Consider the following 243,793-nt stretch of genomic DNA (forward strand, 5'->3'; position numbering starts at 1 on the left):
AAATTGATTCAAGATGGATAAAGGACTTAAACTTAAGGCATGAAACAATAAAAATCCTCCAAGAAAGCATAGGAAAAACACTGGAAGATATTGGCCTGGGGGAAGACTTCATGAAGAAGACTGCCATGGCAATTGCAACAACAACAAAAATAAACAAATGGGACTTCATTAAACTCAAAAGCTTCTGTACAGCTAAGGACACAATAACCAAAGCAAAGAGACAACCCACACAATGGGAAAGGATATTTGCATATTTTCAATCAGACAAAAGCTTGATAACCAGGATCTATAGAGAACTCAAATTAATCCACATGAAAAAAGCCAACAATCCCTTATATCAATGGGCAAGAGACATGAATAGAACTTTCTCTAAAGACGACAGACGAATGGCTAACAAACACATGAAAAAATGTTCATCATCTCTATATATTAGAGAAATGCAAATCAAAACAACCCTGAGATATCATCTAACCCCAGTGAGAATGGCCCACATCACAAAATCTCAAAACTGCAGATGCTGGCGTGGATGTAGAGAGAAGGGAACACTTTTACACTGCTGGTGGGACTGCAAACTAGTACAACCTTTCTGGAAGGAAGTATGGAGAAACCTCAAAGCACTCAACCTAGACCTCCCATTCGATCCTGCAATCCCATTACTGGGCATCTACCCAGAAGGAAAAAAATCCTTTTATCATAAGGACACTTGTACTAGACTGTTTATTGCAGCTCAATTTACCGTTGCCAAAATGTGGAAACAGCCTAAATGCCCACCAACCCAGGAATGGATTAACAAGCTGTGGTATATGTATACCATGGAATACTATTCAGCCATTAAAAAAAATGGAGACTTTACATCTTTCATATTAACCTGGATGGACGTGGAAGATATTATTCTTAGTAAAGCATCACAAAAATGGAGAAGCATGAATCCTATGTACTCAATCTTGATATGAGGATAATTAATGACAATTAAGGTTATGGGGGGGAAGCAGAAAGAGGGATGGAGGGAGGAGGGTGGGGCCTTAGTGTGTGTCACACTTTATGGGGGCAAGACATGATTGCAAGAGGGACTTTACCTAACAATTGCAATCAGTGTAACTGGCTTATTGTACCCTCAATGAATCCCCAACAATAAAAAAAAAAAACAAACAAACAAAAAAAAAAAATAAAAATACACTCTCACTTTTTATCAACATAAAAATCCAACTCCCTCCCACTCTCAGAGATAGCACACACTCCAGTTGAAAATTTCTGAAATACTGAAAATAGGGTCAGTTCTCTGCATATCCAACCCATGAGCCCAAGAAGATTTGGCCTAACATTACAATCTGTAATTTATAATGGGAATGCACTGGGATTTGGAGTTTTTGATTTTAAATAAACAAATCTTTTATTTTGGTCACTTGCAAAAAAAAAAAAAGAAAGAAAAAAAGAAAATTTCCTAAATATCACCAAAGATTCTGACACACTCCTTTCAGAGGGATATCAGACCTCAGGTCGCCTCAACTCTAACCAAGCTTCTCCAAGACACATTGTAATGAACCTGTCCAAAGGCAAGACAAAAGAAAAGATTCTTCAAGCTGCCAGGAGTAAGCACCAGTTGATCTACAGGGGCAAATCCATCAGGGTGACTGCAGAATTCTCTAATGAAACTTTCCAAGCAAGAAGACAATGGTCATTTATCTTTAATCTACTTAAACAGAACAATTTCCAGGCCAGAATTCTATATCCTGCTAAGCTAAGCTTTAAAATTGATGGAGAAATCAAATCATTTACTGATATACAAACATTGAGAAAATTTGCCACAACAAGACCAGTTCTACGGGGAAAATACTTCAACCTGTTCTATACACTGACTATCACAATGGATCAACAGCAAAGTAAGAACTCAGCAATTAAAGGACAGAACCTAACTTCCACATTGAAGCAAAAGCTAAAACTAAGCAATGGACTCTCACAAAATAAGATGAATAGAATACTACCACACTTATTGATTATCTCAATAAATGTTAATGGCTTAAACTCCCCACTGAAGAGGCATAGAATAGCTGACAAGATTAAAAAACATAAGCCATCCATTTGCTGTCTGCAGGAAACACACCTGGCTTCAAAAGATAAATTAAAACTCTGAGTTAAGGGTTGGAAGACAATTTTTCAGGCAAATGGAATTCAGAAGACAAGAGGAGTTGCAATCTTATTTTCAGATACATGTGGATTTAAAGCAACTAAAGTCAAAAAAGACAAAGATGGTCACTTTATATTGGTCAAGGGAAAACTACAACAAGAAGACATTTCAATTCTAAATATTTATGCACCCAATTTAAATGCTCCCAGATTCTTGAAACAGACCTTACTCAGTCTGAGCAATATGATATCTGATAATACCATAATCACAGGGGACTGTAACACTCCTCTTACAGAGATGGACAGATCCTCTAAACAGAAATTAAACAAAGATATAAGAGATTTCAATGAGACCCTAGAACAACTGTGCTTGATAGACGCATATAGAACACTCCACCCCAAAGATAAAGAATATACATTCTTCTCATCACCCCATGGAACATTCTCCAAAATTGATCATATCCTGGGACACAAAACAAATATCAACAGAATCAAAAGAACTGAAATTTTACCTTGTATCTTCTCAGACCATAAGGTACTAAAGGTGGAACTCAACTCTAACAAAAATGCTCGACCCCACCCAAAGGCATGGAAATTAAACAATCTTCTGTTGAATAACAGTTGGGTGCAGGAAGAAATAAAACAGGAAATCATTAACTTCCTTGAGCATAACAACAATGAAGACACAAGCTACCAAAACCTGTGGGATACTGCAAAAGCAGTTTTGAGAGGAAAATTCATCGCTTTAGATGCCTACATTCAAAAACCAGAAAGAGAGCGCATCAACAGTCTCACAAGAGATCTTATGGAATTGGGAAAAGAAGAACAATCTAAGCCTAAACTCAGTAGAAGAAAAGAAATATCCAAAAATTAAATCAGAGATCAAAGAAATTGAAGACAAAGAATCATTCAGAAAATTAATGAAACAAGGAGTTGGTTTTTTTGAAAAAATAAATAAAACAGATAAACCATTGGCCAGACTAACTAGAAATGAAAAGTAAAATCTCTAGTCACCTCAATCAGAAATGATAAAGGGGAAACAACAACTGATCCCACAGAGATACAAGAGATCATCTCTAAATACTACCAGTAACTCTATGCCTAGAAATTTGACAACATGAAGAAAATGGATCAATATTTGGAATCACACCCTCTCCCTAGACTTAGCCAGGAAGAAATAGAGCTCCTCAACAGACCAATTTCAAGCACTGACATTAAAGAAAAAATAAAAAACTTCCAACAACAAAAAAAAAATGCCCTGGTCCAGGTGGCTTCACACCAGAATTCTATCAAACCATCAAAGAAGAGCTTATTCCCATACTAAAAAAAAATTCCAAAAAATTGAGGTGGAAGAAATTTTTCCCAACACATTCTATGAAGCAAACATCACCCTGATACGAAAACCAGAAAAAGACACAACCAAAAACGAGAATTTCAAACCAATTTCACTCATGAATATAGATGCAAAAATTCTCAACAATCCTAGCCAATAGATTATAGCTTATCAGCAAAAAAGTCATACATCATGATCAAGTAAGTTTCATCACAGGGATGCAAGGCTGGTTTAATATACGCAAGTCCATAAACATTATTCATATTAACAGAAGCAAAAATAAAGACCATATGATCCTCTCAATAGATGCAGAAAAAGCATTCAATAAGATCCAGAATCCTTTTCTAATTAGAACACTGAAGAGTACAGGCATAGGTGGTGCATTTCTGAAACTGATTGAGGTTATCTATGACAAGCCCACAGCTAATTACTGAATGGAGTAAAACTGAAAGCCTTTCCTCTTAGAACCGGAACCAGATAAGGTTGTCCTCTGTCACCATTACTATTCAACATAGTGCTGGAAGTTCTAGCCAATACATTTAGGCAAGATAAGGAAATAAAGGGAATCCAAATGGGAGCAGAGGAGGTCAAACTCTCCCTCTTTGCTGATGACATGATGTTATACTTAGGGAACCCCAAAGACTCATCAACAAGATTCCTGGAAGTCATCAAAAAATATAGTCATGTCTCAGGATATAAAATCAATGTCCACAAGTCAGTTGCCTTTGTATATGCCAATAATAGTCAAGATGAGAAGCTAATTAAGAACACAACTCCCCTCACCATAGCTTCAAAGAAAATGAAATACCTAGGAATATACCTAACAAAGGAGGTGAAGGACCGCTATAAAAAAAATTATGAAATCCTAAGAAAGAAATAGCAGAGGATATTAACAAATGGAAGAACATACCATGCTCACGGCTGGGAATAATCAACATTGTTAAAATGTCTATACTTTCCAAAGCAATCTACCTATTCAATGCCATTCCTACTAAAATACCAACATTGTATGTCCAAGATTTGGAAAAAATGATTCTGTGTTTTGCATGGAACCAGAAAAAAACCTGTATAACTAAGGCAGTTCTTAGTAATAAAAATAAAGCTGGGGGCATCACCATACCAGTTTTTAGGCTGTACTACAAAGCCATAGTGGTCAAGACAGCATGATACTGGCACAAAAATAGAGACATAGGCATTTAAAACTGAATAGAAAATCAGGAAATGAAACTAACATCTTACAACCACCTAATCTTCGATAAACCAAACAAGAGCGTACCCTGGGGAAAAGACTCCCTATTCAATAAATGGTGCTGGGAGAACTGGATATTGCACATGTAAAAGACTAAAACTGGACCCACACCTTTCTCTACTCACAAAAATTGATTCAAGATGGATAAAGAACTTAAATTTAAGGCATGAAACAATAAAAATTCTCAAAGAAAGCATAGGAAAAACACTGGAAGATACTGGCCTGGGGAAAGATTTCATGAGGAAGACTGCCATGGCAATTGCAACAACAACAAAAATAAACAAATGGGACTTCATTAAACTGAAAAGCTTCTGTACAGCCAAGGAGCCAAGGAACCAAGGCAAAGAGACAACCTACACAATGGGAAAGGATATTTGCATGTTTTGAATCAGACAAAAGCTTGATAACTAAGATCTATAGAGAACTCAAATTACTCCACATGAAAAAAGCCAACAATCCCATATATCAATGGGCAAGATACATGAATAGAACCTTCTCTAAAGAAGACAGGCAAATAGCTAACAACATATAAAAAAAATTCTCATCATCCCTATTTATTAGAGAAATGTGAGTCAAAACCACCCTGAGATATCATCTAACCCCAGCGAGAATGGCCCACATCACAGAATCTCAAAACTGCAGATGCTGGCGTGGATGTGGAGAGAAGGGAACATTTTTACACTGCTGGTGGGACTGCAACTAATACAACCTTTTCAGAAGGATATATGGAGAACCCTCAAAGAGCTCACGATAGACCTCCCATTTGATCCTGCGATCCCATTACTGGGCATCTACCAGAAGGAAAAAAGTGCTTTTATCATAAGAACACTTGCACTAGACTATTTATTTCAGCTCAATTTACAATCACCAAAATGTGGAAACAGCCTAAATGCCCACCAAACCATCAATGGATTAACAAGCTGTGGTATATGTACACCATGGAAGACTATTCAGCCATTTAAAAAAATGGAGATTTTACAGCCTTAGTATTAACCTGGATGGAAGTGGAAGACATTATTCTTAGTAAAGCATCACAAGAATGGAGAAGCATGAATCCTATGTACTCAATTTTGATATGAGGACATAATGACAATTAAGGACATGGTGGGGGTGGGGAAGGGGAGAGCAGAGAGAGAAAGAAGGAGGGAGTGGTAGCAAAGGAAGAGCAGAAAGAGGGAAGGGGGAGGGGGATTGAGTTTTGGTGTGTGCCACACCTTTTGGGGGCAAGATATGATTGTAAGAAGGACTTTACCTAACAAATGCAATCAGTGTAACCTGTTTTTTTGTGCCCTCAATGATTCCCCAACAATTAAGAAAAAAAAAAAAAAAAGAAAGAAAAACCAACCTTTTGTTTCATTAATTTTTTGAATGAATGTTCTTTTGTTTTCAATTTCATTAATCTCTGATTTAATATTGGTTATTTCTTTTCTTCTCCTGCATTTAGGATTAGATTGTTCTTCTCTTTTCAATTCCACAAGATGGTTTGTAAGTTTGCTGATGTGCTCTCTTTCTTTTTTGAAATGTACGCATCTAGTGCAATAAATTTTCCTCTTTTGCTGTTATCTCACAGGTGTTGGTAACTTGTGTCTTTATTGTTGTTATGTTTCAGGAATTTAACAATTTCCTCCTTTATCTTTTCCTGAACCCAACTATCATTCAGCATAAGGTTGTTTAATTTCCACGCCTTTGTGTGAGGTTAAACGTTTTTGTTGAAATTGAGTTTCACCTTTATTGCCTTGTGGTCTGAGAAGAAACAAGACATAATTTCTATTCCTTTAATTTTGCTGAGATTTGATTTGTAACCTAGAATGTGATCTACTTTGGAGTATGTGCCATGGGCTGACAATAAAAATGTATACTCTCTTGCTTTGGGATGGTATGTTCTAAGTATGTCTATTAATTTCATTTGTTCTAGGGTCATGTTTAAGCCCTTTGCATCTTTGTTTAGTTTCTGTTTAGAAGATCTGTCCAGTTCCATCAAAGCGGTGTTAAAGTCCCCAGCTATTAAGGTCTTATGCAATATCATATTGCTCAGACCCCTCAAGATCTGTTTCATAAATCAGGAGGCATTTAAAAGCATTTAAGATAGGTGCATAAGTATTTAAAATTAACATATCTTCTTTTTTTTTTTTTTTTGCAGTTTTTGGCTGGGGCTGGGTTTAAACCCACCACCTCCAGCATATGGGGTCAGCGCCCTACTCCTTTGAGCCACAGGCACCGCTCTTTGCATATCTTCTTATTCTATTTTTCCTTTAACCAATATGAAGTGACTTTAATTGCCACTGTTAACAGTATTAAGAGGTGAGACTTTTAGGAGATGATTAGGCCGAGAGCTCCACCCTCACAGAAGGTATTAAAATCATTATAAAGGCCAAGTATAGCCCTTCCTTGGCCTCACTTTTCTTTCTTCTGCCTGCATAGAATGATGTAACACGAAGTCTCTCACCTGCTGCCAGCCCCTCTATCTTGGCTTTTGAAGCCCCAGAACCATGAAAAAACAATGTTTTCTGTTCATTATAGATTACTAACTGTGTATTTTTTTATAGCAGCACAAAAGAGACTAATACATAAGGCAACTGGCATATAAGTCATGAGTTATGCTTTCAGTGGCCCAGCATATGGAGGAGGGAATAGATCTCAGTTAATACTTAAGGCAGTCCTGTGAGGAAAACTCTATTATAACCATTTTCTGTTTTAAAGACAAAGAAATTGAAGTATCAAAAGTTTGAGTAACTTGCTTAAGGATACAGCTAGTTGGAGCCAGAGATAAAATTCAAACCCAGCCAATCTGGCTCTGGAATCTCTATTCCTTATTTCTAACTTCTACACAGTTCTGCCTTTTACAGTTCTTTATTGGGAAAGGTCTGTTGAAATGAGAGTAAAGGCTGTGATTGAAATAATTCAGTAGGTGAAAAAGTGGAAGACAGCAACAGTGATGCTAGGCAGAAGTTAACATTAGGACTTAGGCAGCATATGCTGTTACATTTGATGTGTTCATACAAAGATAGACATCAAGCATTAGGCCAAGAGCCAAGAAAGACTGAAGAATCTGGGGGATGAGGAAACCAGCCTCTGTCTGGTGTCTAGTGCTCGTAGAGTGATGCTACAGAGCAGGATATAGAGATGCAGAAAGTCCTGCAACTACAGGACGTGAGAGATCAGGTATCCCCTTTATTTATCACTGTAAACCCTAAGTCTGATTGGTGAGGAAACTGACTTGGTACACATAAGGCAGCCTCAGACTTTAAAGAAAGAAAAATCAGAGCAAGGATTGGCACTATCTATTCCAGGGCACCATCTGTAGAATGGCAGGATTTATCAAAACCTTCTCCATTATCAGCGGGGGATTGTATACTTTTTCCCATTGATGAATACTTGGCAATGGTTACAGACTTAAGATATTAGTCTAGATTCCCCATGCTGATTTTACTTAACAGAAGCCTGACTCATAGAGCCAGATGAGACAAAAAATATTTTGCTGGTCTGAGGCTTCTTTTATTAGACCTCTGGATGGCTGCACCATTTTGTACACCCTCTACTTCCTCCTCCTTAAACTGGACAGTAGCTTGATGATGTGGATTTGTAATTAAATTCACTTTTACATGGTCTGACCTCAGTTTATTTCCTTCAGTGTGTTATTGGATACATGACAAAACAATCTGAGGATCAGGCTGTATCTGGTTTCTGTCGTATTGTCAAGTAGATTTTTCAAGTAAGATTGTCAAGTAAGATTTTTCCTTGACTGCCTACAAAGGGCCTAGAAAAACAGCAGTCTGTCAAACTGAGCATTTATCTAGTTTATATTCATATTATGCTATTCTTCTCTTTTCTTGTCTCCCCTCTTCTCCCCTCTCCTCCTCTCCCTTTGCTTTCCCTCTTCTCCCTTCCACTCCTCATCTCTCCTCTCCTCTCCTATCCTCTTTTTTCCTATCCTCTTTTCTCCTCTCTTTGCCTCTCCTCTCCTCTCCTCTCCCCTCCTCTCCTCTCCTCTCCTCTGTTTCTTTTCTCTTCTCTGCTTTCCTCAAGTGTCCCTAGATGGTACTAGGCATGACCACCAGCCTATTTATGCCACTTCCTCCTCTTCTCTGTAGGACACAAACAAGCTGTGGGCAGTCAGCACCAAAACTGGGGACAGCTCCTTTCCCTGGGGCTTCCCAGCTGGATTCCCAGTCATGGTTTTATTGCAGAGCTGATAAGAGCTTCTACAATCCTATCCTCACTGTAGCTTTTCATACCAGAGTATGGCTGAAACATTAAGTTTATCTGCTATAGCATTTTCTGAGCTCTCAAGGTCTAGTGGTAGATACATGAGGACAGTAGAGACTCACAGGAAGCATATTTGACCATATTTGACTATCTTAAGTCAGCATTGACAAATCAAAGACTCTTCATTGGCATCTGTTTAAGTCTCAGAAGAACACTTGGGCACACTTGGAATCACAGAGGTATGAGAATTGAGTAATAACCTCTGTGTCAGCATTTTGGACTCTGTTCTGGCCTGAGCTGAGCTTGCCAGAATGGGCTCCTGAAACATCTTCCAGCTTCCAGGATCTCAACAAGTTCAGTTGATGCTATTACAAATGTTCAAGAAGATGGAAAGAATGTTTCAGCTTTGTTCAGACAGACCTTACTGGCTCAAACTGGCAATTCTAGCATTATTTTAGCATGTCATGACATAGCCCTTGTTCTCTAGGATATTTTAGACATTCTCCAAGAACCCATTCAAGGTTCATAGGTCCTCATAGGCATCCCCAAGGGACTGAGCTAGAATGTGGCTCAAAGGGAGACGAGTGAACCTGGGAAAACAGTTAGTCTCCTCGGGTATATCTAAAAGGTACTCTGGTTTGGGAGCACTTGTCTTCGCATATCTAACACAGAGCCTTAAGCTATCAGAGAGCAGTCACTAGATTCTCCCACCTTGCAGAGAAATTTACTATCTATCTTAGTGGAATTTCAAGTATATAATTTTTCATGTGTTATCAGAGTATTAAAACATGTGAGGGTTCTTTTCCAATTTCTCATGTTAGGGTTTAGCATCTCTTTACATGTAATTTTAGGGGGAAATAAGCAAGAGCACAGCTGACATGGGCTTCCTAGGCTAACGATACTCTTCATAATGAACAGCTTTCTCAACTCTTACTCAATACATTTAGCTGAGAGGATGCCAGAAAGTTCTAAGTAGGCAGATTGACATCACCTTAACTTTAGTTTCTCAGAAAATAAGAAGTTTAGTTCATAAACTCAAGAGAGTTAGGTGAGTTTGTGTTTGTAGGCTTGACTAAGGGCTCCTATTTTGCGGGCATGGCTAGAAAAGTGGGCCTTGTTTGGCCATCTGCAGGTTGAAACAGGAAATACAAATCAAACTCTGGAACTCCAGAGAACCACTTGAATTGAATTCTCCTGCTGCTGGTGGGTCAAGGAAGTTTGCAAGAACCTAGATTGCTTGAGAAGAGACCTTTGTCTTAGTTGTTCACTGTCAGATCACTGGATTCTAGAATATTCCTGGTACATAATAAATGCTTATGAATATTCATTGACTGATTGGTGTGGCCATTCAGAACACAATTCAAAGGGCCCATAATCTTCTAGGGCCTCTGCCTAAAGATTTTAATTCAGTATATCTCCTAGAGTGGGCCTTATCAAGGACCTTATGGGGTAAATTTAAAGGGTTTTATAGTTTAAGAATTACAAAGTACTGAACTAAACCCTCCAGAAATGTGACTGAGGTAGTTCCTTGTCCTAGAATTAGGGGCACAATTGCACTGGTCTCCATAGGAAATGAATTCAGGGCACTGGCTTAGTTTTCCTTTAGGCATCTCTAGAATAGCTTCTTCCCCTGAGAACACCCAGAAGCCTTTCTCATTTCAACAAAAAGAAAAAATTTTAGAGAACCTATGTTGAAGGCAGAACTTCAAGAAGATAGGAAATGTTAGTTTTTTTCATCATGTCAGTCTTAAAGTAGTCATGTGGCAGTGAGAGTGATGATGTCTTATTTCATCCTGAATCTCAGAGAAAAATAGAATTTTCAGGTATCTGTAATAATAAAATTATATTCACTTCATAACTATACATTCTCTTACTAATAAAATCTTGGTCTGGGCTTCAGTATAACAAGCCAAATTAGCTGAGACATAGATGTTACACAAGTATTCAAGAGGTGCCCTGGTGAACACATGTGCCAGAGGACAAATGCAACCCTACCACTTCACTCACCCACCTCTGCATGATGAGAGAGAAACATGTTCTAGAAAATGTCAGAATCAGCCTTGCTACAGAGATCTCAGGATATAGAGAAAGACCTCTCTTTCCAGGCACTTTTACTAAAGCATTGGATGTGCCACTGGACAAGATGTGGCATATGCACATGTAAGTTTCTTTTGTGAGAAGTCATTAACTTATCACAGTGTCCAATCTCTGTACATTTCAGTGATTGTGATCTTCTTATATTTTTACTCAAGTAGCCACTAAATTATTCCAGAAAGAACACCTAAGAAAATTAATTTCTCCTGAAGGAACAGAGCTAAGCATTTTAACATTTTCCAGGTATCCAATGATAATTCCTATACATGTCAAAATTATTTGAGTAAATGATACTTTTGAATGCCTCTATAACTCAGCTGAGTTCCAATAAGCATCATTAGGAGGAAAAAGGACTAGTGGAGTTATTGAGTTTTGGCATTTGACTAATTACAATGAAAGCCTGGGGCAGAGCAGCTAAACTTCCTGGTATGTGTTGTGTAGAGATTAAATGATACTCCACCAACTTTACCTCTTTTTGATGTTCCTATGAGTCCATGAAAGAATATGTACATGGATCTAGAGTGCAAGAATAAAGCCAGAGCTCAAATTTAAATTCTTATGTCATTCACAAGACAAAGCTTTTAAAATCTGACAAGACCAAAAATTTTCCTGAAAATCACATGTAGATTTAGAAGGCCTGTCAATCAGCTATTCCCATAATAATGCTGCATAACAAACATCTACAAAGCATCAGTGGAATATGACAATAAGCACTTATTTAGCTCATACAATGCAGATCTACTGGGACTAGCTTATCTGAACTAGACTTGGCTGAATGGTTCCCCTCCATATGTCTCCCAGCTGTCTCCTTTTATTAGCCAACTAGCCTGAAAATGTTTCTCATGGATAACAGAAGCAAAAGAAAGTAAGTGGATACACACAAAGTCTCCAGGCCTTCGGTTTAGAACTGGCACCCTGGATGTGAGTCTAATTCTCTTAGCCAAAACTAGCCTTGCAACCAATCCCAAATTCAAGGGGTGGGGAGATAAATTGTAGCCATTTAATGGGAGAAACTGAATGGTCATATGGCAAAGAATATAGGGAAGTGAACTGTGATTTACCACAGTGGTCAAAAAGTAGACCAAATGATATACAGACAACCTGTGCACAGTTGTGAAGACAACCAGCAGATCTGACATCCTAGGCCAAGTCTGCTTCTGCAAAGTGTGTTCCCTCCTTATGATACCCGGCCTTCATTACAATTAACTCCACAGCAAGAAGTATGGAAATTGAATCAAACCTCCTCTGGTCAATGCGTACCTTCCAAAAGAGTTCTACAAGAAAAAAACTAATGCTTGTCCTTCCCCTTAGATATTATTCTTTCAGTTCACTTAGCATAACACTAATATTTGTGAATAAATACAACTATTCAGAATTTGTTAAATTTTTTATTATTTGTACACAGAGTGGTATTCACTAGTTATTATACAACAATTATGTGGAGAAGGAATACCGACATCTCTGTCTTTGCCAAGCTTTAACAATCTGGCCATCTGGGTGTGGATAGCATGAACTTTGAAATTTCTCTTTAGAGATTTCCAAATGCATTAAATTCTCAATAGGCTTAGCACATAATTGTAGAAATGATTGTGCTGTGATGACCAAGTGAGAAAGCCAGGCCTAGCAGTTGGCTACTTAGGAATTACTATAATTTTTTTTTTTTTAATTCAAATGGGTCTTGGAAACTTAACCATGTATGTCCTTGCATTTTGAACAGGGTATGACTCCATTCAAATCACGTTTTCCTAGTTGATAGTACAAATATTTTTTAGAATCGGATTAAAACAGCACTTGCCATTTCTTTGATTAGGAGATTATACTTTCAAAATTGTCATGTGTCTTCACAAGCTTTCTTGTTTTTCTTTTTCAAATATCTTGCCAGAATATTTTATCTCAGAATATTTAATCGAGTTCAAAGCAGCAGCTGTTCTTGGTTAATATCTTCAGGTTAAATCAGTACACACACTGCAAACTAAAACTTATGCTGGGTGTTTATTTTTAAAGTTAGCAAGTAGGTACACACCATTCAGACTTGCATTCTGCACCCCTCTCCCTGGGATTCTCCAAATTAGGATGTTTCAAGAAGACTAAAGTAGTCTTTACACTTGGAAAAGTGAGCATATTTTTCAAAATATAAACACCATTAGGAAAAAGTGAGATGCATATTTTGTTAGCTATCTGGATTAGCAATGACTGTTATTAGAAAACGCATCTTTTATACAACCATAGTCTCACAAATGCATATAAATACATATTCACTAGATAATCCCCTTTATTTTTCTAAATAAGGTATGGCATATAGCTTCCAGAGAAAGACGTAACACTGTGAAAGACCCTTCTTCTAACATGACAGCTAAACAAATGTAAGCCATCTCTGTTTAGGAAAATCAAATTAAGACATGTTATAATAATATTTTTTAACATAAAGAGATAGACTAGAGGTAGGAATTCTGATTCCCCAACCAGAACTCACAGTTATAGGGGGCAGAGACAAGATGGCTGACTGAAGCCAGCTTTCCACAGAGACTCCCATCCAGAAGGAGAGTTAAAGGACAGAAATTTAGCAAGTAACCTGGTGGATTAGAGTTGCACCAAGAGAGAAGGTTGAAGAACGCACACCAACCCCGCTGAGGCAAGCTGCAACCCCAAGAATACAAACAAAAGGTACAAAGTGCATCACCAAGCTGACGGGAGGCCCCTCCCCCATGAGAATGGCTCAGAATGCCCCACAAACAAACGAACAGAGTTCAAAGTTCCTCCCACTACACTCCATGGGAGAGACCCTCTAAAACCTGGACCTACCTCCCTTACTAGGGTGCCATGGCATTCTCCTGCCAGGCATAAAACTGTATAAAACTATATGTATTCTCTACCTGCAATTCTGAGCTCCCAGCACTCCCCACCACTCTCACTCTGAGGTCTGGAGGCCTGTCCCCCAGGAGTCCAGATTCTTGGGTGATTTCTCGAGGGGTGTGGACAGGGCCTAGACTGCAGCTGGGCAGTGTTGATTCTGCGGCAAGGGAGTGAGGATAAGACAGTCAGCTGAAAGGGGACCACAAAGGAATGGTGGTGCCCTGAGGCACAGAGCAGCAGCCTTTTTGGCAACAACAGGGCTCACTCCTGGATATTCCGAAGCCACACCCCCTGTCTCCCTGGGCAACCAGAGGAGGCCGGGCATCTTCTCAGGTGGCAACCACCATGGAACAGATCTGGGACAGAAACGCAGGCCCCATGAGTAAAGGGTTTGCGTGAGGCGGTACCAGCCTGGGTGGAGCATGGGGACTAGAAAACACATGCGCAGAGCTGGAAAATTCCCAGGGTGGGGCTGACCCAGAGGACCGCTTTACTGAGCCAAAGACATACCCAGCCCTCAGGGGAACGTCAGCCTATAAACAAAGGAAGGCAGGAGGCTAGAACTCACAGCTAACTGAATACAAACATGCAGGAGCAAAGACAGGGCCTGAGGCACAGGCTCTGGGAACTCAAAACAGCTTCTCTTCTGCAGGGGAATTTAGCAGGGACAGAAACAAATTCTGGCAAAGTTGTTCTGTTCTGTTCTGTCAGTAACATCAATCAGGGGCAGGGCTGGAACTGAGTGAACACCCCCCAGCCTCCATCAAGTGCCCGAGGTTGTCAGGCCTCACCTCCCCCTGCTGGATAGAAGCACAGCGCAGCAGCCTAGCTGAGCAGATATAGATTTCCTTGTGATTCAGGTAGGTGCAAACCCCTGGAGTATCTGTTCACTAGACGCAACTGGTCACAGCCCTGCGGGGCTATCAGTGACTGGGTGTGACAGAGGTGCAAGGTGGAGAAGGAGGCATCAACCTTTCCAGACTAATCTATTTGCTGGATGGGTCCATCTGACTTCACAGAGCACCAGGCAAGTCATATCTGAGTTGTCCCCAGACCCCTGCGATCCAGTTGCCAGAGACCTTTGAAACTCTCCCACCTGAGACAGGTGCTGACTGAGACAATTGATTTGGACCTTTTGAACTGAGCCAATTGCCCGAGGACTATTCAAGTGGTGCCCTGGGTGTGTGATTTTAGGAAGGTTTGATTTTCCATTTCCAATTGTTGCCTGTGGTGGGTGGGGTGACTTAGTTGCTGGTATTTCTCCACAGCTGAGACTTCAACCCAGAGTAACTGTTTCACTAGGGTGGAACAGAGACCAGCTGAAAACAAGACAGAACCACTTAGCCCAAAAACACCAAACAGGTCCCCAGTTTCTCAGGCCATAGCACTGTACAGGTCCTCAACAAAGCTCCAGGAGAAAAAGCAAACGGTTTAAAATAATCATGGGGCAAAATCAGCGGAAAAACTCTGGTAATGAATAACCAGAATAGATCAACCCCCCCAAGGAAAGATATGGCAGATGTAACTAAAGATCCCATTCACAAATAGCTGGCCGAGATGTCAGAAATCTAATTCAGAATTTTAATTCCAAACAAGATTAATAAAATGGAGGAAAATTTGGAATTAGAAATTCAAGGAGCAATTCAAAAGTCAGATGTAGAAACTGGCAGAGAAATTCAAAAGTTGTCTCAAGAATTTAATGAATTTAAAGACAAAACCACCAGAGATTTTGATGCACTGAAGCAAGAATTTGCAGTCCTCAAAGATCTGAAAAATACAGTAGAATCCCTCAGTAAAAGAGTGGAGCAAGCAGAAGAAAGGATTTCTGCCATTGAAGACGAAGCCTTCGAACACTCCCAAACTCTCAAAGAGGAAGAGAAATGGAGAGCAAAAATGGATCATTCTCTCAGAGAGCTCTGGGATAATTCAAAGAAGGATAATATCTGCCTCATTGGAATCCCTGAAAGTGATAAAGTGGCCTGGACGGCACAGAGGCCCTTCTACATGAAATTATGAAAGAGAATTTTCCAGACAACCAAGAGATTCTAAAATTCAGATAGCAGACAGTTTCAGAACTTCAGCATGACTCAATCCTAATAAGACATCCCCCAGGCATATCATAATTAACTTCACCAAAGTTAATATGAAGGAGAAAATTCTCAAAGCAGCCAGACGTAAGAAATCCATTACTTACAAAGGGAAGAATATTAGAATGACTGTAGATCTCTCTGCTGAAACTTTTCAAACCAGAAGTGGGTGGTCATCGACTTTTAATCTCCTAAAGCAAAATAACTTTCAACCCCAGATCCCGTATCCAGCTAAACTGAGTTTCATTTATGATGGAGAAATTAAATACTTTAATGACATTCATATGTTGAAGAAATTTGCCATAACCAAACCAGCTCTTCAGGATATTCTCAGACCTATCCTCCATAATGACCAGCCCAATCCTCTACCACAAAAGTAAACTCACTCAGAAACTTTCAATCAAACTCCAACTTTCACAGTGGCGAAAGGATTAAAAATGTCCACTGGACATCCAAAAAACTCGATAAAAAAAATTTTACCAGACTTATCAATATTCTCCATTAATGTGAAAGGCTCAAACTGTTCTCTAAAGAGGCACAGGTTAGCTGACAGGATACAAAAACTCAGGCCAGATATTTGCTGCATACAAGAGTCACATCTTACCTTAAAAGATAATATAGACTCAGAGAAAAAGGATGGTCATCCTTATTTCAGGCAAATGGTAATAAGAAAAAAGCAGGTGTTGCAATTCTATTTGCAGACACAAATAGGTTTTAAACCAACAAAAGTAAGGAAGGATAAGAATGGTCACTTCCTATTTGTTAAGGGTAATACTCAATATGATGAGATTTCAATTATTAATATTTATGCACCCAACCAGAATGCACCTCATTTTATAAGAGAAACTCTAACAGACATGAGCAACTTGATTTACTCCAGCTCCATAATAGTCAGAAATTTCAACACTCCTTTGGCAGTGCTGGATAGATCCTCCAATAAGAAGCTGAGCAAAGAAATTTTAGATTTAAACCTAACCATCCAACATTTGGATTTAAAAGACATCTACAGAACATTTTGTCCCAACAAAACTAAATACACATACTTCTCATCAGCCCACAGAACATACTCCAAAATCGATCACATCTAGGTCACAAGTCTAACCTCAGTAAATTTAAAGGAATAGACATTATTCCTTGCATCTTCTCAGACCACCATGGAATAAAAGTTGAACTCAGTAACAACAGGAATCTGCATACTCATACAAAAACATGGAAGTTAAATAATCTTATGCTGAATGATAGCTGGGTCAGAGATGAGATTAAGCAGGAAATTGCCAAATTTTTGGGAAAAAATGACAATGAAGACATGAATTATCAGAACCTCTGGGATACCGCAAAGGCAGTCCTAAGAGGGAAATTTATAGCACTGCAAGCCTTCCTCAAGAGAACGGAAAGAGAGGAAGTTAACAACATAATGGGACATCTCAAGCAACTGGAAAAGGAAGAACATTCCAACACCAAATCCAGTAGAAGAAAAGAAATACCAAAATTACAGCAGAATTAAATGGAATTGAAAACAAAAGAATTATACAACAGATCAATAAATCAAAAAGTTGGTTTCTTAGAAAGGTCAATAAAATAGATAAACCTTTGGCTAACCTAACCAGGAAAAAAAGAGTAAAATCTCTAATCTCATCAATCAGAAACAACAAAGACAAAATAACAACAGACTCCTCAGAAATTCAAAAAATCCTTAATGAATATTACAAGAAACTTTATTCTCAAAAATATGAAAATCTGAAGGAAATTGACCAATACTTGGAAGCACATCACCTTCCAAGACTTAGTCAGAATCAAGTGGAAATGTTGAACAGGCCAATATCAAGTTATGAAATAGCATCAACCACACAAAATCTTTCTAAAAAGAAAAGCCCAGGACCAGATGGCTTCACATCAGAATTCTACCAAACCTTTAAAGAGGATCTAATACCTATATTACTCAGCCTAGTCCAAAATGTAGAAAAAGAAGGAAGACTACCCAACATGTTCTATGAAGCAAACATCACCCTGATCCCCAAACCAGGAAAGGACACAAGAAGAAGAGAAAATTATAGACCAATATCACTAATGAATATAGATGCAAAAATATTCAACAAGATCCTAACAAACAGAATCCATCAAGCAAATTATACATCATGACCAAGTCAGTTTTATGCCAGGGTCTCAAGGCTGGTTCAATATATGTAAATCTATAAGTATAATTCAGCACATAAACAAATTAAAAAACAAAGACCATATGATTCTCTCAATTGATGCAGAAAAAGCTTTTGATAATATCCAGCATCCCTTCATGATCAGAACACTTAAGAAAATTGGTATAGAAGGGACATTTCTTAAACTGATAGAGGCCATCCACAGCAAACCCATAGCCAATATTGTATTGAATGGAGTTAAATTGAAATCATTTCCACTCAGATCAGGAACCAGACAAAGCTGCCCATTGTCTCCGCTGCTCTTTAACATTGTAATGGAAGTTTTAGCCACCACAATTAGGGAAGAAAAGGCGATGAAGGGTATCCACATAGGGTCAGAAGAGATCAAACTTTCACTCTTCACAGATGATGTGACTGTATATCTGGAAAACACCAGGGATTCTACTACAAAACTCTTAGAAGTGATCAAGGAATACAGCAGTGTCTCAGGTTACAAAATCAACATTCATATATCGGTAGCCTTTATATATACCAACAATAGTCAAGCTGAAAAAACAGTTAAGGACTCTATTCCATTCACAGTAGTGCCAAAGAAGATGAAATATTTGGGAGTTTATCTAACAAAGGACATGAAAGATCTCTATAAAGAGAACTATGAAACTCTAAGAAAAGAAATAGCTGAAAATGTTAACAAATGAAAAATATACCATGCTCATGGCTGGGAAGAATCAACATTGTTAAAATGTCCATACTACCCAAAGCAATATACAATTTTAATGCAATCCCTATTAAAGCTCCACTTTCATACTTTAAAGATATTGAAAAAATAATCTGTGTTTTATATGGAATCAGAAAAAAACTCAAATAGCCAAGACATTACTCAGAAATAAAAACAAAGCAGGGGGAATCACACTACCAGACCTCAGACTATACTGTAAATCGATAGTGATCAAAACAGCATGGTACTGGCATAAAAGCAGAAAAGTAGATGTCTGGAACAGGGTAGAGAACCAAGAGATGAATCCAGCTACTTACCGTTATTTGATCTTTGACAAGCCAATTAAAAACATTCAGTGGGGAAAAGATTCCCTATTTAACAAATGGTGCTGGGTGAACTGGCTGGCAACCTGCAGAAGACTGAAACTGGACCCACACCTTTCACCATTAACTAAGATAGACTCTCGCTGGATTAAAGATTTAAACTTAAGATACAAAACTATAAAAATACTGGAAGAGAGTGCAGGGAAAACCCTTGAAGAAATCGGTCTGTGTGAGTATTTTATGAGGAGGACACCCGGGCAATTGAAGCAGCTTCAAAAATTCACTACTGGAACCTGATCAAACTAAAAAGCTTCTGCACAGCCAAGAACACAGTAAGTAAAGCAAGCAAACAGGACTCAGAATGGGAGAAGATATTTGCAGGTTATGTCTCCGACAAAGGTTTAATAACCAGAATCCACCGAGAACTCAAACGTACAAGCAAGAAAAGAACAAGTGATCCCATCGCAGGCTGGGCAAGGGACTTGAAGAGAAACTTCTCTGAAGAAGACAGGCACACAGCCTACACACATATGAAAAAATGCTCATCATCTTTAATCATCAGAGAAATGCAAATCAAAACTACTTTGAGATATCATCTAACTCCAGTAAGATTAGCCCATATCACAAAACCCCAAGACCAGAGATGTTGGCGTGGATGTGGAGAAAAGGAACACTTCTACACTGTTGGTGGGAATGCAAATTAATACATTCCTTTTGGAAAGATGTTTGGAGAACACTTAGAGATCTAAAAATAGATCTGCCATTCAATCCTATAATTCCTCTACTAGGTATATACCCAGAAGACCAAAAATCACATTATAACAAAGATATGTGTACCAGAATGTTTATTGCAGCCCAATTTATAATTGCTAAGTCATGGAAAAAGCCCAAGTGCCCATCGATCCACGAATGGATTAATAAATTGTGGTATATATACACCATGGAATATTATGCAGCCTTAAAGAAAGATGGAGACTTTACCTCTTTCATGTTTACATGGATGGAGCTGGAACATGTTCTTCTTAGTAAAGTATCTCAAGAATGGAAGAAAAAGTACCCAATGTACTCAGCTCTACTATGAAACTAATTTATGGCTTTCACATGAAAGCTATAACCCAGTTATAACCTAAGAATAGGGGGAAGAGGGACAGGGAGCGGAGGGAGGGGGGAGGATGGGCAGAGGGAGAGTGATCGGTGGGATTACACCTGTTGTGCATCTTACAAGGGTACATGTGAAACTTAGTAAATGTAGAATATAAATGTCTTAACACATTATTGTGTTAAGTTTCACATGTACCCTTGTATGAAAATGCCAGGAAGGCTATGTTAACCACTGTGATGAAAATGTATCAATGGTCTATAAAACCAGTGTATGGTGCCCCATGATCGTATTAGTGTACACAGCTATGATTTAATAATAAAAAAAGAACTCACAGTTATAGCATAAACTCATCACCTCCATGTAGCCACTGCCTAGACCAATGACTTTCAAACTGTTTTGAACATGCTGTACAGTTAAAATATGTATTTAACCTAACAACTGAGGATGCACATATTCATTTCTTCAAACATACACATGTAAGTGAAATAACAGTTTCAAAAAATATATCTATGTAAGATGCATTCTGATATTTTGCCTCTTTTATATTTTATTACGTTTTCAAATACTGTGCTGAAAATTATTGCATAGGCTAACAGGTTGTGACACCTATGATTGCATAGAATAACAGGTGTGACATTCAAATTTTGGAGAAGTTGAAACTTAACAGACATTAAAGTGCAGGTTCCTGGAAACCAGACTCTAATGCAAAGCTTAGTGCTTTGGGCAGGGAAGTTATCTCAGGAAATTCAATGTGAAAGGAAAAGTCAGAGAAAAAGTGTAGAACACATATAAGATGGTGCATTACTGAGCTGGTCATAGCTTCACAAAAAAAACAGCTTTTTTTTGGTCACAATGAAGGGACATCTCCAGAGTGACCACATGGTGCTATTACAATCTCAGAAAAGTCCTTTGTAGAGGTTGGCAGGGGAGGGCAAGCTATTGACTGCTAGCTCCTTCACATCTGCAGTCTCTTTTTTGGCCAAAATTCACCCCATTTCAACTCTTTTGTCCCCAATTTCTGGATTATATCACTGAGTTTCTGTGGGCAGAACCTCCTCCAGTGAGGTCAGACTTGTGCTAAGGCTACTGGGGCCCTTGTACATGGCCCTTGTACAAGATGCCAATGCCCTGATTTCACATGCAATGGAGCCTGTGATGGCCTGAGATGAGGGGATGGTCATGAATCTAGTACTTAGGACCACAGAAATGACACAAGGTGTCACCATTCTCCAGCCAGGAAGTGGGACGAGTAGCCAGTGCCCAATAGCCATGTAGGGCTGAGCACATCTGGGAGGCCCCCAAGTCATACTTCGGTGTACTTCATTATCCATGAGAAAAACATCTCCAGGCTAGTTGGCTAATCACAGGAGACAGTTGGGAAACATCTGATGGGGAACCATCCAGTCCAGTTCAGATTAGCTAACTCCAGTAGATCTGCATTGTATGAGCTAAATAAGTGCTTATTATTGTATTCCACTGACCCTCAGAAAAACACAGATTTGGGGGTCGAACAGGTCTTGAGTCACATCCATACAGCCCCACTACCAAGCTATGTGATATCTGTGCAAGCTGCTTTGTTTCTTTGGTGGATGACACTAATATCTTTGTAGAAGCTATTGTAAAAACTAGCAATAATATAGGATTTCTTTCAGAGATGTCTCTGATATCTTTTATTAGACTCATTCTTAGTTTATTATAGTTCATATTTTTTATTTTATCTTATATAATATTTTTCCTACTTTTTCCTTTTTGAGAATTAATGCAATTAAATGAGCATATTTTTATTCCTAACATTGAAAAGAAAGTTTCCAATGATTCACCATTAAGTGTGATTTCTGAAATAGGCTTTTGTTAACTGTTCTGTATCAAGTTAACAAATTCTTTTTTATTTCTAGTATGCTAAGAGTTTTTATCATGAATAGACATTGAGTTTTATAAAACAAATTTCACCATCTATTGACACAGTATTATTTTTTCCTTTGATCTATTACTAAGGAAAATAACAGTTGATATTTCTGATGTTTCCTAAAAACTTTGAATTCCTAGGATAAATGCAACATTGGTACAGTACATTACTATTTTTATGTATTGATGAATTAGCTTTGATAATATTTTGTTTAGGATTATTTTATCCATGTTCTGGAAGGAGATTCTCTTACAATTTTCTGTGTTGTCCACATCAAGTTATTGGCATTAAGGTTACATGAGTCTCATGAAATGAATTCTCTTTTACTCTAAAATGTTCTCTCATTTGCTCTATCTTGGATAGTTTCCATAAAGTTGGAATTATTTGTTCTTTGAATGTTTGGTTGGACTGCATGGTAAAAATTGTCGAGGCCTAGAGTTTTCTCTGTGGGAAGATCTTAAATACCTGTTTGATTTCTTTAATAACTATGACTTTTCATGTGTTTCATTTCTTCTTTAATAAGTTCTAGCACATAACATTTTTTGAAGAATTGCTCTATTTCACACACATTGTCAAAGTTACTGGAACGAAATTATTCATACTACCTTTTTATTATCTCCTTAATATCCCCCTTTTCATTCCTCATATTGTTCATTTGGGATGGCTTGTTTTTTCTTGAGCAAAGATTTGTCAATTTTGTTAGTCTTTCCAAACAACCAAACTTTGTTTTTGTTTACCCTTTCTAATCTATGCTTATTTTCTATTACATTAATTTCTTCCCATATCTTTATTATTTCCTTTCTTCCAGATTCCTTGGGTATATTTCAGTGTTCTTTTCCTATCCTTTTAAGATGAGTGTATTGCTTATCAACTTTCTATCTTTGTTTTAATAAAATTATTAAAAGCTAGAATTTCCCTCTAATTGCAGCTTTATATGCATCTCATTAATTTTAAATAGAAGTATTTTTACTACTATGCCATTATTAATATTTTCTCATTTCATTAAGATTCCTTTCTTTAACTCCTGGCTTGCTTAGAAATATATTTCTTAATTTCTCAACATGTGGAGTTTCATTGGTTATCTCTTATAGTTGATTGATTTCTACCTTAATTACATTATGTTGAAAGAATGCCAGGGACTTTGAAAATTATCAAGACTTGTTAGATGGTCAATTTTTCAAATATCTCTTGTGTGCGTGTGTAGAATTTGTATTCTACATTGTGGGAGTACATTATTATATGTCTATGAGGTCATAAATCACATTGTTTAAATCTTTATTTTCCATACTAATTTCTTATCCTCTCCATTAACTGACTTGTGAGACGTATATAAAAACCCTCCTTTATAGAGAAATGGGAAGTGGGAAGGGAGAGGAAGGGGGAGGTTTGATGGAGGGTAAAAGGCAGGGCCACACCTATGGAGCCTATTGCAAGGGTACAAGTCAAATCTGTCAAGTGTAGAACATAAATGTCTTTTTTTTTTTTTTTTTTACAGCGCACAGCAACCTCCAACTCCTGGGCTTAGTTGATTTCTCTTGCCTCAGCCTCCGGAGTAGCTGGGACTACAGGTGCCTGCCACAATGCCCAGCTATTTTCTTTGTTGTTGTTGCAGTTTGGCGAGGGCCAGGTTCAAACCCACCACCCTAGGTATATGGAGCCGGCACCCTACCCACTGAGCCACAGATACTGCCCAGAATATAAATGTCTTAACACAATAATAAAGTAAATGAGGTGAAAGCTATGTTGATTGGTTTGATGTAAGCACATCAGATTGTATTAAAAAAAATCAACACATTGTACCCCACATACGCATAAATGTATTCATGATCTAATAATAATGATAATAAACCCTCCTTTATAATTTATTTTTAATTTCTTAAAATGTTTGTTTCATTAATTTTGAGATATATTATAAGGTTCTATTTACTCAGTCTTTTCCCGACTGCTTTTTCCTCTGTATTCTTGCCTTTTTAAAATTTGTTATTTTTTCCTAATCTTTTTGTCCTCTAGTAGTTTCAAAGTTATGCACACTATTTTTATTCTTTTAGTGCTCTTCCTAGAAATTATAACATGTATACCATAAAAATATCTTTACTTCCCTTTCTTTCTTTCTTTTTTGAGACAGAGTTTCACTATCTCACTCTTGGTAGAGTGCCGTAGCATCACAGCTCACAGCAACCTCAAACTCTTGGGCTTAAGTGATTCTCTTGCCTCAGCCTCCCAAGTAGCTGGGACTACAGGTGCCTGTCACACCACCTGGCTATTTTTTGGTTGCAGGTGTCATTGTTTAGCAGGCCCAGCCAGGCTCGAACCTGCTAAGCTCTGTGTATTGTGTCTGGTGCCCTACTTATTGAGCTACAAGCGCCAAACCTTTACTTCCCTTTCAAATGATACAATTTTTAACTTTGTTCACTCCCTTCCCAAATTAAATCTTATGGTTTTCAAATAGAATCTCTGTAAGTTGACCACCTAAAGGACTGTAGATATATAGAGGTGGTAAACATAGGGACCTAAGCCTATGGTACTGATGAGTACATGTGGTTCATACCCAGTCTATGAGAATTAGGTCAACTTAAGGAGGTGGTCAGTGTAGGGAAGTGGTCAACTATTGGAAGTTCTACTATATTTTAGTTTTCCTTTTTATTTCAGCATTTGAGTTCCAAACTAGTATCCCCACATTTATTTAAATTTATCATTGTCTTTGCTCATCATTTCTTATTGTATCTCAGATTTCCGATCAAGGATCATTTTCATCCTTTCTGAGGCATCATCTTTAGAAATATATTCTTTACAAAGTACTTTATTGATAATCTTTGGGTGAAAATTAACGATTGATTCTCAATTTCAGCTTAGGCTTGCCTGAAAGTGTTGTCATTTTTCCCTTGATTTTATAAGACATTTTTACTGGGTTAAGAATTTCTGATCAGCAATTAATTCCTTTTTATTACGATTATTATTAAATCATAGCTGTGTTAATGCAATCATGGGGCACCATACACTGGTTTTACATACCATTTGACATATTTTCATCATTTTCTCTTAGCATATTGAAAATAACATTTCGTTGGCTCTGGCTTCCATTACTACTACAAGGTATCAGCTGTTAATCATGATTTTGTAGGTGGTCAATTTATTTTTTCTGAGTGCTCTATAGATATTTTCTTTGTCTTTGGTGTTTTGTTGTTTCGGGATGTATTTTTTGGAAGGATTTTTAAACTATCTGCTCTGAACTCATCGGGACATATGTATCTGAGGTCTTATGTGTTTCAATAGTTCTGGAAAATTCTCAGCCACTGTCTCTTTGGCTATTACCTTTTCCCATTCTCTTTATCTCTTTATGAAACTCACCTTATACTTACGTTAGATATCACACTCAATCCTTGTGTACTCTAATCTCTTTCATATTTCCCATCTATTTGTCTCTCTCAATGGATGGTATGGCATTTATGGTACACCTTTATACTGAGGGCAGAGTGCTTTTGTCCCAGTGTTCCCTGGGATTTATTTACTGTCAGATAACTCTCAGAGGAAATTGAATCCAAATGTTACTAGGTTCAGGAAATTTCCTCTAGATGAAAGTAAAATTTAGAGGTAGTTTAGCTTTCTGGATTTGTTTTACCCACCTTGATTTTAGCCTCAGAAGGAGGATTTGTCTGAGTATCTGGCCTACCATACATCAGAAATAGAGGGTTGTCACTGCGGCCGCCTGGAATTGTGGGGATTGTGTCTTCCCCTGGCTGCGGAAGCCGAAGCCTTTCAGACTCCAACCTGTCCCCTAGTGGGTCCTGAATAAAGAAGACCCAGCAGTTAGGATGATGATGATGATTTCTCAGCTTCCAAATAGGAACTAGAGATAGCCCTCAGCTTCCTCCTGCTTTACTTTTTGCTGATTTTGCCAGCAGTTGCCAAGAAGTATGTGTGGGGGGGGGGAGAGACAAGATGGTGGACTGAAGCCAGCTTTCAACAGAGGCTCCCATCCAGAAGGAGAGTTAAGGAACAGGAATTTAGTAAGTATCCTGGTGGATTTGAGCCGCACCAAGAGAGAAGGTTGAAGAACGCACATCAACACCGCTGAGGCAAGCTATGATCACAAGGATGCAAACAAAAGCAAAACGGCTCACTTCTGGATATTCTGAAGCCACACCCACTGTCTCCCTGGGCAACCAGAGGAGGCCACCAGTGAGCAAAGGGTTTGCCTGATGCTGCTCACACACCCGGGAAGCTTCCAGGGCAGGGCCGACACAGAGAGGTAATTGGACACAAACCTCCAGCAGCAAAGATATTTGAACTCAGAACAGCCCGTCTTCTGTAGGCGATTTTAGCAGAAACTGAGACAGAACCCCACAAAGTTGTCTGTTCTGTTCTGTTCTGTTAACAACATCAATCAGGGACGGGGCTAAGCCGGAGTGAACACCTCCCTCCCACCACCTGCATCAAGCCCTCAAAGATGTCAGGCCCCATCTCCTCCTGCTAGATAGCGGCAGACTGCAGGGGCCTGGAAGACTTCCTTGCAATTCAGGCAGGTGTAAACCCCTGGAGTATCTGTTCACTACAGGCAACTGGGTTAGCCATCTGCAGAAATACCAGTGACTGGGTCCGATGGAGGGGCAAAGTGGGGAAGGAGACATCAACCTTCCCAGACTGATCTATTTGCTAGGTGGCTCCTCCTGACTCCACGCTGCACTGGAGTAAGCCATATCAGAGGAGTCACCAGACCCCTGTGATCCAGTTCCCAGAGACCTCTTGAACTCTCCCACCTGAGACAGGTGCCAATTGAGACAATCGATTTGGACCTTTTGAACTGAACTAATAGACTGAGGACTTTTCAAGCGGTGCCCTGGGTATGCGGGTTGTAGGAAGGTTTGATTTTCCTTTTCCAACTGGTGCCAGAGGTGGGTGGGCAGGGTGACTTAATTGCTGGTTTTTCCACACAGCTGAGACTTCAAGTCAGAGTAAACGTTACAATAGGATCGAACAGAAACCAGCTGAAAACAAGACAGAACCACTTAGCCACACCACACAAGACAGGGCCCCAGTTTCTCAGGCCACAACACTGTACGGGCCCTCGATAAAGCCCCAGGGGAAAAATCAAAGTGAGTAAAATAACCATGGGGCGGAACCAGTGGAAAAACTCTGGTAACATAAATAACCAGAATAGATCAACCCCTCCCAAGAAAAGATATGGCAGATGTGATTGAAGGTCCCATTCATAAACAACTGGCTGAGATGTCAGAAATCGAATTCAGAATTTGGATTGCAGACAAGATTAATGAAATGGAATTAGGAATTCGAGGAGAAATTCAAAAGTTGTCTCAAGAATTTAACGAATTTAAAGACAAAACCACCAAAGACTTAGACACACTGAAGCAAGAATTTACAGCCCTCAAAGATATGAAAAATACAGTAGAATCCCTCAGCAACAGAATGGAGCAAGCAGAAGAAAGGATTTCTGACATTGAAGATAAAGTCTTCGAACGCTACCAATCTCTCAAAGAGGAAGAGAAATGGAGAGCAAAAACAGACCACTCACTCAGAGAACTCTCAGATAATTCAAACAAAAGCAATATACGAATAATTGGGATTTCTGAGAATGATGAAGTGGCCTCGAGGGCACAGAGGCCCTTCTGCATGAAAATTATGAAAGAAAATTTTCCAGACATGCCTAGAGAATCTGAAATTCAGATAGCAGACAGCTTCAGAATCCCAGCATGATTCAACCCCAATAATTCATCCCCCAGACATATCATAATTAGCTTCACTAAAGTTAACATGAAAGAGAAGATTCTCAAAGCAGCCCAGACAAAGAAAACTATTACGTACAAAGGAAAGAATATTAGAATAACTGCAGATCTCTCTGCTGAAACCTTTCAAGCCAGAAAAGGGTGGTCATCAACTTTTAATCTCCTAAAGCAAAATAACTTTCAACCCTGGATCTTGTATCCAGCTAAACTGAGTTTCATATATGATGGAGAAATTAAATACTTCAATGACATTCATATGTTGAAAAAAATTGCCATAAGTAAACCAGCTCTTCAGGATATTCTCAGACCTATCCTCCACAATGACCAACCCAATCCTATACCACAAAAGTAAACTCACTCAGAAACTTTGGATCAAACTCCAACTTCCACACTGGCGAAAGGATTAAAAATGTCCACTGGACCTTTGAAAAACTCGATACCCAAAATTCCACCAGACTTATCAATACTCTCCATTAATGTGAATGGCTTAAACTGTCCTCTAAAGAGGCATAGGTTAGCTGACTGGATACAAAAACTCAAGCCAGATATTTGTTGCATACAAGAGTCACATCTTAACTTAAAAGACAAATACAGACTCAGGATGAAAGAATGGTCATCCATATTTCAGGCAAATGGTAATCAGAAAAAAGCAGGTGTTGCAATTTTATTTGCAGATACAGTAGGCTTTAAACCATCAAAAGTAAGGAAGGACAAGAATGATCACTTCATATTTGTTAAGGGTAATACTCAATATGATGAGATCTCAATTATTAATATCTATACACCCAACCAGAATGCACCTCAATTTATAAGAGAAACTTTAACAGACATGAGTAACTTGATTTCCTCCAGCTCCATAATCATCGGAGATTTCAACACTCCTTTGGCAGTATTGGATCGATCCTCCAGCAAGAAGCTGAGCAAAGAAATCTTACATTTAAACCTAACCATCCAATATTTAGATTTAGCAGACATCTACAGAACATTTCATCCCTACAAAACTGAATACACATACTTCTCATCAGCCCATGGAACTTACTCCAAAATTGACCACATTTTAGGTCACAAGTCTAACCTCAGTATATTTAAAGGAATAGAAATTATTCCTTGCATCTTCTTGGACCATCATGGAATAAAACTTGAATTGAGTAACAACAGGAATCTGCATACTCATACAAAAACATGGAAGTTAAATAACCTTATGCTGAATGATAGCTGGGTCAGAGATGAGATTAAGAAAGAAATCGCCAATTTTTTGGAACAAAACGACAATGAAGACACAAACTATCAGGACCTCTGGGACACTGCAAAGGCAGTTCTAAGAGGGAAATTTATAGCACTGGAAGCCTTCCTCAAGAGAACGGAAAGAGAGGAAGTTAACAACTTAATGGGACATCTCAAGCAACTGGAAAAGGAAGAACATTCCAACCCCAAACCCAGTAGAAGAAAAGAAATAACCAAAATTAGAGCAGAATTAAATGAAATTGAAAACAAAAGAATAATACAACAGATCAATAAATCAAAAAGCTGGTTTTATGAAAAGGTCAACAAAATAGATAAACCTCTGGCCAACCTAATCAAAAAAAAAAGAGTAAAATCTCTAATATCATCAATCAGAAACAACAAAGATGAAATAACAACAGACTCCTCAGAAATCCAAAAAATCCTTAATGAATATTACAAGAAACTTTATTCTCAGAAATATGAAAATCTGAAGGAAATTGACCGATACTTGGAAGCATGCCACCTTCCAAGACTTAACCAGAATCAAGTGGAAATGTTGAACAGACCCATATCAAGTTCAGAAATAGCATCAACTATACAAAACCTCCCTAAAAAGAAAAGCCCAGGACCAGATGGTTTTACGTCAGAATTCTACCAAACCTTTAAAGAGGAATTAGTACCTATATTACTCAACCTGTTCCAAAAGGTAGAAAAAGACGGAAGACTACCCAACACGTTCTATGAAGCAAACATCACCCTGATCCCCAAACCAGGAAAAGACCCAACAAGAAAAGAAAATTTTAGACCGATATCACTAATGAGTATAGATGCAAAAATATTCAACAAGATCCTAACAAACAGAATCCAGCAACACATCAAACAAATTATACATCATGACCAAGTCGGTTTTATCCCAGGATCTCAAGGCTGGTTCAATATACGTAAATCTATAAATGTAATCTAGCACATAAACAAATTAAAAAACAAAGACCATATGATTCTCTCAATTGATGCAGAAAATGCTTTTGATAATATCCAGCATCCCTTCATGATCAGAACACTCAAGAAAATTGGTCTACAAGGGACTTTCCTTAAACTGATAGAGGCCATCTACAGCAAACCCACAGCCAATATCATATTGAATGGAGTTAAATTGGAATCATTTCCACTCAGATCAGGAACCAGACAAGGCTGCCCATTGTCTCCATTGCTTTTCAACATTGTAATGGAAGTTTTAGCCACTGCAATTAGGGAAGAAAAGGCGATCAAGGGTATCCATATAGGGTCAGAAGAGATCAAACTTTCGCTCTTCGCAGGTGATATGATTCTGTATCTGGAAAACACTAGGGACTCTACTACAAAACTCCTAGAAGTGATCAAGGAATACAGCAGCGTCTCAGGTTACAAAATCAACATCCATAAATCGGTAGCCTTTATATACACCAACAACAGTCAAGTTGAAAAAGCAGTCAAGGACTCTATCCCATTCACAGTAGTGCCAAAGAAGATGAAATATTTGGGAATTTACCTAACAAAAGACGTGAAAGATCTCTATAAAGAGAACTATGAAACTCTAAGAAAAAAAATAGCTGAAAATATTAACAAATGGAAAAACATACCATGCACATGGCTGGGAAGAATCAACATTATCAAAATGTCCATACTACCCAAAGCAATATATAATTTCAACGCACTCCCTATTAAAGCTCCACTGTCATATTTTAAAGATCTTGAAAAAACAATACTTCATTTTATATGGAATCAGAAAAAAACTCGAATAGCCAAGACATTACTCAGAAATAAAAACAAAATAGGAGGAATCACACTACCAGACCTCAGACTTTACTACAAATCGATAGTGATCAAAACAGCATGGTTTTGGCACAAAAACAGAGAAGTAGATATCTGGAACAGAATAGAGAACCAAGAGATGAATCCAGCCACTTACCGCTATTTGATCTTTGACAAGCCAATTAAAAACATTCAGTGGGGAAAAGATTCACTATTGAACAAATGGTGCTGGGTGAACTGGCTGGCAACGTGCAGAAGACTGAAATTGGACCCACACCTTTCACCATTAACTAAGATAGACTCTCATTGGATTAAAGATGTAAACTTAAGACATGAAACTATAAAAATACTAGAGGAGAGTGCAGGGAAAATCCTTGAAGAAACTGGTCTGGGCGAGTATTTTATGAGGAGAACCCCCCGGGCAATTGAAGCAGCTTCAAAAATACACTACCGGGACTTGATTAAACTAAAAAGCTTCTGCACAACCAAGAACACAGTAAGTAAAGCAAACAAACAGCCCTCAGAATGGGAGAAGATATTTGTAGGGTATATCTCTGACAAAGGTTTAATAACCAGAATCCACAGAGAACTCAAACACATCAGCAAGAAAAAAACAAGGGATCCCATCGCAGGCTGGGCAAGGGATTTGAAGAGAAACTTCTCTGAAGAAGACAGGCGCACGGCTCTCAGACATTTGAAAAAATGCTCATCATCTTTAATCATTAGAGAAATGCAAATCAAAACTACTTTGAGATACCATCTAACTCCAGTGAGACTAGCCTATATCACAAAATCTCAAGACCAGAGATGTTGGCGTGGATGTGGAGAAAGGGGAACACTTCTGCACTGCTGGTGGGAAAGCAAATTAATACATTCCTTTTAGAAAGAGATATGGAGAACACTCAGAGATCTAAAAATAGATCTGCCATTCAATCCTGTAATTCCTCTGCTGGGCATATACCCAGAAGACCAAAAATCACAACATAAGAAAGATATTTGTACCAGAATGTTTACTGCAGCCCAATTCATAATTGCTAAGTCATGGAAAAAGCCCAAGTGCCCATCGATCCACGAATGGATTAATAAATTGTGGTATATGTACACCATGGAATATTATGCAGCCTTTAAGAAAGATGGAGACTTTACCTCTTTCATGTTTACATGGATGGAGCTGGAACATATTCTTCTTAGTAAAGTATCTCAAGAATGGAAGAAAAAGTACCCAATGTACTCAGCCCTACTATGAAACTAATTTGGGGCTCTCACATGAAAGCTATAACCCAGTTACAACCTAACAATAGGGGGAAGTGGGAAAGGGAGGGGAGGGAGGGGGTTGGTGGGTGGAGGGAGGGGGATCTGTGGGATCATACCTGTGGTGCATCTTACAGGGGTATTTGCGAAACTTGGTAAATGTAGAATGTAAATGTTTTGGCACAGTAACTGAGATAATGCCAGGAAGGCTATGTTAACCATTGTGATGAAAATGTGTCAAATGGTCTATGAAGCAAATGTATGATGCCCCAAGATCATATCAATGTATACAGTTATGATTTAATAAAATAATAAAAAATAAAAAAAACATCAGAAATAGAAGGTGATGTTATTTATATGAATTAGCAAGCACAGACTATGGATTTAATAAAGTCACTGTTATTATTATAATTTATTCTTCCAGCCTAACAAACTTGTCCTTCATGAAAATGTCAGAAATGGGACAGGGAGAAGATGAAAAGCCTTTTAATCAGTAAGAAAATAATTCATTTGTTTTTCTATTAATAACATGCCATAGCTAAGTTCTGAATTCTAGTAATTTGAACCAGAAAAGTGAACCATGGTCATACAAGTGTTCCAAGGCTCTCTAATAATAAGACAGGAAAAGAGAAACAGTTCCTTTTATTTTAGAATTAAAAACAATAACTTTGATCATGCAAAACACAATGAAGAGTTGAAAAAACAAAAACAAAACATACACACACATACAGGTCAAATTGTATAGCAAACTTTACCAGAAAAAGAAAATTCAAGATCTATTTTTCCACATAAATCATAAATATCAATTAGTTAATATAAAATAAAATGAATTCACGCTGCTTGTCTGTATCTGATCAACTGATCAAAACTCCAGAGGTAAAACACTGCTATTTCAGAACTCACAAACCAGACAGCATCACTGTAAGGATACTGCCTGTGAAAGTTGTCATAATCCTAAATCGTAAAAGTAAATATGAACATACCTAAAGCCAATATCTCTTTACTATTACCTCTGGCCAAATTTGAACTGACAGAACTAATTAAAGGAAAGTGACATTGGCTACATTCATCTCCTTGGTAAAATATCAAACACATGACTGCTTTTGGACTGTCAAGATACTGGCAACACTTAACACTTTTCAAGGGAAGATGTCAAATAGAGACACAATTGTTACCTAATACTGTTGCTCCTTTTCAGATGTGAAGATGTAATTCCAAAGACAGAAGCAAAGGACTTCAAGAATATCACATCTGTAGAACAGAGGTTATCATGATGGAATAATCATTTCATTTGCTTGTTTGATCTTGCCTGGATATTTTATGTGGATCAAAGTCACTGAAATCCTGAACTCTCACAGCTCTGAGAGGCACAGTAGTCATTAGCCATCCTATGGAAGGATATCAAAATTTAAGAGTGCTTGGATATTTCCTATCAAGTACAGGAGTCATAGGAAAGTGAACCCGGAGTCTGAAGGTGCACCTCTGTTCCCAACTAAGAGCTAGGCAGTGAAAAAAGGGGAAGTAAGCCAGTCAGGAGGCAGGTTGGAGTTAGTAGAAATACAGAGGACCAGTTGTTTGCAAGTCCCCATAACAGGTACTGGGAGGTGAACTAATAACCAGCACTGGCAGAGATCAAAAATGGCATACAGAGCAATAAGAAGCACCAGGACACCCTACACAATCTGGAGCAGTTATAGGGGGACAAACAATGGTCAGTAGTTTGGACACTGATGCTAATCATCAAGGGAAAAACATTAATTAAGTGTAACCACATTAAATTTTTGAGAAGTAGATGAAAGATAATTGCTGATCTTGCTGATTCCTGAATCTTCTCTAGGCATTAGGCCTTAAATGTGCTGATGGTTTCAACATTTAAACCATAAGCCATAAAGAGTCACAATTAATCTTGGAAACAAACCAGAATAGGAATTCTTGGGGAGACCAAGCAAGTCTATATGTCATTTCCTTTTTTATTTTTTTATTTTACTTAATATTTTTTTTTTTTTTTTTTGCAGTTTTTGGCCGGGGCTGGGTTTGAACCTGCCACCTCTGGCATATGGGGCCAGCACCCTATTCCTTTAAGCCACAGGCCCTGCCCTTTTACTTTACCTTTTTAGAATATAAAAGTACAAAATTTATTTTATCTTCTTTGAAGGAAAGTAGGAGTTAAAGAGTGAAAGTGGAAAATCGAGAGAGAAAAGAGAACAGGGAGAGGACAGAGTGGCATCCCAAAGAAAGAAAGGGAAAATACCACCCCTGAGGTCATGTGGTTAGCTGAATTTAAGGATGATAAGGAGAAAGAAAATAGTGATGTAGTGAAATTAATCGGATACTGTGAAACTGCTGCCTCTGTGCCTTCTGTCTTTAGAGGGTGATAAGCAACTGCCTAGTCATTGGACACAGTCTTATCACAGGTATTTTTGATCCTGTTGGTGATTCTGACCTCAAGATATAGCTGAGGCCTTAAACTTGCACTCTGTTTAAATTCACCAGCTCATTGCCTTTTAGATCTATAACTTAAAGGGGGAGCAAATAGCCTAAGCACTTAATGATCCTTTTCCTTCCTCACATTTAATAAAAACTGAAGGCCAGACCAGACACCAAGATGCATTCTCTAAAGCAGCAGTTCTCAACCTGTGGGTTGCGACCCCCAGGACCTGTATTAAAGGGTTGCAGCATTAAGAAGGTTGAGAACCACTGCTCTAAAGCATAGCTTCCAACCCACACTAAAGTCTTTGTCTCTGCTCTCTTGAGCCAACAGTGTTGTGAAGCCATTTGGTTTAGTGAAAAAAATAAGAGTTGATTATCTGTTGTGTGTCAGCAACATGCCAAAAGACAGAGACATAAATTACACTTTTTTTTTTTTTGAGACAGAGTCTCACTTTGTCACCCTCAGTAGAGTGCTGTGGTGTCACAGCTTCCAGCAACCTCAAACTCATCGGCTCAAGTGATTCTCTTGCCAAGTAGCTGGCAGGCACCCACCACAATGCCCGGCTTTTTATTTATTTTTTTTCTTAGAGACAAAGTCTCACTCTGGCTCAGGCTGGTCTTGAACGCATGAGCTCAGTGAATCCACCTATGCTGGCCTCCCAAAATACTAGGATTTTGAGCCACCGTGCCTGGCCGGTACCAAACAGTCTTTACAAAAAGACTGTAAAACCTCTGAGGGTGGCCTCATGTAATTTCTTTAAGTATTTATTTAGTGTTGTGTCTATGTGGTTCCAGACATTGGACATGAAGCAAGGGCTCCATAAACTTTAGTGAATGAAAAAGTACCAGTTATTTGTATTGGTTGTCTATTGATGCCATAACAAATAAACACAAACCTTTCAGCCTAATACAATATTCACTTATTATCTCATAGTTCCATGGCTCAGAAGTCTGGGCACAGCAAACCTTAGTTGGAACCCCTACTCGGAGTTCACACGGCAGAAATCTAGACGTTGACTGGTACTGGATCTTCCCTGGAGGCTCTGGATTCTGCTTCCAAGTACAATTCAGTTCCCTGTGGATGCAGGATTAACACCTCCATTTCCTTGACACATGGTTCCTCCATCTGCAAGCCACAGCAGTACCTTAAGTCTCTAGGGGACTTCCCTTTCTGTTAACACCCAGAAAAAGATCTCCGATTTTCAAGACTTGTGTTATTAAATTATGCCTGTGTGGATAATCCAGGATAATCTATTTATTTTAAAGTCAGCTAATTAATAAACTTAGTAACACCTGCAAAGTCCCTTGTGCCATGTAACACAGCATTTTATGAGGAATAACATCAGGAGGCCAAATTTCTGCCTGCCACAGCCCATTTCATTGCAAGTAATATAAGAGTAACCTGAGTAGTTTAATCCAAAAGGGGATTTATTGGCTCAGTGGGAGATAAAGGCGTGGTGTGCCTTCCTCATGGATGCAGTCATGCCCGAAGATATCACAGAACCTCAGTCTCTGTCTCTTTCTTCAATCTCTCAGCTCTGCTCCCCTCTCTGGGTGGTTTCATTCCCTCTTACTGTAGACCAATTTCCTTTAATTCCAATATTGGATATTCTCAGATTAGTGACACCCCCACACACACAAATAAATTCTCTGTTCCAAAGTCCAATTAGACCCACTCTATCTGGACTTTGAATTCAAGTAGAATGCTCTAATAAAGAGAAAGTGGTGGTGCTCAGTCATTCTCATACTATAACTCACTCTTGATTCTGGTACCCATGATGTCCCCCAGAAGATTCTGGGTCTTGTCCTTTCTGAACCTCATTGTCTTGCCTTTCTTTAGAAGGTGCTATGACACCCCACCCACATTTCCTTTACCAGCCAGTGTACACATTACCCCTGCTGGTGTACTGCACCTAGAAGCTTATAATTGCAACTTTCTCCAGAGCATTGCCCCTAGTAACTGAGGATACCTCCCTCAGAGGTATCTGGGAAGTTTCACCAACCCAAGGTGGCCAGTGATTGACAGGAAGGCACTAAGAACCTGCCCTTTTACCTTAAGACACACACCTCCAGGCCAAGGGCAGACTTTAACTATGACCGCATCCTTGCTTAGCTTCTTCCACTTACCTGTATACCGCTTCCTTCACTTCCCTACAAGTTTTCCTAAAGAGCAAACCCTTAATAAGCTATGGGCGCCTCAGTCCCTGTCTCAGTCTCTGCTTTTAGAGAACATACCCAAAACACTTTTTGTTAACTCCACTAATTGTTAATGTCTCATCCAAATTTCCATTTTTGCTCAACTCACCCAGAGACTCACTTTGTTGCTTACAACGAAAGAACTTCAATTACCACTGAGAGAACCCAGAAAAAGGAAGGAATCTGAAGAATGTTCCATGGTTACAACCTCAGCAGGACCACATGGAATGGAGAAGATTGTGTTGAGAAAGGTTGGGAAAAAATGACAATGACAGTCTCCATCATGAGTAGTTATTTTTGAGAGTCTTAAATTTTTGACTAGTTTGTAGTATCTAAGAGAGTCAGGATGTACCAGTCACCTTATATCTTCCTCAGTGCATAGCACAGGCCTTTCACAGAGTAGTAATAAAGAAGTGTGGCTCAAGTACACAGAAGTAAATTGCCCAAAGTGATTACTGTCTATCAAAAGACAACCCAGAAACAGACAAATTGACAAAAGCATTATTAAAGTATTTTTATTACATGGGTCATGTTAATTACAACTAATATTCACACAGTAAGTTACAAAGTTTACAAAGCATGTCTACAGCACTATTTCATTTATTCAATACAGTAGTAATAAAAGATGAGTTTTAACAATAGCACCATTTTATAGAGGAGCCTCAGAGAGGTAGAATTTTATCCCAAATAGCATAGCTAGTAAGTGTTGAACAAGAATGGCTGATCCATAACCTCAATTTCTCTTATTAAATATGATCTCCCTGACAAAGGAATTACTCCCCACCCTCCCTACTCCCAACTTGTCCTTGTTTTCACCCAAGGACCTTGTGCTCAGTCTTCTTGGCACCTGAGTTTAAAGAAAGCAGCTAGACTGTGATGATGAGCAAGTGTGCTCTGTGGCCTGCCAGTTTTTTCAAAAAGGAGGTTGACAGCAGTGTGAAGTAAAGCTGGAGAGGGGCCCTAAGTAGCCTGTGAAAGACATGGGGGGGGCGGGTACATGAAGAAGTAAGGAAGACCTGCCCTGGTCAGAGCTCTCCGAGTTAACCTTCATTGCCACTCTTCTCTAATTCCTGGAATCTATTGTTTTAGTTGCTGGGCACTTTACATATCTTCCTCAAGAAGAAAGCAAATCCAGTGCGATTTCTCTTCAATAATGTAGCTTCACTGACATCCTTTAATCATAATTACTTAGGGTGATGTGTGGCAACTTCTGAACCTGCAGCCAAAACTTTTAACCTTTAGGAAAATACCTCCCACCCAAAGACAGCCTCCTCCTTGCTTGTTCTTCATGCCAAAAAACAGAGGGAGAGTGAGAACAGGTCATCTGTATCAAATCTATAGGTATCACATGGGCCCCATGTCTGGTCTCTGAGGTCCAAGAAAACACAGAATCCCATCTGAGTAGCTCTTGAAAAATCCTCTACAAATCTGTTTGAAATTGTCTGCTGGCCCGGGCTTTCACATTCACACTGATGGTGTCTGATTTTCCATTCTTTCTTTTAACGACATTTTCTACCTGGGGACATCAGTTGCAAGCTGTTTTACTTCAGGGATGTTAGACTACATACCAGCTGGAAAAGCAGAAAAACTTCCCTGAGCATCGGGCTTCCCTGCCTGCCAACTGCCTTCAGAGAGCTCAATAGGAGTCACTATAATCTTTCCTGTCACTGTCCTCAATTTTAGACAAAAGATTCTTCCAAGTAGAGCCCAACACAGACCGATGACAGAATGATCTGCCCCAATACATCTGTCCTCTGCCCAAGAATTTTAAAGTACCTTTCCAAGAACCAAAAAATGAACTGGCCCTCCATAAACAATGCTTTTTTTTGAGCAGTATTGTTATAGCCAAAATGATCTCAGTCACACATTTGCCTACATTCTGCTTTAAGGGTCAGAGAGGTTAAGGATCACATCCCAAATCACCTAGGGCTTTAGCAGTCAAGGTTGGAGTTTCTTGTTCACTCTTTTCCTTAAGTCTTAGCATGGTTATGTTCAAATACTATTCTCTTTGAAGGAAATTTTAAGTTTCTATTAAATCAAACAAATTTTCTTGGTGTTGGATTCCAAATACAGGATCATTTCACTACCACTTTTGTCTTTCATGTTCCCTACTTAAAAAGTCATTATTTTTAACATCTGATGGGCATTAACTTAATAGACACAGGGAGAAGAGTTGAAGAGAAGGGGTCCAGAGAAGAAAGTGAGAGTATTCTCAATTAGAATAATAATTCAGAGGTAAGATTCATAAACACGTGGGTTTAGAGCAAGTATGAAGACCAGTGCAGCAATCTAGAGACAGTGACAGTTATTTTTACAAGGCTGAAAGAGATAAGAGAAGTAATTACCAGAATCCAGAATGAGAGAGAGTTGGCTGGAGTCTGCTGTCTTGGGAGAAGCAGGGACTTTGGATAGAGGAACATAGCCAGTATCACAGCAAAAAGGCCAAAGGAATCACATCTCTCCCTGACCTCACTGTCTTCCTCTCCCACAAATTCCTGTAAGGTCTTCCCTTCTGCCAAACTCAAAAGAAAGCCTGAGAACTTGGAGAGGCCACTTGTCATGGTCCATATAGGTCAGCCTTTCAGGATCGATAATTTCAGTGTGTTCTTGAAATCCTTAGAAATGATAATAACAAGAACCACTTGTGGCATTTGTGCAAGTACAAGACACTAATACTTTATTCCTTTAATCCTTCTGCCCCTTTCCATGATGTATTTTCTCTCTATCTTAACACAAGTGAAAAATGAGGCTCAGAGAGTGAACAACTTGCTCAATTTGGTCACAGTACTAGTAGGTGCCACATCCTGGTTTAAAACTCCATTCTGTCTGCCACCAAAGCCAACAGTTTCCTAGTATGTCCCACGGCATATAAAGTGCCCATCATTGTTCCTGGCACATGATGAAGTTCAGTAAATGGTTGCTAGGCAGCTGATACCATTAAAGATGATAAGAAAAGAGCTGCCTCTTACTATGTAATCACTGTATGTTATGTGCTGTACTAAGCCCTCTGTATTTCAGGTAATCTTCACAGCCACCAGTAGATGTTTCCAAAAGGAAACTTCCCTTATTGCTGAAGAGATGCACAGACTTTAACTCAGGGCTGTGTTGTAGCTATGAGAATATGCTCTTGGATCTCCCTGTGCAGGGAGTGTCCCTGACCAGCAGCTCCTAGAACATCCTTCTCAAATCTTACCACTGCCTTTGCTCCTCAGTCACACTTTCCACCAGGTACTTCTAGGCAGTGACTAAATGCAGCAGGGGTGCTAAGTCAGGTTTTTTTCCCGGGAGATGTAGGATTCCTTTGATCGGCATCTGTGGCCAGGGGACTCCCCATTGGCATGGCTAAACTTTTAGTGGACTTGCATTCAGTCTAAGATGTTTCCACCCAAGCTTGTTTCCTTTCTTCTAGCCTCCATCTGCTGTCAGATCTGCATTTAAGTCTGACACCTCTCCCAGACTTTCCCAGATCCCTCCCCATGTTTGCTCATAGGCATTTTCCTTGAAATGTCCCCTTAATAAATTCTTGCGAATTTAATCTTGCCATGGTGTCTGCTTCTTGGCACACCCGCTTCTTGCCAGAGCCAAATAATATGGTAGTCTCTCATTGAAATTGTAAACCTAAATATAATAGTACTATTGAAAATTATTGAGTATCTATTATTTACCAAGTTGCTATCAAAGGTAAAAGGAAATCAATGAAGCACCTATCCTCAAGTCACTTACAATCTAGCAACATATTTTGTATGTACAAAGATACGTACTCAGCTTGTTAACTTATGTGCCAGAAGGAGCTACCACCCTGGGAGGTCAGACTCTATCCTTTTAGGTTTGATGCTTTTATCAGTGGGAATTCCATGCATATTCCCTGGCAATGTGTTTCTTTGAAAATTTGGTTCTAAATTCAATATCGAACTGTGGTTTTTTGAATCCTAAGTGGAAATGGCTTGTCAGGGAGGAAAAAATGAACCTACTGTCTTTGTCCAACTGTTTAAAGTATGTATTTTCCAAGCATCCAATTCTTTCCACTGTTTTTTCTCAACAAAGACCTCGCTTCTTCCCACAAAATATGTTTGCACTCAGGAAGTCCTCTCCTCTGAGGCAGATGGAGATGAAGGTAGCAATAAAAGCATTAGTCTAAAGCACCCTTTTAATTTATGTAACAGACAACAGTAGTACATGCCTCCTAGCCCACACCCACCCCCCAAAAAAGAAAAGGTTCCTATAATTTTCTTATGTATGCATTTGACCATCCTTTCCTCATCATGAATTTTGGGATGTATATGAGATACACAAAGAGACAGAGAGAGATAAAGAGATAATTCTAGTGGCTTTTTTTGTCAGGTCTCAAACTTGCACAAATTAAAGAATGAAGAAAAGAAAAACGATTTCAATTTTCTACCATTTTTTACTTAAAGGCAGTTATAGACTTTTATAAGAAACCATAAAATCCTAAAAGTAAGAACCACTTTTTCAAAATGTATGGAGTCTATAGCAACTAGTTAATCACTCAGGAGAGAAGATGAAGATTATGAAGATAGATCATTTTCATAACTTCCAGTTATGCTAAGTTGGTTTACAGAGTGAATCAAGCAATTTCTCACCTTTGGCATGTTATTGGGGAAAAAAACCTTGTCACACTATTACCTGAAGGGAACCAGGAGCCTCCACAGCTTTAAGACGGCTTCCCACTGACAGTGTGCCCCTGCTGGTAGTGAAAACAACCTATAAAATTTAAGCAAGAGGTTAATGGAGAAAGTCTCTGCTTTTCTAGGAGTCTGTAAATTATGTGGCCAGATGTCTTTAGCTATTACACTTACGACACCTAGTTGATTCAGAGAATCCCGGCATGAATTCTGACAAGAACTTAATAAAGCATGGATTCTAAGTCATGACTCCTTTGCTGTGACCACAAGTGGTAACTCACCAAGCCTGACTTAGATCAGGGGACTCTGTCCACTGCCTGGCAGAAATTCCCACTGGAAATCATTCAAGACATCAATTCCACTGAGGTGCAGAATACTCTCTATCTTACATTTCAAATACCTCAAATAATTATTCTTATTTGAAAATAATTCTTGACAGAAAATAGAATGAAAATAAAAAGGTGTCCACAAATCTATAAAATGAATATAACAGGCATCTCTGGCCAATTTTATAAACTTTATTAGGACTCAGGAAGATTGATTGTATCCTTTTTACAAAGCTATGTGTCCCTTCTCTGTAGACTTTAAAATTTCATAGTCTTAGGATGTAATGTAGCCCAAATGTGTTTTAAATGTGGTTTTCTTGACTTCCTTTCAATGTAGCTCCTTGAAGGTACAAATCAGCATGATCCCTCCCTGCTCCTAAACCAGCCAACCCAGCACAATGCGTACTGGTTTGCACTTAGTAGAAGACAGATAAATAGATAATGAAAGTTAAATGTCCTAGAAAAATAAATCAATTACTTTTACCTCCAGGTATAGTTTAACTCTCTAGACAACTGATTGATAATCAGTTTATTAAGAAAAGAGCCAAGCACTGTGGCTCATGCCTATAATCATAGCACTCTGGGAGGCTGAAGCAGGTGGATCACTTGAGCTCAGGAGTTCAAGACTAGCCTGAGCCAGAGTGAGACCCTATCTATACCAAAAATAGAAAAACTAGCCGGGCATTGTGGTGGGCACCTATAGTCACAGCTACTCTAGAGGCGAGGCAAGAGAATTGCTTGAGACCAAGAGTTTCAGGTTGCTGTGAGCTCTGACACCATGGCACTCTACTAAGGGTGACAAAGTGAGACTCCATCTCAAAAAATATATAGATATATTAAGAGAAATATTTCAAAAATTCATGAAGATACTTTCTATTAAAAATATAGACAGATGTGTAAACTGAACCGTATTTATCTTTAGGTTGGTGAGCCCAAAAGTATCTATGTGACCACAAAATTGTTAACTGGTGACTTGTGCTCTGAAGCTATTTAAAGTTATCTTTTTTCCTTTTTTTTTTTTGTAGAGATGGAGTTTCACTTTATGGCCCTCAGTAGAGTGCCCTGGCGTCACACAGCTCACAGCAACCTCCAACTCCTGGGCTTAGGCGATTCTCTTGCCTCAGCCTTTTACTCTCTCTTTTATAGCTCACTTTCTTCATTAAGTCTTCCTGAAAATTTCCCTTTCAGACTGGGTAAAGGCTGTGAATTTGCTGGTTTCTGTGAGACAGATGACTAGAGGAAAACAGTAATTGATAGGAGGGGTAGAAATGAGATTTCTCTGAGGAAGAGTTAGGCTTCCAGAGGCATTCCCCAACATTACGTGAAGTGGAATTTCAAGGTGGTTAAGTCAGAGTTTTCACGGGCACAATTTGAGATTATAGTAGGAAGGCGAAGTCATTCAAAAGCTGAAGTCATCTGGCAAGTGGTTCTTACTCCACCAGCAGCCTTTGTCAGTCTACCTGTTTTGTTTCACACCCAAAATATTTGGAGAGGAATGATAAGAGGAGAGTCAGGGTGGAAAGAGAGAAGTTGTTTGAAGAATTCTTCCCATGCCAACTGCTTTTCTCTTCCTTATACATTCCCTTGATTAAGCAACAAACCATAACCCTTACTAAAGATAAATACAACCAGGGCTATTTGCACCTAAGAATCGTACTCAACAACTTAAAGCTCTTTTATGTTTCCCTTGGCACATTTAGTGTTATTAATGGCCTGGAACATTGAAAGAATTTTCAATCCCTCAGACAAACATACAAGTGGCCACATCAATAATCAGCATTAAAGAGAATTTTTAGTATCTGGGTGTTTCAGTAATTAAGATGACCTAGAACACTTTAGTTGGTTATTAAGCACAGACTATCAAAGAAATGGTTTCCACAATTTGTAGATTCACTCCCTCACTCTTCTTACTTGTGGCCTGCAGAGGCTGAGCACTGGACATTGAGCCCCAAGAACTATATTTTAATATCAGCTACCATTAAGTTTCTTAGTCTCTCCAGACTGGAATTTTTCCATCTATAAAATTAGAATATTTTTATTTATTTTACTCAGACAAAAGGGTTTTTGTTGTGAGGCTAAAAAGAGGAAATAGATATGGAAAAGCTTTATAAATCATAAAGCACTGTGTAAGAGATATTGAATGGATTAGCTCTCTGTGGGGGTCTTTAATGATTCTTGTCTGAGCTCCACTAACCATATAACAGTCAGGTGGTCCTGACTGAAGTCATCCAGTCCTCAGCCAGAGCTCCCACTGCCTGAATCCAGCATTGCTGGAGTGTGAATGAATAGAAACCAAATCACATCTGTAACCACCTTGTCCCTGACAGATATCCTAGTAATTAACATTCAGAGCTATTTTCAAAGATAAAAATCGGGAGACAAATCATAATTACACTGGTTTAGGTTCTTAAACTACAGGGAATTATCTGTTTCATGTATTCTATTAAATTATTTTTGGAAAGCCCATATTAAATGTTATAACAAAGGTTTATTTATTTCATAAGAATGTACATAAATATTAATGTCTTTGCATACATTCTAGAAAATTGTTGTGAATAATATTCCTTTGTTCACTGGATTTCAGTAAAGATGTTTCATTTTTCCTACTAAATTATTTCAAATTACATTCCATGCCAGTGCTGTACATTATATATCCTGTCATTCAATAGCTAGACTGCAATGGCATTATCCAAATTCTCATTTTTACATAAATGGTTTTAAAACACGTTCTCTATATTATACCCCAATCTTATCCTGGCCCAGAAAAAATATACATGATTCAACATAACGCAAATAATATTATGATGAAAAAAAGTTACTAAGGAGTCAAAATGGTACTATAAAGATAACTATAAAATCCATATGCTCACACTGAAAATGTTCCAAATAAGCACCAGAAACTGACAGTTTAATGTGGTACTGGGAAGGTCAGGTTGAGAAGCAGGAAGGCTTGTGAAACAGAAGCATAAGCATATGCAAAAGAAATAGCTGCAAGAGTCTCATGACTCCTGCAAAGGATTCCATATCACAAAAGGCCCCAATTTCTAGCCCTAAACTACTTAATATACTTCTGTTCATATCAAAGACAAAATCTTATTATTACAAACATTGGAAAAGTGGAGTAATATAGGTATTGTGTTTTCACTAATCCAAACCAATGGAAATTTTAGTCACAAAATACTTTCCTTAGAATTAATAAATATGAACACTTAGATTTTAAATCCGCACACATACCAAGATGTTACATCTGCCATTTAATTCATCAAGTTTGATGAGAATTCTCTATGTGCATGATACGTGAATATGTTTTCTGTATGGTTTGCCACTGACTTTTTAAGAATAATATTTCAGGCATGAATGTTGATTTATATATTCTCAGAGTGCTGGGTGAACTTTTTTTCTTCTTTCTTTTTTTTTTTTTTTTTGAGACAGAGTCTTGCTTTGTCTCGGTAGAGTGCCATGGCGTCACAGCTCACAGCAACTTCAAACTCTTGGGCTCAAGCAATTCTTTTGCCTTAGTCTCCCAAGTAGCTGGGACTGCAGGTGCCCACCACAATGCCTGAGTATTTTTAGAGACTGGGGCTCACTCTTGCTCAAACTTCTGAGCTCAAGTAGTCTACCGGCCTCAGCCTCGCAGAGTGCTAGGATTGCAGGTGTGAGTCACCATGTCCTGACTATGGGTGAATTTCTTTTTTTTTATTTGGCCGGGGCTGGATTTGAACCCACCACCTCCAGCATATGGGACCGGCGCCCTACTCCTTGAGCCACAGGCGCCGCCCTATGGGCGAATTTCTTAAATAATTTTGCTTAATTAAGTGTAGCTTCAAATGTGCATCTTTTTAAAGGAATCTTGAAGGATTTGCCAAGGCCTTATAATTATTTAAATGTCTAACCTAATACAACATTATGCATACATTGTACCACATTTCCATATTCCAGGTGGAGAAATTGAGGCAGAAAGTGGGAAAAATTGATTCAAAATACCCAATGATTAAATCCGGCAATAGAATCCATGTTTCTAAATTCCTTTTCCTATAACAGTTTTCTGGAGTTGCTTTAGAAGAAACTTGCTTTAGGCATTCTGACAAACAACTAACTTCTTTTTAAAATAAGAAATTGAAGAAAATGCCAGGAAGGCTATGTTAACTAGTGTGATGAAAATGTGTCAAACGGTCTATGAACCAAGTGTATGGTGCCCCATGATCATACTAATATACACAGCTATGATTTAATAAAAATAAATAAATAAAATAATAATAAAATAAAATAAAATAAGAAATTGACTCCTAGAACTCCCTTTAATTGTCACAAGTGAAATCAAAAGCTAGTAGAACCAAACAACCGTGGCTCAGCCTGCCTAATGATTCTGACAGTAAAACTCTTAAATGCAAACACTCAACTATTCAGCAGAAAAAATGAAGCTTGACCATGTCTCTCAATCCAACATAAATCAAAATAAGCAATAATAGAGTCAGGAGATGCTTCCCACCTGGCTTAGACAAAGCAAATAAGTAAGCTACAGTTTAAAATAATTAAAGAGAAGCTGTATTTTTGAGATTGGGCAAGAAATCCCAGGAACCATGTCCTTCCCTCTTCCAGTTTTCCCTCCAGGACTGTAGCCACCTGACGCAATCCGAAACTAGTGGATAGAGATCAGTGGAAATTGGCAGCCAACCCTCAACCTCCCTTTAAGTGAGAATAAGAGTTGATAAAGTATGTAATGAGATATTTTCTGTTACTGAGAAAAAGCACACAAAAAACACAAAAAGGACCTCAGATTTTTAAAAAGGCAGAAGGGGGCGGCGCCTGTGGCTCAATGGAGTAAGACGCTGGCCCCATATGCCAGAGGTGGCGGGTTCACCAGCCCTGGCCAAAAACTGCCAAAAAAAAAAAAAAAAAAAAAAAGCAGAAGGTAGGATAACCAATTATTCTTCTATCCCACAATGAGAAGTTAGAATAAAAACAAGAAAATATTGAATTTTCGGGATTCTTTAGTTTGTGGATATTTCCAAAGACCCCTATATTTTCTTTCAAAAGTTACCTATTAATTCTTACAGCAACATTGGTAGCAATACACACTTAAGAACTGTTGTTTTTTTTATTCCAAACTTGGGAGATTGTTTCTGTCTCAAAAAATTATCCTACGAAGTGAGAATTAGGAAAAGACATAAATAACAGTGTCAACGTGATCAGTTTTAAGTCGTTAAAAATAATAGCAATAGAAATAAAAATCCTAACCAGCTAACCCAGAGACATTGACACTATTCCCTTCCCTGTCACAATATTTGTTACCACATAGATATATTTTCCCTGTAATGTATTTCATGAAAAGTTCTTCCTTTGCTGAGAAGAATTTTGAAAAAAAAATTAAAAAAAAAATAATTTTAGAGACAGTATCTCACTCTATCACCCAGGCTGTAGTGTACAATGTTGTGACCATAGCTCACTGAATCATCACACCCCTGGGCTCAATGGTCATCCACTTCAGTCTCCCGAGCAGCTGGGACTATAGATGTGCACCACTATGCCTGCCTAATTGTTTTATTTTTTGTGGAGACAGGGTTTTATTATGTTGCCCAGGCCGGTCCCAAACTTCTGCCCTTAAGTAATCCTCCTGTCTCAGCCTCTCGAAGTGCTGGGATTATAAGCATGAGCCACTGTGCCCAGCCTGAGACTGTTTTGAATAGCAAGATGTCTTTTGAATCATTTAAGAATTCATAGCAAATTATAAAAAGCAAGTTTTATGAGATCCAGGACTTAAATCTAAGTTGACAGCCATTCAAAAAAATTATCTGTTCATGTATACTACATATACTAGTATTTGGTCTGTTACCAGAACATAATTTTTTGAAAACATATTGTTCATAAAGATCACAGATTCATCAACTTGCTAAGCTACAGGTCCTGTGGACCCATCACCTCTAATAATCCCTTCCTTAGCATTTGAGACTGGGTCAATGAGCCCAATCCTAACCTTCAACATGACAATTTCAATAGAAAATAAATCTATTAGCAAGTTGCTAATGACTTTTAAAAAACATAGTGCAGAATCTTGCTTTTCTATTAAAGTCATGTTCTCATCTTTCCTCATAACCCTGAAAGAGAAAAGAAATTAGATTTGACATCCTATAACTTGCTCCTTATAGATCAGAAACCATGGGTATGCAGTAAGTTCTTTATAATTATGATTTTCATACTTTTTTCTATTTTCTTATATCTTAAGATATGTTTTCCAAAGTTGTATGTGGGAAATGTGTGTGTGTATAGATATATATTTTTTCTCTCTTTTTAAAGAACTATCACAAGAACAGATGAAATGTGTAGATGCCTTTGTGGCATTCAAAGAGAACAAGAATTAGTATTTCTGGCTCATGTGAAGAATTTTTACTGTTGAAATCATTGTGACATTTCAAGGAAAAAAGCCCTAAAATTTCTGAGTGGTTATAGTGAATTTATCATAAGTAATTCCAATCAGTTGGGTTTTTTTCTTCTTGCAAAGAGAGTGTACAGAATTCATAAATATGAGCCAATATGCTCGAACATGCCAACTCATGGATCTTTCTTCACCCAGAGAAGAGATTCCATTTGATAACTATTCCTTTATGCCTGATAGATTCAATTGTGAAAGCCTATATTTCAGTTAAGTTGAAGGGCAAATAGAAGATAGCATGAATTCCCCAAAATATTTAGAAACAAAATGGAAACTTATCTGTCAAGGAACTGTAGAAACCTGAAACTCAGGACCATCTTATTCAGCATTCTCATTTCAAAGATGAGAAACATCAGGCCTAGAAGGGTGAGGTGACTTGTCCAATCCACAGATGGTGAAGTACAGTTCATAACTAGAACTCTGAAAGCCAGTCTCCTGGACTTCTTTAGTGGTTCTTCTGACTAAGTCAATGAACAGGCACAGGTGAAATAGTTTATTGTGCTCTTTCCTGAAATCAGAATACAGCCTCCAAGTTTACTCAAAATTCCTTTTTCACCTGTGATTCTTGGTTGGTACTCAACTACCACAGTGACTTGGTATGCACAGGTTTATAAAATAAACCTAAACTCCAACCTCTCTAGACTATTACTATTTAAAACATACATTTTGTGCCCCTAAACTTTATATCCCTGTTTTTAAAACTTTGACATGAAATTTCTATCTATAATTTAAAGAATTTATTAAATGTCATCGCTTCTATGATGAGTTCCTGCAGGCATCAGACAAAAAGGAAGCCTTCCAAGGCCAACAATATCTAATTTCTACCTCTTATTTAGCATTTATTTGTTGCATGCTTCCTTCCATTGATGTTAGTCATATATACATTTTACTTGTCTCCCATGTCTGAAACACCTAGAGTCTAAATCAGAACAATGCCTCTCCCTCAACTATACTTCTGAAATGAAACATTCGTCCTTAATAAAAGCCCATCAGCCCTTTCAGTTTGTAGTCTGATTCATATTAAATGAATTATTTATGGGTCTGCATCCTGCAACAAATTAGAAAGCTTGAATTATCTCAGATTTTGTTTGTTTGTTTTTCAAAACTCCTATTGCATTCATTTATATTTGTATCCCCAAATATAATTTTTGGGAAAATTACACACCAGAAGAGCTTAACATCATGTCTGGCATATAGTCTGTGCTCATAAAATATGTAGCTATACTACATCATGGAACTCTCTCCAAGGTGTTTTAATAAACATTAATCCACTTATTAAAAATCTGTGTACTATTCCATGGCATGAATTAACTCACTTTATTTAATCACATATCTTTAAGGGCATTTACTTTGTTTCCAGTTCTCGGCCACAGAAACAAAGCAGCAATAAAAAGTTTTATATACTCAGTTATGATATAAGATAATGTATCCATCTCTAAAAGTTACCATGCTGTGCAAAATTGTGCAATTAAAGCCACAGAGCTGGAGGAGGGGCAAGATGGCCGACTGGAGCCAGCTTTCAACAGAAGCTCCAGCCCAGAGGGAAGGATAATGACCAGAAAGTACCCAATAATGCTGAAGACTGGAAGCCAAGCTGAGAAAGAAGAGTGATAACTGCACATCACCTCTGCTGAGGCAAGCTGTGACTCCAAGAAAGCAAATCTCAGGTACAAAACTCATCCCAAAGGAAAAGTGTCCATCCCCTCCCCCAGGAGAGTTGTTTTTTATTTTTATTTTTATTTTATTTTATTTATTTATTTATTTATTTTGCAGTTTTTTTTGCTGGGGCCAGGTTTGAACCTCCCTCTGGTATACCGGGCCAGGTGCTGCCCTGCTTTTTTTTTGTTTGTTTGTTTGTTTTCTCACTGTAAGTTTTCTACAGGCAAGCAGTAAACTGAGGACCTCTTGTCTCACCCCACGGGAGAGAGTTGCAGGAAGTGGGGACTACTTCGCCAAAGGGACCATGCTGTGACCCTAAGCACTCTCTTGCCAGGCATGAAAGTTGAACTAACAGTTTCCCTGCCATTTTGAATTTCCAGTCCACCCTTCCCCCCCCTCACCTGATGATCCAGAAGCCTAACCCCTGCAGAGACCAGAATGTCTGTGGTTCATTGCTAGGTCCCGGCACTGCAAGGCCGTAGTAGAAAAGCTGCACTGTAACAGTGAGCCCAGCAATAGTGCAGACAATGAGGTGGGTAGGGAGGGGGAGGCTGTTGGGCTTGGCTCTGCAAAAGTGCAAACCAACTGCAGGAGGAGGTTTGCAAGCTGAGAGACCCACCCTGCCAAACCGAGCACCCCACGTCCTGCCCAGCCGAAGCTGCCCACCATGTGCCCCACCCTGCTGCTGGAGCTGCACACCCTATTCTCCCAGAGCCGCTGCTTACAGCCACCTCCTTGGCTGTGGGAGCCACCTGGGAGCTGTGCAGGGACATCTCCCATGAAGATTCAGCAACAGTAGAGTGATCCTGCTGGGGTCTAATCTTGGAGAGACACTTCCCCAACTCTGAGGACTGCCAGAGGAAGCCAGTCCTCGCCCTCTAGGGACACCAGTGCTTCAGAGTGGCTGCGGCAAAGGCAAGGTGGCTGAGGGAGAAAATCAATTGCTGACTTGTTATCCTCAGGTTCGAACTCAGCTCAGGTGGAACACTCCCCAGTTCCCATTGAGTACCCGAGGCATGCAGGACTCAGTTCCCCCAGTAGGCTGGTGACAGAAGGTGGTGGCCAGGCCAAGGGGACACTGACTTTCCTTTGACTCTGGCAGGTGCAAATCTCTGGCACATCTGCTTATTGGAGGGAGCAGGACCACAGCCCCATGGGGTTACCAGTGACTGGGCATGAAGAGGTGCAAGGTAGGGAAAGAGATACCAGTCCTCCAGTCCAACTCTGAATCTGGGCGGGCCTTTCTGACTCTCCTAGACACATTATAATTAACTTCACCAAAGTTAATGTGAAGGAGAAAATTCTGCAAGCAGCCAGACATAAAAAAAAAAAACATAACCTACAAGGGGAAGAATATTAAAATGACTGCAGATCTCTCTGCTGAAACTTTTCAAGCTAGAAGAAGATGGTCATCGACCTTTAACCTCCTAAAACAAAATAACTTTCAACCCAGGATCCTGTATCCAGCTGAGTTTCATTTATGATGGAGAAATTAAATACTTTAATGACATTAACATTTTGAAGACATTTGCCATAACCAAACCAGCTCTACAGGTTATTCTCAGACCCATCCACCACAAGGCCAAGCACAATGCTCTAACATCAAAGTAAACTCACTCAGAAACTTTTGATCAAACTCCAACTTCCACAGTGGTGAAAGGATTAAAAATGTCCACTGGACTTTTGAAAAACTTGATACCCAAAATACTACTAGGCTTATCAATACTCTCAATTAATGTGAATGACTTAAATTGTCCTCTAAAGAGGCACATGTTGGCTGACTGGATACAAAAACTCAGGCCAGATATCGGCTGCAAGAATCTCATGTTACCTTAAAAAATAAATATAGAGTGAAGGGATGGTCATCTATAATTCAGGCAAATGGAAATCAGAAAAAAGCAGATGTTGCAATTTTACTCTCAGATACAATAGGCTTTAAGCCAAAAAACGTGAGGAAAGATAAGGATGGTCACTTCATATTTGTTAAGGGCAACACTCAACATGCTGAGATTTCAATTGCTAACAAACATTTATGTACCCAACCAGAATGTGCCTCGCTTTATAACAGAGACTCTAAGATAGACTCATGGAATAAAAGTTGAACTCAGTAACAACAGGAATCTGCATACTCATACAAAATCATGGAAACTAAATAACCTCATGCTGAATGATAGCTGGGTCATAGATGAGATTAAGAAGGAAATTACTATTATTTTGGAACAAAACAATAATGAGAACATGAATTACCAGAACCTCTAGGATACCTCAAAGGCAGTCCTAAGGGAGAAATTTATAGCATTACAAGCCTTCCTCAAAAGAACGGAAAAAGAAGAAGTCGACAACTTAATGGGACATCTCAAGCAACTGGAAAAGGAAGAACATTCCAACCCCAAACCCAGCAGAAGAAAATAAATAACTAAAATTAGAGCAGAATTAAATGAAATTGAAAACAAAAGGATTATACAACAGATCAATCAATCAAAAACTTGGGTTTTTGAAAACGTCAATAAAATAGATAAACCTTTGGCTAACCTAACCAAAAATAAAAGAGTAAAATCCCTAATTTCATCAATCAGAAATGATAAAGGCCAAATAACAACAGATTCCTCATAAATTAAAAAAATCCTTAATGAATATTATAAAAAGTCTATTCTCAAAAGTATGAAAATCTGAAGGAAACAGACCAATATTTGGAAACACGCCACCTTCCTTGACTGAGCCAGAAAGAAGTAGAAATTTTGAACAAGCCTATATCAAGTTCTGAAATAGCATTGATTCTAAGAAATCTCCCCAGAAAGAAAAGCCCGGGACCAGATGGCTTCACATCAAAATTCTACCAAACCTTTAAAGAGGAACAAGTATCTATATTACTTAACCTTTTCCAAAACACAGAAGAAGAAGGAACACTTCTCAATACATTCTATGAAGCAAATATCACCCTGATCCCCAAACCAGGAAAAGACGCAACAAGAAAAGAAAACTATAGACCAATATCTCTAATGAACATTGATGCAAAAATATGCAATAAGATCCTAGCAAACAGGGCGGCGCCTGTGGCTCAGTCCGTAAGGCGCCGGCCCCATATGCCGAGGGTGGCAGGTTCAAGCCCGGCCCCAGCTGAACTGCAACCAAAAAATAGCCGGGTGTTGTGGCGGCGCCTGTAGTCCCAGCTGCTCAGGAGGCTGAGGCAAGAGAATCGCTTAGGCCCAGGAGTTGGAGGTTGCTGTGAGCTGTGTGATGCTATGGCACTCTACCGAGGGCCATAAAGTGAGACTCTGTCTCTACAAAAAAAAAAAAAAGATCCTAGCAAACAGAATCCATCAGCACATCAAACAAATTATACACCATGACCAGGTGGGTTTCATCCCAGAGTCCCAAGGATGGTTTAATATATGTAAATCTATAAATATAATTCATCACATAAACAAGTTAAAGAACAAAGACCATATGATTCTCTCAATTGATGTGGAAAAACCTTTTGATAATATCCAGCATCCTTTCTTGATCAGAATGCTTAAGAAAATAGGTACAGAAGGAACATTTCTTAAACTGATAGAGGCCATCTACAGCAAACCCACAGCCAATATCATATTGAATGGAGTATAATTGAAATTCTTTCCACTCAGATCAACAACCAGGCAAGATTGCCCATTGTCACCACTGCTTTTTAAAATTGTAATGGAAGTCTTAGCCATCGCAATGAGGCAAGAGAAGGCAATCAAAGGTATCCACATAGGATCAGAGAAGATCAAACTGTCACTCTTCACAGATAATAGGATTGTATATCTGGAAAACCCCAGAGACTCAACTACAGAACTCCTAGATGTGATCGAGGAATACAGCAGCATCTCAGGATACAAAATCAATACTCACAAATCTGTAGCTTTTGTATATACCAACAATAGTCAAGGTGAAAAAATAATCAAGGACTCTATTCCCTTTACAGTGGTGCCAAAGAAGATGAAATATCCGGGAGTGTATCTAACAAAAAACCATGAAAGATCCCTACAAAGAGAACTATGAAACTCTGAGAAAATAAATACCTGAAGATGTTAACAAATGAAAAAATATACCATGCTCATGGCTGGGAAGAATCAACATTGTTAAAATGTCTATACTACCCAAAGCAATCTAAAGATTTAATGCAATCCCTATTAAAACACCTCTGTCATACTTTAAAGATCTGGAAAAATTAGTACTTTGTTTTATATGGAAACAGAAAAAATCTTGAATAGCCAAGACACTACTCAGAAATAAAAACAAATCAGGATGAAGGGAGGGTAATTGGTGGGACCACACCTATTGTGCATCTACAAGGGTACATGTTAAATCTACTAATGGTAGAATATAAATATTTTAACCAATAACTAAAAAAATGTGGTGAAGTCTATGTTAACCAGTTTGATGAAAGTATTTCAAATTGTACATGAAACACATTGTACCCCATAATTGCATTAATGTACACAGCTATGATTTAATTAAAAATATATATATATATCTGTTACTGGTAGCGAAGCTGGGCACACTGATTTGTTTTTCTTCCTACTGCATTGCAATTTATTCATATAGTAATTTCTGAAAGTTTTTCTAAAGCACCAAAGCAACACTGTTTTCTAAAAATAAAATGTTGTTAATCATGTGGCTGAAGAAAAAAAAAATCAGGAGGAATCATGGTACCAGACTTCAGATTATACTATTAATCTATAGTGATCAAAACAGCAGTGCTGGCACAAAAAATAGAGAGGTAGATGTATGGAACAGAATTGAAAACCAAGGGATTAACCCAGACACTTATCGTCATTTGATCTTTGATAAGCCTATCAAAAATATAAATTGGGGGAAAGATTCCCTATTTAAAAAATGGTGCTGGGTGAATTGGCTGGCGACTTATAGAAGACTGAAACTGGACCCACACCTTTCTCCTCTAACAAAAATTGACTCTCACTGGTTAAAGGACTTAAACTTAAGACATAAAACTATAAAAATTCTTGGAGAGAGTGCAGGGGAAACACTTGAAAAAATTGGCCTGGGAGAATATTTTATGAAGAGGACCCCCTGGGCAATTGAAGCAACATTAAAAATACATTACTGGAATCTGATCAAACTAAAAAACTTCTGCGCTGCCAAAAACACAGTAAGTTAAGCAATTAGACTTCCCTCAGAATGTGAGAGGATCTTTGCAGGTTATATTTCCGGCAAAGGTCTAATAACCAGAATCCACAAAGAACTCAAACTTATTAATAAGAAAAGAACAAGTGATCCCATTTCATCATGGGCAAGAGACATGAACAGAAGCTTCTCTGAAGAAGACAGGTGTACAGCCTACAGATATATGTAAAAATGCTCATCATCTTTAATCATCAGAGAAATGCAAACCAAAACCACTTTGAGAAATCATCTAACTCCAGTAAGAGTAGCCCACATCACAAAATCCCAAAACTACAGATGTTGGATGCAGTTTCTGCCATCCCCTGGTATTTCTCACAAACCAAAACCACTTTGAGATATCATCTAACTCCAGTAAAAGTAGCCCACATCACAAAATCCCCAAACTACAGATGATGGCATGGATGTGGAGAAAAGGGAACACTTCTGCACTGCTGGTGGGAATGCAAGCTAGTACGTTCCTTTTGGAAAGAAGTTTGGAGAACACTCAGGGATCTAAATGTAGATCTTAATTGATCTACTAGGTGTATATCCAAAAGACCAAAAATCACTTGGCAACAAAGATATTTGTACCAGATTATTCATTGCAGCTCAACTCATAATTGCCAAGTCATGGAAGATGCCCAGGTGCCCATTGACCCATGAATGGATTAATAAATTATGGTATATGTATACCATGGAATACTATGCTGCATTTAAAAAGATGGACACTAAAGCAGAAAATAAAAAAATAAATAAATAAAAAATAAAAAGATGGACACTTTACCTCTTTTATGTTTACATGGATGGAAGTGGAAAATATTCTTCTTAGTAAAGTATCTCGGGAATGGAGAAAAAATATCCAATGTACTCAGTACTATTATGAAACCAATTTATAATCCCTCACACTTTCATATGAGAGATGAATCACAACTATAGCCCAGGATGAAGGAGCAAAGGGGAGAGGGATGGGAAGGGAGTGTGGTGGTTCGATAGAGGGAGGGTCAATGGTGGGACCACACCTATGGAGCATATTGCAAGGATACAAGTCAAATCTATCAAGTATAGAACACAAATGTCTTAACACAGTGATTAAGTAAATGAAATTAAGTTAACTACTAGGATGTAAGCACTCCAATTTATACAAATAATCAACACATTGAATCCCACAAAGGCATAAATGTATTCATGATCTGTATATATATGACTTAATAAAAAAATAAATAAAACCACAGAGCTCTGGGGGAAAAAGGGGGGGTTGGGGCCATGACATTCAAAAATCTCTAAAACAAAAAATACAAAAAATAGAAAACTTTTAAAAAAAAAAACCCACAGTCTTGCATAAGATGAACATGTAAAACTGCACAATATGTAATGTGTATGTTAAATACATAAATATTATAATAACTATGGCCCTCAGTCTTGAAGAAGACCTGAAATTTGTGTGAAGAGTTGGGCATCTTCTTTGTTATTGTGAAGGGGTAAAATGAGGGCTTATCTGAAATGACATGGAACATTGTAGCACCAACTGTGGACACATGTGGTCATGTCACACATAGGGAACTTAAGTAACTGGAGACATTTGAGGTGTCTGTGTTCTGTGTTTTGCCAGGCAGCCTGGTTCAGGTGGATACAGTTTCTGCCATCCCCTAGTATTTCTTACAGAGGAAAGCATGTAGAAGCAAAAGCAAAATTTGTGTTATGCTCAAAGTATTTCCTAATATTTCAATTTCACTGGAAGAAATGCACATTTCAAAATCAAGCATTATAGCAGTATTGAATGTATATGTATCTTTATATGTCAATGCCTTTATTCCTAAGGGTTAACTTTCCAGGATAGAGACTGATGGATTGAAAAATGTGTGCCTTGGGCAGCGCCCGTAACTCAGTGGGTAGGGCGCCCACCACATTCACTGAGGCTGGTGGATTCGAACCTGGCCTAGGCCTGCTAAAAACAATGACAACTGCAATCAAAAAATAGCCGGGCATTGTGGCAAGCACCTGTAGTCCCAGCCATTCAGCAGGCTGAGGCAAAAGAATCGCTTAAGCCCAAGAGTTTGAGATTGCTGTGAGCTGTGATGCCACAGCACTCTACCGAGGGTGACATAGTGAGACCCTGTCTCAAAAAGAAAAAGGAAAATGTGTGCCTTTTTTTGAGGTATTGCCAGAGTGCATCCCAAACAGCTTTAACAATTTTAAGGTATTTACTATTTACATAACTTCAGGAAAGGCAATTTACTTCTACACACTGCACGTCATTTTTTACCAAGTTCGTATATATATATGTATATATATTTTAAGCATAAGTATACAATATATTTATATATGTTTTAGACATATATATGTGTGTATATGTATATGTGTGTTTGTGTATATAAATATGTATAGGTCACTGTGAAAGTTTTCAGACAATGTTATGGTCTATTATTTCACTTCCAAGAAACACAGTCAACAGCATCCTTTGTGATTCACCCATGCAACTTTCAACTTGCTCAGCTTATTGGTATTGCTAGGAGGATTTCATTTGTTTCCCTCTGCATGAATTTTGTTTATTGATTTGTGTGTATCTCAAAACTTTCATAATGACCCACATCTATAATTTCTTCAGAATAGTTTCCAAGAGGGAGAATTTATGGATCACATAAGATTATGTTTATAGCTACTGATACAATTTCCTGAATACCCTTTCAAAAATGTTGCACAAACTTACATCCTTACAAATCCACCCTTAACCAGGTTTTAATATTACTTTTTATAAACCACTGCTAATTTGATGTTTGAAATTTTATAGGCAAGCACTTCCCTGGCTAAGTTATGTTATAATTAGTTATTTGTCTGGTGCTCAGGAGTGGAGCTAAGAAAAGTTCCTGAAGGGGGTGTGAGTTATCTTTCAAAGCCTATGTCTCATCTTCAAACAGCATTTAAAGTGTGGAGTGGGCTACTTCTGTGGGCCCAGAGAATTCAAGGAAATCCAAGGTTTTTGAGGACATTTACCCAGATGCTCCCATTTCAATTCTCAGGGCCCTCCAGCGTTCTACATAGGACCCTGATCTTAGTACAGTGGATTTATTTGCCAAGGTTGAAAAGTCAGGCTTCTCTGCAGTTACAATTAAGTCCTGGAATTGATTCTAGACTTTATCTTCCTTCTACTTACAGAAGATAAAATTCATTTTGTAAGCTGCCAAGAAAGCCCTCTGGCTTTCATACTTCACCTTAAAGTGCTGATTAATCATGCTTAGGCTTCCCTTGTCTTTTGCTAGTGCACTGCCAGCACCTAGTGAAAGCAGTGTGATTCCCTCAGCCTGGTAATCACCACTTCCCCAGACCCTAACAAATGCAGGCTGTCCTGCCAGTGCATCCCTCTCTTACCGGTGTCCTCTTCCAGTTCCCACTTGTGAAAGCTGTAACACCAGCCCTGTGGGGGCAGCCAGGGGTCCTCAGCTCCCCCACCTACCACCAGGGGTGGCTTCTCAGTGCCCTGCAGCCAGCAAGTGATCCAGGTTCAAATTTCCATTTCAGTGATGAAAATGTTCTCACATTGGTTGTGGTGATGGTTGCACAACTCTACGTATATACTAAAAACTAGTGAACCATAAACATTAAGTGGGAGAATTGTATGGTATGCGAAGTATATTTCAATAAAGCCATTTAAAAAAAAAAAAAAGAAAGAAACTAAAAACTGCACTAATGCGAAACATCCATTTCATAATTTTAATTTTTAGCCAGGAAGACACATTTTCCCATTTCCTATTTGAATCAACCCTTACTTCTTAAAAAGAGTAAAGAAAAAAACATAATCTAGGGACATGAAAATATTTAATATTACTTGTGCTACAAGAGTCTTATGCCTACAATATTTAAAATTCTTAAACAAAAATAAAACTCAACTATAACCATTGGAAAAAAAAAAATTTCCATTTCAGTGTCTGCTTCCTCGGCCTACTCTAACTGGCATTTAAGTTGGGCTCCCTGGGAACAGGTTCTAAATTGGAGCAGCACCCATAAATGAGTAAAGAACGAGGGCAGTGTGCAGTTGGAAGGGGACCTTCGCCAATTCCTTTCAAAGGCCCTGGAGCTGGAATGGCCCATCAGAGATTTTCAGAATTAAGACAAGGAGACTATGCGTTCGTACACCCACAAGGACCAAGTATTTGATGTGAACTGGCTCCAGGGAGAGAGTATGACCTTGAGCAAAGCAGCTCGGTTTATTCTAGAGCAATGTCCAGAGAAATTGTCATCAGCCAATACACCTTACAGTGAGTGCCTCAGACCTGAGGAGCAATCTGGATAACACACCACAGCCTCCTCTATACACTTCAACAACAACAGAAATGCTTTGAATATTTCTTAGCTAAATAGCTGGAAATGATATTCATATGTAAAAAGCAGTACAATGATCAGGTAGAGAACAATTTATGTTTTTTAAATGGGAAAATCAATATGCTTGAGCAAAAATGTAGTTTGAATATTAAAGTTAAGAAAGATGACAGCATCATGAACAGACAGGAGCATACATTTTATTGCAGTGTAAGTGGAGAAATTAATATCACATAGCCACTAGTAAATAAAAATAGGGAGGGACCGAACAAACTCTTTGGCTGAGGAACAAGCTTTCTGTTACCACAAGATGTCAAGATGTATTCTGTCGGCTACTCAGCCTCTCCACCCCTGGATTTGTCTCAACTTTTCAGTTGGTGTGCTGTTTATAAAATTTGTCCATATGAATTTTTACCTGCCTAATGCCTACACTACCCCTCACTGTGCTTAGCCTTAGAGACGAGAAACAGTAGTAAAGGTGAGAGGTCATGGTTTTCAAGTGGACATCACTTTGTTCAATTCTGCCAACTACTGCTTAATCAGCTCTCTTTTATAACTAGAAAAAGGCTAGGAAAGAAAAGAGGTTGAAATTATTTGAGTCCTCCTCTCTTCACTCTGAGGGTTATTAATCAACGTAGATTATTATAGGAAGCATGATTTTCAAAATTTTGTTATCCAGGTAATTCTGACCAGTTATCTGGATTAGTCTTCAATTTGGTTGTAAACTATTCTAGTCAGAGACCCTTGAGACCCCTGGTGAGCCATGCCAAAGAAAATTTTTAACCTCATTAATAGAAGGAATGGCACCTTTTCAAATAAAGACAGCCAACTGAGGTATTTTCTGAATTTTATTATAGTTACAGATAAATTATCACACTATAAAAGTCTAAAGGTTATTATAAAATAAATACTCTACTAACCAACCCAGAGCCAACCATCAGTTCTAACAAGAATTAGCAATATGGTCTAGCATGATCTTTCAATAAGCCCAAGTTCAAGTCCTGCCTCTGCTACCTGATAACTTTGTTTTCGCAAGAAAATTATTTACCTTTCCTATGTTTCAGTTGGAAACAAAATACTTATATTAATGCTACATACTTCACAGAGTTGTAGCAAATATGAGCAAATAGCATAATACCTGGCACTGCGAAAGTTCTATACTAAGTATTATTATTATAGTATAATACTAATAATCATTTGTATTAATATCTTTCCCTGTATAACCAATCTTTTTGCAGCATTCTTGGGTTGTAAGAACACATCCTAATAAAAGCAAAAGTTATTTTTTTAGTGTTTCAAATTGTGGCCCTCCAGAGGACCAGAAACCCAACTGTGCTTGTTTAACATGGTTTGTTCTGCACCAGATGCGTGTGGGCTTTTAATAAATGCTATTTGATGATGATGATGAGTTCCTGGAGACAGAGCCATGTTTAGCAGAGTCACTGCATTATGCTTGGCCTAGCTTTCCGCTACTCAACTCCAGGAATGCTCTTCTGAGCAGTACTGAAACTTCTGAAATTTCCATTTGAGGCGAGGTTCCACTGCCAGCAAGCCTCACAAAGGGAGTCATTAACTCTCACCCTTTTTCTTGTGGCTCCTTCCAAACTGACCCTTAGAAGGGCTTTCCCAGCAGGCTGCCTCACAGTTCTCGGCAGCATTCCACAGCCGTGCTATCTGCCGTCCTTGCTGAGAGTGCAGCAGGAGAACAGTTGCTGAGCTCTATGGGCTGACTACCAAAGTCCAAACTATAGGGAGCAAGTTATTACCGCTCCACCAAGAGGAAAAACGGAAGCACGGACTCAAAGTCTATAGTCCCTAATTGATACAAAATGAGCTTACAACTTCAGAAACTCAAATAGGGTTTAAATTCTTTAGAAATTTTTACATTGAAAGCAATGATATATTGAAGAATCATGCCTGGAAACTAAGATCAAAAGCAAAGACTTGTCCTCCTCAAAACTTAAGTTAAAGCAGATGGTATAAAGGACTTTCCGTCCACTGGGGATCAGGCTTTTCAAATGAGCCCAAGCTCTTTTTTACAGATATTCATTCTTCAATCCAAGATGGGTCTTTTGGCTGAATTTTGACTTGGTACGCTCTCCCCACCACCATGAAACAATGACAATTGTCTCTGAGTTGAAGTCTCTTTTGTTTCAAATGTGCTCTTTTGAGCAGATAAAATATTTCTTCTTGAGTAGAATGTTAACTTTCTTACCAACCAAACTTCCTCTCTCCTATCTAACAGCTGTTATTGGAAAGGGTCTAGAGACCTCTGGTACAATCTTTCCAAGGAGGATGCTTTAAATAATCAATGGAAAAAGTACTACAGGCATAAATGAACACTGCTTCCTTTTAGACAACCTGGGTTCTCCAAACACAGAGATGGCTGTGCTGCTCTGCCAGGTCCAGATAGAGTCCTTTGTTTAATTGTGATGACCTGGATTTTTAGCAATGTTGTGATCTTTGCAGACAATGTTGTGATCCATGCAGGCTTAGTCCTGGTTTCCAAGGTTCATGGAGACTATTGCCTGAAATAACAGAGAAGAGTAGATAGAGATTGAAGAAAGCAGAAGGACATCAAATCATATTTGGGGCAGAGAGAACACAGAGAAAGGCATGAGATAATTGTGCCTCTACTTGGAAAACAACAAGAAGACTACAAATTTAGTATTGTTTAATATTGCAAAAGACATGGAAATGAAAGATATGGCCTTGTATTACCTAAGTTTATGTGTCTACTATTTATTACACTCTAAGCTACTCTTTGCTCTTTGATTTATTTAACCAGATTTTATAGTCAATTGATCAATCATTTCATCAAGTCTCTAAATTCATCCACAGAGATTTGCAACGATATTCCAAAGGTTTTTTTTTTTTTTTGCATTGTGGACAAGTCTGTTGTTACTGGCAATGTGTGTAGGAACTAGTCCTGGTGACCTCTCTTTGAACCCACCAAAAAGTCAAAATTTGCAATTTCTTCTTCAGTGTAAAACTGAGCTTTGACCTTGAGGACTTTGTTGTGGTGCTTTTCCCTAGGAAATCAAAGAGACTGGTCATTTCCAAGTCCCAGCTCTGTTGTGAAAATCCTTCAGGGGCCTTTGAATAAGAAACTTGCAACTTAATGATTCAAGTACAAGTTTTCATTGGTACATAGAGGCTATAATCTCAATCTTAAATCTCTTAAGAGGTGACAAGAAGACCAAAGAAAGAGGGAAAAAGGAAACTATTGAGGAAGAAAGGAAAGATAATATAAATAGTAGAACAGAGGGCAGTGCCGGTGGCTCAAAGGAATAGGGCGCTGGCCCCATATGCCAGAGGTGGTGGGTTCAAACCCAGCCCTGGCCAAAAACTGCAAAAAAAAAAAAAAAAAGTAGTAGAAAGGAGTCTGAGATGCACACCCTATCAGTCTTTCCCTCTTTTTTTGGAAGTCCTCGTTTATTTGTCAGATCCCTTCCATTGTTCTTGCTGGCTCTTCTCATGTACAGAGAAAACACTTGCTCTGCCAGTTGCAGTGGAATCTTTTATACCTCAGCTGAGAACATTCTATAGATTGAACCTTATTCAATGTACTTGGGTGTCCTTCCTTTTGCCTTTCTCTCCTTGTGTATCAGTTTATGCCATCCCTAGGAAGTTAGGAGTTCTGTTCAGATGTTGACATAACTTTTATCACCAGCAGTTCTACTTGTCAAAAGCAATTATGGATGCTATTGAATGTCCAAAGCCCCACAGATCTTCTTTAAAACACACTTCAGTGAGACACTCTATTTGTAGGTTCATTCACCCACATCCTTCCCTGTTTGTTTGTCCAATCCATGAGACCACTTCTCTCCCTTAGAGCAACATAGCATTGCCAGGGCCAAGATCAGTCAGTTAGTATTTTTTGAATGAGTTCCTATTACATGCCAAAATGTGTGTGAGAAACAAAACATAAATCATGAACAGAGCCAAAAGAGATTATACAGCTTTAGTCTAAAATTTTCATGTCTCAGACAATGAAATTGAGATCCATAAAGAAAAAACAATTTTTTCAAGTCATCCTAAAATACCATGGTGGGACTAGAACGAGAAAACAGTTCTTATCACAACTCTTGAACTTTCACATGTCCATAAGTCTTCCAATTTAGCTGTAATGACAACTTCAATTACATAATATCATAAGCCCAAAACATTTCCATATACACTTACACATATACTTTCTTGATCCCATCTAGTTAGAAAATTCTATCCTGTTTGAAAAACCTTAATTGATCTCTGGGAGGCCGAGGAGGATGGATTGCTTGAGTTCACAAGTTCAAGACCAGCCTGAGCAAGAATGAGACCCAGTCTCTAGCAAAAATGAAAAACTGAGCTTGAGTTCACAAGTTCAAGACCAGCCTGGGCAAGAATGAGACCCAGTCTCTAGCAAAAATGAAAAACTGAGCCAAGAGGATCACTTGAGCCAAAGAGTTTGAGGTTGCTATGACCTATGATGCCACAGCACTCTACCAAGGGCAACAAAGTGAGACTTTGCCTCAAAAAAAAAAAAACAAAAACGCTTATTGATGCCTCATCTTCCTAAGTTTTCCACAAAAACAAACTCTAAAGAGAAAGCTCATGGGATCTTTCTAATCTTTTCATTGCAGAAATTCTCTCTGGTCATGGAAAATCTTCTTTATCAACAGTCCTGCAAGAGTTATAAAGTAACACACAAGTCAGCAGTGGCCTTGGTGAATACAGCACTGCATATGCCAGGAAGCCTATGAGAAGACTCCTATGTAAGAATTAAAATGTGATAACTATTTTTCTAACCACTAATAATCCTGGTATATTAGTCTTAATTGGGTGGCGCCTGTGGCTAAGTTAGTAGGGTGCCGGCCCCATATACTGAGGGTGGCGGGTTCAAACCCAGCCCTGGCTGAACTGCAACCAAAAAATAGCCAGGCATTGTGGTGGGCGCCTGTAGTCCCAGCTGCTTGGGAGGCTGAGGCAGGAGAATCACGAAAGCCCAAGAGCTAGAGGTTGCTGTGAGTCCTGTGACATCATGGCACTCTACCAAGGGTGGTTAAGTGAGACTCTGTCTCTACAAAAAAAAAAAAAAAAAAAAAAAGAAAGAAAAGCATGTAACTTTGCCCAAATCTTTTATCTAAGGTAATCTTTTAACTCTACCAAAGATGCCTCTCAAATGTGGTCCAAGTCCTTCCAAAGTGCATATGTGTGTGCACATGCACGTTGCATGTACACAACTTTCACTTAGTGAGAATGTGTGGAATAGCTACACTGAGCAGAACAGAGGAGCTTTGAAAATAAATGAGAAGCATGGTGGCTACATTGGGGGCATCTTGCTGAGCCCACAAACCTGTTTTCTTTTGGGTGTTCCATCATTTGACTTGGAGTAGATTGCAGGTGTTGGGAAGGAGACACATGAAGTTCAATGCCTACCTAAAGTTTCTTCTTTCAATACTTACTCTGTGCTGAGGTTCATTTGTATGTGCTTCTCATATGTGGTCCCACTTTTTAGATCTTTTGAGTCAGATCTTTAACCTTGGCTTAGAATACTAATACTGCCTGGACCCTTGAGTACTTCAAGGTTTCTCAGATTCTTAGCCTTAGCCCCCGAACCTGAAGCCCTCACTTCTTATTAGCTTGATCTCAAGACACCTGATTGCTCTCTTTCTGCCCTCCCTGAACTTGACTTATGTTGCCCTTGACACAGTAATTGCTAGCACCTTTCTGACTTTCTGGTCAAACATTCTATTCCTGGTGTTTGAGAAAGATTCATCTTGACAAACAGAAGACATGTGGGTGGAGTCCAAAGAATATCAGGAAGTGGATAAAACCCTCTGAGACACCACATGATTAAAAATCATTCATTAACATTTAGAACAACTCTTAAATTAGCAGAACATAGTTAGGTCTGCCTTTCAAATAATTCAGATTTTGTTAACAGATTCAACTTTTTGTCAGAAAAAAATAAAAGGCATTAAGAAAATATTACATAAGGGATTTGATCTAAAAATGTTTTCCATATGCATATTCTGGAGACAGTACACATTCAGAATGATATCTTGCATTCTTTATATTTAATTCCAGAATCTCACACTAATGATCCTAGATCAGTGGTTCTCAACCTTCCTAATGCCGCGACCCTTTAATACAGGGGTCACCATAACATGAGGAACTGTATTAAAGGGTCGCAGCATTAGGAAGGTTGAAAACCACTGCCCTAGACGAAGGATAGTTTTCATTGATTAAAGATTAAAATGGCCCAGTAGCCTCATGGAGACTAAAGTAGGAGTAGACATTGATACATGTTAGAATAATTTTTAATACTAACAGATTAACCTCTTAACTTTACAGCAAAAACTGATTGAGTGTGTAATACTAATTTCTAACATTCCAGTTAACTGAAATGTTAAAATACTGAATACAATAGAAATGCATTATAACCTGATTTGTTAAATGACTTTTGTATGTCTAAAAAATGAGCATCAGTTTCCTAAAATATGTCTGTCTGATGAAATCACTATATTTGTGTCAGATTTGGCAACTATATTTAATCAAGTCATTGAAAGTCTTTAAGCTTCAGCTCTCTTACATAAAAAATAAGAGCTGCAAGTGTTCAACAGAGTGACTTTCAAAGTCCCTTCCAACCATGAAAAGTTACTTGATTATGTGAATTCTATGACACTATTTGCAAATCACCCAAATATTAATCTTGTCCTCAGGCAACAAAAGAAAAAAAACATAAACACTGAGTAAAGTCTTATACGATCACTCTAGTATGCTAAAAACCTGTGATTCTCATCGACTCTAGAAGCAGTTCAGCAGATGTGGAAGGAAGAACATAAACTATGTGTGTCTGCAAAGTGAAACTAAACAACTGTGAACCAGAGAGCTGCACCAAGAGTGACTTCACTTGAGCTGTGAGTTGGTACCTGGTGCTCAAACCAGCTGTGCCACAATCCCTTATCCAATTTATTTGCAACAAGAATGTGCATGGATATCCATGAGAGAATATTTATTTGCCTGCCAGAGATTAAAAATTGACCTGCAAATAACAAATACAATATTAGTACTTGTATACAGTATGAATACGGTATTCTGACTTTACTCCAAGAAGGTTTTTGGCTAGTCACCATCAGGTAACTTGACTTACATCATATGGATGTTAATCTCTCTCTCTCTCACACACACACACACACAAACCTGATGCAAGCCAAGAAACAGATCATTGCAATTAAATGTCTTTTAAAAAAAAATAAAAACAATAATGATTTGAACAAACTTGGTGAAACTTTAGTGAGGTATGTAATTATTACTCTAGTGAATTTTTTTTACTCCATTAATAAAAGTGTTAGCATTTTGTGTTCTAACAAAGATTAGTAAATCTGATCAAAGGAGAAAGATACTTCATACATGTCACTCTATAAATGAAATATTTTTTGAAAACACTAAACTTCAAGCACGTTTCTTGGAATTTATAAAAATCTTGTTTAATACTTTCTATTTTAATTGACTTTTTATATAAATAGTTTTTAATGGAATTCATATTTAGTAGAAAATACAGAATAAACCTATAGTGCTATATACAAACAATTTAAGCTTCCTTACATGATTGACTATAGGCATGTAACTATCCTCTCTGCAAAAATGTACTACAATGTCAGTAGAGGAATAAAATAGTGTAGATCCTAAAAAATAATAATAATGAGAAAGAAAATAGAGTATGAGAGACTTCAGCAACTTTTTGGAAAACTGCTGGAGCAGTGGTAACTAATTTATCTTGTTGAGGAATACAATCTCAAGTGCCTCAAAATATCTTAGGTCAGGTTCCTTAGAAGTAAAGCCCAAAATGTAGCTTTCTGAATAAATGATGTATTGACAGAGTGCCCTCAGGAGAACTCTGTAGGAAAATGTGGGGTGTAGGCTAGAGCAAAAGAAAATGCTAGGCAAAGATATGATTTCAGTTTTCTCCAATCCCAGAAAGAACCAGAAGATAAATTGCAACAAAAGTTATCCAGAAGGAGGCTGGTCTGTTATACCTCTATATAAATTACAGGGGTTTGTATCAATTACAAAACCCCATGGGTTTGCCCCCCCTACCCCAGATAAAGGAAGAAAAGCATCTCTGGGCCAGGAGTCTCCCCTCAGCCAAAGACAAACGTTCAAAGAAGTGTGCAGGTGTGAGCCATTAGTGCAGCCGCACCTCCAACAGCTGCAGACTGGGTGAACGACCAAGTAAAAGAGATCTGAGCAGAACACCAATAGCATCTTCATGATTTAGGATCTCTACCATTTTATTCCTCTACTACATCACAGCACATTTTTGAGGAGAGGATAGTTATGTGCCTATGGTCAATCTTATAAGAAGCTTAAACTGTTTGTATATGGCAATACAGGTTTATTCTGTATTTTTTTATTAAATATGACATTTCCACTAAAGATACTAATATTTCCATTAAAAACTATTTATATATGGGCAGCGTCTGGGGCTCAGTGGGTAGGGCACCAGCCCCATATGCCCAGGGTGGTGGGTTCAAACCCGGCCCCGGCCAAACTGCAACAAAAAAATAGGCGGGCGTTGTGGCAGGCACCTGTAATCCTAGCTACTCGGGAGGCTGAGGCAAGTGAATCCCCTAAGCCCAGGAGTTGGAGGTTGCTGTGAGCTGTGTGACGCCACAGCACTCTACCGAGGGTGATAAAGTGAGACTGTGTCTCTACCAAACAAACAAACAAAAACTATTTATATGAAAAGTCAATGAAAATTAAAAAAGCATTAAACAAGATATTCATAAATTCCAAGAACAGTGCTTGCAGTGTAGTATTTTCAAAAATATTTCATTTATAGAGTTACATGTATGAAGTGTCTTCTCCTTTGATCAGATTTACTAATTTCTGTCCCAAAGTCTACTACTTACTTCCTATATGAAATTTATTCATCTGGTCACTGCTTCTTCAGGACCCTTATTGGTCATAATTCCAGCAAAATTTTTAAGAAAAGGGTTAAGAAGTCAGGCAATGGTGGCTCATACCTGTAATCCTAGCATTCTCAGAGGCCAAGATGAGTGGATGAGCTTGAGCTCAGGAGTTCAAGACCAGCCTAAGCAAGAGACCCCCATCTCTAAAAATAGCCGGTGTTGTGGCAGACATCTGTAGTCCCAGCTACTTGGGAGGCTGAGGCAAGAGGATTGCTTGAGCCCAAGAGTTTGAGGTTACTGTGAGCTATGATGCCATGGCACTCTACCCAGGGTGACAAAGTGAGACTCTGTCTCAAAAAAAAAAAAAAAAAGGAGAGTTAGGGGATGAGCCACTGCCCCAATGCTGAAGTAGGTTCTAAGACCTTAACATACCACATCCCCTTCTTTCTATCCTTTCTAGATTTCTCTGCTCTACTGCAACACTTCTGATGATCTAGGTGACTCATCTAATGGGATGACCCAACCCTTTATCCTTGAGTAGTCAAAGGTCCTGATTAGCAAAGCTTCATTGCTCCACTTGCCAATTTATAATTCGAATTGAACATGGGAATGCCACAAGATGTTTCGGTTGATCATCTGAATGCCAAACATATTCCTTCCTGCCTTTATTTACACTTTAACACCTCATTGATGAATACGGTTACAGTTACCCCTTCCAATATTACCATTTCTTTCTTGGCATGGTGATATGCTACAATAGAGACCCCAGAATGCTAGGTGGCAGTTAGTTGAACTCTTATTGTGTTGCCAGGTGAAAGAATTTCCCCTCCAGGGACAAAGATCTCTAGACCCACAGAGCCCAGAGCTGTGTAGTGACAGTGATTTGGATTATCTTTACTTACATTCCTTAGTTCCCAGGTCCATATCATCTACCTACTGAGAAAAATACAACATATAATAGTTACTGGTTTAGGGTAAATACAGCATCCTGAAGAACAGGAACCAGCAAGTATCAATGGGTCCCTCAATTGCACCATCAGGTCATTATTATGCTCTATCAGACAAGCATAAGAAGCATCCAAAGAAGGCCGGAGGTATAAGATAATAGTGAGAAATATCCCCTGAAGCCAGAGCATATGCGCACCAACCAAGTAAAGGGAATTTGGCAGGGCACCAACAGCATCTGCTACACGAAAGATCAATAAGAATTGAAAATTGAACTGATTCATATTTCAGAATCCTCTAAAAGCTGAGGACTCTAAGGAACAGAGGTAATATAGGAGGGGAAATCATCAAAAAGTTTGAATTTTGAAAAAGGTATGAAAGAAATAGCATTAAAGTAGCAAGGGTGCCTTGAAAAGGAGACAATCCAAAAATAATAAAGAATTACTAAAAAGTATAAATGTGATATATAATGTAAAAAATTCTGTGGAGGAATTAGAAGATTAATCAAGAAGATTTCTCAAAGAAAGACTTAAAATATTTAAAAAATTGAAAAGCAGGAGAGATAAGATAATTAGTTTAGGATATTTCAATACTTAACAAGAGTTCCAGAAACACAGAACAGAAGAAATTGGGAGAAGAAAATCATTAGTGAAATTACTCATTATTCACTAATTCACTATCAGGACATGCATGGCTCTACAGATTGAGAGGATTCACTAAATGCTTACACAATGAAAAGATCTATCAAGCACACATCATCAAAAAAACCCACAAGCACCCCAGATACAGACTGCAAAAGTTTCCAGAAAGGGAAAAGTAGCATACAAAAGAATTAGAATTATATTAGAATTCTTAAGGACAGTATCAGATGCCAAAAGACAGTGGGAAATGCCTGCAAAGTTCCAAGGAAAGATTGTTTTCAACTTAGAATTCCATATCTAGCTAAACTATTAATCAAGGATGAGGGAAAAGTAAATTTTGCCTTCTTTTCATTTTTTATTCAGAAACTGCTAAAGTATGTGCTTCAACTAAAGAAGAAAAGATAAGATCCAGCACATGAGACATTTAACATAGAAATACAACTATGAAAGCTCTCTACATAAAAAACTATAAAAATACTTATGAAAGAAATTATAGACAATAAAAACAAATAGAAAAACATCGCTTTCTCATGGATTGAAAAAAATAGTATCATTAAAATGACATAATGTCCAAAGCAACCTACAGATTCAACACAATCCCCATCAAAATACCAAAATCATTTTTCATAGAATTAAAAAAAAATTAAAATTCACATGGAACCATAAAAGAGCCCAAATAGCCAAAGTAACCCTAAGCAAAAAGAAAAAAGCTAAAGGCATTACATTAGCTGACTTCAACTTACACTACAAAGCTATACTAACCAAAATAGTATGGCATTGGTATAAAAACAGACACATAGAACAATAGAACAGAATAGAGACCCCTAAAATAAAACCACATATCTACAGCCAACTCTTCCTTGAAAAAGTTGACAAGTACATATACTGGGGAAAGGGCACTCATTTCAATAAATGGGGCTCAGAAAATTGGATTGCCATATACAGAAAAACAGAGATGGTTGGACCCCTATCCTTCCCCATATACAAAAAGCAACATAAGATGGATTAAAGAGTTAACCGTAAGACCTTAAATTATAAAAATACAAGAATAAAACCTAGGGAAAACTCTCCTGGACATTGGTTTAGACAAAGTATTCATAACTAAATCCTCAAAAGCCCACGCAACAAAAACAAAAATAAACAAATGGGATTTAAACTAAAAACCTTCTGCACAGGGAAAGAAATAAGCAATGGAGTGAAAAGACAACTTGCAGAATGGGAAAAATTTTTTCAAGCTATACATCCAACAGGGGGCTAAATATCCAGAATTTACAATGAACTCAAACAACTGAAAAACAACAGAAAACAGTAATTCCATTAAAAAGTGGGTGGGATATGAATAGACATTTTTCAAAAGAAGAGATACAAATGCCCAGAAAGCATGTGAAAAAATGCTCAACATCACTAATAATTAGAAAAGTGCAAATTAAAACCACAAAGAGATATCATCTTACACCAGACAGAATGGCTATTATTTAAAAAGACAAAAAAAATAGATATTGCTGAAGATGCAAAGAAAAGGGAATTCATGCATTTTTGGTAGAAATATAAATCAATAATTTGCATGGAAGACAGTATGGAAATTTCTCAAAGAACTAAAAATAGAACTATCATTTAATCCACTAATCCCATCATGGTATACCTACTCAAAGGACAAGAAATCATTATACCAGAAAGATATCTGCATTCATGTGTTTACTACGGCACAATTCATAATAGAAAAGATAAGGAATCAACCTAAGTTTTATTGTATAAAGAAAGTGTGGTATGTATACACAATGAAATACTATTCAGCCATTTAAAAAGAATGAAATCATGTCTTTTGTAGCAACTTGGATGAAACTGAAGGCCAATATCTCAAGTAAAACACACACAAAAAGAGGAAATTTGTAAAATAAATATAGGAAATTAGTATCCCATATTATTCAGATATAGTCATTAATTCCTTTAGTCAAAAACTACTGTATGACTTGTATGTTTTAAGAATTGTGTTAGATGGTGAGAGCAGAAATATTACTACAATATGACCTACCTTCCCAAGGACTTCACAAATTTGTGAAATAACAGACACACTACCATTTGTTACAATAAACTATGTTTGTTTCCAAGATGTTAATGTTCCTTACATTTTCTTCATATCAAAATATTAAATAAATATAATAAATGATGTTAGCAATTCTTGTTCATCAAATTCCTCTTTCACAAGCATCTGTTTCTCTGTTATTCTTATTTTGTTAACCATATACTCTTTTGGGTGACTTTCAACAGAATTGTATTAATACTTCAAAATCATTATTCATAAGTAATCATTAATAATGCAGTTAATTCTCAATTCTGATAGTGGATTTTTCAGAAAACTGGCTTTAGTCATTACACACTGTAGCTACCTGCATTTGGAAGCATGTCATTTCTTGTTAGCCTCTCCTTTAAGGATGTTCAGTAGGAAAAAGGAGGCAAAACTCAAATCCATCTACTATTCTGCTGAGAATTATAAAATCTTGAAATTGGAAGTAATCTCCAAGGTTATCTATTCCAATTCCCACTCAGAGCTGGAATCTCTTCTATCCTATCTCCAGCAGATATTTACCCAAGCCAGATTCTGCCTGAACACTTTGAAAAATAACAGATCCAATGCCCAGTTACTCCACTAGTAAATTTTATAGTCTTTTCTATGTTCACAGTTCAAATAGAAGCTCTAAAGGGTGGTTGGAAACAATATTTAAAATTTGGTTAGGGAATAGTAATATGTATTATGTATTTCGGTTATAAAATACACACACACACATCATATTTTTCAGCCAAAAAAAAAGAACTCTTTCAAAAGGTTATACTCTAAATACTTCACCCTCAATATTCTCTATGAGTCAGGCAGGAAGGATGGGAGGGAGAAAGGAAGGAAAATGTTAAACTGAAGAATGAATCCGTTTGTGCACTGACCACCCCCTCACTCCACTACCAGGTGAAGATACAGCAAGAAGGCAGCCACCTGCAACCCAGAAAGGGTCCCTCAGCAGAACTAGATCATACTGGCATCCTGATCCTGAACTTTTAACCTCCAGACTATGAGAAAATACATTTCTGTTGTCTGAGCCACCTAGTCTAGGGTATCCTTTTACAGTGGCTCTGGCTAATATAAGCAGTCTCAGTCTCAGAAAGACTTTTTTTTTTTTTTTTGCTGTTTTTGGCCAGGTCTGGGTTTGAACCACCACCTCCAGCATATGGGGCCAATGCTGTACTCCTTTGAGCCACAGGCACCACCCCCTCAGAAAGACTTTGTAAAGTACATCAAGGAAGTTATCAGAGCTCAAAACACTTCCTTGTCAACTCAATTGAGTGCTCGCAAGTTAAAAGATGTTACAGATCCATTTTTGTTCAGACCACTTCATTAATGGTACCATTTTTTTAAAGAGAGTAAAGAAAATGTGGAAGAGGAAGAAAACTGGCTATAAGAGTAACCGGATGCCTAAATTCTGGACTTGGATATACAAAGATCACTTGATATAACTGTAACCTAGTTCCTCTTCCACAAAAATGAAGGAGTGGAATTTTAAATGATCCCAAATCTCCCCCTCCATGTACAGAATTCTCCATATCTTTAACCCTAAAATGACCTTGTAATCTTAAAAGAAAAACAATGGATGTATAATCAATATGGTTGAATGTGTAAAGAATTTTGGAACTTTGGATCTACCTCCTAACTAAGGGCATTATAGAGTTTATAACTCCACAAGGGAGTTGACTTCAGTTCCATCCAGGTTGTTGCAACAGCAGGTTTTCATTCTCTTCTATGGCTATATAATATTCCTTTGTGTATATCTACCACAATTTCTTCTTCCATTCATGTGTTGATGGACACTTTGGTTGATCTAAAATCTTAGCTATTGTAAATAGTGCTGCCATAAACAAAGGAGTACAGATACCTTTTCTCTTCCTTCAGATATGTACTAATTTCTCCTCCTTCAGATATGTACCCCAGCCCCCCAGTGGTGGGATTGCTGGGTCGTACTTCTATTTTCAGTTTTTTCAGGAACCTCCATACACTTTTCCATAGTGGTTATACTTACATTCCTATCAACAGTATACCAGGGTTCTTTCTCCACATCCTTCCCAGCATTCATTATTGCCTCTTTTTGGTAAAAGCTATTTTAACTGGGTGAGATACAGTCTTGATTGACATTTCTCTGATAACTAATAATGCTGAACATTTTTTCATATACCTTTTGATCATTTGTATTTCTTATTTTGAGAAATTCAAATCCTTTGCCCATTTTTAATTGAATTATTTGATTTTTTCTTATTAAGTTGTTGAATCTCTTTATATAGTCCTTATATGTTGTAATTAATCCCTTGTCAGGCAAATAGTTTGAAAATATTTTCCCTCATTCTGTAGGTTGTCTCTTTACTATGTCTATTGTTTCCTTTGCTGTGCAGAGATTTTTAGCTTGATATAATCCCATTGTCCAATTTTGGCTTGGTTGGATGTGTTTAGGGGATGTGTTTACTCAAGAAGTCTTTGTCCAGACCAATGTCCCGAAGTATTTCTTCAATGTTTTCTTTCAGTACTTTCATAGTCTTAGGTTACATGTAAGCCATTAATTCATTTTGATTTAATTTTTGTGTATGAAAAGAAATAAGGGTCTAGTTTCTTTCTTCTGCATATCTAGTTTTCCTGGCAGCACTTATTGAAGAGACTACTGTCCTTTCCCTGCCATATTCTTTTGTTCTTGGCACCTTTATTGAAGATAAAGTCACCTTCCCTCTATCATAAGAAAGTGTGAGTAAATATAAGTTGGTTTCATAGAAGTACTGAGTACATTGGCTACTTTTTCCTCCATTCTTGAGATAGAGGGAGGGTAAACGGTGGGACCACACCTATGGAGCATATTGCAAGGGTACAAATCAAATCTATCAAGTGTAGAACATAAATGTCTTAAGCCAAAAATCAAATAAATGAGGCAAATGCTATATTAATTAGTTTGATGTAAGCATGTCAAATTGTATTAAAAAATCAATATCTTGTACCCCACATATGCATAAATGTATTCATGATCTATGACTTAATGTATATGACTTAATAAAAATAAATAAATAAATAAATATAAATTCCCTATAGATGTGTGGATTTATTTCTGGGTTCTCTATTCTGTTCCACCTTTGAAGTTATCAAGGCAGCATCTCCCTGACCCTACTTCATTTGTACTATTTCCTGCTCTGACTACGCTAGGAGGGGCTCTGCACTTTTAGGAAGTCATGGTGATGAGATTGTGTGCACCTTGGTAATTTAGGATAACCTCCCACTTTAAGATCCATAACTCAAATGCAATTGCAAAGTTCTATCTGCCTCATAAGGTAGCATTTTTACATTCACAGGATCTGACGATTAGAATATAGCCATCCTTGGGAGGCCATTATTCTGCCTTTCACCACAGTCAAATATTAAGAATGGGGAAGACAGTCAAAGTATCCAAGTATCAAAGTAAAAGTGTGGTACTGGACAGGAAAATAGCTCCATTCTAATGTATTCTTTACCATAATAGGCCAGTCCCCTGACTATACCAGACAAAGTCAGTGATCTAAATAAAAACTTATCAGACTTGAATTTTTCCAGTTATGGAGAGAGAAGTATGCAGACAGCAGATGCCTTGAGATTATTCCTTTGCATCAGTAAACGGAGGCTGAAGGAATGGATTGATGAATAAACAGGACTTGGTAACAGTTTGGATACAGAAGGCAGAAAAGAGAGAATAATAAAAGCTTTCAACAGCCAATGAAGCAGCTAGGAGAAGTACAAGGCTAGATGCTAAATAAAACATGGACGAGACAAGGATGGAATTTCTTTCTAACTGTGCTCTGAAAATGTTGTTTTTCAGAATTCAATTTCTTTTACAAAGATAGAATGAACATACTACTAAATGTACACTATAGAAATGTAAAACATATATTAATCATGTATTTAGATAAGGATTATTGGCCAGATGTTTTGCAGGAAACTGAAACCTAGACATAGGAAAACTAGGCATAAAGGAAGGATTGAGGGAACTTTTAATTGGGAAAGTAGGATCATTTTTAAATTAGTTTTTATCTGTAAAGAAATCCCTGAATAAAAAAAAAAAAAAAGAAATCCCTGAATAGATAGGGCTATGTTTTCATTATAAAACAATCTTTTTGAAAGTATGAGCCTTAGATCTCTGCAGTGGAGGTGTGCTGCTGCTGGGTCCACTGACTCAGTAAGACATAACGAAAACCAAAAATTATAATAAATCTCAACTCCTACGAGCAACACCCGATTAAATTTCTTTCTGGCTTTTGCACAATGGTGGCAATGGCTGTAATCCAGAAGATAAATAAAAACTCATATGGAAGCAACAAACACATTTAAAAAAAAAAAAAAAACTTATGTTATTTCTCAGTCCAAGAACTTTTTGTCTAGGACTTTGTAACTTATTTATGTTACTGAGTTAACTCCACCCAGTGAACACGAAGCACAAATGAACACAAAAAGGCAGCATTTAGATACTCTAATGATTCCCATACATGGACCATAGATGTGCATGCCAAGCAGTCTGGCAATTTGTTTTTGGAAATGGACTTAATGAGATGGTGACAAGTGAAGTGTGTGCGTGGTCATTCCCATGATAACACAGTCATTTATATTCTCGTCTCTGAAAAAAATCAAGCCACTCATTCTCCATCACCAATATGCTTTAAACCAACAACATGTAAATAATGGGCAAACTGCCACAAGTTGGATTTTCCAAAAACAGTCCCATGGCACAAATAGAAACCAGAGCTTTAACCACTGCTAATGCAATGTGAAAGTTGATGAGAATGACACATCTTAAACCTCTTGCTTCTTAAAGCAGCCTCTGGGGACTTGACAAACAATAATAAACAAGAACCAGAAAGAATCAATCCAGCCTGCCACTTGAATGATGGGTTTTTCTGGTTCTCTGTGTTTGATTGTTCTACTAATGTAGACTGTCTCTGGTTAAACTTAAAACTGAGCTGGCTTTCTCTGCCACTGGATAAGTCCTTGTTCATTGCACATCTGTGTATGAGTGTGTGCTGCCTACCTAGCTCATCTAGATGGGAGATGAAACCAGATTGGAAATCCCCATTAAGTTTTCCTACTTCTTTGCAAATATCTAAAGGGGGTTGCATAATTTGAGGTTTTTTAAACACTAGTCAAAAAAATCGATTCCATATTATAAAAGTTAACAAGAATATGCCAGTGAACAACCCTGAGGGTGAATATCGACATTCACCACCAATCTGTCTATCCTTTAATAGGGGTAACTATAGTCATACCCTACACACTCCTGGTTTTCTTCTGTCATTTTTCAGCCAGATACTATCTGGCACCATGAGGTTTTATCTCTTTATTCCAATGCTCTCTCTGACTGTTAGCACCATACCCTGATTTCCATCCTACCTGCCTCCATCAGATTTGGTGCCACTGGTATTATCTTTCCATCCATATTTTCCATAGATATTTACTGTACACAACTTTGTGTTCCAGGAATCGTGGCAGGCCCTGAGGATGTATTAGAGAAAAGACACAGATGTTCAATTTTCAACTTTTCCTAACAGATCAAGTCTCAGCCTGATTTCTCCAATTATGACCCCTAGGTCTTAAATAGTTCTGTGACCCAAGAGGACCCTTGGGCCCATTACCCAGCATTGATCATTGGGCAAATATCTCAGCAAAACTGACCCTCATCCTCTAGCAGGAGGACAGAGGAGATGTGTGCAATGCAGACTTTTTTCACTTAATGACTTTGTATAAATTTGTGCCACTAAAGGACGTCAAGAAATACATTTCTTTTGTATCATTCACTCTCTCTCAACATAAAAATTGGGGACAGAGGTAAGTTTTCAAACCATTTCAAATGAATTGTCTATATGAAGAATTTCTAACAAATCTGTACAAAATTCTTGCCTATAAATGAGATTCTGTGGCTGGATTTCAGTTCAAAACTCTTTTTCCTCCAATTTAATAACTCTTGTTATTAAACTCTTGTTATTAAATTTTAAGTCTTTTTAATTTTGTGAAGGCAAAAAATGGAAACCTAATTAACACATGTATATGTAAAAATTAAAATTTAAATTAAAAAAAAAACTCTTTTCCCCCCAATTCCATTATGATCTAACATTGGGCTGACCTGTTTTACACAGTAAAATGCATTTGGCACATTCACTCTGAATCTGAAGTGTATCTCTCCATCTGCGTGGGACAGTGTCTGAAATCAGGTGGATATCACCACACACATTAGAAAAGCTTTCTCTGGGCAGAGTGATAAAAGGGAGAAAAATGTGTGCAAAATAAAAAACAGAAAATAACTCTACTCTTTATAATTACAAGGATTCTCCAGCCATAGATCTGTATTCTCTTTACCCCCATGAAACTCAGTAATCTTCTAATACAGTAAGGCAGCAACTAGTAATATAAAGTGTCTTATTTCTCATTTTATCATCTGCCAAGTTTAAAAATACTACTTTCCCTACATTAATCATAGTTAATGAAAATTAAATAATATATATGTGTTTGTGTGCATATATGTGTGTTGTATATATATATGTGTATGTATTTATGGTGTGCGTATGTGTGGAATACTTTTAAATACCTCAAGTGTTAAGTGCTTTTAAAAGTGACAAGTGTTACGAGTATTGGTGGTGATCCTAGAGGTGGAGGTTGTATAGCTAGTTTCCCCACAGTATCTCCCAGGGCCCACAGAAAACTAATTCTGTGAGAAACCCCTTGGAGAGCAGGGTCAGTTTTACAATTAATTATCCTTAGAAAACACTGTATATAACATCCAACTTTTTATCTTAAATGACAACTTTATTTTTTTTTTCAGATTAATATGAGGCTACAAAAGATTAGGTTTCATTGTTTGCATTTCTTAGGTAAAGTTCAAGTTATAGTTGAGCCCTTCACCCAGGGGGTGTGCTATATACTCTTATATTGTACACATTAGGTGACAGCTTACCAATTCCCCACTCTCCTTCCCTTTCACCTCCACCTCTCCCCCCACTTAGATATACTTATATCTTTCTTTTGTGTGGGTGTATAGTTTTTTATATTGGAGTACATTGGATACTTGCTTTTCCATTCTTGAGATACTTTACTAAAAAGAATGTGCCTCAACTCCATCCAGATAAATACAAAAGATGTAAAGTCTTCATGTTTTTTAATATTCCATGGTATACATATACCACAGTTTATTAATTCATTCATGGGTTGATAGGCACTTGGGTCGTTTCCATGTCTTGGCAATTGTGAATTGACCTGCAGTAAACAGTCTAGTGTAAGTGTTCTTGTGACAAAATGATTTTTTTCTTCCGAGTAGATACCTCCTCGTTAATGAGATTGCAGTATCAAATGAAAGATCTAATTGTAGCTCTTTAAGGATTCTCCATACTTCTTTCCATAAGGCTATATTAGTTTGCAATCCCACCAGCAGTGTAAAAGTGTTTTCTTCTCTCTATATCCACACCAGCATCTGTGGCTTTGGGACTTTGTGATTTGGGTGATTCTCACTGAACTTAGGTGATCTTAGAATGGTTTTGATTCATATTTCTCTGAACACCTAACTTTTGAAATTTGAAAAGCGACATTAGATTGTCAAGGCATGGAATAGCCTTAAACTAAAGAAATCTGTTTGATTTTAATAACACAGAATTTCTGGAACATAAATTGATTTGAAACATTTTTGCTACATAACAACCTATTAATATTCCTAGGCCCTGGAGTCCCACAGAACATCATTGTTATCCAAAGGGAAGGGAACATAAAATTAAATGGTCTCACTCTGGCTGGTCTTGAACCTGTGAGCTCAGGCAATCCACCCACCTCAGCGTCCCAGAGTACGAGGATTACAGACGTGAGCCACCACACCCAGCCCCTAAACAAAGTTTATTAATGTGGCTAGAAGATACCTTCCAAGACCCCCAGTAGGTATCTGAAACTGCAGATAGTACCAAACCCTATATATGCTATGTTTTTTTCATACATACATACCTCAATAAAGTTTAATTATAAACTGATAATAAAATAAAACATTTACAACAACATGCCAACATCACTACTCTTGCACATTGAGGACATTATTAAATAAAATAAAGGTTCCTTAGACACAAGCATAAAGCTCATTTAACCATGCACACCAGCTGTGATGTTTTTGAGATTATCTGGCAAAGAGACTTATGCATAGGATGATACTTCTTATGCATAGAATGAAACTCCAAGAGTATGACTTTCCTTCTAAAAACCAAGTCAGATTCCAGAAATGAAGAGAACTGGAATTGGCACACCGAATTCACTCAAAAACCATATGGTTATCTCAGCAAAAATGACAAGGGCCAACCATTATATGTTCACATTTACAAAATAAATTGATAAATAATAGAGAAGCCAGGCATATGGGGCTCCACGCTGTCCCCCCGATGTCATGGAATCACTCTAACCCTATCTTAGATGTTTTCTGTTTAAAGGAAATAGATGGGAACCAAATACCATGAGATAGTGTCAAGTCATCATAGAAGGTCCAAAAAGAAGTGCCCATGGTTCTTGAGTGCACCCAGCATTAGATGAAACTTACTGCTCAGTCAGTCAGTCAAAACTCTAAGTGTGTGATGGTGCATATGTACAGGAAATTATATTCTTGCCCTTTTTATTTCAACACATCTGCTCAAATAACCTTCCCACCCTAAGTGACTCACCAGGCAGAATGAACTAGCCTGCAGACTGAATCTCCTGATCCCCAACTAAAAAGTACAAAGCATACCATTGTCTTTTCATCCTGACAAGCACAGAGAAATACCAAGTTCTTTCTTTTTTGTGTGTTTCTGGATGATGTACTCTGGCTAACACCTGGCACTCTGAGTAACTCTCTCCAGACTCCCCCAGATCAAGTACCATTACAGCTCCTGTAGGGCTTAGCCCTTCCCTGACCCATAGAATTTACCTCATTGAATGAAAATTATCTGTTCATCTTTCTCTCTCCCCTATAAGACTATTCGAATTCCTTAAAAATGAGAACTAAGTAAGATTTGTCTTTGGAACCTTAGTTTCTATGACCTTGCCAAAAACACACTAGAAAGCTCTACTAGGGGTGTCCAACCTGTGGCCTGTGGGCTGCATGTGGATTATGAGGACTGTTTTGCTTATCTGTGGTGTCAGATATCGCAAAAAGTATGCATGGACCTTTTTTTGTTCATCAGCTCTCATTAGTGTTTGTGTACTTAATGCGTGGCCCAAGTCTTATTCTTCCAGTATGTGGCAGAGGAAAAAAAAAGTTATTTATTTTTGTTTTGATTTAATTTGTTTTGGAAGGTAGTTTTCATTTTGTTTTGTTTTGTTTTGTTTGCCTAAGGTAAAAGAGTCTGGGAACAGAGAGAGAGAGTAGAGTAATAATGTTTTATTTTTTTAAAAAAAACTCTACTATCCACAAATATGGATTGACCACCTACTCCATGCTAGGCCTAGTGTCAGGAAAAGAGGTTAGGCTTTCAAGGAAAAAACAGCAAGTTTTTTTTCTTGAGGAGAAGAGAGGTGGGCATATGTATGAGACAAGGTAAACTGTAAATAATGTCACCAGAGAAGCACCAATTTTCCTACAAAGTTCAGAAAAAGAATCAGGAAACATTCCCTGAGGAAGGTGGTATTGAAGTTATAAAGGATTGCAGCCTGTCTCTACAGGTGGACAGCAGAGCTCCACCAGTCACCACGCAGAAAATAAGAAGTTGAGAGGACATGTGAAAAGCAGGGTGTTTCCCCAACAGAAGCAGAAGGTGTGTAAATGAGACAGGAAAAAATGACTGCCAGAACCTTGAAAAGGGTTGAATGTCAGAATACAAATTTAGGTTTTTCAATAAACAGTGTGGTGCCACCAAAGGTGTCTGAAGAAGGGTTTGATATAATTAGTGCTGAGTTTAGAATGATTGCTGTGGAGGTGACATGCAGGTGATTTGGGAACAGGACGTGTGAGTCTAAGGCAGGGCACCTGTTAGATAGTCCTTTTTGCCTTTCAAATCAGAGTTTTCAAATCATGAAAGTCTTAGGTTGTATGAGAGATAACTCTGAGCAGGAAATATTGGATTTATTAAAATTGAACATGAGGTAAATATTAATAAGAATATAAGAGACTAAACCATGAGAAGAAGAAATAGAAGATGAAGCAGAGGTAAACAGCTTCATCCAGGGAAGTCTAGGATGAAGACAGTTCCCATATTGCAGCTTGGGTCTAAGACAGAACATAGTGGGGGTAAACTATATTTCTCATTACCCCGGAAATCTGTTACTTTTCCACTACTGGGTGAGTGGGAAATCTCTGGGCTTCATTACTCTCCCTCCATTTCACTGCCCCCACCAAGGGAATTCCTATGACAAAATTTCTTCAGAAATAGAGGGGAGGGGTGGAGGTGGACAGGTGGCAGGACGGTAATCGGTGGGACCTTACCTATAGTGCATATTGCAAGGGTACATGTCAAATGTATTAATAGTAGTGTATAAATGTCTGCATACAACAATTAAATAAGTGAGGTGAACACTATGTTCATCAGTTCAATATAGACTTTCCAAATGGTATATAAAATCAGCACATGGTACCCTATAAATGCAGTAATGTACACAGTTATAATCTAATTAAAAAAGAAAATAGGAAAAAAAAGGTAGGAGGGACTTTAGGTTAACATTGGATATAGGATGGGTGAAAGCTGGGAAAGTATTCAGAGATCTTAATAACTGTCTAATATTTGGGGAAACTAGAAGCACATACCAAAAAAGGCAACCAAGTGTTTCCTAATTAAATTAACAAAGGGGAGCAGCACTACAGAGTTTACAGTGGGAGTAGAGAGCGCCTTAGAAAATCAAACCAGTGTATTTGGAGGTCAGGTAAACCTGGCTCAACAGGGAAGATTTTCAGAAACCAGGGATCAATACAGTGAGGTTACATTTCCACCAATGAAAAGGACAATTACTTGATTCAGAGGAAAACTATTAAAAAGTTAATGTCTGAGTCTGGGAGAATCTTTCAAATCCTGAAACTTAGGCCAGGCACAGTAGCTCATGCCTATAATTCTAGCGCTCTGGGAGACCAAGGCAGGTAGACTACTTGAGTTTAGGAGTTCGAGACCAGCTTGAGCAAGAGCAAGACCTCAGCTCTACTAAAAATTAAAAAAATAAGAAAAAGTCCTGAAACTTATGATTGCAGTTAAGAGCTAGGGAAGTGGCTATGGCACACCCCACTTTGGGGGATTATGTACATAGAATACAGGTAAAGTTTGATGGGTATAGTCCCCACACAGCAAACAGTAGACTAATGTATGATGAGCTTTTACTCCCAAGCCTGAAATTGAGCACACGTGTATCATGGAATATTGGGTTGCCCTCAGCAGCAAGCAGAGCAGCTATTGACTGGGACAGACCAGGCATCTGAAAGGTGGAAGGAACTTGAGAGAGTTTCTGGTTAAGCTTCCTTATTTTGCAAATGTGGACGCTGAGTCCAAAAAGGATAAAACACCTGCTATGAGTTTTCACGGGCAGTTAGTGGCAAAGCTGGCACAAAACTTGAGATTTCCTGACTCTCCATCGAGTGGCCTTTACAAAGCCAATGGGAGCTATGAGGCAGGCATCTGTGAGATCACCCACATCAGTCAGCTGACTGGGCCAACAGCGAAACAGCAACTCACAAAATCCAACAGTCCTTTGGAATGCCATGAGAGGAGTGCTTTTTATCTGTGGTATAAAGTGTTTTTAGTTTTTGTAAACAAAACCCTATTTTAAAATGCCCTAAAAAAAAATAAATAAATAAAATGAAATAAAATAAAATAAAATGCCCTAGGTGAGTTGGCAATTTTAAGTGCCTTATGGGTCAGGATCCTATTAGATGATGCTTATCACAGGCTTAGACTGACAGATGATCAGTCATTTGATGGATGAAAAGCAAGTTGCTGAATATCATATTCTAAATTGTCAGATTTCCTCCAAGTGAAGCACCTGTCCATGATTTTTGCATTTTGAAGCTCTTAGATATGGCTGGAAGCATCAGACTTGAGAGAGACCTATAGCTAGTATTCTCTGAATGGGGAAAGAAACTTAAAGCCTTTCCTCTAGATCCAAAACAAGATAAGGATGACCACTTGTACCACTGTTATTCAACACAGTACTGGAAGTTCTAACTAGAGCAATCAGACAAGAGAAAGAAATAAAAAGCATCCAAATTGGAAAGCAGATCTAGAGGAAAGGCCCAGTGTGCTGTGAGATTAAAAAAAAAAAAAAGGTTGAAAATCACTGCTATATGCCAACAGTCGACAATCTTAAAAAGTAACCAGGTAAGAAAGTAATTTCATTTACAACAGCTACAAATAAAATACCTGGGAATAAACTGAGCCCGAGAAGTGAAAGATCTCTATAATGGAAACTATAAAACACAAAGAAAGTCAAGAGGACACATATGCATACACACACACACACACAGGAAAGACAGTACATGCTCAGGTATTAGAAGAATAAATATCATTTAAATGTCAATACCACCCAAAGCAATCTACGGATTCAACGCAACCCCCATCAAAATACCAACAACATTCATCTCAGAAATAGAAAAAACAATCCTAACATTTCTGTGGAACCATAAAAGGTCCAGAATAGCCAAAGCCATCCTAAACAAAAAGAATAAAACTAGAGAAATCACTTTACCTGACTTCAAATTACAACACAGAGTAGTAGTAACCATAGCATGGTACTGGCATAAAAACAGACACATAGACCAATGAAACATAATAGAGAACCCAGAAATGAACCCACACTTCTACAGTGAACTTATCTTCAATAAAATTGCCCAGAACATATAGTGGGGAAAGGACAGTCTCTTCAACAAATGATGCTGGGAAAACTGGATATCCATATACAGAAGAATGAAACTAGAATGTTATCTCTTGCCATATACAAAAATCAAATCAAAATGGATTAAAGACTGAAATATAAGACCTAAAACTACTAACCTGCTAAAAGAAAACACTGGGGAAATGCTTTAGGACATTGGTTTGGGCAAGGATTTCTTGAGTATCACCAAAGCATAAGCAACCAAAACAAAATTGGACAAATCAGATTACATCAAGTTAAAAAGCTTCTGCATAGCAAAGGAAACAATCAACGGAGTGAAGAGACAACCCACAGAAGGGGAGAATATATTTGCAAACTGCCTATCTGACAAAAGATTAATAACTAGACTATATAAAGAGCTACAATAACTCAATAGGAAAAAAAATAAAATACTCTAATTTTAAAATGGGCAAAGGATCTGAATAGACATTTCCCTAAAGAAAACATACAAATGGCCAACAGGCATATGAAAAAATGCTTAACATCATTAGTCATCAAAGAAATGCAAATCAAAACTATATCTCAACCATAAATAGCCAGGCATTGTGGCAGGCACCTATAGTCCCAGCTACTTGGGAGGCTGAGGCAAGAGACTCACTAAAGCCCAAGAGTTTGAGGTTGCTGTGAGCTATGATGCAATAGCACTCTACCAAGGGAGACATAGTGAGACTCTGTCTCAAAAAAAAAAAAAAACCTATATCCCAACCAGTTATAATGACTTTTATTGAAAAGGCAATAATGAATGCTAGCAAGGGTTTACACAAAAGGGAACCCTCATACACTATTGTTTGGAATATAAATTAGGGCAACTGCTATGGAGAACAGTGTGGAGGTCCTCAAAAAACTGAAAAAAAAACTACCACATGACCCAGTAATCCCATTGTTAGGTAGATATCCAAAAAAAAGAGAGAATTCAGTATATTGAAAAGCTATTCACACTCCCATGTTTATTTTAACACTATTCACAATACCCAAGATTGGGAATCAAACTATATGTCCATCAGTGGATGAATGGGAAAAATATTGTGGTATATATACACAATGGAATATTATATAGCCATAACCATAAAAATGCTGCCATTTTTAATAACATAGATGAAAATGGAGATTATTATGGTAAATAAAATAAGCCAGGCACATAAAAAAAAAATCTTGCATGTTCTCATTCGTATGTGGGAGCTAATACTAAAAATAACTGATCTCATGTAGACAGAGAGTAGAATGACAGTTACCAGAGGATGGGGAAGGTAACAGGGAGCAGAGAATAAATTAAGGCTGATTAATGGGTGAAAAAATATAGTTAGTTAGAACGAAAAATATCTAATAACACAACAAAGTGACTATAAGTAACAATAAGTTAGGGGATACTTTAAAATAACTAAAGGAGTGGAAAAGGAAGATTCTTAACTGAAAGAAATGATAAACGCCTGAGGTGTAGATGTCCTAATTATCCTGCTTTAATTAATTCACTGTATGCCTCTACCAAAAACCACATCTATCCTATAAATATCTATGAACTAATATGTACTCATAATAACTAAAAAAAAATTCAAAAGAATCAAATTGAAATTTGGCAATGCAACATATGTGAAGAATTGTAAGTTAGCTGTTTGAGAATGTAGATGTGAATACACATCTGGCTTTTAAAGCCAGATCCCACTGTTTTCCACTCTAAGAACCCTTGAAAACTCAAGGATCTCATGCTTCAGTCCTATTGACTGTATTATGAGGGATAATATTAAAGTTACAACCAATGAAGACACTGAGCACCTTGATCACATAGCTGACACCACCCTTTGTGTGGATCCAATTTGTCATCCTGGCTACACAGTGGGAGAGTCCAGCCTTCCTCTCTCCTTCTCACATCCACACAGAGCACTAGGGAAACGGGGCTAGAATCACCACTGTTTCTGCCGCTTGGCTCTGGCCTCATAGTCTGCAGGACACAGACATTTAGTTTTCTGTATCTCTAAGTATGCTAATGGCCCAGAACTTACAGGCAAGCATTATCTCCAAAGCTACATTAAAAACCTTATATTCAAAGACAAGTGAAATCTTGAAAATATTCTACTTCCATCCTGCCATTCTACTGTTCAAAAGTCTTCAACGACTCTTTACTGCTTACAGAATACAGTTCAGAGCACTGAAGTGACATTTAAGGCCTGCCACAAGCTGACCTCACCTTTCCTTAACTAATCCTCCACCTCATTGTTCTGGTACATGAACATATTTCTTTGGTTATGCCAGCCAATTCACCACCTACTGAACATTCCTATACCTTCCCCAGCTGCACATTGTCTCCCTTGCCTGAATTGCACTACTGTCCCCCACCCAGCTAACCAAATGCTGCTTTCCACGGCTCCTTCCTGAAGTCTCTTTACTATTCAGCTAACAAAATTTCTTGCTCCATAGAACAGATCTACATTATTTTCCTCTGCTTTGAATACTCCACACTGTCTGGTATTCATTCTTAATAAATATTTGTTAATTGATTAAATATAAATAAGAGACCCCATCCTTCATTTGCAAAGCTCTTGAAAGTAAGGTAACAATCTATAGCTGTTATTATAGCCACACAATGGAAACTTCAGTGAATCTAGCATGTTGTCATTGGAATCCTTTCTTTCCACAGAAGACCAAACTAGGTCATTTTAAACCTCAGTCACCTTCAGAGAGATTCTAGAAAGGGCATGCTAAGAGTCAGCAAAGAGATCACATTCCTGAATTCCTGACTCTGCTACTGAATCAGGCAAGTGTAAACTGGAGAAATGAACTAATCATTAGCACCATCTGAACAGATTATTCAGGTTAGAAAGAAGGCAGTAAAGGAGGAAAAGGAAGAAGAAACATCCAGGCTATAGCTGTCCATTGCCTTCTCTTCAAATGTGCTTTTTTCTTGATTTTTGGTTTCTATTTTTCAAAATATGCAAAGGAACTGGAATGTTTGGGAGGCAGTAACTCAAAATTAAAAAGATGATCAGCTCCTAAACACATTTTTGCTAAATTCCAAAGTTCCAAAAGTGTTATCCTGGCTGGAACATCACATCTAATTTCAGGGTTAGGTCCCAGGTTATTCATTCAAATATAATAACCCTTCAAGTATTGAGAGTTATTCATTTCATAGACTTTGCTCGATGGATTTAGCCATATCCTCAGTAGATGTATATTTGGGAAGAAGAAAACCTGAGTTATGCAGGGAAAAGGGAGAGTAAAACCAAATGGCAAATGGGCAGAAAAGTTGATGTGAAAATTTTAGCTTTCTAAGCATTTGCCAATTCATTATTTCATTCATTCAATGAATAAATATTGACCATTCAACAGTGTCATTTATTCAAGTAGTCTGACTATGTATATTTATTGAATGCTTATTTTCTGCTAGCTAGTAAACAACTAGTTACAAATTCTTGCCATCAAAAGGTTACTGAACATAATTTGAATAGGGAACACGGAGATAAAAGTTATTCATATTAAGACAACTAATGTCACAAAACATCATGAGTAAATTTGAATAACTGGTCAAATTCATGCTTTTGATAAAAATCTTAATTTTTTTGTTTCTTATATTATTAATCTTTCTTGTTATCCCAGTCTCATGGGAGGCTGCGTTCTTGACTCCCAGGTGTATCCAATTGAGAATGAACTTAGCTATACAGGAAGGAATTGAATTTTGGGTTCTTGAGGCAAACAGATGGGAACAGTGTAAACTTAGCACATACAGAGGTATTATTAGCCAAATGGCACTATTGGGTATTTTCTTAATAGATTCTTTTAAAATCCTTTTTTATAGTGGTGGACCTTTTCTAGACCAATAGTTCAGCTAAGTCTAGAGACAGTTTTTGTTTTCACAGCTGGAGTGGGGCTAAGGAGTGGGTAGGCTACCGCACTGGTGGGTAGAGGCCAGCCATGCTGCTCAACACTCTGCCATGCACAGGAGATGTCCCCCCGGTGAAGAATTACCCTCCCTGAAATGGCAGTAAGTATGACGTTTGAGAAACTTTGCTCTTAATCATGATTTTTTTCTTCTCTTGGAACTGGGTTCTACCCAAAGAAATCTAACCTGAGACCCAGCTAGGTGTTCTGCAAAGCAGCCCGGTGCGCTGAAGAGCGCGGAGGTCTGCCAGCTACCTGGCTGGGGCTCCCCCTCTGGTCAGCTGGAGCTAGGTACTTGGCCCCTTTGAGATTGCCTTTTTAAAAATCTGCACAATACGGATCATACCTACCCCATTACTCGTGGTGAACACTGAATCCAGTGTACATATTACAGTATGCACACATATTCAGTAAAAGCCCCTTTATTCTTTCCAGCCTACCCGCCCATACCCGTCCCTCCAGGCTCTCGGGCTCTCAGTACTTCATCCCCCACCCCCAAGTCTCAGGTTCTCTCCTTTAAAATGCTTTCATTCCTTTGGTGGCAAAAATCAAGCTTGGGCCGGAAAGTGAGTCACCGCTCAGCAGCGAAAGGAGCTTGTTTTTCTTTTCTGAATGCATTTCTTAGTAATTTCGGACTGATCCTTCAGCCGCTTGTTGGTTGAATCCTCTCTTACTGTTTAAGACACACTGAGAGATCCGTGGCACCAAGACGTTTTCCAATGGTTAGGAATGAGAGTGTTTTAAATACCGAAAATAACCAGAGGGCAGAGAGCCCTGCAATCCTATGTTACATAAGCAGATGTTGGACGACCGAGGCTGGTTCTGAGGTTCCTTTCTCCACCAGCCAATCTCCGCTGATCCTCCCCAAACTTTGCTGGATTTACCTTAATGCTGCCGAAGTCTCCAGAGGGGCCTCTGGATGCTGCACACTACCGGCAGCGCGGGGAGAACTTTCTTGTCAAATAAGCCTCGCCTGGGGTGATGCTGGGTTTACCAGCAGGCTGTAGCACCGGGCTGCGGGCTGGGTCCGCCCCCTCGGGCTCCAGGTCCGGGTCCACCCAGCTTCCTCTCCTTTGCCTGGCTTGAGAACCCATCACCTTTCCTGAACCGTTACTTAGCATTGGAATTCACAGAAAACACCTTTAAGAATAAGTCAACCATAATTCTCCCCCCTTCAAAAACAGTCATGGCAAACCTGAAAACATCCCAGTTCTTTTTTCCTCCTGTTGCTGCTTGTCTCTCTCTTCTCCCTCCCTCCTCTCTCTCCCTCTTTCTCCCTCCCTCTTATTCACCCCCCCACCCCCAACCTTTTCCCCTCTGCTGTCTAGATCTTCTCTATTTCGCTGGTTCTCTTTTCTCCCTCCCTCTCCCGTTTCCACTCCTTCCTCCGCTCCTACCCCCCTTCCCTGTCTCTCCTCCCTCTTGCCTGCTCCCGGCTCTGCCCTCTCCACCCCTCCCCAGAGAAGAGTGTCCAGCTCCTCCCGGGGCTGCCCGCCCGCCGTTCCTTCCCTGCCCACCTACTATGAGGAGCAGCTCCTCCCACCTGCCCATAAAAGCCAAGCGCATGTTACCAGCAGCGGATCAGAGCACTTCCCCGGTCCTCTCCGTGGGAGCCCGCGAGCCTCTCTCCCTGGTCTTACGTGCTCAAGGTAAGATAACACTTCTGCAGGCAGCTGACCAGCCCAGGGTCGCTGTGGGGTAGTAAGTTACTGTCTGGTCAGCGCGCTTTCTGTCTGGCTAGAGCTGATTGCTATGGATACCCATCAGCTGCTCATCTAACTAGCAACTGGTTTGAAAACAAACTTCTGTTTGAACGGTAGAATAAAAGCTCCTTTGGGGCAGAAACAGCAGCATAAATATTGCTAAAGCCTTTTCTCTTTTTAAATCACTTTTCCCCCTGTTGCTGACTATTGCTAAGTTTAAAATGTATCTGTTTGGGGCGTTTTACTGACATTTTTCATTGCATATGTCTCACATATCAGTGGGGGCAAGGAAATCTCCTTCCCATTGTCAAAAATGTACTTTAAAAGAACACAATTGGGTTCCTAAAAATAGCACAGTCAAAAGGTCTGCTAACAATTTTGTGATGTTTTCCAAACCCCCAAGACAGCTTCTGTGAGTCCTTTAAAAAATATCTTTCCAGGTTTAAGCACTTGGAAAAAATGATGTGAACCGGTGCCCTTTGCACAGGGATGGTAATCAGGTGGCTGGTAGATAGGAAAGAACAGATCCAAATTTACAAGCTAGGGCAGAATGTGCTCTCTCACAAGACAATCTGTTCACAACATCCTAAAATGAGAATCATGTTAGAACTAAGAAAGTGTATAAAAGAACTTCATGAATTTCTATTCACACACCTAAACATAAAACATTTCAATATGTTTCACAGTAAGAGAAAAATACAGGCCAGATTATACAATACTTCTGTGTACACCAGATGGTGGTAAAGAAAGATTACCAAAACTTTGGAAGTTTTAATCCTGCTTGCCACCCTCACTTAGAAAATTAAAATCTACCTGATTGTCAATCAGTTCTCACAGAGACATCCAGTGTTTAAGCTTCTCTCTTTAAAGAAAGGAGAATTGATCTATTTTTATTCCTGAGGCAGAGTGGGTGGCTGTGCACCTGTGAAAGGAAAACACACTCCACAGACACATCTCTAAAACCAGACACTTGGTCCATGATGTTTGCCATCAAAATCCGTGGGCTGTGTGGAATGAAATTCTCTCATGTGGGGAAAAAAAAAAAAAAAACCCTTTTCAAATGTTTCCTCCGGGGAATTGCACAAGACCACTTAAAGAAGGCAAACCAAAGCTGCCAGTCAGTTAACCAAACCACTATCTAAGCTTCTCAAAGTAAGAGAGGAAATGTTCCATTTTTTCTTCTTTTTTTTTTTTAGTTTTTTAATATTGTTTTATGTTGAAAAACTCATCAAAGCTGTAAACAATTCTCCTCTGTTAAAAAAAAAAAAAAAAAGAAGAAGAAGAGAATCATTAGAAATTTAACTTAGGTCTTCCAAACAGTTTCTCCTGATTTTTTGTGTATCAAAAGAAATGAAAATTTTTACTATGTGGAACAGAGGGGATTTGATGCTATTATTATTCAAATGTTAGAGTTATATGTAAAGTTTTCTGTCATTTTTTTTTCCCATTGGAAAAAATTATTGTGAAGAGTGTTCTTTCCTTTAAGCAAATGTTATAAAGTTGCTATTGGCCAAGATAATATGTGACCTGAACCTATTTAACAGCCACAGTGCAGACTGGTAGTTTCATATCTGTAAGCAGGTGACCATGCAGGACGAGAGCACAGGTCTGGGACAAGGCCCAACCGAGTGTGTGGTACGTCCACGTTAATTCTTCTTTTATGGTAGAGCCTGACTCATGCTCATCATTGCCTTTTGTTATCTTTATTTATGTATTTATTTATTTATTTATTTGTGGTTTTTGGCCAGGGCTGGGTTTGAACCCACCACCTCTGGCATATGGGACCGGCGCCCTACCCCTTTGAGCCACAGGTGCCGCCTGCTCATCATTGCAAGGATAAAAATAAAATGCTTCATTCACCAGATCCCCTTTAGGGAAGTTATCTTTCCTGCGGGGAAAATGGTCCCTGTTTAAAAGAGCTCCCTGTTATTCCTAAGTTTGGGGACGGAAACTGTTCTCCAGGGGTTTATTTCTGCTTTTTCTGGCAATTCATCCACTGGACCAGCTATGAAACATTTAGCAGTAACTGCCTCCCCTATGTGCCATCAAGTTCAGCCCCCTGAATAGCTGAGTGAGATCATCTGAGATCCTACTCCTTCAAAGGCAAAGTGATTTTTTCTATAGAGCAGTGGTTCTCAACCTTCCTAATGCCACGGCTCTTTAATACAGTTCCTGTGAGTGGCGATCCACAGGTTGAGAACTGCTGCTCTAGAGAGTATGTCTCAGGCAAGGTAACACTGCCTTTCATAAGATTTTAGAAAAAGCAGTGTTGAGGTCTTATTGTAGTTACTCTAGTATGTCCCCTTCTGCTGGGATGTGGTTACCTAACATGAGTCTCCCCTTTTTGCTGTTACTCATCTGTAGCTGTCCTCAAATCAGGTTCATAGCTGTGCATATTCAACACCATTGCAGTGGGCTTTGAAGAACTCCTTAATGTTTCCCATGAAAGATAAGACAGGCTGCCCCTTTCCCTAGAGACACGAGGAAGGTGCTCTGCCAATCATGGGGCCTGCTGTACCTAGGGAAACACCCATTTTCGATTATCTACTATTGTCAAAATTACAAAATGGTATCTTTTCCATGATCAGAAAGCACCTGTCATTTTCTTTCCATTTGTGAAATAAAAATCAAGGAGAAGAGGACAGGGATGAATGGGGAATTGAGAGGGAAGCCGAAGGAATCACAAAAGTGCAATATGAGACGAGAAAGGTTAGGGTCTCTGTTACATAACACAGCCTCTCACCACCCTCATCTACGTGGAATATGAAGGAATGGGGAAGAACAGGAATCCAGGTCTGCTCTTGGGGCTTTTGTTTGTTTGTACATTTTTTTCTATCAACGAGAGTATTTCTGCTAAGAAGTGAAGATCTATCTCTACCACCTTCCTCCTTCATCCCCCTTCTCTAACAGAACAGCTTAGTTGGAAAGACCAAAATGATTTCAGGTTTGCCCCACATTAAAACCTACAGGAATTTTCTAGTTATAATTTTAAAACCACAAAACATGTTTGTAACAAATGAGAGTGACATCAACAGAACCCACCCTGACTGTCTGGAAGGGTACAATGTCGACTGCTTTTTTGCAAGGTAGAAGTCAGAAATAGCAATTTACTTCTTATCCAGTTTACCCACCTTGGTATGGAAACATAAGAGTGATTGACACAACCCTATTTTCCCACCCCTGGTCCTCTATGTAGCCCTCAGTGAGCCAGTTCTTCCTGCTGCAGCTTCCTTCTCCTCAGCCAGTCTCCTGTAAACATGTGCATAATTTAAAGAAGGTGTAGATCTTGAGATCTCAGTCCAGTCTCATGAGAGATGCACTGTTATAACTATTGAGCATAAAGAAAATGTAAAGGAGAGGAGGGAAGGAGATTATGGGAAGAACAATGAATGCCCTTTGGACTTTAGACAATCTTTCTCTTTAGCTTTGTGTGAAAAGGGTCTCTCAATACCAAGAAGCATCTAGGAATATACATTTTTTGAAAAAAGGCTCTGCTCCAAAATGAGCTGCTCACAAAATGCTAAGGATAACGAGAAAGATTTGTGGGCAGTCATTAACAGCAGTTTACAGCCCATAATACTGAGTTACAGTTCTGTGGGACTTCCCCCTGCTAGAGAGATAAGGAGTGTGGAGTGAGGCAGAGTTAATAGTTTCAGCACTAACTTAGACAAGCAGCTAATCAGAGATTCCACTATTGGTTTAGGAACTGTGTTTGCTGTTGGAAGAAAGCATTCTTTACAGTCTTTCCTTCAGCAAACAGGTTTGCAGAAAAGAGATTAAGGGAGTCACATAAGGTGGGAATGTTCGTCACCTGGAGGCCTTGAGTATTCAAATCCATAAAGCCATTGAAATTATATTGGATCAAACAAGTGGAAATGAGTAGAACAAAAATGTTCCCCCAAACTGATCATAGAGTGAATCAACTAAAACAATAGTATGGTTATTGTATAATAGTATCCTCAACAGGGCAGTGCCTGTGGCTCAAAGAGTAGGGTACCAGCCCCATATACCAGAGGTGGTGGGTTCAAACCCAGTCTCAGCAAAAAAAAAAAAAAAGAATAGTATCCTCAACGTATGGGAAGAGCAAAAGCAAAGTGGCAGCAGGTTATGTACGTTAAACGTGAAAGCATACCTGATGATTCACCCTCAGGATCCTTATTTATTTGGGGGCTCACTTTCATTTGCCCTCCTGATAAACAAAACAGGTCCTTCTCTCCTTCAGCACAACCATTTTAGGGTTTGCAGATGCAGCCACGGTCCCTCTGTGCCACCTCTTTCTTTTTTTTCTTTCACTGGAAGAAATCTCTCTTTAATTCTTGCGGATCACATTTCTGGAGTACCACTCATACTTGTAGCTTTTCTCGTTACTGAAAATCTCCTCATACTTCCCTTAAATAGGGTATTAATTTTAACACCATCAAAACCTTGATTTATATACTAAGAGAAATGTAGTTTAAAACTACTAGCTGCCTCCAATAGCATCTCTTGAGATAAGGTTTCTAAGCCCTTTTATTTACCCAGTACCTATTCTAACTTCTTGGGAATTAAAAAACTTATTTAGAGAATTACAAAGTAGAAATGCTGAAAAGACCTTAGAGTTAATTTTCTGAAAAAGGTCAGAAAGGTTAATATCTTCCCCAAGGTCACCCAAATGGGCATAGCACAACCAAGGCTGTAGTTCATGTAGCCAAGTTTTCCATTCAGTGCGTGATCTTGGATAACTGGGTGTCTCCCCACATAATGTGAATCCAAGGTGTCTCTGACTATGCTGAGCACTCTGTGGGGACTCAACATACCGGGATCTCAGGAACCATGGCTGGGTGGAGGTGTGGGCTACAGCTGTAGCTCTATTTTCAAATACCTAGGAAACATTGATACAAACTCTTGTGAAGAGCGAAGTCAGTGATCATCATCATCGTGGGGACCCTGTTCATTTTTCTTTGTGCCAGGATCTAGTACCTGGTAGTTGGTTAGTAGATCAGTGTCGAGTGGGTGAGTGAAGGGAGGTGGGGAAACTAAGTATAAAATATCCATTTTTCTAAACTCCTTTTCATAAAGGTCCCTATAAGCAGTCTCTAAGGACTTTTTAGGGACTCAGTTCTCAAATGTATCAAGTTTAAGACTCTCCCTTGCAGGCAGTACCTGTGGCTCAGTGGGTAGGGCACCAGCCCCATATACCAAGGGTGGTGGGTTCGAACCCGGACCCAGCTGAACTGCAACAAAAAATAGCCGGTCATTGTGGTGGGCGCCTGTAGTCCCAGCTACTTGGGAGGCTGAGGCGAGAGAATCGCCTAAGCCCAGGAGTTGGAGGATGCTGTGAGCTGCGACGCCATGGCACTCTACCAAGGGTGATAAAGTGAGACTCTGTCCAAAAAAAACCTCTCCCTTGCTTTAGAAAATGTAGGAGTGGTCATTTAGACTTAGCAATGGCTAAGCCATTTCCCTGCCGGCGGTATTACTAGTTCTTTCCAAGTTTACCTGAGTTCTACAAATTTCATTATTTTTTACAGCAGGCTTAAGATCTAGTTCTAATATTCCTGTGACAGAACAAAAGTATTAATGTATTAAGTGACAATGTCCTGCATAACCTTCCTCTTGTCCAACAGACAACATACTGCCAATTTATCCACCTTGCACCTTCTCAGGTCTTTAACAAGAGAAGGGGCAAAATATGCATAAGGACAATCAGCAAAACCTTGAGGGACACACTGGTTAGAGAGTGTGGGCGTGAGATGTGTTTGACAGACAGTGGGGGGGATGGGGGAAAGTCAGGGACCAGGAGTGTGGAGGCAAGATGCCGCATCTAGGAGAGTTCATTCCTCTGAAGCAAAAGAGGAAGGCTCTCCAGAGAGTTTTAAGGTGTTCGAAGAGATTTTAATATGATCATCAGACACTCTCAAATGTTTGAGAGGTGAATTAGCGTTCGAGTCAGGTTTCTTTTGACAACATCATTTGAGGATTGGATCACACAGGTGAAAGCTCTATGCACATTACATCTATTAAAACTTTACTCCTTGTCTGGACTTTGGGAAAAGAGCCTCCTTTGACCTCCTTTTGCACTTGACTCTAACCCAGGATAAAACTTTATGGATGTCAAGTCATTGAAATGTTCTATGCTATGATAACAACACAATTACTAGTTAGTAACACATAAAGTAATTCCACCAGAGAAAGCGATGAAGGTAGGAAAGAATACTCTTCTATCATTTCTGGAAACAATTTACCCCGAGTAAGTGGACAGATGTTATCCCAGATGCTTCTTCACTTTCCTCTAAAAGTGCCTGACAATTGTTTGCATATCTTTGAAACAGTAATTGTGTTTCTAAAATTGATTTATTGTATGTTAAAATTAACATAGTCTAAGACCAAGCATCATTGTGAAAACATTCTTTTAAGTAAGCCTTTTCTTGAAGACTGCCTCTCTTAAGCTTTCCATTGATGTGTTTACATCATAGGAGATTTAGCCATTGGATCATTTGATGTGCTGAGACTAGAGGCAATTAATCACTTCATGTGCTACTTTCCCAGCTCTTAACTGAACAGGCCTGGGTGTGGGTGTCAGCTGTCAGCTTCTCCAGGAAATAAAATGTATCCAGCCTATTGAGGAGCTTCTCCAGTCCCCCGTACTAGCTAGATAAAACAGCTGTTTTTCTAGAAGTTTGAGCCAATGAACTCATAATTGAGGCTTCTATGGCAACTATGGCAGGTTTCTGTAGGACTTCCACCACCTTGCTGCAGAGGGATTAACCCACAGTTGCATTCAGTTCGATAGAAGGACTTCAAATCTTAAGAGCTGGCTGAAGTGTATTGTTTTTCCTTCAACTATCAAGCCACATACACTCTGAACTTGGTTCATAAATTCAAAGTGATGGCAGTACATGATTATATTTCTTCCAACCTCTCTGCTTAGCGAATGAATGCCCGGATTTAAAGTCCAGGAGCTGTGGTGCTCATCAATGCTATCAATCCAAATAAGTCCTCTTCTTAAAAGGCAGAAATCAGATAAGGCTAAGTACACGAAGGCAGGCACCAGGCAGGACTAAGAATTTGTGAGTTAGGTGGTCAATATTGTTGAGGTTGGAAGAATGAAGGAATATCTGCAGCAAAAATATTCTATGGGGTCCACAATTCCAGTTTAAGGACAGGTCCGAGTACCTCTTCCCCATCCCTCAACCTCGGGCTGCCCAAATTAGTGGGGAAGAAGCTCATTCACCAGAAGAGGGAGCCAGGGAGCTGAGTGTCTCAGTAGAAAATGACCTGCTCCCAGAGAGGCCCTTCAGATGTGAATTTTTTTGATCAAAGGCAGAGCAGAGTGTCCTTTGCAACCAGTGGCTGAAATATATCATTGTAGTACATCACATTTAAAATCCTAATTTAAGCCTTTAAGAATAATTCACTAACAATTTAGCAATGCCAGAAATGTCCAGGCTTGTAGACGTATATTTGAAAGGAAACAAGAGCAATCGTAGAAAATGTTCTTTCCAGGACCACTACTATCCAAGACTGAAATCTAAATAGTTCAGTAATAAACAAACCCTGGCAGCTGAAGGTCAGCAAGAGACAAGTGCAAAGAATGAGGAAGATCTGCTGTGAGCAGACCCGCCCTGTCAGCAGGGTAGAGGAAAGGGAGCTGGGGGAGAGACTACAGAAATAGGCCAGACAGGCTTCTCCAGCCCAGATGGCCCAGAACCTGCTCCCCTGGAACTCTCCAGGGAGCAGCCAGGACCTTGCCTAGACCTAAGTGAATACCTTCCCATTGAACATTTCCATTACACAGCTGTGCGGGGATGGCTTGTTAAGACTTGAGACAGTTGCATAATTCAGAACCCTTTAGGGGATAGAGATCAATTAGGATCATTAAAAAAAAAAATCCTTGGCACACTGGAAAAGGGCTGCTTGCTTTGTAAAACTTATGACATTACAGCAAAACAGAGCAATCCTCTCTCTATGACTATTTCTAGTGTCAACAGAGATGGCGCTATGGAGTTTATATGCATCTGACTTGGGAATCCACCAGAAAATCTTCAGTGTTTTAATTTCAAAAACACCTTGACTGTCTGGGGGAAGGGGCAGGTCAGTGATCATCTCAGTGCCTCAAGTTATGTATCTTAAAAGAAAGAATAATTCTTAATTAACCACTCTCATTTAGGGACATGGAAGATCTAGACAAGCATTTTACAGAATGGTGCTAATTAAACATGCATTGTTGTGCTTATTTATTTAATATGGTAAATGGATTGTACTTACTAAAGCTAGGACTGGCTCATGGTATTTATACAGAACCAGTCAAAGTGGGATAAAATTTCAAATAGGCACATAACCTTCCAAGATGTAGCAAAAGCATTCTTCTTTCTGAGAATGTAGGTCAATCCCACATGTCTCAAAAGGCCAGACAAGGTCAAGGGGAAAGGAAACAATAATTAAATCATGGTTTAAAGAGTCTCAAAAGGGCTATATGCTTACCTATCCATGTCTTGACACCAGCCAAAGGGAGATTTCTCACACAGAAAAGGATCTGTGATCTAAAAATTTTGTTTTAACTAGAGAAAGATGCCCTTTTAATGATGACTGTTGTATAAAGTCTATTCATTTTCCTCTTTCAACATTTTCCAATGTGCTTTTCAAAATACTACTACCTGGGATTAGTACGTGTTTACTCAGAAAAGATTCTGTGGTCAAATAAATTTTAGAAACACTCAAGGAAACAATATTAAACAATTTTATTCACTGCAAGACTTCACGGAGACCTCACGAGGCTAAGTACATTTTCATTCTTCAAAGATGCTGTAATGAAGTGTTCCCTGGATTTATCTGATGACAGCTCTCTCCTACCTGAGGCATTTCTTGGGACTGGTATTCTGTGGATCAGTTTGCTGAAAAGCTGGGAATCACTTTCTACTTCGTGTTTTAAGATCTCTTCGTGTTTTCAGTGTTGCCAATTTTTATGTAATGCATCCTGTCACTATAGGCTATGTGCTGTGTCAAACCATAAGACAGTGTGGTATATTTTTAAACCCAGGTGAAAAAGAAACAAAAGAAGAAGATAAACTGCTTTGGACCTTGACTCAGCTCTTTAAAATAACAATAATAGTAGCAGGAATGCCAGAATTATTATTTAAGTTTCTCTGTTTCTCTCTCATCTTGAAATTTCATTTCTATCAAAAAGATCTTTAGAACATTAAACAGATTAAAATTGTCTCTTTCTTCTCTCTTCCTTCCCACTTTCTGTACATTGTGTTATAAACAGAGCAGTGGCCAACATGAGCAATAAAGAAGGAGCCTAGATAGTTCTGTGAACTTGCTCATCAGTCTCTGAGCTGATAACTCTGGTTTATCTTTATTGTCATTAATTAACTGAGATCATTGACCAACTATCTTTGAGCATTTGTTCTCTCAACATCCATAGGGGAGCTAATTTCTATAATAGGAACACACTCATATTCTGGTATAACTTACTATAAAGGAAGTATTTAGTTTATTTCTGATACTCAGACCACCTCATAAACGTTACTATTTCTTTTAGGGCCTTCTTTTCCCCTTCACAAAGTTAGGTCTTGGAGGCCCGTATCCCAAGAGGGGCAAAATACTCTTTTAAGACAGTAAATAGCTCTTGGTTATCAAAGGGAGAAGAAACTCAAACACATCATTATAAGTTAATCATTGATACTATTTATTAAGTGTCTAGCAGGACCAGATATTTTGCTTGTCCTAATATCCCTATTTCAACTATACAGGGGGATGTTATCATTCCCCCATTTAATGAAAAGAAGAATGGAGGCTGTACTCAGTCAAGCAACTTGCCTAGGGCCACACAGCTAGGAAGCAGCAGAGTCAGTAGAGGCTGTCCCTGGGTTATGAATGAGATAGGTTCTGGAAGTTTGTTCTTAAGTACGAATTTGTTAGTTGGAACAGGTACATTTACCTATTGCCTATAATAGCCTCCATTCATAAGTACAAGTCAATTGTCAGCCAAATGTTCGTAACTCAGGACTTGTCTCTTCATAAGTGCAAGCTATATATAAGCTAGATGTTTGTAACTTGGGGACTGCCTTATTTTCGTCCAGGTCACACTCCCCATTCCATCATCTTCTTCCTCCTTCGTGCTGCCTTTCATGCTATCTGTTCCAATCTAAAAGGAAGAAAAACATAAACTCCCTCTGACTCATAAAGAAAGTGAGAGAATTCCAGTGGCGCTGTTCCTAGACACTCTGTTTCCTGTTTAATCCTGTGATTTTAATTTCTTTTTCTTTTTGGTATTGCTTTTATAAAATCACACTGTCATTTCAGAGCCAAAAAAGTAAGGGCTATGTAATTAGAAACGCAAAAAAAAAAGGCTATCATTTCTCACTAGAGTCATTTTTAAGGGCTAAGGTTTGTCCATAAACTCTCCCCAAGTGATGATCACAAGCTGCTTGGCACCCATCTGGTGAACAGAGTGACAGCCCAGCATGTCATTCTTAAGGCAGTAGAAACTCCCATGATTACAGGAGAAGTAGGCTAAAACAAAAGCACTTCGGACATTAAACAAACTTGAATCTGGCTCCCGGCTCATTCTCTTTGACATTACTGTTGCTATATATAAACTGCAGCCAGATGATGAGGCTCAAGACAACATGAACGATTCCGGCAAGCCATGTGAGTCACCAAGGCAGATGTCTATATTGTCCACACCTGCTGCATAGCCTGCAGCAAGGGTGCTCAGAGGAACAAGTTCACCTCCGACCCTTCCTTTGTGGTATGCCAAAGACAAAAGAGGAAAGAGACAAAGACTAGCTCCTTCCCCAGGCTCATATTCTGCTATGCATTGTCAGTCCTGTGCTTGATCGTTCCTCTCTGCATGTAGTATTTCCCACATTATCTATTAGCTTAATTTATGTTTTTCCATGATTCAGATCAAGTATCTTCTCTGTGAAGACATACCTACAGCCAGTCTGCCCAGGGCTGCCCTGCGCACCTCCTTCCTAGTACCCCGTGTGCACAACCCTGTCATGTTTGTCTCTACTCTATAATGGCCTTTGCTTGGTTCATGCATCTATCTCCATACAAGTCTCCATATAAGACTGTGAGTTACTGGCAGGTGTTTATCTTTGTACCTTAAGTGCTTGGTACATAATAAGAATTTAATAAATGTGAAAAGGAATAAAGAAATAGAAAAGGGAAATAAAATGGTGTGATGGTGAATGAGAAGGCTCTAAATATGCCTTTCTCTATCCCATATATTGTTCTAACAAGATGCAATTTGCTCTAACTTTATTCTTTCCAGACAGGGTGGAATCTCCTTTCCATTCTAAAATGCCTCTTGATTAAACAAACATTTTAGAAAGAAGAAGAGCTTAAAGAAAATGTAAAATACCCTGATTGCTGTAGGGCAGTGGTTCTCATCCTTCCTAATGCCTCGGCCCTTTTATACAGTTCCTGTGGGTCACAATTCACAGGTTGAGAACCGCTGCTCTAAGGCTTCATGAAATGACCAGTAAGTGAACTGAGTCTTCCCTATGGTTCTCGGAGAAGACCAAGAACTGAGCTTCCATTTCTCCCCCTCCTTCTCTCATCGCATAAATAGGCATATCTCTCTTTCTCTCGCTCTCTCTTTCTTTCTGTTGTGCACACACACATACACACATACACACAGTGTTAGTAGACTTTGACTCAACCCTGGAGCTAACTAATCATGGGACCTAAGATGAACTCCCACTAGTATAATATTAAATATCAACCTTCTATTACCAAATTATACAAAGAAAAATTATTTGCTGGGTAGCAATAATTTGGAACTATTAGTACCCTGCTCAAAAATATTCAATGGCATTATGCAATACAGAACAAACACCTTAGTATGACAGTCATCTTTCAACCTGTTTCACCCCAATCCTTCTTTTCATCTTCAACTTCCTCAAATCTGTAACAGGAATTTGACCTAATGGACTTTTTTTTTACCCCTAGACGTTCCTTTTTCCTTTTCTCTACTGAAAAAGCTCCCCACTCTCCCTTTCACCTGTCAAAATATCCATAATTTCAAGGTCCTATTAAGGCCTTCCTAAACATTGCAACCAGCATGGATGCTTCCTTATTCTCAAGTAGTTACTATAAACGTCAGTAAGATGTGGCCTTTACTCTGTGTTTGAGTAAGTTCAGGCTGTGCATGAGAACTTTTTACCATGATGGAAATCTTCTGTATCCAATCTGTTGAATACCAGCCACATACGCTACATAAAACTACAAAGCACTTTAAATGTAGCAAGGGCATCTAAGGTACTGAATTTTTTAAAGTTTGTTTTAATCTCTTTACATTTAAATTAAATAGCCACATGTGGCTAGCTACTATTCTGTTGGACAACACAGAATATTTAGTTTGTTATGCACCATGGCTCATCCCTTTGTGAGAATGTAAATTACTGAGAAATTGAATAAGAAATGCTTTTTTATATCTGCAGTGGATGCTATAATCATGGTAATGTTTATTTTTAACATTTTATTTTTTTTTATTATTAAATCATAGCTGTGTACATTAATGCGATCATGGGGCACCATACACTGGTTTTATAGACTTTTTGACACATTTTCATCACACTGGTTAACACAGCCTTCCTGGCATTTTCTTAGTTATTGTGTTAAGACATCTACATTCTACATTTACTAAGTTTCACTAATGTTTTGAAGTGTTGTGTCAATGCGTTGCTTGCCTACTGGGGCCGCCTCTAACTGTTAAAGAAGTCCTCTCCCCTATATCTATAATTTCAACAATATTGTACAAATTATATCTGCCTTATTTTTTTCCTTATTTTAATGGTTTAAAATCCCTCAGAATGGCACCATATCACTACCTAGATTCTTTATCAACCTACAAACAAAATGAGAAGAGGAATGATTGAACTAGGCCTCTGAAAGAGAAAGTTTCATTATTTATTACCATCTCATTTCTTTTCCCTTTGGGGGAAAATCATGGGCTAAATACCTGCTGGGTATTTAACCTGCTCAGAGAAGGACTATCTCTAGGTATCTGATACAAGTTCAGCTCACAGCTTTTTTTCTTTCTCCCTGAAACCTCACCACTTCTGAATATTTCTGAAGCATAGATTTTCCCAGAGCATTTTTGTCTCTGTTTTCTGTGTTCTTCAGTGAACAACCTGAAGCACTGCGAAGCAGGCTAGCCCCTCTGCCAGCCGGTCAGGGTAAGGACGTGTCTTTGGAACTTGGCACTGATGTGCCCCTGGCACTTCCTGGCTTACTGATGGTCCTTCAGGAATCATCATGCCAAAAAGTGATGGCAAAGCCAGGAGCAAAGTGATCAGTCTGGCCACAGATTGGATTCTGACTTATTAGTAAGCCTTCAGAAAATAAACCAGAGTGAATCTCTAACAGCAACAGTTTATAGAGCTGTTTAATGATTTCAGAGGTCGGCCACCCTGCATGCCTTCCTTCTGACTCAGCGAAGAGCAGACAAGGGCAGAAGAGCCGCTCAAGGAGCCAGCGCAATCAGCTGTATCTTTTCCATTCACAACTAAATTTATTTGGAGTGACTGGAAAAACCTTCAATGAAAACTTTTTCTAAAATAATAAAAGAATTCATCCTGCTGCCACCAGCCAGACAACATCAAGAAATAATTATGGGTGCGCATTTTCCCCTGCCTTGTAAAATGTTTACAGATTGTAGCATAAGCAAGTCCCAGAGTGAATGTTAAAGATAGCAATAACGTTGAACTTGTAAATTTTTTATATTTAGCCATAAAAGAATCACCATGTATTTAAATCACATTTGAATACATATAAATAAAATTCTCATCTTGCAGACATGAGCCATGACTAAAGAAAGAATCCATGACTACTTTTCAACAGAGCAAGTACACTGGGGATGCTTGGTGTGCCTTGTATTTATGAAATAGAATTCATGGTCACCACATCAGCAAAAGAGTATTAGTAAGGAGTATTAGTAAGGACCTTAACTTGGGAACTTTTAAACATGAAGGAAATCTATAAATAGTGATTATATCAATTAACTTTTGTAGAGAAACTTATAGTTTACTATGCTTATTTTATGTACATTTCTTCATTTGAATAAGGAAAGGATTTTATCTACATTTTACACATGAGGAAGTGTGAGGCATAGAGAGATTAAGTAGATTGCTTGACATCATTAACATAGGACTATAAACCTGCTGGATCATCCTGTCCCTGAGGTCCTCTTCTTTCTAATACTTCAAACTAAGCCATAACAGAATCACATCCAGAAAATGTCCAGAGCATCCTTCTAGCATAAAAGAGAAACTTCAGCAGAGGAAAGCAGATGGATTCTGAGGGACCAGATTCAGTGATTGAGAATGTGCTTTTCAAGTACAATAATAGAACCTGAGCTCTCCTCAGTAAAATAGCAGATGGCACATATTAAAAGCTTAGTCAGCAGGAATGTTTTTTTGTGTGTGTGTGTTTTGGTTTTTTTTTGCAGTTTTTGGCCAGGGCTGGGTTTAAACCTGCCACCTCCAGCATATGGGGCTGGGTTTGAACCCACCACCTCTGTCATATGGGGCCAGGGTTGCCTTCTGTATAGCTGAAGATTTTAAAGGACCAGCAATTCATTTTAAACCTGTCTATAATTTTTCAAGTGATATTTTAAAATCCCTCTTTTATTTAATGCCCAGACGCATGTCATTTACAGGGGGGAATAAAATATCTTAAGTTATCTATGGGAAGATACTACAGTGTCATGAATAAATAAATAAGTGGTGGCAAAGCACTTATTTATCAAGTCCCACTTCTACAATCTAACAAAGCAGCTACCCTGGGCAAAAAAGTCTTTGAGAACTCTTGGTTTCCTTTGCTCTTAAAACAAGACTGCCTCTTATGATTGTTGTGAAAGCTTAGGTTATTATCTTATTATCTTATTTATAAGATAACATACGAGAAAGTATTCAGTACTTAGAAAGTACTCAGTAAAAGTTGCTTAATATTAATGAAAACTGATTATTGGGTGCTACCTAAGTGCCACCACAGTAGTCATTTAAGAGAGTAGAAACTTCTCCATATTGCAAATGAGAGCATTAAGTATTCTTTTGCTTGTTTAATAAAGTCTGGACTATGACTCCAAGGATCTGCTGTGAGGCAGTCATTATAGTAACATGAGCTATTTATGGACTGATTTATATTTCTAGCCTTTTGGGGGTTTGGTTTTGGTTTGCAATTGGCATTTCTTTTTTGTTTTCTGTTTTGTTCTTTGCACTAAATGACAAAAGTGTGAGCATGTGTATGTATGTACATGTACATGGTAAATATACATATACGGAGAAGTGCCAAAAAAGATGTATACACATTTTAAGAGATGTTATCTATGTATTACTTTTTGAAGTTGAATTGAAGTTACCTTTACTGGTCAAGTGTTCTTCCATTTGACCTATAATTGATAAAATTTTTGGAAATGATCAGTTTTACTTCCAACAAGATCTCTTAAACTGTGTATACACTTTTTTGGCACCCTTGTATATGCACAAAATGGCATACACGTGCACGCACACATATACATGTAGCTGTGGCAAAATTAGGAAATGGCTATTCTAGGCATCTCATCTAAGATCTTACTCATCCCTTGGGCCTCTGGAGTTATATCCTGCTATGCTCTGCAGCATACTAGCACCCCAAATGCATCCTGGTGCCTGCATTTTGATGCAGCCATATACCCTTGTAGACCATGTGCATACTCCCTACATTGTTAGCACCTCAGAATTCTGCCTTCTATGAATTCCATTTTTCTGTCAAAAAAATCCTAACCTTTTTACTTCTGTATCAAGAAATCTTTCAGGTATGGTGTGGTTCTCATGCCTATAACCCTAGCACTCCGGGAGGCCCTGTCGTCCCAGCTACTGGGGAAGCTGAGCCAAAGGAGCACTTGAGCTCGAGAGTTTGAAGTTACTATGAGCTTTAATGATGCCACAGCACTCTACCCAGGGCGACAGAGTGAAACTCTGTTTCAAAAAAAGAAAAAAGAAATCTTTCAATGCAGGTTCTAAAAGAAAACATCTCTAAAAAGCCCAATTTATTTAATAGAAGGAAAACTGCAAGTTGCAGCAGAAGGCATTCTAGTTAATAAAGACAAAGATGTGAGTTTTAAAAGACTTTTCTCAGCAAGTTCTATTACTCAAGTTTTGTTAGGTTAGAATTACAGTCTCAATCTCATGAATTCATTCACTCAACAGATAGTTATTGGGACCTAGTATGTGCCGAGCCCTGTGCCAGACACTATTGAGGACTGTTTCCACTGCTCTCATGGTTTGCAGTTGAAAGGCATAGAAACCAGTAAAACAAAACAAAAGAGTACAAATGCACAAGGAAAGTGAGAATCCCTTTTCTTCTCTTTCTTGAAGGAGAGGCCACCTTTTGTACATTTCTCATGCTGGTCAAGGTGTTCTGAGCCTCCCTGGGGCCAATGTACTTTCAAAACATGTTCATCTCCACCCTTCCAAAGGCTCTCACTCAAGGACTTTCAAGGACAATAAATTCAAGCCCCATCCCATCCCCAATACACCGAAAAGATAACAAGTCAGCTACTAATAGATGTCTTTTCAAATATTAAGCACACATATATTTAAATATATATATATATATTAGCACATATGTATATATAAAATAGTAAACTATCTTTTATCTGGTATTCCTTCAATTGAAATTGTTATAAGATCTTAAATTTGTTGCCAAGTAGGTACAATGAAAACTGTTGGTCCCAGGGATGACCCTGAAATACTGACAGACCCTGAGGCCCTGGAGCAGAGGCAGGTGCTTTGCCTTTAATAAATGCTAGGAGGAATGGAATCTGAATCAATGGACCCAAATGAAATTATTCCAAGTCAAGTTTCAGAAGTAAAATATATTTAGGGTAACATTTCATTTACCTAGAATTCTAACTTTTGCAAATTTCCAACTCCATAGTACACAAATGAGGAGAAAAAGTAAATCGAAAGTGCTCAGAACAGAAAAGGCAGTGGTCATTAAGATTTGCATTCATAAACAATGACGGGAAGGCTCCACTTCAAGCCTATTTGCTTTCACTTTACAAATAATTTTAACAAACATGGTTCTCTGGGTTCCCAGAAAGTAGCAGGCTTGAAGCATCTAAGCAGAGAAGTCAAAAGAACCATAACAAGTCAGTTCACTAACAGCATGAGGAAATACAAGTACAAAAGAAGAGCAAAAGAAGCTATTAAAAAATAAGAATCTTAAAAGCAAAATAGTGTTCGTGGTGGAGACAAATAGTTTTACAGCTTTAGGAAGTTCCTCAAAGAATCAGTGAATCACAGCTGAGCATATATTTATTCACATATTTAGTAGCTTCTTTTAAGAATTAAAGATATTGTGTATTTTAAACGTATCATATCAAAACAAGCGTATTCGGATACTTAGACGTATAAAGTGTCAGCTACTGGGAAATTTTTAATTACCCAAAATGTCTCATTCCCCAAAGATTCTGGAAAGTTAAGGTTTTTGTTTTTTAATGTGTATGTGTACCTTTGCATACACACATGTACATATGCATGTAAATTCTATGAAGTAGAATTTCTGTTAATCATCTCTCTAGCATGCAGTATAACGGAATATCAACTTTTTGGTTGTCAGCTTGACATGATCAAAGTGGTTACCTGGAATCCAAAAACTTAGATTTACGCTTTCCTTTCATCTAATGCAGCTGAAATTGCTTCACTGGCCAGTGACTCCATCTATCTATTTGTATTATGAGAAACACAAAATTTGCCTCACAAGTGGATTTTGTTCCTATTTCATAACTTGGAAATGCTTAATATAAATCTCAATAATAGCCTGGTTTGGGTTATTATTCTTTTAAGCAAACATCCCTCAAAAAAAAAAAAAAAAAAGATGCAAAGGAACTCAGTCTTTCCCTGCTTTTCTTTCTTTATAATTTTTCTTTTCCAAAGAACACAATAAGGAAACAAAGAGCCAAACACACTGACTCACGTCTTTTCCTAATAGTGTTGTGGTCAATTTGCTCCTGCATAAGAAAGTAGCAGTAAAGCTTTGAACTCTGGGGTTTGGAAGGCTGAGAGTGGAAAACGTCTTTAGCAGAAAAAACAGCACATTCCAAATCTGTCCAGTGTAATAAATTTGTGAGAAAAGTCCACTTGGACATGCTATCCCCTCCGAGGCCCTATTTTGTCATCAGAAATTTCTGATAAAGAAAAGGCTGAACTTTGCCTTTCCTTGAAATCTTGAGTTGTTTTCTCCATATTTTTCTCTGAGACTTTATTCATTCAAGCCTGAACACAGTCTCTCAGTTTGAACTTAACTTTTGGGACAGACAGGAAAATGGTGTGTCTTTGTACCTAGAAAACTTGCTTTATCCTTCTTTGGAAGGAAAAAAAAATCTATGTGCTTCAGAAAGCTGAAGATCCCCTGGGAGTCTCTGCTAAGAGATTTCTGATACTAAAATTGATTATTTCATCCCAGGTCTGATCAGATGGCATGCCATTTGTTTTCTTAGATATTGCTTTTGTAAAATCTGTCCCAATCTAACATAGTCATAGACTCTACAGGCTGCAAAGGGCTTTCCTGTATATTAGTTAACGCATATGTTAGAGCTGTTATGCCCCTGACTTTTTAATGTCTTATAGTTGTTTCTTTAGGTTTGTTTTAATTTTTAAAGGCACTGAAAGTCTGAAAGTAGTAGTGTTGGTACCTTTCCAAATGGCTAGTGTCATTCTTTGGCTAATAAAACTAAGCAGCTGGTTTATCCTGCGGATCACCCAATTGAAGAATATATCTCAATACTAAAATACCATTACTTAAACATGCTCTAACAGACATCTCAAAAGTGTCCATTTACTCTTTTTTTCTTGGGAGGAAGAAACACTATCAACTTACTATTATCAAACACACATCTTAGATACAGAACCAGCCTGTCTCTTGCTCCTGGCTTCCTGACATGGTAGAAGAGACTCTTCTCTTCCTGGCTCTTCCCTCACCTCTTCCCAAAGTGCTCCGCAGCCCACCCTTCCCGCTTTCTGGAGACTTCACTTTGAATTATTTGCACCATCCCCCACACAGTCTTCTTTCTTAGTACATACGTAATAGGGACTCACCCTGGTTTAAAACCTCCCAAAGACATTTCATCTCTCTCAACTCCAGTCCAGGCTCCATCTCAGGATTGGCGAGGCCTTCATCATCTGGATTGTCTACTGCCCCAGCCCCTGCCATGCCACCTGTGTCACCAGCCCCATGCTACAATACAGAGACAACTCTCTTTGAAATTGCCAGACCCCTTATCTTTCAGGACTTTTTATTCATACTGTTTTGTTCTTTCTGCCCATATCACTCTGCCTTCCGATCACCTTCCAATTCCCCTGGAATGACCAGAAGCTTTTTTTGACCTTCTGAACTAAATTAAGTGACCCTGCTATGTGCCCTCACATTGCTAACACCCTGCTATGGCTGTGTTTTTCAATCTTTTTATCTCGCTACATATTTGCACCTATAGTTAAACTTCCATGGCACATTTAAATTATGTTGATCAAAAAAAGAGTTAAAAAAGAATATATTTACTGTGCTGTGAATTTTTTTTTTAAGGCAGTGTTATTTTGTCAACCTCAGTAGAGTGATGTGGCGTCATAGCTCACAGCAACCTCCAGCTCTTGGACTAAGGTAATTCTCTTGCCTCAGCCTCCCAAGTAGCTGGGACTACAGGCACCCACCACAACACCCGGCTATTTTTTTGTTGCAGTTTGGCGGGGACCGGGTTCAAACCCACCACCCTCAGCATATGGGGCCAGCACCCTACTAAGCGACAGGTGCCACCCTGTGCTATAAACGTTTGAAAATAATTTAATTAATGCTCTTTAAAGATTTTTGTGGCACACCTAAGATCCTCTCACATGCTGGGGCATACTAGTTAAAAATAACTACTCTATTGGTATCTAATATTCTCGCTGATTCTGTTTAACTGTCCCCCTCACCCTCCGCTGGCCTATATACCCCATTCTTGTCAAGCAGTGTGACCCCAGCACAGAGTCTGAAGTCAAGTGCAGATTCTTAGTATTGCTGGAGTGGAAGAATGAAGGGAGGATAACAAGTGATCAGAGAAGCATGGACATCAGAGACAAAGTAGAAGATACAAAAGCTAATCGGGTTCCAGGAAAAGTGAGTGGCCCCAAGTATAGTCAAAGCAGAAATCAAGAAATTTTTAGCAACCAATAGTGGAAGGCAGGAAGATAATGGCTATGGCAGACCCTTAATAAAGGTCAGCAAAGCTAGTAATCACAACACTCAGCCATTTTCTTGTGTTCTCATCCTGGGCCAAGTTTCCCAGACCATTTGAAAATGTGGTCCAAGGTCCAACCTGCCTTAGGATTCCCCATCCCCAACTAGCCCCAGTGAATCAGAACCTCCAGAGCTGGAGTCAGAAATTTGCCTTCCAGGCCGTTCTTATCATATTAAGGTCCTAAGGCTACAACCTGAGGTTGAGTGGGTAAAGCAAGAGGAAGAAGCAGACACCCTTCCCTGGTGGTGGTTGGCTCAGCACCAAGAGTTCCTAGCTGCTCTACATGTGGTATTTGACTCCTGAGTAAGGTCACCCTTGCCCTGGTTCATCTGTGGGGATCAATGCATAGATGGCTCATGGTTGGCCCTTAGAAGTTCAACAAGGGTCATGTGGATGTGGGCAAGGGGGTGTTTTCATGGCACTGTGGTCACAAACCCCACTTCTCTTTTTAGGGCACAACGTTTTCCCCTTTGGGGCACGATGCAGTAGAATTCATCTGTTCATTCTATCTGGACAGATAACTATTTAACCAGCTTCAATAAAACAATATTCCCTTGTCCAAGACCTAATAATAATATCATTAACATTAATAGATATTAATTCATTGTAAGCAATTACTCCTCTGAGAAAAACAAAAATGTTTACTTTAGCCCTACTGAGACTGTGGTTTCAAAACCCTTTCCAATTTTTCATTATTTTCAAAGAAAAATAATTAGATGTGGCTGACTGACAAAAGCTTCTCGAAAGTTCTGTATGAGGAAAAGAGGTTCACTTCAAACCAACATTTCCTGTTTTGATCTTGTGTTCATTCCAAGGAGTCTCATTTTTTCCTCTGTGTTTTACGTATATTTTTGTCGTTTATGGTCATGCCCATAATCTGTCATGCTCACAATGAGCCCAGAATAAGCACTCAATTTCTATTGCTCTTCTATTATTTACAGCTTATGATCCTTCTCCACCTTCCTCCCAAGACTCTGTTCTATCACTGGCCATTTGACGTTAGTGCACTGCACCTTCAGTTCCCGATAAACCAGAATGTATGTGATGTGGGAAAGGAAAACAATACATCTTGACATTCCCAAAGTAGTTTGAATCAAATGTTTTAAGTGTAATTGAAAACACATTTTTACAAGCAAACAGAGCCAATACACTAGAAAAGCTGTATGGAAGCACCAGGTCCAAACTCTCTGGTTTTCAAATACACCAGAGGACCTTGGGAAGAGTAAGACACTTACGTTCCAACGAGAATCACTCAGGACAAATGAGCATGGTATATCACAAGCAGTCTGTCCAGAAACTTCTAGCAGTAACAGAAAAAGAAGAGAAAATACCTAAGCTCTCGAATGTCAATGTGGAGAATGCCTTTATACAAGCAATGATTGAAGGGGTAAAGCATGTCATTTTCCCCTGCTGATCCCAAGATCTAAAAGCATAATTATCTTTCTATAATTATTTTTTTTAAATATAACCACAAAGGAAATATCCTCCTAGTTCAGGTTCCTTTTTCAGGTGTAGTGATATAACTTTCACCCAATCAGGGGACATCATCTCCCATCATCACTGTGACATCTGTTCCATCAGCCAGCCTTTCCAGCTCCCAAGACTGGAAATCTATGGTGACACAGGGGCTGGAAGGTTGAATCCCTGGCATACACTGAACAGTTCTGGCAGACCGGCTTCTCCTATAATTCTCTAGCTATGAATTGGAGTGGATTCATTTACTCAATTTATAAAATGGCACCATTCATTAAAGTAAACCGCTTGAGGTAAAAGAACTAATTAGAGACCTTTTAGCAAAAACAAAGTTAAAGCGTTTACTCTAGGGCTGGAGGCAGAGCCCATTTCTGAGTTAGAAGTTTTTATTTATGTGTCAAGTTCCAGAGAATATGATTTGACGCAAATTTGTTTAATAGCTAACTGTGGTAACAAGCTTTTACTGTTTATAGAACAGAGTGGCATGTATAAAATTGTTTTTTAATGTCTATGTCAATTTTGTTAAAGTGCATCTCTTATGCAATGCTGGAAAGGAAATAGAGAAGGGGAAATGGAATACCCTGCTGGTAAGAGTCTAAATTGATACAACTTTTGGAGGGTGAACTAATAATTCCACTCTAAAAATCTATCCTATTCATATATAAGATAGATTAATAAATATTTACGTGTATGTGTCTTAGGATATAAGAATAATGATCTTCATCAAAGTACACAATCGACAGAGTGAAAAGGCAGTCTACTGAATGGGAGAAAATTCTTGCAAATCATATATTTGATAAAAGTTTAATAGACAGAATATATAAAGGACTCCTACAACTTAACAACAACAACAAAAAATCTAATTTAAAAATGTACAAAAGACTTAAATAGACATTTCTCCAAGAAATATATACAAATGGCCAACTAGCACATGAAAAGTTACTCAACATTACCAAATGTTAGGGAAATGTAAATCAAAACCATAATAGCTACCACCTCACACTCATTAAGATTGTAATATTAAAAAAAGAAAAATAACATTAAACATTATATCCTCATATTAATCTGAAATTGAAAAAGAAAAGAAAAGAAACAAATGTTGGTAAAGATATGGGGAGACTGGAACCCTATGCACTGCTGGTGGGAATGATAGGTGTGAGCCACTGTGCCTGGCCAGGAATGCTAAATGGTACAGCCACTATCAAAACCAGTATGGCAGGGCGGCGCCTGTGGCTCAGTAAGTAGGGTGCCGGCCCCATATGCCGAGGGTGGAGGGTTCAAACCCAGCCCCGGCCAAACTGCAACAAAAAAATAGCCGGGCGTTGTGGTGGGCGCCTGTAGTCCCAGCTGCTTGGGAGGCTGAGGCAAGAGAATCGCGTAAGCCCAAGAGTTAGAGGTTGCTATGAGCCGTGTGACGCCACGGCACTCTACCCGAGGGCGGTACAGTGAAACTCTGTCTCTACAAAAAAAAAAAAAAAAACAGTATGGCAGTTCCTAAAAAAAAAATTAATAACAGAATTGCCATATGGTTCACCAATTTCATTTCTGGTTGTAATTCTCAAAAGAATTAAAAGTTGGCTCTCAAAAAGACATTTGAACACCCAAGTTCAAGGCAGGATTATTTGCCCAAAAGCCAAAAGCAGCATACTGTCCATTGAGGGAGGATTTGATAAACAAAACAGGGTATATAAACACGATGAAATATTATTCAGGCTTGAAAAGGAAGTAAAGTCTGACACATGCTACCACATGGATAAAACTTGCAAACTTTATGCAAAATGAAATACACCAGTCACGAAAAGACAAATATTGTATGATTCCACTTATAGGAGATACTTAGCATAGTCAAATTCATAGAGACAGAAAGTAGAATGGTAGTTGCCAGGGTCTAGGGGGAAGAGAGAATAGAAAGTTATTGTTTAAATGTGTTTAGAGTTTGGGTTTTACAAGATGAAGAGTTCTGGAGCTTGGTTGCATAACCATGTGAATGTATTTATCACTACTGAACTGTAACATGGTTAAGATGGTAAGATTTTTATATTTCTATATTTTATTTATTCAACAATATAGATTTTTATATTCTTTTCCATTTAATAGAATTTTTTTAGAACAATCTTAAGTTCACAGCAAAATCAAGAGGAAGATAACAGAGATTTCCCATTCACTCCCCCAATCCCTACACTTGCACAGCCTCTCCCATTATCAACATCCTCCATCAGCCTGGGATATTTGTTACAACTGATAAACCTACACTGACACATTATCGTTACTCAGAGTTAATAGTTTACCTCAGGGTATTTTACCATATGCAGGACATGGCTATAAGAGGGACTCTACCTAACAAATTCAAATATTGTGATTTGGTTGTTTGTACCCTCATATTAACCTGAAATAAAAAAAAAGAAGAATGGGGCTAATGACAGTAATGGTGAAAAGATGAGAAAACACACAAATGCTTCAAATGAGAAATAGCTATTATATAGAATCCTGTGCCACCATTGAAAGGATGGTATATAAACACATGTATTAACTTAGAAGGATGTACTTAATATATGTTTGACTTACAGGCAATTTTCAGAACAGTATGCTAATAAAGACTATGTTCCTTTGCTAGGGCCGATGTAACAAAATACCACCAACTGGATGACTTAGAACAGTTCTAGAGGTTGGAATCCAAGACCAAGATGTCAAAAGAATACATTTCTTTGGAGGGCTGTGAGGAAGTATCTGTCCCACACTGCTCTACTAGCTTCTGATGGTTTGCTGGCAATCTTTGCTTGTCTGGGAGATAATGCATTACCCCAATCTCTGCCTTCATCTGCACACATTGTTCCCTCTGCTTGCATGTTTGTCTCCGTCCCAGATTTCCTCTTTTATAAGTACACCAATAATATTGGAGTAAGGGCCCACCCTACCCCAGTATGACATCATCTTAAGTAATCACATCAGCAACAGCCTTATTTCTACATAGGTTCACATGGCAAATTACAGGGTTAGGATTTCAACATAGAAGTTTGGGGTGACAAAATTCAACCCATAACAATGATCTCATTTTTTATTATTAGAAAAGCTAAATACATACACATATACACTATGTGTGTATAAGTAGATATGTGTGTATTGATATATATAAAGGACCAAATGGTGGTAAGTCCCTGGGAAATGGTAGAAACTGAGAAGGCTGGATGAGTAGTACTTATGCTTCTGATCTGCACACTTTTGACCTGATTTTTAAATGCCTACCAAATATATAACTATTGCAAATTTAAGCAAGCAACTTAAAAGCTTTTGGTGCACATTATAGGTGTCAAGGTAGACATAGGACTGCCTTGGAGATAATTGTAGACTACAACAATTAAGTGATTTTAAATTATTAGGATAATTTACAGATATCAAATACAGATACTACCAGTGTGCTAACTGGTAATATTTTATATGTTCTTCCACTCTGCTTGTGAGTCAGTGGCAGAGTGTAAAGAGCACTGAACTTGAAGTCCAGAGAGCCAGATGAAGTTCCATTTTTGATATTACCTGGTCATGTGACCTTAGGTTCTTAACCACACTGGTATTTGCATTTTTATCTTTCAGTATTTCTATAAATTTCAGGTATGAATTCTCTTCATCTGTGTTTACTCAGATCTGATCCATACATGTATGTTGTGCATCATAGCAAAATTTAACTGAAAATAGCCAGCAGCCACCTCTGCTAAACAAAGATCATGACTCAGAGGCCATTTGTCTGATCTGTGCACCTGTGGCCAGCATATGATCAGAAAGCCTGGTCCTTCCGCTTTGCCTCTGCAAGGTGTTCATGGCATCCTCCACAATCTCCATGGGAAGGACAACTTTCCCCTCAGACCCATATCCAAAAGGAGTTGATACCCACAAACTCGTACAACTGCTCCAGAGTGCCTCCTCATTCCTGCATTTGATCAGGAAATATTTTTTTATTTCAGAAGCATTTGAGGGTACAAATAATTATTAAGTGGACTATCCCAGGCGGTGGAGACACATTTACCAACAAAATAAGCAAGGTTCCTTATTCAGTTCAAGGAGGTTAATCTCCTTGAGTGAGACAGAGAAGAAAACAAGCAATTATGAGATAGGGTAAAATGTTTTGGTAAAAGAATTTCTGGGTGCTTGGGGAGCACAGGTCTCAGACTTGGAGGTTTTCCAAAGACTTCTCTTCACAGAATTGTGTCAGCTCAACTTTGAAATTCACAAGTTAGATGATTTTGCCTACTATCCACTGGCTTTCTTAAGAAATCTTCTTTCTGGTTGTGTCTATGGCCTCTGAGGAGAAGGATGGCTCAGACAGGTTAGTAACCAAGACCCTCTGGTTCAGTAGCTCAAAGATGAGGAAAAAAAATCATATTCCCCTCTCAGATGTACTCTCACAGCTTTCCCATGTTACATGGAACCATGTTTTCACTCTAGGTAGGTCAGTCCGCTCTGCCAAATCCAGATGTAACAGGACTTCAGATATTTGATCATGAATCCTCAGAGTAATAAAAATTCTTATACGGAACAAATAAGTATTTCTATCAGAGTCAGCATCTATGGGAGCCCACTCCTCACTTTCACTAAGAAGGTACACCACACACAAAGTCTCCCTCCCAAGGTCCTCGGGGTGTACATTTATTAGTTTCCTCAGGCACAGCACATGCCAGGCAACACTGCTCACATCCCTTTGCTGTTTGCTCTAGGTCCCTCAGAATTCTTGTTTCCTGCTCATTTGGGCTGTAATGTTCAAGAAAATATCAGCTTAGGGTGGGAGTTTAAAAAGAAATTCTGATCAAAGTGGTAATGGCAGTGTTTTTCTTGTCTTCTCACTGCAATAAGCCGTATGAATTTACCAAATCCCAATGCAAGTTGATGTCTGGCTCTTTGACCTTGAAATCTTACTTCCCAACAATTCTCATCTTTTTGCCCCTTTATTGACTTCTGAAATCATGAGAAATCTAGAGGAAATAAGGATGGTAAGAAAGTGATGAAGATGGTAAATTTTTTTTTCAGAGAGAGAGAGATCTGAATCCCTTACTGAAGCCAGGTTTTGTTTTTAAGGGGGAATTTTTTTAATCTGGAATATTTTTTAAATTTCTCTATGCATCAAAAAAAATGATTAGTGTAAGTTGTTTTTTAATCTATGCAGTTCTTGCTTAACTCAGCTATGAGTGCCAATAAGTTATGTCCTGCCTCAATTTTATAAACTCCTCTACCATAATCTGCTACACATCTGGATGATCCATCACCGTTCATTGATTTGGAAGTTGGGAAGGAGTGCCAAACCAAAAGGCCTACCCCTATTTCCCAGATCCTCACTGTATATAACAGCAACTCAGAGCTGAGTCTATCCATGGGACCAAAGCAGAATTTATAAGCACATTCTCCCATCATAAAAAGAATATGGTAAGATAAAACCCAGCGTGCACCTACACTGTTGCTTGTTGTTATTTCTGGTCTTTCACCGCTTGAATGCTAACATTCAAGAGAATGGATTTTTGTTCTGTTCCCTGTTTGCTGTTTCTCCAAGGCCTGGAGCAATGCCAGGCATAACCTTGGCCTTAAACTACTGTTTGTTGAACGAATGAATGAGTGTAACAAGGCATTTTTCTCCCATCCCAGCTTTCAGGCTATCTTTATTTGAATCATTCTGCAGCTTCCTGGTCACTTTTAGCAAGTAAAGGCTCAATCAAATTTAAAACTTTAACCTCAAATCTAGTGCAAATCTTTCTTCCCTCCCACTTACAGCTGAATTTGTACTCTGCTCTTTCATTTCTGCTCCCAGCTCAGCAATTTGCTGTGAACACTGGGCATGTGCTGACTCTAATGCTGACACCTCTCTTACCAGTTCCCTCTGTTGAGACCTAGCTCCTCAAGTACTTAGAAGTATGAGAAGGAAGAAGATATGGACTAGAATTTTTTTTCTTTTACTTAACCTGATATAGTTGAAATGCTTTTTCCACAGCAACATCATTGGGAAATACCAACCAGCTATCAAGTTTTCATGTATGGGCATCTAGCCCTGGTCCTATCTTTCTCATGGGACATACGTGTGAGTTCTGTGGATAATGCTGGGGGGAGTAAAGGGAAGAAATGAACTTCTCCACTGCAGTCTTCCTTAAAGCAAAAATGTAACTTTCACCCTTCCCCAGACACCAGGGTCTACCTGCAGCTTCTTACCCCCTCCTGAGAATTTCAACCTAGCTACCTTCTCTAAAGTCCACCTGACTCCTAGGAAACTCACATATCCTCAACTTTTCCAAAAGTAGAGATATGAGCTGTTTCGTGCATCCTTCATCCCTGAGAAAATTGCTGTTTCTCAGACTGGAAGGCCAGGGAACAGGTGCCAGCCTCCCATTCTTACAGGCATTCTCAACTTTCATGAGAGAGTTTCCCAACGTCTCTGCCCCCAGACTTCACTTGGCTTTACAGAGTGGAGGGCACTCGCCCTCTCCCTCCCTCTCACAGGAAGCTTCTCACTATGATCACTACCTTCTCTACAGACAGATTTTCTCAGTCTCCACCTTTCTCTCATCTTTTTGTCTTTTCTCAGATGAATATGGAAGGGAGTGAGAGAAATATGTTTGGTTTCCACAGGGCTGGTTCTTCTGGGGCCTTTTAGTAAGTCTACGTTGGGGTATGAGGTGAACAAAGCAATTGCTAAATTTTCTTAGACTTACCAACTTTCTGTTTTCATCTGGGGCCCTACACACCAATTTCAGTGCCATAGGAAAAGTACCATCAACATCTTGCCACTTATGCTACACAAAATATTGACTTTTTTCTGGGCACAGTGATGAATGCATCTAATTCCAGCTAATTAAGAAGCGGAGTCAAGAAGATTGCTTGAGCCCAGATGTTCAAAACCAGTGTGGACAGGACCAACAAGACTTTGTTTAAAAAAATTTTTTATATGCACATCTCTCTCAGGAGATAACATAGTGCCTTATTCTGTAAACAGTGATGGAGACACTCAATAAATATTTATTGAATTAAGTCTTGATACAGGCTGACATATTTTAGATGTTGACCAGAAATGCCAGACATAAACTAGAATCTTCTGGAAGCAACTTGTAGGTATCATGTCCTGGATCCTGATGAAATCACAGAGACTCCAGACCACTATGGGAATTTCTAAGCTCTAACCTGAAACTTTCATGAGGTTCAGGGATGGATGGTTCCCCAAGTGCTCCAGTCAGCAAATATTTCCCCCATGTTAGCAAACAATGGGGGATTATATTTTAAAAGTTAAATCTATGCTTGGGGGAAATTAAAAATCAAAACATTTAATACTGAGAGAGTCTTTCATCTCTGCTTGCTGCAAACTCCTTGAGCTTCAAAATGTCACATTAGCTCCTGGAATCTAATGAGAGAGTTTCCCAAGCTCTCTGCCCCCAGACTTTCACTTGGCTTTCATCCAGGAGCAAATGTCACATTAGCTCCTGGAATCTAATGTCATCAGACTCCCAAAATGGAAACTTTTTGCCACAATTCACAAATGTTTAATGATCATATTTCTCGAAATTTGATTCATATTGTGGGCCTTGTCACTTGAGCGTCTTTCTGCCACACTCAGATAAAGTAGGATGATCTGCGTTATTTTGCTTTCACACTAACGGTTTCATTAACTTCTTTTGGATCTTCATTGAACCCATTCAATATATATCTCCCTGTAATATACGTAGTACATTCAGGGGACAAGTTTACATTAGACTGGAAAGCTAGTGGGCAAGGAGGGTAGATTGCTCTAGTTTTGTTGGTTTCAACTTTCCATTGAAATCTGTCCCACATCCTTACACAAACAAATTTCCTCTCTGTCCTTTATTTGCTCCTTGAATAATAGGGGAAAACATCTACTTTCCTTAAACAAATCCTATAGGAATTAAATAAAAAGAATATTTGTATAACTAAGTTTGAAGTTTATGGAAGAAATTCCTTTAGCTCCCTCACAGGTTCTCTAATTAAACACATGGATCTAAGCAAGCCTTATCTTCTAGCCTCATTTTCCTTATCTGTCTATACAGGACCAGGCTAATTTATTGTCCATTTACTAATAATTCTGTAGCAGATCCTGTGGAGAGCATTTATCATATGTTGTTTTACGTTCATGATATTTACATATGAGAGGAATCACAATCTGCATTTTGTAGGTGAAGAGACAAGTTTAGGAAGGTTAAGTAGCTGGCTGGGCATGTGCCTTTACTAGTCAATGATAGAACCAGGATTCAAACCTCATTTATTTAATTCTTACCTGCTACAATTTGTGATCACCCTAAATGAGCTCTGAGCTTCTTAAACTATTCCTTTGGTTTCCATATTCTGAGCCATAGAATTATTTATTTTATTGCAGGAGGCATGCTTGGGAAATTATTATTCCTGGTTTTATGCATAAAATAAAAGTATACCTTAAATTTTTATAGCTAACTTTGTGTTGTCAATAATGGAGATAAAAGACAGATCAGAAGACTTACCTTCTTTTAACTTTTAATTCAAAAATACTCTATCGAAACAAGTGTTTTTTTCTTATCGTAAAGATCCCCCCAGCTAGACATTACACAGAAGACCGTCTATTACTTACCATTGAGAGAAAGAATTTTTCTGTCTGATATGGCTCCTTCTATCCTTATTTGTTGTCCTTACTTAAGAGTGAATTTGATCATTGTTTCCTATCCCTTTTTTATGATGGGAAATAATAAGACAGGATACGCTTAAGGGTAGATACAAAAATATAACATTGAGACATCACAAGGAATGTTAATTCCTTTTTGCAATTAGTGTTTCAGAGATTGTTGGTTTGCACAGATTTAAAAATAGAAGAAATAAAATGTTCATAGATGAACAGATGAAGAGCTCAAGTCTTACATAAAAGAAAACAATAGTAGACTTCATCATGTATTCCCCTCTCAAATAACAAACATTCAGTGTCATCTCTGCCTGAGTTGTTTTCTCTTGGAGAAATAACGCACAAGGAAGAGGGTGGAGAGGAAGGAAAGGTAGCTCCAACTGAGAGATACAGTGATTTCATCAAAAATGATCTACTATGCTTATTAAGAATTATCTTCTCCAGATGTGCTGGCCCAGAAAGTGAAAAATGTCTTGCCCATTAGTCCTTGCAGTAGTTAAACATGATTTTCTTATCAGTTAAACACTCAAAGGGGGAAGAAACATTTGAAAAGATAATATAGCAAATTAAAAAAAAATAGAAATGAATGAGAATTTGTAACTTCTCCCTCTCCCTTTTTTTTTTTTTTTTCACTTTGGCAAAGCTATTATAAATAGCATTTTTTTTAATTGTCTGGCTAAAACAAAACAAATGTTTCCTGTCAATATGGAAAAAGAAATTCCTATCTCAGATTGTGTTATCTGGTTTTTTAGTCCACTTAACTATGAAAGCTGTTAAATGTCATGCTACATGTCATCAAATGCCCTTTTAAAAACTGATTTCAATTTTTCATAAGTTTATTCCAACTTTTGTGTTCTCACTACGTAACCCTTTAGGGATTTCTTTTAAATATAGCCATCATTTATAAAAGTCAAAAATATACTATTCTTGCCATAACTACTTTTTATACAAAAGACTTAAAAAGATAGCAGATTTAAAAAGAATATCAACATATATTAAAGATTATGTCATCTACTAACATATAACACAATCTCACACATATCATTAATACTTACTTTTAAGGAGAAAAACTGAGATATAGAAATTGCTTGAGCTGAGTTGAGCTATATTAAATCTAATCCTATAATTTTTCACCTTAAAAAAACCCGAGACTCAGAACTTGAATGAAATAAAGGTCATAAAGTTGGTGGTAGCTGATGTCCTTTCTATAAATCCGGTGAGCTTGCCTTACTACCATACTGTTCAAAAAATTATATTAAGTAGCTACAGTATGCCAGGCATGGTGTTAGCTTCTGGTGATATGATGGTGAGTAAGATAGGATATCAGGTCTGAAGAAGGGATAATCTAACAGAAAGCAAAATAAAAAATTGATAAGCAAATTTCTCTGTAACAAATGACTTACAAACTTAACAGCTCAAAACAATACACATTTACTACCTAACAGTTTTTGTGAGTCAGGAATTGGGTGTGGTTTAGCTGGGTCCCCTGCTTCAGGGTCTCTTATAAGGCAGCAATCCAAGGTGTCAGCCAAGACTGAGGTATCATCTGAAAGTTCAACTGGAGAAGAACTCACTGTCAAACTAACGTGGTTGTTAGCAGGATTAAGTTCCTTGTGGCCTGTCAGACTGAGGTCCCATTTTCTTGTAGAGTGTTGTCTGACAGCCACCTGGGCTTCCCACCTGGGCCTCCCTGGCATGGCCATTTTCTGAATCAAAGCATTCGAGTCTAAAAGGCAACAGAGAAAATCTAGAAAGACAGATTCAGGGACAATTTGGAGCTATTTTAGAGTTTATCTGCCACAGAATTTTATAGGGAAACATGATAAATACTGTGAAAGAGAAAAACACAGGGCAGTAGCAGCCCAAGGCAGAAGTTTTAAGCCAGACGAAGGAGGCTGGGCTCTCGTTTAGGTTAAATTTTAAAAGATGAAATGTCATCAGATCAATAAAGAAGGAAAGGTCATTCCAGACAGGAGCAGGGTCTACAAATGCATAAAAGCATTAAAAAGCACAGTATTGTTAATGTCTATAGTTAAGTTGAAATGGTATAATATTAGATAGTTGAGAAAAATGCTGTTTACTTAAGAAGCAGCAAATTTTAGATACGAAAACTCTAGATCTCTGGATAACTAAAGTTCAGACACAGTAAGCCTAGCTCATGATCGATATTCAAAAAATGACGACTAAATGAATGAATGAATAAAATGCCTTTGTTGCACTAGAAATGAAATTCCACTTCCATATCCCACATACAACCATTTAAGTTACCTCTATCTTTTTAACAAAAATAGGAGATACAATATTGCAAGCATTAAGAGCTAAAGGGAAGATATGTTTTATAGTGAGAAGAATTCTAGAGACAGCCAGAACTTGATGGAAAAGAAAGAAGAAGTTTAGATTTTAATCCTAATACCTAATTGCTATGGTGAGTCCCTAATCTTTGGGGGGGGGGGGGGGAATGCTTTTAAAGACATATAGAGTAATACTGACAATTTTACAACTAGTTTTCTCACTACATTCTTCATTCCAGAACTGCTTTGTTTATTTATTTATTTATTTTTTAAGATATGGGGTCTCTCTCCCCCTCTTGCTCAGGCTGGTCTTGAATTCCTGAGCTCAGGTGATCCTCTCACTTCACCCTCCCAAGTCACTGGAATTCACTGGAATTACATGAGTGAACCACCAGAGCCGCATTCTTGAGCTCATCCCACACAATTTATCAGCCAAATATATATGCAATAAGCCTGAATAACATCTCTACAAAAAACAGAAAAATTAACTCGATATGGTAGCTTGCACCCGTAGTCCTAACTACTCTGGAGGCTGAGGCAGAATGATCGCATGAGCCCTGGAGTTTGAGCTTGCAGGGGAGCTATGTTCATGTCACTGCACTGTAACCCAGGCAACAGAGCAAGACACTCCCACCCTTTCTTTCTCTTTATCTATCCCTCCTTTTCTCTCTCTCTCTCTCTCTCTCTCTCTCTCTCTCTCTCTCTCTCTCCACACACACACGTATAATAAATAACTTCTAGGAACCAAGTCAAGAGATGATTTATATTTCACACATCTGACTTAGCATTTTTGCCACTGTATGAAATAGATACATATTTTTGTATTTCAGCTATAGAGCTTATTTTGCAAATAAGGTGCAAACAAGGTATGTTGCTCTGACACTAATTATCAAAAGTAATTACCAAAAAGACAAATATTTTTAAGTAATGAATTTGGGTGGTAATGGTCATATCTCTAAAAATCCTAATTGTATACATTTATGGGGTACAATGTGATTTTTTTTTTTTAAGAGAGAGGGTCTTGTTCTATTACCAAGGCTGGAGTACAGTGGCACTATCATAGTTCACTGCAATGTCAAACTCCTGAGCTCAAGCAATCCTTCACCCTCAGCCTCCCATAACTGGGACTATAGGCACACACAACCAGCTTTACTTTTCTGTAGAGACTCGGTCTCACTGTGTTGTCAGGTTGATCTTGAACTCTGGCCTCTATTGATCCTCCCACATTGGCCTCCCCAAGTACTAGGATTATAGGCACAAGGCACCACACCCATCCCAATATGATGTTTTTATATATATATATATATATATATACACATATATATGTTTGTGTATGTGTGTATACACACAAAATATGGAATGATTAAATCAAGCTAATTAACATACCTATAACTTCATTTAACTATCGTGTTTTATGGTGAGACATTTGAAATTTACTATCTTAGTTATTTTGAAATAACCAGTACATTATTATTGACTATAGTTCTCCTGTCTATCTGCTACTTCGTACCCTTTTATCAACAACTCCCCATTCCCTCCCTCCTGACAGCCCAGCCTCTGTTAACCATCATTCTGCTGTCTACTTCTATGAAAAGTAACTTTTTAAGATTCCACGTACAAGAGAATTATTTGTCTTTCTGTGCCTGGCTTAACATACCTCCTCTTCATGCTCTTGGAATGTTGGATTATCTACCATGCTTCCTTACCTAGCTTTGGCACATCCAATCTCATCTGGAGGTGTGCTTATATGCATGTGTGACTGTGTGGAAGGGAAGTTATTTAAAAGTTTGATTCCTTTCTGCCAATTCTCTATAAAAACTGCAACAGAACCAAAATCTTCAAGAAAAACATTTTTAAAAGAATATAGAATGTGTATGTAATGGAAAGAATTTTCCATAGAATACTACTATCCTAGAATACTTTGAAAAAGAAGGAGGTGGAGATTGGACAGCTAAGGTGCTATATCTACTTTCTGGAGATTTACAATATACAGTGACATGACAGAAGCTTTTTGAAGTCTTTTGATAAAGATCATTTAACTTTTTCTTAGATATAATTCTATACTGAAGAATATACAAATGTTAACTACACAGTCTCATGATGCACTCTTGTGCCCACATTCTCAAACAAGATATAGAATATTTCATCAGTCTAAAAAGTTTTCCCAGAATCCTTACCAGTCTGTCCCCTTTTCCCTCTCTCCCCTTTCTGCAGGCAATCGCAATTCTGATTTTCATCCTTCCAGAGTATGGGTAGTTTTGGTTGTTTGTGATTAATCTTTTTTTAAGTAATATTTATTAAAATTATACATATTTATTGTATTGTGGAATATATTTTGAAAATGCTGGGTTATCATTTTATAGCTTTCAGTGGATTTTCATATTATCTGATTTAACTCAAAATAATAAAATAAGGACTCTTTAAGTGCTGAAAATAAAGAATATAGGACATGGACTAGTGGGAAAAAGATGGTTTCAAAAGAACAGGAATAAAATTATAAAAATAAACATGAAAAATATCATAAGTAAGATGTATGTGATTTCAAAACATCCTTTGAGAAAATTGTAGAGAAAACAATTCTTTATATGCTGTTAGGCTCAAAAACATTTTTTAATATCTTTGATAAAAGGATGTTCTAAGGTAGAAAACTTAAAGCTCTTGATATGGACATCAGTTTTTTAATTAAGTGACTGATGTATGGGGCACATCATGATATTTTGATATTGGTGTATATTGTGCAATACTAAATCAAGCTATTTAACATAAGTATTACCTCACATACTTATTTTTGTTTTTTTGTGATGGGAACAATTAATATCTACTGTCAGCAATCTTCAAGTAGATATTCTTATTAACTATAGTCACCATGATGTATAACAGATCTCTTGTACTTACCTCTTCTGTATAACTGAAATATTGTGTCCTTTGACCTATATCACCCTAAGTCTTTGACCTATATTCCCTCAAAATAGAGTTTTTGATAATCACCATTTTACTCTCTGCTTCTATGAGTTCAACTTATTTACAATCTGCATGATAAAAAGCATTAGCAAGGATGTGAAGAAAAGGGACCCCTTGTACACTGTTGGTGGGAACGTAAATTAATGCAGCCATTATGGAAATAGTAAGGAGGTTCTTTAAAAAAAAAAAATCCAGTAATCCTACTATGGGGTCTATATTCAAAGAAAATGAAATCAGTGCATTGAGGTTTGAGGAAGCACTCCCATGTTTAGTATGGCAAAACTCACAATAGCCAAGATACATACATCACGTTTTGAGGGAAATAAATACTCAGTTATCTAAAATGTACCCAACCTGCCATAAGGAAAAAACTAGGAGTTTGGGAACTTTATTCAATTTGATTGTCTTCTACAGAGCACACTGATTGAATTATGCTGAGTTAACCAGTTTAGAGTCTGAGAGCTTTTAACAGAAAGCTGACACAAAACCTGGTGAAGCCTGAAGGGCTCTACAGAGACAAGCAGAAAACAAACCCATAGGGCATCTCCACAACTCAGAACAGTCCAAATCAATTGACTTCCTTATTTTCAGAAGAGCTATTGAAAAGAGAAGTAGAAAACCTATTTTCCATTTCAATATCTAAATTTCTTAAATATAGATGACATCTTTTCTTCTCTTGTGGAAAAAAATGTCCATTACTTTGATACAGAGAATTTTGTGTAAGTACTGTTATCTACTCTTACCTATTTTCAATGTTTTCTTATATTTCCATCTTTTTTCTTGTATTTTCCATCTTTTCATTTCTTTGGATTACATCCTGAGTGTTTTTCTTTATGCCTTCAGCTTATATAGTCCTTTGTTTAATTCATCTCTTGAGGTTTTTTATTTTTCTAATATATTTTCTTTTTCAATAAATGTACTCAGAACTAGAATTTATATCTGTTTTTTTAAATGCCTTTTTTCAGTATGTACTTTGTTCTTATAAATTTTATGCATTCCATTATCATTGATCATTTCTAATCCATTTATTTTTGCTTTTTTAAGGTAATTATACTATCAATAGTTTAATTTAGCTAATAGAATTCTTCCATTAGTTGCAACAACTGATGCTGTCTTAGGCAGTGAATATTTGCTTTGTAATTTTTGTTTAAGAGCTCATCTTCAAAGCCTTGTCTCCCTCCCATATACTAATTATTCTGTGAGCTGTTGAGATTCTTTTTGGAGTTGTTTTCCACTTTCTTTTGATGGAGCTCTATAAGTCTTACTAGTTCTAAGCTAGTTTTAGCTTAGACTGATGTTTGTGTAATGCCTGGGTTATTCAAATTAAGATTCCATAATCAGCCCAGATTTGAACTTTCAATTTCCACCAGAGTTTTCCACCCATGACCAAGCTAAGATTATCTGTTTTCATTTCAGATCCCTCTGCTACATCCCAGGACTGTCTCTGGACCAGACTCTTCTAGGTCTTTTCAAAATTTGGTCAGAGTATTTCCAAATATTATCTCTATTGTACAAAGAGCTTTAGACATAAGCTTCAGACATGTTCATTCTTCCATTTTTTGTGAATTTTTTTTAACATTAAGGAACTCTTTATAGGTAAAAACAATACAAGGTCATAATTCCATCAAAATGACTATATGCAGTGAGTGAATGGCCAAAACACAGCTTAGTATCATTTACTTAGGCACCAAAATGTTGAGGGAGAAGGATTTGATTGCCCCTCCTGAAGAAGGCTTAAAATTCTTGAATTTTCTAGCCAAAAGGGAGCTAAGTGACTTTTCAGACTTTGATATAAGGGACCTCCTGCCGCCCTTCAAATCCATTATGAGACTACCATCCATGAATTTGTCCAAATCGCTTTATATTTCTTTATATGTCAAAATAGTTCCTTTCTTTTGATGTAAATAATATATTTATTATTCACTGAGTTACTTAATATTAGTCTTTAACATATATATAAAAGTAAACTTTGATGGACAATATTTTGGGGAGGAAATCCCTTTTCTGTCGTATATTATTATTTTATTTTCCTGTCTTTCACTCTCACTTTGAGATAATTGTTGGTTTGGGAACATTTCCATTAAAATATTATTTTATGTGTCATTTTTTAAAGAAGAAGCAGAGAATAAATATTAAGATTCCATTTAGAACTCAAACTTCCTGGATTTGAATTCAGCCTCCACCATGTACTATCACTTGTGTGACTTGGGCAATCTTTTTATCCCCTATATACATCAGTTTCCGCATCTGGACAAGAAGAATGATGATGTTGATGATAGCACCTGCCACATAAGATTGTGGTAAGGTCAGAATTATTACACATAAAGCACTTACAACAGTCTTCAATATATGTTAGATATTGCTTTAGTTCAAATTTCCTTGAGGCTTTTTGCACAAACATCTTGATAACCTAGCCTAATGATTTCATGGTTTATGGGAAAATCTCAAGGCATACTATCTTGAGGCATACAGAAAGAAACAATCCTATGGTATCACTTTTTACCATCTCATGCTATTTTCATGAATGGATGCCTTGCAGTAAATGAACCCGAACAATCTTTCCTTTTTGCAGTCAATACCCCTGTTGAGACTGTTCATAAGAAATCTCTTGGGAATAAAAGGACTTGAGGCAAAATAAGAACCCTTCAGCAGTGAGACCAGAGAGGGCCCTCACACATCCCTGCTGGAACCGTGGGCCAAGATAAACATGCTTGGCAAGCAATGCCTTGCTCACTCCACCCTGTCAACTAGGAGGTGAAGGGTTTAGTCTGTGATATTGCTACTCCACCCAACTTCTGCTCCATTTTTAATATATCCTTGTGATAAAGGGTATTGTATCCATTTTTTAAAAAGCCTCGAAGGTGTGGCTGACAAGAAGGAAAGCAATATCCTGCCTCTGCCTCAGACGTGAAAAGTCATTCAGCCCTAGCTCCTGACTTGCCTCTCTTTCTAGCTATACAGCTTTTCGTCCAGCAAAAGCAACATCCCCATACCCTACCACCTGGAAAAATGCCAGAAATTGCCCCGGCAAACACCCAGGTATGTGATTGAACTCACAATGGCCTGTCACAGAAAGAATGTCAGCACACCTTGCTTTCCTCAACAAATATTCTGTGCATGAAAACCAAATGTTTGCAAGTTAAATCACTTCTTCAATGCATTAAGAATTGCTACTTGGTTTGGCACCTGTGGCTCAGCAGCTAGGGCGCCAGCCACCTACATCGGAGCTGCCAGGTTTGAATCCTGGCCCAGGCCTGCCAAACAACAATGACAATTGCAATAAAAAATAACCAGGCATTGTGGTAGGCACCTGTAGTCCCAGCTACTTGGGAGGCTGAGACAAGAGAATCACTTAAGCCCAGGAGTTTGAAGTTGCTATGAGCTGTGATGCCAGGCACCCTACAGAGGGCAACATAGTGACACTCTATCTCAAAAAAAAAAAAGAATTTGCTACTTAATGAATGCCATAGACATTTAATAAATAATAAAACTTCTTTGCAAAGTAATAATGATTCTTTAGCTTATCTGGTTTTCACATTTAGAATTTTGAAATTTGGTTTTCATGAAAGCAAAAGACAGACACTTATAGTTTTAGTTTCTAGTCTTTGGGTGCTCAGTTTCATCTGGGGGATATTAGGGCATAAAACATAATGACCTCTGCAGTTCCTTGCAGCTTGAAATTCATTCTTACTAAAGCAATCTAGGAATAATTAGAGACATGCTCTCTGATTTGGTTATTTAGGATTTCTCATTGCATCCACAGTATGAGGGAATGTGCACGTCTACCATCAGTTTCTCACACATCCCCAAGCAATGCTTCACAGTAGAGCTGGCCTTACTGCAGTGGTGGACATGACACCCAGAGCAAGAGCCACAGTAAACTGACATTTTGAAGTACCCTCAGAAATCCCTTCCTATGGCTACCTTTCCTGCCTTATTTTTGGCCATGGAATAAAATCATTATAAAAGATCAGGAATGTTCTAACAACTAGATTAGGAACTTCTCTCTGGACATTCCCTGGAGCACAAGGTACTACATACAATATATTTTTTGTTGTCACTATGCCACTGATGCGCACAGGGAAAATCATATTAACTCTACTTAATAGCAGAGTACTACAAGCCAGCAGTTTACTAACAAAGCCCCCATAGATGCTCAATTTTGTGACAGAATTACTAGCCTACACTGTTTGAAGTTGAAATGTCTGACATCAGATGTATTTTAGGTCAAAACTTTACCATCTTCAGTGAACATCATACTCTTCATCCAGGGCATTCATACATTCACCAACTCACCCTTGAAATAATCTCAAGAACAAAAGGCCCCAGCTGAAAGATAACAATTCAAACATTAATTAGATACTAAGCCACAAGCCTCCAGACACATTATAAGTAGAATTTTGACCACCCCGGTGGCTGAGTAAATACTTTCACATTAGTGAAAGTTTTAGACATTTGAAGTTACAGACATAGTAATAAAAGAGTGTGTGATTCACATCAGCATTATCACATCTCCTTAATTATATAAATAAATGTGACAATCTATTCAAAATATCTTGAAAAATTTTAAAGGATGGATAATCATATTTGGTAATATTAATGCCTTTAGAAATATAGCACTGTACGTGATCCTCTGACATTAAAAAGATCATTTACATATGTTATAAAATATTTTATGCCAATAAATATGACAATTTATGTGAAATTATTCCCAAACTGACATGGAAAGAAATGGAAAATCAGAATAGTCGTGTATTATTAAAGAAATGGTGTCTAGGGCGGCACCTGTGGCTCAAGGAGTAGGGCGCCGGTCCCATATGCCGGAGGTGGCGGGTTCAAACCCACCCCTGGCCAAAAACCACAAAAAAAAAAAAAGGGGGTCTAATTGTATAAGCATTCCCACAAAGAGAATTCTACATCTAGATAGCTTCACCAGTGAATTTCCATAATCAAAAGAAAAAATAACACCTTACACAAACATTCCCAAGGAATAGAAAAAATAGATAAGGGACACTTCAGTATTATTTGTCAGCCAAGTATAATATTGATGCCAAAACATGGCAAGAACATTACAAATAATAGGCACATGGATGTGAAAATTATTTTTAAAAAAAATTAGCATGATCTTTTTTCCAGGAATGGAAGGGTGGTTTAAGATTCAAAAATCATTTATTATACTTTACCACATTTAAAAAAGAGAGAGAGAAATCACATAATAAATTCAATAGAAAGCATTTGATAAAATTCAACACTCATTTATAATTAAAGTGCCTATTGAACCAAAGGGGCTTCCTAAATCTGATAGAGTACATTACATTAGGTTCTGCAGGAAGGATTATACTTAGTTGTAATTTTTGGAATAAGACAAAGATGCCCACTATCTCTAATTTTATTTAAATTACACTGGAGGTCCTGGTATGTGCAATAAGGTAAGAAAAAAAAAAAGGCATAATAATTAGAAAGAGGAACATACTATTATTCATTATTAGAATTAATAGCTTCATTTATCAAGCCCTTTGGAGACAAGATCAATATTTGACCTCTGTGTACAAACAATAAACAAATAGAAAATGAAACTTTTAAAAATATAACCATTTATAATAGCATTTAAAATATCAGTTTTAGCAAGTATGTACAAGAGATTCAAAGAATGAACATCAAGAATGCTTGTTTCAAGAGTTATAACAATCTGATGGGACAAGTGCATAAAAATACATCCAAAATCAGTACAAATATAATTTATTTTAAACAATCGTTTTCTAAAACCAGTGTGTCAATCTCTCTTCTTCCTTCTGTTTTTTAGCTGCTATATTTCTCAAAGCAAAGTATAACAGCCATTTGAAAATTCACCAATATTCCCTAATAGCATCAGATAATAGATATGGCCTTCAGGAAACATTCTATGGAAGCCTTTGGTTTTAAACTGATTTTATGTCTTAGGGAAAGAGCATAAAATGATAATAAATTAATACCTGATAGTCAAGAGTACCTTAAAAGCATAACCTTGCATGAAATCAGCTTCTTTATGCAAAACATCTTATAGTATCTCACCTGAAAATTCACAATGTGTTTAGGGAAACAATTTTGAGCTGATAGAGAACTTTTGAATACTACCTCAGGCAAAGTTGAGAATACTCAAATATTGTGTGACTTTATGATGAATTTGCTAGACCATGGGGGCAACTTGAAATCCCCTTTATACTTCTCCAGATTTTCTGTAGAGTTCCCCAGCTGTCTATGGGAGGAAGAGCTAGGACTTGGCCTTTTACACACAAACCACAAATGAATTACCCAGAGTGTTGCTAGCAAAGGGACTTAAACATAAAGAGATGGGAAAATCCACACAAGTTGCCAGTGGTTTGTGAAAATAGTGAGAAAAGAAAAGAGAAGTTTCAAAAACAAACTCTTATTAGCATAATTCACATTGGACAACATGAGCGCATTCCAGTCAACACACTTCACAGACATGATCTCACTGGTCTCCCCAACATCCTTACAAGGAAATGAGGGGGACAAGCATGACTTCACCCTGTAGGTCAAAAACATCATTCTTCACTCCCACTTGTGGCCAGGAGTGAGTGGGACACATATAAACAGGGGAACAAATAACCATCTTCCTTGCTTTCTGACCCTTCACCATGTGGGTAAGCAACTTTGCCTTGTCATCGCTTGAGGCCACACAATTCCCAAAACAACTTGTCTGAAATGTTGGGGACTGAGTCACTGGCCAGTGATAATCCTCAAAAAACTGCTGGTTTGTTTCTCAACCATGCTGAGTTAGAAACAATACAACATGCAATGAAAGTGCCTGGGATGATCTTTTCCTCGTTGGCCCAGAGAAGAGTTTTAGAAGGGGGAGACAACAGTGAATGTGGAAGGGGGGGGGTGAATACACTAGAAGGGTAAGTTGCCAGCACTGTGCTTATATAAAGAGAAGGATTGAGTTAGGGATATAGAAGCCCATTGGTCATCCCAAAATTCTCCCAGACGGTAAAGTAGATCTCCATTCTCCTGTTTGGTTTGGTTTTTTTCCTGCAACTTTATCTCAAGATTTGTTTCACTCCTACCTTATACATGCCATAAAAAAATATCCATGGCAGAATTGTTCAAATTCTCTTTAAAAAAAAAAAAAAAACTAGTTACTACCAATTAGAAAGTTAAAAAAAAAAGATATTGGAAAAGACAGAAGTATAATTACAGAAGTTTTTTGAATAGTACATTAGGAAATACAAGATAATTTATTCAAAGTCTAACTCCTTATGATTCATTTGATTAACCTATACTTAAAAATATGTTTAGATTTTTCTTTCTCACACTACAGATAAAAAATGACACAAATATTGAGGGATGAAAATCACAAACCATTCTCCCCATAAATGTTGACACACATACCCACTCTACCCACATGGCTATCCCTAGTGGATAAAGAACTCGGCAGCTTCCAGCAGACATCTGAGATGAGCACCATATGTGGTGTAATAATGCATGATTTCACTAAAGCTTTCAGAGCTTGAGAAAAATAGCCTGAAGAAGAAGACTGTTCCTTTCTGAGCCAAGGTTGCAATCTTCTTTGTCCAAGATGTGCTTGAAAACACTCATTAGGTAATTGTCAAAGCTCAGGAAGATCAGTTTAAGAATATGAAATAATATTACTACTGACATCCCTTTTCTGTCTTCAATCCAGATGGAACTGGACATGAGGGAAGTGACATTTGTAAACTATCAAAGAAAAGGAAAATGAGGAAACGAAAGCCTTCACATTTATGTTCCTTTTATAGAATTTTATTATTATTTACTCCCTATAATCCCCAGAAAATGGAAAATATGATTCTGCAAAAATTAGATTCTGGAAAATCTCCCTCTGTCTTCTATAATACAGTTTTCAGTCATTGTTGGATAATTGCATTTTATGTATCTATATTGAAATCAACAACCTGAAAAGCAGTTTTTAATATCAAATAAAGAGTCTTGAAATGGAACTCAGAATACTTCACTCTTTCACCAACTTGGTGTATGACTTTGAGCAAGTCACTTAACCTCTCTAAGCCTTGCTTGCCTCATCCGTCAAATGTGAGAGATGAGATAAATTATATCCACAGGACTTTCCAGACTATTTCACTATTCTTGCAAATTGGTTTATGTTTGTATAAAAGGGTCAGTCTATTTCTGGCATGACAATGACTGAATCGGAATCTCTATTTGTGATGATAGTGAGAAAAATAGGCCAACGCATTTACAAGATTAATTATTGTGGCTAAAAAAGACATGAATATCAATGGGGTATATTTTTAATATCCACAAAACTTTTCATTCCTGAGTTACTTGATGAGTAACTGTTACTTCAGCCATCCCTGGTTGAGATTTTCCAGTAACTTGAGGTCAGCAACTGTGAACCACATTTATTTTCTAAGAAAAATTTCTTGTATTTTCCATCTGCAAAATTTTCACACCAGCGACTTTGTTTCTTAGGAGCCAAAGGAGACTTAAAGATTTGAGAGATGGGAGGAAAAAAAAAAAAAAGATTTATGAGGAAAGTTTAAGGAAGTAGAAAGAGTTTGAGTGGGGAGTATATTTAGTCTGGAAACGAAAACCACAAAGTGTGGCTTAATAAAAGTCATCAAGACTATGAAAGACCAGCTGCCCTCTATTTCCTTAAATACTAGAATCCAAAGAAATTGCCTTCAGTTACAGCAGCGGGAAGCACTATGAGTTGATGCCAAAGAAGAATTTCTGGGATGGGTCCCTGAAACAAGTCACTAAGGGAGATTTTTGCCATCTCTCAAGGATGTCTTAAGACTTGGGACAGGTGTACGAAGGCCTTCTGTATTCAAGCTTGTACTAAGCACATTACATTTATTATTGCCCTTCATTTCACTTCAGCCTATGAGAAAAATGTTGCCCTTAGTCTCCTTTGATAAATGAGAAGACTAAGACTCATCATGTGGCTAGCAAGCTAGGGAGTGTGATATGAGCACAGAGAGTTGGAGCAGGCAAGCTCTTTTCACAGTAGGCTCTACTGCCACTTTGAGATGGATTGATACTCACATAGTTCATTGCAGTTTTATATAGAATGAGAAAAGGAACCTGTTGGATCTGACCTTCAAATGCAGGAAGACCTTTATACAAAGAAATATAAGCTGAAGTTCTCCCCCTTCACCAAATGTGAAATTAGAAATGGCTTAAGTGGTTTTGAGTTGTAGAAAGAGAGTAGAACATATGAGAACTCATCAGTTTGTGACTTCCGGCATCTCATTTAACCTCTCTGAGTTCAGTTTCCTTCTTTACCTATATGACACTACTTGTAGAGCACATACATCAGAAATTCAATGGTGAATACAATCCAAAAAATGAGAACAATAATAACTGCTACAATAGGCTATGTTTAGCCTCAGTGAGAAGGAGTTTCCTTCCCTCTTTCCATCTGCATGACAGATTGAGGATGCAGAAGGAAGAACTCTCTGACATTAAATGTTGGGAAATGTGCTCCTGAAAGTAGAAAGCAGCTTTCTCCTGTGTACACTCTGTCAGTGACTTTTGTGCCTCTGTTACGGCACTTGAGGACGGTGGATTGTGGAAGACAAAGTTCAGTTCTTTTTGTATCTACCTAATTGGTAACAAGCCTGAACTTAGCATATAGTAGCTCCTCATTAAATAGCTGTTGAGTGGATGAATGAATTAAAAAATAAATGAATGGACATTCTCAGTTGGAAAAGAAGAAGAAAACCACTTGAGAGAAAACGTAAATTAAAACTTATTTCACATTCTAAGACTCATAGACCATTCATTGAAAACAGAAATAAGTGCTTTCTTTAGATGCAGGAAAAGCTATTCATTAGCCACAATTTGTAAGCAGCTTTCATGATTGGTTAAAATGTTCAGAACTCCTCTTCACTGCAGCTCTTAAGAGACAGAATTCTAGTTTTGCAAGGGAGAGGGTTGTCTTTCTAAGAAGTCAGGTACATAGGATCACATGAGTTCTTCCAGCCCAAGCTTCAGGGACTCAGTGATTCCAAATGAACCCTTGAGATTCCTCTCAGTAAAATGATTCTCTCCACTTACCCTGACTGTGACATGAATAAGCTCACATTAAAAGAAGACCCCAAATGTTAATGCAATATCGTCATATTGCAAACACTCTGTTTTTTTTTTTATATAAGTGCATGATTTCAACCCAGCAGAAGTACTGTGAATATGGGCCAGTAGGAATTAGGCAAAAATAATAGGCTGAAAAGAATGGATGTTTTGTGAAATTAGGTTTGGGAGCCAAGAACTGAAATAAGCTTTTTTTAAAGTGATTTGGCTACAGAAACTGTTCAGAACAGTCCAACACGTCCAAATTCTTGGACACGACATGGATTTTATCAGGCCTGAAATCCCATAAGGTACTGCACTGTTCAGGTCTGAGAACGTGTAGCAGAGAATGTAAAACCAGTGTGTCCCTAGACCATGTTTAGAGCATGAGTTTACAAGAAGGGCTGTCTGCTCAAGTCTGATCACTGTGTACTGAACTCCTCCAGAGCCTAGGACTATACTAAATATTTTGTAATATAAATTAATATTTTATAATATAAATTAAAATCATTGATGACAGACATCAACACCCCTCCTTAAAACTAACCATGTAGCCCCAAATAGGTTCTAAAATTTCCCAGACAAAGCAAAATAAACATAAATAATATATATTGTATCCTCAAAGTAATAGTAAGACCATTTTTGACTAAGACACATTTTTGACTAAAACCTGAATACAACTTTTAATAGAATTTATCACAATACTATGTAATATTAATGATACACCTTATTTCATATTATATACTATACTATATAATCCTAAAAATAACACTAGAAGGCAGGGTCATTATTCCTATTTCAAATGTGTAGAAATGGGGCAAAATTCCCAAGGTCAGGGAAAAGGTCAGGATTCAGACTCAAATATATCTTTCTGTTTGCCGTCCTGAAGTAGGAGGATTGGGGTACTGTTGGCTCATATACAGTCATTTGAACCTGACCTATGAAAAGACAACCCACATTCTTTAATAAGACTTTGTCATTCAGTTCAATCTAGTTGTAGATCTTTTTCCTAGTTAAATAGAGAGTTGTCAGATCTCTATAACCCATTTCCCATTACCATTTGTGAATTGTCAGTATTTATTTTAATGATAGAATCATTTCTTAAGGTAGAGCTGTGTGTTTTCCTTATAATGTCTGGACTTGGGTCCTTGTGGAGTAATTTTCTGAATGGGAATTGTGCTTCCATTACCTAATTGCAAAAAGTTGCCAAAATTTAAAAGGCACTGTTGGGGGTAGGGGGGAATGGACCTTAAGGTCCTGCTCTTAAAAGAAATGGAAATATTTCTGGATAGAATTAACATGACTGGATTGTCATACAATTTGCTGGTGTAATTACAACTGGAAGGGGATAATGAAAGGCATTGCTTCTCTTCCCACTTTCTCCAGTGATACCTGAAACTCAATCATGCTATTCATAAAGAAAATCTTTCTGAGTAGTTTGCAAATGTTGCCATCTTTAAAAACTGTTAATATACTACTTTAGTGCCTTGCTCTGAAAAATAAATTAATATAATAAAGACCCATAAAAGATGATATCAAACAACTGAGAGTTCAGACCGTAAGCAAACAAGTGCAAATGATGTAAAAGGCTGCCTTAAAGCTGGTGGAATGGAAAAACTGCTTAATCCTGTCTTACTGTCATCAAAAGTACTGAGAGAAGCGATAAGAATTTTCATGCCTTTGGTGTGCCCAAAATATGAGTATCTTCCAAATGCCACACATATCAGTCTTTTGTTTTGAATGATATATATAACTATGAAATAACTTTAATTAGTCAAATTCTACTGGATGGTCAAATTAGTATATTATTTCCATCCTTGCTAATGTTCTTTCTCAGTTTCATCATGACCTTAGAAATTTACCAAATAAAAATGTGTCAATGTGAAGTTCAGAGATGGAACTCATCCTTCCCCATATGCTGTATTTTATAGGTATATACATTTTTCTCCCTTGTCTCTTGTTATACAATTGTACATTTTACTAACTCTCATACATTTGTTTTCCATTTATAATTCTTCTTATGGCTTTTCACATAGGGTAAATGATTTTGTTTTCAATACAAACATATACAATTTACCTCTAGATACTAAGGCTAAGTCCTGTTACTTTTATTTATTTAAGTCTGTAGTATGGTAACGAATAGAGCAAGTTCTTAATAAGAGTGCTAATTCATCTACCATAGCAGTTTACTATGATTAAAAACATAAAAATATAATACACTACCTTACCATGTGAGGTACCCAGCAGAGAATTTGGCAACCTTTCTGATTATATAAGAGTTTTTATTTTTATCTTTTTTGTTTTCAATATTACCTAAAAATTTTGGCTCTAATATATCTTACTATCATTCGTCAAACAATGGGAAAGAAATCCCCCAAAGGTAGCTACTTTTGAAAAATCCACACAAAATTAAAATCATTGATGACAGACATCAACAAACCTCATTAGAACTAACCATGTAGCCTCAAATAGGTTCTAAAATTTCCCAGACAAAGCAAAATAAATGTAAATAATATATATTGCGTCCTCAAAGTAATAGAAAGACCATGGATTACATTTTTGACTAAAACCTGAATACAAGTTTTAATAGAATTTATCACAATACTATGTAATATTAATGATATACCCTATTTCATATAATATATGAAAATAAAGAAAAACGAACAATGAACTAGCTTATCATTCATTTCACTTAAAGTTGATTTATATATTTCAATGAGCATAAATTCCGAGAAGGAACCATAAATTAAGAAAGACCCAAAAATTTACCCAAATTTGCTTTAAAAAGACCCTGGGGACAAAGTTTTACTAAAGCCAGAAGTCAGAGAAATACTTTCTTTTTCTTACCCTAAGGAAAACAATGAATTTTCAATAGGCGGTCTCTTAAGGCCTGGAGGCAGGGGAATATAGTCTTCAGAGCAGAAGAACAGAACATTAGGAGCAAGTGAACTGGACCACACAGAGGGGCGCTCCTGCTGTAAGTGCTCAAAGTGATCACCCTGATCATAGCAGTGACCTTGGCTGAGTTCTACAACTGCTAATCTCTGAAAGTCCAAAGGTCCAAAGGCAATGTGGAGCCGCCTAGCACTAGGTAACTGGTGTTTCCAAGAATTCAAATTGGAGTCCTACTAATTCTGAGTAAAGATTCATCCTGTTATCAGTCATCCTGAAGATTTTAAGTGGCTCTAAATGTCTCTTCCATATGTTTTAGCAAGCTGAACAGAAGTACTGGGATTCATTTTGGAGTTCTCAATACTTTGAATCTCAAAAATAATTGGGTAGTGCCTCTCCTTACTACCTACTGCCCTTTTGACAATACATAAGTCACAGAAGCTCTTTGAGCCCCTCTTTCCAAATCTTTAAAATATTGATAATTACAGTGACTGCACTAGGGAGTATAAAACGGCCAAGGTAAAAAGCACTTTATATACTGTTAAGCACTATGCAAATGCTAGTTATCTGTTCGTGCAAGCGCACGAACGTGTGTGTGTGTGTGTGTGCGCCCTATTATTGACTAAAAGATTTTAAAACTTGTACATGTCACAAATGGAGAGAAGTAGAGAGAGGACTACACTCCATGTGATGAGCTGTCCTGGGCTGGAGGTTACAGATTTGCACACAGGAGCAGCAGGGAATGCAGCCACTAACATACACCAGGTGCTGGCAGTTACTCAACTGCACACTTGGCCCATAATGCCATCCAGTTGCTTACATACATACCTAATGTGAACCAGGAAAAACCTGGTACCAGCTTTATTCAGGGTTCAAACTGAAAAGCAGCAATGCAGTGGGGCTTTGGTGAGAAATGCATAATAGTAATAAAAAAAAATCTTATTATAATAACAACTAAATGTGTTGTTACAAAAATTAAAGAAACAATTCAAGCAAGAGCTTAACAAATATTTCTAATTTTGGCAATTTCACAAATAGCTGTTCAGCCACTGACACAATAGCCCCTTGTATTCTGCCCCTTCCAGTGCACCTGATGATTTCACCCAGCATGTGCCTGCAGAGGAAGGCAGCACAAGAAAGTTGGCTTGTTAAAGATTCTATCGAACAGCCTTTGATACACCCACAAACACTTCACCAGTATGATCATCAATATTCATGCAAAGTGCCTCCCAAACCCTTAAAAGTGTTTCAAATAGCTATAGGCTTACGTATATTTTATGATTTCATGTAACAAAAACATGAAATCCGTTAATGTGTATATATACTCATCCTCAAACTATGTCAAATGATAGTGTATTCATTTCTTACTGCTGCCGTAACAAACTATCACAAACATAGTGACAAAAACAACAGAAATTTAATATCTTACAGTTATGGGGGTCAGAAGTGAAAAAAAGTCTCACAGGACTAATATCAAGGTGTCGGTGGGGCTGCCTTCCTTCTACAGTCTCCTGGGAAAATCTCTTCCCTTATCTTCTCAAGCTTCTAGAGGTTGCCCATGTCCCTTGGTTGACAGCCTCTTCCTCCATCTTCAAATTGCATCACTCCAACCTCTGCTTATGTCATTAGGTCCTCTTCCCTGACTCTGACACTCCTGCCCCTGTCTCATAATGACCCTTGTGACTAGATTAGGCACCAAACAATCCAGAATAATCCTCCACTCTCAAAATCTTTAATCACTCCTGCAGAGAGACTTTTTTGCCTTGGAAAATAACATACTCATAAATCCTGGGGATTGGGATACAATGATTTGGGAGGGTCCACTATTCAGCATACCACAGGTAGTCGACTGCGTTCTCATTACTCCTTCTCTGCAGGAAAGTAATGCATTGTGAGCATTAATTGTGTTGATTAAAGATAACCACTGAGCCCAGGTGATCAAACTCTGTAATCATTACGTCCGATTCTTCCTGCCTAAGTCTGTCTAACTCAGTTTCTCACCCTCCCTCCACACTATTAACATTTGGAGCCAGAGATTTCTTTGCTTTAGGGGACTGACCTGTGCACTGTAGGATTTTTAGAAACTTCCCGGCCCTTTCACTAGATGCCTATAGCAAACCCCACCCCAGCCCCTGCTATGAAAACCAAAATGTCTCTACAGACAGCCAAATGTTCTCAGATAGAAAAAATTGCCCTCAGTAGATAACCACTGTTTCAAGCAGAAAGCAGCCAGATTATGGTAAAGGCCTCTTTAAGGGCAATAATGCTTAGAAGGCAAAAGATCCGGTGGTATTGATTAATGGCTAATCTTAACGGGGGATGTATAAGTCATTTATCTCAGCATTATAGGCTAATTATTTAGTAATTCTGCTTGTGCAAAGGACAAGAAAGTGAGAGTTGAGTCTTATTCTTTGGCAACAACTCACCTTTGTGACATATTCCAGTATATGGCTGTATAGGAGGCTTTCAGTTCTTTGAGTATCAGGCTAAGAGTAGAACCCTGGCATGCAGCATTTCCCAAGGCTGTGAGCCTTTCACAAAAGGAATCAAATCTCATTGTCTCTGTTTCCACAGACTGTAATCTCCTCAATTATAACCCAGGATTATTTCCATTAAACTATGAGGTTCCTTTTTTTTAAGGAAGAATTATTTTCCTCTAATATTAGCTATTATAATATAGCAATGCTTTTAGTCCTTAAATTTTATTATTTTATTTTAGATTAATGTATGGATACAAATAATTAGGTTACACTGATTGCATTCATTAGGTAAAATCCAAGTTGTACTTGACCCTTCACCCAGGAAGTGTGCCATATACCCCTACATTGTACCCATTAGGTAAGAGCTTGCCAATAACTTTCCCTCCTCCCCCTCCCCAAAAATGTACAGTTGATCCTTGAACAATGTGGGAGTTAAGGGTGTCCACACCCCCACATAGCTGAAAACCTATGTATAACTTTTGACTTCCCCAAAACCTAATAGCCTACTGTTGACTGAGAAACATTACTAATAACATAAACAATTAACACATATTTTGTGTGCTATATGTATCACATTCTGTATTCTTACAACAAAGTCAGCTAGAGAAGAAAAATTAAGAAAATCATAAGGGAAAATTTGCATTACTGTATTTATCAATACCGTTAGTTTATGCCATCTGTTTATAAGATGTCTGTCTGAAATAGCAGGCACCCACAGATCCCAATCTATGTATATATCAAGCTATTCATATCTGAGGACCTATGCATTGCTCTGTATTTTTGTTGCCTGGTCTAATTAGAAAGAAAGACAAATATGTATAAAATACTATGATGGTTCTTATACACAGGAATGATAGTATTTCTGAAAGATACGAGCCAGGCCCTTCAACTCACTCCTTGGAAAATCCCCTAGTCTTTTGCTAAGGGATTAACCCAAGCTTTAGTCTTTTATACACCTCTTTTCATAATTTTTTGCCATTATTTATTACATTTTATTCCTTAAATCAACTTTTTAAAAGTATAAATACTATTATATAAATACTAATTTAGCAATAACATACTACTTTTAAAATGTAAATACTACTTTAGCAATAATATAATGAAATCATATGTCTTAGAATGCTATCGTAAGTTTACTAAAGCACATTAAATTAAATACATGACTATAAAACTATTAATGTTTGTTCCTGTGCCATTTAAAAGTATTAGATGCACATATGATAGATCAGCATTCTTCAGTGTAATGAGATTAGATGATTTATAAAGTTTAGCGAAATAATAAAAATATCTAGCACATCATAGGAAGCTAAGAACTGAGCAAAATGCATATTCCCTTATCTCAAGAAATTTTCACTAAAAGATCCTTATAAAACATACAACATTTTCTCCAACCAAATGATATCTTTTTTTTTTAGTAATGGTTGTTGATGATATTCATCATCCACCCAAATAATAATTAAATTTTTAAGATTTTAAAGCAGTACTATTCAATAGAAATATGAGAGCCATATATACTATAATCATAAATTTTCTGGTAGTCACATTTAAAAAGTAAAGTGAAACAGGTAAACTTAATTTTAATAATGTATTTTATTTAGCCAGTATTTCTGAAATGTTATCATTTCAATAGGCAAATTAAAATAAAAATTTATTTATGAGATATTTTAAATTATCTTTACATTAGTCTTAGTATCCACGAAGCATGTCAATTTTAAATATTAGAAGAAAATGGTTGGAATTTAAAAGAAAAGCATCAATGATTTTTAAACAATTTCAAAAGTCATTTTTGGTAATAAATCAGCATAAGCCTACATAATTGAATTGTCATGGTTGCTTTTTCTGGAACCAAAAAAAAAAAAAAAAAAAAAAAAAAAATATATATATATATATATATATATATATATCCCAAGAGAAAAATTAAAGATTTTTTTCATCACTGATGTTTGTAGTTAGTGATCAGGTGTCTCCATACAAAATTACATGGTAAAATAATGAAAAATCCGAAGCCCAGCAGCATGCACTCTTGCTCACTTACCCTCTCTCTCTCTCTGCTCCCCCCTCCTCTATTCCTTTCCTACTTTTGCTTCTGTCATATTCATTTATCTATTGGTTCCCTTCTTTTTCACACACTTCACACAGAAGGTAAGTTCTGTAGGGCAGGAACTGAAGATCTTGTTCACTGTCATATCCAGAGTACGTGCCCCCTGCCTGGTACATGAGAATCACTGAATATTTGTTAAAAGAATTAAAAAATAAAATAAGGGTATCATCTGGATCAGTATAAATGTAAAGCTTTTTTAAATTCATAATGCACTCTAGAATTCTAAATATTGTTTATCCTAGCATTTGGTAGATTAAACGGAATAAACGTATCAACATTTTCAACTTCAGCACCACGTTTTTCCATATGTTCTCAAGATTAACAAGATTTAGAGTTTTTCCAGCCCTACCCACAGAGCTGGAAAGTTTCTGCTAGGGTACTACCCACAAAGAGAAGCCTGGACCTGAGATCTCTCCACCTGGACTAGCCAGCAGCAGATAACCTGGAAGGGCAGCTTGACACAGAGTCAAAGAGGAAAACCAAAGATGGAAGAGGAGATCTGAGGGGACAGGCACAGGGACAGCACCAGGGGCTTAGAGGACTAATTGCATGTGGCCAGTGGCTGGTGGGAGACTCCTGCACTGAGACCCTGAACAGCCCAATCACACAGTTAATGCACCATCATAACAGAAAGAGAAAACAGACACAGCACTCCAGATTCTGACCACCAGATCTTAGGTAGCAATCAAGGTTTCAGAAATAGGGGTATTACTGTACGATTCATGGGACAGATTTAGGCAGAACTGATTCCTATCTATTTTGTCATGTTTTAACCATCACCATCTTAAACCTACTTTTTTCTTGAGTTTTTACTTTTTAAAAAGAAGTATGCACCTGAACTATATAATTTTTTTTTTTTTGAGACAGAGTCTCACTCTGTCCCGGGTGTAGAGTGCCAATGTGTCATCCATCACAACATCATAGCTCAAGGCAGCCTCAAACTCTGGGCTCAAGCAATCCTCTTGCCTGAGGCTCCCGAGTAGCTGGGACTACAGGTGCCCACCACTATGCCTGGCTAGTTTTATCTATTTTTAGTAGAGACAGGGTCTCGCTCTTGGATCTTCTGAGCTCAGGGAATCCACCTGCCTCAGCCTCCCACCTGCTAAGATTACAGGTGTGAGCCACCTTGCCAGACCCAAATGTTTAAATAACACACAAAAAACTTAATTTGAGCTCTGTAATATTTCCTGTTACATGAGCCACTGAAGGAGTAGCTGCTATAAAGAACCCTTTGGGATGATTAGATCTGCTAATAAACTTTATAGGTTTATGACTCAGAATTAAATTAATCAGATTAGGAAGTTAAAAGGCAAACAACAAAATTGTTTAAAATGCTGGCATTCCCTAAAGACGTCAGGGAAGTTGAGATGAAAGCATGTTTTAGGGAGTTCACTGAAAACGCTTTGGCACTAGAGAGGTGGTTTGAGACTCTTTCAGCACCTAGGACTGACTCTACCTTGAAAAGTACACAATTCTCACAATGAAAGTTATAAATTCTCGCTGACAAAAGATAGTCAAAGGACTTGAGATACTCAAGGTTGGTTCAGCTGCATCATCTGGAAGGCCAATTTGTTTGAGAGATTTGTAAATGTATGTCTGAGCATTTCCTAACTATACCAAGTTGTATTCCCCCTGCCCCCTTATTAATAGCATTAATGCTACCTGGCCAGCTGAGAATACAAATATTTGCGTAAGGGAAATACCAGGATTGATGTCAGAGGAGAGAGCTAGAATAAGAATTCGAGTCACTTCATAATTCAAAAAAAATAATTATGAAGGATGCCAAAGTAACCGAGGGCTGGATCTCTGCCTTTGAGGAACATACAGTCTAGCTGGACAGAGGAAACATACACAATTAGAAGCTAAACCACTCTATGAGTACCTCCCAGTCTCTGCATGGTACTGCTCATCCCCACCTGAAATTGCTCTGTATGTTTATTTACTGTATGTATATTTATTATTTTGATGTGTCTATCCTATCAGAATGTAAGTTCCATGGGAGGAGAGCCTGGGTCTGTTGAAAGATAAATACTGACACCAGTAATGGGTAAAATAGGTCGCCTACTACGGTGTATCAGTTGTACTCAACGAGTGATGTGGATTATGTGAGCCCCAAGCATTAGGAGGAAGAGTAAAGTGAGGTTTTCGAGTTAAAGAAGGCTCCACAGAAGAGGGGAAGTCACTGAAGGCAAGTCAGATTTGAAGGAGTGAAGAAGGACCATTGCCAAAGAGAGAGAGGATGTGAAACGGAACTAGTGCCACTAGGGAAACAGTCACAGGCCAGCTCCTGGGTTTCCCCAGGCAGGACATTCAGAACTAGATCTTTCCCTCACCATACCCCTCTCTTCATTCAAACTCCCATCCTTTCCATCACATATACTCAACAGCCACCTAAGACTCCTCTCCCGCTTCACCCCTACCCCTGCAAACAGGGAATGTCCAAGTTCTAAAGACATTTCTCTCTCATCTATACACTCTCCTCCGCTCACACCACCAACATTTTGACCAAGCCCTCATGGACGTTTACGTGACTTATTGCAATAGTTTCTGAACTGATCTTCAGTGTTCCCAATCTATCTTCCAGGATGTGATTTCTAGTGCCAGCTCTGCCTCTAGGTTTTCTGTGTGACACCAGATGCATAAGCTCCAGCCCTCTGTGCCTTACTCTGCTCATCTGTCCAGTGAGGCCCTTGGACAGACTCAATCCTCTCCACATTCTCTTCCTACTCATAGTCAGCACCCTATGATGTTCCTATACTCTGCAGAACCTAGCACTGTGCTTTGGACACATGGATGGTCAAAGTTTATGTTATTTTGAATATAATGGAGTAGTACTTTCCAGATGGTACTGTTAAAAATTATCTAAGAGTTTCAATTTGAAGATCCTTTATAGATATTTCTTTCTTAGGCTTTATTTTATTTTATCAAATACATTTATACTCTGAGCACAGGGTTTTTCCCATTCTAACCAAAAATACAGTCAATTTTATATTTTAAGGAAAAAACTAGCTAAAAGATATTTTTTAAATCAAGTTTTAAAAATCAAGTTAATTCTCCATTCTCTGTTTCTCTCTCTCTCTCACCCCCCCTCCCCCACTCCCATGACACACACATATTCTTCCTTAGCCTTTTAGGTATAGATTAAATAATCCAGCTGTAATAAATACAGTCATGCTTTTAAGGTCTCTGTTAAATTCCTGAATGTTGATGAAACAATTAGTCATGGAGAAAGAAGACTAGAGCATGCCTCCCAAATACTAATGTGCACGTGAGTCATCTGGACACGTCACGAAAGGGCAGATTCTGATCAGTTAGTTAGTCTGGAGTGAGGCCAGAGACTGCATTACTTACAAACTCCTAAGTGATACAGGAGCAGCTGCTCTAAGAACCAAAGTGCTTAGAAGAAGGTGCAAGAACATGAGGGGGCCTCAGAGATCGTCGCGTTGAGCGCCTTCGTTTTTATAGGAGAGGGACACTGAGGCCTAGACTGGTGAAAGGCTGCGTTCTGGCTCCCACAGGGCGTACTCACAGAAGAGGGGAGACGCAAACGTGCAGAACCCAGCTGGGCCTCGCGGGCGGCCCAGCGCCACGGCGCCCTCGTGCGGCAGGGGCCGGTGCACACCCTCGCTCTCCCTGGCCCTGCCCCATCACACTTTTGGAAGAGAAGAAATTTCTCTTCACCTTCTGCTGTGGGAGGAGGAAAGTCCTCAAGTCTCATCTTCCTCACTTGCCATCTTCAGAAGGGTTAATATCCAACACATCAACGAGAAAAAAAGGAGAAATACTCCTAATTCTGCCAAACCAATCTGACTGCCTTCCCCCCGCATTTTTACTACAGCTTTACTAAAACCTTGAGGAAAAAGAAGACAGTTTTCTAATTTTATTAAATCAACTGATTATGAAATCTGAGAGGCCCAAACTTAGATGCACTGTTGCTACCAAAACATTGTGTTTCTTTTGTGGACGTTCCTGCTCCACAAACAGGACTGACTTGCAGATAGAAAGTTCTAGTAACTTCCCATGTATGGGCTTCCACATTCTTCCTCCTCCCCAAACAGCCTCATGATTTTGTGTCAGTCCCCTAAGGTCAGAAGGATTTGTTCATAAGAAGAAAGGCAAGACAAGAGGAAGATTCGGACAATAGTGTGAATTTCTCTTCCTCTGGTAAGGACCAGAGGTCATTCATAGCTCACTGACAGAGAACCTAAAACCATAGCAAGGCCAGGAATGAGGGAACTGGGAAATAGCCATCTTTTATAGTTTAGACTATTAAGAAAAATAGCACCCTTGAATTCATTTGGCTTCAATTTACTTTTCACAAAACACATAAAGAGTGAAAGATCTTGGGTTGGTATTTTCCTCTCTGCTTGCAAATTGTACCCCATTTAAAACATGAAAGGACAAAAAGAATGGTGCTAACTAAAGCCGAACATAGTATGGGTGGGAACAGAGCACCCCTGTCCCTAGAAACTTTGCCCCTACACATAATAGGTAAGATTTTTCCTTCATGGAAAAAGAGGGGCATGCCTTCTGGCAAGGAGCATTTTGCTGTCAATAGAACATGACACGGGCCCAAGAGGATTTTTATTCTCCTTCACTTTTTGGAATCCACAGACTGTATTACTAAGTGAGAGGTATAATCCTCCTAATTTTGTCCTCTTGAAAGTAGAAGTTTAATGATTTTTTTTTTAATTGTGAGGCCTTTCCCCAGTCTGTTTCTGCATCCCGTAGCACTGTAATCCATGGTATTTAAGAAATGTACACCCACCTTTTCCTTCTCTCCTTTAAAAAAAAAAAAAAGTCTCAGCTATCATTTTCCACTGAATTCCAGAGCTCTAGAAATCACTAATATTAGATTTGGAAGATCATTGCAGATCATTTACCATGCATGCCTGACTAAGGCCTTTTACAGGGAAATATTAACATTTCTTAAGTTGAGACAGGACCAGGATTTCTAATTCACAATCCCATGCTCCTTTTACTACTCCAATTTTACATGAAAAATGAAAAAATTAATGAAAAGCACTTGGATGTTATTGGGGCCCATTACTGTCCTCTGACCTCTCATACTGTCGCTATTTAGGAGCTGATAATGAGGTTATCCAAGCCACTAACTGTGCATAGACCAAAGAAATCATCTCCCTCATAATATTATTTCAAAGGCAGAGCCAACTTCCCATGTCTGCCTCCCCAGTCCTACCATACATCAATAGCATCTACCACTAAATATTCTAACTTCTGATTACACATTACCCTCTCTTTAGTGTCCTATCAGAGAATCCAAACATTTCTGAAAGGATGATACCTAAGTCAAGATGGGACAAATAGGGCCTTGGTCTGAGTATCAGTAAACCCAGAAAAGGGACAGAAGTTCAGGAAAGAGAGAGGAGGTAAGCTAAACTTAATCTGCCTCACAGTTGTGCTCGAACAGGCTTTAACCATCACCTATAAATATCACCATCATGCCATAGTTTACAAATGGCAAAGTCCACTTCCAGTCTAGTTCTCTGTAATACCTGCAGCTAAGGAATGGCAGGTGCCAACAGAAAACATAAAGGTAAGTTATCATTTCCAATTGAATCAAGATTATGTTTTGGCTACTAATATTCCAGGGGGAATCCAGGGGAGCTTTAAATTCATGTGAGTACTAATAAAGATGACGGTGGTGGTGAAGGTGGTGATAACAGCTAATGTCAGCTGTAGCAAGTGCTGTTTAAGGACTTTCACTCACTCATTCATTTATTCTCATTGATGCAATCAGTGCTTCCTAGGGGTGAAGCAGTGTTCTAGATTCTGGGGATTCAGTAATAAAAAACAAAACCTCTTCCCTCATTTGCTTGTTGCATTCTGGTGGAGAGACAGAGAGAGCAAGCAAACAAGATGCCTAACGTGGCAGATGGTGTGGGGTGCTTGCTATGGAGAAAAGGCAAGCAAGCTAACGACGACAGGTGTTATAAGGCACAGGTGCTTTTCACAGACATGGTCAGAGAAGGCCTCAGCATGGAGGTCACATTCAAAGAAAGACCTAATGGGAATGAGGGAGTGAGCTATGAGGACTTCTGGGGAAGAGAGTGTCAAGCAGAGGGAACAGTCCCTGCAAATATCCTGAACGGGAGTGTGCTTGGTGCATTTGAAGAGCAGCAAGAGAGCCAGTGGAGCTAGAGCTTAGTAAGAGGGGAAGAAAGGCCAGAGCTGCAATCAGAGGGTGTCAGGGACACCTCTCTCAACACCCCCATGAGCTCCCCACCTCCTTTAGTGTAAAAGCCCAGGTCCTCAGAAAGCACCAGCTGGACCTTGGTCTTCACACTAGGGAGATGGGGAGCTCACAGGGGCTTTGAGAAAAAGAGCGATATGACCTGAATCATGTTTTTAAAGAATCATTCTGGCTGCTTCGTTTCTATTAGACTGTAAGGAGGCATGTGCAGATGCTGTACTAACTCACTCAAGCCTCCTGAGTTATGAGATTTGTGCTATTTCCAAGTTTAGTGATGACAAAGCCAAGACAGAGAAGTCAGACAGATGGCTCTGGCAGCCCAGGCAGCCCAGGCAGAGGGCCGCTCTAGAGGTCAAACTTTTAACCTCTACCCTGTACCTCATTTCAAGAAAGAAGGCAAATGCTGAGGCAAGGAAAATTGATGCAAATGTCACCAGATGGAGACCATGAGGGGTTGTCCTAATTGGGAAAAATAAAAGCATTATTTTCCCTCATTCTATTTTCTTTCTTTTTTTTTTTTTTTTTTTTTGCAGTTTTTGGCCTGGGCTGGGTTTGAACCCACTACCTCCAGCATATGGGGCAGGCACCCAACCCTGGTGAGCCACAGGCTCCACCCTCCCTCATTCTATTTTCATTATTTCACAGACCAGGTTACACTTTGTAGACAGTGAGTCCAAATGCCTTGTTTTGTCAAATTACAAGTGAGGAATATAGGAGTTCTTAGCAGAACCTAATAATGACGTTGTTTCAGTTACCATAATGGTCAACTGCAGTGAGGAAGGGGATTTTGCACATTTTTATCCAGGCCTGCCCAGCACAAAGTTAAGAGAAAAATGGGAAGAACTGAGATTTCCCTTCAGGGATCCCTCTATCAACAGTGTTCATTAGTGATTCAGAACCCATACGCCCACACAACATGGGTTTCTCCAATTATTTATAACTAGTAAAGAAATTCTTCACAGTATATATATTTTGCTCACTCTGATTCTCCTCTACAATTTTTTTAAAAAATGAAATGCCTGGTTGCCAAAAGTTATAAGAAAAAGTCATCATTAAATTTTTTTGACACTACCTTTGAACAAAAAAGAACATAACTGAATTGGCTTCTTCTACAATATGCCAGAGTTTTAGAACTCTCCATTTAGAATGTGTAATATTAGTGAAAAGCTATATTTTTCTTGTATATAAATAATTAGGTAAAAATGTAACTACATACACATAAATAATTATGTTCTAAAAATTATACTTCAAGTATGGTGTTTTGTTCTCATTGACTTTTTAGAAACTCTCTAAAAATTGAATGAATTGAATGAATCCTACCAGATACCAAGACCCCAATTCAGTGCAAAAAGCATCTACTGAGTGCCTTAAGACTTGACAGGGAAAGTGAAAGAAGTACTGTCCACAGGGTTTCCTATGCTTGCGGTATTTACAACCTTGTCAGAACAAGCTTATATATCCTACATTAAAAAGGAAACTACACAAAGAACGTAGAGTACTTAATAGGCTGGATTACATGGGCAGCATCTTGGAGTCACCTCCTGGTGGCCCTGACCTTCCTTCCTGCTCATTCCCTCCTGCCAGTCAGATTTTGTCCATTCTCCAAGCTTTCCAGACTATGAACAACCTGGGTTATTTTACTTTCTATCACCAAACTAGGAATTTGAGTTATAATTATAAAGTACATGGACATCCCTCTAGGGGTGTTGGGGGGCTTTACTCCTGGGGGGCAGGAGTTTTCATTGATTTGAGAGAGAAAGGGCTGAGCCCAGCAATTTTGAACATGGATTTTGTGAACAGGGTGACAGTCTGAGGCAAGCTAGGTACCCAGTAGGCAGCTTACGACAGCAAGAAGGTACTAGACGTCTGGGAATTTGGGAAAGGAGACACTGAAAGGTAAAAGACGAGCTCAGCAAGGAAGGAAGGTACATGTTACATTTCAAATTTGACAGGCAGGACTCTGTGCCTTAGAAACAGGAGACAACTTTCTCAGCGTCCTTTCCTTCTGATCTACATGTCATTCTGCAAAACAAGGTGATGGTGGAGTTATTTGCTTTGTTTATTACTTCAGAATATTATGGGGGTACAAATGTTTTGGCTGAATAAATTGCTTTTGTACAGTGTAAGCCTAAGTTATAAGTGTGCCCATCACCCAGATAGTATGCATTGTGCCAGGCAGGTGGGAATTTGCCTCCCCTCCCCCCACCTCCTGCTGATTTCCAGTGAGTTTTACCTCCATATCTATATGTGGGTATTGATTAATTAGTTCCAATTTGATAATGAAGACATGTGGTATTTGTTTTTCCATTCTTGGGATACTTCACTTAGGAGAATGGTTTCCACTTTCACCACTTTTTACGGCTCCGTAGTATTCCCTGGTATACTTATACCATGTTGTATTAATCCACTCATATATTGATGGGCACTGGAGTCAATTCTGCATCTTTGCTATTGTGAATTGTGCTGCAATAAACATTTGACTGCAAGTGTTTTTTTTTTTTTTTTTTTTTTTTTTTTGATAAATCGGCTTTTTTTCCTTTGGGTAGACACCTAATAGTGAGTTTGCCGAATCAAGGGAGAAGTCTGCTTTTAGTTCTGAAGGAATCTCCATACTCTTTTCCATAGAGATTGTACTACCTTGCAGTCCCTTCGACAGCATATAAATGTTCCTTTCTCTCCACTTCCACACCAGCATCTGTTGTTTTAGGACTTTTTGTTAAAAGCCATTCTCATTGGAGTTGGGTGATATCTTTCTCATTGTGGTTTTGATTTGCATTTCCCTGATGATTAGGGACATTGAGCATTTTTTCATATATTTATTGCCCTTTGGTCTATCTTTTTCTTTGGAAGAGCTTCCATTCATGTCTGTTGCCACTTTTTAATGGAGCTATTTGCTTTAAAAATTTAGTTTCCCATTAGAATTCCCAGGTAGTTTTGATGTACAACCACGTTGGAGAATCTCTGTGAGAAGTTTTTGTTTCTGTTTTCCCGGGGCTGGTTTTGAACCCCCTACCTCCAGTATATGGGGCGGGCATCCTACTCCTTGAGCCACAGGCGCTGCCCTGTGAGAGTTTATTCATTTACCACATCTATGGAGCCCCTGTTATGAATCAAGCAGGCCTCTGAGGGGTAGCTGGGAACCCAACTCCATTCCCAGCTACTGATTTATGCTGTTGGGAACTCTTCCCAGTGGTAAATATAGAGAGTTCCTTGTACTCTTTCTCTATTAAAATTTACATGCTACCTTCTCTTTAACGTAAGGACAGTGCTAGAGTTCAGAAGAAGGGACTGCAGACCACTTGATTTTATTTGTATCCCTTCCTTTCATTGTACTTAAATTATTTGCAGGCTGAGAAAAGCTCAGACTATAGCACTTTTATAAAGGTCCTAAAAGAGATATCCATCACAATACTGGTTGAGAAGCCTCTACTACAAGGCAGATCACTTGATATTTATATAAGAGACTGCATAAAAAGAAGATGATTCATGTTCATAAAATGAGAAGATGTCAAAAGTTCACTTGTAAGGAGCAGGGAGACTGCTTCTCTTCCTATTTGGGTGATGAATAAACTCCTTTTCAGGGAGACTTAACGAACACAGTAAAGACAAATAATTCTTTTATTTATTCAATTCACCCACTTTTAACAATTTCCTAGCATAGAGAAAATGTGACAAATAATTAATAATACCTATTTTCAAAGGTCAATATATTTTTCCTTAACATACCTTACATTTTTATATCTCTACACTTTCATAAACATCTCAGACTTTTTTTTTTGAAACAAAGTCTCAAGCTATCACCTTGAGTAGAGTGCCATGATGTCACAGCTTGCAGCAAACTCCAACTCGGGCTCAAGCAATCCTCTTGCCTCAGTTTTTCTATTTTTAGTTGAGACATGGTTTTGCTTTTGCTCAAGCTGGTCTCGAACTGGTGAGCTGAAGCAATCCACCAGGCTTGGCATCCCAGAGTGCTAGGATTCAGGTGTGAGCCATTGTGCTGGGCCTCAGACACTTCAGATGCTTAATTGTAACTACTGTGAACTGCAAGACAATGTAGGTAGCTTGTATCCATACTTGGGAAAAGAAGAGGGCAAAACAGACTTCCCATAACCTCACCCTATCCCTCCAAACAACCCACCTAGGTCTATGTGCTTGCCTTTCCAGTACTGGAAAAATTGTAACAATGTAAACTTTTGACAACTGGAAAGGATGTTAGTCTCCAGGTCATGTCTTCTATTTCCCTAACAGAATCTTGTTTGAAAAAGCAGGAGAAATGTTCTCAATGAAAACCAGCAGGTTTTTGTTTGTTTGTTGTTTTGTTTGTTTGTTTTTCCCCCCTCTTCTTAATTCCTTACCTAGAACACAGCCAAGGAGAGCTAGAAGTTCAAAGTCATTTTCTGAAACAGAAGGTGCTGAACCATATCCGATATGGTCATTCTCCCAAGGAAAAATCAGGACATTTTGCCAAACTCTGAATATAGTTCCAGCATTAGAATTCTAAAACTTCAAATACATTTTTAGCCCGATAGCCTTGTCCTCTTACCAAATGTACCCTGTGTTTGATCATGATAAACAGTTTAACTCCTTGGTCAGTTAGAACTGGCAATCTGGAGTTCTTTATCTGCCTTCTGTACAGAGTATAAGTTATATCAATTCAGTCATCTTAATGTGCAAATTTTCATATCATTTCTACATAGTTAATTCAACCTTAACCTTTCCACTTCTGCAATGATAGATTTAGTAACTACTTAAGAAAGTTCCATGAACTTGCTATTCATGGATTGCATTTTCTTGGAATTACTGCAAAGGAGCATTATAATATAAAATAGCATATGAAGGAAGAGAGCTAAATGTAAGGAACTGCACCAAATTTTTTTGATGATCAATGCCTTGGATTGATTTATATATATGTTTTTTTAAGCGGTTAACTTCCCTTGTTCCAAAAAGATTTAGGTTAGCTTACGATGATGTGGACAATGTAGTAAAATAAAATATATTAAAATAAGCAAAGAGTAAAGAATCTAAAGAAAATGAGTTAAAGGGAATCTAGGGTAGAAACGTAAAATGGGGTATGAAGAAGAGGCCCACCAAACACGCAACATGGCATGCTGCACATCTGTGAGTCACAGGCTGCAGGTACCGACCCAGTCCTTCTAGCCGGCCATCGAAAAGGGAAACAAGATTAGTTATGAAAACATACATACTCTCGTTAACTTAACCTTCTGCTCAAGACTATTACTGACACACTGAAAAGGAGAGAACTGGGGTGGCGACTGTGGCTCAAGGAGTAGGGCACTGGCCCATATGCCAGAGGTGGCGGGTTCAAACCCAGCCCTGGCCAAAAACTGCAAAAAAAAAAAAAAAGAGAGAGAGAGAGACAGAGAGAACTGCTCAGGTCAGCAGAGAGGGGTTACCCCACAGCACTTTCCAGGCAGAATAACTGGCCCTTAAGCCCTTGGCACCGGGCGTTGGTTGGATTTCACATCCAGCTGTAAAGCACTGTCTGCTTCATGCTAGTGATGAAGCCAAGGAGCTTTAGACTTCAGTCAGCCAAACATTGTCCTGCTTGCTTCTCCTGTATCTGGCCATCACCCCACAGGGAGTCAAGTGCTGCACTGTTTCTCTGGTGAACCTGGCAAGTGTGTTGAGGAAGAGGTCACTGGGCTGTCCCTTGCTTCCTTTTTATTTTGGTCCCCCTTCATTAGGTAGGGGTTTAGGGAAGTCAGAGGTCTCCACGACAGGGCGCAGGCCCAGACAAAGTTGGGACATTGCCAGAGAGAAAATTAGAATTATCATCAAGTAAGAAAAACATAAAATAAATAAAAACAAGTAAGTAATGATACAATTAAATTAATAAAATTAAGAGTCTGCTAGTCTACATCACGTGTACATATATTTATCGAAAGAATTGTTAACATTAACTGAGCACTTACTATGTGCAGGCACTGCTCTAAGAGTTTCCCATTTCATTCATGCAATCCTCCCTACAACCTTATGAAGTAGATACTGTCGTTACTTATTTGATGGTTGTAGAAACTGAGGCGGGGAGGCCAAGTGACCACTTCAAAGTCACACAGCCACTAATCTCACTCACTTGGTTGGGATTTGAACCCTAAGAATCACACACCAGGGCTGCTTGCTCCCTGAACAATGAACTCCAACACCTTCTTCACCTCACCCTTTACCCGCAACACACCTTCCTGGGACTGTCCTGTCTGACTGCTTTTCTCTTTGGTTAGCCTGATTTCCCCTTCATTTAAAAAAAAAAAAAAAAATGAAGAGAGAATCCCAGAGTGCTACTGTGCTAGCCCTACTTCCTCCCCAACCCCTACTAAAAGACATTGCAGGCTTCTGTGGTGAGCGGGCATCTCAGGGTAGATGCGCTGAGTGCATTCTGTCCTACCACGGGAAACTAAAGAAGATGCCAGATGCCTCGACCCAGTCTGTGGTCAGGGACATAACTCAGGAGGAGCGTCTGTCCCTAATTCCTCATTTCTTCTTTGTTGCTGGGTCTCCGTTCCTCTCTGCCCCACATCAAAAGCTAAGATACTCACTTCTCTAACATGGCCATTGGCTTGCCTTGCCAGAAAATCACCAGCTTGAATTATTCTGATGGTAAAACCTTCCACCCAGTCTGGAGCCCACTTCCTCCACCCTTCTTTGATCTCTGCCGGATTTTTCTTTTTTGGAAAAACCATACTGGCAAGCACACCAAACGCCCTCCACATACTTGAGATTTTACAGTGGCTTTTTTGGAACTCTGTTGTATTTTACATGTTGATCTTTGCTGGATGGAGCCTCGCAAGGACCTATTGACACCTCACGGCAGAATTTCACAAAATGTTCTAGGAAGAGATAATTTTCTAATTATAACACCAAATTCTGCTTATAAAGGCATTTTCCAACCACTCTATTTCCAGCACTGGGAATAGTCTGAGGGTGAAATTAGACCCTGGGCGCATACTTTCTTTTGCTTTCTCCCTTTCTAATTTTTCTCTTTCTTTTTTGGTGTTAGGAAGTACTGCCTAGAAAACTGGGCCTTGCTTTCCAAATGCTCACCTGAGAACACAAGGCTAAAACAATTCTTTTCCTCAGACGGACACATGGAGACAGCGGCACTAGGGCCCTTCCCTGGGACCAGAGCAGCACTGAGGGCCCCTGGAAGTGCAGCCTGCCTTCTGAGCCTCCATAGTCCTTTGTGCCCCTTCTGTCTGCCTGGACAGCTCTTCCTCCAACAACTAGTTAGAAAGGCCACTCCATCTCTAAGACCGTGGCTGAGCTGCACTCTCAAGGCAGCCTTCCCTAACTCACCATACAGTGTTCCCAAAGTGTGGCCCATGGGCCACCTGCATCAGAATCACTAGAGTGCAGAGACCTGAACTTGAAATGACTCCCAAGAGATTCTCAGGTGTGTGAATGTTTGCTGTACACATACTCAAGCCCATGGGCTAGCCTCCCAAAGCCCCTGTCCGATCCCTCATCATACTGCTAGTTGCCCTTTTTAATAATATCTGTCTTTCACATCAGACCACAAACTATGTCATTAAGGGACATGGTTGAGTGTTCAGGAGTTGGCAGCCTTGCCATGGGTGCTCGATAAAGATTTATTGATGGAAATTGAAGCAGATCAATTTTTCAGGGTTGGGTTTTTTCTTCTTTAATGGAAATTTTCAGTTTCAGGAATTAATCTAATTTCACTTTTTAAAAAAAGCAATAAAACAATTAGAAGTTTATATGAAGAATTTAGTCAAAAAACCAGTACCTACAGAAGGCTTCCTGCCTTTCTGTATTGAATCTGTTTTCACATCCATTTCATTTGACCTGTGTGATCACCATTGATGCCCTAAAGAGAAACAGAGGCTTTATTAGTGATTAAAAATTAAGTTTTGCTCAAAAAATAAGCATTTTTGTGTACCATCTTTTGAAAGATTTTCAATAACAAAGCTTAAGAGGTGAAGGATTTTCATATCAAAACTCAGTTAAAGAGACACAATGACACATAACGAAATCCTTTTTAATCACAGACCCACCCCTTATGCTCATGTGTAAGGAGGGAGGGTGTGTCTATGAAGTTTTTTGACTGTTTTGTTAACTTTGGGGGGATTTGGGAGGTTTTGGTTTTTTTTTTTATTTTTTTATTATTTTTTTTTTTTTTGAGGAGGAGGCAAGGGAATCTCAGGACAATACATACTATCTATATAGCCAATATAGACTTTTAAAAACCATCCACTCAGCTCAGTGCCCATAGCACAGTGGTTACAGTGCCAGCCACATACACCAAAGCTGGCGGGTTCAAACCCAACCCAGCCCAGCTAAAACAATAATGACAACTGCAACAAAAAATAGCAGGGTGCTGTGGCAGGCTCCTATAGTCCCAGCTACTTGGGAGGCTGAGGCAAGAGAATCCCTTAAGCCCAGGAGTTTGAGGTCACTGTGAGTTGTGACACCATGGCACTCTACTAAGGGTAACATAGTGAGACCCTGTCTCAAAAAAAAAAAAAAAATTCCCCTTATTAAAATGCCACTTAGCTTTGCATTTTATTCAGAGCATGTGTGTGTGTGCGCGCGCGCACGTGTGCACACACATTTAACTCATTAAAAATGTTGTGTTGCAGAAACAAAATTCTGGGTTATATAGCAAGCTAGAAAAAGAAGATAGCGGAACCCCAGAGCAAAGCAGCAATGCTGTTGTCAGTGTAACTGGGACGTTACCCAGACTTTAGGCCACTGACCAAACATCACCTGTCCTTACCCCACCCACAATAGAAGTGGCATCCGTGGCAGAGCAGGTTGTGACAGAGTAAAAACCACAGTGTTTATAAAATAAACCGACTCCGCTATCTCCATCCATGCCAAGCACCCGTAGGAGCAGGGTTTAATGCAGAAAAATCATAATGTTATATTTATTTTAGGGAATGCCAAACAAAAGGAACATTGTTAAGCTGAGTTTCCAGCACCTCGTAAACAAAGTTCCAAATCATACTGAATGAACTGAAGCGTAGGAAATTTGAGAATAAAGGAAGAGATTTTCACTGAGCTTTCACAGGATTAATGCATTTGGTCAAGCTACAGTCAGGGGAAAGGCCATTCTGTTGGCTTCTGATAATAATGTGTGTGCCAGGCATAGGTGATATTATTATCATCAATATTGTTATTATTCCTATTTTATAGGGAAGGCAGGATTAGAAGCTAACTAGCCCACATTCATACAAATGGTTAAGTGTGGTAAATTTAACATTCAAAATCAAACTATACGAAATAGGCTCATGCTCCCTGCACTAAGAATCTGAAAACTTCTGCTGTTAAGTCATAATTTCTTGATGAACTAAGGCAAATGTGAGGTAGAAAAAAATTTCTTTTCTTTTTTGGTGGGGGGGAGGGGGACAGAGTCTCATTTTGTCACCCTGGGTAAATTGCCATGACCTTGTCATGGTGTTATCATAGCTCACAGCAACCTCAAACTCTTGGGCTCAAGCAATCCTCTTGCCTCAGAGGCCTCTCGAGTAGCTGTCTATATGTACCCAGCACTATGCCCAGACAGTTTTTCCTATTTTTAGTAGGGACCAGGTCTCAGTCTTGAGCAGCTGGTCTCGAGCCCCTGAGCTCAAGCAATCCACTCACCTTGGCCTCCCAGAGTGCTAGGATTACGGAAAAATGTTCTTGATGGAATTTCTGGCTCTACTCTAGGGCCTTACCTATAGGAGATGAAATTCACTATTTTGGAACTCTTTCTGGCTACCAAAAGAAAAATCTGTGCTCAAACTAAAAATAGTGACAGGGAGGATCCTGAAAAAGTTTGATCATCATAGACAATTTATGGTGACAATATGAAAACTTTTTTCTAATTTTTTTTTTTCCAATTGCAAATCTTTGCAATGATCAGGCTCTGCTTTTTCCCCCTCTTTGTCTCACATACAAAATCACTTCCTTTTCTGGTTTAGAAGCAAGGAGACAATTTCAAAGCCTCTAACTTGGAGAAACAACAACAAAAGAAAGCAAAAAGAAAAGATAGCATAGTTATTCAGCAATTACACAAAAGGAGACTTGAACTGTAGTCTAAAAATGGAGTGAGTGAAAGTGAGTCACTAATAGAAACAAGTGTAATCATCACCATATGATTAATTATTTTGTTTTTAGCCTTCTGAAAACCCCTTTCCTTCTCCTCCCAAAGCCCTTTCCCCCCTTTCTTTTTTTCTTTCTTCTTCTTTTTTTTCCTAAACTCCTGGGATTTCTTTGCACATCTGCAAAACTAATGTCAGTTCCAGGTTCCTATTCGGGTGTTAAACCAATCTGGCTTCCAGCCTTGGAAAAAGAAGCCAATTCTCACCAGACAAACAAATGGAGGTGACCTAATACCTGTGGGATGGGGCCACTGACTGATAAATGGCAAAGGATTTCAGGCCTGTCTAGTTCTCAGACAACTAACAAATGAACCACATCAGAGCTTAGCAGCAAACTGATACAGTCATAGAAAAACAGGTGAATTTCACTTTCAGAGCAGAGGGACAATGTGGGATAGAAAAACTATAAAATCAAACCAAGCAATTTGATTCTTTTTTAACAATGTTTTTTAGGAAAATCATCAGCCACGTGGGGATGGTATTTTCTACTGTCTTCCTAATGATGATTTTTGTCTCCAAATTAAAACTGGTGGCGGATTAAAAGTATTTTCATACTATTAATCAATAAAAGCCATACTCTTGATTTCCACTAATAAAAATACTTGAGCCTTTCAGGGTTTTGTTGACTTCAATGACATTCAGATAAACTTGGAAGTGATCAAACAGAAAACCTGCACTTGGAAAGGGATACAGCCATACTTTGATGTATGAGAGGTTTTAAAAAGTTGAAAGAAAATGAATTTAGGGCCATTCAAGGCAAAAACCAAAATCAGACTTGTTATCCTCACCAAAAACCATGAAAACTATATAGCTCCCTCCCCTCCTCTCTCTCCTCTCTCTGTCTCTCCCCTCCCTTCCCTCTCTCTCTCTTTTCTCCTTTCTCTCTCTCTCTCTCTCTCTTTTTTTCTCTCCTCCTTGGTGCTGCTCTGCAGCATCCTTCCCTCGCCAATAAAAACCTTTCGTACAAAAAAAAAAAAAAAAACATGAAAAAACTTAAGTTATTTGTGACTGTTCAAGTGGGTACCTGCAGGAAAAAGATTCCACACGATTCCTGGAAACTCTACCTCTCTAAGAAGATGGTAATTTTGTGAATTGAGGATAAAGGCATCAGCAACATATGGAGTACATTTCCCCTTATACCATTGATTTGTTTAAAATTGAGGGGAAAACCGCTTGGCAAGGTGTGCTGGCGGAGCCATGGCAAAAGTCATTCCAGTTTACTGTGATTCCCTTCCATGGTCCACCTCCCAGCCCATCGGACATCCGGCCCGTGATTTATAAGCTCTGAATTGAAAACCAACCAGTTGAGGATGCCTAAAATATGTGGCTTTCTCTTGGCATATGAAACACAGCACTTCCTTTTCTTCCCCGTATCTGCAGAGATGACATAGGGAAAGGGTCTAAAGATTTTCCAGAAACAAGGTGAATTTCAAAGAGCCTCCGAAGTGGCTGTTTCTTGAAGAGATTGTTAGTCTAAGGAAAAACTAACAAAACTGGAAATGAGACGTGTAACCTTTCTAAGGGCAGTTGACTCAGGCCTGTGGTTCACCCAGCTCCCTCCCTGTTTTCTTGCTGAAGGTTCTGCATCTCTGGAAACCCCTCAGTCCTACGCAATCTGGGACAGTTTATCAGCCCAATAGGAGACTCTGGAGGCCTCTGTGGTTCAAACATAGAGAAAGAAAGTCCTCAGAAATACCAGGAACACTTTGTGCAACATGAGGAGGCAGAAATATAGTAATAAGGACTCTGGTCATAGTATGACTAGCTAACATTTGTGGAGTCCTTGTTTTGTGGCAGGACTCTGCTATGTGCTTTACAAACCTTATCTCAGTTAGTTCTATCACAGCCCTGACAGCCACTTATTATTGTCTCCAGTTTATAGATCAGGAGACTGAGGAACAGAGAAATTCAAAGAACTTGCCTGAGTTCACACAAATATCAAGGATAGAGCCAGAATAAGTATCAGGAAGTACATTGAACTTAACCAAGAGCAGCCCCTTCTGTCTCCCATGGCTTAAAGTCTTCTCAGGGCCCTTGGGCAGCCTCTTTAAGTTTAAGGTGGAATTAGAACAGGACATTTTTCTCCTTCTCCTCCTCCTCCTTCTCCTTCCTGCCCCAGTAATTTGCTAGATGCCAGATGCTCCCTCAAGAAACACTAAGGAAAAGACAAATCAGCAAAACTAACATGCATTGAATGGCACTTGGTTTAGCACCGCCTAAAACAGAATCCACGAGCTTCTATGGAATAAAGCTATAACCTCTCAGAGAAAGGCTCCTTGAGACCTGCATTGGTAAGACGTTCAGTGCCTCCTCTCTAAGGCATTCTTTCAGCCGTTGATCCTGAGCACTGGGCAACCTCTTGCAAGCTAAGCACCCTGCCAGACAGCTGCTGTGAGCCCTATTTAATCCTCCTCTCAAGGAGAAGTGGTATTGTGTGAATAAAGTTGTCACTGTAATTGCTTGGCTTTCTGTTTAAGAGTATTACAGGCTCTGGTAGCAGATTTGTGGAGGGGGGAAGACAATTAAAAGAAATTTTAACAGTGTCCTATTGAGTATATAGTTGTATAAGAGGAAACAACTTGCCCCAGACTGACGACTAGAGGATTACCTTATGGAAAGAAGCTGTTTTACTTAATCTGGTTTCCTATATAAAAACAGAATGCTGGGAGCTTGTGGTTCTGAGAAAGGAGAAAAAGGTAGCCTGGATGTACCTCCAGGTTAATACTTAAAATCGGGGCAAATGGAAAACACGTCCAAGTATGAGTATAACCGTAGATACACTTGGATGACAAATTCAGACTTCCACGTTTGAAATGAAACCCACTGACAGGTCTCTCCCTGGACATGTGCTGATCCACATGTATTTATGATTAGCGAGCCAGAGACCACCACCACCCAATCATGGTGGTAATGCAAGTAGCTCCATCTCTTTTTGTATCCAGATCATCTGTTTTTGACTTTGTGCTCTACTGGATTTCCTAAAATGTGACCCAGCTCAATGTCACCATCAGAGTATTACATTCTACTTCCCAGAAGGGTGCCCCTCCCTATAAAAGTAAAGCATAAGCATTCGGACACGCTGCCTAGAAAAAAGCAGTTTGTGAAGCCTCTCCAAGGACGTTCCCAGGGAAACGAGTGACTCGCAGAGCTCTTGATTTAGGTAGCTAGCGCTGCCTGAGGTTTTGACAGAAGTGATGATGAAACGGAATCTATCTGAGGAAATGACCTTTGTTCTGGGACTTAAATACACTCTGCATCCTGCTGGCTACCTGTGAGTAGCTGCGTTTGTGTTCATTGGCAGTAGTCCCAGGGATCTAGCCATCATTCATCGGTCCGTCCATCCTTCATTTATTTAACAAATATTTGAGCCACGATCTTATATATTATATATCTTATAGTGTACTCTGGGAGCATAATAAAGAACAAGGCAGGCCAAATTCTTTCTCTAAATGAACTCATACTCTAGTGGAAAGACAAAAGATAAATAAGAAAATGAATATTTTGAAATGACCAATGACATAAAGAATAAATAAGGGAACATCCTAGAGAAATCGTGTGGGGGAGGAGTCACATTACAAAGTGAAGGCCCCTCTGAGAAAATAACCTATTAGCTATTTTATTTATTTAGGAGTAATTTTAAAATTTGAAAGAAATATTATTTTCCAGACCCAAGATATTATAAATGGAAAATCCTTAGAGATAGCAACAAGCTTGTTGTGTTTCAAGAAGCCCCAAAGAGCACTAAGGTTGTAGGACAATGAGCATAGTGTACTCAGAGTGGGAGGTTCACACAGGACTTTCCAGGCCAAAGGGAGTTTATGTCTTATTCTAAATGCATCAAAAATCTGTTGAAAATTTTTGGAATAGAAGGCCACATGATCTGATTTGTAATTTTAATGAATCCGTGTGTGTGTGGAGAGCAAGATGTCCTGTGGGATGGAGGATACAAGAATGGTCGTAGAAAGAACATTTTAAGAAACTGTTGCAGTAAACAAGTAAGAAATGATGGTGGCTTGGACTACTAGTGGAGATAGTAAGAGGTGAATATGTCAGTTTTATAATTTAAAGATAGAGCTGACAGGTCTTACAGATGGTTTAAATATAAGAAATGAGGGAAAGAGGAGAATCTCGCATGATTCAAAGACCTGAGTGTATGCCAGGGGGAGGAGGAAGTGCCATTTCCTAAGACTGGTTCCTCATCAATAATCCTAACCCAGGTAGATAAAATGAGATAACTGTTCTCCATTTTATTCCATGTTTTCTTGAGAAGCAAGAAGCTATTTATGCTTCTAGAATTCGCATTTGTAATGAGAGTCCCCCGCCTCCCAATACAACGTTTTTCTCTGCATGTATCTCAAAACAAGCAAAAATTTGTTGCAGCGAGAGCTACATAAACCATAGCAAAGAGAGAACAATTCTTTTTAGGAACTGAGATAATGAGAAAATAAGTAAAGGCATGCCTTTTGATTTTGCAGGAACAATTTGATTGTGTCCTCACTAGTAAGTCAGACTGTCAAAAGCAAGGCTGGGGTGTAGGCCTCACATGTTTACTCTCCAGACCAATCTAAAAAAACTAGTGAAATCCTGGAGATTGCATTTCTGAAAAGCCCACTGTATTTCTATATTTCATGCAGTCTGAGATAGAGAATTAAATAGTCTTATGCATTCATTCTGGGATACTTCTCAGACTGCTTTTATTAAAATAATTATACTTTACATGGGTTTAACCCTTTTCATCTAAAAATGGAATGATTTGCGATCAGCAAACTGCTTGCTATGTGATTTACAGTTTAATCCAAATTAAAGCTTGGAGTGACACATGTCAGTTTACTATACCCTGTCACTCAGGGTGCTAATTAGAAGGCCAGAAGAAACCTAGCAGAGAGGAGGGCAATAGGTCTTGTAGTAGAATTACATGTGTTAACTTTAACTAATTGGTGCATGAACATACACAAAATGCTTTCCCAAGCACGCTAATTTTCACGAGGGTGGTGAAGCAGCACCCTGTTTATCTGAATGTTTACAGCCTGTGAAAGTTCATCCTTCAGACTAGCCTCTTAAGGACCTACGGAGTTTCACTGGAAAAAATTACAGCTAAGGCAAACATTCCATCAGAATGATGAGAACAAAAATGCAAATTCATTGACTCCTTGAAAATAATACATAGATCCTTTTAATAATTTTCACAGTGGAATTTTTATATGCATGTTCAAAAATGTGCTACAAAAAAGAAAGCTTATGAAGGCCAGGCATGGTGGCTCAAGCCTATAATCCTAGCTAGCACTCTGGGAGGCCAAGGCAGGTGGATTGCTTGAGCTCAGGACTTCATGAAAGCCTGAGCAAGAACAAGACCCCATCTCTACTCAAAATGGAAAAATAGCTGGGCTCAGCAGCACATGCCTGTGTACCAGCTACCTGGTAGGCTCAACCAGGAAGATCACTTGAGGCCAGGAGTTTGAGGTTGCAGTGAGCTATGATGATGCCACTGCACTCTACCTGGGTGAAAGAGCAAGAGTCTGTATAAAAAAAAAAAGTGGGCGGCACCTGTGGCTCAAAGGCGTAGGGCACCGGCCCCATATGCCAGAGGTGGCGGGTTCAAGCCCAGCCCCAGCCAGAAACTGGAAAAAAAAAAAAAAAAAGTTTATTACATAATAAGAATTTCAGTCAGGACACTTTTTCAACAATGCTGGAAAAAATAGAAACCTAGACAGAAAATGTGGCGAGTGGCCTTCTTGTCATTCAAGTGACTGGTGACCCCCCCTTCCTAAAAGACATATTAATGGTATAAGCCACAGTTTTGGTCAGTCCTCAGCATTTATTGCATGAAACTTGAACTGGAGAGAGAGCATTTGACTAACACTTGGTGCTGAATGTTTGACCTTAAAGCTTGCTGTTGCTCATTTTTTTTGTCTCAATCCTCATGACTACAAATGCTATTATTAGTCATAAGATTGTTCAGTCCCTTTTAAATTCCAGCCATGGTATTTGACTCTCTAAACATAATAGGGAGCTCAAAACCCTAATTATTTCCAAGGGGTCTAATTCTTCAGCATTTACTTCAAATTTTCCCAGCTTCATACAGAAGCAAGACCTACATTAAATGTTAGCATTGCTAAGCTCCCGGGTTCTTCCCTGACCAGGAGGAAGCATTTCCATAGGTCTGCATGTGGACATCCCAGAAGTAAATCTCAGTCTTGCCATTGCTGGGTTATGCCACCTTAGGAAAGTCATCAAACTCTACTTATGTGCTATAAATAAAAGGTAATCTTTATATGAAATGCTACTATATAAATGATGCATATTACATGTAAAATTTCTGACAAAATAAACATTCAGTAAGTAATAACATGATTCTTTACCAACATCATCACTCCATTTGGGTAAAGGTAGGGAATAACTGAGCACTACTTTCCGTTTCAGCCTATACTTAGGCAAGGCTTGTGCAAGCCTTAAGATCAATTCGAGTATTTGACCATTCATGACCCCTCACACCCACACATCCCACACACCACTTGTAGGGGTCCTCAAACTGCGGCCTGCGGGCCACATGAGGCAGTGTGATTGTATTTGTTCCCGTTTTGTTTTTTTACTTCAAAATAAGATATGTGCAGTGTGCATAGGAATTTGTTCATATTTTTTTAAAAAAAACTATGGTCTGGCCCTCCAATGGTCTGAGGGACAGTGAACTGGCCCCTTGTTTAAAAAGTTTGAGGACCCCTGACTTAGAGCAACCTATTTAAGAGAAACCTAGGCTGTTAGTTTATCCCGAAGATCCACTCAAGTTCATCCACCATAAAAGATTACATAGGTTCAAAAATGCAAAAGGGAGTTAGTAAGTCACAAATTTCAGCACTCTGAGTGCCGTTATAAATCGAATGGTTCAACCTGATTGTTTATAGATGTGAAAACTGAGGCCAAACTAAATTGAATACCTCTCACAGGCTGTTTGATTTGGTGATGAGCTAGCATCAGAAGAAGCCAAATTTCAGCCGGGTTTATAACTTCACACCTCTCTCATGTCAGTGATGGCTCTTACACTTTTTGTGTGTTTGTGTGTGTGTGTGTGTTTTGGCCGGGGCTAGGTCTGAACCCGCCACCTCCAGTGGTCTTACACTTTTAAACTAAAGGTGATCTTTCAGAGAGCTTGATTTGCCCAGTAGCACAAACTGAGCTAGATAAAGTTGGAGCTGGATTGTTTGTTGTCAGTGGAATTGTTCTATTCAGATACTCTCTAAAGGCTCATCCAGCTCTAAATATATTGTTCTGCTTGTTATTTATTCAAGGATACCTTTTACTACATAAATTTCTACATTTCTACAAAAAATGTTTCTTCTCTTCTAAACAAGCCAGCATCTTTATGAGCCCACATTCATTCCATTGCCCAAATGCCTGATGATCTCCCCTCTCCCCACTGTTTACCCAATTTCCTATTCACTCTGCAAGACCCAGCTTCCCATGTCCTTCATAATTTTCTTCCCTCACTTTCTATTCTATTCCCTCTGGTCCCCAACACATAACTGAGAATAGTTGTCTACTGTGTTTTTGTTTTTGTGTCCATCTGATCCTCCCAAATAGACAATCACCCCTTGAAGACAAGTACCAGGACTTAGGCTTACCTAATTGCTGTGGAGCAGAATATCATGATGAATGAGCTCAGAGTACGTATTCAGTTAATACTCAGTTGACTGTGCAGGCAGGCAGGCAGAAGAACAAACATTTTCTTGTTTCTTCAACTATTCTTGCTTAAATTCTGGGAATCCTCAATGTTAATACAAAAACTGAAAAATGTCCAGTTTCATTGAGGTTTTGAACTAATTGGAGCTAATTAGAGAGGGCAGGGAAGGACAACAGATGGGCTGCTTCTAATCCCATCCTACAATCCTTTCTTTGAAATGTAGAGAAAATCCACTTGAGACTGCTCCAGTGATTGATAGTTGTTTCTAAATGAGATTTCTACTTCTGCAGCATTGATTTCTGGTGATAAGTCCTGTCCCTCAAAGTGAACCTTTTTTCCTGGGATAAGAAAAATTTTATTAAACCCATACAGTGAAACATAAATAATATGAAGATTTATGACACAAAAATAGTAAAAAAAAAAAAAAAAAAATCATTTGCATACTTACTTGTACCACAATGTCACAGCACCATTATCTCAGGAACTGGCACTGGGAACGTCTTAGGAAAAGAATTCTTATTCCAGTTCTTTTTATTTAGCATTTACTTATTGAGTGCCCCATGATAATAACAATGATGAGGATAATAGAATATTGAATATTAAATAAATATGATAAAAAGGATAAACACCCATGTTCAAATTCAGCCTAGGTTTGAAATCTGAATCCATACCTCTGTAACTGTGTTGACAAATTACTTACCACTTCTGTGCCTCAGTTTTCTTGCCTGTTAAATAGAGAAAATAACAGTACAGAGATTTGTTGTAAGGATTAAAATGAGATAATATATGAAACAAAACTTAAAGTAGCATATAGTAAGCACCTAGTAAATACTAGAAATTTATCATTACGATTGTTATTAGAGACTTATAAAGACTTAACTTTTGTCAGGCTCTGCGTCAAGCAATTTATATGTATATTTCAGTGGATATATTTTTTTAATTTGCATATGTATTCACAAATATATTTTAAACACCAAAGAAGTTCTAAGTCCATAGCAGGCACTCAAAAAAAAAATTGTTCAATGAATAAGTTGTTTCGTTTTTTCCTCAGAGCAACTTTACAAGATGGCAGGCACTCAGGTGTAACAGTGAGCAAGACAGAGTCCTAACTTTCAGGTCTAGGGTACCTGGGTACATGCCAGGACAGATAAGTCAATAGGCAATGTCTATTCTAGATGCCTGCTCTGATAATGTAGTACAGGGGCATTTGCAAGCAGATATGGGGAACACCTGATCCTACCTTAAGGGAATAGGCAAGACTTTCTGGAGGAAATGACAGATGTTAGATGCAAATTAGAGGTAACAATGTATAGCAAATCCAAAAGGTAAGAAAGCATGGTGGCTTCCTTTAAATGAATATAAGTGCATATAGGTGAAGTGAGGGGCAAAGAGAGGAAAAGGGAAGCTGTAGTCAACAGGGCTATAAGTGCAGTACCAGGGACCTGGACTTGATCCTAATGACAAGGCAGCCATTTAAATTATTTAAGCAAGTAAGTAATGTGAGCTTTGGAATGATCACTCTGGTGGTTTCCTCCATCTCACTGGGTTCTCAGAATTCTAACACTGGCTTTGAGCTAGACCAACTGTACTGTTCATTTGCAGATTTGCAAATTTGTTAGTCTACATTCCTAGAATTAACATTTGTGGTTTTCACACATACGCCTGTCTTTGATTATTTTGATACAGTGATCTCTAATACCAAAATTATCCTGAAGTTTATGAACCCATATCTGGGGGTAGGTGATTCTTACTGAGAGTAGATCTGATTAGATCTGTAATTCATGTTATAGAATTTTTTAAAATTTCTCACTTGGCTACCTTCCTGATACCATAGGATAATTGAACTAGTAGATCTCTCTTGGCTAAGATTATAGCAAATGACTCAAGTTAACTTTTGGTACATAGCTGATCCAGCCTCAGAATAAGTATATTTTATTTTATTTTATTTTCAAATGTCGAATGACAGGTGGAGAATTCTGAGGAAAGAAGTTAGGTTGCAACACTTGGAACCAAAACTCTCCAGATTCCTAGAGGCTTTCCATGTAACATGTTCTTTTTTTTTTTTTTTTATTGTTGGGGATTCATTGAGGGTACAATAAGCCAGGTTACACTGATTGCAATTGTTAGATAAAGTCCCTCTTGCAATCACGTCTTGCCCCCATAAAGTGTGACACACACCAAGGCCCCACCCCCCTCCCTCCGTCCCTCTTTCTGCTTCCCCCCATAACCTTAATTGTCATTAATTGTCCTCATATCAAAATTGAGTACATAGGATTCATGCTTCTCCATTCTTGTGATGCTTTACTAAGAATAATGTCTTCCACTTCCATCCAGGTGTAACATGTTCTTAATGTCAACACTTGATGTACATGTACACTGTATTACCGTGGGTGACTTCTCACGTGGCTGGAGTTCTATTAGGCTGAATTTTTCTTTCTCAGAATTCAAGGTGATGGCATTACTAAAGGATAATAATGGTACATAGGTCTTCAGTAGGAAATTTCAAGGGAATTATATGTGCCCCAAATTAGCCTTACATATAAATGTATCACATAAACCAACATAAATACATGAGAAAACCTAAATTTAAATAATCTTTTCTATGACTCTGAGCCCTGTGTAAATTGGTTCATGATAGCAAAATGGGCAGTTTAGTGGTTAATGTGTTGAGAAAATGAAAGAACAGGGCCATGGGTTCAAAAGCTGGGCATCAGTACTAGACTATGGACAAAGAAAAGGCAATCTTTGTCTTTGCAATCAAAAGTAGGGGGGAATTGTGTGAGTTAAAACGTCAGGATGACAGTGAGGAATTTCTGAGAACCAGGACAAACAGGGGGAAGACCCTCATAATGATTCTCTCACCTTCAGTTTTCCCTCACTGTTTTGTTGGTGACGTTAGTGTGGGGAGAAGAGTGAGAAGAACAGGAGAATGGATGGACAAGGACTAGTGAAGTGAAGGAAAGAAAGGCTGAAAGATGAAAGGAGTGACAGAGAGCATCTCCCAGCTACTCAGAACTTAGGATGTAATGCTAAAGATGGGGAAGGGCAAACATGCCATCCCCTCTGATCCCCACCCACTCCAACACCAAGTAGGGCCATCGCTAGGCAGGCACGCCTACTGGGTGAAAAGTGCAAATGTTACTCAGGGCACATTTGATGTGAAGTAAGTGGTGTAAAATGGGTTTGCTCAGTAGAACAGTTAACCAGCCATTGTGTCCAGAACACTTGCTTCATGTCAGGGGACACAGAAGCCACCACGAAACCTGGGTGTCAGGGTTAGGGGAGGTGGAGAGAGGGGCCTGGTGATGCCCACGAGGGGCAAAGGAAATGGCTGAAAACTCAGGTGGGTTTGTTGTTTGAGGCAGAAAATCAATCACGGACAACATTGTGCATATGTAATAGAAGAAGAACGGCTAACATTTATAACAGTTATTCATCCCACTTTGATATCTAGAGTATGATTAAATTCAGACTTCCCTGTTTAATTAGCTGTTACTTTTGATGAAGTACATTTTTCAAGTCAGGCAGAAAATGGCTTTAAGAAAGGTGTGTCTGCAGGAGAGGAGGTAAGGCGAGCTCAGACTGATGTGTGAAAAGGCGGAAGAACAGAAGAAAACATCAGCCTTTCCTATAAACCCAGAACGCTGCAGCAGGCGCTAGGCTTTTAATGCAGGACGTGACGTGGCTAACTCTGTTGGGCCCTTACTGCTTACTTCAAAGTTCAGCAAAAGTTTAAAAGGAAATGAAGTGAAAACTGACACTTAATAGATAATCACAGAATAAAAAGATCAACCCCCAAAATATTACTGCCACGGATTTTTTTCAATGTCCTACTTTTGAAGATTCGTTCAATAACATAATTTTTTTTTTATTCCATAGTACTTAAGTTTTTGAAATAAAAGAATTACCTTCTAAAGGGAATTCTATGTGTCATCATATTCTCAAAAGGCTTATTTTGTTAGTATGTGCTTTAAAAGATTCCAGGGCAAGAAAGAAAGGAAACATGTGTCCATGTGAATAGAAAAGATTGAGAATTTCAGCCTTCTTTCCAGTGGCCTAACAGCTATGTATAAAAAACACTCATATATGGTATCAGTGACCTTGCCAAAACACTCAGACAATAATAAACTGAGAAATGATTTAACATATACAAAAACTCATCAAGCTATAAACTTACACCCTTTAATATTAATTTTTCATATAAGCAGGAGTAGGTAGCTAAGAGAACTTATTTTAAACTATGTAAGTTATACCTCAGTTTAAAAATTGAAAATTCTATTTAGAGGTTCTTGCTTAAGAAATCAGTGGTAGAATAACACACATTGACCATTATGGGTAAAATTAATAATAGTAAAGGAAAAATAGCTTCTCTTTTTAGCCATGGGAATACTTAGACTATATTCATAGGATTATTGAGTATTAAAGGTGAAAAAAACTTAAAATTATTTTGTCTGTCTCATCATTTTATAGTCGCAAAAAATAAGGCATTCTTCCCATCATGATATCTAGAGGTAAATTAACTCGCCCAAGGTGTCAAGAGCTAGCAAGTGGCCATCAGTATCCTGAGTCTGTCAATAAAGGAAGCATAAAGTATAAATTCTAGTGTTCTTATAGATTGTTATCTAATAAAGTCTGATTGCAGCTATAGAAATGGGAAATACTGGCATGTTAATATTTGTAGGACAAACCTCATGAAATCAATTATTGGAAACTTAACAATTTTAAGGGATGTCTGACAGGTTATCTTATCTTGAGAAAAAAGCTAACAGCCAAAGTAAAATACATACAAATATATAAATAGATGTAGATGTGTTTGTTTTTAATGTGTGTGTATAAAAATAGATGATTTCTAAAATAGAAGTCATGTGTGTCCAGGAAAGAAGCCTGAGGTGTGTGTTTAACATTTGTATTTAAAGAAAAAGCTGATGGTGGGTAGTATTTCCTTTCTAATTAAGAAAGAAGAGGAAATGACTTTAAATTACAACCAAAGGAATTTAAGTTAGATGGAAAGATCTTATTGGCAGTGAAGGTTTTAGAAACCCTGGAAGAGATTCCTGGGGAGGTTTTCAAATTCCCTATCTGGATTTATTTAAAAGAAAAGAGATACCTATCAGCCAGGGTCTTGAGGTAGAGACCTGGATGGAATTTGCTCTCAGCTGAATTCTCTGCAAGTACAAATTAATTCCTGACAGTGTTTAGGATGTCCAACACAGTAAATTCTAGACAATGACAAGGAATGCTGCTCATTAAAAAACAAAAAGCAAAAAACAAGATCAAAACCCTCACCCAAAGTAATTCTTTGGAAAATCAATTGGCATCTGCTATTTGGTTATAAGTGGAATGTAGTTATATTTTGGGTTTTATTTTCTTGTTAGCCTGGAAAGAAGGCTTATGAAATCTCTCTGGGAAGCTGTGCCCCAGTTAATAATACATCTGTATTTTCCTTCTCTAGGTTAATTACAACTAGGTCTTAGAAAAGCTCAGACCCAAGTAGCAATATAGGTACTCAGTGTAGATACCTGGGAAGGAAATACCCTCTCCCTGGCTCTAAGAAAAACTTCCTTCCCTCCCAATGAAAGGAGCAGGATGATGCCTTCACCACCATCCCCCTTCTCCTTCTTTACCTTCACACAGAGTCCATACAAGTTCTCTGCAACCTCCAGAATTTCCCTTCATTTCCAACACATGAACACCATGCGCACTTACAGTTTATATCCCGATTCTCTAATTGATTGTACTTCTCTGTTTACACAGCTGTGCGCCTGTTTACTCCATTGTGTTCACCACATTCAGTGTCTGTTTTTTCTTGTGAGCTCCTGCAGGTGGGGGATGGAGTCTGTTTAACTAGCTGTGCACACACACAAGTGGATACCATGGGACAATGCTTGAAAGTAATGGCTCCTGAGTGACCTGATGCTCAGAAGAGAAAAATCCCATGGGTTACTAAAGTTGGAACAAGAAGATTCAGTTTGCAGAGTCTGTGCCATCCCCTGGTTCCATATATGTAACACACCAAAGCATGTTGGTTGCAAGCGTCGTCAGGGCAGTGAGCAATTTTAATGAAGGTCCAATCAGCAACTAAAAAATCTAAACCAGAGCCTAAAATGCACAAAACTCAAGGCTGTATTTATTTGGAAGTTTGCACTCCACCATGACCCTCCTTTCTCTCATATATAGGCTCAACTTGCTGAGGTTTTTTTCTTAGCTCAGAGTATTGTCTGCCGGCCCCATGACATAGGTCATTATACCTCAGACATTCCATGGAAGGCTACCAAGTTCACAGGATCTTGGTTTTCTTATTTCTTTATGTTTATAGCCTAGAGGAAACAAAAGTCATTTTTACCAGAATTAGTATTTCTTCCTTGCCTCCAATTCCCACACAAATCTCAACCCCCCTTTACATCCATCTTCCTCATCGATCCAAGACAGAGATAAGTAATATACATTTCTTAGTTGAATTAAAATTTTTCTATGGCTTTTCATTTCTAGGGGTCTTCAAAATTAGGCTTTCAAAGGAGAAAATGATTGATGAAAACCCTTCCCTCAAGGAAAGCTCAAAAAATGACATTTCATTTAATTCAACAAATACTTTCCAGGTAGCAATTATGAGCCATCCACTGTGTGCTGGGGAAGAAGAAGGGAACAAAACATAGATTTGGGGTTTATATATTTGGAAGTGTGTATGAGCACACATGCATGTATAATGAGTTAATTTAAGACTTTATTAAATGATCTTAAATAGAAGAAAATTGTTTTATTGTAGGATTATGGTGAGCATGAAATGATATAAAATACAGTAGAACCTCCATAGTTGACCACCTCCCTACATCAACCACCTCCTTAAACTGACCTAAGTTTCACAGACCAGACATACACCACATATGCTAAGGTCTACGTCCTAACAATCACCACCTCCATATTTGATCAGTTTGTTTCAGTCCCTTGGGTGGTCAATGTACAGATGTTCTACTTTATATATGAAGTTTCCTGAGACAGAGCCTACCACATAAGTCACCTTAATAAATGATAGCTGTTACTATTACTACATAGTCATGCCATTAACAGAGCAATTTTTTTGACAGATCTCTCTCTGGAAATCAAATTTTACCTTGTCACTGAAGAATTTCCTTCAGTAAAAAAAAATTTACCTTGGATAATGGGCAATATAGTACACAGTTATGGGTTGAAAGGGAACCATCACATTCACATTTTAAAAAAATATTATCTAGCACATTTAATGCCTTTCCAACAGAAGTGGATCTCAGCCACAGGCTGATGTCCAGAGAGGGTCTCCTCTTCCTACCAAAGTTCAGGAATGTTTCAGAATCTAGATCACATCTCATCCACACACAGCACACATTTTTCTCTTTTCTGCTTCCTCCTACTGGAGATCTGGATTGTGATTTTTCCTGGTAGTCACATCCAGGATAAGTGACTGCCAAAATATACTTGAAGTTTTTCACATTTATTTTGGAGGTAGATAAAATGATTATGTCAGAGCATTATAGTAATAATTTAGCTATTATTGATCCAATATCAACAATTAGTCTGAAAAAGAAATAAATTAACTTTTAAACTAAGCCAAAACTAAGTCAAATTTTAGTTACCTAAGGAATTTTTTTTTAATTTAAAAAGAAATGCTTCACAGGTCATCTTAGGTGAGGTATAGTATTTACTTAATCAATTATTCAATTAATTAATTATTTAATATATGAATGGATCATAATTCAAATGTCAAGGCAATTGAATGCAAAAGTGTTGTAACATAGTTAGCCCCCTAAAAGGAATCTACTTACTTCACACCTTTTAGTTCAATTTAATATTTGTCTATAATCTCAAATATCTGGCACTAAGAGGATACCTCATGCCATATTATCTTTGAGTATTTGTCATAATAAATGAATACCCTCAGTTTTTTCTGAACTCTGTTAATTAGAAGACCTCTGACCATGTATCCTGTCTGAAGCTTTATCCAATTGTTTCATTTGTAAAAGGTTAGACTTTCATCTTCCATATTTCCACAAGGATAAGGAATTTCTGAGAAACATTTTATATATTTGCATCTATTGCAAAAGTATCGGAAGGGTGCACCTAGAATGAAAATGTCATAGCTATTTTCTGTCAAACATCACCACAACCTGTAATATTAAGGCATAATTTGAGATTCCAAGTACAGAAGCTTCCGTTCTCCAGCTGTCCAAGTGAAGGTCACTATTTCTCAAATTTATTTGCATACTGAAGTGTCAATTTCTCACTCCCGCATTCCTTATTCCAAACTGATAAAATCAAAAGATTTCATCATGTACTTTAGCTATTTAGATCTTTTAACTCTTTTATCAGATCATTTAGACTTGACTACTTTGAACTTTGACTACTTTGAACTTTGTAATAATTAAATATGGTCATAAGACCCTTACATGGGTTTTGTCAAAAAAGAACAATTAATGTCTCTCAACTGTGATATATTTAAAAGAAAGCCAGTGATCCAGCAGTCCAGACCCTCAATGGTGGCTTAGTACAACCTTAGGAAATTCTTTCCCCTCTTCTAATTTTTCAGGATTGAGTTGTTAGTTCTTGTTTCCATAGAAATGGATTCAGAGATCTTAGAGTTTTTTTATCAGCTAAAGAATTAAAATTTCTTTTGAATGGGTGTAGAAAGGGAAATGGGTCCTCACCGTCCCTTCCTCCAACTCTCCAATTATTGTAAGCAGTAATGAAACCAAATCAGATGTACCACTCTGTGGGAAGGTAAGACTACCCAATTGTCTTTTTCTAAATCCTGGCATTTCTACATAATACAAATGTGCAGTTCTTACAGAAATCTTGTGCCTGATTTAATAGCTTCGTTAACAATGAACATTTGTCATGCTCCAGACAACTGCCATGACTCATAAAATACAGTGTCCCTTGAAAAACGTAAAACTAAACTCTGGGATAATGTCAATGGGATAAGAATAGGAAGTTCTTTGTTTTTCTGATTCCTGATTTACCACTCTTCTTCAACTCTGTGCAAAAGAACAGAACCTTTCTTCTCATTGCCTTTACTCAATTTATTGTACAATTGTCTAGATTAAATGAGACTGTGCAAATAACACAGTTAGCAAAGTGACTTGCCCAAAGGACATGTTTAACAAACGTGTATTTCCTCTTCCTTCAAAAATCATAAGAATGTGGTTGCCTGCTTTGTGAAAGAAATTCAAAACTATTGAAAGGCATAACAAAGTTTATGCCTGATCATCTGAAAGATGTTATATACTTTTGAAATATTATAATATACTTTTAAATAGCAAATTGATTTTTTTATTATGGGTTTTATAGAAATAGATATCATCACTGTAGAATCTTGTGATCATACCTGGCCCAAGAAGAACAGCTTTAACTCCATCTGCCCAGTGGAATAATTAAGGCATCTCTTCATTCTAGAGGCTCAAAAAATGAAACCCTTGGGCAGTGCCTGTGGCTCAAGGAGTAGGGCACCGGTCCCATATGCCGGAGGTGGCGGGTTCAAACCCAGCCCCGGCCAAAAACCACAAAAAAATGAAACCCTTTTTTCAACTCATTTAGGGCTGAAATGGAAGTCTTTTTACTCAGACTGTTTCCTTATCAAATAAATAAATCACGTGTTCAGCAGTAATAAAAATATTGGAGGAAGGTGAACATTCTTCATTTCAAAGCACGGAGCTTTTTGAGTGATGATATAGTATTATAACTATTGATGTGACAGGGAAGCTCTCAAAACAGTCCTGAAATAATTTTATGCTGTTTTGATTATGTGGATTTTTCTTTTTTCAAAATTGAAGCAATATACTTAACTCTAATCAGAACCATCAAAGCCTTTTTAAATGTCCATATAGTTTACAATTTTTGTTCTTTTAAAAAATAATGTCAACTACCATTTTTCTTTGCACTGTTAAGTTCCATATTTCAGATACACAAAAAAGTATTTATTTGTAAGAAGTCCAGAAAATATTTATAGAACACTTACCATGAGCCAGGCCTGGTTCTGGTTACAAGGGATATTACAATAGACAAAGCAAGTTCCCTGCTCTCAAGTAGTGTTTGGGGAGAGAGGAAGCGTTGGTGCTGAGGCAGAATAAATGAGCAAAATGTTTAATTACATAAGAAATACATAACTGCTATCATAGAATTAAAGAGAGTTAGATTAAAAATACATGAAAATTACTGGTTAATGTTAGATTGGGTGATCAAGAAAGACCTTTTTAAGAAAGTGATAATCAGGAGGCACCTGTGGCTCAAAAGAGTAGGACACTGGCCCCATACACCAGAGGTGGAGAGTTCAAACCCGGCCCCAGGCAAAAATTGCAAAAAAAAAAAAAAAAGAAAGAAAGAAAGTGATAATCAAGTGGACATTTAAATGGAAAAGGATCCAGCCATGCAAAGTTCTAGGGAGAGAGCATTCAGACAGAGGAACAGAAAGTTCTAAAAGTGAGGGCTAGCTCTGTGTTTTTCATAAGAAAGTGGCCATTGTGACTGAAGGGGAGAGGACAAGAAGAAGGGCATCAAAGTTGGAAGGTAGGCACAGCAGGAATCTTGTGGGGCACAGAAGACAGGAAAGAAGTTTAGATCCAATGTAAGTGCAATGGGCGGTGATATAAGCAGGAGAATGATGTGATATGACTTACATTTTTTGAAGTTCATCCCATATGCTGCAAAGAAGGTAGAATAAGAGTAGATGCATGTTTAATGCAATTGGAACCATTAAAGGGTATAAGGAAGAAATAGACTCATTTATTTTGTTTTGTCCTCAAGATCGGTCTAACTATAGAGTAGAGACTGGACTATGGTAGGAAGGGACACGCAGAGGAAGCCAGATGGAACTTTGAACTTGGAAGGTGGTATGAATTTGGAAATAGAGGTGTTCTCAAGTTATAAGAAAAGAGATAACTCATTGAGAAACAATTATGCTTATTCTTAATAAATACATCAGAATAAATATAAAACTATTTTACATTATTATTAATAATACATAAAATCCATTTAATTGTCACTATATTCAATGGAATAAGTACTTAGTCCATTTTCCTGATATGAAAAATGAAAGAGGGATAAACCAAATCTCTAAATATCTAGCAAAAATAATTGGCAAGTCCAGGATTCAAAGCTCAGTATTATGTGCCCATCCATAAAGCACCTGCTAAGGTGTCCATAGGTCAGAATTATCAAATAAAATATATTGACAATTTTATTCTAAATAATGAAATAATACTACATACTATAAAAAACAAAATTCAGCTGTATTTATTGACATTTAGCTTGTTTCTGAACTTTTGCTTCTTGAAATAGAACTGTGATAATATTTTATATATTATTTTACTTTGTTTTCAATTACTTCATTACCTGAATTCCTAGATTCCTAGAAACATCAAACAATATGGATATTTAAAAATCTCTGGGTATATTACATCAACTTTTTTTCCATAAAGTTTATTCTACTTGCAACTTACTGAACCCAAATCAACATTAAATATATTTTCATGTTTGCCAATTTGATAACCAAATTTTTTACTTATTATTTTCTTACTGAAGTACAAAGAAAGCCTGTACATCTTTACCACTTGAGTTCACATTTCCTTTAATTACTAATGAGGATGAAAGCTTTGTTATGTGTTTATTTGCCTTTTTATTTCTTCTTTCATGCATTATCTGTTCATTTAATTGTCCATTTTCCCATATGGTGTTAGCACTTTCCTCTTGATGATTTGTAAGAGCTCTTTGTATAAGAAGGATATTAAGACAGTTTGCCAATTTTTGCAAATAACTTTTCCCAGAGTGTCTTTCACATTCAAACATTAATTTTTTTTACTATAAAAGTATCATACATACAAGAGGGTATGCTCCATCTCTATTTCCTGCATGATATGCCACACTGAAACTTAGCAACTAAAAATGACAAATGTTTTACTTCACTTCACAATTCTATGGGTCAGGCATTCAAGTAGGTCTGGGAGTTGTCTGCTCTCATGAATTACCTGCAAAACTGATAGATCTAAAAGACTCAAAATGGTTTTACTCTCATATTTAGCACCCTGCCAAAGACAGAAAAAAGCCTGGGCTTTGCTGGCATTGTGAGTGGTGATATCTACATGTGACTTCTCCTGTACGGTGGTCTCTGGGGGGCTAGACTTCTTAATTGCTTCAGGCTCCATAGACAATATTCCAGCAAACAAAGCAGCAGCCTTTTATGACCAAGCTTCAGAAGTTATATAATGCCTCCTCCACTGTGTTCAATTGGTCAAAGCCATCATATGCTTTCCCCGATTCAGTGAGAGTAAACACAGAGAACAGCCCAAAATCTTGTGGCTATGTTTTAAAACCTCCATAGAATATAACAATTTTTTGCAGAACAAAAATGTTCACCTTTCAACTTTTAATTTTATTTATCATTTTTTAAATGCAACTGGTTTTCAAGGATTTTATATCTTTATAGTTTCTTCCATTGCTTTGTGATTCATTTTTTTAAATTATGTTCAAAGTGTCTAAAAAATCAAGGGCATTAGCAGGTAATATATTTATAGAAATAATTTTATGGTCTTCAGATGCTTTAAGTACTAGGTGTTGTAGTTACATTCATTTAATTTTTAATCCTTTTCATCCTTAAATTTTCATTAGTGACACATTTGAAAATTAACCTAATAAGTACAGTTTGGACCATACATTTAATTATGGACCATACATTTAATTATGCAGTTGCTGTGTAGAGAAGAAAAAAATCTGACTAAACAGTTCTTACATAATACTTTGCCATATTTCTGGTTCATTCTTCCAAAATAAATTCAAATCCAATGAGTTAACAGATTGCCTATGTAGTTAATGGTATCGTTCAGGTCTTGCAATGGTGTTTGCATATTGAATAATTTGATTCATTTTATAAACAGTGATTATAGCACTCTTTCTTACAGAATTATAAAAGACAAGGCAAAAAAATTTCATCACATTAACAGTAACAAAAAGTCTTTTAATAAAAATTATTTTAAAGACATTCTTCTAGATCATAGAGAGGAAAAATCTCTTGTTAAGCATGTGTGGTAAACAGTGAGTGTTAAAGGATGAGGCTTATCTTGTGGTCTAACAATGGCAATTGAGGTCTCGTCAGTTACTTTCTCTGCTTCCAATATTGCATTTCAACAAGAAGTTTCATCATCCAACCAGGTGTGGGTCTGTGAAAGTTGCTCAGACAGAACTAAATTGAGTAAGATGCATGATACACACATAGTAGTGATTGTCAGCATTTCTACTGATATTGTGGATCTTTTTCTGTTTTTTTATTACCATAACCAGAAGGAAAAAATAAATTTTGGAAGAAGACATTGGAAAAATCTTACTGTCTAATGCAGTTAATTGCCATAGAAACAGATAGAAGGTTGAAAAACAGATAGAATCCCTATCTCCAACACTAAGCATTATACCTTACACATAGTAGTGCCCAATAAATATTTATTAAAGAATGATAAGAGGAGATGCACAAAACATAGCTATAGGCCTGATACCCAACCTGAATCTGAAGTTTTTCACGAAGCGGCTATGTTGTATTCCATCTCCATGTCTGTCGGTATTACCCAGCAGTCTTCTGTAAGGAGTCTGACAGCATGAGAGCAGACTGGAAAAGCCAAGCTCCGGAGTCCACTTACCATACAAATTCAAGCTCTTGAGTCCCTTCCGACTAGAGATAATGCAAGATCCCACAGCTTTCCAGAGATAAATGCTATTCAGATCATCTATGGCTAATGCAAAGTTTATTTATAGTTTACTTATGTTTGAATACCCACAAGTTGAGCCAAAGATCAGGATGCGGCGGTATCTACCCTTTAGGCTTGCACACACATTAGCCTCTGCAGGGAAGGCCACATGGCAGAGCCTGGTCCTTGTGCTGTGGAGACACAGCTGTTTTATAGACATTCAGCATTCTTCATTTTGTGTTGAGTCCCAAGTACAGAGACACTCTAGTACTAACATTCTCCAATATGACAGCCACGAGCCACAGGGAATTTAATTAAGTCAAATTAATTAACATTAAATGAAACTAAAAGTTCAGTTCTTCAGTCACACTAGCTACATTTCAAGAGCTCAATAGCTCCATGTGATTAGTGGCTACCATATTCAACAGTGCAAATATGGAACATTTCCATAATAACAGGAAGTCCTGTTAGGTGGTATCACTTGAGAATTTACCACTTATGTCACATTGCAAACATTCTAAACTAGATATAGAATGTTTATACATATATATTATGTATGTTAATACATACATAATAAACCCATTTCAAATATTCTAAACTGGATATAGACTGTTTATACATATAAACATATATATTATATGTTACATATATTATATATACATATATAATGTATTATATATATGTTTATACATATATAATATACCCAGTTCTGCACTTCTTTCCTAATGTAAAAATCTTGACATTCAAATCTTTTAATCTAAATGTTTGAAGTTGTTCCTGTTAAAAGCTTTTTGAACAGCAAATATGGATATTTCTGAAACAAGTTTCTGTGAAACACCCCAAAACAAAATATAGAGTATCTTTAACCCAGACACAGAGTTAAATGTCTAAAATTCAGTTAAAGTGAAAAGAAGCCCCATAAGATCTGTTAAATAGCTAAATTATAGAGAATTTTTTAAGTATATTCAACTAATGAAATTTTGCCAAAAGTGCAAATGAAAACCTAAAAGTATTGTCATGTTAGAGCCCCATGAGACCTGATCTGATAAATAACTAAGAATCATTTCTAACTCAATACTAACTCATGCAAATTGGATGGGAAATAATGTCTTCAAAAAGTTCACTAAACCTAACTTTTCTTCCTGATGTATTATTTCCTCACAAATTTGCTTTCTTTATTTCTTTCACAAATGCCCAAATTCTTTCTAAATTATCTCAAATCAGTATTAATGAGAATTGAAGTAATGAGAACTTAGCACATTATGTAACTATGAAAAGCAATAAAGAAATAAAAAACATTGTTTATTTGAACAAAAACTATATATAATATATGCATAGAAATAAATGTATACTTGACTGTATAGAAACAAACAAAAAACTTCTCTCCTAATCAGCATACAAGGATCACTAATACCTCCTTAAATTTTGGTAAATAATGGTGTGGTTTTCTTTTTTTCTTGAAGTATGTGTTTATCCATTCCTATTATGTAATTTATCCTATGATCCAAAAACAATACACTTTGATAATAATACTGCTTCTTATTGTCTTTCCAAGTGAGTGAAATTATCCTCTTTTTTTTTCCGCTTCAGAAGCTGTTCTGGAAGCAGACCAGCATCTCGTGAAGAGGCAGAAACCAGCCGCAGGGGTGCCACTGGAAGGCAGGAGCAAGGGCTTTGGTCCTCCGTTCCACAGGCCGGTCAAGTCTAAATGTAAGTGTAAGGAGCGACAGGGGGCCTGAGCAGGTCTCAGGGAGTACAGGGTGGTTGGCAGACACTCTGGTGTCCCATCGCCGACATGTTCCATCTCCATCCTCATCTGTACTGTTGCAAAAGCCTTGAGACCATTGCTATCAGGATTTTAAATCCCCTATAGTAAAATACATGTGCAGAGTATGATCCTAGCTGATTTTTTAAGTCCAGGCATGTTGAATAGAGTCTTAAAATAATCATTTCCATAGGATCTGACTAGGTATCCAAGTGTTCACCAGATGCTAGAAGCTAGAATTTGCAAAGGAAAATTGCTAACTTAAGCTTCTTTTCATGATTCAGCAGAGGGTTTTAAGTAATAAAAGATCTGGAGATTTGTAAAACAAATAATTCCAGTGCAAATGGGAAAATTAAAATAATCTTATCATCTTCCAGTCATGTCTATATGTATTTTTCTATCATTATCATATTTCTCTTAATTTGGCCAATTTTTTTTTTTCTGGCTGATATTTTAGAGTTTTAAGTTATGGGCTGTAATGAAGAAATGATTCCTTTCAGATGACTGAAGTGATATGTACTAAATTTTCCTAAAAAGAATAAGAATGTATGAAACAGAGTGGTATAACAAGTAAGGTTGTATTCATATTCGTAGTGAAAAATAATAACAGCATGCCAGAATCACTTTTGTGCCTTAATTGATCTCTCACTAGAAGCAATAAAAACATAAAATACATCATTATCTTTCAAACTTTGATGGGAAAAAAACACATAACATACTATCCATTTTTAACAAGTAGACATTATCTCATAGTATCCACAGCCATCCTATGCTTATTACTATTGCCTGGTCTTAAGTGTGACTTTTGGACACAGGTGCAATATTTCCTAATACAGAAGAGTACAATGGCTTTTATATTCTATTTAATTGTATTTCATGATTGAAAGAATGAATTGTTAAGATTCCTCAGAGTTTTTGTGTTCTTGCTGGGTGTGCACCTGAACAAAAACAAAAGCATAGCACCTCGAGCTATAGTTAGCGCCACATGACCACATCTTGTCTAGAAGGACTCCATTCGGGATTCCCAGAGAAATGCAACCCCATTAATGATTTTACTAAGGCATTACATTTTTAATGCAGGTACCACTAATTATTTTGGCTGGGTCCCATCAAAGCCAGATGTTCTTGGAATGAAATATTTATAATGCAAACTCACTGTATGCAAAAATATATGTTCATGTAAGCAGCAGGTTCTAGGACTCAAGCTGATCAAAGATTTTGGAGAAGCTGATGAAAGAAGCATGATGTGGGTGACCTTCATAATGTCAGGGTAGGGCTCTGCGCTCAATCCAGAGTAATTTTTATAACTGTTGTAACCAATGACAGACTCAGTTTCTGGATTTCTTGCAACAAAATCTGGCTGCCAAGGGCATTGATGGGCTCACCCAGTAAAACAGTAAAATAATAATGTTAAACTAAATCATAAAAATCCAGAAGGTGGTTATTATAGGACAGAGGAGAGAAAATGCTTGTAAAGTTATGGTGGAAATATCAAAAATACATTTACTAGACTTAAAAAATTATTTGTTTTTAAACTAGGATATGAAAGCAACAAAACAAAGTTTACTCAGTTAACTATTTCATTCAATGATCAACAGAGATATTCATCAAGTGAAAATAAAAATTGTATTTATTTAACATGATCATCAGTTCAGGCAGGCCTAAATCTTAGATAGGATAGTTTTCTAACGAAAATAACCAGCTGAAAGCTATCTTTTTAAAAAAGCAATTTTGAATGAAGAAAAGAATAAAGAACTTGTGGAATGTATGTCTTTTTCTTAGTGAACATGGACATGGATGGTTAATTTCACATAGAATAAAACTCGAGATATTTTATGTAGTTTTTAGGTTCTATGAAGAAATTCATTTTAAACAAATGTAGAAAATGATGCCCCCAAATTAAATATGAACATTATGATAGGGAAATGGGAATAGGTCATAATAACTAATCTCTTGTGTACCCTCCAAAAATGCAGAATGTAACTTTTAAAATTATTTTTTAATAATCTAGAATTTTCCTTATGATCATCTTTTACCTTCCAAAAACAGATTTCTGAACCATATATCATTAACATTTTTGTAAAAATATTTCATATTCTCTTGAAGTTGTATAACATATATTTTAAGTGACAATTATCATAAAAACAAATTCATCTTGCTCATTAAAATGCCCAATGTGCCTTACATACAGTAAGCACTAAATAATACATCAAACTGAATTATTCCCACTTTCTGTTAAGACATTAATGTGTCTCTTGGAGTCGCACTACCAAGGTGGTGTCTCACACAGGGGAACGCAGGAGCTACATGTGTAACCAAAAGTATCCTACTGAATGATCCGTATCTGTTCTAGTAATCAAGCCCACTACCGAAGGGCTTTCTTGTGGTTGTACTATATTTTGGAGATAAATCAAGTAGCGAAACCACAGTTCAATTGAGAAGTTGTTTGAAACTTTGAAGAACATGAGGTTTTATATTATAGGACAGCAATAAAGTCCAATCGTTGATGGCTGTAATTCTGGGTGTATAAGTATATAAATATCCTGTACGTATAATTTTACTGCAGAACGTTATGACTGCAGCCATGACCCTAACTGTTTGATATGGCACTTGATTCTTACTGCCTTTCTCCTCCTTCCTCTTTTTTTCAAATAAAAAAACTTTGTGAAATATTAATACAAATTTTTAAACTAGCTTGGTACAAACAGGCTTTAGCTGAAGCAGATGGCTAGAAGTCAGAAGCACCAGGTTCTATCCTTGATTTTCCTACCAACTTGGACTGTGTCCTTGGGCAAGGACGAGAAGAGGTAATAATGCCTCATTACCTCTGTGTAACAGTGCTTTATGATCTAACAGACACTTTCACATATATCTTGTTTAATCTTCCCACAGCTTCCTGAGAAAAGTATGGCAGATGTTAACAACCCCCCATTACAAAGAGTAGGAATTTGAGACCCAGAGAAACTAAATTGCTTTTTCACAGTCTTGTCATACCAAATGTTAGAGCCAGAACAGACATACTCTAAGACTGTCAGCTGGTCTTTTTCTTTCTTCTGCCCTACAATGCCACCCTCTGGCACCTGCAATTGTGGCAAAGCAGGAATAACCATAACTGCACTGTTCAACATGGTGGCCACTGACCACACATAGTTATCAAACATTTGAGATGTGGTTAGTCCCAAGTGAGATGCGTAAAATATACACCACATTTCTAAGACTCGGAATCCAAAAAGAAAGTGGACTATCTCATTAATACTTGGAATATTGAGTACAGGTTGAAGTGAGGCCATTCTTAATGTCTTCAGCTAAACAGAATTAGCAAATAAAAACATACTATTAAATATTGCTAAATATAGTTCAATAAAACTCATTTCACCTGTTTCTCTTTACTTTTTTAATGTGGCTACTTGAAAGTGTAAAGTTACATGCGTGATTCACATCATGTTTCCATGGAGCAGGGCCAACTGGACGATTCCCTAGTTCCGAGCCTACATACTGACTTCACAGTACTAGACCTGTTCATACACCTGTCTTGATGTGGTTGACACAAATCCCCTATAATGCTGCCAGATGAAGTGCAACATAGGTCAGCAGCAGTGACTCAGGCATTCTCACACATCTTCCACTTGCAGGGGGAAAGCCAGGCTTGATTAGTCAATGCTCCAAACTGCTCATTCGTTAAAAGCTTAAGCATTTATTTATATAGTAGCTTTTTATTAAGGTAAAATATACATATATAATTTACCATCTAAAACAGTTCATTTGTACACTTGTTGAATGTTTGAGAGGCTTAGAAGTAAAAGTGCATGGAAAGAACTATAAATTATATTTATGGCTCCATAGCACTCTTTATTTTCAAATATGCTCCCATTAAACATTATGAATGAATAAGCTATTGGACTGTTAGGTTAATATAGGCAATGTAAAATAGTAATTATGTATAAATGCGTTATGTAATAAATTTTATTCCTCCTACCAAGTCTTTAAGATATTTTATATATAACCCTGAAACAAGTAACTTATTCCTATTCTAAAAAATCTAACTGAAGATCCTGAGAAAAAGTGCATTTCTTATTTAGAAGAAAAAATATATGTTTGTTTGTTTTAAGCCTAAACCACTAAAAGCTAATATCCATTTGGCTTCCAGGGGTGGAAAACCTAAGTCCTTAAGGAAACTGTGACCTTCCTGGTACTTAAGTGTGGCCTTTTGACTGAATCTAAATTTTACCTAACAAATTATTTTATTAAAAGAGGTGCAGCAGAGAAAGAAAGGCAAGCTTTTCTTGCGTCCTTTGGTGCTTAAAAAAGAGCAATCTTGAAATCAGAAGGCTGGCAGTTTCCCTACCCTCATGTGGTGAATCTCATTAATCTTCATAAGACTTTCAAAACAGGAAACAAGACCAAAGCTCTTCACCATTATTGCTTCTTACTTCAGTGCTATTCAAAATCATAATATAACCTGCCACAACAGTATTAGAATATTTGGAATTGATTACATTTTATTCATTTCGGCTCCACAAGTGTTTATCTAGCAAATACAATAGACCAGGAACAGGAACAATTCCAGCCACTGAGGGAATATTGAGCAATAAGACTAGCGCTCAACCCTCAGAGAATGCACAAGTTGGTAGGCTTCTAAACGTGTTTTAGAAAAATGCGTACTTACAAACAATAGTAGATAAAAGAGGAGTTACTACTCACATTCCAAAGGGCTTGTTTATGTCACAACAGAAATCTTTGTAGTACAACTCCCCAGTAGGTTAAAACTTACCTATAGCTTATAAAACAAAAGTCTATGTACAAAGAACTACATAGTGTGAATTTTGGAGGTTTTCTTTCTTCTGTATATTATTCTCACTTGGAATAAAGTGGGCTAAAATTACCTTAACTGGAACAAGGAGATAGAAAAATAAAAGGGATCTAAATCAAAATGGCACTTAAAAAAATCACAAAATAATGAAAACTAGACAGTTTAAATATCTTTTTATACAATAATGTGTTATCTTTGAAGGTAGAGGTTAAAATTATGTACATAAGCTAATTACATATTAATTTTTAAACATGATTTCAAAGTAGAACGTATAACTTGTTGCCAATGTGTTAATGTTCATAGACTAAAACAAGAAAAATATTGACATTAGCCATCTCAAGGTCATAGATTTTTAGACAGTTCTATGTCCTTATTTACATTTTCCTGTAAATTTTTCAAAATAAAACATAGATTGTTTTTGTAATTGGCAAGTAGCAAAATTATTGTAATCAACTCCAAGATTGATGACAAATGATAAAGGCAATAATTGTTTGGAGGAAGTAAAATGCAAATTTTGTTCTCAATCACAAATTGTTTTTAAAAATATGTTTTATAGGTTCCATTTGCAGGTGTCATTATCCTTAATTTAATTCAAGATAAAGCAACTTGTAGACTAGTCAACTTCCCTACACAAGAAAGATAAAAATTGGATTGGGTTTTATAGATTTTCTTGAGAAAGCAGTTCACCTTCAGCTATAAACATGTGTGTAAAGATCAAAGTTGCCAATATGAACCTGTAAAGCTGAAAAAGTGTTATGATAGCAATCAGGAAAGTGGGGAGAGCATCACGTAAGTGTGCCTCTTTCACCTTAAAACAATCTGGCCATCAATCACTTCTAATGGTGTCTGCTTAAAACTGGCTATATTATTCGTCCCTAAGATGTGTAAAACGTCACGTGGAAATATACCACATGACACATGTTTGAGCTGAAGAGGGTCTCGGTGATCCTAAAAAAGTGAAATATGGAATCATTTCAGGGATCCCTTTTAAAAATTCATAGAGAAATATTTGGTCTAATAAACTTCTTTTATGAAAACAACACTAAAAATTTACTACAAAGAAAACTTAGAAATGAGCTCTTTGCTCCCCTTAATCATTAAATCACAAATCCACAGACCTTTAGAGCTGAAAGGGGCCTTCTAAAATACCTGATTTAATACCAGTACTGTGCAGATGAGAAAATTAAGAGCAGAACAATTCTTTTCTCACAAAAATGTAAAATCACTCAAAAATATCCCAAAGAATCCAGAAACATCTGGAATCCTACCTAGGAAAAAGTAGGTATTTTTTAATCTTCCTAGAACTTTAATTATAATTCAGATTTTTTGTTTGTGTGTGGGCACTCCTGTGCACTTTGAAGGCAAGGTGCTAATATTGACTGTGAAAAGCAAAGCACATTCACAGCGAATGCATAAAAAGTGAAAAACAGAAGTACAACAAAACCAATGATTTCAGATCAGGGCATTCACTCATTACTCAGCTTCCTTTCTGTAGTGAGTCAAATAATTGAAATTAGCTGTTTTTTTATTTGCCACTTTCAGACACAATTCTTCTATCAGCGACTTCCAAAGTTGCTGACAGATTGAAGAATAATAGAATATTCACTCCTTGATTTGAAAAGGAAAGGATGTCAAAATCCTCCTGACTTTACACATTTATAAAATGTACACTTATAATAAAAGTATATGTTTTGAGAATATATTTCTCATCCCCCACAACTACATATTTACTTTGCATTATAGGAATTCTCCCAGAAGAAGTAAACATTACTGAAGCTCTTTTCCAAGTTCAGTGTTCATCTAAGCAACATTGAGTTTAAGGAAAATACAATAGCAAATGCATGTCCATTGTCATCTGTAAAATAAGGATAAGAGTAGACTCTCACAAAGTGCGGCGCCTATGGCTCAGTGAGTAGGGCGCCGGCCCCATATGCCGAGGGTGGCGGGTTCAAACCCGGCCCCGGCCAAACTGCAACAAAAAGAAAAAATTGCCGGGCCTTGTGGCGGGCGCCTGTAGTCCCAGCTACTCGGGAGGCTGAGGCAAGAGAATCACGTAAGCCCAAGAGTTAGAGGTTGCTGTGAGCCGTGTGACGCCACGGCACTCTACCCGAGGGCGGTACAGTGAGACTTTGTCTCTACAAAAAAAAAAAAAAAGAATTAAATAAATGGATAATAGATGTAAGAGGCGCAGGGATTGGCACATAGTTAATATTCAGTACGTGCCAGTAATATTAATAGTAGTAATAGTAACATTGTCCTCCACTGCACACTTCCCCTCACACAAAACTCCTGCAGTACCCCACACTGTGTCGTGGCTCCATGTCCTTGTACTTGCTTATCTCTTTTCCAAGTGTCCTTTCCCTACTTCTTCACCTGGTGAACTCCTATTCATCCTACAAAGTTCAGTTCTGAAGTTTCTTCCTCTGACCTACCTTCGCCAATCCCTAGTTGCACTCACCTATTTCCCAAGGCTCTATGCATGTGTTCCCCTCCCAGTAATTGAAAAGATGACTTTGGTTACTTGATTCCCTCTCACCCCCACCATATATGTGCACACACACCCATGCATTCACATGCATACACACCACCACGAACTCACACATCAGAGTTCAGGGAATGCACAGAAATGCCTCTTGAAATGAATAAACAAATTCCTGCATAAAAAGTAAGTAATAATTTTAAACAGGTGTACCTCTTTAGTATTTTTAAAATATTATTAAACATGATTTTGTTCTTCACCAGTAGGCTTCAGACTAGAAGGTGTACCTAGCCTCAGTGCGAAAAGAGAAAAGAGGAGAAGGCCATGGTGCAAAAAGCTGGGACCTACAGCTTAGAAGCCCTGGAGGCTGGCTCTATGGCAAGCCCACTATTGTGACCTTGAGTGAGTCATTTAACTTCCCTGGACCTCAGTTTTCCTTCTCAGAAAATGAGAGGGCTGGACAAAATGTATTCTGAGGACACATCCGGCACCAGCATTTATATATGATGCTAAACATGGGTTTATCTCCGTGGTTCTCAAGCTGTAGCAGACATCAGAAGTATCTGGAAGGCTGATTAAGACACTGATTGGTCTGTGGATTTGATGGGGCCCAACAATTTGCATTTTTTAACAAGTTACCAGGTGATGCTGAGGCTACTGGTGGGGGACCATACTTTGAAAACCACTGATTAATCTTCTTAACATAGGTTCCTGGCACTGTCCTGTTGTTATCTGGCCAAAAGCACCACTAAGAATGCAAATTAATGATGTAAGATAGGCACGTGAGCCTACACTTCTGTGAGGCTGCTATCAGGAGGACTGGGGTCTATGAGTTAGCCCCAGGAATGACCAGGGAAGGCAAACTTTGCTGACTATAGTTTTGTTAAAGGCTTTCCTTGTGGGGAAGGGACAGCCTGAGTTCACAATGCCGAAGAGCACAGAAAACGTTGGTAGCAGGGTTTGACCCATCGGTTACAACCTGCTGCCGCTGAAATCAAATGGCTCACAAGTGCCATCTAGTGATTATTTTGAATTACTGCAAAACAAACCGATACTTTGATTTAGAAACTGCATTTTTTTTTTTTTTTTTTAAGGTAAAACTATGCTCTATAAAGAACACCTCAGGGTAAACTCTACTGTACTCTGGTCTTATCTACATTTGTATCTGAGAACTGTAAAATAGACATACATAGTATTTACCCTGTGCTAGGTAGGCACTGTTTTAACTTTATATGTTCAATTATTCACAGCAATCCAGTGAGAGGGATACGACAATTTCTTGTCTCCCACCTTGAAGACAAGAAATATAAGTACAGATGTACAAAGCAATTAAGAAACTTGCCCAAGGTTTCTTAGCCAGTAAAATGGTAGGGCTTGGATTGAACCTAGACTACCAACCTCTCTCATATCAGCAATTTAAAAAACAGTTGCTGAAGGTATGGTACCTGTAAACAGATATCAGTTGCAGATATGGGTCTACATTTTATCAAGTGCACACTGAAGCAATGAATTTTTTATGATTCTTCCAAATGAGATCAGCTCACATGCAATAATTAAAGAAATGCTTCTAATCCACACAAAGCCAAATGCAACAAAAAGAGCACTAATTGGAATAAGCTCCAAATCAATTTCCAACTTGCTATGCAACCTTGGACATGTCACTTTAAACCCTCTGGGCTCCACTTTTTTATCTTTAAAATATAAATAATAAGTCTACATATTTCAGAAACTCCCAAAGATGTGGTTTGGGGGATCTGTGAAGCCAGATTAAATTTTACAGTAACTGCTTCACTTGTCCACTGAACAGGATCACGAGAGCACACAGGGAGGTCATGAGCAGCAACCATTTGAGATTTTTATTAATTGTTCCACATGTGTGAAAGGAACCAGGACAATAAATTTGATCTTGTCTATTGCCCCAAAGTGGCAGCAGTAAATATTAACACTCATGATGTTTGCAGAAGTACAGAGCTCCATCAGGGAAACCCATGCTTCGCTTCTCTTCCTGGATGCCGCACTGGCCTGAGCTCTGCCGCCCAGCCATTCACTCCTCCTGACAGTCCTTACTAAAGGCCTCCCGCACATAATTCCCAGTGGACTGAGCTTCACTCAGCCTTTTTTTATCTGAGATCTCCTGCATTTTAAAAACCAGGTCCAGATAATCCTTTTAGACCCTTATCTAAGATGTCTCAATTACCAAATCATTTCTTACCTCAACAGACCAAACCAAAGTTATCAAACCAAAGCACTGCAGCATTTTTTTGTACCTGTACATATATAATGAACTAAGACTCGCTGGCCTAAAGATTCATGATACTGAAGGAAAATAAATACATAAGCAGAGTTAGAAGAATAATAGATAATAATTAAAATATAGTCAGGGCCAGGCATGATGGCTTACACCTGTAATCCCAGCACTTTGAGAGACCAATGTGGGAGGATGCTTGAGGCTAGAAGTTTGAGACCAGCCTGGGCTCACTCTCACTCTCAGATGGTGTGACTTCTGTCTCTACCAAAAAATAAAAAAATAAAAAAATAAAAAAAAGCTAGGTATGGTGGCCCATGCCTGTAGTCCCAACTACTCAGGAGGCTAAGCAAGAGGACTGCTTAAGTGCAGGAGTTCAAGGCTATAGTAAGCTATGATCAGGCTGTCATGCTCCAGCCTGAGCAACAGAATGAGACTCCATCTCAAAAAATATTTAAAAATACAATAAGACAAAATATAGTAGGGTAAAATATCAGTGCTTCACTTTAGTAGATTTTTTTTTCCTTTATTGTTTTATTTGTTTCAGGTTAAATGAGAGTACAAAGAATTACAATGTTTGCATTTGTTAGAGTCCCTCTTATAATTGTGTCCCACCCCCAAGAAGTGTTCCATATACCCTAACACTGTACCTATTGAGAGCACACCCTTCCCCCTCTCTCTTCTACTCTCCCCACCCACTCATCCTCCTGCCCCTATCTTGCAAGCCCAGAATTAGACTAGATACATTTTATTATCAACTGCATTTGAGAAATGAAGGACATTGAAGCACAGAAATTCTAAACAACTTCAAAAATAGGCAAATGGTTGAGGGTTCATATATCCCCATTATTGAGACCATGTTTACCTCATAATTATAGTTTATTTTAACAATGCAATCCTAATATAAGATGTCTGCCCTCTGATACTTGAGTTTTTTTAAGTTCTTCATACAAATATAGAAGAAAAACATTAGATTTTAAGGTTAATAAAAATCCTTTGTTAATTCACTCAATGAACATGTGTTGAGAACCAACTGTGTGCCCAGCACTCTTTTAGGGGTCAAGGATTTAGCAGGGAAAGAGGCCAAAATTGGCATCCCACCCCCAGAGCTTAACATTCTTTCTAATCAGAGGGAAGACAGGAAGTGAGAAAATAAATAAACATGTAGTCCAATGTCTGATAATGAAGAAAAACTAAATAAGATGAAGAGATGGAGAATGACGGGAGAGGAGAGCTGCTTCACTCTGGGGGGACAGGGCAGGCCTCTCTGAGGAAGGGATGTGGTTGCAGGTCTGAAGCAGGTGAGGTGGTGCCAAGATCTGGAAGATGAATCAGCTGATTCAGGCAAATGGAAGACCCAGGATTGGGGGTGGGTTTGGTTTGTCCCAGGAAGGCAAGAAGGCCAGTAACTAAACACATGGTATCAAAGGAGAAAGGGGGGCTAGATCATACAGGTCTTACAGGGTGTCGAGGGGAGCTCAGAGTTGATACCAACAATAACAGTAGGGGCTGTACAGGAGAGTTCTGAGCAGACAGTGACAGGATCTTTAAATCACCACTCTGATTTCTCTGAGGAAATTGGACTCGGCACAAGAGTGGAGACAGGAAGTTTGGGGTTATTATAGTTGTCCAGGCAAAACATAATTGGTGCCCTAGAGATAACGGCTCAGTATACATTTTTTGTGGAGAGATCATAAAACTTGCTGATGGCTCAAATGTGTGAGAAAAAGAGATGAGAATCTCTCCTGGACTTTGAGCCTAAGGAACAAGGTAAGTGATACTATTTACCAAAAATAGGGGAGCTTGAGATAGAATCATTTTCTAAAACTTATAAACATATAAACTTTACTTTTACCAGTTAACTAGATTTCAGAATTAATTTTTGCAAGTGGAAAGAATTCTTAATTCGAATGTTTAGAAAATGCCGCCACCTTTTTGAGGATAAGTTGTGTAGAGCAACAGTAACTCTGCCACCATGTAGAATTTCACTCTGAGACAGAATTTGAACCAGACCGTGATCCTGATCTGGTGTAATATTTATAAGTGTTCGTTCATAAAATAGTTTCAAAGACTCTGAGTAGAGAATTATATAATTGTGCTTTCTGTTTAGGACATGTCCATAAATACAAATAGCTCTCAACTCTTTCAAGAAGTACAAGGTAAAAGTCCACGGTTAAGTTAAAAGGAATGTTAAGTATTGGCCTGAAATGTATACTCTTGAGAAAGAAATGTTCCAGGGGAAACAGGGAAGAAATGTGCTTGGTCTGTGAGCCATTGGCTCTTTCCTTTATAGGACCAGGGTCTTGAATTTCCAGGCAGCTATGCTGTGCTGAAGTTGGGCTCAAAGGTTTACAAACCATGCCATCACACCAACGGGGCATGATTGATAAGAACAAGAAAACACTTTAGGGGTACAAGGACATAGCCAAAATCACCACTAAATCTGGCATACAACCAAAACCATGTAAACACTAGCTTAAGGATGGGCACAGGAATTATTTGATTCATATGCAGAGAAAACTGGAGGGTCAACAAATTCCAAGAAAATGTAGTTTCTTTGTCTTATTTTTAGCATTTTAGTTTTTTACATATACATGTGTTTATTAACTTTCCATTTTTTGCCTTCACAAAATTAAAGAGGCTTAAAATTTAATAACAATAACAATGTTTAAGATAATGACTAGAAACAAAAACCTCGTAAAGAATGAACGACCACAGATACATTTTAGGTTTTCTAATGGATACCATTATCTATGATCATCATTTTTATAGATGAAGAAAAAGTGAATTCTAAGAGTATATAACTCTGTAAAAACAGGGGCTTTTCTTTCTCCCTATTCGTGTGCCCCCAGCAATTAAAACTATACCCGGTGCATGCTGAACACTCAGCAAATTTTTGTTGAATAAATGAATAGCTTCAAAGCATTGCTAAATAGAAAGTTAAAAAAGAAAGTAAATAGGGATCTTTTCCTTCTGTTTCCTTTTATACAAAAAGCCATGTTGTTGGATAAAACCTAATAAAAATGTCAGGAGAAATTTGTCTTCCTGGATGAGCAGCTCTTTTTTTCTGGTGTCATGGTTAAGTTCTCATTGCTAGATGTCGACAATGACTAAGCTTTAAAAGGTTTTTATCTTAGGTTCTACCAGGTGTTATGTGGTCTACTTTTCTCTCCCATTCTTGTACTCTGTGTTGGGGAGCATTGCCAATCTGAAGAGTTAAACAAAAGATTAAATATAATAATTGACAGCTGGAAATCTCCAAAGTTGTTTTTTATTTTGTTTTGTTTTGTTTTAGACTGTTTAAGCTTCTAAGATCCATGTCTAAGATTCTAACTTACCTTAAACTTGCAACAGTTCGTTCATCCTTACCAGGTTTGACCTTACACTCAGGACTGGCCTTCTTTTCATCACTAACATTGTATCTAGCCATAGAAATTTAGTACTTATAGATATAAACTAGTAAAGAGAGAAAAAAAATGAGAAAGGAATTGAATGGGATACATCTGTTTGTTCCCAGAGTAAGCCCCTTTTAGGAAAGCATTGAATGGGAAAACAAAAGCCTACACTTCTACAGCATAGAATCTAGTCTGGATTTTACAAATTCTTGTCACTCAATTATTTGGCATGAATCTGTTCTGGTATCCAGTGTTCTTTGAAATTCTTGAACCCAAGACCTTCTAAAAATGTATATAAAAGACATACTAAAAAGAGAAGATAAGTAAGGTACATTCTAGTAGAAAGGTCAGAGAAGGATAATAAAATAAATCTTTCCCATCTCCCTTTTTGGTGACATCATACTTCAAAATTAGGTACCAAGAGGAATCCAAGGGAGGAATTTCAGTTAGGCCAATCTACTTACAAGTAGAATGTCTTCCAGCATACAAGAGCCTTTGGCAAACATTGGTTGGCACATTCTTTCTGAAAGGTAAAAGTCTTCCCCCCCCACCCTTTGGCAAGTTTTAAATGACACGTAATAATGTAGACAAACCTTCCAAACCATAGCCAAAAGCCGGTTAATCGAACATCCCCAGCCAGCTCAAGATCAATGATAAAGTTAGGCATGGGGAATTCAGGATGTTAATTGTGAAATATAATGCCACAATATTTATGGCTCCATAAACTAGGCAGAGCTGCTTTTGAGTTTGTGAAATGCTCCTTACAGTGGGGATTCTTGATGCTATAATAGGTATTGTTTTAAAAAGAACCACAATTTAGTCACAATCTATTCATTAGGATGCAATCTTTAGTGGCCATAAGAAGCAGTTAGAGCAAGCTTATCGAACATGCAGAGGCCACTGAGTAAGATGCAAATGGTCTGTAAACCACACATTCAAAAACACGCTGAAGTCTGGCATGAGCTACCTGAAGTCAGGACTCTACGTAACTTTTTTTCCTAGGTACCTCTTAGTTCCCCATACCTAGCAATGACACCAGAATGAGTAGAGACTCAATGAATAGTTAGCGAATGCAGTATAGATGCCAGGCACAGATCAAAGTACTCTACACATATTAACTCATTTAGATCTCACAATAAAGGACCATTATTAGCCCGGACCCTTGCTGGGCACTCTGCCTGCACACTGTCGAGTCACATGGCTGCTTTTTTTGAGCTGTTACCTCCTCAGGAAGACCCTTCTTATCCCTCACAAAATCCTGTTCCTTTTCTTTTTAGCACTTGCCTCTATCTAAAATTACTTTGTTTAGTTTAAATATAAGCTGCAGCAGAACAAGAATTTGCAAATCTTATTTGTCACTGTATAGAGGCACAGTGCCTAACTCATGATAGACACCAAAGATAGATACATTTATTAAATGCATTCATTTAACAAATGCATAACAAATGAAAGCAAAGAAGTTATATTTTTTTGTTCCCTCAGAGCTTCAAAAATGTATTATAAGTATAAAAAATGAAAGAAAATATAACCCCAAAATGTTCTCAAAATTACTTCCTAATCTACAATGTCCCAAGTCATAGTATGGACATGAAAAAAAAAATGGAGAACTAATTAAGGGTTAAAATTGGAAGTCTGGATATATTTTTTAACTCTATGTTTCAATATTTTGTTTGAATGGACTCTCAGGACATCAGATACATCTATGTTCAAACATCAGTAAAAAATACATTTTTAGATCAAATATGCATGATTTTTAGATTAACCAATGTTTTTATGAGTCACACAATGACTCTACTATTTCAAAAGGTTGTGACACCAAAATAACTAGTCAAATCAATTAAACTCAAGCCAATTTCTTCAATAGTAAAAGGACTAGACCAATTCTCTCCAAAAAGTGAATGTGTGAGAATTGTTGCTCTATGACAGCAAAATTATAATTAGGAGCTGACCAGCTATACTTAGGAGAGAAATTTTTATTTTTAAGTGGGTTTTATTTTATTTATTTATTTTTATTTTTTAGAGATAAGACCTGAATATGTCACCTAGGCTGGAGTACAGTGGCATGATCATGATTCACTGTAAACCTTGAACTCTGGGCTCAAGCAATCCTCTCACTTTAGCCTTCCTAGGAGGCTAGGACTACAGGCACACAGCATACCTGGCTAACTTTAAAAATTTTTTGGTATAAACAAGGTCTCACTATGTTGCTCAGTTTGTTCTCAAACTCCTGGCCCTGAGCTATCCTTAGCCTCCAAAGTGGGATTATAGATAAGAGCCACTGTACCTGACATTAAATGGATTTTAAATGGGTTTCTCATCCAGTATAACTCAAAACCATGATTTCTTTGAAAGAAACTTCTTGGCTAGCATATCAGTGCTAACTGAAGCCCTGCAGATTCCTACCAGGGACGACCACATCACTCTCTGCCTTCTCTCCATTTATGGCGCTGAGTCTCAGGCAAAAAGAATAGGGCCTAGGAATTGCTGCTGAATGAAGCAATGTTTACCACTTCTACTAAAATGCCAGACAGTAAATGTTGTGGATGATGTCGTTGGATAGAAAATACTCAAAATCAAGTAGAAACTTCAAAAAAAATTTTGTTTTTCTTGTTTTATTTTGAGACTATCTTTTCACTGTATTCACGTAGAGAGTTGGCCAGACCTGGGTTGGCTTCATTAGTCATCTCAGAGCATGTACATAGGTCATGGAAAAAAATCTTTGGTCTCCAATCACATTTATTTCAGCCAGTCACAGAAGCTTAGCATAAAACATGAATGTACCAAAATGGATGGGAGGAGGGACAGAGGAAGGAGTGCAGACATTAGCAAGGTTGCTCTTACTACGGGTAGACAAAGACATTTCTTTGCAAAAACCTTCACCTAGGAAGAATTTGGCTGTCCCTCCCCTCAACTCATTGAGAAGTTTTTAATCAGACTACCCTGTTTCCCTGAAAATAAGACATTGTCTTATTTTAAGGTGTGCTCCCAAAGATGCACTAGGTCTTATTTTCAGGGGACATCTTATCTTTCCTGTGAGTAGGTCTTATTTTCGGAGGATGTCTTATTTTTGGGAAAACGGGGTATTTTAAAAGATAGAGAGGAATTTTTTTTTTTCATTCTAATAGTCCAAGTGCAAAGATAAGAGTCAAGAACAAAGATCATTTCTACGTTCATTCCCCAAACCCTCAGAACCATTTAGGTTAACTCAAAACCAGATTTGACATGTTTTGCTTTTCATTTTGTGAGCAAAACATGATTTTGATTATGAATTTCTCCAACATGCATGCACAGAGCTGAGAGACTCTGTTAATTCCTTATCAGAAACAACAGGAGAAATTCTAAATATGAAGAATAACAGAGATTTATTGCCTCTATTCTCAGCCTGACACTTGGCTCGTCTTAGAGGGTAAGCAGCCAAAAAGAAGTCCTCTACTAAGGTATGAAGGGAACTGGCTGCTTGTGAAGTCCGGACCGAGTAGTGACACAAACAGGGCTTTTACACAGCCAAAAAAACTTAGTCTTTTTGAAGTCAGATCAATTGATTTCTTGAACATTTCGAACAAGCAAAATCCTGCAGGAAATGAGAGCCAGATGAATTTTTAACTCAGGAGTTCCTTGGAAGAGAGGTAAAATATAGCCCAAGAACATCCTCTAGTTTCATTCTTCATTCCCAAGAGACTTGTTCTCCAGAACTATGCCCACACAACACATAGCAGAGACAGTGATTGAATAAACTTTTGGAGGGGTAGAAACTTTTTTATTTAAATAAAAAAGAGAAACACTATGCATCTGCCATAAGATATACTAGGTTTTCTTTAAAGAAAAAAACTACATTGATGTGGAAACAGCACATCAATGTAGAATTATTTATTATGAACCAGGCACTGTGTTGGCAATTATTAGAAACCCTCTGAGGTGGGTTATTATTCTTCTCAATATATATCTGAAGAAACTGAGGCTTATTGAGCCTCTGTGATTTGCCAGAGGCCACATGATTGTAAAAGAAGAGACTAACTCATCAGAGGAGTCCCCCACCACCACCTGCCGCACCCCCCTACCCCCGCCTCCAGGTTGATCCTCAGGGTTTAAATCCAAATAGAAAGAATTTGATTTCTATGACTAAGTTTCTTCCACCCTTGCTATTGTTAATTTGCGCCTCCGTGCATGTGTTGAAGCTGCAACTACCAGATCAGGAGTAGTTAGTTAATAGTTGTGTGCCCGCCAGGAACACCACCTCACCAAGCAGGACAGCCTATGTTCCTTCCCTGGGAGCTCTAAGGGGACAAAGAAGGGTTCTCCCCACTCTCCACTACTCTCCAGCTTCAGACACAAAATATAAGGAACACACCTAGCTGCTATCTTGTTAACACCTTATTCTCTGTACTTGTGACTTTCACAGAAGGTGAAATGTTTCTTTCCTCTTAATTTCACATGTGCTCCCCAGAAGCCCCCAGGTTTCCTGGAATTTTTATTAAGAATTCCAGATATTCCATCTGTAATTTTCAGACACCACAGCTTTGGCTGACCGAGAGCAGATAAATACCATGTTTGGTACAAATGACCTCTAGGGATTTCCCCACTGCTTTCTTCTGCTTTTTCTTCCAGTGAAACTGTCCCATTATTGGTTTTGATTTATTGATATGATCTCATTTTCCCTTCCCAGAAATCTCATTTGCAAGATAAGGAAATAATAAAATGGTAGTAGATAGTCATACCCAATATTTTGTTAGTTTTTCTCTGCTTTTGCATCTGTATTGACTGCTCTGTTTCTTGGACACTTCTATCACTTTCTATCAGAAAAAAAAAAATCAAAGACACTTTAGCATGGGGTGTTTTTAATGTGTACCTATGATAATCAGGCCTGCCCTTAACATTTGTGATCCTTTAGGCAAAAGTACAAATGTATGAACATACTTACTATGCATTTAAATACTTAAAAGTTATGAATCAAGCTATCCAACTGTTAAAACCCTTATGTTCTATCCCTCTGTCCTGGAAAATAGACCTTCATAATAAGCTGGAAAGTCAAGTTCAAATTTAGAATTCTCAGACTCCTTGGAGTTCTGAAAAAGAGGTGCAGGAGGCCCAGTGTGGTGGCTTACACCTATAGTCTTAGCACTCTGGGAGACTGAGGTGAGTGGATCACCTGAGCTCAGGAGTTCGAGACCAGCCTGAACAAGAGTGAAACCCCTGTCTGTATTAAAAATAGAAAAAGCTAGCTGGGCATAGTGGTGCACACCTGTAGTCCCAGCTACTGGGGAGGCTGAGGCAAGAGGATTGCTCCGGCCCAAGAGTTTGAGATTGCTGTGAGCTGTGATGATGCCACAGTACTCTACCCAGGACCACAGAGTGAGACTCGGTCTCAAAAAAAAAAGAGGTGCGAGGAGATCAGCTTGCACTTCAGTTCTTTTGTTCCCACCCCCAGCTCTGCAATGAACCACAACAGGCTTCACAGCCATGCATGTGAACTCCCCACTGGCATAATCTCCATCCACAATTTCTAGCAAATAGCCATTGGCCTCACGTTAGTCCCAGGGGTATACACCCCAGTGTCCATCTCAAGTGACCAGACCCTGAGAAAAAGCTTGTACAGACAATATAAATGGCTCAAGATCATCTAGACAGTTAATTTTAGGGTTCTTTGTATCCAGAGCATTGTCAAGAAGGGTGTGGGCTCGAGACAGCACAATTCTTTGGCTTCTTGCCCCAGGGCTGCTGCAGGTGACATGGCTGGGGGAAAGTCAGAGCAGAGGTCCCTCTTGACCTGACCTGGGTCCTGGGTGGTACTGGGAGTTCAAGTCCTCTTCATTATAATGGGTAAGTGGTAATTAACCTCATTTACTACATACATTTCATCCATAACTTCTAGGTAGCCGTGGAAAGAAGTTCAAAAGAAGATTTATTTAGAACTAGGGACTCCAGAGCCATGGCTTCACATAAGGAAAGGCATCTGTACCTCAGTATCACTGAGGATTATGCAACTTGCTCTTTGAATTACAAGTACAGTCATCTGATTTCCTGTCCTAGTTTCCAATGGTCCAAAGCCAATGAATAAGCAGAACCTGTTATACATTCCAAAGGAGACATAATTAACAATGACTTATTGTCTAACACAGGAATAACTTTTATTAAGAGAAGGAAATACAAGCACGTCTTTCATTGTCATAAATTTCTTTAGAAGCTAAACTGAGCAGGAGGCAGAGAAATATACTCTACAGCATGGAAGGAAGGGATGGACTTTTTTGTTTTACATTTGTTCAAAATGAAACAGGCTGTGCTTCTCCTGAATGTCTTAACCCATGGATCTACTCCCACCTCTCAGTGATGATAACAATAATAATAATGATAGCTAATGTTTACATTGTACTTACTCTAAGCCAGACATCATTTTAGACACTTCACATATGTTTACTTGCTAAATCTACACGGAAGTTCTATGTGGAGTATTATTGTTATCCTCACTTTATAGAAGAGGAAAGTGAGACACAAAAAGGTTTTTGAAAAGGAAAAAAAAAACTAAATCCTACCGAAAGTCATGTAGACTCTTAAGGTTCAGAACTGGAGTTTTTTTTTTTGTTTGTTTTGTTTTTTTGTAGAGACAGAGTCTCACTTTATGGCCCTCGGTAGAGTGCCGTGGCCTCACACAGCTCACAGCAACCTCCAACTCCTGGGCTTAAGCGATTCTCTTGCCTCAGCCTCCCAAGTAGCTGGGACTACAGGCGCCCGCCACAACGCCCGGCTATTTTTTGGTTGCAGTTTGGCCGGGGCCGGGTTTGAACCCGCCACCCTCGGCATATGGGGCCGGCGCCTTACCGACTGAGCCACAGGCGCCGCCCCCAGAACTGGAGTTTTAAAACCCAGGCAATGTGGCTCTAGAGTCTGTGCACCCAGCAGTATATTCTTTTGTTTCTTGAGATAATCTACCACCCCAGGACAAGCCAGGTCAGACAACTGGTCTGTTCTGCCATGCCTCCCCAGGTAACACACATTTGGCTCTAGGAGTTGGAGATTTGACCTGCAGGAGTTGTCTCTTTGATGTGAAATTTTTTGCTTTCTTGATAATAAGAACACCTTTTTCTTCTAAGCTCAATGGCCATCACCCACCAGAGACCTAGAAAACCATAACAACTCAAAATTATTTCAACACCTAGCTGGACTTTTTTAAGAGGAGCTTTGTACACGAAGTTTTTTTACCTTCTCGTCTCACCATACTTCGGGGATGGAGCTTTATTTTTCTTTATTTCTAATTCCTAGTAGAATTCTTTCTATATAAGAAATTTTTTTAATAAATGAAGGTATGTTGTATTTTTCAATAACTCTGAGTTTTAATCTGGCAACTCAATGAATATAAAGTGCAGAAAAAATATTTGTATTAAACTTCCAAATTCCATTGTTGTGGGTGAGCACAAATATAGAAAGTGCATACATATGCCATGGTCTATTTTATATTCAAAGTTCTCATCCACGTTTCTACCTAGAAACTAGAGGCAAACTTCCTGAGTTCAAACTAATCCTGTTACTTACTGGCTGAGAGACTTTTGACACGTTTTTTAGACCCTCTGTGCTTTGTTTTCCTCGTAGGTAAGTGGGAATGATTATGATAATAGCTTCCATGCCAGGGATATTTCTCTTAGAATTAAATGAGTTAAAATAGGTGCTTAAATGAATTATTCAATGTAAACTGCTTTCAACAGGGCCTAGGAAATATTTCTTCATGAATATCAGCTGTCATGCCAGACTATCCCATAATTTGCATACAAATATGATATTCCAATACATAATCACATTTCTTGAGGGACTGATGAAGTAGCTAAACATATTTTCTCTATATGGTTACTAGGAAAATAGTTAAGAATAATAGTTAACAGAAAAAAAAAATTACCGGGATATGACCAGGAATAACAGAATATAATACATGCTGCATCAGCCACCAAGTGTAAGCAATGTGACAAGCTACATCATAAAAATATGGTTCACAGAGACATGATCTTGGATGTCATCATATCAGCTGATTCATTATCCTCTGTCTTCTGAGCAGACTTCACCCTTCTGAGAACAACAGGGAGCAGAGACATCATGCTTAGCTCCAGTTTGCTATAATTGCTACAGTTGTTCAAAACTAACACTAATCAATGCTACCCTGTTTCCCCGAAAATAAGACAGTGTCTTATTTTAAGGTGTGCTCCCAAAGATGCGCTAGGTCTTATTTTCAGGGGACGTCTTATCTTTCCTGTAAGTAGGTCTTATTTTCAGAGGATGTCTTATTTTCGGGGAAACAGGGTAAGAATATTAACTCTACAATTTCCAGCAACATTCCATTTTTGTAAATTTCAGATTAATACGAGAGTACAAATGATTAGATTACAATGTTTGCATTTGTTAGTTAAGGTGCCTGTTGCAGTTGTGTCTGGCACCCAGGAGGTGTGCCATATATCCTTACATTGTACCCATTAGGTGGGAGCACAGCAATCCTCCTCCCTCCACCCCTACTCCTCTCCAACCTGAATTGAATTGAGTTTTTCTCTCGTGTGGCTGGGATTAGTTCCTCTACTGACTTCAAATTAGTAATGAGTACATTGGATATTTGCTTTTCTATTTTTGTGATACTTTACTAAGAAGAATGTGTTTCAACTCCATCCAGTTTAATTCACAACATCGCATCATTTCAGCAAAAGATACCTAGTAGAACAAGAAAATCCACAATCACGTATGTTGGTGGTGGTGGTGTTGTCATTTACACTCTCTATAAGGAAGCCAGAGGGAATTATACAACTGTAGTATCCAAGATATTTCAAAGCATACGTACCAGTTTAAATCCTTTTTGGAGCCCAAATTCCTTCCCTCAAAATAGACATTTGCTGTACAAACCCTCCCCAAATTCCTCCCCAGTCAATTCTTCAAGGTAGACCTTGGAACATTTACTCTGCTATTTCTAGTTTCTGCTGATTTTGTTGGTATATGGTATTTCCTCAATATTGTTAGCATAAGGCAGGGTTCCCTGTAAGTAAGGTAATCAGAGTAATGTTCAATTAGTCCTTTTAAACTATTTTTGGTCAAATCTATGTACTTAGCCCCCAGTCTAAGAATGTTAATGTTTTATCGTTTCCTTCTATTTCCTTTATATATTTCCCCATACAGTCTCATTAGTGTGTTATACTTTCTTTTTTCTAAACTAACATCTCTTTTTTTTTCCCTAAATATCTTTAATACTTTTCTTCAGCACAGCATTTTCTTTTCTACTCAAAATCATTAAAATTACACTTTGATTTCAGGAAAGTGTCCTAAACACTGTTCAGTGCAACATAAAGTGACTGTTACCACAGGTATTTTATTTCTGAAGCTAATACGTAGTTTTATATTTCAGAAGCTAGCTCAGTAAACTCAGGAGATACTACTTCTTTTAAAGTTGATTTTGTTTATAGATGTGTTTAAGGCAACAGAACTGGTTGGCAAAAGAACATTCATATCCTCTTCAATCCTAGAAACAGTAATAGCAAGACTACAAAGCTTTATAATGGGTATTAAAATAGCTACCTTTGTGGAGTTTCTACTGGTTGCCAGGCAGCTATTAGATGCTTGCTATTGAACACAATACCTCTGAGGATTATTATTCCCATTTTCCAGGCTGAGAAATAGAAATTCCTAAAGTCACACAGCTGGACCTTGCAGGCAGCCTCTCAGCACATGTCCCTAATCACTGCAGCACACTTGGGAAGGAAGAACTTAAACTCAAACAGCTCATCCAATCCATGCATTTCAGGCTGGGAAACAATTTTTCACTATAATTATCTGGCAAAAAAGAAAACTAAACTTTTATATTTGTGGTTCCTTATATGATCCTTCAACAATGCTTCATTTTCCCCCAGTGTTTTCCTTGAGAAAGGATATAATAAACCTCGAGGAAAAGTGTGGTTCTATTAAAATTAATACTCACCATAATAACTGGACTTGACTTTCAGAAGCCAGTGCTATTGACAATTAAAGATGGTGTCCTCTAGAGGAGTGAGGCTCTCTTACAGTATCATGTCATATTCATATATTTGAGTAAAGCACTAACTTCTTTTAGCTCCTACAAATATGTTTCTGAGGTTTGCCTTAGTAAGCATAGTACCATAATGCCTTCAAAGAGATGGTTTCCAGGCTCCTCCAAGCCTGAAATACTCCATAGTCCATCTCATTCCTGTGATTTGATCCAGCAGCTCTGAAGGTGACGCTATTCATAATACAACTTCATTCCCTTTAGAGAGTTCTTTCTCTGAAGATTTGGGATCTTATCTATTTTGCCACCATTTATTAATCTTAGAGCTTCTCAGACACAAGGTTTTCATTTAATACTTAACTTTGGCACAGAGACATCTTTTAAGTCTCTCCAGCCCAAAGCTTGGAAAAGAGCTGAGGAAATGTAGCCAGGAGAACTCTACAACAATATTTTTTAAACCTTCATATGTCCAGATTTTAAAATACATACATTCATCTTTTCTTCAGGAACAGCAATAACTCTAAACTGACAAGATTTTTATTAGTATTTTTGCTAACAGCTGGTGGACCCAACATGTTTTTGTGGGGATAAAAGAAAGAAAGAAACCTCAAATGCCTCCCATTTACCCATGATGACCTGGCTCAGTCTTTGAGAGGATTAGGAGCATTTCTTTCATAAAGTCATATTTCATTAGGATGAATGTTTTGCTCTGACCCAACTATATTACAGCCCATCATCACCATTTCAGTTGATTATCAAAAAGCATATCAACATATAATACATTCTGCCACTGAGCTTCTGAATCATAACATGCAGGCAAAGTATGTAGGCATAAGATATTATAAAAGATAAAGCAGATACTCAAAAAGAAAGGAGTGCAAAGTCTTTATAATAGTCATGATAATAAGAATGAGTTAGCATGGGCACAGTGGCTCATGCCTGTAATCCCAGCACTCTGGGAGACCAGGAGTTCAAGAGCATCCTGAACAAGAGCAAGACCCTTTCTCTAAAAAAATCTAGCTGGGCATTGTGACAGGTGCCTGTAGTCCCAGCTACTTGGGAGGCTGAGGCAAGAGGATAGCTTGAGCCCAAGAGTTTGAGGTTGTTGTAAGCTATGATGCCATGGCGCTTTACTGGGGGAAAGAGTGTGAGACTGTCTCCAAAAAAAAAAAAAAAAAAAAAAATGAGTTAGTGCATAAGAAACCAACACTAAAAGAATTACTGCAAATTCCTGGGCCTGAGAAAAGAATGTTGCCCCATTTTCCTTTTGATTGTGATATAAGGAGATTATCATAAATTATATAATGCAATGGGAGCTCATCTATATATAACAAAATTTGAGATTGGCAAATAACTAACCCCATTTCAAATTCAAAATAAAATAATAATTGCTGGGCGGCGCCTGTGGCTCAGTGAGCAGGGCGCCTGCCCCATATGCCGAGGGTGGCGGGTTCAAACCCAGCCCCGGCCAAACTGCAACCAAAAAATAGCCGGGCGTTGTGGCGGGCGCCTGTAGTCCCAGCTACTCGGGAGGCTGAGGCAGGAGAATCGCCTAAGCCCAGGAGTTGGAGGTTGCTGTGAGCTGTGTGATGCCACGGCACTCTACCGAGGGCCATAAAGTGAAACTCTGTCTCTACAAAAAAAAAAATAATAATAATAATAATTGCTGATAGTAAAGCAAATTAATAGCAGAGTTGTAAGGGCAAAATAAATGCTCCTTTTAGTCAAAAAGAGCCTTTGAAATCTTGAAAGCTTTCAAACTCTTAGAAGCTAAGTAATACCAAACGACACCTTTTTTGTTGTTGTCATATGCTTGTTCTCACAACCAAGCACCAAACCACCTGGTCTGATTCTACACATGTTAAAATGACCTCATGAGACTCACAGCTTGTAGAGAATCTACTATAGACAGAATGGGACCTACAGGTGGTGTGGACATGTGCACACTAAGGGTTAACATTTACGGTTCACTAGCTGCCATGAAAGCTCAGAGCACTGCCTATGGAGAAATGTCACTTACTCCTCACAGCACCCAACTGTATAATAGGTCTTACTGGGTATCACCATTTTATAGATGAAGGATGTAAAGTTCAGTGAGGTAAGTAACTTGCCCCGGGTCACACAGACCATGAGGGGCAGAGGCAGCATTCAAACTTAAGGGTGTGGTTTAGATCCCATTCACAAAACGGCACTGCTTTGCCCCTCTCACTCTTACCATCTGGCCAGTCAGAATCCCCAGTAAACAGCCTTCTGTGTACCTGATAGAAAATGTTAGTGTAGACCCTGGTTGGTGCAGTACTAGGACTACTGCTCTCCTCCTTCCCACTGCCCCCAGTTTCTTACCCACCCCAGCGCCTCTTCCCAAGGGGCTACACTCTCAGAAACTCTCCGTCTGCCCAGCTCTTCATTCCAACTGGTACCTTCTCACTGGAGTAATCTTAACCAAGTTATTAACACAGTGTGTTAATGATTTTGTAGGATAACTACAGATGATTTTGTAGGATAACTCTGCACAGGGTACTTGTATTTCAGAAGAGGGTTTTGTTAACATAAATGACTTATACAGGAGAGGGCTTTGTTGTTATTTGGCTGCTTTTGTGGTGCCCGTGTACGAAGAGCACAGCACGTAGGGGCAGAGATACGCTGAAAACCCAGCTCTGTCGATATCAGGTGTGTCAAGTTGGGTAAGTAACTCAATATTTGGTGTCTCTGATTCCTCATCTGTTTAAAAAAAGGAAGCAGATCTTCACAGGAGTGTTGTCACAATTAAATAAGATGGTATGTGTCTAGACCCCAATATACTGCCTGATATATGATGGACATTTAATAAATATCAGTTCTTATCCCATTCTCCCAGCATTTCCCAAAAGACAAGCGCCGTGGTGCTAACCCCTGACATAGACGGCCATCATGTACCAGGGAAACCAGATTGATAAGCCTTCTAGTTGTTAATAAGGCAGACATCTGGCTGTCTGCCTCCTCGGCAGCCTGCCATCTATTATGTCCTCCTTGGGAAAGGAAAATGAGTCAGTAGGGATGTTGGAAGGCTGGTAAGACCCGTGTCCTGTCACGGCATCTTCACTAAAGGTTAAGGTTGGCATTATGCAGTTATATCACAGGGAAAAAAGGTCATATCTTTTTTTCTTTTACTCATCACAAGGTTCATGGCTGAGCCCCTATAACAAAAGACATATTTTTTTTTTTTTTTTTTTTTTTTTTTTTGTAGAGACAGAGTCTCACTGTACTGCCCTCGGGTAGAGTGCCATGGCGTCACACGGCTCACAGCAACCTCTAACTCTTGGGCTTACGCGATTCTCTTGCCTCAGCCTCCCAAGCAGCTGGGACTACAGGCGCCTGCCACAACGCCCGGTTATTTTTTTTTTTGTTGCAGTTTGGCCGGGGCTGGGTTTGAACCCGCCACCCTCGGCATATGGGGCCGGCGCCCTACTCACTGAGCCACAGGCAGAGAAAAGCACACAACTTACCTAAGCACACAAAGTTACAGGAGACATGAAAGGCCTTGGGTGGCACCTGTGGCTCAAGGAGAAGGGTGCCAGCCCCATATACCTGGGGTGGTGGGTTCAAGCCCAGCCCTGGCCAAAACTGTAAAATAAATAAATAAAATAAAAAGTAATAAAAATGCTATGTAGCTTTAAAAAAGAGAGAAAGAAATGAAGACCCAAAGACCTAGAAAAATCTATGGACCGTTGTACAGAAGTAGGATTGGAGGACAGTACCCTAAGGGTAATACACTGGGGGGACTTGGCTAGGCCTGTTTGTTCAGATCCTTCTTGGCATCTGAGAATAGGGGAGAACACCTCTGGAATGAGCGTCTTCTCACCTACCTTCAGGAGAGGTAGGGCAGAGAATTCTTTCATGGTCCACTTTAGGGGAGAAAAGTAAGAGGTCAGAAAATGACTTTCCTGCCTCTGAGGTTTTCTCAGTTTCCTTCATCTTAAAATACTCAATATGCCAAGGTATTATATCTTGGGCTAACATGTCTTGCACTCGGTCAATGCGAAAATGACATAGCCTGCTTTTTAAAAATGTTTATCAGCATTGCCTAAAAGCTTACCCATTCACTCAACCACAGGTATTCACCAATTACCATGTGCCAAATGTTCTACTAAGACCTGGGAAATGCAGAAATATTAGATGGCCAGTGTATTGCCATGTGTTACCTGGTAGCAGAGTAACAAAAAAAGAGAACAGAAAAGAGGTGTTCCGCCCTGGAGGTACGCGCATATGTACACAGAATCATATGCAGAGGACAATGATCACCATCCAGTCATTTACTTTCCACATTTTTGTTGAGCCCCCTAGCATGTGCCAGCCACTGGGAAAACAGCACAGGGAATAAGACAGGCCAGGTCTCTTCTCTCACAGAATTTACAGACATAGTTAAGATAAACAAGGAGTAAATTCAACAAACAGGATAATTTCAGCTATTGAGAAATGGTATGAATGAAGCAATGTGACAGAGAATAACTAGGTCTGGACACCGCTTTGATCAGAGTCGTCGTCCCTGAGGGGATGGCATTTAACTGAGACCTACAGAGCTGAGAAAAGACCATTTGGGTAGATAGAATGGTATGCCCAAAGGCCCTGGCAGGCCAGCTGGTTGAATTCAAAAACCAGAGGGAAGGTCAGTGCAGTTACCAGGTGGAGGTGGAACTAGGATCAAACAAGGACCATACAAGATAGGCTCTATATGTCATGGAAGGGAGTCTGGATTTTATTCAAAGATATTGGAGGGTTTTCAGCAGAAGAATGCTATGACCTGATTTATATTTGTTAAATGGTAAAGAACATGTGTGTTTCTATAATCACATTCGAACAAAGTTAAATGGATAATTATTTTATCACATTCTACATACATTGATGACCAATTTTCAAATCATTACAATATAAAATGTACTAATTCTAATTGGAAGTATAGTTTTGGCATCATTGGGTTACATGTAATAATTGAAAAGTCACTTGGGGGATATTTTAGTGACTTTGTGGGGTGGGGGGGGGTCCAAGGACTGTCATTACTCATGTGAGGCAAAAAGGTATCCTGCAATAAATTCTGTCCAAGGAGATGGCAGGCAAAGTAAGCTCTATTGATTTAATTCTCCCAAAGCCCAATGTGTTTTCTACAAAATGGGCATGTTTAAGCTGGAACCTTTTTACCTTCTATCAAGCTGGCTTTGTGATAGTTCACTATGTACAGCTGAGACCAATCCAGGGTCTCTTCTGTGGTTTTCAGCCATGAAAATGCCAGTGTGTTAACTGTGAAGATGAGATGCCAATGGACCAGAGGGTAGAACTAGACAGGTGCTTGGAATTTGGCTCCCTCCATCTGTGGGGATGAGGTGCCCACGTGGCATCATCCACCTGTGGGCACTGAGGGGCCACCACCTTCTCTCAAAGGTCCTCTGAGTGGTTCTCACACTCTCAGGCTTCCCCATCACAAATTCTTCCTCTGATAACCAGAACTCTATTAAAAGACAAATGTTTTATCCTGAAGGAGTAGCTGAATGTTAACATTATGAGTCTTAAACACCTTCCAATATTGGTTTTTTAAATTACCTGGTCACTACCAGCAAAGCCCATATGCATTTTTCTTAAGCTCAGAAAGCCCAAAATGTGGCTTAAGAAAAATGCATATGGGCTTTGCTGGTAGTGCAAATGGACCATGTCCATAAATAAGCTGTAGTCATGCAGACAATGAAATATTCGGTGCTTAAGAGAAGTGAACTATCACACTATGAAAAGCCACGGAAAAACCTTAAACATATTACTAAGTAAAGAAGCCAATCTGAAAAAGCTACATACTACATCATTCCAGAAAAGGCAAAACTAAGGAGACAGCAAAAAGATTGGTGGTTGCCAGAAGTGGGGGGAGGGGAGAAATGAGATGAGATGAGTAGGGAGGCGTGAATAGGTGGAGCAAAAAAGGATTCTTAGGGCAGTGAAACCCCTGGGTGTGATGGTGTAGTGGTGGGTTAATGTCATTATTTATTTGCCAAAACCCATAGAATATATAGTGCCAAGAATGAATATTAATGTAAAATGGACTTTGAGGAATAATGATGTGACAGTGTAGGCTCATCATTTGTAGAAAACGTACCACCACTTTGGGGCAGGATGTTGACAAGGGGGGAGGTTGTACATGTGTGGGTGTAGGGGGAATATACGGAAAATCTGTACTTTCCACTCAAGTTTGCTGTAATCTAAAACTGCTCTAAAAAACAAAGTCCATCTAAAAATTAAATAATATAAGGCAGAATAAAGTGAAATTAGATTGTACAAAAAGGAGGGACAGGTTTATGTGGAGAATCTCAATGAGTAATCCTGGGCAGCATGATGCAAATGCTGGAAGGATCCAAGGGTCACAGGACAATGGCCAGGAGAAATCACGGGAGTACGGTCAGGGGTCTCCTGGTCATTTCTCTGCGTGGACAGGGCTTGGGGATGTGGAGAGGAGTGATGCCAGCCTTCTTGGCAATATTTGTACTAATGGGAACAAACAACACAAACATAGCAATGATTTTTTAGATACTTTTTAACTTGGTTAAACAGTGCCCTTGAGGCATTTGATACCATGGATTCTTCTCGTGGCTTTAATCCAAAGTAACCTCGAAGAGTGAAGCCTTGGGAGAGAGACTGGCAGGTCCAAATCCTAGCATGCTGCTGACCAGCTGTGTGATGACTTTGGGCAGGTAATTTAACCTCTTTGGGCCCTCATTTCCTTGCCTGCAAAATGAATATAATAATTGTACCTGCCTCCCAGGGTTACTGGGGCTGTATTAAATGAGATAACTGAAGCACCTAGCACAGTGTCTGGAACTTGGTAAACTTTCATTCAAAGTTTGTGACTCAACGTAGTCATTACGAAGAGAATCTAGTAGTACTAAAAATTTTCTAAGCCAGCACAAAATATGTGTTCAGTGAATTTTTAATAAATAAGAAGACTTGAAGTGACCCCTCCTGGTTCCAGTGTTAATGCCCGGCTTCCATGTCACTGTGAGTAGGCTCTGCCAAACTTTTAAGAGCAATGGTAACCAGGTGTGAACCAAATTCTCTTCTAACAAGTTACCCTATTTTAGTATGAGGTTTACCCTCTGATTGTTATCTATACCCATATATTTCATGAATTGGATAAGATAAAATAAATTAAAAGTCAGGCTATTATGATTTCTATTCACTTAGGATCTGTATTTTAAAGATCTTTATTTAAAAAGTAACTTTATGGTGGGATTACACCTATGGTGCATCTTACAAGGGTATATGTGAAACTTAGCAAATGTAGAATATAAATGTCTTAACACAATAACTAAGAAAAATGCCAGGAAGGCTATGTTAACCAGTGTGATGAAAATGTGTCAAATGATATATAAAACCAGTGTATGGTGCCCCATGATGGCATTAATGTACACAGCTATGATTTAATAAAAAAAGAAAAGAAAAAGTAACTTTACAGCAACTTAAACTCTTTGAGGGAAAAGCCTCAGATATAATATGTAATTACTTTTTATGGGCTTAATCTAAAAGATACTTTAACAAATGCTGGAAATATCCTTTTCTATACCCACTCAGAATTCATGACCAAGCAGATAGCTTACCTTTGTGTCTCTGTTCCACTATGCCTACATGGATAACTATAGGTCAACAGGAAGAGAAATGATAGGTTGGAAAATGAATAAGTAGGTGAGTGGACAGCATGTTTTTAAAAAAGGAATTTTCTTCACAACGTACGATGCTATTTGATTTTGTTCAAAGCTAGAACAAGTAGAGTTCAATAGTAAGAATCTAGTTGGGTTCCTCTAATAAAAAAATAGAAAATCATGATATGCCAAATAATGTGTAGGTTTACTAAGACATTGCCTGCCTCAGAGTTCTGTGAAAAACTCATTTTTTTCAACAATACTCCCATATAAGGCCAGATAGTCATAGAGATAATTCAGAAGTTATTTATGTTTGCTATGCAACGTCTTCTATTTGCATTCTTTGCAAGTCTTGTTCAGACCGATATTAAAGTAAGTTTATTTTTTATGGATACACATCAAGGACTGGAGAGCAGAAGAGGCCTAATCACACACTGGGAGATGGAGGGAAGCCAGCCTGAGGATTGTAAAAATTTTGGCAATTGTCATCCAAGTGAGTTGGTCAGCCCAACACACATGAACAGGAGTTGAATGTTTCCCCTACATTCAACATTAGTTGAATGTTACTAATTTCACAGAGATGGAAACTGATTCGGGGAAGGAGCCTGAGCAGTCAGTTCCTCAGCTAGACAACCCCCCTAGTCTGTGAGTCATTCCAGGACAGAGCCTTATTCTCCACTCATTATTCTGTCTTAAGCATCTGGAACTTGTTAAGTACTAATAAGATGAATGGCTGGATCAATGAATTAATTAATGGGTGGAAGCACATCTCTGCAGTCTTCTTATCTTAGAACTTGAATCTCTAAACAGAGCACAAGAGTGGGATCTGGGATCTGGAGGTTGTTGTGCAAACAAAGGCAAATAGCCAAACAGTGTTTATTAGGGAAAATTTATAGAGAGACAAACAGTAGTGGGTGTGAGGGTCCTGTTATTCTTGGCACATTCCAGGCAGTATCACGCACAAAGATACAGCAGGCCTGCATGTCAGACTCCAGGATGGGGCTCCTGCCCTGTGGACTGTAAAGCTTTTAAACTGTATGATTAGAGAAGCATCAGCCCTTTCCCTGGTGTGATCAGAGGCTGAAATAAAATAGCAACATGACATGACAGAACCCTGGCTCAAGCCTCTCCTGGCCACTCATTAATTATGATTGAGGGAACAGCAGCCTCTCTCCTGTCTGGGAGGTGGGGTCCGTGTCTTATAACCCTGGCTACGTGGCAGGATTTGCCCGTCCATGTGCATGTTTTGGAAGCACCAGCCCTTCTGCTGGCATGATGTGGGAAGAGGACTGGGATCCAAGCCTTGAAAATGACCAGGATTGTTTTTCTTCAGCACAAACTGTAACCAGTTTCCACGGAGATTTGCTGGAGGTCAATTCCTTTCCAAGGAGGCCAGTCTGGTAACTCTCGCCTCTTAGTGATGATGTGGTAGGCACAAGTTAATCATGCCATCATGATCATCCCATGTCCCCAGGAGCTGCTAGGGATGGTTTGTGGCAAGGCTGAGTCTCATACCTCCATCTCCTGCATCTGACCTCCCTAAGGTTCCTATTCCATGTTACTTTCACCCATTCACAGCCAGGGCAATCCGCCCAGACCTCCTAGGACCTAGAGCCTAGGAGGACCTAGACTGCCCCAGATATACCTAAAAGTCCTGAGCCCCAGTTCCTTGTGCTCTGTTCTCCACTATAGGTCAATCATCTGTCATACAAATCTTTGGGCTGAATTAGATTCTGGAAGTTTAATAGAAATTTCAGGCACACAGCAGACCTATGGAGAAGAGATTTTGGTTTTTGGTGCCACCTTAATCATATGATGTTAGCATTTCCTTCTTGCTTACAAGAAGTTGCCCTTAAATCCAGTGAGGAGAGAAGAGGATTTTTGAGTCATGTGCCCATCTATAAGCAGTGTTTTTCAGCCTTTTTTACCTCACAGCACACTTGAGCATGTAGTTCAACTTCCGAGGCGCACCTAAATTATGTCAATCCAAAAAAAGAGTTAAAAAATATATACTGGCTCAGCGCCCATAACTCAGTGAGTAGGGCACCAACCATATACACCGAGGCTGGCAGGTTCGAGCCTACCCAGACATGCTAAACAACAATGAAAACTGCAACCAAAAATAGCTGGGCATTGTGGCGGACGCCTATAGTTCCAGCTATTCGGAAGGCTGAGGAAAGAGAATCGCTTAAGCCCAAGAGTTTGAGGTTGCTGTGAGCTGTGACGCCACAACACTCTACCAAGGGTGACACAGTGAGACTCTGTCTCAAAAAAAAAGTGGGGGGGGGGATATACTTACTGTGCTTTGGACTTCTTTTGAAAATAATTAATGATGTTTAAAAATGTTCGTGGCACACCTAAGATCCTCTCATAACACACCAGTTGAAAATCACTGCTCTATGATTTTAAGAAGGATGTTAGTCCTTATTCTGGCTCAGGTTCAGAATGGGTGGATGAAACTGTAAAAACCAGATGGGAATCAGAAACCTGGGAAAGAGCAAAAGAATCGGGGATAGAGATGAAAAAGATAGTGAGGAGAATTAGCAAGTAGAGGAAAAAGGAGAAAAACAGAAAGCCTGATAAGGAAAAAAAGCAGGACTGTTTTTTTTTCACATGTGTCTATCTTTGCCTTGGATCGCCATTGAGGCAGAAGCAACAACTTAGTCATGCTGAGTCCTCCATAGCTCCTAGTAACATGGTTCAAAAGTTGTCTGTTGAATGGGACAAACAACCAGAAAACTAATTGGAATGTAGCCACGAACTGGTGGAATGGGTGGTGGACACCTCCAAGTCCTCACTGCATGTCTCCCCTCTGGTTAACTTCACTTTGCAAGCAAACAAAATAAGGAATAATGAAAACAGTTCATTCTAGTGGCAATTTCTATGACAGTAGCATCACTCTTTGGGGAATTTTTCCCTCAATATCCAGATTCTATTCATATCTTCCAGCAGAAAAGTCTGAAGCCTAGAGAAGCCGAGTGACTCACAACCGCTCATAGGCCAGAGGCAAGCTCAGGACAGACATACAGACACTTATACATTCCAGCTCTTAACATTAGGATTGTAAGAAGAGGAAACCAAATGGCATGGGATGGTCTGGACGAGGAGACAGAGATGAAATAGAAGAGTCAGATGAATCAATGAAATATAAAAGGTAGGGAAAATAAAAATAAATTGCAGACTACACAAAGTCAAAATGGAATCATGACAACCGATCCTTAATCTGGTTGCTATTAGGGTGGAGAACAAGATGGCATTCTGCTCTTCTGCAATTCAGGCACACTTTCTGGTGTTTATAAAGGAATACAAGGAAAGCTCACACAGGCTGAGCCGAGTCTCTTTATAACGTAAATACCTTTCCAATGGGTGAAAAAAAATTTCTGAAAGATGGTAAGTTCGTCTTCTAACAATATTTCCCAGACATTTTCTCAGTGTTAACAAAGCTCTCCTGGAGTATAACTAAGTATTTCTGACGAGTGGTAACTTTAAAGCAAAAGGAAGGAAAATTTCAATAAGAACCAAGCTGCCCTAATTCTCCCTTTATTTTTAAACAGAACCATCAAAGGGCAGCTAACGGAAATATACTTAAGTGGCATTAATTCATCCCTAAGAGGACTCTCCAAGAGTTTTATTGCTACATAAGGGAAAGCTATAAACCAGCAGGAGAGGAAAGCAAAGAAAATAAGTCTGGGGAGTCGTCTTGTGTAAGAAAGTGAGCAGGTGGTCAATAATGTATCCTTGGCGGGTTTCCACAGCAAGGAGAGAGAATTCGTGGCAAGCATGTGGCCCGCAGAACAGACGATCACAGGGAAAAGAATTATGGAACTATGCAAAGTGCTGTTGAAGAGTTCGCATGAATATGAATAATAAACTGTTCATCTCCTCGCCCTTTTCCCAAAATCCATCCACCTTTATGTTACCACGCGACTCCACAACCTATTGCCTGCCTTCTTCCAATCCCTGGCGTGATTGGAAAAGCACAAAAAAGGCCTGAGACGGGTGGGGCTGAGGACAGTGAACTTTCAGACCCAGAAGTGGCATTAGGGATCACTTAGTCCAATGCTCTTGGCTTCACAAAGAAAGGGGGCCTCGGAGATTGCTTTCATAGAGAGAGAACCTCAGAGATTTCCACCTGAGATGTGAAGTCCTAAACTGAATATTCAGAGTGGGAATTTAGAAAAATGCCTCCATGAGCCTGTCAGTCAGCTCAAGCTAAGTCAAAGACCTCTTTATAGCTATGAAGAGAATCTTATAAACATCCTATAAATGAATACAATTATCAAGATTATTGGTGATAATAATCTTCCTATTCTTCGCAGGGTTTTTTAAATCAAAAACAGCACGTTTTATTAATTTCTAAGGTAGAATGGCTATTACATAGCATTTTCCATTCTAGTCTGAGCTAGCAGCAGACCCTAGGACACAAATTGGAGAGTGAGAGGAAAACAGCAGGCAGAGGGAAGGGTGACACTGACCCTCTGGGGCTGTGGTGCTCTCTCAGCCATCACACCATCAAGATCCTATTGTAACATTCAGAAAATGGGGGTGGAGAAAGATGAAAGTGAGGCCATTCATATATTCATTCATCAAACACTTATCAAGCCTCCTGTGTGCACGTTTATGAACTAGGCATAAAGAGAATTCTGAGATAAAGATCTGATTCCATCCCTCCAGACATTTAAGTGAGCTGTTACATGGAATGTCCCTCCCAGTAACCAGTTCCCAGAATTTATGACTAAGAATTCATTTTCCTAAATAAAATATATTATAGATTTGGTTCATTTTTGGAGAAATCATTTTGTATTTAAATTAAATTATTTTGTATTTAAACAAGTGTTTATGGCCAGTATGGCTTAGGATTTATTTGGTATTTTAGAGTAAAGGTTACTACTTTGCATTATCTACAAAAAGTGTATGTGGAGTTGAGTCTGTGTTTTTTACAGACACAAAACTCAGTGTTGTTTTAAATTAAGCAGAGGTCTGTGGGTGAGGAGTAAATCTTTCAGACACAACTCTTAAAATACAGTAAATACTACAAAGTGTTTGTTATAGCAATATTATTATTACTCGGGTCCCTGAAATTAGCATGGAAAGATCAAGCTTCTAAAATAGGGATTATAAACTGATTATTCTCCTGACCTAAAAGTTTCTGGCTGTTGCTATGAGTGGGTTTTACTTCCTTCAGCAGTAAAATATAACCTGAATTCTGTAGGCACTTATGCAAAGGCAATCTGCTGCTATCACCTGGCATAAATGTCTTCAACTCTCTGAAGTTCAAAGTCATAGCCCTTTGCAGTCAATGTAAACAAGGCTGCTCCCACGGCCAGGGAAGCGAGAGAAGATCCAGCCTTTGAACTTGTGTCTGCATATGGCAAACAGGTGGTTACATGCTGCCCTGAGAGGTGGCATAAAATTTGTTATCCACTTAGGAACTACCTTCATCTTGCCTTTAATTGGGATCTCAGCCAGGAGACAATCAGCCATCCTGATTTTTAAAATAGGTCTAGAACAGAGTGAGAACAAAAAACATTATCTTTCAAATTCTTCAAAATAACACTCCAATAAGGCAAAGTGATGTGGAGCGTGTGCTCACACCCCTCTACTACTGCTGCTCCTTTTCCTCCTCCTCCCCCTCCTCCTCTGCTGCCATCACCACCACCACATTTTCCTTCTTTTTTGTTTAAATAATAGCTAATTATAAAGTGCTTCCTATATCTAGGTTCTGTTCTAAACATTTTACATATATTCTTTTCATCTTCTCAACATCGTGTTATCGTTATCAACAATTTATCAGAAGGAAACCAAGGTCCGGACAGGTTCAGTAACCTGTGTGAGCTCCTACACCTCATCAGTGATGGAATCAAGATTGAATGGAGGCAGTTTAGCTCAGGGTTGCTGTCCTCACCCATCACCCCATAAAGCAGCTCCGGAACCACGTGATGTCCAACATCTGTCCAATGTCTGCTTTGAGATGATTTTGATGACAGGCAAGAAACACCCCTCAACTGATTTTCTTCCTCTGATGGACAATTTCCATTCATCCCTCATTTCTCAGTTCAGACACTGTCCCTCTGGGGCCTTGTCTCTGACCAACCCCACCTACTCCAAATAGACAAAGTCTATTTTGTCTTTAGGGAAGCACTTACACTGGCTTGAGTTACTTTCAGTAACTGACTTCTTGTGAGTTGGTCCTTGTTTCACTCCTATTTATACATATCTTCAACCACTAAGATGATAGTGACTAAGAATTTGATATAAGATTGCTGACTTTAACACTTAAACTAACCGACTGACACAGTGGCGAGAAACAATGCCGGGTCTTAGAAAAGCAAGCAAGTTAAGGCCTGGGAAATTCCCAGAGCATTTTAGAAGGAGAGAGGTGTCAGAAACCATCTGGGACAAAGGTATTCAGCAGCCTAAAGGCTGGATGCTGCCCACAGAGGGATTCTGTTTTTCTGCCAGACAAGGAAAAAAAAGAAAAAAAAAAAAACTGAGCCAAAATTTTAAAATTAAGAGGTTTCCATAGTATGTCTCAATTTCTGGCTTCTCTTCAAAAATTGGAAGAACTTCCCAAATCAGGCACATATTCCCACGATCGGCAGGACAAACCATTTCAGCAGTTGCCCCCCTACATGGGGCAAAAGCTCTCCTGCTTGCTGCAAACTCCAACCAGCCAACTCCACTCACCGTGCCCTTCACACCTTCCTCCAGGCATTGGTTTCCACATTTCTCTCACCTATAATAAGTCATTTCCTTCATTTTATAGCTTAGTAGAAGGAGGTCCTGAAAGGCACACGAGGACATCATGACAGAAAAAGAATTTGCTCTGGGTCTCCCATCTCTACTTCAGTGTCCTATTCCCTAAGTCCTACAAACATTATGACATTTCATGTTATAATCATGAACTTCCATATTATTTTCTTTCTTGTGTCTTACGATGAGTTCTGCTCACAACAAGCAAAGTCCTTTTACACTCCCATCCTTCTCATCACCTCATGTATCCTCAAGACCTGGCATCTGTTACATAATTCCCTGCCCTTTCCTTTCTCCACTTCCATTTTCTCTGAAAACTGTTCAATGGATTAACTGTGAAAAGCTTATGCTTTTTCGTCCCAGACAGCACATCCATCTCTCTATCCCTCAAAATAAATTCCACCCCTTAAGTAAACGGAACTTCCAATACCAAGATAGCTGTGGTTTGGTTGCTCTCCGGGCTTTGCTTTTGTTCAAAGGGCAGGATGTTACTATGCAGGCTAATTATCTAGATGGAGCTGTGGTTGAAAAGCTGTGGATTTTAGAGACTGCCCTCTCTGTGGCTTACAATTTATCACAATTTAGTATTTTAGGCTTAGCCCCAGGTTTCGAACTAAATTTTTTTAAAATCTACATTCATTGTTTGGAACAGACCTTTGGAATGATTTCTGGTACTCTTGAACCATGCAACAGGGAAAGAACAAATCCACATTTTCGCTCACTAAGAAATTATTGAGTTTTGTTTTTTTTTTAAGTTCATATATAATTCAGAAATTTCCAGGGCTAAATATTGCAACTTTGGCAAGATTGCTGTTCTGACTGAAGAATATCTCTGTGTGTGGTGGTGGATAGGAAGTAGTAGGAGCCAATTTTGGAAGAAATTAATTATTTTTATTTTTCAAGTGGTATTGAATTGATTTAATATCTTGCCCATGTATGATAGAAACACTGGGGTTTTGACTTTGAATGCCAAGTCATTCAGGGTTATGTGGTTCAAAAAAATTGTAGTTAAAACTTCAATAATTGGACCCTGAAAAACAATGTGCTTTAAATTAAAAAAAGAATGAATTGTCTTAGGCCCTGTCCCTCCTGCCTCTAAACCCACAAGGACACATGTGCACCCACCCAGTAATTTAATTAATAAATATGTTAGTATTATGGAGAGATGAATTAAGCTAGGATTTATTCCTTAGTTCAAGGAGTTTTTGTTCATTTTCATTTCCTATAAAAATATCAAATTGAACAGTACACTGCCATAATAGCCAGCTAATAAGAAGAGAATAGCATAGGCAGTTGCCACATCCACTCACTATTTCCTCTTTCCAAGATGCCTATTTTGTATTCGTCATTCTTACAACAGGAGGCATATGCCAGTACTTACTATCTATAAAATTTGGGGAGCCTACACGTTGTAGGAAGTTTTTATCATTTGTAGTCACTTTTTAAAGATTTCAGATTTCTCAGTGAGCTTCACACACACACACACACACACACACACACATATATTTTTTTTTTTCAAATGGAATCTTACTTCATTGCCTCGGATAGAGTGCCATGGAATCGCAGCTCACAGAAACCTCAGATTCCTGGGATCAAGCAATCTCCTTACCTCAGCTTCCCAATTAGCTGGAAAGCACCCACCACAACACTTGTCTCATTTTTCTATTTTTAGTAGAGATGGGATTTTGCTCTTTGCCCAGGCTGTTCTCAAACTACTGAGCTCAAGCAATCCACCTCTCTTAGCCTCCCAGAGTGCTAGGATTACAGGTGTGAGCCACTATGCCCAGCCCACATTTTTATTCAACCTTTGAATGCGGTAAAAAAAAAAAAAAAAAGGTCATATCTTTTCTTCTTATTATTCCTAAACTTTGTTCCTTATTTAGATTCTTCCTTTGGTTTCTGGCCAAGCATAGCTTATTTTACCAGAGGAACATTTGCAGGGTAGTTGTACATATGTAAACCCTCTTTGTTCCATCTCCGTCTGTTAAGAAGGCAGAGTGAAATATTGAAAAGCAACTAGAAATATGAGATTGATCTAACTTCCTGCCATACATTTGAGCACCTAAACTCATAAAATCATTTATCGGTGAGGTGTGGGCATGTTCTTCACATTCACAGTTACCAGAAAACTTCAGAAGTTGAAAAAACCTTGAAATCATCTGACCAGTGTCCTCATTCTGCAAGTGAGGGAACTGATGCCCAGTCAGTTTAAGTAACTTACTTAGGTCAGAACTAGCACTTAGATACTCTGTGTTCTGAGAACAATGATGCTTTCATATTATGGGAAGAAAAACATTGCACCGTAGAATTTTCTTTTAGGGGTTCTCTCAAGTGTTTTATAAGCTATTTAGTAGCTGACACTATTCCAGTTAGGGAAACAAAAGAAGTTAATTGCATATTTCAAATATGTGAGCTATTATTTTAAGAAAAATATTCTCCAGATGTTTCCCACCTTCTTTGAGAATGGAAAAACGGCTATGTGCTTAATGTTCACCAGAAGAGATTCAGATCAGATATTAGGAAATGGGGTGTGAAATCCTACAATTGGTTATTAGGGAATGTTGTGAAATCTCTTCCTCTGGAGGACTTTTGGAACGTGGTGATTGGCCATTCATTTCAGGGGGATTATGTGTGTGGCCATTTCTTGAGCTGGGACACAACCTAATTGACTCTCACATTCTATAAGTCCCATGAGGGTGTGCTCTGTTGATAGCTAGGACGTAGGGATGTTGATTGCTATTAATTATAGCAGAATTCAGTATTCATTGGTAAAGTCTATAATTTAGGCTCAGTTTTTTTATTTCTATCAGTCCTGATAAGGTGTAAGTGGGTAGATCAATCAAAACTAACAAAACGTTTATTGATGTCCTTGCCCTCTGCCCCCACAGTGTTGACTGGCAAGCCCTGAAAGGCTTATTCACCTGGGCTCAGCATTTACCCGGCTGGTGGCTTTCTGCCTTCATGAATACTTTAAGCTTGTATCCCTAGTTCAAAGAGTAATGAGTAAGGAATTTAGTTCAAGATCTTGTCCTATGTAATGGAATAATTATTTCAACCAAAAAGAAGGTCTTGATATTTGAAGGACAAGATAGAGAACAGCAATAGTAAAATTATGTCTGTACCTTGTAAAACAAAGTAACCTTGTTAGATAATATATTGGATGATGGTTCCTAGAAGTAATTAAATAAGAATTTCCAATTTCTAACTTAGAATGTCACAGGCATAGTATACAGTCTTGAATTTCAGAAAAATGAATATGACATATAAATACAGGATTGGGAAGATTATTAATTTAAAAAAAAAATAGTGCCTGTTGCTCAGTGGGTAGGGCACCGGCCCCATATACCCAGGGTGGTGGGTTCAAACCTGGCCCCGGCCAAACCTCAACATAAAAACAGCCGGGTGCTGTGATGGACACCTGTAGTCCCAACTACTTGGGAGGCTGAGGCAAGAGAATTGCCTAAGCCTGGGAGTTGGAGGTTGCTGTGAGCTGAGATGCTACGGCACTCTCCTGAGGGTGACAAAGTGAGACTCTGTCTCTACAAAAATAAATAAATAAATAAATAAATAAATAAATAATGTCAAAAAAGGACCTAACCAATGGATACAGGATTAATAATATAACGTGTTTGAAGTTCAGTCACACATCACTTAACCACAGGTATACGTTCTAAGAAATGCATCATTAGTTGATTTTGTCATTGCACAAACATCATACAATGTATTTACACAAACTCAAACAGTATAGACTGCAGCACAGATAGGATACATGGTAGATTCTGCTGCTCCTAGTCTACAAGCCTGTAGGGCATGTGACTGCACTGAATACCATAGGCAATTGTAACAGAATGGTAAGTATTCATGTGTCTAAACACAGAACATGTGATGTGCTCTACCCCAGACATTATGATGGCTGACATCACTAGGCAGTAGGAATTCAGAGCTTCCATCATAGTCTTGTGGGACCACCATCATAAATGCAGTCCTTGGTTGACTGGAACATCATTATACAGCCTGTGACTGTATAGTACCTGGGACTTTTTTCTAATAGATTAAAAAGAATGTTGATGTATTTCTGAGTTAATACAAAATTAGTTAATGTTCCAAAGGGCAATAAAACCATAACAGGAGAGGGAGGAGGTTAATCAACATAGTTTACAGAGTTGTTAATATCAGTAATAGTAGTCAATTCTATAACAAAGGTACATATCCCTGATCAGATGACACTAAGGTGGGCTTATTTGACATTGCCCCCAACATGACAATAAAAGGTTGTGTGACTATCTTTTGTCTTATTAATTTCAGGACATATTTATTCAATATGCCCCCTCACTAATAGTAAACTACAGGTGCACCTCCTCATGTGAACCAAGAAAAGGCAAGCCACCCTTCTCTTTTGTGACCATTGCTTGTGGCAACAGCCAAAATTAAGTTTAATCCCTTTGTCACTCCTGACGGAAAGAAGAATCGCAAAGATTCCAATTCACCTACCAACATTCCCAGGAAGGTTTTGTCTTCCCCTCTTTTCAAAGAGCTGAAGTACAACATTTGGTCCATGCCTATCCCAAAAGTTCAGATTGTGTGCGGACACTACAAAGGCCAGCAAATTGGCAAAGTAGTCCCAGTTTGCAGGAAGAAATATGCCATCTGCATTGAACAAGTGCAGCAGGAAAACATAAGTGGCACAACTGTTCACGTGGGCAATCCCCCCAGCAAGGCGGCTGTCACTGGGCTAACACGGTGGACGAGGACCACAAAACGACTTGTAAACAGAAAGCCAAATCTTATCAAGTAGGAAAGGAAAGGGCACTACAAGGAAGAAATAACTGAAAAGATGCAGGCATAAAGTCATCTACACAATTTTCATTGAAAACTACTAACATGAAAAAAAGGTACTGTATTTTGCCATGTGTGATGTGCTCCCATGTATAATGCACACCCACATTTTTGGCTCAAACTCTTAGGTAAAAAAAAAAACTTTCATTTTAATTTTTTGATTCAAATTTGTACTTGTTTATATTTAGGTATTTGTTTTTTGTATTATGAAGGAATTTTAGCATTTTATTTTTTAACATATTATGGTACAAGAAATTTTATGTAACAGATAATCATGAAACACAAGAATAGATACAAAGCATAAGAAATGTTATGTACTGTTAACAAATAATACTGTTCATGTGTAATGGGCATCCTTCTTTTTCCCTAAAAAAGTTGGGTAAAAAAGTGCATAATCTATATAGCAAATTAGGTAAGTCTGTCCTACGAGTTGAGAGCAACAATGTTGTACAAGAAGATACAGGGAGTCCCAAGGTTGCCAATGAGAGAGGTTCTGTAGTGTTGTTCTCAAGTTGAATTTGCATGTAAGTTGAAACTGGTACACTTATCTATTACTTCTGTTCATAAGTACAAGTCTTATGTCAGTCAGTTGTTTGTAACTCAGGGATTAACTATAATGGGTTGCCTTACGAACATTCTCATCATTATTAACATTCAAGTAGAAAATATGAGGGCTTTCTGTTAAAAATTGTTTAGGCAGAATTCTAAATGGAGAGTAAGGCTAACAGAAAAAAAAATGGGATAAAACATAATCTTGGCTATAATTATATTCAACTTTGTGTTAAACTTTTAATAGGACTAGGAGAATAATGATGATTACAACGATGAGGAAGGCTTCACCGAGGAGGCAGAAATTGATCTGTTCTAGAGGGAGGTGTTATGGGCTGAGTGGTGACTCCCCCAAATTCATATGTTGAAATTCTAATGCCCAGTACCTCAGAGTGTAACTGTATCTGAAGATAGGGCCTTTCAAGAGCAAATAAATTAAAATAAGGTCCCTAAGGTGACCAACATGACTGGTATATAAGAAAAGATTAGGACACAGGTAGAGGGTAGACCACAGGAAGATACAGGAAGGTGACAGTCATCTACACACCAAGGAACAAGTCCTCAGAGGAAAACAACACTGCTAACACCTTGATCTTGGACTTCTCAGCTTCCAGAACTGTGAGAAAATACAATTTTGTTGTTAGAGCCATCCAGTCCAAGAAACTTTGTTATAGCAGCCCTAGCACAGATACGGCAGGACCAAAATTCAGGGGATATAAGATTATCATCATGCCCCAGGAAAGAAGGATATGGTAAATAAGCCAAAATGAAAAGAACAGGCACAGATGAGGAACATACTTCTGAAGCAGGGGTTTATATGAGTGTAATGTGCCTATAACTACCATTGTAATAAATAGACTCTTTTTTCCCCATTTGGTATCTTAAGAGAGATAAACTTCTCCATCTCCCCGTCTCTCTCCAGGCGTACTTCCTCAGAGATTTCTTCCCTTATCCATCTTTCCAAAACAGTTTCTTCCACTCGCCATCATTCTTGAGCCCTTTACCCTGCTGCTATACACAGAATGTTTGTGTCCCCCCCAAAATTCATACGTTAAACTCTGAATCCCAAATGCAATAGTATTAGGAGGTGGGGCCTTTGGGAGGTAATTAGGTCATGAAGGCAGAGTCCTCATAAATGGTATCAGTACTCTTATAACAGAGATCCCAGAGAACTCCCTCGCCCTCCACCATGAAAGGACACAGCAAAGAGATGCCATCTGTGAACCTGGAAGTGGGGATTCAACAAATACCCAATTTGCTGGCACCTTGATCTTGGGTTAGCCAGCCTCAAGAACCATGAGAAATAAATTTCTTTTTTTTTTTGTAGAGACAGAGTCTCACTTTACCGCCTTCAGTAGAGTGCCATGATGTCACAGGACTCACAGCAACCTCTGGCTCTTGGGCTTCCGTGATTCTCCTGCCTCAGCCTCCCGAGTAGCTGGGACTACAGGCGCCCGCCACAACACCTGGCTATTTTTTGGTTGCAGTTCAGCCTGGGCTGGGTTTGAACCCGCCACCCTCGGTATATGGGGCCGGTGCCCTTCTAATGTTTATAAGCCACTCAGTTTATGGTATTTTCATTATAGCAGCCTTAATGGGCTAAAACACTTGCTTTTTTTCCTTCATAGCTCTCAAATCTAAAATTATAAAATTTATTTTGAACTTGTTTATAAACTGTCTCCCCACACTGGAATGAGAATTTAATGTTGGACCTCAGCTCTTTAATTCACCACAGTATCTCCAGTACCCAGAACATTTCCAGTACCCAGAACATTTCCTAACAATTTGTAGCTATTCGATAAGTATCTATAAGGAATGAATTGCCCTGAGAGATGCAATTAAAAGAGAATTTTCTTTGAGCAGCATGAAGCTAGGAAGGCAATTCTACTGAACTCTAGAGGAGGGTTCTAATTTTCCCTGGCTTTAAGGGGTGGAAAATCTAAGGCTCTCCTTGACAGACTGCTAATCCGACTCAAGGGACAAATAGGAGTACAGAGGACCAGCTCGGGAGCAGATGAGAGGCTTGTCCATACCACACACAACGTAGACACACGTGCACAGACACACATATACCCAGACATGCTGTTTTAGCCCTGTGTGAAAGGGAAAGCTGGATTTAGGGCAAAGACTAAAGGTTTAAATATTCAAACATTCTTTTGTATAGCAAGCCAAAATCTCAGGAGGATAAATGTACGAATAGAATGCTGAAAAGCGTCTGGAATAATAAATCTCACATTATTCTGTTATGTACATTACAGGTCATATGAGGAAACTGAAACTCCACAGCCCTGCCCAAATATAGGGAACCAGTCAGCGGTGTTCAAAATATTTAGGATTGGGGGCTTGGACACCAGAAGAAAGACTGCCTTGGTTCAGCTGTTCCTTTTCACCATTTTTTTTTTTTAAAGCACAAAGAGAATTTATTGGTTCTTTTTTTTTTTTTTTTTAAACCTATTTTTTTTTTTTCTATTGTTGGGGACTCATTGAGGGTACAATAAGCCAGGTTACACTGATTGCAATTGTTAGGTAAAGTCCCTCTTGCAATCATGTCTTGCCCCCATAAAGTGTGACAGGCAGCCATTCTGAGCGATCTGCCCCGGCAAGCTCTGCCTTTTCACCATTTTTAACAACGATGACATTTTAAGCGTACATTTTAAGGGCCAGTATTGTATTATTCCTGTTAGGTTTTCATTACTGCAGTTGACGTCACATTTACTTGGCTAATATCCTTCTCCGAAAGTCTTTGACATTTTAGTTGCTTAAGGTTTATCTTTTTGGTCACATTCCATTAATAATACCTTACATTTGAATATTCCTTTTCAGCTCACAAAGAATTCATATTATCATTTGCATCCTTGCACAGCTCTGAGGGATAGGCTGAGATTATATTTCTATTTTATAGGTGAGGAAACTGAGGCATAGTGATGCTAAGGGACTCACCCAAGGTTGTAGGTATGGAGGATGGCAGAGCCCAAACTCCAATACAAGTCTTTTGACTTCTACAATGTTTTTTCTCAGATGACATGACGCCCATCAAATCATACCCATCACCTTCATGACACCCATCGCTAAGCCAGACTAGAAGGCCAGGATCCAAAGCCTACACACCTTAGACGTGCTTATGTTCATGTACACACACAATTCTATTTTGTTAAACAAACAGAAATGAAAGACAACACCAAGCAGAACTGACATTATTGTGTTACATATTCTCAGAAAAAGAAGAGGCAAAGACACCCACTCACTTCTTCCCAGCAGGAATTCCATGGCTCTTTCTTTCCCTCCAGGTAGTTTTACAACATTACACAAATCTGATGTTCTTTTGAGTGATTTGGGAGAACCACCACACTGCTATGACCACCAAAGATACCCTCAGGGACAAGCGAGAAATTAGTAGGAATAAGTCAAGCAGTCAGTTCTAACCAGGGCCCCTACATAAATATTCAAGTTAAAACTGAACAAAGTTTATTTAAATAAAGAGCCAAAGAAATGACAGATGGCAGAGCTAAGGATGTGGTTTGGGGGAAAAAAAGGCCAAGCTATGAAAGGAAATAATGGTAGTAAAGTAAGATCCCACTGGGTCTTTGGTATTCAACTGGTTTTTTCCCAGGTATTTCATCTCCTTCCAGTTTCCCAGTATTTCATGAGATTGTCCTGTTTTAAAGATTATTAAGTTTAAAAAAAAAAAAAGATTATTAAGTTTAATTCAATATATACACTGAATTGATGAAAGGATAAAGGGCCAAGCATGCTAGCTTATTATTAAAGACATCACCACAAGTCTACAGTTCAATAATTAAATTCATTCATCTCCAAAGGTAAAATTATGTCCCAGTTTGTACAGCACCAGGTTATTACTGTATATCTCTGGTGTGGATTAACACTTTTGGCTTTCCAGGGACTGCTTGAGAGACCTTGAATGTTAGAACTAGATGGAAATCAACATCCAAGTCTTATTTATTTTATTTTTATTTATTTATTTATTTATTTTTTTTTTTTTTTTGCAGTTTTTGGCTGGGGCTGTGTTTGAACCTGCCACCTCTGGCATATGGGGCCAGTGCCCTACTCCTTTGAGCCACAGGCACCGCCCTCCAAGTCTTATTTTTAACAAATGGAGAACTTAAAGGGATTTATTTAGATACATATAACTAGGCAAGAAATAAGTATTGACTTTTGAGAGGAAAACAGACAAAATGAAGTCTGTATAGTATGCTATAATTTGTTTTAAAGAAATAAATAATGTATGTACATATTATAGCATATCTCAAAAATATGGGATAAAACTAGATATGTTGTTGCTTCAAAGAGAAGGAATTTTAGATACTAGAGAACAAAAATAGAAGAAAAATTGACTTTTGCTGGATGCCCTTTGCTACTCATTAATAATTTACACATCTGTCATGTCTTCAAAAAGAACCTAAGTTTCTTGATGCTAGGACCCACTGACTGTATTATAATCATTTTTGCAATCTCTGGATGGGCCTCCCGTTATCTCCAGTATGAATTCAATAAATTATTCTTCAGTACTTAATATTGGATGTTCTTTCTCTACATAAATTTAAATATTAAAAGTACAAATCAACATTAATTTTGTGGCTCTTTCCAAATGGGTTATAGCAATCATTCTTAGAAGGATAGAAAGTATTTCACCCATTTTATAGGTACAAATATTATTAAGAATACTTTTGAAGTAAACAGTTCTTCAGGGTACTCTGATTTATGAAATGGAGAAAATTTTGTAAAGCATTTTGCTGACAAATGTTTCTTCATTTTTTCCCACAAAAGTAAAAAAAAGATCAGTTAGTATATTTTAGCAAAATTGTGAAGCAGTGAGTTTCGCGGTGGAGATTCCTATTAAATATTTACTTAGGTGCTTTTTATTAACCAATCCTTCTGTAGCCTGTTTACACTCCTGGCCTTAGTCTTGAATAGGGTATTGCAGAGTCAATGCACATTTTTCTAAGAAGTAGAAAACCATGATCCAGAATTAAGTGAGGCAGAGAAGCAAAGAAAACAAACTCCCATGAAGATGGAAATGAAATTATTTCCATTTCCAAATAACTTACATTCAAAATTGTAAGAAATAGGCCACTTTCTCTCCCCCCACCCCCTTTGTCTGTCTGTCTGTCTATCTCTAGCATTATGATGACACTCCATGTAGGTTTCAAATTTCCAAGCCCAGTGTTAGTACCACAGGGTGGGGGTGGGGGGAGGAACAGAAGAGAATCAGGTGTGTACCACACTCGCCCTCTAGTGTGCATTGCCAGCACTGCATTTCCCTGGGCTGCTTGGTCTTTAGCCTAGAGCGTTTCCAAACAGATAAACCCCATTTATATTTATTCTGTGAACTGCCAATTTGCAAAGAATGTTATTAAAGGGTTTAGGAACAGTTTATTCTTGTCAATAGTTAAACATCTCTCTTTATCTTATTTATACAACTAATCTGTTTTGTAAACTCTTTTCTTTCATAGAAGTACAAAGATAGATTTTAATGGACTTAAGGTCCAATTAGCCAAATTCTAAACCAATGACTTCATAGTGTTCAAATAGAAGAAAGAAACACGGATAATTGTCAGTGATTTTCTAAATGACATTTTGATACTATCGGATAAAGCACATTCTCCCCAATTCAGAAGATTTCTGCAGGTTTTTGTTGTTGCTTTCTTTTTACATTCATTGTATTTTACCTTTACATTTATTTGTGACTACATCAAAGCAGCCAAAAGACATCTGGCAAGATGAAAAATCTCTGTCCCAGCACAAGGCCTGTAAATAATTTACCATTTCCATTTAGAATAGAATTTGGGGCATTTCTTATGTTTACTAACATAACCTACCTTTCCACCAGGTTTGCCTCCTTGCACCAGAATGCATTCGGTTAGGGTTAGGTTTCTTGCAAATATGGAACATCCAAAATAACAGTGGCTGAAATATAGAAAGTGACATCTCTCTCTTTGGTAAACAAATTCCAGATTTAAGGATTGGTTCGGCACCTCTCTGTTCAGTCAGGGCTGAGGTCTCTCCTAGCTGGTTGCTCCACCATCCTCAGGGCACAGCTTTCACCTCGTGTTTCCATTTCCAGGCAACACATCCTTTCCAGCCAGGAGGGAGGAGGAAGGAGAGAACAGGCCAACTCCCTTCTAGGATTCTTCCCGAAAGGAGCATCTGTTACATCTAGTTGCCTAGAACTCTGTCACCAGTCCTGCCTGGCTGAAATGTCTTCATTCTGGGCTTCTCTGCCCGCAGTGGAAACCAGGACTTCCAATACTGTGGAAGAAGGGCAGAGTTGATATTCGGAGATGACTAGCAGTCTCTCCCATGGTCTGTATTCCCACCAAATACTTTTGATTTGGCAGATCCCATGTTTCTGTTTTCTGTTTGTTAGATTTTCGGTTGGTCGTTTTCCATAGCCAGGTAGAACCTTCCTTTTCATGTGCCTTCTGCTATGAAGTTCTGATGATAAAGACTGTGTTTCCCATTATTTTCCATCTGTCTCTAAATAAAGCCCCTCGGCCCACAGCTTTTCACCATGTTGGTACATCCCCTCCTTCCACAGGTGATGGCTGTGCCGCCTGGCCCTCTGCAGCTGCTGGGAGTGCTGCTTGCCATTTCCCTAAGCTACGTCAGGCTCATTCAGGCTGGTGCCTACTATGGGATCAAGCCACTGCCACCTCAAATTCCTCCTCAGATGCCGCCGCAAATTCCACAGTACCAGCCCCTGGGTCAGCAAGTACCTCACATGCCTTTGGGCAAAGATGGCCTTGCCATGGGCAAGGAGCTGCCCCACTTGCAGTATGGCAAGGAGTATCCACACCTACCCCAGTACATGAAGGAAATTCAACCTGCGCCAAGAATGGGCAAGGAAGCGGGACCCAAGAAAGGCAAAGGTAACGTCATACTCCCACGCTCCCCGCAGCTTTCCAAACTCCTCAATTGTGGGATATGGGGATGAGGATGCATTCTAGAAACTTTTATGTTGTTTCTGACATTTATCAAATGCCTACTGAGTTCTAAACCCTATTCTTGGAAAGTTCAAGTGTTATAAACAGACAGATAAAATTGCCATTTTGTTTTGCTTTATTATCCTAACAAGCATCAGATGAATCAAAACATACTTAATCACGAATAGTCTATCCCCTTATTATTTATTTATTCAAACATTCAACAACTATCTAATGAGTGCTTATTTTATGTCAGGCTCTGGACCAGATGCTGGGAAGATAAAGCAGTGAAAAAATTATAATAAAGAGGTACAAATCAGTGTTCTGAACTAAGATGACTATATTTTAAGGACCTGCTGTATTAAAAGTCGCATGAAAACATTTTGTAAACTTAGATACCGTATAAATGCAAGTGTTTTTAATACTGCTGTAATTAACTTTCACATGTCCATCAATACATCCGTAGAAGAAAACTAAGAAAACAGACTGCATCTAGGTGTGATACCCAAAATCTCTCCCAGTACTTTCTAGGCATATTTATTAGTTATTCAACACCTACAAAAAGGGGCATTTTGAAACCTCCCAGTAGGATAAGCCTACCTCCAGTAGGTTTATCTGGAATTCTCAGAAACCTTTGAAGAAGCAAATTCCCTTTGAGGAAGCAGACTCCATTCCCCTAAATTCAGTGCTAACGGGCCTAGATGCCTAGATACGGGAAATGACGGAGACCCAGTCATTTCACCTCTCTAACCTTGTTTTTCTTCATCTATAAAATGAGATTGTTGAGAGAATCAATGACATAAGGTAAGTAAAGTGCTGAGTAAATGCCGAAGTACCATCGAAACTTTGAGTTGCTACAACCAACTGGTTGTTCAAAAAATCCTCAGTAAAGACAGAGTACATTCTAGGCATTGTGCTAGACACTAGGGATTTCTGAAAAATAAGATATGACCCTTCTGCAGACACTCTCTTTCTTGATAAACTACATGATTCACTGCTTAGAAATAAGATGCCTTAATAGTACTCTAATCCTATCTGTAGTCACAAGAGAAGTATTCCCCAATTGTCTTCTCTGTAGGAGTTAGTGCTCTGCTTAGGATATTATCTTGGCCATTTGTTTTTCTTCCTTCCTTGAGTGGCCTTTGGTAGTTCTTATACTTCTTTGGGTATTCATATTTAAAAAAAAGCATGAATTCTCTGTTTTTATTTTGTTCCTTCTCAGTAGCTCATTGAAAAGTACAATGGTACAAAAACTCAGTGATGCTAACGATGATTAAAATAAGATATTGGGACCATCCATTTCATTTCTTCATGTCATCCATTAGTCCCAGCAGTATGGAGATTCAGAGTTGTGCTTTTTGAGAAGTATAACAAAATTATTAATAATACCAAGTGCTTTGTGTTCTGATAACAATTCAAGAAAGCATGACACTTTCCACATCTATTCTCTAACTTCCTAGAGCAGTTGCTTTCTTGCTGTACGGATAGATAAGAAGAGCTTCTGATGACTTGAGGGACCAAGTCATGAACTCATGCCAAGGCCAGAAAGATAAGCAGAATTTACTGCTCTTAAATCAAGCTGTCTTCCTTATCCATGCTGCTTATCATTCTAAGATAGCTAATTTCACCTCTCCTATTGAACAACCAGATTTGCCAATGAGAAATCATTTCAAATTAAAGAATGCTTGAGGCTTAGGAAATCCTACAGCACATTAAAGAAATGAAGCAAATCTATTGACACTAAAGGACAGATGTGGAAAGATGTTATTCAAACACTTAAAAAATAAAATACTTCTATTCTTTCCTAAAGTCCACATAATAATGACTTTCATTATGCACATCATATCATATTTCAGTGTAAGAGGTGGTATTATTTAGCTATAAATTATTATACTAAAAAATCAGCAAGGCATAAAAAAATGAACATAGTATGTTCTCACTAATATGAGAATGTGAAACAATCTAACTCATGAGAGCACAGAGTATAAAGGTGGTTACTAGAGGTTGGAGTAGGGCAAGGGAGAATGGGAGATGATGGTCAAAGAATCAATTACACAGTTGAATCCGGCTCCAGCCAAACTGCAACAAAAAAATAGCCGGGCATTGTGGCAGGCACCTGTAGTCCAGCTACTTGGGAGGCTGATGCAAGAGAATCTCCTGAGCTCAAGAGCTGGAGGTTGCTGTGAGCTGTGACGCCATGGCACTCTACCAAGGGCGACTAAGTGAGACTCTGTCTCAAAAAAAAAAAAGAATGAATTAGACAGAAACAATAAGTTATTTTTTGGAGATGTATCACACAGCATGGGAAATGTAGTTAATAATAATGTATTGTACATTTTCAAAATTGCTGAGAGTAAATTTCAAATGTTCTCACCATAAAAAAAATGATATGTATTTGAGGTGATGGATATGTTTTGCTTGATTTAATTATTCTACATTGTATTCATAAATCTTAGCATCACTATGTATCCCATAGATAACACAACTATAACTTGTCAGTTTATAATAAAAATATTTTTAAATAAAATAAAAACAAACAAGGTTATGGAAAAATACAGTATAACTTTAATTAGAAAAAAAGAGAAAAAATAAAAATAGATGATTCCAATATTGTTTAAAATACATACACACACATACACACACACACACACACACATATGCCCCTAGAACAAATGAGATAAAAATACATATAAATGTCAAGTGGTCATCCCTGAGCATTGGGCTTATAGAAAAGTTTGATTTTTATTTAGATATCTTCAAATTTCCCAAATTTGCTATAATGAACACACCATAATATCTCCAGGTTTTGTACTTGGAACATTTGTTCATTACTTTTTAGCTTTTTTCTTAAAACGATGCTGATATAAGCAGCTGCACACATCAATTTTCAAAACACATCAGTTTTCCTTCAAATACACCAAAGAAATTATCAGCTTGATTTTAATTTAAGTCCTGGAAGAGAGCAAATTATTCCTGGTTTTTTGTCTTGGTAAGGAATAATAATATAATATAGTATGTTTGCACTAATATGTGGAATGTGAAACAATCTAACTCGTGAGAGCATAGAGTATAAAGGTGGTTGCTAGAGGTTATGGTAGGGCGAGGGAGAATAGGGAGATGATGGTCAAAGAATCAATTAGACAATCGAACCTGGTCCCAGCCAAACTGCAACAAAAAATAGCCAGGCGTCATGGCGGGTGCCTGTAGTCCCAGCTACTTGGGAGACTGAGGCAAGAGAATTGCCTAAGCCGTGAGGGGTAAACAGTATTAACCTATCTCTCTCTCTGTCTCCCCACCCCTCTCTTTTCCAGTAGAAATACCATTAGCCAGTTTACGAGGGGAACAAGGTCCCCGTGGAGAGCCTGGCCCAAGAGGACCACCTGGGCCCCCTGGTTTGCCAGGGCATGGGATACCTGGAATCAAAGGAAAACCAGGGCCACAGGGATATCCAGGAGTTGGAAAGCCAGGTATGCCTGGAATGCCAGGGAAGCCAGGAGCCATGGGAATGCCAGGGGCAAAAGGCGAAATTGGACCCAAAGGAGAAGTCGGGCCTATGGGGATTCCAGGACCACAAGGACCTCCGGGGCCTCATGGACTCCCCGGCATTGGAAAGCCAGGTGGGCCAGGGTTACCAGGGCAACCAGGAGCAAAGGGTGAACGAGGACCCAAAGGACCACCAGGACCTCCAGGCCTGCAGGGTCCTAAAGGAGAGAAGGGCTTTGGGATGCCAGGCTTGCCAGGCCTGAAAGGTCCTCCAGGGATGCATGGCCCTCCTGGCCCTGTTGGACTGCCAGGAGTGGGCAAACCAGGAGTGACAGGCTTCCCTGGGCCTCAGGGCCCCCTGGGAAAGCCAGGGCCTCCAGGAGAACCAGGGCCACAAGGCCTTATTGGTGTACCAGGTGTTCAAGGACCTCCTGGGATGCCTGGAGTTGGAAAACCAGGCCAGGATGGAATCCCTGGCCAGCCAGGATTTCCAGGTGGCAAAGGAGAGCAAGGACTGCCAGGACTACCAGGACCCCCAGGAGTTCCAGGGGTTGGGAAGCCAGGCTTTCCAGGACCCAAAGGTGACCGGGGTGTGGGGGGTCCTCCTGGGGCTCTTGGACCTAGAGGGGAAAAAGGACCAGTAGGTGCCCCTGGAATGGGAGGTCCCCCAGGAGAGCCGGGTCTGCCTGGAATCCCAGGACCTATGGGCCCTCCAGGTGCTATTGGTTTTCCTGGACCCAAGGGAGAAGGTGGGGTTGTAGGGCCACAGGGGCCACCAGGTCCCAAAGGTGAGCCTGGGCTTCAAGGCTTCCCAGGAAAGCCAGGTTTCCTTGGTGAAGTAGGACCTCCTGGCATAAGGGGTTTGCCAGGTCCTATTGGGCCCAAGGGGGAAGGTGGGCAGAAAGGTTTGCCAGGGCTCCCTGGTGTTCCAGGGCTTCTTGGACCCAAGGGAGAACCAGGAATCCCAGGGGATCAGGGTTTACAGGGCCCTCCAGGTATCCCAGGGATTGCAGGCCCTAGTGGTCCCATTGGACCACCTGGGATTCCAGGCCCCAAAGGGGAACCAGGCCTCCCAGGCCCCCCTGGGTTCCCTGGCATAGGGAAGCCTGGGGTGGCGGGACTTCATGGCCCACCAGGAAAGCCTGGTGCCCTTGGTCCTCAAGGCCAGCCTGGCCTTCCAGGGCCTCCAGGCCCTCCAGGTCCTCCAGGTCCCCCAGCTGTGATGCCCCCAACACCACCACCCCACGGAGAGTATTTGCCAGACGTGGGGCCGGGAATTGATGGCGTGAAACCCCCCCATGCCTACGCGGCTAAGAAAGGCAAGAACGGAGCGCCAGCCTACGAGATGCCTGCATTTACCGCCGAGCTCACCGCACCTTTCCCACCAGTGGGGGCCCCAGTGAAGTTTGACAAACTGCTCTATAACGGCAGACAGAACTACAACCCGCAGACGGGCGTCTTCACCTGTGAGGTCCCCGGTGTCTACTACTTCGCATACCACGTTCACTGCAAGGGAGGCAATGTATGGGTCGCTCTGTTCAAGAACAACGAGCCCATGATGTACACGTACGACGAGTATAAAAAGGGCTTCCTGGACCAGGCGTCCGGGAGCGCGGTGCTGCTGCTCAGGCCCGGAGACCGGGTGTTCCTCCAGCTGCCCTCGGAACAGGCCGCAGGACTGTACGCCGGGCAGTACGTCCACTCCTCCTTTTCAGGGTATTTATTGTATCCCATGTAGAACAAAGAAAAAAGAGAGAAATTTAATAGAAGAGAAGAAAATGATGCACCAAAAATCCAAAATGGAAAACATACTTGCTTCAAAACACTTATATGGTTGGAAAGTTATATTTAAGTGAAAATTTGGACCATCGTGTACAAATAAAAACTAAGGCGCATGTTTAATACTCTCTGCACAGCAGCTTGTAATGGAAAAACGATGGGATAGATTTATGTATCAAGTACTGACACTTGTGTTGTACCCACTGGAATCATATTTGCTGTTGTATGTTATATGCTTCCACAATAACCTGCTTATTCAGATCAGTCAAAATATTACAGTATGAAAGATCATAGCTAATGGAAGTCACTCATGTTGTTTACTTTAAAATAATTATAAAGATGCCTTAAAGAAATGTCAATGATGACAATTACATACCATATTTACTTGCCTAATTTCCTCTGTATTCATGCAGATACTTTTCCATGGAACATGGTGGGAACGGGTCTGTCGCGTCACTGCCTCAATGGGAGGGGCCGTGGGAACCTGGTAATACATTAGTTGCAGGGTGATTTCATTTGTGTCAGAGGCTATGTCTTTTAGCAACTGGAGTCCTCGTCAGAATCGTGTGTCTGATGTCTTTGAAAAACAGGTGAATGAATAGACTATCCTGTATTTTTTCAGTGTCCTCTCTGGACCTAGAACTGAGCGAGACACTTGTGTGGAGCATTAGATAGCACTCCACAAGCGGCTAACAAATCAGCTGGGAGACATGAGCAGCAATTCACTCATTTATTCCTCAAGAGTTTCAATTTGTTTTTTTTTTTTTCTGGGGCTTATTTTTGTCTTCCCTCCATGCAATTTTCACTGTGTTCCAACTAATACACACACCTGGAAGTTACAAGAAAAAGCAAACCCTTCCTCCAATAACTTTCCAGTTTTATGGAATATTTACTTTCAATAGAAGTTTATCAATTGTGTTTACATGCACTTAAAATTCCCCTCCCTTGCCTACACACACAACCACAGTGAGGTTTCAACCATAGAGATACCAGTATCTTTAGTAGCTGTAAATTTTCAAGACGTTTCCCTTGGTAGTATAGTATGTACACAAATTGATGTGTCATCTGAGGTTCCAAACACGATTTACAAAATCCAAGCCATTCTTTATTTGGAGGAAGGAGAAGGAAGTTTCAGAATTACATCGGAAAATTACTTTTTATTAAAAAAAAAAACTCTGAAGTTTGAAATTTAAAAATAGGCTGCTTCCAGGTATAGTTACTAAACTTGTAGGGAAAGAACTGTTTCTTTAGACTAAGCAACCTATGTGAAAACTATCTGAAACGTCAAAGGGCAAAAACAGCCCATGTTTTCAACATCACAAATGAAGGACCAATAAAAGAAAGTTAGAAATTTATTTTTCCAGGTTTTCACTAAAGCAAATACTAACTGCTTTAGGAATTTCACTAACCCTTTCAAGTCTACTATTAGCCTGCTGCTGACACAATTAGCCACTTGAAGCAATAATGCAGGGCTAGGGTGGTGAAATCTTGTATCTTTTTTTTAAATTACAAGAGTGAAAGCTGAGGGGATAGAAATAGATGAAAAATACATAAATAAATATGGCATAAAAATACATGGAAATGTCTTTGTCACATCTGAATCATTTTATCATCACAAAAAATCTTCTCCAGGCCTAATATCTCATTTCCCTATATGGAATACAAGCATCATTTGTTCTCAGTTTTTAAGGTGAGAAATTCATTCCCACAGTGATATCTTATTCACTGATAATTATGTAACACATTTTTCCCATCAAAATGAAGTCCCACCCAACCTTTGTTTTCAAAGGAGACGGTATGTGTCCAAATATTCCCTGGGTTGGTCTTGAGAGTGCTGGGTTTTGGCTAATGACTAAGGAGCATCATGGGCCTGCGGGGCTCTTTCTGCTAAATGGCTGCATGGAAATGGCTTGACAGAAAGTCCAATCAGGAGATTTGTAAAATTATATTTATCTGTACATGCATGGGCTTTTAATTCCCACCAAGCAAGAGAGAAATTATCTCTTTAGTTTAAACCAAATTTCACTTTTCAAAATATCTTCCAACTTATTTATTGGTTGTTACTCGATTGCCTATATATATATGTGTGTGTGTGTGTGTATGTGTATTATCGGGCATAGGCTTCTAACTTTTAGATGGAGGAGGAGCCAAAACAATGCCAAATACTGTGTATTCTACAATGGTGCTAATCTCAGACCTAAATGATACTCCATTTAATTTAAAAAAGAGTTTTAAATAATTATACATGCCTGTTTCCCGTTTAAGTGTTGCATATTATGTTAACACGTTAGTGGAAAAGCAGATGAAACAACCACATGTTCTAAAGTCTAGGGATAGTGTTATAATCCCTATTTAATTCAAAATTAACTAAAACTTCTCCATGTGAAATGGACCAAACTGGCATTATTGTTATTTAAATATAGAGTTTGAATGCAGTTTGACATCCTGCAGGGTAAAAGACTGTCTGTAGAAGGTGAATGTTCTCAAATATTTTACAGAATACAATGAATGGTGAACAGACTGGTAACTTGTTTGAGTTTCCATGATAAATTTGAGACTTGTCAATAGCAAATCATTTTTGTATTTAAATTTTTGTACTGATTTGAAAAAGAGTCATTAAATATCTTTAAAAGTATGTTTCTCTTCTTGTTCATATCACTCAGCTGACATAATCTCACAAGTATTTTAAATTCCCCATTGTATTAATTAGCTACCAAAAAAAGAAAGCTAAAACGAGCATAGCTTAATCAGCATAATTTATTCCTCTCTGACATAAGAGCTTCAAGTATAAATAGTATAGGGCTCATGTGTTAGGTCCAATCAGGGGCCCCAGGTTCCTTCCATATTGTTGCTTTTCAACTCCAGGGTGTTGCTCTCTTCTCCATAGTCCAGAGTATTAACCATCAATCATGGTCTAATTCCAGCTAGTGGGCAGGCGACCAAAGCAGAAAGAGTAAAGCATATATTTTGTCCCAAAGGACTCAACCCAGAAGCTGTTTTGTTTACAACCCATGGCTCTGAATTTAGTCACACAACCACAAAGAGCTCCAAGGAAGTGTGGAAGTGTGGGAAACTGAATATTTATTCTGGGTAACTATATGCCAACCTAAAAATCAGGGGTTCGACTAATATGGGAGAAGGGAGAATAGATATTAGGGGACAATTAGTGGCTATATCTGCCACATTCATCATAAAAGCAAAAACTGCCACAGACCTCTCTTGTCCCATGAGAAACCAATCTTCAAATACTTTCTATTTTACTTTGCCACACTAGAGCCAAATATTTTGAGGGGAGATAATACAGAGTGGAGCTATAAGCAGAAGCAGATCTTTTTAAGAAATCCTAAGAGTCTTAATAAGCATCACTGATAAGGAAAGATTTCTTTTGTGATGACTTAGCAAGCCCAGAACGATCATAACTTACCATGTAGAAAGTGGTTCTCAATCTGTGGGTAGCGACCTCTTTGTAACAGTGAAAATACATCCTGCATATCAGATATTTACAGTACGATTCATAACAGTAGCAAAATTACAGTTATGAAGTAGCAACGAAAATAATTTTGTGGTTGGGGGTCACCACAACATGAGGAACTATATTAAAGGGTCACGGCCTCAGGAGGCATTAGGAAGGTTGAGAACCACTGATGCAGAAGATTACAAAGGGGTTATTCAATAAACAAGTATGTGCCACCAGCCTATCCAGAGGTCCTCAAACTTTTTAAACAGGGGGCCACTTCACTGTCCCTCAGACTTGGAGGGCCGGACTATAGTTTAAAAAAAAAAAAAAAAAAAACGCTGAACAAATTCCTATGCACACTGCACATATCTTATTTTGAAGTAAAAAAACAAAACGGGAACAAATACAATCACACCGCCTCATTTGGCCCACGGGCTGTAGTTTGAAGACCCCTGACAGGCTGAAGCTCAGACCAGTTTCCATTCCCATATAGTACAAAGACCATATCTTTGGCTGTGTCTCAGCCAAAGACATTTCCACCACAGCCATGTTGTTGACACACAGTGTTGAATGGAAGGATGGATGGAGGAAATGGAGGTGAGGAGGAATAAATGGTTAGAATCCAGAATTCTGGGCAAGCAGGGCAAATGTATCATCACTACAACTGAATAAAAGAACTCAAAATATATATCTTACTTACAATGTGTATATAATATCTCTTTATGTTAAAATGAAACACAAAGTAGCCCCTTCTTTGTGCTTAATATTACTAAGATGTGTCAAGCACACAAAAGCAACAGAAACATAACCTTTTTCCTAAGGGGAAAAAAAAATCATCCTCTGCTTGGAAGATATGAAGATGTTTGTTAAACAGTAAAGTGATTTCCAAGAACAAGGTGGTGTGATGCTGACTGGATATACATGTGCTAGAGAAATTTAGAAAGAAAAAGACTATTGCATGGTGCCTGCTTCCTGGGGATACCTTTTCTAACTTGTCTGCCATGTTAACTTCTCATCCTTCAGGACACAGAAGTATTACCTCCCCTTTAAACCTTCCCTACTCCTTAGATTCAGTCACTGTCTCCTCCACGTCCCCCACCTGCCTTGTACATTCTTCTGTCCCTTCATTTTTTCTGTGTTGTAACTGAACCACTTGTCTGTCTTCCCTATCAGAGTTTAAGCTTCTCAAGAGAAGGTACCTCCCTTCTTCTTCTTTGCATATATAGCCCATCATAGAGTACTGGTCCAATACCAGAGTTGTGGGAAGAATGAATCTCTCAAGGATATTGTCACAGGGAGTCCTAAAGGGGATGCAAGGTTAGACTTAATGGCCAGAAACTCCCTTCCAGCTCTGCCATTTCAAGATTACATAGAAACTCACAGTGGGATTAAAATTAATTTAAGATTATTTTTTGAAGAATGAGATTTTTAAAGAAATGAAGAATTCAAATGGAGGGAGCATGAAGGTATCTTAAGAGAAAAAGCCTCTCTTCCTTTAAGGAAAATGGGTGTGTATGTTCTAGAGTTCTGGGAGAGAGTAGGGCGATGGGGAAGGGAAGGAAGCTGAGATGAGGGAAATGGCCTGACTATATCAGAGCATCTATCCAAGGACTATTAAAAAAACAAACAAACCCTAATTTAATAACTAATTTAATAACTAAAGCAGAGTCAAGTCATGCAGTGCTTTACATACAGGGAAGAGGCATCTTTATTTTATCTAAATGGGATAAGAATACACCATAGGTCCTTAAATGGGAAAGTGGTATAAAAATAAGTGTTTCAGAAAAATCATTGTGATGATTCTATGAAGTTGACATTGGAGAAGGGAAGATACAAGCAGTAAAACCAATTAGAAGACCAGACCAGCTTTCATTCAGAAATGATGGCGAGTCCTAACCAGGCCTCTCAGGTGAGGAGGGAGAAGCAGATAGGTTCAAGAATCAGGGTTTAAGGACTGCAAGACAATGACACTATTTCAGGGCCCAGCAATTGGAATGAAGAATGGAAACAATGAAGAGATAGCTCAAAGACTGAACTGAACTTGGGATAATACTAGACTGCCTACCTTTTAAGGAGGAAGGAAGCTTTACCCTAAAGCATTTCCCTCCCATTCATAAAATTGGAAGCAGGAATGGTACCACCAATAGACATGGGTAGTACACTAATACTTCAGGTGGGGGATGTGGAAGATACCCAGTTTATTATAAACTTATTACTTTGCTAGAGTTGCCATTGCAAAGGGATATATACTTGGTGGGCTTAAGTAACAGAAATTTCTCACAGTCGTGGAAGCTAGAAGTCCAAAATCAAGGTATTCACAGAGTTGGTTTCTTCCAAGACCTCTCTCCTTGGCTCATAAATGGCAATCAGCTCCCTGTGTCTTCAGATGGTCTTCCCTCTGTCTGTGTCCTAATCGCCTTTATATAAGGACACTAGTCGCATTGGATTAGGATCCACCCTTGTGACCTCATTTTAATGACCTCTTCCGTAGCAGGGGTGATGCCTATGCTCCAAATGTCCATTTGGTTAGAAGATAAAGGGTAGAGCTGTGAGCCTGGAGAGAGAAAAAAGGC

At 38.5% G+C, this 243,793-nt stretch overlaps 1 protein-coding gene across 2 annotated transcripts; it reads left to right on the forward strand.

The window, feature by feature from the left end:
- The first annotated feature begins 90,069 nt into the window (after positions 1-90,069).
- On the forward strand, positions 90,070-240,398 carry COL8A1 (collagen type VIII alpha 1 chain). 2 transcript variants are annotated; one of them, XM_053565498.1, is made up of 4 exons: positions 90,070-90,190; positions 182,688-182,807; positions 232,117-232,447; positions 235,813-240,398. In XM_053565498.1, the coding sequence occupies exons 3-4, from the start codon at positions 232,120-232,122 to the stop codon at positions 237,720-237,722; spliced, it is 2,238 nt and encodes a 745-aa protein (XP_053421473.1). In that variant the 5' UTR covers positions 90,070-90,190; positions 182,688-182,807; positions 232,117-232,119; the 3' UTR covers positions 237,723-240,398. The 2 variants fall into 2 exon arrangements, with proteins under 2 accessions (XP_053421473.1, XP_053421474.1); XM_053565499.1 differs by having other exon boundaries at positions 90,076-90,190; positions 235,816-240,398.
- Positions 240,399-243,793: the final 3,395 nt, after the last annotated feature.

Source organism: Nycticebus coucang, chromosome 16 (assembly GCF_027406575.1).
Source record: "Nycticebus coucang isolate mNycCou1 chromosome 16, mNycCou1.pri, whole genome shotgun sequence".
NCBI classification, from domain to species: Eukaryota; Metazoa; Chordata; class Mammalia; order Primates; family Lorisidae; genus Nycticebus; species Nycticebus coucang.

Coding starts and splice junctions, on each gene's coding strand:
- COL8A1 (XM_053565498.1), top strand. CDS start 232,120: ATGGCTGTGCCGCCTGGCCCTCTGCAGCTGCTGGGAGTGCTGCTTGCC. Junction 232,448..235,812: donor GGGACCCAAGAAAGGCAAAG/GTAACGTCATAC, acceptor TCTCTTTTCCAG/TAGAAATACCATTAGCCAGT.